Here is a 288,358-nt window from a genome sequence, read left to right as displayed (position 1 = left end):
ATACAGGTGGCCCAGTACACCACTCCTCTACTGTCTCCTGTCTCGTGTGATACATCTGGATACAGGCGGCCCAGTACTCCACTCCTCTACTGTCTCCTGTCTCGTGTGATCCATCTGGATACAGGTGGCCCAGTACACCACTCCTCTACTGTCTTCTGTCTCGTGTGATCCATCTGGATACAGGCGGCCCAGTACACTACTCCTCTACTGTCTCCTGTCTCGTGTGAGCCATCTGGATACAGGCGGCCCAGTACACCACTCCTCTACTGTCTCCTGTCTCGTGTGATCCATCTGGATACAGGCGGCCCAGTACACCACTCCTCTACTGTCTCCTGTCTAGTGTGATCCATCTGGATACAGGCGGCCCAGTACACCACTCCTCTACTGTCTCCTGTCTCGTGTGATCCATCTGGATACAGGCGGCCCAGTACACCACTCCTCTACTGTCTCCTGTCTCGTGTGATCCATCTGGATACAGGCGGCCCAGTACACCACTCCTCTACTGTCTCCTGTCTCGTGTGATCCATCTGGATACAAGCGGCCCAGTACACCACTCCTCTACTGTCTCCTGTCTCGTGTGATCCATCTGGATACAGGCGGCCCAGTACACCACTCCTCTACTGTCTCCTGTCTCATGTGATCCATCTGGATACAGGCGGCCCAGTACACCACTCCTCTACTGTCCCCTGTCTCGTGTGATCCATCTGGATACAAGCGGCCCAGTACACTACTCCTCTACTGTGTCCTGTCTCGAGTGATCTATCTGGATACAGGCGGCCCAGTACACCACTCCTCTACTGTCTCCTGTCTCATGTGATCCATCTGGATACAGGCAGCCCAGTACACCACTCCTCTTCTGTCTCCTGTCTCGTGTGATCCATCTGGATACAGGCAGCCCAGTACACCACTCCTCTACTGTCTCCTGTCTCGTGTGATCCATCTGGATACAGGCGGCCCAGTACACCACTCCTCTACTCTCTCCTGTCTCGTGTGATCCATCTGGATACAGGCGGCCCAGTACACCACTTCTCTACTGTCTCCTGTCTCATGTGATCCATCTGGATACAAGCGGCCCAGTACACCACTCCTCTACTGTCTCCTGTCTCGTGTGATCCATCTGGATACAGACGGCCCAGTACGCCACTCCTCTACTGTCTCCTGTCTCGTGTGATCCATCTGGATACAGGCGGCCCAGTACACCACTCCTCTACTGTCTCCTGTCTCGTGTGATCCATCTGGATACAAGCGGCCCAGTACACCAGTCCTCTACTGTCTCCTGTCTCGTGTGATCTATCTGGATACAGGCGGCCCAGTACACCACTCCTCTACTGTCTCCTGTCTCATGTGATCCATCTGGATACAGGCGGCCCAGTACACCACTCCTCTACTGTCTCCTGTCTCGTGTGATCCATCTGGATACAGGTGGCCCAGTACACCACTCCTCTACTGTCTCCTGTCTCGTGTGATACATCTGGATACAGGCGGCCCAGTACTCCACTCCTCTACTGTCTCCTGTCTCGTGTGATCCATCTGGATACAGGCGGCCCAGTACACTACTCCTCTACTGTCTCCTGTCTCGTGTGAGCCATCTGGATACAGGTGGCCCAGTACACCACTCCTCTAATGTCTCCTGTCTCTTGTGATACATCTGGATACAAGCGGCCCAGTACACCACTCCTCTACTGTCTCCTGTCTCGTGTGATCCATCTGGATACAGGCGGCCCAGTACACCACTCCTCTACTGTCTCCTGTCTCGTGTGATCTATCTGGATACAGGCGGCCCAGTACACCACTCCTCTACTGTCTCCTGTCTCGTGTGATCCATCTGGATACAGGCGGCGCAGTACACCACTCCTCTACTGTCTCCTGTCTCGTGTGATCCATCTGGATACAGGCGGCCCAGTACACCACTCCTCTACTGTCTCCTGTCTCGTGTGATCCATCTGGATACAGGCGGCGCAGTACACCACTCCTCTACTGTCTCCTGTCTCGTGTGATACATCTGGATACAGGTGGCCCAGTACTCCACTCCTCTACTGTCTCCTGTCTCGTGTGATCCATCTGGATACAGGCGGCCCAGTACACTACTCCTCTACTGTCTCCTGTCTCGTGTGAGCCATCTGGATACAGGCGGCCCAGTACACCACTCCTCTACTGTCTCCTGTCTCGTGTGATACATCTGGATACAAGCGGCCCAGTACACCACTCCTCTACTGTCTCCTGTCTCGTGTGATCCATCTGGATACAGGCGGCCCAGTACACCACTCCTCTACTGTCTCCTGTCTCGTGTGATCTATCTGGATACAGGCGGCCCAGTACACCACTCCTCTACTGTCTCCTGTCTCGTGTGATCCATCTGGATACAGGCGGCCCAGTACACCACTCCTCTACTGTCTCCTGTCTCGTGTGATCCATCTGGATACAGGCGGCCCAGTACACCACTCCTCTACTGTCTCCTGTCTCGTGTGATCCATCTGGATACAGGCGGCCCAGTACACCACTCCTCTACTGTCTCCTGTCTCGTGTGATCCATCTGGATACAGGCGGCCCAGTACACCACTCCTCTACTGTCTCCTGTCTCGTGTGATCCATCTGGATACAAGCGGCCCAGTACACCACTCCTCTACTGTCTCCTGTCTCGTGTGATCCATCTGGATACAGGCGGCCCAGTACACCACTCCTCTACTGTCTCCTGTCTCATTTGATCCATCTGGATACAGGCGGCCCAGTACACCACTCCTCTACTGTCCCCTGTCTCGTGTGATCCATCTGGATACAAGCGGCCCAGTACACCACTCCTCTACTGTCTCCTGTCTCGTGTGATCTATCTGGATACAGGCGGCCCAGTACACCACTCCTCTACTGTCTCCTGTCTCATGTGATCCATCTGGATACAGGCAGCCCAGTACACCACTCCTCTACTGTCTCCTGTCTCGTGTGATCCATCTGGATACAGGCGGCCCAGTACACCACTCCACTACTGTCTCCTGTCTCGTGTGATCCATCTGGATACAGGCGGCCCAGTACACCACTCCTCTACTGTCTCCTGTCTCGTGTGATCCATCTGGATACAGGCGGCCCAGTACACCACTCCTCTACTGTCTCCTGTCTCGTGTGATCCATCTGGATACAGACGGTCCAGTACGCCACTCCTCTACTGTCTCCTGTCTCGTGTGATCCATCTGGATACAGGCTGCCCAGTACACCACTCCTCTACTGTCTCCTGTCTCGTGTGATCCATCTGGATACAAGCGGCCCAGTACACCAGTCCTCCACTGTCTCCTGTCTCGTGTGATCTATCTGGATACAGGCGGCCCAGTTCACCACTCCTCTACTGTCTCCTGTCTCATGTGATCCATCTGGATACAGGCGGCCCAGTACACCACTCCTCTACTGTCTCCTGTCTCGTGTGATCCATCTGGATACAGGTGGCCCAGTACACCACTCCTCTACTGTCTCCTGTCTCGTGTGATACATCTGGATACAGGCGGCCCAGTACTCCACTCCTCTACTGTCTCCTGTCTCGTGTGATCCATCTGGATACAGGTGGCCCAGTACACCACTCCTCTACTGTCTTCTGTCTCGTGTGATCCATCTGGATACAGGCGGCCCAGTACACTACTCCTCTACTGTCTCCTGTCTCGTGTGAGCCATCTGGATACAGGCGGCCCAGTACACCACTCCTCTACTGTCTCCTGTCTCGTGTGATCCATCTGCATACAAGCGGCCCAGTACACCACTCCTCTACTGTCTCCTGTCTTGTGTGATCCATCTGGATACAGGCGGCCCAGTACACCACTCCTCTACTGTCTCCTGTCTCGTGTGATCTATCTGGATACAGGCGGCCCAGTACACCACTCCTCTACTGTCTCCTGTCTCGTGTGATCCATCTGGATACAGGCGGCCCAGTACACCACTCCTCTACTGTCTCCTGTCTCGTGTGATCCATCTGGATACAGGCGGCCCAGTACACCACTCCTCTACTGTCTCCTGTCTCGTGTGATCCATCTGGATACAGGCGGCCCAGTACACCACTCCTCTACTGTCTCCTGTCTCGTGTGATCCATCTGGATACAGGCGGCCCAGTACACCACTCCTCTACTGTCTCCTGTCTCGTGTGATCTATCTGGATACAGGCGGCCCAGTACACCACTCCTCTACTGTCTCCTGTCTCGTGTGATCTATCTGGGGTACTCAGTGCTGGGTCGGTCGGTGCTGGGGAGATGTCACAGTGGCGGTGACCTGGTCCGTGACCCAGGGCGGTCAATAAAAAGGGGATTATAGTTTTTTTATATAATGTTTGTGACGCCACCTGTGGTATGCGGCTATATGGAGCCGCCGCTGCGGAGCAGATCCACTGGAGCTGATGGTGACGCAGCAGAGTTGGTTCAGCTCTCCACAGGTAGAGCTAAGCTCCAGGGCGGTGCAGTGATGATTAATGAGGTAGATGTTGCTGTGCAGTGTAGTGCAGGTGATGGCGCAGATAATAATTCTAGAACACAGTGGGGTGCAGTCTTCAGCTTTACTCACAGCTGTTCAAGGTTACCAAGGCCAGTGTGTAACCTCCCACGTCGTCCTGCGTTTACCAAGGAAGGGGTTCAGCAGCTCTCAGGTATTTCAGGAGTACTTAAACGGGACCCCGTTCTATGTGCCTTCCTCGGTCATGTTCCTGCGCTGGCTCTCACCCTCCTGCCGTGCACCTCACAATCAGTGCCCCAAGCCGGATCTTGTCGGGCGACCTGCAGTCCCCTGGACCCTCTGTGGCCACCTTTTCAGCGATGTAATTGTGGTGGTTGGCAGCTGCACCTTGCAAGTACAGCAGCCTCCGGTTTCTAGCTGAGCCTTGCAGTTCTCCACTAGTTTAGGGGCCGGTCCCCTCTGCGGCCTGATCCCTCCACGTTCCTGCAGATTCGGTTGCACGGGTGGCTTCCTGCACTTCCCGTACCCCTGAGATCCCCTCTGTCTCTGGAGCCTTCGTCTGCTCCCGTCCTCTCTCTCTCTCCTGGGCCTCTCTTACTAGGCCCCACTCCTCTCAACTCCTGCTCCAAGCACTGGAGCCAGGAGCCTGGACCTCCTCCACTGCTCTTCTGAGCAAAACTGGCTACTTCTAGATGGTTCCTTGCTTTCTTATACTCCTACTGAAATGCTCCCCTAAACTACTTCCTCCACCCACACCCACTACATGGTTCCACCCTCCAGCCAGGGACCAGGGACTGTGCTCTCTCTTAGGAGCAATCTCACCCTTCCCTCTGAAGTGGAGTGTAATGGATGTAAGTATGTGGGTCCCGGGCAGCACTCTATCCTTACCTGAGCGTGAGATAGCACACCTCTGGGTGAGATGCAGTACCTCTGTGGCGACTGAACCCGCAGGGGCGCCACAATCCCATACCAGCTCACAACAGTTTTCTCAATCCACACAAGCCACATAGTGAAATAAATCTATGCCCTGTTAGCAGCAGACTGCCCCGATGTAAATTCATTACCATTTTTCATCGCCTGATAGTCTTATCTACAGCAAGAGAAAGAAGCTGCTCTTTGGCCTAATTGAATTGTATGATGTCCCCTCCGATGATCAAATCACGGAGCTCTGCCTGGCGAGACATCTGAAATGTTCTTGAAGCCGCCCTCGATCAGCGCTCTACAGAGAATCTGAGATTTAAAGGCCGCTTATCTGTCACTCAATCCCGGCAATGGCTTCATGTGTACCACTGTCAGTGAGCCGCAAGAAGAATGACTCCAGAGCGAAGCCCAGCCACTCATAAAATGTACAGGACACACTTACATCCTCCATTTGCTCCCGTCTGCAGCCGGCAGGGGCGATGAACCCGTTTTAAATTAAAAAACTGTGAGCGGTACAAGGAGAGCTCTGTCGGGCCGCGTTGCATGAAATTAAACTGCTGATTTAATGCTGAAGTCGACGGCATATGTGGCAAGCGCCAGCCTTCCTGCACACCGGCTACGCGTGCAGACACATTCTCATTTTCCCGGCAGCTGTGTGTCAGGAAGGTCCCGTCACTGGTACATTTTCACAACCTCAATCGTTTGGATTGCTCTTGCTATAAATTGTCCCGTTTCATCTGGATTTGGAGAGATTACAATGATACCCGGGCTCTGCGACATCTCATCTCTAAGACATGAGGATTATTCATGGTCACCACATAGGTCACCGCATGACAAGGTGACGACATGAAAGTGGCAGCATTCACTGATGATGTTCACTTGTGGCGCCCCTGAGGGTTCAGTCGCCACAGAGGTACTGCACCTCACCCAGAGGTGTGGTGTCTCCTTCTCTCAGGTAAGGAGGGAGTGCTGCCCGGGACCCCAACACCTGCATCCAACACTACACTGCTCCAGGCCAGCAGGAGGGGCAAGACGCAATGTAGTTTACTGCTGAGCCCTGACCCTGGCTGGGGTGGGGGGAACCCAAAGTTAGGGGGAACCAGTAGTGGGTGTGGGTGGAGGAAGCAGTTTAGGGGAGCACCATAGTAGTAGGTATAAAAAGGGAAGCCATCTTAGGGTGGCAGGTCAGTCAGTGGAGAACAGTCTGGGAGCAGAGTCTCCTTAGGAGCTCTGCTCCACAAGTAGGGCCCAGTCCTAAAGGCCCAAGAGGGGAGCAGAGGAGTAGGCTCCGTTCTAGTAAAGGGATCTCAGGGGCTACGGCGAGTGTGGGACGGTACCTGTACGCCCCATATCTGTCAAAAGACAGAGGGATCGTAGGCCGCAAGAAGGGGACCGGCCCCTGGACCAGTCATGTAACTTCAAGTCTCGGCTGGAAAAACCAGAGGCTTCTGGCTTATATAGTCCAGTTGCCAAAGCCTCATTCTAATCCCCATGAGGGTCAAGCAGGTTCGGGAACTCCAGTTAGACAGGAGGGACTTCAGAGCACCCGAGCGGGACTGAGAGTGGGGAAGCGCAGGGCAGGAGGGAGAAGACCCAGCGTGAAGACGGTCTAGAGAGAGGAACATTAGAAAGCGGGGTTCCATCAAGTGCTCCTAACCTACCCGAGGAAGAGCTGAACCCCCGTACTGGTGAACGCAGCGCGACGTGGGAGGCTGTAAGCTGGACAGTGCAACCTGAGGAACTTAACAACTGTGAGTAAAGACTCGGATGACTGCATCGCATTGCCTGCGTCCCTTATTTCAGCTGCGCCACCTTTCCCCCTGCACTACAACACCCAGCACAACCAACTACACCTACACTGCCCTGGAGCTAATCTTTACCTGTGGAGAACCACACCATCCCTGCTGCAGTAACATCAGCTTCAGGGGACTGCTCCGCAGCGGCGGCTCCCTTTGGCCGCATGCCACAGGTGGCGTCACAAACTTTACAAATCCCCTATAAATAACTTTTCCCTTTTTGTTGACCTCCCTGGGCCACGGACCGGGCCAGCCACCGTGATATCCCCCACCGGCATCCAGAGACCCGGCTGCCGAGTACCCCACGGCTCTGGGGGCGCGCCATCTTTGGTGTCATGATCAGGATACATGACCAACCCGTTATCAGCAGGTATTGTGTGCCTAAGGAACTGTTTTTCTACATTGAATGTGGCCCCAGAAGAACGGGCGCCATTATGTGCGTGATCAAAGACAACAATATGGAACCTCCCATCGTGGGCCGGGTCCCAGAATGGCGCCAAAAGCACACCCTGCCCCTTGCAACTGTGACCGTCCGCATAGATGTTGTAGCATCGGCGTCTCTGCCCCGTACTAGGCAGAGACGCCGTCCCTCTCACCTCCCCGCTCCTGGCGCGGCGTCCTCCAGCGCTTCTCTCCCCGCTGCTTCCGGCACGCGCTCCTTCCCCGGCAGTGTGCTTGGGGCGCGCGCGCTCCCCCTCTCTTAAAGGCACCGCGCGCGCCGTCCTAAGGAGTCCCCGGCCAATTGCCGGAGGACCTCCCATATATAAGGCCCCTCCTCCAAAATGGAGGTGCCCGAGCAATGTTGTTGCAAAGCCTTCACTCTGCTTCAGCCCTCAGGTCCCGTTACCAGTTACCTGCCAGTCACCTGCCAGATTCCTGCTTGTTACCTGCCAGTCACCTGCCAGATTCCTGCCTGTTACCTGCCAGTCACCTGCCAGATTCCTGCTTGATACCTGCCTGATATCCGCTTACCTGCTTGCAAGCCTGCGGTCCGACGGTCTGCCTTCCGACACCTGTCAGTCTGTCTATGGACCAGCCTGCCCGCTCACCTGGGAGCGCTCACCTACTACCTGTCTGCTAGCCTACCTGGAGGCTCCGCCGTCACGTGCTGTGACCACCTGCCTGTCCAGAGACTCTTGCCCGCTCACCTGGGAGCGCTCACCTGCTACCTGCCTGCTAGCCTACCTGGAGGCTCCGCCGTCACGTGCTGTGACCACCTGCCTGTCCAGAGACTCTTGCCCGCTCACCTGGGAGCGTCCACCTGCTACCTGCCTGCTAGCCTACCTGGAGGCTCTGCCGTCACTTGCCGTGACCTCCTGCCCTTCTACCCAGAGACTATCCCCGTCACTAGCCGTGACTACCTGCCCGCCTTCCCTGGGAGCCACCCGCTTCCTTACAAGGACTGCCCCCTTGTATAGTTGCTCAGAGGTTCCACCTCCCAGACCCGTTACAGATGTGTCCATCAAGGCGGGAGGACCTCCCTGGGAGTGACCGACAGCAAGCTGCCATGGGACCGCCCCCGAAAGGGGAGGGGAGGAAGAGAGAAGGAATGGAGACAGGGTGTGGTCTTAACCAGTCTAGACAGACCGCACCCGGCAGCCAGCATGGACGGAAGCCAGGATCACGCCTCCGCCTCTGGCCTGCTTCAACAAGTGACCCCGCTCACCCTGGAGGGGGAATCCAGTAAATTGTCCCCGGAGGATGCGGAATTCCTCCAAAGTGAGATTCTGGAGCTGAGTCAGCAAGTGGAATGGGCTCAGCAGGCAGCGGTTACCAGGTGGAGGAGCGAGCTGCTGGAGAAATTGGCAGCACGGTGGAGAACAGCACCGGATGCCAGCAGCGGCACCCCAGCCACGGCGGAGCCTGCTGAATACAAGGAGACCATGTGCAGCACAGGAGCAGGTAGGAAGAAATCCCCTGTCCTGGGTGCTGCAAGGGCCGACCTGCTCCTGGGCCTCCTACACCAGCATTCCCCATACCCTGCCATGCCTTCCCTGGAGCAGCTGCTCAGCCGGGAACCTCCACCCCCGGGCGCTAATCCTGAGGACCTTCTGCTTGGTGCCCTCCCGGAACCTCCACTCCAGGGTGCTGAAGCCCGGAACCTCCTGCTCGGCTCCCTCCCAGAGCCTCCACCTCCGGCACCCGAGTGGGTGTATAGCGCGCCGGCCTTCGATTGGTCCGCCCGGTTCGAGGACCAGCAGCCGTGCCCACTACTCCCAACACCAGCGCCCCCGGTTGCCTGCCCCAGCGGAGAAGAGTTTAGTTGGGACAACCAGGGGGGGGGGACCTGATGGGGTTCCCGCAGGAGACCCAGGCCGAAGCCCTACAGAGGAAGGAGTTCGGCAGGCGGGAGCTCCAGCAGCTGGAAAAGGAGCGGCGCGCTCGGCGGGCGCGTTGTGAGCGACTAGAGGCCCGGAACAAGGCCGCCAAAGCTCAGGTCCGGCAGACGGAGTCTGCCCACCCCAGCCCCCATGAAGAAGGACTCGTGGTGAAGTTTGACCTAAAGGCTGAGTGGGGCTTCATTCGAGATCCCAACTTTGCAAGGGACATTTTTGTGAACCGGCGGGATGTTGAGCCCGAGCTGGAACAGGGCCATCCCGACCAGAATCTGTACCCCTGTGACCGTGTCACTTACACTCGGCACCACGAGGAACACGGTTGGTACGCCCTCCAAGTGTACCGCGTGATTGAGGACACGCCCCCGCAGGACAAAGCTGATGACCCGGCTGGGTCCAGCAAAAAACTAGAAATACCCAAGGTGGGGACCCCACTACTAGTATAGTAGGCGGGACCAAACTGTAAATAGTCACCCATAAGGGTATAGGAGGTTAAAGTGATGTTTTCTTATATTGTGTGCATAATTACCCGTCAGGGTATACAGACTCCAGGCTTGGGACTGTGAACAGCCAAATAATGATTTTGTATATAGTTCTGCACTTCTTAAGGTGCTTCCTGTTGGTTTTATAAGTGCAATCAAGTGACCTCAGAAGAAAAACCCGTTTGGCGTGGCGGAAGACGTGGTCCAGCACCAGGATCACTTATGCCCTGCAGCCACGCCCAGGGCCTACGTTGAGGGTTTGCGGACGGGTCCCTCATACTGCTACCTTTGCACTCTTTTACCAGTAAAAGGACACCCTGTTACAGAACCTTATGAAAAAGTGTTTATAATGTTTGGTAAATGTACCTAGTAACGTTAAAGTGATGTGGGAAGAAATGTTTATTATCTTATATGCGAATGCATTCTAAAAAGTTTTGTATGTCTAATTTACCCTGTTTTTACTCTGTTCCAGCCCGCGGACATGCTGTGTTTTACCAGGGGGGAGTGTGGCGCCCCTGAGGGTTCAGTCGCCACAGAGGTGTGGTGTCTCCTTCTCTCAGGTAAGGAGGGAGTGCTGCCCGGAACCCCAACACTCATATTCAACACTACACTACTCCAGGCCGGCTGGAAGGGCAAGATGTATGCGCAGTGCTGAGCCCTGTCCCTGGCTGGAGTGGGGGGAACCAAAGGTAGGGGGAACCAGTAGTGGGTGTGGGTGGAGGAAGCAGTTTAGGGGAGCACCATAGTAGTAGGTATAAAAAGGGAAGCCATCTTAGGGTGGCAGGTCAGTCAGTGGAGAACAGTCTGGGAGCAGAGTCTCCTTAGGAGCTCTGCTCCACAAGTAGGGCCCAGTCCTAAAGGCCCAAGAGGGAAGCAGAGGAGTAGGCTCCGTTCTAGTAAAGGGATCCCAGGGGGTACGGCGAGTGCGGGACGGCACCCGTACGCCCCGAATCTGTCAGAAGACAGAGGGATTGTAGGCCGCAAGAAGGGGACCGGCCCCTGGACCAGTCTTGTAACTTCAAATCTCGGCTGGAAAAACCGGAGGCTCCTGGCTTATATAGTCCAGTTTCCAAAGCCTCATTCTAATCTCCGTGAGGGTCAAGCAGGTCCGGGAACTCCAGTTAGACAGGAGGGACTTCAGAGCACCCGAGCGGGACTGAGAATGGGGAAGCGCAGGGCAGGAGGGAGAAGACCCAGCGTGAAGACGGTCTAGAGAGAGGAACACAAGAAAGCGGGGTTCCATCAGGTGCTCCTAACCTACCTGAGGAAGAGCTGAACCCCCGTACTGGTGAACGCAGCGCGACGTGGGAGGCTGTAAGCTGGACAGTGCAACCTGAGGAACTTAACAACTGTGAGTAAAGACTCGGATGACTGCATCGCATTGCCTGCGTCCCTTATTTCAGCTGCGCCACCTTTCCCCCTGCACTACAACGCCCAGCACAACTGACTACACCTACACTGCCCTGGAGCTAGCTCTTCCTGTGGAGAACCACACCATCCCTGCTGCAGTAACATCCGCTCCAGAGGACTGCTCCGCAGCGGCGGCTCCCTTTGGCAGCATTCCACAGGTGGCGTCACGAACTTTACAAATCCCCTATAAATAACTTTTCCCTTTTTGTTGACCGCCCTGGGCCACGGACTGGGCCAGCCACTGTGATATCCCCCACCAGCATCCATAGGCCCGGCTGCAGAGTACCCCACGGCTCTGGGGGCGCGTCATCTTCATGATGGTTATAGATGTGGGCCACACATTAAGGAACAAGTTGGGAGATGTGCACAGAATCCATATCTAATCCTAATCTTCCTTGATGTCCTACAGCAGACCAGTAGGATAGGAGGTATCCAGATCTATATATGTAGTGGCTCCACATTTCTGATAGTTTTTTTCAGACTTTGGAAAAAAAGTTGGAGAAAAATGTCTTTGTACTTTTAGAAGATTGACTACTACAACAGCTTGAAGATGCTCAACTACTAGAGACCGTGTTCAAAATCGGGGTCATACAAAGCACTTACACCCTGGTGAAGCCCTTTGTGACGACACAGCATTTAATATTCATTATACAGATGTCTATTTTCAGAAGGCCAAGAGACAAATGCCATTTTTATATGAGCCTTTAACGTTGACTCTTGAATTGATGTTTGTTTCAGCTTATTGTCTGCTATCTTTGGGAGACAGGGTTGCAGGGTCATGAACAATTGATGTTGATTATCATTGTATAAGTCCAGGCTGTTTGTTGACCTGACCTGAAACAGAGGAGGACAAACTATGCAGATTGATCAAACACTCAAACAATGAGAGTTAATCTCATCCCCCCAACTGACATGTGGGTATAAAAAGTGATTTTTCTACCCTTGTGTCATAAGAAAAGGGCTTTGCAAAAGCACAGCAAGGACGACTCTTCAGAACAGCAACCAGGACACCATTGCTCCATCAAGATGGACACAGATTTGACATTCTACAGGATGACAGTTAAAGGGCCCTTGCTGGAACAATACAGATTTTCTCCATTGACCATCACTGAACACATGGAGACATTGGGGGAAGGCAGGATTGGGACCCATCGGTCACCTGCCCCCATGGAGACGTTCAGAGAAGCCAGGTTTTGATCCTCCACTCAACTGGCCCCATGGATATTTTCGGGGAAGCCAGGATTGGGACCCACCGGTCACCTGGCTCCATGGAGATGTTCGGAGAAGTCAGGTTGCAACCCTCCGGTCCCCTGGCCACGTACCTCAATGGACTGTCTGCTTCCTAAGCTTGTCGTTGCCTCCTCTCTGTGGGTGCCCGCCAAAAGTGGGGTGCCATTGGAGAGGGTAGTCGTCCCTGGAAGCCCCGAAGTCGCAACTGCTCTAATTCTGGCGAGTCAGCGAAACAGTGAGACTCTGTAATTTTGCACTATCTTGGGTATTTTGCTGGGATTGTTTTATATGTTACTGTTTGTTGGTTGTTCAATAAATCATTGACATACTGTTTTACCCCCACTCCATGTTGTCTGAGTAGTATTATGCCCACGGGAACGGAGAGCGGGCGTTCAGTGGGATGAGCCATGGTCCATGCAGTCTCGGGTCAGCGGACAAGAGCACCCACTGACCCCCGTGTCTCCACAACCTTCATGACACTTTACCAGAACTTGGGTTGTCTTGAAATTTAGTTTTATCACTGATGTGGCTGTCACCCCCTCTTTTGTTGCCTTTCTTAGATTTCTTGGCTTGGAGGAACCTCACTTGCTTCTCTTGGCTCTAAAGGAGCTTACTTGCTCATTTTAGCTCAGAGAGACCTCACTTGTTCTATTTGGCTCAGATGGACCTCATTTGCTTTTCCTGGCTCTGATGTACCTTGTTAGTCTTCGCTCAGAGAGACTTCACTTGCTCTCCTTGGCTCTGAGGATCTCACTTAGTTTTCTTGGCTCTGAGGGACATCACTTGCTCCTCTTGTCTCAGAGGGACCTCACTTGCTCTTCTTGGCTCTGAGAATCTCACTTAGTCTTCTTGTGTCTGAGGGACCTCACTTACTCTTTTTGGCTTTGAGAGATCTCACTGCCTCTTCCTGGCTCTGAGGTACCTTACTTGCTAATCTTAGCTCAGAGAGACCTCACTTGTTCTTTTTGGCTCTGATGGACCACACTTGCCCTTCTTAGCTCTGAGGGACCTCACTTGCTCTTCTTGGTGCCAAGACACCTCACTTGCTTTTCTTGCTCTGAGACACCACACTAGCTCATCTTGGTGCCCAGACACCTCACTTGATTTTTTTGGTGCCAAGATACCTCACTTGTTCTTTTTGGTTCAGAGGGATTTTCCTTGCTCTGAGGGACCTCACTTGCTTTTCTTGGTTCAAAGGGACCTCACTTTTTCTTCTTGTCTTTGAGGGACCTTACTTGCTCATTTTGGCTCCAAGACAACTCACTTGTTCTTGGTTCAGAGGGACCTCGCTTGCTCTTTTTGGCTGGGCTGTGTGTAATCGCCCGCTACGGCTTCTTGATCCATCTCATCATACTCTGGCTGCAATGCCTCCTCTTTAATTCTCTGCAGAGAGCATTGCAAAAGACAGACAAGTGGGATGCTGACGCTAATGATGGCGTCATCGCCACTCACCATCTTGGTGGACTCCTCAAAGTTAGTCAGGATGGTACATATGTCAGACATCCAGGTTCACTCCTGAGGTCTTATGTGTGGAGTCTGACCTGAATATCGACGGCAATGTTGCAGCTGGTACTCCACAACTGCTCTCTTCTGCTCACAAATCCTTTGCAACATGTGGAGGGTAGAGTTCCAACATGTGGGGACATCACCACACCAGCAAGGGCGGCGGAAGCTGTAGCCGACTTGCGAAAATGAGCTGACAAGCGGCGTACTTTGACGAGCAGATCTGGCAACTCGGGGTACGATTTAAGAAACCGCTGAAATACGAGGTTAAGCACATGAGCCAGGCATGGTACGTGTGTGATCTCGCCTTGCCTCAGAGCCGCCACCAGGTTACGGCCATTGTCACACACGACCATGCCGGGATGTAGGTTCAGCGGTCTCAGCCACAGATCTACCTGCTCTTTCACAGCTGTCCACAACTCACATGCAGTGTGAGGTTCCTCACCTAAGCTTATGAGTTTCAGCAGAGCCTGTTGCCGCTTGGCGGAGGCAGTACTGCAGTGCTTCCATATTGTAACTGATGTGGTGATATCTGAGATGGAGGCTGAACATGAGGAGGAGGAGGATGATGCATAGGAGCTGTACACTGTGGGGGTAACTCTGACTGACAGGGCCCGCAATCCTCGGTGTGGGGAGGATGTGTTCCGTTCCAAGGTCCGACTGGGTCCTGGCTTCCACTATGTTTACCCAGTGTGCCGTCAGAGAGATGTACCGTCCCTGGCCACAAGCACTTGTCCACATGTCCGTTGTCAGGTGGACTCTTCCAGTAACTGCGTTGTTAAGGGCACGGCAGATGCTTTGGGACACATGCTTGTGTAGTGCGGGGATGGCACACTGGGCAAAATAGTGTCGGCTGGGGACCGAGTACCGAGGGATGGCCACCGCCATAAGATTGCGGAAGGATTCCGTCTCCACCAGCCTAAAAGGCAGCATTTCCAAAGCAAGCAGTCGTGAAATGTGCGAATTTAGGACTGTGGCCTGTGGGGCGTTAGCTGCGAATTTCCGCTTTCGTTCAAAGGTCTGGGATATGGACAATTGAACTCTGCGGTGGGACGTGGACGTTGATGATGTTTCTTGAGAAACTGCCATAACAAGTGAAGACTGAGAGGAGGGGGCATCTTTACATGCAGTATGGACAGGGGATTGCCTTGCACACACAACAGGGGGTTCTATTGCACGCACAACAGTGGAAGAAGCAGTGGTGACACCCGCTGACACTGGTCGTGGACCCTGGGGTTCGCCCCACAAAGTCGGGTGCTTTGCTGCCATGTGCCTGATCATGCTGGTGGTGGTCAGGCTGGTAGTTTTGTCACCCCTGCTGATGCTGGCCTGGCAGGTGGTACAAATGGCCTTTTTGGGGTTATCAGCAGAGTCTTTAAAAAAATTCCAGACTCTGGAAGACCTACCGGTTGTACTGGCAACGTCCCTCGTGTTGGTGTTACGGGGAACGGTTGCCCGCCTTCTGTCTGCGGCCACCACACTGCTTCTTCCTGCCTGTTGGGGTACTCTGCCTCCCTCCCCCTGTGTGCTGCTGGCCTCGCTCTGCGTGTCCTCCTGCCACATTGGGTCAGTTACTAGATCATCCACCACCTCCTCCTCTTCCACACCACGATCCTCCTCCTCACTTCCTGGCAATTGTGTCTCGTCATCGTCCACCTCTTGTGACAAATTGCCAGCGTCGCCTTCCTGTGGCCGTGGCTGTTCAAATATTTGGGCATCGCTACATGGGATCTCCTCCTCCACCACTTCAAGTGGAGCAGGCGAGGGGCACAAATATGGAAATGGACCAGTGAACAGCTCTTCAGAGTGTCCAAGTGTGGGATCACTTGCTGTCTGACGACACTCGGCATGGTGGGAGGAAGGAGCATCAGGGTGAGGAGGAGTATGCGGCGGAGACTCACGGCTACTAAAACTTGACCGTGTGGAAGACAGACCGGAGGTGGTGGTGCCCATGTAACTGGAAGTATTATCTGCTATCCAATTAATAACCTGTTCACACTGATCAGTTCGCAATACTGGTGTTGTTCTGTGCTTCCCTAGTAATTTGATCAAGAAGTGGGAGCAAGAAGATGTGGCTGTTGGTTGTGGCACATTTTCACCTTGGCCACGGCCCCGTCCTCTGCACGCACCATCACCAGAACATCCAGTTCCACGTCCCTTGCCACGCACCTTGCTCATTGTAAAGGAAGTAAAATAGCTTACACTCGCACTATCAATGGAAAAAGGGTAATAAAAAGTAGATTAGAACCGTGGAAGAGGAAAACCACAGTTCTAATTTCCTGGCGTATACCAGACTTTTTTAAATAGATATATTTGTGTCTGAACAGTCAGCGAGACACTCAAAACGTTTTTTTTTTTTATGGAAAAAAGGCAAAAAGGTGGATAATACACAGATTTAAACCGTGGAAGAGGAAAACCACAGTTCTCGTTATCTGGCCTACACCAGACTCATTTAAATAGATATATTGGTGTCTGAACACTCACAGACACACTCAATTTTTTTTTTGGGGGGGGGGGAATACCAAAAGGTTAATAAGATGGGTATTTGTACAATCTGACTGAGGGGAAAAAAAAAGAAGAAAAGAGTATTTAGATGAAAAAAAAGGATTTTTCCTGGCCCCTGAGACCTGGGGCTAAGTCTAGCAATTTGAGCAGCGGTAGCACACAGGACTGTAATGCAGCGTTTGCTGGTATAACCACTGCGTCTCCTATACAGCCTGCCTGCCTGCCTGCCTGATATCTGGGATGGATATTAGTCCTGAAAAGGACTGTTTGTTTGATCTGGCAGCCTTTACAGACCCTACACTAACTATTTCGCAATATATATCTCTCCCTAGCTCAGCAGCACTGACCCTACACTGTCTGATCCGGAGCGACTGTGTCCAAGATGGCGGCGCCCGGTTTTAAATACTCGAGGTGACGCTGTGCTGCCAGCCAATCAATGTAATGCCCACAACCAACATGGCTGCGGCATTACAGTGACTGGCTGGCAATCCCTGCATGTTCATTGGCTCTGTAAAGAGCACCAAACGTGCAGGGCGGAGACCCGAGCTCCCGCCCGAGTAACCCGGAAATGCTCGAGTAGCGTAATGCTCGGGTGAGTACTGAGCAGTGTTGAGCATGCTCGCTCAACACTATTAGTGACCCATCACAGTCATCAACAGGTGGCAAAGAGGTGCATCCATGTCATATCCTGATGATTGCACCCACCCATCAATAACCAATCGTGCTGTCACCATTCTTTGAGGAACAATGAGGATCCTGAGGACAGATGGACATCAGCTCCAGCCCCACAGGTCCTACAGTGATGAGCGGAGAACTCTTGTAGGGCTGACAGGTATCTGATGGATAAGTTCCAGCATAGGTCGGGGGTCTCAGAGAATGAGCTGACATTGGGGGGTCCTTGGCAGCTCCCGTTTTACCACTTATTGCACTTGGCTGCAGGGAGAAGGATCTTCCTGGGTTGATTGACTGATTAATTAAAGGGCCCTCACCTCCTAATGATCCCCTGTCTGGTGTTCCCGGAAAGGAAATACACAAGGCCGCGGCCATCTGGAATGACGAGCCCTGCGTTAGTGCTGCATGCATTGATTTGCTTTCAGCTGGAAATGGGATTTAACCCTTTACTCTGTGGTTGGGGAATGGGAATGACTCGGTTTAGCACGCGGCTCTCGTACATTAAGGAAGCATCGATTGTGCAGGTTACCAGTCTTTTGTTCTACGAGATGTGATGAAGCGTTAGCGATAGAAATAATCTGCTGCGAACGTCCGTGTACCGGGCTGGAAACACGCGATCTCCGCACCTCACGCTGCAGATACTAACAAATCAGATACATACTAACATACAGGATGCATGCAGCGTCGGGCTGGGGTGCCAAGAGCCCACCAGTAACCAACTCCACGGCCCCACTTTTCAGCTACGTGCAAATGTGACATTATCCTCAATCACATATATGTATAACAATGAATTTGGTGGATTGTAAAATGAATAAGATGCCGCCAGTGTCTGTACATAGTGATGCAATTAGTGCGGAAAATAAGTTGTGAAGACCCGGGGTCTTCCGTGGGCGTAACACTACTCAGACAACACAGGTTGAGGGTAAAACAGCGTGGAAATACTTTACTGAACCACAACGTGGACAATAAACACATAGAACAGTCCCAGCATAATACCCAAGATGGTGCAATTTACAGAGTCCTCACCCTTCCGCTCCGCCCGCCTGGGATAGAACAGCTGCGACTTTGGGTCTTCCAGGGCCGACTACCTCAACCAGTGGCCCCTCACTCTTGGCGGGCCCCCACAGAGAGGAGGTAACAACTAGCTTAGGAAGCTGACGGTCCATCGAGGTACAAGGCCAGGAGACCCGATGGTCCCACCCTGGCCTCTCCGAGAGTTTCCATGGGGCCAGATGACCGGTGGGTCCCAATCTGGCTTCTCCGAACGTCTCCATGGGTTCCAGGCGACCGGAGCGTCGCACCTGGCAACCCCAAACAACATATTCCTAAGTATTTGATACACTGCCAATTTTGCAAGTTTTCCCACCTACAAAGAATGGAGAGGTCTGTAATGTTTAGCGTAGGTTACTTCACCTGTGAGAGACAGAATCTAAAAAGAAAAAACAGAAAATCACATTGTAAGATTTTTACATAATTAATTCGCATGAAATAAGTATTTGATCACCTACCAACCAGCAGGAATTCTGTCTATCACAGACCTGTTAGTTTTTCTTTAAGAAGCCTCCTACTCTGCACTCATTACTTGTATTAATTGCACTTGTTTGAACTCATTATCTGTATAAAAGACAACTGTTCACACAATCAATCACACTCCAACCTCTCCACCATGGCCAAGACCAAACAGCTGTGCAAGGACACCAGTGACAAAATTGTAGACCTGCACAAGGCTGGGATGGGCAAAAGGACAATAGGCAAGCAGCTTGGTGAGAAAGCAACAACTGTTGGCGCAATTATAAGAAAATGGAAGAAATACAAGATGACTGTCAATCTTCCTCGGCCTGGGGCATCATGCAAGATCTAGCCTCGTGGGGTAAGGATGATTGTGAGAAAGGTCAGGAATCAGCCCAGAACTACATGGGAGGACCTGGACAATGACCTGAAGAGAGCTCGGACCACAGCCTCAAACATTTCCGTTAGCAACACACTACGCCGTCATGGATTAAAATCCTGCAGGGCACGCAAGGCTCACGCCAGCACATGTCCAGGTCCATTTGAAGTTCGCCAATGACCACCTGGATGATCCAGAGAAGGCATGGGAGAAGTATATTTTTTCAGATGTTACGAAAATAGAACTTTTTAGTATGAAGTCCACTCACCATGTTTGAAGGAAGAAGAAGGATGAGTACAACCCCAAGAACACCGTCCCAACTGTGAAGCATGGTTTGGGGGTGCTTTTCTGCAAAGGGGACATGACGACTGCACCGTATTGAAGAGAGGATGGATGGGGTTGTGGCGCCCTTCTGCGCATTGGTGCCACGGAACCCAGAAGGGTGCATGGATGGACTTCTCCACAAGAGGCCCTCACACATTCACACACCTCCACCCTACCACCTCAGACTAGTAGAGGGAGCCCTGATAGGGATATATAAAGGAAGGGTGGAGCCAGGCAGCTCAGTTTCAGTTTAGCTCAGAGTTTAGCAGCGAAGAGGCAGCACGCTGGCTGCTGTGCTTAGGTGAGCCAAGGCCTACAGCACGTGTGAAGGCCTAGTGAGGGCCTTGAGTGGGCCGAAGGCGAGAGGAGAAGGAAGAAGTAGCAAGGGGGCAGAGGAGCATACCAGACTCACCCCGAGATATATACCGGACACCGGGTCCGCGCCTACAGGGACTCTTTACACCCAGTAGGGACTACCGGAACCCCTGGAGGACTACAGGTCCCAGGTTTTCCAAACGCTGACTACAGTACCAGGGCTAGGAGTCACGGAGGCCCCAGCATCCAGGGAGAGTGATCTCCAAAGAGAAGGCCCTACCACCAGGTCAGCAGGCGCAAGGGAGAGAGAGACAGTAACCAAGCTAGGCCTAGCTCCAGGCAGGCCAGAAGCTTATCGAGTAAAGCCACGGATCAGGAGGCCCTATACCCGCTCACTGGGGAGAGTCCAAAAGTGCACCCTTCGCCCGGAGTACCCTGGACCGTGCCTGCACCACCACCAGTAAAAGTACTGAAGCTTACCCCCGTGTGAGTGTCCGTCTTTCCTCCGGGACCATCCTGCCGTCTCTCCCCAGCATCCTCCATTACACCCCACGCTGCCCTGGAGCTAGCTCTACCTGTGGAGAGCCACACCATCCCTGCTGCCGTAACACCCGCTCCAGAGGACTGCTCCGCAGCGGCGGCACCCCTTTTGCCGCATTCCACAGGTGGCGTCACGAACTTTCCAAATCCCCTATAAATTCCCCTTTTTACTGACACGGACCGGGCCGGCCACCGGACCGGGCCGGCCACCGTGATATCCCCCACCGGCATACGCAGAGGCCCGGCTGCCGAGTACCCCACGGCCCAGGGGGCGCGTCAGGGTCATGTATCGTGAGATTTGGCCAACAACCTCCTTCCATCAGTAAGAGCATTGAAGATGGCTCCTGGCTGGTCTTCCAGCATGACAATGACACAAAACACACAGCCAGGGCAACTAAGGAGCGGCTCCATAAGAAGCATTTCAAGGTCCTGTAGTGGCCTAGCCAGTCTCCAGACCTGAACCCAATAGAAAATCTTTGGAGGGAGCTGAAACTCAATGCTGCCCAGTGACAGCCCCGAAACCTGAAAGATCTGGAGAAGATCTGTATGGAGGAGGGGGCCAAAATCCCTGCTGCACTGTGTGCAAACCTAGTGAAGAACTACAGGAAACGTCTGACCTCTGTAATTGTAACAAAGGTTTCTGCACCAAATATTAAGTTCTGTTTTTCTATTGTATCAAATACTTATTTCATGCAAGAAAATGCTAATTAATTATGTAGAAATCCTACAATGGGATTATCTGTATTTTTTTTTAGATTCTGTCTCTCACAGGTGAAGTGACCGACGATAAAAATTACAGATCTCTCCATTCTGTGTAGGTGGGAGAACCTGCAAAATCAGCCGTGTATCAAATACTTATTTTCCCCACTGTATACTGTGGCAAGTACTGCTAATATAAGAGGGTGGTGGCCCACTCTTGCACAGGGGCCCACCGGAGGATTGTCCTGTTCACCTGTGGCCAGTACAAGCCTGGATGCATGCTACATCCTGGCTTGGACTGACCCACAGGAAAACAGGTGAATCCCCCGGTGGGCCCCTTTGCAGCAATAGCACCATACGGCATCTTGTTTATTATTTTATGGAAGCATAGGCTGAAAATTTATAAAACAGCTGCAGCAAAACACATCGTTTCTTCCATCTCTGGCCAATAATATTTGCATATAGCTGAAGAGAGGGCTTCCAGAATCATTGTTACTGTTGGGCCCTTGGAACCCTAGTCCAACACTGGCTACATACATGTGATAGAGATCATACACGGGACATACAGGACACATCTGACAGAAATGATACATAGACATACACAATATAAAAAAAAACCACAAAATTTGAGCTTGGCTTAAGTTGGTGTACATGCAGCACATAAATGCATGTTTCACAATGGCTGTAAATCAGAAAAACCTACAAGACGCAAAATGAGCATAAACCCTGCTGTAAATAAAAAGCAAGTGTATTCAACTAAAATAGGGTTCTAAGTAACATTGTTTTTGATCAAAAATAGTATATAAGCCTTCCCACCAACGACAAGGTGACCCTGTTCGGGATAGTCATTCACTGTCTAATATTAAAATCCTTACCATGTGTCAAAGTTGACCTTTGTGTGAACAAGGGCAGACAAAGGACTGAGTCCTGAATTATGAACACCAGCCTAAGGAAGCTTTCTAAATGTATTATCCAGGTGTAGGAAGGGAGACCACACCCAGATTTGCACATAATGCAAAATATACAAAGAAAAAAACATAAAACTTTCACGATATGTAAGAGTGGTGGACGGTACTGTCCCGTTTCTGCCCCTGAAGACAACAATTGCGTTGTAATATAGTGTGAATAAGGTTATGCGTCTTTTGCATATATATAATGTGATATGTTAATGTATAATGCAGTGGCCTGCTGGTGTCAGCAAGAATCTACCGTTTGGGGCAGTTGGAGACCTCACTGGAATCCCTTGCAACGTCCAGGGCTCAAGGCTCAATACAGATACTATGAAAAGTGCCTGGTGTACAGAGGAAGATGGACGTGGAACCCCGTGAAGGGAAGGTAGCGGATCTTGGGTGTACTGCAGAACTGGACAGGAAATCCCTGGGGCTGACGGAAGCAGTAGATGTAGGGATAGTCCAGGAGGAACAGATAGTAATGCTGAAAACTTACTGTACTAAGTAAAGAAGGAATAAGAAGTGTGGTGCCCAATACCGCGTGTTACAGTCTGATGAACTTGAACTGTCCAGTAAACTTTTGTTTGTTGAGACAAACTGGATGTCCCCTGATTCATATGCAGCTGCTAGTGAAGATGGAGGCCTGGAGACGGCAAAAGCTGGATGGACACACCCCACACCTGACAGCATTGGGACCGGGACACAATTTTACTGTAAAGTGCCGGGACGTTATGGAGCAGCAGCTCAACCATGACTACCGCCCAGGTCACTTTACAGATAAAAGGAGGAGAAGAGGAAGTTTAGAAGAGGAGGAGGAGAGAGTAGTTTAGCGGAGAAGGAGGATAGAGGAGTATAGATGAGCAGGAGGACAGAACTGTGAAGGAAGACAAGAATGTGAACGAGGAAGACAGTGGACTCTGGAGAGAGAGGACAGAGGAGTGGGTGTAAGTCATGGACCGGGGTGTGTTCTTCAGGATACAGCAAAGTCACCGACGAGAAAACCATCTCCTACACAGTTCACTCTCCGTAATTATTTTACCTAGTTATGTGGATCAATCAACCTGAAAATAGAAAACATTTACATTATACAGACATTTAGCCACCCGTCTGCAGTACAGCGTGGCACCCAAACAATCTGTACCTACTATTCTTTCTAAAAATCGACCTACTGGCATGAATGTCTAACCTGGCTGCCTGTTACCTGTTTACACCCTGGAAACTGGGAGGATTTTATGAGTGTAACGTATGGGCTCGCCTGCAGTACAGCACAGCAGTTTACAATCTTACAATCAATTACCTATATCCCCCAACCAAATATCCCTCTCACATCCCGATGTGACTTCAATGAACTCAGAGGAATTGTCTGTTCTCAACTGTATCAAAAATATCCTAAAAGTTAACCAACTGCGGTGGCTATTTAGCCATGAACGAAGTCTATCAAAGTTGAACAATTGTCTCGTACTATAATGTTCCTCAGAAACGCTCTGCTGAAACAAAAAAAAAGTTCAAATTTGGTCTGAAGTCCGTTGCGTGACGTGTCGGCACTTTGGTGTGGATTAGGGTTCTTAAAGAATATATCCAAGACTTTATATAAAAACAAAAAATGTGCCTTAGCACCAACAGGCAGGTAGTTGCAACTTATCTGCCTGTTATGCTCAGCGCTGTTCTTCCCCGGAACAGAGTGGTCACAGACCGCTCTTGCCAGGATTCTGAAGCCGCTGTTGACGTCACATCTACAGAGCGAAGACTACTCACTACATAGCTATCGGCAAGCGAGCAGAAAGCGTATGACGTTACACCTCCGGATTTCAACGCATGGAATATGTGTCTACGCTCCGTACGGTTACTGCCAGCTTCACATTAGCTCAATTATTATTATTCGCTGCCACCACCGGCCAGTTTGAAATATAATACATGCCTGGTTGGATGCCCGCGTTCTGGTAGCGTATATGGCTTAGAGGGAGGGAACGATTACAGAGCAAAAGAAACAGGACTATTACATTTTATATTTAATCCAAAAGGGAGGCAGTGTTTAAGAAAAATATACAAGATTTTACAAATGGAGACATTACAATGCAGAATATACAATTACACGAAATCAACAGGATTAAAGAAGAAACTTACTTTAATAGTTTGCAGAAACAACTCAATATAGCTGGAGCTGAGCTCTCCTATGACCTTTCAGCGAATGCGACCCCTTGCTTATGATACATATGCTCTCGGCAATGAGTACAGATCCATCCTCAGTGGATTCTTTTATGCTGAAGGGGGAGACCGGCCCACACACCCCCTGTGCTGACATCACGTGGGCTGGCCTCCAGCCTTCACATTTTTATTAAAATCGCTAACTTCTGGGATAACTTATCTCTTGTTAATCGTAGAAGCTTGCAAGCAATGCCATATTTTTCGTTATGAATTTGCCTTTCTTTAGAGACCACACATGGCATAGCTGCGATCCATTATTCCGGTACTTTTGCGCCACAGCTTCCCGGAGGGGCTCACAGCTTCGGGAAAATAGGCATATTGTTCCTTGGCTGAACCTGCCACTAAAAATATAGGCCCCATTATTATCGGACGTATGGAACTTTAGTTACTCTATGTTTCGCGTCGGCTGTGGCCCAGCTACAGACCTCTGTTAAACTCTCTTTGAAGCTCTGGGAATACAACCTTCTCAGCTAGCTGTAAATTTGTCACAAACCTGTGTTAATTGGGTTTGGTAGCACCTTTTGGGCTAGCATTTGCTTACAAGCCACTTCTGCTGTGTGGGTTAATTTGTAGAGAGATCACTTTTTCGATTGTCAACTATTCTCTTGTGACAAATGGTAGATAGGAGGAGTGAGATGGGCTTCAGGGGGAGAAAGAATATTTTCAATATTTCTATGACAGTCTGGAAGAGGAGGACAGAGATGGGTTGAGGAGTAGGGGAACAGAGGAGACTGAAGGAGGAGAAGTAGGAGGGAGGAGTCTAGAGGAGGAGGACAAATGAGCCTGGAGGAGGAGAACAGAGGAGTATGGAGGATGATTGAGGATTCTGGAGGAGGAAACAGGAATCAGGGAGAGGAAAGAGGACTATGGAGGAGGACAGAGAAGTGTGGAGAAGGAGGCAGAGTCTGGAGGAGGACAGAGTAGTCGAGTCTGAAAGAGGAGGAGAACAGAGGAGTCTGGAGAAGGAGGCAAACAGAGGAGTCTTGAAAGGTCTGAGGGAGGAGGACACAGGAGTTTGGAAGAGGAGGAGAACATAGGAGTGTAGAATAGGAGGACAGAGGATTCTGAAAGAGAAGGATGAAGGAGTCTGAAAGAGTAGGGGAAAGAGGAGTCTGGAGGAGGACTAGTGCAGAGGAGTCTTGAGAAGGACTAGTACAATGGGGTCTGGAGGAGAAGAAAGACAGAGCTCCTGACTCTGCTATAAACCATATCCTCAGTGTCCCCTCTTCCTCCATGACTCTCACATCCCTCTCTTATGCCTTTTGCTGCCTGCACAGTAGAACATGGTGGACGTGGTGGTGGGGGGTGGTCGATAGTTCTCTCTGAGTGATTGCAGCTACTTAACCTACAAAGTGCAAAAGCATTTACCACCTAAGCTCTGGGGTCTAGGCCATTACCACCAACCATTACCATGGCAACAGAATTAGCAATTTGTGGCCTGAGATGCCGGCATTTCCAACTTCAGAGAATAAAGTGAAGACGACGAATGCGACACGTAACGAGCGGCGAGATAATCCCCGTGCCCCCCACAGATATGTCACCATCATTATAGGAAAGGTCAGGAAGACCGCCCACGATCGTAACAGAAATAGGGAGACATCCAAAGTAATGGGAATCGTGTGTGTGAGGGGCAACAAAGCGCACTGTGTAGTGCACACCACCATATAGCGGAGCAGGACCGGCTATAAATCCTAAAAGTGGGTGAGTAACGTAGCGGTGTAATGGCATCACATCTCTTGTATATTTATTATATGAGTTCAGATATACACACAGTGCGCTGCTCCTGAGCACATGTGCTACCACAAAGATGGCTGCTACAAAAATTACAGTGGTGTGAAAAAGTGTTTGCCCTCTTCCTGATTTCTTATTCTTTTGCATGTTTGTCACACTGAAATGTTTCAGATCACAAAAACAAATTATTAAGGGAAAAAGAAATCCAAACCTACAGGGCCCTGTGTGCAAAAAGTGTTTGCCCCCTTCCTGATTTCTCATTCTTTTGCATGTTTGTCACTTAAATGTTTCAGATCACAAAAACAAATTATTAAGGGAAAAAGAAATCCAAACCTACAGGGCCCTATGTGAAAAAGTGAATGCCCCCTAAACCTATTAACTGCTTGGGACCTTAGCAGCAACAACTGCAATCAAGCGTTTGCAATAACTGGCAGAGAGTCTTTGACAATTAACCTTTCACATCTTTGCAGAACTGTTGTAATTCAGCCACATTGGAGGGTTTCCGAGCATGAACCGTCTTCTTAAGGTCATGTCACAGCATCTCAATCGGATTAAGATCAGGACTTTGACAAGGCCACTCCAAAGTCTTAATTTTGTTTTTCTTAAGCCATTCAAGCGAATTCAGAGGTGGACTTGCTGGTGTGTTTTGGATCATTGTCTTGCTGCATAAACCAAGTACACTTCAGCTTGAGGTCACAGCAGGCTGGACATTCTCCTTCAGGATTTCTAGGTAGACAGCAGAATTCATGGTTCTATTTACCACAGCAAGTCTTTCAGGTCCTGATGCAGCAAAACAGCCTCAGACCATCACAATATCACGACCATATTTTACTGTTGGTATGATGTTCCTTTTCTGAAATGTTGTGTTACTTCTACGCCAGATGTAATGGGACATACACCTTCCAAAAAGTTCAGCTTTTGTCTCGTCAGTCCAAAAGTCTTGGTGATCACGAGACGAGCCTTTATGTTCTTTTTGCTCAGCAGTGGTTTTTATCTTGGAACTCTGCCATGCATGCCATTTTTGCCCAGTCTCTTTCTTATGGTGGAGTCATGAACAACTGACCTTAACTGAGGCAAATGGTGCCAGCAGTTCTTTGGATGTTGTTGTGGGGTCTTTTGTGACCTCTTGGATGAGTCGTCGCTGCGCTCTTGGGGTAATTTTGGTCGGCCGGCCACTTCTGGGAAGGTTTACCACTGTTCCATGTTTGTGGATAACGGCCCTCACTGTGGTTTGCTGGAGTCCCAAAGCTTTAGAAATGGCTTCATCACCATTTCCAGACTGATAGATCTCAATTACTTTATGTCTCATTTGTTCCTGAGTTTCTTTGGATCACAGCATGATGTATAGCTTTTGAGGATCTTTTGGTCTACTTCACTTTGTCAGACAAGTCCTATTTAAGTGATTTCTTGATTGAGAACAGGTGTGACAGTAATCAGTCTTGTGTGTGGCTAGGAAACTCAGCTTCCATAGATGTGATAAACCACATTTAATTTATGTTTTAAGGAAAGGGGAATAATCACTTTTTCACACAGGACCCTGTAGGTTTGGATTTCTTTTTCCCTTAATAATAAAGATCTTAATTTAGAAACTGAATTTTGTGTTTACTTCTGTTATCATTGTCTAATATTTCAATTTGTTTTTTGATTTTAAACATTTAAGTTTGATAAAAATGCAAAATAATAAGAAATCAGGAAGGGGGCAAAATCTTTTTCACACCACTGCACATACATTCTATTTATAGCAAAACAAAGCAAAAAATAGTGTTTTTTTGTGTCTGGTAATACATGGGACCCCTCAGGATAGCTTCTTGTGTCCAGTGATAATCCATAGGACCCTTGAGGAGGTTATATTTTGTTCCATGATTCATGGAACCCCTGAGGGAGCCATGTTGTTTGATGATACCTGGGATTCCTGAGGATGATATTGTGTTTGGACAAACATGAGACCACCGAAGGGGCAATGTTGTGTTTGGTGATAGGTGAGAACCCTAAGGGAGACATCTTGTGTTTCAGATACATGTGACCCCTCAAGGAGCCATCTTCTGTTTGGAGATGTGTATAACTCCCGAGAGAGCCATCTTGTGTTTACTGAGATGTGGATACTCAGAGGGAGCCATCTTGTGTATGGCATTGTATTTCTTACCCGTTTTTTCTTTTGTTGGTTTCTGGATAGTGTGGCCGTGGTTTCCCCACTGAGGGATGATGAAAGTAAAGTAAACTGTCACCAGCAAAGTGTATTATACTCAATGTGAGGCGATGAGCTTGGCGGTTTCAAAAACTTTGTAATCGGTAACAAATTTGTTCTGAGGCAGATAGTTGATATTCAGCAATGAGTGATCACTCTTGACACTTAACTTATGAGGAAGTGAAGATGGATCCAGCTCAACACACCGGGCAATTAATTAAAATTCAACAATCTTTATTGGCAAATCCTTTTCAAAACATGTAGAAAAGACAAAAAATGGACATCTCAAAGCATATATTATGGGGTGTTGTGTATAAAAAATGCCAATTGGCATCCATCTTCACTTCCTCATTGACCCAGGCGCTGTGCAGGAGCGAGGACGCCGTGCTCCATGCCAGACTGGGATTACATCTCAGGGGTGAGCTGAAATTTTTTCTTTATTCGTAACACTTAACTTATGCTTGGGACTGTCTGCTAGCAAGCGCTTCAGCAGCACTTCCTGTAACACTTACGGTTACTTATGCTTGGGACTGTCTGCTAGCAAGCGCTTCAGCAGCACTTCCTTCATCCATGCTCAATCTCTTTGTTTCCTTCACTGAGGACTGCACTCAGTTTTGTGTATTTATAAAATTGACTCCATATTTGATTGAAATTGAAGAGTGTCAACCAAAGACAAGGATATCCCTGTGAATTGCAGAGAAGAAACCAATGAATGTCCATTACGACAGGGGACTGATCATTCATGTAATAAGATTATACAGCAGAGGACGGAAGGCAGCTTAGTTTAAATGGGATTAGTCTGATATTGGAGGAGGGGATTTACTGTTTCTTGCTGTCTGATATTACCAGATTACCGGATTACGCACTTCTACTTCTCACGGCGCATGCTAAAATCCTGGAGCTGCGGGCTGAAGAACGCGAGGCCAACTCCACCGATATGAGGGGGCTCAATCCATCATGTCAGGTCATTTGTTTAGCATGAAATGAAATGATGCTATCACATAGAAGATATTATATGGTAATCAGTTGGTAGATTTGCACTTTGTGACGATTGATGTATTTTGTTTTTGTTATTTCCTAAATCACAGGTTGTCTTAGAAATTTAGATGAATTAAAAGATTATAAAATGGAGATTAAGAAGAATTAACATTGAGAGCGAGCGGGTTACTGAGTAAGCAGGTTACTGATCCCAATATGAGATTATTCCGACAATTAATAATCTGCTCCCAGCAAATTTCCCAGCGGATTCCAGACACAGACTGGTAGAGACCACTCTTCAAATTTACCCATCAAAACGCAGCAGGCGAGACCCACCAGAGATATTGCTTCACTTTTCAGTTCCCTCCTGTTTTTCTCCAAACATACGGGATAAGCACGTTGCAGGGAATGCAAATCCATCTCACTAATCATCCGAGCACCGGAGGCCGGAATACTTCATTATAAGATCCTTAATTACAGGAGGAAATTCCACAGAGATCTGTCCTGAGCCTTAAAGGGACATAACACTCTAATGACAGAAGAGCACACTATACTTGGAGCTTATTGGATCGACATGTCTCATAAATCCTATCTCAAACTCAGCACATCTCCATTGATCCAGCTGTCTTAGTACACAACGTCCTGATCCGGTTGCCCTTCCCAGCTAACTTCCCATTCAACTGCTGTTGCCTTTTCCTACTCGCCTCTCGTCTCAGTCCGGTTGTCTTTCCCTGCTCGCTCCCTTTCCTGGTCCAGTTGCCTTTCACTGCTCACTCCCCGTTATGCTCTTGCTGCCTTTCCTTCCTCGCTCCCTGTTCTGGTCCGTCTGCTTTTACCAGCTCACTGCCCATCCCAGTCCGGTTGCCTTTCCCTGCTAGCTCCCTGTCCCTGTCCAGCTGCCTTTCCCTGCCTGCTTGCTCCCCATTCTGATCTGGCTGCATTTACCAGCTTGCTCCCTGTCCTGGTCCGGGTGCCTTTCCCTGCTTGCTCCCTGTCCTGGTCTGGGTGCCTTTCCCTGCTTGCTCCCTGTCCTGGTCCTGGTGCCTTTCCCTGCTTGCTCCCTGTCCTGGTCTGTTTGCCTTTACCAGCTCACTACCCATTCCAGTCCGGCTGCCTTTCGCTGCACGCTCCCCTTCCTGGTCCAGCTGCCTTTCCCTGCCTGCTTGCTCCCCATTCTGATCTGGATGCATTTACCAGCTTGCTCCCTGTCCTGGTCCGGGTGCCATTCCCTGCTTGCTCCCTGTCCTGGTCCGGGTGCCTTTCCCTGCTTGCTCCCTGTCCTGGTCCGGGTGCCTTTCCCTGCTTGCTCCCTGTCCTGGTCTGGGTGCCTTTCCCTGCTTGCTCCCTGTCCTGGTCCTGGTGCCTTTCCCTGCTTGCTGCCTGTCCTGGTCTGTTTGCCTTTACCAGCTCACTACCCATTCCAGTCCGGCTGCTTTTTGCTGCACGCTCCCCTTCCTGGTACGGCTGTCTTTCCCTGCTCTCTCCCCATCCCAGTCCAGCTGCCTTTCCCTGTCCACTCCCTGTCCCAGTACGGCTGCCTTTCCCTGCTCACTCCCATCCCAGTCCAGCAGCCTTTCTCTGCTCGCTCCCTGTCCCGGTACGGCAGCCTTTCCATGATCACTCCCAACCTAGTCCAGCTGCCTTTCTCTGCTCGCTCCCTGTCCCGGTACGGCTGCCTTTCCATGATCACTCCCATCCTAGTCCAGCTGCATTTCTCCGCTCGCTCCCTGTCCCAGTACGGCTGACTTTCCATGATCACTCCCATCCTAGTCAAGCTGCCTTTCTCTGCTCGCTCCCTGTCCCGGTACGGCTGCCTTTCCCTGATCACTCCCATCCCAGTCCAGCTGCCTTTCTCTGCTCGCTGCCTGTCCCGGTACGGCTGCCTTTCCCTGATCACTCCCATCCCAGTCCAGCTACCTTTCTCTGCTCGCTCCCTGTCTCAGTACGACTGCCTTTCCCTGATCACTCCCATCCTAGTCCAGCTGCATTCTCTGCTCGCTCCCTGTCCCGGTATGGCTGCCTTTCCATTATAACTCCCATCCCAGGCCAGCTGCCTTTCTCTGCTCGCTCCCTGTCCCGGTACGGCTGCCTTTCCCTGATCACTCCCATCCCAGTCCAGCTGCCTTTCTCTGCTCGCTCCCTGTCCCAGTATGGCTGCCTTTCCCTGCTTGCTTCTCATCCTAGTCCAGCTGCATTTCTCTGCCAGCTCCCCATTTTGCTCTAGCTGCCTGTCCCTGCTTGCTCCCCACCCAACACCATCTGCCTTTCCCTGCTCACTCCCCTTTCTAGTCTGTCTGCCTATACCAGCTCGCTCCCTGTCCTGATCTGGCTGCTACACCATGCTCGCTCCCTTTCCCGATCCAGCTGTCTTTCTCTGCTCGCTCCCTGTCCCGGTGCGGCTGCCTTTCCATGATCACTCCCATCCTAGTCCAGCTGCCTTTCTCTGCCCGCTTCCTGTCCCGGTACGGCAGCCTTTCCATGATCACTCCCATCCTAGTCCAGCTGCCTTTCTCTGCCCGCTTCCTGTCCCGGTACGGCAGCCTTTCCATGATCACTCCCATCCTAGTCCAGCTGCCTTTCTCTGCTCGCTCCCTGTCCCGGTACGGCTGCCTTTCCATGATCACTCCCATCCCAGTCCAGCTGCATTTCTCCGCTCGCTCCCTGTCCCAGTACGGCTGCCTTTCCATGATCACTCCCATCCTAGTCCAGCTGCCTTTCTCTGCTCGCTCCCTGTCCCGGTACGGCTGCCTTTCCATGATCACTCGCATCCTAGTCCAGCTGCCTTTCTCTGCTCGCTCCCTGTCCCGGTACGGCTGCCTTTCCATGATCACTCCCATCCCAGTCCAGCTGCCTTTCTCCGCTCGCTCCCTGTCCCAGTACGGCTGCCTTTCCATGATCACTCCCATCCTAGTCCAGCTGCCTTTCTCTGCTCGCTCCCTGTCCCCGTACGGCTGCCTTTCCATGATCACTCCCATCCTAGTCCAGCTGCCTTTCTCTGCTCGCTCCCTGTTCCAGTACGGCTGCCTTTCCATGATCACTCCCATCCTAGTCAAGCTGCCTTTCTCTGCTCGCTCCCTGTCCCAGTACGGCTGCCTTTCCATGATCACTCCCATCCTAGTCTAGCTGCCTTTCTCTGCTCGCTCCCTGTCCCAGTGCGGCTGCCTTTCCATGATCACTCCCATCCTAGTCCAGCTGCATTTCTCCGCTCGCTCCCTGTCCCAGTACGGCTGACTTTCCATGATCACTCCCATCCTAGTCAAGCTGCCTTTCTCTGCTCGCTCCCTGTCCCGGTACGGCTGCCTTTCCCTGATCACTCCCCTCCCAGTCCAGCTGCCTTTCTCTGCTCGCTGCCTGTCCCGGTACGGCTGCCTTTCCCTGATCACTCCCATCCCAGTCCAGCTACCTTTCTCTGCTCGCTCCCTGTCTCAGTACGACTGCCTTTCCCTGATCACTCCCATCCTAGTCCAGCTGCCATTCTCTGCTCGCTCCCTGTCCCGGTATGGCTGCCTTTCCATTATCACTCCCATCCCAGGCCAGCTGCCTTTCTCTGCTCGCTCCATGTCCCAGTATGGCTGCCTTTCCCTGCTTGCTTCTCATCCTAGTCCAGCTGCATTTCTCTGCCAGCTCCTCATTTTGCTCTAGCTGCCTGTCCCTGCTTGCTCCCCACCCAACACCATCTGCCTTTCACTGCTCACTCCCCTTTCTAGTCTGTCTGCCTATACCAGCTCGCTCCCTGTCCTGATCTGGCTGCTACACCATGCTCGCTCCCTTTCCCGATCCAGCTGTCTTTCTCTGCTCGCTCCCTGTCCCGGTGCGGCTGCCTTTCCATGATCACTCCCATCCTAGTCCAGCTGCCTTTCTCTGCCCGCTTCCTGTCCCGGTACGGCAGCCTTTCCATGATCACTCCCATCCTAGTCCAGCTGCCTTTCTCTGCTCGCTCCCTGTCCCGGTACGGCTGCCTTTCCATGATCACTCCCATCCCAGTCCAGCTGCATTTCTCCGCTCGCTCCCTGTCCCAGTACGGCTGCCTTTCCATGATCACTCCCATCCTAGTCCAGCTGCCTTTCTCTGCTCGCTCCATGTCCCGGTATGGCTGCCTTTCCATGATCACTCGCATCCTAGTCCAGCTGCCTTTCTCTGCTCGCTCCCTGTCCCGGTACGGCTGCCTTTCCATGATCACTCCCATCCCAGTCCAGCTGCCTTTCTCTGCTCGCTCCCTGTCCCAGTACGGCTGCCTTTCCATGATCACTCCCATCCTAGTCCAGCTGCCTTTCTCTGCTCGCTCCCTGTCCCCGTACGGCTGCCTTTCCATGATCACTACCATCCTAGTCCAGCTGCCTTTCTCTGCTCGCTCCCTGTCCCAGTACGGCTGCCTTTCCATGATCACTCCCATCCTAGTCCAGCTGCCTTTCTCTGCTCGCTCCCTGTCCCAGTACGGCTGCCTTTCCATGATCACTCCCATCCTAGTCTAGCTGCCTTTCTCTGCTCGCTCCCTGTCCCAGTGCGGCTGCCTTTCCATGATCACTTCTATCCCAGTCCAGCTGCCTTTCTCCGCTCGCTCCCTGTCCCAGTACGGCTGCCTTTCCATGATCACTCCCATCCTAGTCCAGCTGCCTTTCTCTGCTCGCTCCCTGTCCCGGTACGGCTGCCTTTCCATGATCACTCCCATCCTAGTCCAGCTGCCTTTCTCTGCTCGCTCCCTGTCCCCGTACGGCTGCCTTTCCATGATCACTCCCATCCCAGTGCAGCTGCCTTTCTCTGCTCGCCCCCTGTCCCGGTGCGGCTGCCTTTCCATGATCACTCCCATCCCAGTGCAGCTGCCTTTCTCCGCTCGCTCCCTGTCCCCGTACGGCTGCCTTTCCATGATCACTCCCATCCTAGTCCAGCTGCCTTTGTCTGCTCGCTCCCTGTCCCGGTACGGCTGCCTTTCCATGATCACTCCCATCCTAGTCCAGCTGCCTTTCTCTGCCCGCTCCCTGTCCCGGTGCGGCTGCCTTTCCATGATCACTCCCATCCTAGTCCAGCTGCCTTTCTCTGCTCGCTCCCTGTCCCGGTACGGCTGCCTTTCCATGATCACTCCCATCCCAGTCCAGCTGCCTTTCTCCGCTCGCTCCCTGTCCCACTACGGCTGCCTTTTCATGATCACTCCCATCCTAGTCCAGCTACCTTTCTCTGCTCGCTCCCTGTCCTGGTACGGCTGCCTTTCCCTGATAACTCCCATCCCAGTCCAGCTGCCTTTCTCTGCTCGCTCCCTGTCCCGGTACGGCTGCCTTTCCATGATCACTCCCATCCTAGTCCAGCTGCCTTTCTCTGCTCACTCCCTGTCCCGGTACAGCTGCCTTTCCCTGATAACTCCCATCCCAGTTCAGCTGCCTCTCTCCGCTCGCTCCCTGTCCCAGTACGGCTGCCTTTCCATGATCACTCCCATCCTAGTCCAGCTGCCTTTCTCTGCTCGCTCCATGTCCCGGTACGGCTGCCTTTCCATGATCACTCCCATCCTAGTCCAGCTGCCTTTCTCAGCTCGCTCCCTGTCCCCGTACGGCTGCCTTTCCATGATCACTCCCATCCTAGTCCAGCTGCCTTTCTCTGCTCGCTCCCTGTCCCGGTACGGCTGCCTTTCCATGATCACTCCCATCCCAGTCCAGCTGCCTTTCTCCGCTCGCTCCCTGTCCCATTACGGCTGTCTTTCCATGATCACTCCCATCCTAGTCCAGCTGCCTTTCTCTGCTCGCTCCCTGTCCCGGTACGGCTGCCTTTCCATGATCACTCCCATCCTAGTCCAGCTGCCTTTCTCTGCTCGCTCCCTGTCCCCGTACGGCTGCCTTTCCATGATCACTCCCATCCTAGTCCAGCTGCCTTTCTCTGCTCGCTCCCTGTCCCGGTACGGCTGCCTTTCCATGATCACTCCCTTCCCAGTCCAGCTGCTTTTCTCCGCTCGCTCCCTGTCCCAGTACGGCTGCCTTTCCATGATCACTCCCATCCTAGTCCAGCTGCCTTTCTCTGCCCGCTCCCTGTCCCGGTACGGCTGCGTTTTCATGATCACTCCCATCCTAGTCCAGCTTCCTTTCTCTGCTCGCTCCCTGTCCCGGTACGGCTGCCTTTCCATGATCACTCCCATCCCAGTCCAGCTGCCTTTCTCCGCTAGCTCCCTGTCCCAGTACGGCTGCCTTTCCATGATCACTCCTATCCTAGTCCAGCTGCCTTTCTCTGCCCGCTCCCTGTCCCGGTACGGCTGCCTTTCCATGATCACTCTCATCCTAGTCCAGCTGCCTTTCTCAGCTCGCTCCCTGTCCCCGTACGGCTGCCTTTCCATGATCACTCCCATCCTAGTCCAGCTGCCTTTCTCTGCTCGCTCCCTGTCCCGGTACGGCTGCCTTTCCATGATCACTCCCATCCCAGTCCAGCTGCCTTTCTCCGCTCGCTCCCTGTCCCATTACGGCTGTCTTTCCATGATCACTCCCATCCTAGTCCAGCTGCCTTTCTCTGCTCGCTCCCTGTCCCGGTACGGCTGCCTTTCCATGATCACTCCCATCCTAGTCCAGCTGCCTTTCTCTGCTCGCTCCCTGTCCCCGTACGGCTGCCTTTCCATGATCACTCCCATCCTAGTCCAGCTGCCTTTCTCTGCTCGCTCCCTGTCCCGGTACGGCTGCCTTTCCATGATCACTCCCTTCCCAGTCCAGCTGCCTTTCTCCGCTCGCTCCCTGTCCCAGTACGGCTGCCTTTCCATGATCACTCCCATCCTAGTCCAGCTGCCTTTCTCTGCCCGCTCCCTGTCCCGGTACGGCTGCGTTTTCATGATCACTCCCATCCTAGTCCAGCTTCCTTTCTCTGCTCGCTCCCTGTCCCGGTACGGCTGCCTTTCCATGATCACTCCCATCCCAGTCCAGCTGCCTTTCTCCGCTAGCTCCCTGTCCCAGTACGGCTGCCTTTCCATGATCACTCCCATCCTAGTCCAGCTGCCTTTCTCTGCCCGCTCCCTGTCCCGGTACGGCTGCCTTTCCATGATCACTCCCATCCTAGTCCAGCTGCCTTTCTCTGCCCGCTCCCTGTCCCTGTACGGCTGCCTTTCCATGATCACTCCCATCCTAGTCCAGCTGCCTTTCTCTGCCCGCTCCCTGTCCCCGTACGGCTGCCTTCCCATGATCACTCCCATCCTAGTCCAGCTGCCTTTCTCTGCCCGCTCCCTGTCCCCGTACGTCTGCCTTTCCATGATCACTCCCATCCTAGTCCGGCTGCCTTTCTCTGCTTGCTCCCTGTCCCAGTGCGGCTGCCTTTCCATGATCACTCCCATCGTAGTCCAGCTGCCTTTCTCTGCTCGCTCCCTGTCCCGGTACAGCAGACTTTTCATGTTCACTCCCATCCCAGTCCAGCTGCCTTTCTCTGCTCGCTCCCTGTCCCGGTACAGCTGCCTTTCCATGATCACTCCCATCCCAGTCCAGCTGCCTTTCTCTGCTCGCTCCCTGTCCCGGTACGGCTGCCTTCCCATGATCACTCCCATCCCACTCCAGCTGCGTTTGTCTGCTCGCTCCCTGTGCCGGTACGGCTGCCTTTCCATGATCACTCCCATCCCAGTCCAGCTGCATTTCTCTGCTCGCTCCCTGTGCCGGTACAGCTGCCTTTCCATGATCACTCCCATCCCAGTCAAGCTGCCTTTCTCTGCTCGCTCCCTGTCCCGGTACGGTGGCCTTTCCATGATCACTCCCATCCCAGTCCAGCTACCTTTCTCTGCTCGCTCCCTGTCCCAGTACGGCTGCCTTTCCATGATCACTCCCATCCTAGTCCAGCTGCCTTTCTCTGCTCGCTCCCTGTCCTGGTACGGCTGCCTTTCCATGATCACTCCCATCCCAGTCCAGCTGCCTTTCTCTGCTCGCTCCCTGTCCCGATCCAGCTGTCTTTCTCTGCTCGCTCCCTGTCCCTGTACGGCTGCCTTTCCATGCTCACTACCATCCCAGTCCAGCTGCCTTTCTCTGCTCGCTGCCTGTCCCGGTACGGCTGCCTTTCCCTGATCACTCCCATCCCAGTCCAGCTGCCTTTCTGAGCTCGCTCCCTGTCCCGGTACGGCTGCCTTTCCCTGATCACTCCCATCCCAGTCCAGCTGCCTTTCGGTGCTCCCTCCCTGTCCCGGTACGGCTGCCTTTCCCTGATCACTCCCATCCCAGTCCAGCTGCCTTTCTCTGCTCGCTCCCTGTCCCGGTTTGGCTGCCTTTCCCTGATCACTCCCATCCCAGTCCAGCTGCCTTTCTCTGCTCGCTCCCTATCCCGGTATGGCTGCCTTTCCATGATCATTCCCATCCCAGTCCAGCTGCCTTTCTCTGCTCGCTCCCTGTCCCGGTACTGCTGCCTTTCCCTGATCACTCCCATCCTAGTCCAGCTGCCTTTCTCTGCTCGCTCCCTGTCCCAGTACGGCTGCGTTTCCATGATCACTCCCATGCTAGTCCAGCTGCCTTTCTCTGCTCGCTCCCTGTCCCGGTACGGCTGCCTTTCCATGATCACTTCCATCCCAGTCCAGCTGCCTTTCTCCGCTAGCTCCCTGTCTCAGTACGGCTGCCTTTCCATGATCACTCCCATCCTAGTCCAGCTGCCTTTCTCTGCCCGCTCCCTGTCCCGGTACGGCTGCCTTTCCATGATCACTCCCATCCTAGTCTAGCTGCCTTTCTCTGCCCGCTCCCTGTCCCTGTACGGCTGCCTTTCCATGATCACTCCCATCCTAGTCCAGCTGCCTTTCTCTGCCCGCTCCCTGTCCCTGTACGGCTGCCTTTCCATGATCACTCCCATCCTAGTCCAGCTGCCTTTCTCTGCTCGCTCCCTGTCCTGGTACGGCTGCCTTCCCATGATCACTCCCATGCCAGTCCAGCTACCTTTCTCTGCTCGCTCCCTGTCCTGGTACGGCTGCCTTTCCATGATCACTCCCATCCCAGTCCAGCTGCCTTTCTCTGCTCGCTCCCTGTCCCGGTACGGCTGCCTTTCCATGTTCACTCCCATCCCAGTCCAGATGCCTTTCTCTGCTCGCTCCCTGTCCCGGTACGGCTTCCTTTCCCTGATCACTCCCATCCCAGTCCATCTGCCTTTCCTTGCTCACTCCCCTTTCTAGTCCGTCTACCTATACCAGCTCGCTCTCTGTCCTGATCCGGCTGCTTCACCATGCTCTCTCCCTGTCCCGGTCCAGCTGTCTTTCCCAGCTCACTCATCTCTGTCAGCATCCTTTTCTTGCTTGATTCCTGTTCTGATCCAGTTGCCTTCCCCTGCTCGCTCCTTGCCCTAGCCCTAGAGATGTTACTGGAAGGAGTAGTATAGATTGTGAGTGAAGGAGACACTGGTGTTGGGGCACCAGTGGTGTGCACTCTAGACAAAGTATCGTAAGAGATAGTGCGGAAAGACACGTTTCATACCCCCTCGACTGTGCATCTTTATCTGATTGCACTCATCTACCAGGAGAACAAGCTGCATTTAGCTGGGGTTATGGAACAGCATGGGCTCAGTAATTAACATCTCAATGTCTCCAATATTAGGGCTACAAGTAATAATTAGTAGCCTGTCACTGAGTGCCACAAGAAATGCCCGCAGCCCCATGTGAGGAGTAAGGGTGCGCACAATGGATGAGATGGAGCCTCATGGCTCCACCACTAACATTTGTCTGTCATTAGTCCTCAATGTTTCCTTGACATTTTGCCTTGAAATTGTGTGTCAAGGGTTCGCACTGACCATGCCCGTCCCAGGGTTGGAGCCGCCCGATCTGTCTGCAGGAAGTCATTATAGGACCGCTGATTAATGCGTCTGTCAAGTGCAATGTCAATTACTGGGCATCTCCGTGATGTCTGTGTTCATCAGGTTCACAGAAGGTAATGCGGAATATTCATCTCTTGGTCAGAAAATTCTATTTTGTGAAAGTTCTGCACAATAACGTGTCAATGTTCTCTATTATTTTCCAAATTGGATGTATCACGATGAACGGGCTGGGCTGCAGGAATGAAGGAGTCTTGGCAGTCAAACTAAGGGTTTTTTATTAGTAACCAACGCATTTCGGTGCCGAAGCGGCACCTTTTGCAAGTTCAAAAAATAACAAAATGTCCAATCTGGCAAATTTACTCCTGGGAGAGTTCTTCTCCTCCAGCCACGAGGCAGCAGCAATCAACTTCTATGCTTTTCTAGGTGTTGTGCCACCACACAACACCCCCAGGGGAGCACAACCTACACTTCTACCACACTTATTATTATTACTATTTATTATTATAGCGCCATTTATTCCATGGCGCTTTACATGTGAAAAAGGGGTATACATATAAAAACAATTACAATGATCTTTAACAAAACGCGTCGGCGACTGGTACAGGAGGAGCGAGGACCCTGCCTGTGAGGGTTCACAGTCTACAAGGGATGGGTGAGGATACAGTAGGTGAGGGTGGAGCGGTATGGTGGAGCAAGGACCCTGCCCGTGAGGGCTCACAATCTACAAGGGATGGGTGAGGATACAGTAGGTGAGGGTAGAGCTGGTCGTGCAGCGGTATGGTGGAGCGAGGACCCTGCCCGCGAGGGCTCACAATCTACAAGGGATGGGTGAGGATACAGTAGGTGAGGGTAGAGCTGGTCGTGCAGCGGTATGGTGGAGCGGTGGTTACTGCAGGTTGTAGGCTTGTCGGAAGAGGTGGGTCTTCAGGTTCCTTTTGAAGGTTTCTACGGTAGGCGAGAGTCTGATGTGTTGGGGTAGAGAGTTTCAGAGTAGGCGGGATGCATGGGAGAAATCTTGTATGCCATTGTGGGAAAAGGAGATAAGAGGGGAGTGGAAAAGGAGATCTAGGATAAATTGAAGGGGTGCGAGAGTGTTAGAGAGGAGGCCACAGAGCAGGAGGTTGCAGTAGTCAAGGCGGGAGATGATGAGGTCGTGCACTAGTATTTTTGCAGATTCATGGTTGAGGAATGTGCAGATCTGGGAGATATTTTTGAGTTGGAGTCGACAGGAAGTGGAAAGGGCTTGGATATGTGGTTTGAAGGAGAGATCAGAGTCCAGGGTTACCCGAGGCAGTGAACTTGTGGGCTCGGGAGAGTGGGCAACCATTAACTTTGATGAATAGGTCAGATGGGGGATTGAGTGAGATGGTGGAAAGATGAAGAATTCAGTTTTATCTATGTTAAGTTTTAGAAATGTAGCAGAGAAGAAAGATGAAATAGCGGACAGACATTGTGGGATTCTTGTTAGTAGAGGGGTGATATTGGGTCCAGAGAGGTAGATCTGTGTGTCGTCAGCATAGAGGTGATACTGAAAGCCATGAGACTCTATGAGCTGTCCCAGACCGAAGGTGTAGATGCAGAAGAGCAGAGGTCCTAGGACTGAACCTTGGGGGACACCGACAGATAGGGGGCGAGATGAGGAGGTGGTGTGTGAGTGGGAGACACTGAATGCCCGGTCTGTTAGGTATGAGGAGATCCAGGATAGGGCCAAGTCTGTGATGCCGAGAGATGAGAGAGTCTGTAGTAAGAGGGAATGGTCCACTGTGTCGAAAGCAGATGACAGGTCCAGGAGGAGGAGCACAGAGTAGTGTCGCTTGGATTTGGCGGTTAGTAGGTCGTTGGTGACTTTAGTCAGGGCACTTTCAGTGGAGTGATGCGGTCGAAAGCGAGATTGTAGGCGGTCGAAGAGGGATCAGGAGGAGAGGTGGGAGGACAGTTCAAAATGGACGTGTTGTTCCAGTTGTTTGGAGGCATAGGGGAGGAGTGATATGGGGCGATAGCTGGACTCAGAGGATGGGTCAAGGGAGGGCTTTTTGAGGATGGGTGTGATTGAGGCGTGTTTGAAACAGGAGAGGAAGACACCAGCTGTTAGTGACAGGTTGAAGAGGTGGGCTAGGGTTGGGATAAAGAGCGAGTATTGCCAGGAACACTGCTTGGGCACCCAGCTAGCCGGGGTTGATACCCAATCTGTGCCTGAATACCTGTCTGACTTCGGGGATGTGTTTTCAGAACAGGAGTGTCAAGAACTTCCTCCCCATCGTCCTTATGACTGCGCCTTTAATCTTATTCCCTTTGGCCAAGCTGCCAAAAAGTAGACTATATAATATCACTGGTCCAGAGAGGCAGGCCATGAAGGACTATATTGCTGAAAGTTTGGTAAAGGGCTGTTTCAGACCTTCTTCATCTGTTGCTGCAGGGTTTCTCTTTGTCAAGAAAAAAGACAGGGGGTTAGGCCTTTGCTTAGACTTTCGTAAACTTGATCGGATCAGGGTCCGGGATCCATATCCTCTCCTTCTCATCCCGGACCTCTTTAATCAGATTCTGGGAGCCAAATGGTTTTCTAAACTAGACCTCAGGGGGCGTATAATCTCATTCGCATCAAGGAGGGGGATGAGTGAAAGACAGGCTTCAATATCCCTGAGGGACACTTTGAGAACCTCGTGATGCCATTTGGGTTGACTAATGCTCCAGCCGTCTTTCAATACTTTGTAAATGACATCTTTAGTCACCTGGCAGGCAGGTTTGTTGTGATCTACCTTGATGACATTTTAATTTATTCTCCTGTCCCGTATCATGATTTAGGTATGTCCGAGTATGAACGTCCTGTATGATGACACGCGTATATGGCTGGGTATGAACATTCCATATGATGACTCCTATATGGCTGAGTATGAACGTCTTGTATGATGACACGCGTGTATGGCCGGGTATGAACGTCCCATATGTTAACTCATGTACGGTCGGGTATGAACATCCGGTATGATGACGTGTGTGTGGCCAGCTATGAACATCCCGTATGATAACATGCGTGTGTGGTCAGGTATCAATGTCACCTATGATGATTTGTGAATATCCAGGTATCAATGATGACGTGTGTATGGCCGAGTATGAATGTCCTGTATGATGACACGCGTGTTATGGCTGGGTATGAACGTCCCATATGATGTCTCATGTATGGCCGGGTATGAATGTCCTGTATGATGACTCGTGTATGGCCGGGTATGAACGTCCCATATGATGTCTCATGTATGGCCGGGTATGAATGTCCTGTATGATGACTCGTGTATGGCCAGGTATGAATATCCTGTATGATGACTCGTGTATGGCCAGTATGAATGTCCTTTATGATGACACACGTTGTAGGCGATCGACAGGGAAAATACTGGACGGAGTGTATATCTCTCCCACAAAGTTAAGCTGGGCAAGATATTAACCACTTCGCACCAGAGCCTGTTTTTGCCTTCGTGACCGGGCCAATTTTTTCAATTCTGACCACTGTCACTTTGTGAAGCAATTACTCTGGAGCTTCAACGGATTCCCCTGATTCTGAGATTGTTTTTTCGTGACATATTGTACTTCATGATAGTGGTAACATTTCTTCGATATCACTTGCGTTTATTTGTGAAAAAATCGGAAATTTGGCGAAAATTTTGAAAATTTTGCAATTTTCAAACTTTGAATTTTCATGCCCTTAAATCAGAGAGATTTGTCACACAAAATAGTTAATAAATAACATTTCCCACATGTCTACTTTACATCAGCACAATTTTGGAACCAAAATTTTTTTTTGTTAGGGAGCTATAAGGGTTAAAAGATGACCAGCGATTTCTCATTTTTCCAACAAAATTTACAAAACCATTTTTTTAGGGACCACATCACATTTGAAGTCACTTTGAGGGGCCTTTATGACAGAAAATATCCAAAAGTGACACCATTCTAAAAACTGCACCCCTCAAGGTGCTCAAAACCACATTCAAGAACTTTATTAACCCTTCAGGTGCTTCACAGGAATTTTTGCAATGTGGAAGAAAAAAATTAACATTTAACTTTTTTCACAAAAATGTTACTTTAGACCCAATTTTTTTTATTTTCACAGGGGTAACAGGAAAAAATGGACCTCAAAATTTTTTGTGCAATTTCTCTTGAGCACGCAGATACCCAATATGTGAGGGAAAACTACTGTTTGGGCGCACGGCAGGGCTCGGAAGGGAAGGAGCGCCATTAGACTTTTTGAATGTAAAATTTGTCTGAATAATTAGCGGACGCCATGTTGCGTTTGGAGAACTCCTGATGTTCCTAAACAGTGGAAACCCCCCACAAGTGACACCATTTTGGAAACTAGACCCCTTAGAGAACGTATCTAGATATGTGGTGAGCACCTTGCACCCCCAGCTGCTTCATAGAAGTTTATAATATTGAGCCATAAAAATAAAATTTTCACATTTTTCCCACAAAAAATGTTTTTCATCCCCTAATTTTGTATTATCATAAGGGTAACAGGAGAAATTGCACCATGAAATTTGTTGTGCAATTTCTCCTGAACACGCCGATACCCCATATGTGGGGGAAAACCACTGCTTTGGTGTACGGCAGGGTTCGGAAGAGAAAGGAGCGCTATGTTGGCTGGGATAGGCAGCAGACACCATGTCACATTTGAAGAGTCGCTGACATGCCGAAACAGCAGAAGCCCCCACAAGTGACCCCATTTTGTAAACTACAGCTCTCAAGGAATTCATCTAGGGGAGTAGTGAGTATTTTATAATTTTTAAATTTATACAATTGGGCAGTGAAAAAAGCATAATTATATTTTTACCACAAAAAAATGTTTTACCCTCAGATTTTACATTTTCACACAGGGCAATGGGTAAAAATGGTGCCGAAATGCGTCACACAATTTCTTCTAAAAGTGGCAATACCCCATATGTGGCTGTATCGTACCGCTCAGCCATACGGCGAGATCTGGGGGGGACGGAGCGCTATTTGACAATTGGAGAACAAATTATTGTAGAATAGGCATTTGGATTTGGGAGCACAAAATTTTCTGAATTTCTTTTGGGGGGCAAGGGCCATTTCGCTTTTCCAGAGCCTTTCTGCTACCAGTAACTTGGAAGTCCCTTATATTTTTAACAGATGACGGACCTGAGTGGGGACTAGCTTTTTTTGAGGACTGAGTTGAAGCTTTTATTGGGAACATTTTACGTAACATTTATCCGGCGCTCTAGGCTGAGCACTTACATCGGGGTTTCCATCTAAATTTCCAAGTGATATAATTCAGATGAAACCCCTGCGGGATCCATTCACTGTAATGAGGCAGCAGAGTTACTCTGGACTCCGTCTGGCCTCTGTTTAGCAGTGTCCTTTTTTTCAGAAGTGCACAAAACGGTGGCCAACTGCACTTTTATGCACGCCTAAAACAAATGACACCGTGGGATCACAGGCCAGACGGCATCCACAGTGGCCTATATCTGCCTCATTACAGGGAATCTTCCGTCATGGGTTCCGTCTGAATCACGTATTTCAGAGATTTACACGGAAACTCTGCTGTAAGTGCTCAGCGCAGAGCGCAGGATAAATGTGAGCAGAGCCTTACTGGGATCTTTGGGAGACATAATAAACAAATCAGTAGCAGGTGAAGAATTGGTTTTATTTATTTTTTACGCCGATCCTCGTGCGGTATAAGTGATGAGATGACTTTATTCTTCGGGTCGGTGCGATTACAGAGATACCAGATTTATATCGGGTTTTTATGACTGACAGCTGTCACACTAAGAGACGCTTTTTTTTTGTAAAATCTAGTTTTTGCATCGCCATATTTTGAGACCTATAATTTTTCCATATTTCGGCCGACAAGAGTCATGTGACGGCTTGTTTTTTGCGGGACGAGTTGACATTTTTATTGGTACCATTTTTGGGTACGTGACATTTTTTGATCGCTTTCTATTCCGTTTTTTGGGAGGTAAAATTAACAAAAACCAACAATTCAGGAATTGTTTTTTGAGGTTTTTTTTTATGCCGTTCTGCGTGTGGTAAAAGTGATAAGGCAGCGTTATTCTTCGGGTCTGTACGTTTACAGCGATACTACACTTACTGTATATTTTTTTATGTTTTGGCGCTTTTACACAATAAAACAATTTTATAGAAAAAATATTTTTTTTGCATTGCTTTATTCTGAGAGGTATAACTTTTTTATTTTTAGGCTGATGGAGCTGTATGGCAGCTTGTTTTTTGCGGAACAAGATGACGTTTTCAGTGGTACCATTTTTATTTCCATTTTGCTTTTTGATCGCATTTTTTTCCACGTTTTGTTTGGCGATATGAGGAAAAAGCATAGTTTTTTGCTCCGTTTTTTATTTATTTTTATTACGGTGTGCACAGAAGGAGTTAATTAGTGTGACAGTTTTATAGCTTGGGTTGTTTCAGACGCGGCAATACCAAATATGTGTACTTTTTTTATTTTTGCAAAAATATATGGATTTATCGGTTTAATATTTTATTTATTTATTTTAATTTATTTTGTATTTTTTTTTAACAGTTTCAAAACATTTTTTTTAACTTTTTTTTACATTTTTACTTAGTCCCTGTATGGGACATTAATTTTTATTTTTCTGATCCCTGATCTCATGTAATGTAATAGACATATATTACATTACATGAGATCTTCACACAGTCAGTCTCCTGTCTGGCTTAGCTGCAGGCTGAGCCAGGCAGGACACCATATATGGCAGAGCTGGAGGCGGTCATGTGACCTCCAGCTGCCATAGCAACGTCAGGTCCTGAAAGGAATCAGGGGTCGTCGGAGAGGTAAGTGGACGACCCCCTCTCCTCCTGCTGTCTTCTATATGCTGCGATCACTATAGATTGCGGTATATAGAAGACAGCAAAGGGTTAACATCACTGGGACCTGATCTAATCAGGTCCCGATGATGTTCCCTGCCAGAGCTATCGCTCTGCACTGCTCCCACAGCGCTTGCAGGACCCTGGGGGTCCTGAGCGCTGCGAGACCACCCACCGTTTTTAAACGTCCGCGCTGCACAGAGCCCAGGCAGCGCGGACGTTTATCTACAGTGGGCGGTCAGGAAGCGGTTAAACGCCGGGTAGTACTGGTGGGTACAGAAGCTTAGGTGCTGAGGCGTTTTATTCATGGTACTTCCGGTCCGGTTTTTATTGGAGTGATGAGTAGGATTTGGTAGTGGGACTCATCACTCCCGCTCCAGTACTGGTAGTACTGGAGGCTTAGCCTGCTCAGCTGAGAGAGGTCGCCTCATTACAGACACAGAAAAGGCTGAAGAAAGGTCTCAGAAAGCGAGACACAGCCTCCGGACTGATATGGTGTATTTCTGAGAAGGATATGCATGGCGGTTAAATGTGCTAAACGCTGATTTGCTGGAGAGCCAAGCCCCCCACACATCTCTGGTAGCGTGAGTCAGAGGTATGACGTGCTACTTAGCACCTAGCCCGGCAAGTCTTTGCTGTTTTTTCGGTTGTTTTATTGGTTGTAAACTTTAGCTGAAAATAAAAGCCCCACGTTTCCTTTATATGGACTGTTTCCATCTCTGTCACGGCCATGTCGTCCTATAACACCCCTAGAGTGTTACATTATGGTGGAGAATATGGGCATTGGGTTGCTAAGGGCAACGGCGTGACACATAGAGGCTGAGAATTGGTAGGTTCGCGGAGGCTCCCGAAGGTTTGGGGAGTGTCCAGTTGGTGTCCTGGGTACAGTCGCTAAAAATTATGCAGTCTCAAGCCCAAATATTGGAGGAAGTGGTCAAAACTCTGGTCCAGGCCCAAGAACAAGCCTTGGAGCAGCAGGCCAGGCAGAGGAGCAGACCACCCGCCTAATGCTGGAGCAGATGGGGTTGTTGAAAGAGGTGGTTGTGGCGCACTCTGAGACAAGGCCAGCTAGGGGCCCTGTGTCGTGGGGTGCCAGGAAGGTGGTACAACGATGGAGAGACTTACCTCACTATCTTTGAACTGACGGAAAAAAGGGAGCCACTCCCCACGTAAGTATGGGTGGATGTACTTGCGCCCTACTTGATAGGAGAGTCTCAAAAAGCCTACCATGACCTCAGTGAGCAAGATGTGCGAGACTATGCTAAACTGAAAGCTGAGATTCTTGTTCGCCTAGGGGTTACCGCCACGGTGCAGGCTAGAAGGGTCTGGTCCTGGGAATACCGATCAGACAGGTCTCCCTGGTCCCAAATGTTTTATTTGTATAATTTGGTAAAGAAATGGCTGGAACCCCATGTTTGCAAGCCAGCACACATCGTGGAGCTGGTGGTCGTTGACCTCCCAAGTAAACTGCAGCGTTGGGTCAGCCATGGCGACCCCTGAAGTGCGAATCATCTTGTAAAGTTGGTGGAGAGATTTGTTGCTATGGAGGGAAATCTCCAGGACGCTTCACCCAACCCATCACCCACAGGGAGCCGCCGACCCACTCTCAGTCAGAAACGTCCCACCATCCAAGGGAGTGGCGGAAGGAGCTTCCAGGAAAAATCCCAGCCCTGGTAGACACTCTATGTTTATAAAACCTGGGCTGGTCCAGTGTTGAAGGTGTAGGGAGTTCGGTCATGTCATGGCTCAGTGCTCATTAGGCCCAGATCCTATAGAATGTGACGCCGGCCGGTGCCAGTCCCTGTTTGTAGCTCCCTCCTGTGTGACCATACCTGGACTAGAGACTGAGCCACAAGTGTGTAAAATCAGGCTGAATGGTTGTCGTGTCACCTTTCTACTAGACTCAGGTCATCTTGTGACACTAGTAAATGACAGCCTCATACCCGGGGGTCATATACCCGACAGGTGTGGTGTGTATCCATGGTGACACTAGTATGTATCTTGTGGTCCTCGCGAAAATAGAGATATCATATGGGATAGTGGACTACGAAGTGGGGGTAGTAAAAGTTCTTTTGCATAATGGAATTTTGGGCTGCGATTTTCCCTTGTTCTGGAAGTTGTGGGGGAAAGGTACGGGTGAGGAAGGTAGTCTCAGTACCGGCCCAAGGGAAAAGGGTGAGAATTCTCCACTGTAGGCCTTCGTTGGAGACAGTGACGTAACTATAAACTTCGGGGCCCCGGGGCAAAACTTCATAGTGGGGCCCAACCACCCAAGGGGCCCCAAACTGATGGTGGTTGGGGCCCCGGGGCAGTACCCCGGCTGCCCCGATTGTAGTTACGGCCCCGATTGGAGAAGATTAAATTCTCCCTGATTCCCCAGTGCTACTGGATGTAGAGGAAACACGAGATAAGTTTGGCACGGCTCAACTAAAGGATGACGCCCTTAGATTTGCAAGGGAGAATGTCGTCGTCGTCAATGGAGTGTCCCAATATCCAGGAGTTGACCAACATTTTCCCCACTTTGCTATGAATATATAGAGTGACCAAGAAAGACGTGGAAATCGTTGAGCAATTACCGGTCTTTAAGGCCTATTGGTGCAGGGTGGTTGATACGGCTCATAGTCACTGATGGTTTAGTGTGCCCTATGTAACTAGAAGCTCCTTAAGGGGTAGTTTCACGCGTCTTTTTCCGCAAAGTGTGTCTTCATTGCCAAGTGTGGGCAGTTACTTCAGAGGCAATAGACTAACACCCGTCTTCTTCTCTCATCATATAGGTACAATATCTCTGCTTGCTTTCTGTGTCATCCACTGCCCTATTCCTCCAAAACAACTTTAATGGTACAATTCTCCACTTGATATTTCTGCCCTATATATTTAGAAGCTCCTTAAAGGGGTTGTCCAGTACTTTATATTACCCCCCAAAGTATCCCCCCGGGGCCCCTAAGGATTTTTGTAATTACCTTACGATGCAGATACTGCCTGTGGGTGGCGCTATCACTGGCCGCTCACAGGCATCACGTGACCCCGCGGCTGCAGCCGGCTCTGACATCCGCTGACGTCACGACAAGTGTTGGCAGCAGCTGGGGGTCTCTCTCTTCTGCGTTCCATGGTGGATGCCAGGCTGTGGGCAGGGTTACACCTCCGCATCACACCCAGCATCCACCGCGTGCTCTGCCTCTCCCCATTCATTTTGAAAGCGCGCGGTGGATGCTGGGTGTGATGCGGGGGGTAACCCCGCCCACAACCCAGCAGCCACCGCAGGGACCCCAGCGCTGAGTCACGCCTCACTTGTCGTCACGTGATGCCTGTGTGGCACCCCAGGAGTCCGGTTGCCACATTGGCATTGCCTCCCTCACAGGGGGTGATGCTATGCCTGGAAGCAAGGAGGGGTCCCCATATCAGGTAAAACCAGCATCCAACACTTTTCCTGGCTCCAGACCAGAAGGGGGAGCTCCAATCCGGTTTCAGGGGAGCTTCCCCTTTAAATTGGGGCCCGGAGGCGGGGGTTAGGAGAGTCCGTTGGAGACAGAGGAGAGTCAGTTGGGGACGGAGGAGAGTGAGAGAAAGACGAGGGAGAACCTGGGGAGGGGAGCTGTGACCAAGCTCGCCCCAGAGAAAAGCGCCAGAAACCGGACACTGGAGTCCGTGGTTGCTCGGGTACTGAAGTCCCGGCAGCTAAATCCGGAGGGCAGGAGACTGCAGGTCTCCTGGCCCCACCAAACACCCAGCGGCTCAGCAGCATACTAGAGCCCGGAGCCGCAACGACGGAGCGACGCCTGAAAAAGGCTCGAGTTGCCTGCCATACGGGTGAGGATTTAACGATCACTCAGGAAAGAGGGCCGCAGCATAGCTTTAGGCAGCAGGGCCAAAGAGGACAGCGCAGAAGGAAGGCCTACTGACGCGCCCCCTGGGCCGTGGGGTACTCGGTGGCGGGCCGGTTGGTGCAGGTGTGACGCTCGCAGCCCTCACCCTGGGAGATGGGGAACTCGGAGCCGGGTCAGATGTTGGGGGAAGCAGTCGTGGCCTGGATCCGTTCTGTGCCCAGGGCCGTCACATTAAAAAAAGGTGTAAGGGCTTTCAGGGTAGAGTGGTATCTCGACTACGCCACCTGTGGTGTCTGGTGATGGCCACCAGCGCTGCGTTCAGTCCTCTGAGGCGGGATGTAGTGGCAGCTTTGAATGGTACTACTCCCCACAGGCGGAGCAGGTCCTCAGGGCAGAGACGAGGATGGAAGGAGTTGTAGTGTAGGAGATCTGGTGCTGCGTAGTGCGGTGCAGTGCAGAATAAAGAGTCCGGAGGCCATAGGGGTTGACTTCCAGGGTTTTTACTCACGTTGGAGAGTACAGCTGCAAGGCTTCTCCCTGCTCCTCACGGAGTTCTGCGGTCACCAGGGTCGGGGGGTCTAACAACCTCCGAATAATTCCAGTGCTCAATTAGGGCCCCGCACCAGAGTGTTCCTAGACTTCAGACCGGGTCCTTTCCTGTCTGTGTGTGTGTAGATAGGCCGGGTCTCCCTCTTGACTATGCACAGAACAAGGGTACGGGTGGCAGCTCCGCTCCTTCCGTTACCCGGTGGGATCCTCTGGGCCTACCGGGCTTCCCTGACCAGGACGTAGAGTAGCAAGATCAGGTGTCGGGGTCCGGTACCCCTTTTGCAGCCGGAATCCCTCTGACTAGATCAGGTAGGCGAGGACAGGTGGCGTACACTGCTCTGTCTGCATACCCCCCCTGGGATCCATTTGCGGTGGAGCTACACTCCTAAGCTCCGGGCCTTCTTGGTCATGGTCCTTGACCGGGTTGAGACATATGTTAACTCCAACCTGCCCCTCGACCCAAGGCCAGGGTACGAGGACCGTGTCTCCATCCTCTGCAGGTCCACACAGGATCCACTCTCAGGGAGGGAGATCACAATCAAAGAACCCAGAACCAAAATGGCTGTGTATTAAATATGAAATTATTAAGTGTCATTAAAATGTGAGTCCTCCACCCTCACCCACTAAATTGGTTCCCCTATCTCTTGGTTCCCCAGTCTCCCAGCAACCAGGAGGGCAGCACCTAGTGCTTACTAGCCCCCTCTGGTGGGAGAAGTGTGGTGTTGGATGTGAAGGAAGGGTCCTGACCATCGCACTGTTCTTACTTCAGAGGAGGAACACTACACTCCATTAGAGAAGTGCAGCATCCTGTGGAGGTCGAACCCTCAGGGGTGCCACACAGGGGATGTCACAGTGGTGGTGACCTGGTTCGTGACGCCACCTGTAGTATGCGGCTATATACACTGTGTGCAGAATTATTAGGCAAGTTGTATTTTAGAGGATTATTTTTATTATTGATTAACAACTATGTTCTCAATCAGCCCAAAAGACTCATAAATATCCAAGCTTAATATTTTTGGAAGTTGGAGTGTTTTTTTTTTTTTTTAGATTTGGCTATCTTAGGAGGATATCTGTTTGTGCAGGTAACTATTACTGTGCAGAATTATTAGGCAACTTAATAAAAACCAAATATAATCCCATCTCACTTGTATATTTTCACCAGGTAAACCAATATCAGTGCACAAAATTTAGAAATAAACATTTCTGACATGCAACAACAAAAACCAAAAAAATGAGAGATGAATATAGCCACTTTTCTTTATGATGACACTCAGCAGCCTTCCATCCATAGATTCTGTCAGTTGCTTGATCTGTTTTCAACATTGCGTGCAGCAGCCACCACAGCCCCCAGACACTGTTCCGATAGGTGTACTGTTTTCCCTCCCTGTAGATCTTACCACAGCCTCCCAGACACTGCTCCCAGAGGTGTACTGTTTTCCCTTCCTGTAGATCTCACCACAGCCCCCAGACACTGTTCCGAGAGGGTTACTGTTTTCCCTCCCTGTAGATCTCACATTTTATGATGGACCACAGGTTCTCTATGGGGTTCAGATCAGGTGAACAAGGGGGCCATGTCATTATTTTTTCTTCTTTTAGACCTTTACTGGCCAGCCACGCTGTGGAGTAGTTGGATGCATGTGATGGAGCATTGCCCTGCATGAAAATCATGTTTTTCTTGAACGATACCGACTTCTTCCTGTACCACTGCTTGAAGAAGTTGTCTTCCAGAAACTGGCAGTAGGTCTGGGAGTTAAGCTTCACTCCATCCTCAACCCGAAAAGGTCCCACAAGTTCATCTTTGATGATACCAGCCCATACCAGTACCCCACCTCCACCTTGCTGGTGTCTGAGTCGGGGTGGAGCTCTCTGCCCTTTACTGATCCAGCCTCTGGCCCATCCATCTGGCCCATCAAGAGTCACTCTCATTTCATCAGTCCATAAAACCTTTGAAAAATCAGTCTTAAGATATTTCTTGGCCCATTCTTGACGTTTTATCTTATGTTTCTTGTTCAAAGGTGGTGGTTTTTCAGCCTTCCTTACCTTGGCCATGTCCCTGAGTATCGCACACCTTGTGGTTTTTGATACTCCAGTAACGTTGCAGCTCTGAAATATGGCAAAACTAGTGGCGAATGGCATCTTGGCAGCTTCACGCTTGATTTTCCTCAATTCATGGGCAGTTATTTTGCGCCTTTTTTGGCCAACACGCTTCTTGCGACCCTGTTGGCTATTTGCCATGAAACGCTTGATTGTTCGGTGATCACGCTTCAAAAGTTTGGAAATTTCAAGACTGCTGCCTCCCTCTGCAAGACATCTCACAATTTTGGACTTTTCAGAGCCGTCAAATCTCTCTTCTGACCCATTTTTCCAAAGGAAAGGAAGTTGCCTAATAACTAAGCACACCTTATATAGGGTGATGATGTCATTAGACAACACCCCTCCTCATTACAGAGATGCACATCACCAGATTTACTTAATTGGGAGTTGGCTCTCAAGCCTATGCAGCTTGGAGTAGGACGACATGTAGAAAAAGTATCATGTGAGCAAAATACTCATTTGCCTAATAATTCGGCACACAGTGTAGAGTCGCCACTGCGGTGCAGATCCTCTGGAGCTGATGGTGATGCAGCAGAGTTGGTTCAGCTCTCCACAGGTAGAGCTAAGCTTCAGGGTGGTGCAATGAAGATTAATGAGGTAGATGTTGCTGTGCAGTGTAGTGCAGGGGATGGCGCAGATAATAATTCTAGGACACAGAGGGGTGCAGTCTTCAAGATTTACTTCAAGATTTACTCACAGTTGTTGTACTCCAGGCTACCAGGACCAGGGTAACCTCCCACGCCGTCCTGTGTTTACCAAGGCATGGGTTCAGCAATCTCCCAGGTGTTTCTGGAGTAGATAATGGGACCACATTCTATTTGCCTTCCTCGGTCGTCTTCCTGCGCTGGCTCTCACCCTCCTGCCCTGCGCCTCACAACCAGTGTCCCAAACCGGTAACCTTGGATTTTGGCGGGCAACCTGCAGTCCCCTGAATCCTATGTGGCTACCTTTTTAGCGATGTAGTTGCGGTTGTGAACAGCTGCACCCTGAAAGTACAGTAGCCTCCGGTTTCTAGTTGAGTCTTGTAGTTCTCCACTAGTTAGGGGCCGGTCCCCTTTGCGGCCTGATCCCTCCACGTTCCTGCATATTCGGGCGCACGGGTGGCTTCCTGGGAACCCCTCACTTCTGGAGCCTTCCCTCTGCTCCCTTGCTCGTCCTGCCAGTCCTCCTGGGCCTCTCACTCTAGGCCCGCGCCTCTGAGCAGAGCTCCTACAGAGCTCCTGCTCCCAACTCTCTCTCTCACTCTCTCATCAGACTGACCTTACTCCTTCAAGATGGTTCCCCTTTTTATACTCCTACTGATGTGCTCCCCTAAACTACTTCCTCCACCCACACCCACTACATGGTTCCATCCTCCAGTTAGGGACCAGGGACTGTGCTTTCCCTTAGAAGCAATCTTGCCCTTCCCTCCTGAAGTGTAATGGATGCAAGTACGTGGGCATAGGCGGGTTATAATGAGGGCAATCTGGGCTACTGCCCGGGGCCCTGGGGCTCCAGGGGGCCCAAGGCTCCAGGGGTCCCATAGCCAGACTGCCCTCATATAATCCTTTTTGCACCGACATCTGCAGCTCGGTAACATCTAGAGTGGAGTTGATTTTTTGAGGGGATGATGTCACCGGAAGGGGCGGGGCTTCCTTCAATCCAGTGAAGACCTGATAGCAGGAAGCAGCGTGGAGCTGGAGCTGTGGCTGATGAAGCGGACAGATAGGCTGCATGATACAGTAGAGCTGTGTGCAGGTGGAAATGAGGACACAGGGCTCAGTGTGAGTGGGCTGAGGATGAATATTGGGTGCAAAGAAGTGTGGATGATGGTATTGTATGGGAACTGCATGATGGAGGGTTGTATAGGGAAATGGCCACTTCTACTTGTTGTATAAGGCTACTTATGGGGGGGGCTTTCACAGGAAAAGGGTTTATGTTATATGCGTGAGGCTGCATGGGGAAGGTGATGATGGGCTGTATTGAGAAGAGGGGGATGATGAGGGTCTGTATGGAGAGGGGATGATTATGGGGGCTGTGAGGAGGGGGGATGATGATGATGATGATGATGGGAGCTGTGAGGAGGGGGGATGATAATGATGATGATGATGGGGCTATGAGGAGGGGGGATGATGATGATGATGATGATGGGGGCTGTGAGGAGGGGGGATGATGATGTTGGGGGCTGTGAGGAGGGGGGATGATGATGATGATGATGGTGGCTGTGAGGAGGGGGGATGATGATGATGATGATGGGGGCTGTGAGGAGGGGGGATGATGATGATGATAATGGGGCTGTGAGGAGGGGGGGATGATGATGATGATGATGGGGGCTGTGAAGAGGGGGGATGATGATGATGATGATGATGGGGGCTGTGAGGAGGGGGGATGATGATGATGATGATGATGGTGGCTGTGAGGAGGGGGGATGATGATGATGATGATGGGGGCTGTGAGGAGGGGGGATGATGGGCCAATGTTGTAACCGGAAGCCAAGGACCGGTTCACACTGCATCAGCCAATAGGGAAAGGAGCAATATCAACATGTCAGCGTTGAGTAATACACAAAATTCAATGACTGTCACAATGAAGGAATGTAATCTGGGGGAGGTAAATTACATCAAGGAGGAGGCTCAGGGACTTCGGGACACTGGATCTACCATCACCCTGGTCAGCCCAGATACTGTCCCCCCAGAGCTCCCTTTACCAGGCCGCCAAGTGACCATCCCCCTAACTGGGTGTCAGCACTCTGGGGTTGGTCGCAATGGATACAAGTTTGGTTCTCATTGAGCACGTGGGGAGTTTCCCAGGATAAACCGGGGATCAGGGGGGGATATGGAAAACCCTGCGGAAGGGACAGAGCCCTGATCCAGCGAACTAAATACAGAGTCCTCATCTCAGGGCTTCCCCCATCGGGAAGATGGCAGGATCTGAAAGACCATATGAGAGAAGCTGGAGATGTGTATTACACTGACGTATACCAGGGTGGAATGGGGACTGTGGAGTATATTCGCAAGGACGACACGGAATATGCTTTGAGGAAACTGGATAATACAAATTTTCGTTCTCATAAAGGCGAGACCTCTTACATTCGTGTCCATGGTGAAAAAGTGGGGGAGGTATGTGAGGAGCTGCCCACTTACTAAAGACGATAATACTTTTCCAGCACGGACCACCATTTTTGGCAATATTATCATTGTGTATTATTAGTGATTTACTTGTTATGTTTTAGATAGTTCTGCTTACTTGTCAGTATGTAAGATTCACTTGTAAAATGTCCAGCATTCCAATAATCTGTATCTCAGGATATCTGCATCTCAGGAGTATCTAATCATTGCTCCAACAGCCAATAATCTCATCTTTATCTCAGGAGTCCATTGTTCCAACAGCCAATGGTCTCATTAGGTGAGTGTAGATTGAGACACAGTGGAGTCGTCACCACAGGGGGTCTTACATGCAGTCTCAGATGAAAGCTTCTACAATATTCTTCATTGTTTTTAGCTAACAGTAAATGCTTAAGGGGGAGGGTGATCACTTCTGACCTGGGAGGGGACTGATCCCAGCGAAAGAAAGGACAGACATGTTTTAGTGAGAGTTGTGTGGAAGGATTGAAGGAAGAGGATGGAGACCGTGGACTTGGAAGGATGGATGGATAAACATGTTACCATTATGGATTATGTCGTTTGGATTTAAACTTTCTTAAAAGGACTGCTGCTACTGGATACCTGTGCTTTCATCGTTTTATCTGCCGTCTGGATGATCGTGGACACTGACTACGGACTATACTGGCTGGAGATACGAAATCTGTGGCCAACCAAAAGTTGGGAGACAGTGAGTATGGCCTTATACGAAGCCAGTGAAACTACTGAACCCAGATTGGGAACTTGTGGACTGAGAGAACTGTATTTTGGCCATTTGCCTGGAATTGCTTTATTACCATGGCTGTGATCAATAAAATATTGTTTCATCGTTAACCTGCCGAGGTGATTACTTACAACCCACAACCTCAGATCTTTACAATCCTGTATGATGACTCGTGTATGGCCGGGTATGAATGTCCTGTATGATGACTCGTGTATGGCCGGGTATGGACATCCTGTATGATGACTCGTGAATGGCCGGGTATGGACGTCCTGTATGATGACTCGTGTATGGCCGGGTATGAATGTCCTGTATGATGACTCGTGTATGGCCGGGTATGAACGTCCTGTATGATGACTCGTGTATGGCCGGGTATGAACGTCCTGTATGATGACTCGTGTATGGCCAGGTATGGACGTCCTGTATGATGACTCGCGAATGGCCGGGTATGAAGGTCCTGTATGATGACTCGTTTATGGCCAGGTGTCAAGGTCCTGTATGATGACCCGTTTATGGCCGGGTATGAAGGTCCTGTATGATGACTCGTTTATGGCCAGGTATGAGCATCCTGTATGATGACTCGTGTATGACCAGATATGAACGTCCTGTATGATGACTCGTGTATGGCCGGGTATGGAAGTCCTGTATGATGACTCGTGTATGGCCGGGTATGAACATCCTGTATGATGACTTGTATATGGCCGGGTATGGACGTCCTGTATGATGACTCATCTATGGCCGGGTATGAACATCCTGTATGATGACTTGTATATGGCCGGGTATGAACGTCCTGTATGATGACTCGTATATGACCAGGTATGAACATCCTGTATGATGACTCGTGTATGGCAGGGTATGAGCATCCTGTATGATGACTCGTGTATGGCCGGGTATGGACGTCCTGTATGATGACTCGTGTATGGCCGGGTATAGACGTCTGTATGATGACTCGTGTATGGCCGGGTATGAGCATCCTGTATGATGACTCGTGTATGGCCCGGTATGAACGCCCTCTATGATGACTCGTGAATGGCCGGGTATGGACGTCCTGGATGAAGACTCGTGTATGGCCGGGTATGAAAGTCCTGTATGATGACTCGTATATGACCAGGAATGAATGTCCTGCATAATAACTCGTGTATGGCCGGGTATGAACTTCCTGTATAACCACTTGTGTATGGCCGGGTATGAAGGTTCTGTATGATGACACTTGAGCATGGCCGGGTATGAACGCCCTGTATAATGACTTGTTTATAACCTGGTAGGAAGGTCCTGTATGATGACACTCGTTTATGGCCAGGTATGAACGCCCTGTATGATGACTCGTGTATGGCCGGGTATGAACGTCCTGTATGATGACTCGTGTATGGCCGGGTATGAACGTCCTGTATGATGACTTGTGTATGGCAGGGTATGAACGTCCTGTATGACGACGCTCATGTATGGCCGGGTACGAACGTCCTGTATGATGACTCGTGTATGTCCGTGTATGAAGGTCCTGTATGATGACACTCATTTAAGGCCATGTATGAACGTCCTGTATGATGACACTCGTGTATGGCGGGGTATGAACGTCCTGTATGATGACTTGTGTATAGCCGGGTATGAAGGTCCTGTATGATGACACTCGTTTAAGGCCAGGTATGAACGTCCTGGATGATGACTCGTGTATGGCCAGGTATGAACATCTTGTATGATGACTCGTATATGGCCAGGTATGAACGTCCTATATGATGACTCATGTATGGCCGGGTATGGACGTCCTGTATGATGACTCGTGTATGGCCAGGTATGAACGTCCTGTATGATGACTCGAGTATGGCCGGGTATGAACGTCCTGTATGATGACTCGTGTATGGCCGGGTATGAACGTCCTGTATGATGACTCGTGTATGGCCAGGTATGGACGTCCTGTATGATGACTCGTGTATGGCCGGGTATGAACGTCCTGTATGATGACTCGTGTATGGCCGGGTATGAACGTCCAGTATGATGACTCGTGTATGGCCGAGTATGAACGTCCTGTATGATGACTCGTGTGTGGCCGGGTATGAACGTCCTGTATGATGACTCGTGTATGGCCGGGTATGAACGTCCTGTATGATGACTCGAGTTTGGCCGGGTATGAACGTCCTGTATGGTGACTCGTGTATGGCCGGGTATGAACGTCCTGTATGATGACTCGTGTATGGCCAGGTATGGATGTCCTGTATGATGACTCGTGTATGGCCGGGTATGGACGTCCTGTATGATGACTCGTGTATGGCCGGGTATGAACGTCCTGTATGATGACTCGTGTATGGCCGGGTATGAACGTCCTGTATGATGACTCGTGTATGGCCGTGTATGAACGTCCTGTATGATGACTCGTGTATGGCCGGGTATGGACGTCCTGTATGATGACTCGTGTATGGCCGGGTATGAACGTCCTGTATGATGACTCGTGTATGGCCGGGTATGGACGTCCTGTATGATGACTCGTGTATGGCCGGGTCTGAACGTCCTGTATGATGACTCGTGTATGGCCTGGTCTGAACGTCCTGTATGATGACTCGTGTATGGCCGGGTATGAACGTCCTGTATGATGACTCGTGTATGGCCGGGTATGAACATCCTGTATGATGACTCGTGTATGGCCGGGTATGAACGTCCTGTATGATGGCTCGTGAATGGCCGGGTATGGACGTCCTGTATGATGACTCGTGTATGGCTGGGTATGGACGTCCTGTATGATGACTCGTGAATGACCGGGTATGGACGTCCTGGATGATGACTCGTGAATGGCCGGGTATGAACGTCCTGTATGATGACTCGTGTATGGCCGGGTATGAACGTCCTGTATGATGACTCGTGTATGGCCGGGTCTGAACGTCCTGTATGATGACTCGTGTATGGCCGGGTATGAACGTCCTGTATGATGACTCGTGTATGGCCGGGTATGAACGTCCTGTATGATGACTCATGTATGGCCGGGTATGGACGTCCGGTATGATGACTCGTGTATGGCCGGGTATGGACGTCCTGGATGACTCGTGTATGGCCGGGTATGGACGTCCTGGATGATGACTTGTGTATGGCCGGGTATGGACGTCCTGTATGATGACTCGTGTCTGGCCGGGTATGGACGTCCTGGATGACTCGTGTATGGCCGGGTATGGACGTCCTGGATGATGACTCGTGTATGGCCGGGTATGGACGTCCTGGATGATGACTCGTGTATGGCCGGGTATGAATGTCCTGTATGATGACTCGTGTATGGCCGAGTATGAATGTCCTGTATGATGACTCGTGTATGGCTGGGTCTGAACGTCCTGTATGATGACTCGTGTATGGCCCGGTATGAACGTCCTGTATGATGACTCGTGAATGGCCGGGTATGAACGTCCTGTATGATGACTCGTGTATGGCCGGGTATGAACGTCCTGTATGATGATTAGTGTATGGCCGGGTATGAACGTCCTGTATGATGACTCGTGTATGGCCGGGTATGAACGTCCTGTATGATGACTCGTGTATGGCCGGGTATGAACGTCCTGTATGATGACTCGTGTATGGCCTGGTATGGACGTCCTGTATGATGACTCGTGTATGGCCGGGTATGAACGTCCTGGATGATGACTCGTGTATGGCCGGGTATGAACGTCCTGTATGATGACTCGTGTATGGCTGGGTATGAACGTCCTGTATGATGACTCGTGTATGGCCAGGTATGAACGTCCTGTATGATGACTCGTGTATGGCCGGGTATGGACGTCCTGTATGATGACTCGTGTATGGCCGGGTATGGACTTCCTGGATGACTCGTGTATGGCCGGGTATGGACGTCCTGGATTATGACTCGTGTATGGCCGGGTATGGACGTCCTGGATGATGACTCGTGTATGGCCGGGTATGAATGTCCTGTATGATGACTCGTGTATGGCCGGGTATGAATGTCCTGTATGATGACTCGTGTATGGCTGGGTCTGAACGTCCTGCATGATGACTCGTGTATGGCCCGGTATGAACGTCCTGTATGATGACTCGTGAATGGCCGGGTATGAACGTCCTGTATGATGACTCGTGTATGGCCGGGTATGAACGTCCTGTATGATGATTAGTGTATGGCCGGGTATGGACGTCCTGTATGATGACTCGTGTATGGCCGGGTATGAACGTCCTGTATGATGACTCGTGTATGGCCGGGTATGAACGTCCTGTATGATGACTCGTGTATGGCCGGGTATGAACGTCCTATATGATTACTCGTGAATGGCCGGGTATGGACGTCCTGTATGATGACTCGTGTATGGCCGGGTATGGACGTCCTGTATGATGACTCGTGTATGGCCGGGTATGGACGTCCTGGATGACTCGTTTATGGCCGGGTATGGACGTCCTGGATGATGACTTGTGTATGGCCGGGTATGGACGTCCTGGATGATGACTCGTGCATGGCCGGGTATGAATGTCCTGTACGATGACTCGTGTATGGCCGGGTATGAACATCCTGTATGATGACTCGTGAATGGCCGGGTATGAACGTCCTGTATGATGACTCGTGTATGGCCGGGTATGAACGTCCTGTATGATGACTCGTGTATGGTTGGGTCTGAACGTCCTGTATGATGACTCGTGTGTGGCCGGGTATGAACGTCCTGTATGATGACTCGTGTATGGCCGGGTATGAACGTCCTGTATGATGACTCGTGAATGGCCGGGTATTGACGTCCTGTATGATGACTCGTGTATGGCCGGGTATGGACGTCCTGTATGATGACTCGTGTATGGCCGGGTATGAACGTCCTGTATGATGACTCATGTATGGCCGGGTATGGACGTCCGGTATGATGACTAGTGTATGGCCGGGTATGGACGTCCTGGATGATGACTCGTGTATGGCCGGGTATGAATGTCCTGAATGATGACTCGTGTATGGCCGGGTATGGACGTCCTGTATGATGACTCGTGTATGGCCAGGTATGAACGTCCTGTATGATGACTCGTGTATGGCCGGGTATGAACGTCCTGTATGGTGACTCGTGTATGGCCGGGTATGAACGTCCTGGATGATGACTCATGTATGGCCGGGTATGGCCGTCCTGTATGATGACTCGTGTATGGCCGGGTATGGACGTCCTGTATGATGACTCGTGTATGGCCGGGTATGGACGTCCGGTATGATGACTAGTGTATGGCCGGGTATGGACGTCCTGGATGATGACTCGTGTATGGCCGGGTATGAATGCCCTGTATGATGACTCGTGTATGGCCGGGTATGACCGTCCTGTATGATGACTCGTGTATGGCCGGGTATGGACGTCCTGTATGATGACTCGCGTATGGCCGGGTATGAATGTCCTGGATGATGACTGGTGTATGGCCGGGTATGAACGTCCTGTATGATGACTCGTGTATGGCCCGGTATGAACGTCCTGTATGATGACTCGTGTATGGCCGGGTATGGACGTCCTGGATGATGACTCGTGTATGGCTTGGTATGGACGTCCTGTATGATGACTCGTGTATGGCCGGGTATGAACGTCCTGGATGATGACTCGTGTATGGCCGGGTATGAACGTCCTGTATGATGACTCGTGTATGGCTGGGTATGAACGTCCTGTATGATGACTCGTGTACGGCCAGGTATGAACATCCTGTATGATGACTCGTGTATGGCCGGGTATGGACGTCCTGTATGATGACTCGTGTATGGCCGGGTATGGACGTCCTGGATGACTCGTGTATGGCCGGGTATGGACGTCCTGAATGATGACTCGTGTATGGCCGGGTATGGACGTCCTGGATGATGACTCGTGTATGGCCGGGTATGAATGTCCTGTATGATGACGCGTGTATGGCCGGGTATGAACGTCCTGTATGATGACTCGTGTATGGCCGGGTCTGAACGTCCTGTATGATGACTCGTGTATGGCCCGGTATGAACGTCCTGTATGATGACTCGTGAATGGCCGGGTATGAACGTCCTGTATGATCACTCGTGTATGACCGGGTATGAACGTCCTGTATGATGACTCGTGTATGGCCGGGTATGAACGTCCTGTATGATGACTCGTGTATGGCCGGGTATGAACGTCCTGTATGATGACTCGTGTATGGCCGGGTCTGAACGTCCTGTAGGATGACTCGTGTATGGCCGGGTATGGACGTCCTGTATGATGACTCGTGTATGGCCGGGTATGGACGTCCTGTATGATGACTCGTGTATGGCCGGGTATGAATGTCCTGTATGATGACTGGTGTATGGCCGGGTATGAACATCCTGTATGATGACTCGTGTATGGCCGGGTATGAACGTCCTGTATGATGACTCGTGTATGGCCGGGTATGGACGTCCTGGATGATGACTCGTGTATGGCCTGGTATGGACGTCCTGTATGATGACTCGTGTATGGCCGGGTATGGACGTCCTGGATGATGACTCGTGTATGGCCGGGTATGAACGTCCTGCATGATGACTCGTGTATGGCCGGATATGAACATCCTGTATGATGACTCGTGTATGGCCGGGTATGGACGTCCTGTATGATGACTCGTGTATGGCCGGGTATGGACGTCCTGTATGATGACTCGTGTATGGCCGGGTATGGACGTCCTGTATGATGACTCGTGTATGGCCGGGTATGAACGTCCTGAATGATGACTCGTGTATGGCCGGGTCTGAACGTTCTGTATGATGACTCATATATGGCCGGGTCTGAACATCCTGTATGATGACTCGTGTATGGCCGGGTATGAACGTCCTGTATGATGACTCGTGTATGGCCAGGTATGAACGTCCTGTATGATGACTCGTGTATGGCCGGGTATGAACGTCCTGTATGATGATTCGTGAATGGCCGGGTATGGACGTCCTGTATGATGACACTCGATTAAGGCCATGTATGAACGTCCTGTATGATGACACTCGTGTATGGCCGGGTATGAACGTCCTGTATGATGACTTGTGTATAGCCGGGTATGAAGGTCCTGTATGATGACACTCGTTTAAGGCCAGGTATGAACATCCTGTATGATGACACTCGTTTATGGCCCGGTATGAACGTCCTGTATGATGACTTGTGTATGGCCAGGTATGAACGTCCTGTATGATGACTCGTGTATGGCCCGGTATGAACGTCCTATATGATGACTCGTGTATGGCCGGGTATGGACGTCCTGGATGATGACTCGTGTATGGCCAGGTATGAACGTCCTGTATGTTGTTCCTATCTTCAAAAAGGGGAAGAAGGTGGACCCAGGGAACTATAGGCCGGTGAGTCTGACTTCTATACCAGGAAAGATCTTTGAACAAATTATTAAACAACATGTATGTAAGTACATGGATAAGAATGAAGTGATTAACCAGAGTCAGCATGGGTTTGTAACTAAGAAGTCATGTCAGACTAACTTAATTTCCTTCTATGACAGAATCACTGACTGGGTGGATCAGGGAAATGCTGTAGATATAGTATATCTTGACTTCAGCAAAGCATTTGACAAAGTATCTCACACCATCCTTATTGAAAAAATGACCAAGTATGCAATGGACCAGGCAACTGTTAGGTGGATTCATAACTGGCTTAGTGATCGGACTCAAAGGGTGGTTGTAAATGGCTTCACATCCAGCTGGATGAATGTCTCAAGTGGGGTACCACAGGGCTCCGTCCTGGGACCTGTATTGTTCAACATCTTTATCAATGATTTAGATGAAGGAATTGAGGGTAAACTGATTAAATTTGCTGATGACACAAAGCTAGGAGGGATAGCTAATACTAGAGAAGAGAGAGAGAGGATTCAAAAAGACCTAAATAAACTGGAGCAGTGGGCAGCAACCAACAGAATGGTTTTTAACAGGGAAAAATGCAAAGTACTACATCTGGGCAATAAAAATGAAAAAAGCATATACAGAATGGGAGGAATAGAGCTAAGCAACAGTACATGTGAAAAAGACTTAGGTATACTAATAGATCATAGACTGAACATGAGTCAACAGTGTGATGCAGCAGCAAAAAAGGCAAATACAATTCTGGGATGTATTAACAGAAGCATACAGTCTAGATCACGTGAAGTCATTATCGGTCTTTACTCCTCTTTGGTCAGACCTCATCTGGAATACTGTGTACAGTTTTGGGCACCACATTTTAAAAAAGACATAGACAAACTGGAGCAAGTTCAGAGAAGAGCGACCAGAATGGTGACTGGTCTGCAAACCATGTCCTATGAGGAACGGTTGCAGGATTTGGGAATGTTTAGCTTGCAAAAAAGAAGACTGAGAGGAGACTTAATAGCTGTCTACAAATATGTCAAGGGCTGTCACATTGTAGAAGGATCATCTTTATTCTCATTTGCACAAGGAAAGACTAGAAGCAATGGGATGAAACTAAATGGGAGGAGACACAGATTAGATATTAGAAAAAACTTTTTGACAGTTAGGGTGATTAATGAGTGGAACAGGCTGCCACGAGAGGTGGTGAGTTCCCCTTCAATGGACGTCTTCAAACAGAGGCTGGACAGACATCTGTCTGAGATGATCTAGTGAATCCTGCTTTGAGCAGGGGGTTGGACCAGATGACCCAGGAGGTCCCTTCCAACTCTACCATTCTATGATTCTATGATTCTATGATTCTATGATGATTCGTGTATGACCCGGTATGAACGTCCTGTATGATGACTCGTGTATGGCCCGGTATGAACGTCCTGTATGATGACTCGTGTATGGCCAGGTATGAACGTCCTGTATGATGACTCGTGTATGACCAGATATGAGCATCCTGTATGATGACTCATGTATGGCCAGGTAAGAACGTCCTGTATGATGACTCGTGTATGGCCAGGTATGAACGTCCTGGATGATGACTCGTGTATGGCCAGGTATGAACATCTTGTATGATGACTCGTATATGGCCAGGTATGAACGTCCTGTATGATGACTCGTGTATGGCCAGGTATGGACGTCCTGTATGATGACTCGTGTATGGCCGGGTATGAACGTCCTGTATGATGACTCGTGTGTGGCTGGGTATGAACGTCCAGTATGATGACTCGTGTATGGCCGGGTATGAACGTCCTGTATGATGACTCGAGTATGGCCGGGTATGAACGTCCTGTATGGTGACTCGTGTATGGCCGGGTATGAACATCCTGTATGATGACTCGTGTATGGCCGGGTATGGACGTCCTGTATGATGACTCGTGTATGGCCGGGTATGGACGTCCTGGATGACTCGTGTATGGCCAGGTATGGACGTCCTGGATGATGACTCGTGTATGGCCGGGTATGGACGTCCTGGATGATGACTCGTGTATGGCCGGGTATGAATGTCCTGTATGATGACTCGTGTATGGCCGGGTATGAACGTCCTGTATGATGACTCGTGTATGGCCGGGTCTGAACGTCCTGTATGATGACTCGTGTATGGCCCGGTATGAACGTACTGTATGATGACTCGTGAATGGCCGGTATGAACGTCCTGTATGATGACTCGTGTATGACCGGGTTTGAACGTCCTGTATGATGACTAGTGTATGGCCGGGTATGAACGTCCTGTATGATGACTCGTGTATGGCCGGGTATGAAAGTCCTGTATGATGACTCGTGTATGGCTGGGTATGAACGTCCTGTATGATGACTCGTGTATGGCCAGGTATGAACGTCCTGTATGATGACTCGTGTATGGCCGGGTATGGACGTCCTGTATGATGACTCGTGTATGGCCGGGTATGGACTTCCTGGATGACTCGTGTATGGCCGGGTATGGACGTCCTGGATGATGACTCGTGTATGGCCGGGTATGGACGTTCTGGATGATGACTCGTGTATGGCCGGGTATGAATGTCCTGTATGATGACTCGTGTATGGCCGGGTATGAATGTCCTGTATGATGACTCGTGTATGGCCGGGTATGAACGTCCTGTATGATGACTCGTGTATGGCCGGGTATGAATGTCCTGTATGATGACTCGTGAATGGCCGGGTCTGAACGTCCTGTATGATGACTCGTGTATGGCCCGGTATGGACGTCCTGTATGATGACTCGTGAATGGCCGGGTATGAACGTCCTGTATGATGACTCATGTATGGCCGGGTATGAACGTCCTGTATGATGACTCGTGTATGGCCGGGTATGAACGTCCTGTATGATGACTCGTGTATGGCTGGGTATGAACGTCCTGTATGATGACTCGTGAATGGCCGGGTATGGACGTCCTGTATGATGACTCGTGAATGGCCGGGTATGGACGTCCTGTATGATGACTCGTGTATGGCCGGGTATGGACGTCCTGTATGATGACTCGTGTATGGCCGGGTATGAACGTCCTGTATGATGACTCATGTATGGCCGGGTATGGACGTCCGGTATGATGACTAGTGTATGGCCGGGTATGGACGTCCTGGATGATGACTCGTGTATGGCCGGGTATGGACGTCCTGGATGATGACTCGTGTATGGCCGGGTATGAATGTCCTGTATGATGACTCGTGTATGGCCGGGTATGGACGTCCGGTATGATGACTCGTGTATGGCCGGGTATGAACGTCCTGTATGATGACTCGTGTATGGCCGGGTATGAACGACCTGTATGATGACTCGTGTATGGTCGGGTCTGAACGTCCTGTATGATGACTCGTGAATGGCCGGGTATGAACGTCCTGTATGATGACTCGTGTATGGCCGGGTATGAACGTCCTGTATGATGATTAGTGTATGGCCGGGTATGAATGTCCTGTATGATGACTCGTGTATGGCCGGGTATGAACGTCCTGTATGATGACTCGTGTATGGCCGGGTATGAACGTCCTGTATGATGACTCGTGTATGGCCGGGTATGAACGTCCTGTATGATGACTCGTGAATGGCCGGGTATGGACGTCCTGTATGATGACTCGTGTATGGCCGGGTATGTATGTCTGGTATGATGACTCGTGTATGGCCGGGTATGAACGTCCTGTATGATGACTCATGTATGGCCGGGTATGGACGTCCGGTATGATGACTCGTGTATGGCCGGGTATGGACGTCCTGGATGACTCGTGTATGGCCGGGTATGGACGTCCTGGATGATGACTTGTGTATGGCCGGGTATGGACGTCATGGATGATGACTCGTGTATGGCCGGGTATGAATGTCCTGTACGACGACTCGTGTATGGCCGGGTATGAACATCCTGTATGATGACTCGTGAATGGCCGGGTATGAACGTCCTGTATGATGACTCGTGTATGGTCGGGTCTGAACGTCCTGTATGATGACTCGTGTGTGGCCGGGTATGAACGTCCTGTATGATGACTCGTGTATGGCCGGGTATGAACGTCCTGTATGATGACTCGTGAATGGCCGGGTATGGACGTCCTGTATGATGACTCGTGTATGGCCGGGTATGGACGTCCTGTATGATGACTCGTGTATGGCCGGGTATGAACGTCCTGTATGATGACTCATGTATGGCCGGGTATGGACGTCCGGTATGATGACTAGTGTATGGCCGGGTATGGACGTCCTGGATGATGACTCGTGTATGGCCGGGTATGGACGTCCTGGATGATGACTCGTGTATGGCCGGGTATGAATGTCCTGGATGATGACTGGTGTATGGCCGGTTATGAACGTCCTGTATGATGACTCGTGTATGGCCCGGTATGAACGTCCTGTATGATGACTCGTGTATGGCCGGGTATGGACGTCCTGGATGATGACTCGTGTATGGCTTGGTATGGACGTCCTGTATGATGACTCGTGTATGGCCGGGTATGAACGTCCTGGATGATGACTCGTGTATGGCCGGGTATGAACGTCCTGTATGATGACTCGTGTATGGCTGGGTATGAACGTCCTGTATGATGACTCGTGTACGGCCAGGTATGAACATCCTGTATGATGACTCGTGTATGGCCGGGTATGGACGTCCTGTATGATGACTCGTGTATGGCCGGGTATGGACGTCCTGGATGACTCGTGTATGGCCGGGTATGGACGTCCTGAATGATGACTCGTGTATGGCCGGGTCTGAACGTTCTGTATGATGACTCATATATGGCCGGGTCTGAACATCCTGTATGATGACTCGTGTATGGCCGGGTATGAACGTCCTGTATGATGACTCGTGTATGGCCAGGTATGAACGTCCTGTATGATGACTCGTGTATGGCCGGGTATGAACGTCCTGTATGATGATTCGTGAATGGCCGGGTATGGACGTCCTGTATGATGACACTCGATTAAGGCCATGTATGAACGTCCTGTATGATGACACTCGTGTATGGCCGGGTATGAACGTCCTGTATGATGACTTGTGTATAGCCGGGTATGAAGGTCCTGTATGATGACACTCGTTTAAGGCCAGGTATGAACATCCTGTATGATGACACTCGTTTATGGCCCGGTATGAACGTCCTGTATGATGACTTGTGTATGGCCAGGTATGAACGTCCTGTATGATGACTCGTGTATGGCCCGGTATGAACGTCCTATATGATGACTCGTGTATGGCCGGGTATGGACGTCCTGTATGATGACTCGTGTATGGCCAGGTATGAACGTCCTGTATGATGATTCGTGTATGACCCGGTATGAACGTCCTGTATGATGACTCGTGTATGGCCCGGTATGAACGTCCTGTATGATGACTCGTGTATGGCCAGGTATGAACGTCCTGTATGATGACTCGTGTATGACCAGATATGAGCATCCTGTATGATGACTCATGTATGGCCAGGTAAGAACGTCCTGTATGATGACTCGTGTATGGCCAGGTATGAACGTCCTGGATGATGACTCGTGTATGGCCAGGTATGAACATCTTGTATGATGACTCGTATATGGCCAGGTATGAACGTCCTGTATGATGACTCGTGTATGGCCAGGTATGGACGTCCTGTATGATGACTCGTGTATGGCCGGGTATGAACGTCCTGTATGATGACTCGTGTGTGGCTGGGTATGAACGTCCAGTATGATGACTCGTGTATGGCCGGGTATGAACGTCCTGTATGATGACTCGAGTATGGCCGGGTATGAACGTCCTGTATGGTGACTCGTGTATGGCCGGGTATGAACATCCTGTATGATGACTCGTGTATGGCCGGGTATGGACGTCCTGTATGATGACTCGTGTATGGCCGGGTATGGACGTCCTGGATGACTCGTGTATGGCCAGGTATGGACGTCCTGGATGATGACTCGTGTATGGCCGGGTATGGACGTCCTGGATGATGACTCGTGTATGGCCGGGTATGAATGTCCTGTATGATGACTCGTGTATGGCCGGGTATGAACGTCCTGTATGATGACTCGTGTATGGCCGGGTCTGAACGTCCTGTATGATGACTCGTGTATGGCCCGGTATGAACGTACTGTATGATGACTCGTGAATGGCCGGTATGAACGTCCTGTATGATGACTCGTGTATGACCGGGTTTGAACGTCCTGTATGATGACTAGTGTATGGCCGGGTATGAACGTCCTGTATGATGACTCGTGTATGGCCGGGTATGAAAGTCCTGTATGATGACTCGTGTATGGCTGGGTATGAACGTCCTGTATGATGACTCGTGTATGGCCAGGTATGAACGTCCTGTATGATGACTCGTGTATGGCCGGGTATGGACGTCCTGTATGATGACTCGTGTATGGCCGGGTATGGACTTCCTGGATGACTCGTGTATGGCCGGGTATGGACGTCCTGGATGATGACTCGTGTATGGCCGGGTATGGACGTTCTGGATGATGACTCGTGTATGGCCGGGTATGAATGTCCTGTATGATGACTCGTGTATGGCCGGGTATGAATGTCCTGTATGATGACTCGTGTATGGCCGGGTATGAACGTCCTGTATGATGACTCGTGTATGGCCGGGTATGAATGTCCTGTATGATGACTCGTGAATGGCCGGGTCTGAACGTCCTGTATGATGACTCGTGTATGGCCCGGTATGGACGTCCTGTATGATGACTCGTGAATGGCCGGGTATGAACGTCCTGTATGATGACTCATGTATGGCCGGGTATGAACGTCCTGTATGATGACTCGTGTATGGCTGGGTATGAACGTCCTGTATGATGACTCGTGTATGGCCGGGTATGAACGTCCTGTATGATGACTCGTGAATGGCCGGGTATGGACGTCCTGTATGATGACTCGTGAATGGCCGGGTATGGACGTCCTGTATGATGACTCGTGTATGGCCGGGTATGGACGTCCTGTATGATGACTCGTGTATGGCCGGGTATGAACGTCCTGTATGATGACTCATGTATGGCCGGGTATGGACGTCCGGTATGATGACTAGTGTATGGCCGGGTATGGACGTCCTGGATGATGACTCGTGTATGGCCGGGTATGGACGTCCTGGATGATGACTCGTGTATGGCCGGGTATGAATGTCCTGTATGATGACTCGTGTATGGCCGGGTATGGACGTCCGGTATGATGACTCGTGTATGGCCGGGTATGAACGTCCTGTATGATGACTCGTGTATGGCCGGGTATGAACGTCCTGTATGATGACTCGTGTATGGTCGGGTCTGAACGTCCTGTATGATGACTCGTGAATGGCCGGGTATGAACGTCCTGTATGATGACTCGTGTATGGCCGGGTATGAACGTCCTGTATGATGATTAGTGTATGGCCGGGTATGAATGTCCTGTATGATGACTCGTGTATGGCCGGGTATGAACGTCCTGTATGATGACTCGTGTATGGCCGGGTATGAACGTCCTGTATGATGACTCGTGTATGGCCGGGTATGAACGTCCTGTATGATGACTCGTGAATGGCCGGGTATGGACGTCCTGTATGATGACTCGTGTATGGCCGGGTATGGATGTCTGGTATGATGACTCGTGTATGGCCGGGTATGAACGTCCTGTATGATGACTCATGTATGGCCGGGTATGGACGTCCGGTATGATGACTCGTGTATGGCCGGGTATGGACGTCCTGGATGACTCGTGTATGGCCGGGTATGGACGTCCTGGATGATGACTTGTGTATGGCCGGGTATGGACGTCATGGATGATGACTCGTGTATGGCCGGGTATGAATGTCCTGTACGACGACTCGTGTATGGCCGGGTATGAACATCCTGTATGATGACTCGTGAATGGCCGGGTATGAACGTCCTGTATGATGACTCGTGTATGGTCGGGTCTGAACGTCCTGTATGATGACTCGTGTGTGGCCGGGTATGAACGTCCTGTATGATGACTCGTGTATGGCCGGGTATGAACGTCCTGTATGATGACTCGTGAATGGCCGGGTATGGACGTCCTGTATGATGACTCGTGTATGGCCGGGTATGGACGTCCTGTATGATGACTCGTGTATGGCCGGGTATGAACGTCCTGTATGATGACTCATGTATGGCCGGGTATGGACGTCCGGTATGATGACTAGTGTATGGCCGGGTATGGACGTCCTGGATGATGACTCGTGTATGGCCGGGTATGGACGTCCTGGATGATGACTCGTGTATGGCCGGGTATGAATGTCCTGGATGATGACTGGTGTATGGCCGGTTATGAACGTCCTGTATGATGACTCGTGTATGGCCCGGTATGAACGTCCTGTATGATGACTCGTGTATGGCCGGGTATGGACGTCCTGGATGATGACTCGTGTATGGCTTGGTATGGACGTCCTGTATGATGACTCGTGTATGGCCGGGTATGAACGTCCTGGATGATGACTCGTGTATGGCCGGGTATGAACGTCCTGTATGATGACTCGTGTATGGCTGGGTATGAACGTCCTGTATGATGACTCGTGTACGGCCAGGTATGAACATCCTGTATGATGACTCGTGTATGGCCGGGTATGGACGTCCTGTATGATGACTCGTGTATGGCCGGGTATGGACGTCCTGGATGACTCGTGTATGGCCGGGTATGGACGTCCTGGATGATGACTCGTGTATGGCCGGGTATGGACGTCCTGGATGATGACTCGTGTATGGCCGGGTATGAATGTCCTGTATGATGACGCGTGTATGGCCGGGTATGAAAGTCCTGTATGATGACTCGTGTATGGCCGGGTCTGAGCGTCCTGTATGATGACTCGTGTATGGCCCGGTATGAACGTCCTGTATGATGACTCGTGAATGGCCGGGTATGAACGTCCTGTATGATGACTCGTGTATGACCGGGTATGAACGTCCTGTATGATGACTAGTGTATGGCCGGGTATGAACGTCCTGTATGATGACTCGTGTATGGCCGGGTATGAACGTCCTGTATGATGACTCGAGTATGGCCGGGTATGAACGTCCTGTATGGTGACTCGTGTATGGCCGGGTATGAACATCCTGTATGATGACTCGTGTATGGCCGGGTATGGACGTCCTGTATGATGACTCGTGTATGGCCGGGTATGGACGTCCTGGATGACTCGTGTATGGCCAGGTATGGACGTCCTGGATGATGACTCGTGTATGGCCGGGTATGGACGTCCTGGATGATGACTCGTGTATGGCCGGGTATGAATGTCCTGTATGATGACTCGTGTATGGCCGGGTATGAACGTCCTGTATGATGACTCGTGTATGGCCGGGTCTGAACGTCCTGTATGATGACTCGTGTATGGCCCGGTATGAACCTCCTGTATGATGACTCGTGAATGGCCGGGTATGAACGTCCTGTATGATGACTCGTTTATGACCGGGTTTGAAAGTCCTGTATGATGACTAGTGTATGGCCGGGTATGAACGTCCTGTATGATGACTCGTGTATGGCCGGGTATGAACGTCCTGTATGATGACTCGTGTATGGCCGGGTATGAACGTCCTGTATGATGACTCGTGTATGGCCGGGTCTGAACGTCCTGTATGATGACTCGTGTATGGCCGGGTATGGACGTCCTGTATGATGACTCGTGAATGGCCGGGTATGGACGTCCTGTATGATGACTCGTGAATGGCCGGGTATGGACGTCCTGGATGATGACTCGTGAATGGCCGGGTATGAACGTCCTGGATGATGACTCGTGTATGGCCGGGTATGAACGTCCTGTATGATGACTCGTGTATGGCCGGGTATGGACGTCCTGTATGATGACTCGTGTATGGCTGGGTATGGACGTCCTGTACGATGACTCGTGTATGGAAGGGTATGAACGTCCTGTATGATGACTCGTGAATGGCCGGATATGAACGTCCTGTATGATGACTCGTGTATGGCCGGGTATGAACGTCCTGTATGATGACTCGTGTATGGCCGGGTCTGAACGTCCTGTATGATGACTCGTGTATGGCCGGGTATGAACGTCCTGTATGATGACTCGTGTATGGCCGGGTATGAACGTCCTGTATGATGACTCATGTATGGCCGGGTATGGACGTCCGGTATGATGACTCGTGTATGGCCGGGTATGGACGTCCTGGATGACTCATGTATGGCCGGGTATGGACGTCCTGGATGATGACTTTTGTATGGCCGGGTATGGACGTCCTGGATGATGACTCGTGTATGGCCGGGTATGAATGTCCTGAATGATGACTCGTGTATGGCCGGGTATGGACGTCCTGTATGATGACTCGTGTATGGCCGGGTATGGACGTCCTGTATGATGACTCGTGTATGGCCGGGTATGAATGTCCTGGATGATGACTGGTGTATGGCCGGGTATGAACATCCTGTATGATGACTCGTGTATGGCCCGGTATGAACGTCCTGTATGATGACTCGTGTATGGCCGGGTATGGAAGTCCTGGATGATGACTCGTGTATATCCTGGTATGGACGTCCTGTATGATGACTCGTGTATGGTCGGGTATGAACGTCCTGGATGATGACTCGTGTATGGCCGGGTATAAACGTCCTGTATGATGACTCGTGTATGGCTGGGTATGAACGTCCTGTATGATGACTCGTGTATGGCCAGGTATGAACGTCCTGTATGATGACTCGTGTATGGCCGGGTATGGACGTCCTGTATGATGACTCGTGTATGGCCGGGTATGGACGTCCTGGATGACTCGTGTATGGCCGGGTATGGACGTCCTGGATGATGACTCGTGTATGGCCGGGTATGAATGTCCTGTATGATGACTCGTGTATGGCTGGGTCTGAACGTCCTGTATGATGACTCGTGTATGGCCCGGTATGAACGTCCTGTATGATGACTCGTGAATGGCCGGGTATGAACGTCTTGTATGATGACTCGTGTATGGCCGGGTATGAACGTCCTGTATGATGATTAGTGTATGGCCGGGTATGAACGTCCTGTATGATGACTCGTGTATGGCCGGGTATGAACGTCCTGTATGATGACTCGTGTATGGCCGGGTATGAACGTGCTGTATGATGACTCGTGTATGGCCGGGTATGAACGTCCTGTATGATGACTCGTGAATGGCCGGGTATGGACGTCCTGTATGATGACTCGTGTATAGCCGGGTATGGACGTCCTGTATGATGACTCGTGTATGGCCGGGTATGAACGTCCTGTATGATGACTCATGTATGGCCGGGTATGGACGTCCGGTATGATGACTCGTGTACGGCCGGGTATGGACGTCCTGGATGACTCGTGTATGGCCGGGTATGGACGTCCTGGATGATGACTTGTGTATGGCCGGGTATGGACGTCCTGGATCATGACTCGTGTATGGCCGGTTATGAATGTCCTGTACGATGACTCGTGTATGGCCGGGTATGAACATCCTGTATGATGACTCGTGAATGGCCGGGTATGAACGTCCTGTATGATGACTCGTGTATGGCCGGGTATGAACGTCCTGTATGATGACTCGTGTATGGTCGGGTCTGAACGTCCTGTATGATGAGTCGTGTGTGGCCGGGTATGAACGTCCTGTATGATGACTCGTGTATGGCCGGGTATGAACGTCCTGTATGATGACTCGTGAATGGCCGGGTATGGACGTCCTGTATGATGACTCGTGTATGGCCGGGTATGGACGTCCTGTATGATGACTCGTGTATGGCCGGGTATGAACGTCCTGTATGATGACTCATGTATGGCCGGGTATGGACGTCCGGTATGATGACTAGTGTATGGCCGGGTATGGACGTCCTGGATGATGACTTATGTATGGCCGGGTATGGACGTCCTGGATGATGACTCGTGTATGGCCGGGTATGAATGTCCTGTATGATGACTCGTGTATGGCCGGGTATGGACGTCCTGTATGATGACTCGTGTATGGCCGGGTATGGACGTCCTGTATGATGACTCGTGTATGGCCGGGTATGAATGTCCTGGATGATGACTGGTGTATGGCCGGGTATGAACGTCCTGTATGATGACTCGTGTATGGCCCGGTATGAACGTCCTGTATGATGACTCGTGTATGGCTTGGTATGGACGTCCTGTATGATGACTCGTGTTTGGCCGGGTATGAACGTCCTGGATGATGACTCGTGTATGGCCGAGTATGAACGTCCTGTATGATGACTCGTGTATGGCTGGGTATGAACGTCCTGTATGATGACTCGTGTACGGCCAGGTATGAACATCCTGTATGATGACTCGTGTATGGCCGGGTATGGACGTCCTGTATGATGACTCGTGTATGGCCGGGTATGGATGTCCTGGATGACTCGTGTATGGCCGGGTATGGACGTCCTGGATGATGACTCGTGTATGGCCGGGTATGGACGTCCTGGATGATGACTCGTGTATGGCCGGGTATGAATGTCCTGTATGATGACTCGTGTATGGCCGGGTATGAACGTCCTGTATGATGACTCGTGTATGGCCGGGTCTGAACGTCCTATATGATGACTCGTGTATGGCCCGGTATGAACGTCCTGTATGATGACTCGTGAATGGCCGGGTATGAACGTCCTGTATGATGACTCGTGTATGACCGGGTATGAACGTCCTGTATGATGACTAGTGTATGGCCGGGTATGAACGTCCTGTATGATGACTCGTGTATGGCCGGGTATGAACGTCCTGTATGATGACTCGTGTATGGCCGGGTATGAACGTCCTGTATGATGACTCGTGTTTGGCCGGGTCTGAACGTCCTGTATGATGACTCGTGTATGGCCGGGTATGGACGTCCTGTATGATGACTCGTGTATGGCCGGGTATGGACGTCCTGTATGATGACTCGTGTATGGCCGGGTATGAATGTCCTGTATGATGACTGGTGTATGGCCGGGTATGAACGTCCTGTATGATGACTCGTGTATGGCCGGGTATGAACGTCCTGTATGATGACTAGTGTATGGCCGGGTATGGACGTCCTGGATGATGACTCGTGTATGGCCTGGTATGGACGTCCTGTATGATGACTCGTGTATGGCCGGGTATGGACGTCCTGGATGATGACTCGTGTATGGCCGGGTATGAACGTCCTGCATGATGACTCGTGTATGGCCGGATATGAACATCCTGTATGATGACTCGTGTATGGCCGGGTATGGACGTCCTGTATGATGACTCGTGTATGGACGGGTATGGACGTCCTGTATGATGACTCGTGTATGGTCGGGTATGGACGTCCTGTATGATGACTCGTGTATGGCCGGGTATGAACGTCCTGAATGATGACACGTGTATGGCCGGGTATGAACGTTCTGCATGATGACTCGTGTATGGCCGGGTCTGAACATCCTGTATGATGACTCGTGTATGGCCGGGTATGAACGTCCTGTATGATGACTCGTGTATGGCCGGGTATGAACGTCCTGTATGATGACTCGTGTATGGCCGGGTATGAACGTCCTGTATGATGATTCGTGAATGGCCGGGTATGGACGTCCTGTATGATGACACTCGATTAAGGCCATGTATGAACGTCCTGTATGATGACACTCGTGTATGGCCGGGTATGAACGTCCTGTATGATGACTTGTGTATAGCCGGGTATGAAGGTCCTGTATGATGACACTCGTTTAAGGCCAGGTATGAACATCCTGTATGATGACTTGTGTATGGCCAGGTATGAACGTCCTGTATGATGACTCGTGTATGGCCCGGTATGAACGTCCTATATGATGACTCGTGTATGGCCGGGTATGGACGTCCTGGATGATGACTCGTGTATGGCCAGGTATGAACGTCCTGTATGATGATTCGTGTATGACCCGGTATGAACGTCCTGTATGATGACTCGTGTATGGCCCGGTATGAACGTCCTGTATGATGACTCGTGTATGGCCAGGTATGAACGTCCTGTATGATGACTCGTGTATGACCAGATATGAACATCCTGTATGATGACTCATGTATGGCCAGGTAAGAACGTCCTGTATGATGACTCGTGTATGGCCAGGTATGAACGTCCTGGATGATGACTCGTGTATGGCCAGGTATGAACATCTTGAATGATGACTCGTATATGGCCAGGTATGAACGTCCTGTATGATGACTCATGTATGGCCAGGTATGAACGTCCTGTATGATGACTTGTGTATGACCAGGTATGAACGTCCTGTATGATGACTCATGTATGGCCAGGTATGAACGTCCTGTATGATGACTCGTGTATGGCCGGGTATGAACGTCCTGTATGATGACTCGAGTATGGCCGGGTATGAACGTCCTGTATGATGACTCGTGTATGGCCGGGTATGAACGTCCTGTATGATGACTCGTGTATGGCCAGGTATGGACGTCCTGTATGATGACTCGTGTATGGCCGGGTATGAACGTCCTGTATGATGACTCGTGTGTGGCCGGGTATGAACGTCCAGTATGATGACTCGTGTATGGCTGGGTATGAACGTCCTGTATGATGACTCGAGTATGGCCGGGTATGAACGTCCTGTATGGTGACTCGTGTATGGCCGGGTATGAACATCCTGTATGATGACTCGTGTATGGCCGGGTATGGACGTCCTGTATGATGACTCGTGTATGGCCGGGTATGGACGTCCTGGATGACTCGTGTATGGCCGGGTATGGACGTCCTGGATGATGACTCGTGTATGGCCGGGTATGAATGTCCTGTATGATGACTCGTGTATGGCCGGGTCTGAACGTCCTGTATGATGACTCGTGTATGGCCCGGTATGAACGTCCTGTATGATGACTCGTGAATGGCCGGGTATGAACGTCCTGTATGATGACTCGTGTATGACCGGGTTTGAACGTCCTGTATGATGACTAGTGTATGGCCGGGTATGAACGTCCTGTATGATGACTCGTGTATGGCCGGGTATGAACGTCCTGTATGATGACTCGTGTATGGCCGGGTATGAACGTCCTGTATGATGACTCGTGTATGGCCGGGTCTGAACGTCCTGTATGATGACTCGTGTATGGCCGGGTATGGACGTCCTGTATGATGACTCGTGTATGGCCGGGTATGGACGTCCTGTATGATGACTCATGTATGGCCGGGTATGAATGTCCTGTATGATGACTGGTGTATGGCCGGGTATGAACGTCCTGTATGATGACTCGTGTATGGCCCGGTATGAACGTCCTGTATGATGACTCGTGTATGGCCGGGTATGGACGTCCTGGATGATGACTCGTGTATGGCCTGGTATGGACGTCCTGTATGATGACTCGTGTATGGCCCGGTATGAACGTCCTGTATGATGACTCGTGAATGGCCGGGTATGAACGTCCTGTATGATGACTCGTGTATGGCTTGGTATGAACGTCCTGTATGATGACTCGTGTATGGCCGGGTATGAACGTCCTGTATGATGACTCGTGTATGGCCGGGTCTGAATGTCCTGTATGATGACTCGTGTATGGCCGGGTATGAACGTCCTGTATGATGACTCGTGTATGGCCGGGTATGAACGTCCTGGATGATGACTCGTGTATGGCCGGGTATGGACGTCCAGTATGATGACTCGTGTATGGCCGGGTATGAACGTCCTGTATGATGACTCGTGTGTGTCCGGGTATGAATGTCCTGTATGATGACTCGTGTGTGTCCGGGTATGAACGTCCTGTATGATGACTCGTGTATGGCCGGGTATGGACGTCCTGAATGATGACACGTGTATGGCCGGGTATGAACGTTCTGTATGATGACTCGTGTATGGCCGGGTCTGAACATCCTGTATGATGACTCGTGTATGGCCGGGTATGAACGTCCTGTATGATGACTCGTGTATGGCCGGGTATGAACGTCCTGTATGATGACTCGTGTATGGCCGGGTATGAACGTCCTGTATGATGATTCGTGAATGGCCGGGTATGGACGTCCTGTATGATGACACTCGATTAAGGCCATGTATGAACGTCCTGTATGATGACACTCGTGTATGGCTGGGTATGAACGTCCTGTATGATGACTTGTGTATAGCCGGGTATGAAGGTCCTGTATGATGACACTCGTTTAAGGCCAGGTATGAACATCCTGTATGATGACACTCGTTTATGGCCCGGTATGAGCGTCCTGTATGATGACTCGTGTATGGCCAGGTATGAACGTCCTGTTTGATGACTCGTGTATGGCCCGGTATGAACGTCCTATATGATGACTCGTGTATGGCCGGGTATGGACGTCCTGGATGATGACTCGTGTATGGCCAGGTATGAACGTCCTGTATGATGATTCGTGTATGACCCGGTATGAACGTCCTGTATGATGACTCGTGTATGGCCCGGTATGAACGTCCTGTATGATGACTCGTGTATGGCCAGGTATGAACGTCCTGTATGATGACTCGTGTATGACCAGATATGAACATCCTGTATGATGACTCATGTATGGCCAGGTAAGAACGTCCTGTATGATGACTCGTGTATGGCCAGGTATGAACGTCCTGGATGATGACTCGTGTATGGCCAGGTATGAACATCTTGTATGATGACTCGTATATGGCCAGGTATGAACGTCCTGTATGATGACTCATGTATGGCCAGGTATGAACGTCCTGTATGATAACTTGTGTATGACCAGGTATGAACGTCCTGTATGATGACTCATGTATGGCCAGGTATGAACGTCCTGTATGATGACTCGTGTATGGCCGGGTATGAACGTCCTGTATGATGACTCGAGTATGGCCGGGTATGTACGTCCTGTATGATGACTCGTGTATGGCCGGGTATGAACGTCCTGTATGATGACTCGTGTATGGCCAGGTATGGACGTCCTGTATGATGACTCGTGTATGGCCGGGTATGAACGTCCTGTATGATGACTCGTGTGTGGCCGGGTATGAACGTCCAGTATGATGACTCGTGTATGGCCGGGTATGAACGTCCTGTATGATGACTCGAGTATGGCCGGGCATGAACGTCCTGTATGGTGACTCGTGTATGGCCGGGTATGAACATCCTGTATGATGACTCGTGTATGGCCGGGTATGGACGTCCTGTATGATGACTCGTGTATGGCCGGGTATGAATGTCCTGGATGACTCGTGTATGGCCGGGTAGGGACGTCCTGGGTGATGACTCGTGTATGGCCGGGTATGGACGTCCTGGATGATGACTCGTGTATGGCCGGGTATGAATGTCCTGTATGATGACTCGTGTATGGCCGGGTATGAACGTCCTGTATGATGACTCGTGTATGGCCGGGTCTGAACGTCCTGTATGATGACTCGTGTATGGCCCGGTATGAACGTCCTGTATGATGACTCGTGAATGGCCGGGTATGAACGTCCTGTATGATGACTCGTGTATGACCGGGTTTGAACGTCCTGTATGATGACTAGTGTATGGCCGGATATGAACGTCCTGTATGATGACTCGTGTATGGCCGGGTATGAACGTCCTGTATGATGACTCGTGTATGGCCGGGTATGAACGTCCTGTATGATGACTCGTGTATGGCCGGGTCTGAACGTCCTGTATGATGACTCGTGTATGGCCGGGTATGGACGTCCTGTATGATGACTCGTGTATGGCCAGGTATGGACGTCCTGCATGATGACTCGTGTATGGCCGGGTATGAATGTCCTGTATGATGACTGGTGTATGGCCGGGTATGAACGTCCTGTATGATGACTCGTGTATGGCCGGTATGAACGTCCTGTATGATGACTCGTGTATGGCCGGGTATGGACGTCCTGGATGATGACTCGTGTATGGCCTGGTATGGACGTCCTGTATGATGACTCGTGTATGGCCCGGTATGAACGTCCTGTATGATGACTCGTGAATGGCCGGGTATGAACGTCCTGTATGATGACTCGTGTATGGCTGGGTATGAACGTCCTGTATGATGACTCGTGTATGGCCGGGTATGAACGTCCTGTATGATGACTCGTGTATGGCCGGGTCTGAATGTCCTGTATGATGACTCGTGTATGGCCGGGTATGAACGTCCTGTATGATGACTCGTGTATGGCCGGGTATGAACGTCCTGTATGATGACTCGTGTATGGCCGGGTATGAACGTCCTGTATGATGACTCGTGTGTGTCCGGGTATGAACGTCCTGTATGATGACTCGTGTATGGCCGGGTATTAACGTCCTGTATGATGACTCGTGTATGGCCGGGTATGAACGTCCTGTATGATGACTCGTGTATTGCCGGGTATGGACGTCCTGTATGATGACTCGTGTATGGCCGGGTATGGACGTTCTGGATGACTCGTGTATGGCCGGGTATGGACGTCCTGGGTGATGACTCGTGTATGGCCGGGTATGAATGTCCTGTATGATGACTCGTGTATGGCCGGGTATGAACGTCCTGTATGATGACTCGTGTATGGCCGGGTCTGAACGTCCTGTATGATGACTCGTGTATGGCCCGGTATGAACGTCCTGTATGATGACTCGTGAATGGCCGGGTATGAACGTCCTGTATGATGACTAGTGTATGGCCGGGTATGAACGTCCTGTATGATGACTCGTGTATGGCCGGGTATGAACGTCCTGTATGATGACTCGTGTATAGCCGGGTATGAACGTCCTGTATGATGACTCGTGTATGGCCTAGTCTGAACGTCCTGTATGATGACTCGTGTATGGCCGGGTATGGACGTCCTGTATGATGACTCGTGTATGGCCGGGTATGGACGTCCTGTATGATGACTCGTGTATGGCCGGGTATGAATGTCCTGTATGATGACTGGTGTATGGCCGGGTATGAACGTCCTGTATGATGACTCGTGTATGGCCCGGTATGAACGTCCTGTATGATGACTCGTGTATGGCCGGGTATGGACGTCCTGGATGATGAGTCGTGTATGGCCTGGTATGGACGTCCTGTATGATGACTCGTGTATGGCCCGGTATGAACGTCCTGTATGATGACTCGTGAATGGCCGGGTATGAACGTCCTGTATGATGACTCGTGTATGACTGGGTATGAACGTCCTGTATGATGACTCGTGTATGGCCGGGTATGAACGTCCTGTATGATGACTCGTGTATGGCCGGGTCTGAATGTCCTGTATGATGACTCGTGTATGGCCGGGTATGAACGTCGTGTATGATGACTCGTGTATGGCCAGGTATGAACGCCCTGGATGATGACTCGTGTATGGCCGGGTATGGACGTCCAGTATGATGACTCGTGTATGGCCGGGTATGAACGTCCTGTATGATGACTCGTGTGTGTCCGGGTATAAACGTCCTGTATGATGACTCGTGTATGGCCGGGTATTAACGTCCTGTATGATGACTCGTGTATGGCCGGGTATGAACGTCCTGTATGATGACTCGTGTATGGCCGGGTATGAACGTCCTGTATGATGACTCGTGTATGGCCGGGTATGGTCGTCCTGTATGATGACTCGTGTATGGCCGGGTATGAACGTCCTGTATGATGACTCGTGTATGGCGGGGTAGGGACGTCCTGGATGATGACTTGTGTATGGCCGGGTATGGACGTCCTGGATGATGACTCGTGTATGGCCGGGTATGAATGTCCTGTATGATGACTCGTGAATGGCCGGGTATGAACGTCCTGTATGATGACTCGTGTATGGCTGGGTCTGAACGTCCTGTATGATGACTCGTGTATAGCCCGGTATGAACGTCCTGTATGATGACTCGTGAATGGCCGGGTATGAACGTCCTGTATGATGACTCTTGTATGGCAGGGTATGAACGTCCTGTATGATGACTCGTGTATGGCCGGGTATGAACGTCCTGTATGATGACTCGTGTATGGCCGGGTCTGAACGTCCTGTATGATGACTCGTGTATGGCCGGGTATGAACGTCCTGTATGATGACTCGTGTATGGCCGGGTATGAACGTCCTGGATGATGACTCGTGTATGGCCGGGTATGGACGTCCTGTATGATGACTCGTGTATGGCCGGGTATGAATGTCCTGGATGATGACTGGTGTATGGGCGGGTATGAACGTCCTGTATGATGACTCGTGTATGGCCCGGTATGAACGTCCTGTATGATGACTCGTTTATGGCCGGGTATGGACGTCCTGGATGATGACTCGTGTATGGCCTGGTATGGACGTCCTGTATGATGACTCGTGTATGGCCGGGTATGAACGTCCTAGATGATGACTCGTGTATGGCCGGGTATGAACGTCCTGTATGATGACTCGTGTATGGCCGGGTATGGACGTCCTGGATGACTCGCGTATGGCCGGGTATGGACGTCCTGGATGATGACTCGTGTATGGCCGGGTATGAACGTCCTGTATGATGACTCGTGTATGGCCGGGTCTGAAAGTCCTGTATGATGACTCGTGTATGGCCCGGTATGAATGTTCTGTATGATGACTCGTGAATGGCCGGGTATGAACGTCCTGTATGATGACTCGTGTATGGCCGGATATGAACGTCCTGTAGGATGACTAGTGTATGGCCGGGTATGAACGTCCTGTATGATGACTCGTGTATGGCCGGTTATGAACGTCCTGTATGATGACTCGTGTATGGCCGGGTCTGAACATCCTGTATGATGACTCGTGTATGGCCGGGTATGAACGTCCTGTATGATGACTCTTGTATGGCCGGGTATGAACGTCCTGGATGATGACTCGTGTATGGCCGGGTATGGAGGTCCTGTATGATGACTCGTGTATGGCCGGGTATGGACGTCCTGTATGATGACAGGTGTATGGCCGGGTATGAACGTCCTGTATGATGACTCGTGTATGGCCCGGTATGAACGTCCTGTATGATGACTCGTGTATGGCCGGGTATGGACGTCCTGGATGATGACTCGTGTTTGGTCTGGTATCGACGTCCTGTATGATGACTCGTGTATGGCCGGGTATGAACGTCCTGGATGATGACTCGTGTATGGCCGGGTATGGACGTCCTGGATGATGACTCGTGTATGGCCGGGTATGGACGTCCAGTATGATGACTCGTGTATGGCCGGGTATGAACGTCCTGTATGATGACTCGTGTGTGTCCGGGTATAAACGTCCTGTATGATGACTCGTGTATGGCCGGGTATTAACGTCCTGTATGATGACTCGTGTATGGCCAGGTATGAACGTCCTGGATGATGACTCGTGTATGGCCGGGTATGGACGTCCAGTATGATGACTCGTGTATGGCCGGGTATGAACGTCCTGTATGATGACTCGTGTGTGTCCGGGTATAAACGTCCTGTATGATGACTCGTGTATGGCCGGGTATTAACGTCCTGTATGATGACTCGTGTATGGCCGGGTATGAACGTCCTGTATGATGACTCGTGTATGGCCGGGTATGAACGTCCTGTATGATGACTCGTGTATGGCCGGGTATGGTCGTCCTGTATGATGACTCGTGTATGGCCGGGTATGAACGTCCTGTATGATGACTCGTGTATGGCGGGGTAGGGACGTCCTGGATGATGACTTGTGTATGGCCGGGTATGGACGTCCTGGATGATGACTCGTGTATGGCCGGGTATGAATGTCCTGTATGATGACTCGTGTATGGCCGGGTATGAACGTCCTGTATGATGACTCGTGTATGGCTGGGTCTGAACGTCCTGTATGATGACTCGTGTATAGCCCGGTATGAACGTCCTGTATGATGACTCGTGAATGGCCGGGTATGAACGTCCTGTATGATGACTCGTGTATGGCTGGGTATGAACGTCCTGTATGATGACTCGTGTATGGCCGGGTATGAACGTCCTGTATGATGACTCGTGTATGGCCGGGTCTGAACGTCCTGTATGATGACTCGTGTATGGCCGGGTATGAACGTCCTGTATGATGACTCGTGTATGGCCGGGTATGAACGTCCTGGATGATGACTCGTGTATGGCCGGGTATGGACGTCCTGTATGATGACTCGTGTATGGCCGGTTATGGACGTCCTGTATGATGACTCGTGTATGGCCGGGTATGAATGTCCTGGATGATGACTGGTGTATGGGCGGGTATGAACGTCCTGTATGATGACTCGTGTATGGCCCGGTATGAACGTCCTGTATGATGACTCGTGTATGGCCGGGTATGGACGTCCTGGATGATGACTCGTGTATGGCCTGGTATGGACGTCCTGTATGATGACTCGTGTATGGCCGGGTATGAACGTCCTAGATGATGACTCGTGTATGGCCGGGTATGAACGTCCTGTATGATGACTCGTGTATGGCCGGGTATGGACGTCCTGGATGACTCGTGTATGGCCGGGTATGGACGTCCTGGATGATGACTCGTGTATGGCCGGGTATGAACGTCCTGTATGATGACTCGTGTATGGCCGGGTCTGAAAGTCCTGTATGATGACTCGTGTATGGCCCGGTATGAATGTTCTGTATGATGACTCGTGAATGGCCGGGTATGAACGTCCTGTATCATGACTCGTGTATGGCCGGATATGAACGTCCTGTATGATGACTAGTGTATGGCCGGGTATGAACGTCCTGTATGATGACTCGTGTATGGCCGGTTATGAACGTCCTGTATGATGACTCGTGTATGGCCGGGTCTGAACATCCTGTATGATGACTCGTGTATGGCCGGGTATGAACGTCCTGTATGATGACTCGTGTATGGCCGGGTATGAACGTCCTGGATGATGACTCGTGTATGGCCGGGTATGGAGGTCCTGTATGATGACTCGTGTATGGCCGGGTATGGACGTCCTGTATGATGACAGGTGTATGGCCGGGTATGAACGTCCTGTATGATGACTCGTGTATGGCCCGGTATGAACGTCCTGTATGATGACTCGTGTATGGCCGGGTATGGACGTCCTGGATGATGACTCGTGTTTGGTCTGGTATCGACGTCCTGTATGATGACTCGTGTATGGCCGGGTATGAACGTCCTGGATGATGACTCGTGTATGGCCGGGTATGGACGTCCTGGATGATGACTCGTGTATGGCTGGGTATGAACGTCCTGTATGATGACTCGTGTATGGCCGGGTATGAACATCCTGTATGATGACTCGTGTATGGCCGGGTATGAACGTCCTGTATGATGACTCGTGTATGGCCGGGTATGAACGTCCAGTATGATGACTCGTGTATGGCCGGGTATGGCCGTCCTGTATGATGACTCGTGTATGGCCGGGTATGGACGTCCTGTATGATGACTCGTGTATGGCCGGGTATGAACGTCCTGTATGATGACTCGTGTATGGCCGGGTATGAACGTCCTGCATGATGAATCGTGTATGGCCGGGTATGAACATCCTGTATGATGACTCGTGTATGGCCGGGTATGGACGTCCTGTATGATGACTCGTGTATGGCCGGGTATGGACGTCCTGTATGATGACTCGTGTATGGCCGGGTATGAACGTCCTATATGATGACTCGTGTATGGCCGGGTATGGACGTCCTGTATGATGACTCGTGTATGGCCGGGTATGAACGTCCTGTATGATGACTCGTGTATAACCGGGTCTGAACGTTCTGTATGATGACTCGTGTATGGCCGGGTATGGACGTCCTGTATGATGACTCGTGTATGGCCGGGTATGAACGTCCTGTATGATGACTCGTGTATGGCTGGGTATGAACGTCCTGTATGATGACTCGTGTATGGCCGGGTATGGACGTCCTGTATGATGACTCGTGTATGGCAGGGTCTGAACGTCCTGTATGATGACTCGTGTATGGCTGGGTATGAACGTCCTATATGATGACTCGTGTATGGCCGGGTATGAACGTCCTGTATGATGACTCGTGTATGGCTGGGTATGGTCGTCCTGTATGATGACTTGTGTATGGCCGGGTATGAACGTCCTGTATGATGACTCGTGTATGTCGGGGTAGGGACGTCCTGGATGATGACTTGTGTATGGCCGGGTATGGACGTCCTGGATGATGACTCGTGTATGGCCGGGTATGAATGTCCTGTATGATGACTCGTGTATGGCCGAGTATGAACGTCCTGTATGATGACTCGTGTATGGCTGGGTCTGAACGTCCTGTATGATGACTCGTGTATAGCCCGGTATGAACGTCCTGTATGATGACTCGTGAATGGCCGGGTATGAACGTCCTGTATGATGACTCGTGTATGGCTGGGTATGAACGTCCTATATGATGACTCGTGTATGGCCGGGTATGAACGTCCTGTATGATGACTCGTGTATGGCCGGGTCTGAACGTCCTGTATGATGACTCGTGTATAGCCCGGTATGAACGTCCTGTATGATGACTCGTGTATGGCCGGGTATGAACGTCCTGTATGATGACTCGTGTATGGCTGGGTCTGAACGTCCTGTATGATGACTCGTGTATAGCCCGGTATGAACGTCCTGTATGATGACTCGTGAATGGCCGGGTATGAACGTCCTGTATGATGACTCGTGTATGGCTGGGTATGAACGTCCTATATGATGACTCGTGTATGGCCGGGTATGAACGTCCTGTATGATGACTCGTGTATGGCCGGGTATGAACGTCCTGTATGATGACTCGTGTATGGCCGGGTATGAACGTCCTGTATGATGACTCGTGTATGGCCGGGTATGAACGTCCTGGATGATGACTCGTGTATGGCCGGGTATGGACGTCCTGTATGATGACTCGTGTATGGCCGGGTATGGACGTCCTGTATGATGACTCGTGTATGGCCGGGTATGAATGTCCTGGATGATGACTGGTGTATGGGCGGGTATGAACGTCCTGTATGATGACTCGTGTATGGCCCGGTATGAACGTCCTGTATGATGACTCGTGTATGGCCGGGTATGGACGTCCTGGATGATGACTCGTGTATGGCCTGATATGGACGTCCTGTATGATGACTCGTGTATGGCCGGATATGAACGTCCTAGATGATGACTCGTGTATGGCCGGGTATGAACGTCCTGTATGATGACTCGTGTATGGCCGGGTATGGTCGTCCTGTATGATGACTCGTGTATGGCCGGGTATGAACGTCCTGTATGATGACTCGTGTATGGCGGGGTAGGGACGTCCTGGATGATGACTTGTGTATGGCCGGGTATGGACGTCCTGGATCATGACTCGTGTATGTCCGGGTATGAATGTCCTGTATGATGACTCGTGTATGGCCGCGTATGAACGTCCTGTATGATGACTCGTGTATGGCTGGGTCTGAACGTCCTGTATGATGACTCGTGTATAGCCCGGTATGAACGTCCTGTATGATGACTCGTGAATGGCCGGGTATGAACGTCCTGTATGATGACTCGTGTATGGCTGGGTATGAACGTCCTGTATGATGACTCGTGTATGGCCGGGTATGAACGTCCTGTATGATGACTCGTGTATGGCCGGGTCTGAACGTCCTGTATGATGACTCGTGTATGGCCGGGTATGAACGTCCTGTATGATGACTCGTGTATGGCCGGGTATGAACGTCCTGGATGATGACTCGTGTATGGCCGGGTATGGACGTCCTGTATGATGACTCGTGTATGGCCGGGTATGGACGTCCTGTATGATGACTCGTGTATGGCCGGGTATGAATGTCCTGGATGATGACTGGTGTATGGGCGGGTATGAACGTCCTGTATGATGACTCGTGTATGGCCCGGTATGAACGTCCTGTATGATGACTCGTGTATGGACGGGTATGGACGTCCTGGATGATGACTCGTGTATGGCCTGGTATGGACGTCCTGTATGATGACTCGTGTATGGCCGGGTATGAACGTCCTAGATGATGACTCGTGTATGGCCGGGTATGAACGTCCTGTATGATGACTCGTGTATGGCCGGGTATGGACGTCCTGGATGACTCGTGTATGGCCGGGTATGGACGTCCTGGATGATGACTCGTGTATGGCCGGGTATGAACGTCCTGTATGATGACTCGTGTATGGCCGGGTATGAACGTCCTGTATGATGACTCGTGTATGGCCCGGTATGAATGTTCTGTATGATGACTCGTGAATGGCCGGGTATGAACGTCCTGTATGATGACTCTTGTGTGGCCGGATATGAACGTCCTGTATGATGACTAGTGTATGGCCGGGTATGAACGTCCTTTATGATGACTCGTGTATGGCCGGGTCTGAACGTCCTGTATGATGACTCGTGTATGGCCCGGTATGAACGTCCTGTATGATGACTCGTGAATGGCCGGGTATGAACGTCCTGTATGATGACTAGTGTATGGCCGGGTATGAACGTCCTGTATGATGACTCGTGTATGGCCGGGTATGAACGTCCTGTATGATGACTCGTGTATAGCCGGGTATGAACGTCCTGTATGATGACTCGTGTATGGCCTAGTCTGAACGTCCTGTATGATGACTCGTGTATGGCCGGGTATGGACGTCCTGTATGATGACTCGTGTATGGCCGGGTATGGACGTCCTGTATGATGACTCGTGTATGGCCGGGTATGAATGTCCTGTATGATGACTGGTGTATGGCCGGGTATGAACGTCCTGTATGATGACTCGTGTATGGCCCGGTATGAACGTCCTGTATGATGACTCGTGTATGGCCGGGTATGGACGTCCTGGATGATGAGTCGTGTATGGCCTGGTATGGACGTCCTGTATGATGACTCGTGTATGGCCCGGTATGAACGTCCTGTATGATGACTCGTGAATGGCCGGGTATGAACGTCCTGTATGATGACTCGTGTATGACTGGGTATGAACGTCCTGTATGATGACTCGTGTATGGCCGGGTATGAACGTCCTGTATGATGACTCGTGTATGGCCGGGTCTGAATGTCCTGTATGATGACTCGTGTATGGCCGGGTATGAACGTCCTGTATGATGACTCGTGTATGGCCAGGTATGAACGCCCTGGATGATGACTCGTGTATGGCCGGGTATGGACGTCCAGTATGATGACTCGTGTATGGCCGGGTATGAACGTCCTGTATGATGACTCGTGTGTGTCCGGGTATAAACGTCCTGTATGATGACTCGTGTATGGCCGGGTATTAACGTCCTGTATGATGACTCGTGTATGGCCGGGTATGAACGTCCTGTATGATGACTCGTGTATGGCCGGGTATGAACGTCCTGTATGATGACTCGTGTATGGCCGGGTATGGTCGTCCTGTATGATGACTCGTGTATGGCCGGGTATGAACGTCCTGTATGATGACTCGTGTATGGCGGGGTAGGGACGTCCTGGATGATGACTTGTGTATGGCCGGGTATGGACGTCCTGGATGATGACTCGTGTATGGCCGGGTATGAATGTCCTGTATGATGACTCGTGAATGGCCGGGTATGAACGTCCTGTATGATGACTCGTGTATGGCTGGGTCTGAACGTCCTGTATGATGACTCGTGTATAGCCCGGTATGAACGTCCTGTATGATGACTCGTGAATGGCCGGGTATGAACGTCCTGTATGATGACTCTTGTATGGCAGGGTATGAACGTCCTGTATGATGACTCGTGTATGGCCGGGTATGAACGTCCTGTATGATGACTCGTGTATGGCCGGGTCTGAACGTCCTGTATGATGACTCGTGTATGGCCGGGTATGAACGTCCTGTATGATGACTCGTGTATGGCCGGGTATGAACGTCCTGGATGATGACTCGTGTATGGCCGGGTATGGACGTCCTGTATGATGACTCGTGTATGGCCGGGTATGAATGTCCTGGATGATGACTGGTGTATGGGCGGGTATGAACGTCCTGTATGATGACTCGTGTATGGCTCGGTATGAACGTCCTGTATGATGACTCGTGTATGGCCGGGTATGGACGTCCTGGATGATGACTCGTGTATGGCCTGGTATGGACGTCCTGTATGATGACTCGTGTATGGCCGGGTATGAACGTCCTAGATGATGACTCGTGTATGGCCGGGTATGAACGTCCTGTATGATGACTCGTGTATGGCCGGGTATGGACGTCCTGGATGACTCGCGTATGGCCGGGTATGGACGTCCTGGATGATGACTCGTGTATGGCCGGGTATGAACGTCCTGTATGATGACTCGTGTATGGCCGGGTCTGAAAGTCCTGTATGATGACTCGTGTATGGCCCGGTATGAATGTTCTGTATGATGACTCGTGAATGGCCGGGTATGAACGTCCTGTATGATGACTCGTGTATGGCCGGATATAAACGTCCTGTAGGATGACTAGTGTATGGCCGGGTATGAACGTCCTGTATGATGACTCGTGTATGGCCGATTATGAACGTCCTGTATGATGACTCGTGTATGGCCGGGTCTGAACATCCTGTATGATGACTCGTGTATGGCCGGGTATGAACGTCCTGTATGATGACTCGTGTATGGCCGGGTATGAACGTCCTGGATGATGACTCGTGTATGGCCGGGTATGGAGGTCCTGTATGATGACTCGTGTATGGCCGGGTATGGACGTCCTGTATGATGACAGGTGTATGGCCGGGTATGAACGTCCTAGATGATGACTCGTGTATGGCCCGGTATGAACGTCCTGTATGATGACTCGTGTATGGCCGGGTATGGACGTCCTGGATGATGACTCGTGTTTGGTCTGGTATCGACGTCCTGTATGATGACTCGTGTATGGCCGGGTATGAACGTCCTGGATGATGACTCGTGTATGGCCGGGTATGGACGTCCTGGATGATGACTCGTGTATGGCCGGGTATGGACGTCCAGTATGATGACTCGTGTATGGCCGGGTATGAACGTCCTGTATGATGACTCGTGTGTGTCCGGGTATAAACGTCCTGTATGATGACTCGTGTATGGCCGGGTATTAACGTCCTGTATGATGACTCGTGTATGGCCAGGTATGAACGTCCTGGATGATGACTCGTGTATGGCCGGGTATGGACGTCCAGTATGATGACTCGTGTATGGCCGGGTATGAACGTCCTGTATGATGACTCGTGTGTGTCCGGGTATAAACGTCCTGTATGATGACTCGTGTATGGCCGGGTATTAACGTCCTGTATGATGACTCGTGTATGGCCGGGTATGAACGTCCTGTATGATGACTCGTGTATGGCCGGGTATGAACGTCCTGTATGATGACTCGTGTATGGCCGGGTATGGTCGTCCTGTATGATGACTCGTGTATGGCCGGGTATGAACGTCCTGTATGATGACTCGTGTATGGCGGGGTAGGGACGTCCTGGATGATGACTTGTGTATGGCCGGGTATGGACGTCCTGGATGATGACTCGTGTATGGCCGGGTATGAATGTCCTGTATGATGACTCGTGTATGGCCGTGTATGAACGTCCTGTATGATGACTCGTGTATGGCTGGGTCTGAACGTCCTGTATGATGACTCGTGTATAGCCCGGTATGAACGTCCTGTATGATGACTCGTGAATGGCCGGGTATGAACGTCCTGTATGATGACTCGTGTATGGCTGGGTATGAACGTCCTGTATGATGACTCGTGTATGGCCGGGTATGAACGTCCTGTATGATGACTCGTGTATGGCCGGGTCTGAACGTCCTGTATGATGACTCGTGTATGGCCGGGTATGAACGTCCTGGATGATGACTCGTGTATGGCCCGGTATGGACGTCCTGTATGATGACTCGTGTATGGCCGGGTATGGACGTCCTGTATGATGACTCGTGTATGGCCGGGTATGAATGTCCTGGATGATGACTGGTGTATGGGCGGGTATGAACGTCCTGTATGATGACTCGTGTATGGCCCGGTATGAACGTCCTGTATGATGACTCGTGTATGGCCGGGTATGGACGTCCTGGATGATGACTCGTGTATGGCCTGGTATGGACGTCCTGTATGATGACTCGTGTATGGCCGGGTATGAACGTCCTAGATGATGACTCGTGTATGGCCGGGTCTGAAAGTCCTGTATGATGACTCGTGTATGGCCCGGTATGAATGTTCTGTATGATGACTCGTGAATGGCCGGGTATGAACGTCCTGTATGATGACTCGTGTATGGCCGGATATGAACGTCCTGTATGATGACTAATGTATGGCCGGGTATGAACGTCCTGTATGATGACTCGTGTATGGCCGGTTATGAACGTCCTGTATGATGACTCGTGTATGGCCGGGTCTGAACATCCTGTATGATGACTCGTGTATGGCCGGCTATGAACGTCCTGTATGATGACTCGTGTATGGCCGGGTATGAACGTCCTGGATGATGACTCGTGTATGGCCGGGTATGGAGGTCCTGTATGATGACTCGTGTATGGCCGGGTATGGACGTCCTGTATGATGACAGGTGTATGGCCGGGTATGAACGTCCTGTATGATGACTCGTGTATGGCCCGGTATGAACGTCCTGTATGATGACTCGTGTATGGCCGGGTATGGACGTCCTGGATGATGACTCGTGTTTGGTCTGGTATCGACGTCCTGTATGATGACTCGTGTATGGCCGGGTATGAACGTCCTGGATGATGACTCGTGTATGGCCGGGTATGGACGTCCTGGATGATGACTCGTGTATGGCTGGGTATGAACGTCCTGTATGATGACTCGTGTATGGCCGGGTATGAACATCCTGTATGATGACTCGTGTATGGCCGGGTATGAACGTCCTGTATGATGACTCGTGTATGGCCGGGTATGAACGTCCAGTATGATGACTCGTGTATGGCCGGGTATGGCCGTCCTGTATGATGACTCGTGTATGGTCGGGTATGGACGTCCTGTATGATGACTCGTGTATGGCCGGGTATGAACGTCCTGTATGATGACTCGTGTATGGCCGGGTATGAACGTCCTGCATGATGAATCGTGTATGGCCGGGTATGAACATCCTGTATGATGACTCGTGTATGGCCGGGTATGGACGTCCTGTATGATGACTCGTGTATGGCCGGGTATGGACGTCCTGTATGATGACTCGTGTATGGCCGGGTATGAACGTCCTATATGATGACTCGTGTATGGCCGGGTATGGACGTCCTGTATGATGACTCGTGTATGGCCGGGTATGAACGTCCTGTATGATGACTCGTGTATAACCGGGTCTGAACGTTCTGTATGATGACTCGTGTATGGCCGGGTATGGACGTCCTGTATGATGACTCGTGTATGGCCGGGTATGAACGTCCTGTATGATGACTCGTGTATGGCTGGGTATGAACGTCCTGTATGATGACTCGTGTATGGCCGGGTATGGACGTCCTGTATGATGACTCGTGTATGGCAGGGTCTGAACGTCCTGTATGATGACTCGTGTATGGCTGGGTATGAACGTCCTATATGATGACTCGTGTATGGCCGGGTATGAACGTCCTGTATGATGACTCGTGTATGGCTGGGTATGGTCGTCCTGTATGATGACTCGTGTATGGCCGGGTATGAACGTCCTGTATGATGACTCGTGTATGTCGGGGTAGGGACGTCCTGGATGATGACTTGTGTATGGCCGGGTATGGACGTCCTGGATGATGACTCGTGTATGGCCGGGTATGAATGTCCTGTATGATGACTCGTGTATGGCCGGGTATGAACGTCCTGTATGATGACTCGTGTATGGCTGGGTCTGAACGTCCTGTATGATGACTCGTGTATAGCCCGGTATGAACGTCCTGTATGATGACTCGTGAATGGCCGGGTATGAACGTCCTGTATGATGACTCGTGTATGGCTGGGTATGAACGTCCTATATGATGACTCGTGTATGGCCGGGTATGAACGTCCTGTATGATGACTCGTGTATGGCCGGGTCTGAACGTCCTGTATGATGACTCGTGTATGGCCGGGTATGAACGTCCTGTATGATGACTCGTGTATGGCCGGGTATGAACGTCCTGGATGATGACTCGTGTATGGCCGGGTATGGACGTCCTGTATGATGACTCGTGTATGGCCGGGTATGGACGTCCTGTATGATGACTCGTGTATGGCCGGGTATGAATGTCCTGGATGATGACTGGTGTATGGGCGGGTATGAACGTCCTGTATGATGACTCGTGTATGGCCCGGTATGAACGTCCTGTATGATGACTCGTGTATGGCCGGGTATGGACGTCCTGGATGATGACTCGTGTATGGCCTGATATGGACGTCCTGTATGATGACTCGTGTATGGCCGGATATGAACGTCCTAGATGATGACTCGTGTATGGCCGGGTATGAACGTCCTGTATGATGACTCGTGTATGGCCGGGTATGGTCGTCCTGTATGATGACTCGTGTATGGCCGGGTATGAACGTCCTGTATGATGACTCGTGTATGGCGGGGTAGGGACGTCCTGGATGATGACTTGTGTATGGCCGGGTATGGACGTCCTGGATGATGACTCGTGTATGTCCGGGTATGAATGTCCTGTATGATGACTCGTGTATGGCCGGGTATGAACGTCCTGTATGATGACTCGTGTATGGCTGGGTCTGAACGTCCTGTATGATGACTCGTGTATAGCCCGGTATGAACGTCCTGTATGATGACTCGTGAATGGCCGGGTATGAACGTCCTGTATGATGACTCGTGTATGGCTGGGTATGAACGTCCTGTATGATGACTCGTGTATGGCCGGGTATGAACGTCCTGTATGATGACTCGTGTATGGCCGGGTCTGAACGTCCTGTATGATGACTCGTGTATGGCCGGGTATGAACGTCCTGTATGATGACTCGTGTATGGCCGGGTATGAACGTCCTGGATGATGACTCGTGTATGGCCGGGTATGGACGTCCTGTATGATGACTCGTGTATGGCCGGGTATGGACGTCCTGTATGATGACTCGTGTATGGCCGGGTATGAATGTCCTGGATGATGACTGGTGTATGGGCGGGTATGAACGTCCTGTATGATGACTCGTGTATGGCCCGGTATGAACGTCCTGTATGATGACTCGTGTATGGACGGGTATGGACGTCCTGGATGATGACTCGTGTATGGCCTGGTATGGACGTCCTGTATGATGACTCGTGTATGGCCGGGTATGAACGTCCTAGATGATGACTCGTGTATGGCCGGGTATGAACGTCCTGTATGATGACTCGTGTATGGCCGGGTATGGACGTCCTGGATGACTCGTGTATGGCCGGGTATGGACGTCCTGGATGATGACTCGTGTATGGCCGGGTATGAACATCCTGTATGATGACTCGTGTATGGCCGGGTATGAACGTCCTGTATGATGACTCGTGTATGGCCCGGTATGAATGTTCTGTATGATGACTCGTGAATGGCCGGGTATGAACGTCCTGTATGATGACTCTTGTGTGGCCGGATATGAACGTCCTGTATGATGACTAGTGTATGGCCGGGTATGAACGTCCAGTATGATGACTCGTGTATGGCCGGTTATGAACGTCCTGTATGATGACTTGTGTATGGCCGGGTCTGAACGTCCTGTATGATGACTCGTGTATGGCCGGGTATGAACGTCCTGTATGATGACTCTTGTATGGCCGGGTATGAACGTCCTGGATGATGACTCGTGTATGGCCGGGTATGGAGGTCCTGTATGATGACTCGTGTATGGCCGGGTATGGACGTCCTGTATGATGACAGGTGTATGGCCGGGTATGAACGTCCTGTATGATGACTCGTGTATGGCCCGGTATGAACGTCCTGTATGATGACTCGTGTATGGCCGGGTATGGACGTCCTGGATGATGACTCGTGTATGGTCTGGTATGGACGTCCTGTATGATGACTCGTGTAGGGCCGGGTATGAACGTCCTGGAAGATGACTCGTGTATGGCCGGGTATGGACGTCCTGGATGATGACTCGTGTATGGCTGGATATGAACGTCCTGTATGATGACTCGTGTATGGCCGGGTATGAACGTCCAGTATGATGACTCGTGTATGGCCGGGTATGGCCGTCCTGTATGATGACTCGTGTATGGCCGGGTATGGACGTCATGTATGATGACTCGTGTATGGCCGGGTATGAACGTCCTGCATGATGACTCGTGTATGGCCGGGTATGAACATCCTGTATGATGACTCGTGTATGGCCGGGTATGGACGTCCTGTATGATGACTCGTGTATGGCCGGGTATGGACGTCCTGTATGATGACTCGTGTATGGCCGGGTATGAACGTCCTGTATGATGACTCGTGTATGGCCGGGTATGGACGTCCTGTATGATGACTCGTGTATGGCCGGGTATGAACGTCCTGTATGATGACTCGTGTATGGCCGGGTCTGAACGTTCTGTATGATGACTCGTGTATGGCCGGGTATGGACGTCCTGTATGATGACTCGTGTATGGCCGGGTATGAACGTCCTGTATGATGACTCGTGTATGGCCGGGTATGGACGTCCAGTATGATGACTCGTGTATGGCTGGGTATGAACGTCCTGTATGATGACTCGTGTATGGCCGGGTATGGACGTCCTGTATGATGACTCGTGTATGGCAGGGTCTGAACGTCCTTTATGATGACTCGTGTATGGCCCGGTATGAACGTTCTGTATGATGACTCGTGAATGGCCGGGTAGGAACGTCCTGTATGAAGACTCGTGTATGGCCGGGTATGAACGTCCTGTATGATGACGCGTGTATGGCCGTTTATGAACGTCCTGTATGATGACTCGTGTATGGCCGGGTCTGAACGTCCTGTATGATGACGCGTGTATGGCCGGTTATGAACGTCCTGTATGATGACTCGTGTATGGCCGGGTATGAACGTCCTGTATGATGACGCGTGTATGGCCGGTTATGAACGTCCTGTATGATGACTCGTGTATGGCCGGGTCTGAACGTCCTGTATGATGACTCGTGTATGGCCGGGTATGAACGTCCTGTATGATGACTCATGTATGGCCGGGTATGAACGTCCTGGATGATGACTCGTGTATGGCCGGGTATGGAGGTCCTGTATGATGACTCGTGTATGGCCGGGTATGGACGTCCTGTATGATGACTCGTGTATGGCCGGGTATGAACGTCCTGTATGATGACTGGTGTATGGCCGGGTATGAACGTCCTGTATGATGACTCGTGTATGGCCCGGTATGAACGTCCTGTATGATGACTCGTGTATGGCCGGGTATGGACGTCCTGGCTGATGACTCGTGTATGGTCTGGTATGGACGTCCTGTATGATGACTCGTGTATGGCCGGGTATGATCGTCCTGGATGATGACTCATGTATGGCCGGGTATGGACGTCCTGGATGATAACTCGTGTATGGCCGGGTATGAACGTCCTGTATGATGACTCGTGTATGGCCAGGTATGAACGTCCTGTATGATGACTCGTGTATGGCCAGGTATGAACGTCCTGTATGATGACTCATGTATGGCCGGGTATGAACGTCCTGTATGATGACTCGTGTATGGCCGGGTATGGACGTCCTGTATGATGACTCGTGTATGGCCGGGTATGAACGTCCTGTATGATGACTCGTGTATGGCCGGGTATGGACGTCCTGTATGATGACTCGTGTATGGCTGGGTATGAACGTCCTGTATGATGACTCGTGTATGGCCGGGTATGGACGTCCTGTATGATGACTCGTGTATGGCAGGGTCTGAACGTCCTTTATGATGACTCGTGTATGGCCCGGTATGAACGTTCTGTATGATGACTCGTGAATGGCCGGGTAGGAACGTCCTGTATGAAGACTCGTGTATGGCCGGGTATGAACGTCCTGTATGATGACTAGTGTATGGCCGGGTATGAACGTCCTGTATGATGACGCGTGTATGGCCGGTTATGAACGTCCTGTATGATGACTCGTGTATGGCCGGGTCTGAACGTCCTGTATGATGACTCGTGTATGGCCGGGTATGAACGTCCTGTATGATGACTCATGTATGGCCGGGTATGAACGTCCTGGATGATGACTCGTGTATGGCCGGGTATGGAGGTCCTGTATGATGACTCGTGTATGGCCGGGTATGGACGTCCTGTATGATGACTCGTGTATGGCCGGGTATGAACGTCCTGTATGATGACTGGTGTATGGCCGGGTGTGAACGTCCTGTATGATGACTCGTGTATGGCCCGGTATGAACGTCCTGTATGATGACTCGTGTATGGCCGGGTATGGACGTCCTGGATGATGACTCGTGTATGGTCTGGTATGGACGTCCTGTATGATGACTCGTGTATGGCCGGGTATGAACGTCCTGGATGATGACTCATGTATGGCCGGGTATGGACGTCCTGGATGATGACTCGTGTATGGCCGGGTATGAACGTCCTGTATGATGACTCGTGTATGGCCAGGTATGAACGTCCTGTATGATGACTCGTGTATGGCCAGGTATGAACGTCCTGTATGATGACTCGTGTATGGCCGGGTATGAACGTCCTGTATGATGACTCGTGTATGGCCAGGTATGGACGTCCTGTATGATGACTCGTGTATGGCCGGGTATGAACGTCCTGTATGATGACTCGTGTATGGCCGGGTATGAACGTCCAGTATGATGACTCGTGTATGGCCGGGTATGAACGTCCTGTATGATGACTCGTGTGTGTCCGGGTATGAACGTCCTGTATGATGACTCGTGTATGGCCGGGTATGAACGTCCTGTATGATGACTCGTGTATGGCCGGGTATGAACGTCCTGTATGATGACTCGTGTATGGCCGGATATGGACGTCCTGTTTGATGACTCGTGTATGGCCGGGTATGAACGTCCTGTATGATGACTCGTGTATGGCCGGGTATGGCCGTCCTGTATGATGACTCGTGTATGGCCGGGTATGGACGTCCTGTATGATGACTCGTGTATGGCCGGGTATGAACGTCCTGTATGATGACTCGTGTATGGCCGGGTATGAACGTCCTGCATGATGACTCGTGTATGGCCAGGTATGAACATCCTGTATGATGACTCGTGTATGGCCGGGTATGGACGTCCTGTATGATGACTCGTGTATGGCCGGGTATGGACGTCCTGTATGATGACTCGTGTATGGCCGGGTATGAACGTCCTGTATGATGACTCGTGTATGGCCGGGTATGGACGTCCTGTATGATGACTCGTGTATGGCCGGGTATGAACGTCCTGTATGATGACTCGTGTATGGCCGGGTCTGAACGTTCTGTATGATGACTCGTGTATGGCCGGGTATGGACGTCCTGTATGATGATTCGTGTATGGCCGGGTATGAACGTCCTGTATGATGACTCGTGTATGGCCGGGTATGGACGTCCTGTATGATGACTCGTGTATGGCTGGGTATGAACGTCCTGTATGATGACTCGTGTATGGCCGGGTATGAACGTCCTGTATGATGACTGGTGTATGGCCGGGTATGGACGTCCTGTATGATGACTCGTGTATGGCCGGGTATGGACGTCCTGGATGACTCGTGTATGGCCGGGTATGGACGTCCTGTATGATGACTCGTGTATGGCCGGGTATGAACGTCCTGTATGATGACTCGTGTATGGCCGGGTATGAACGTCCTGTATGATGACTCGTGTATGGCCGGGTATGGATGTCCTGTATGATGACTCGTGTATGGCCGGGTATGGACGTCCTGTATGATGACTCGTGTATGGCCGGGTATGGACGTCCTGTATGATGATTCGTGTATGGCCGGGTATGAACGTCCTGTATGATGACTCGTGTATGGCCGGGTATGGACGTCCTGTATGATGACTCGTGTATGGCTGGGTATGAACGTCCTGTAAGATGACTCGTGTATGGCCGGGTATGGACGTCTTGTATGATGACTCGTGTATGGCCGGGTATGAACGTCCTGTATGATGACTCGTGTATGGCCGGGTATGAACGTCCTGTATGATGACTCGTGTCTGGCCGGGTATGGACGTCCTGTATGATGACTCGTGTATGGCCGGGTATGAACGTCCTGTATGATGACTCGTGTATGGCCGGGTATGGACGTCCTGTATGATGACTCGTGTATGGCCGGGTATGGACGTCCTGGATGACTCGTGTATGGCCGGGTATGGACGTCCTGTATGATGACTCGTGTATGGCCGGGTATGAACGTCCTGTATGATGACTCGTGTATGGCCGGGTATGGACGTCCTGTATGATGACTCGTGTATGGCCGGGTATGGACGTCCTGTATGATGACTCGTGTATGTCCGGGTATGGACGTCCTGGATGACTCGTGTATGGCCGGGTATGAACGTCCTGTATGATGACTCGTGTATGGCCGGGTATGAACGTCCTGTATGATGACTCGTGTATGGCCGGGTATGGACGTCCTGTATGATGACTCGTGTATGGCCGGGTATGGACGTCCTGTATGATGACTCGTGTATGGCCGGGTATGGACGTCCTGGATGACTCGTGTATGGCCGGGTATGAACGTCCTGTATGATGACTCGTGTATGGCCGGGTATGAACGTCCTGGATGATGACTCGTGAAAGTCCGGGTATGGACGTCCTGGATGACTCGTGTATGGCTGGGTATGGACGTCCTGGATGATGACTCGTGTATGGCCGGGTATGGACGTCCTGTATGATGACTCGTGTATGGCCGGGTATGGACGTCCTTCTCTGATGTCTAATGTATGGCCGGGTATGAACGTCCTGTATGATGACTCGTGTATGGCCGGGTATGAACGTCCTGTATGATGACTCGTGTATGGCCGGGTATGAACCTCCTGTATGATGACTCGTGTATGGCCGGGTATGGACGTCCTGTATGATGACTCGCTTATGGCCGGGTATGAACGTCCTGTATGATGACTCGTGTATGGCCGTGTATGAATTTCCTGTATGCTGACTCGTGTATGGCCGGGTATGAACGTCCTGTATGATGACTCGTGTATGGCCGGGTATGAACGTCCGAGATGATGACTCGTGAATGGCCGGGTATGGACGTCCTGGATTACTCGTGTATGGCTGGATATGGACGTCCTGGATGATGACTCGTGTATGGCCGGGTATGGACGTCCTGTATGATGACTCGTGTATGGCCGGGTATGGACGTCCTGTATGATGTCTCATGTATGGCCGGGTATGAACGTCCTGTATGATGACTCGTGTATGGCCGGGTATGAACGTCCTGTATGATGACTCGTGTATGGCCGGGTATGAACCTCCTGTATGATGATTCGTGTATGGCCGGGTATGGACGTCCTGTATGATGACTCGTGTATGGCCGGGTATGAACGTCCTTTATGATGACTCATGTATGGTCGGGTATGGACGTCCTGTATGATGACTCGTGTATGGCCGGGTATGAACGTCCTGGATGATGACACGTGTATGGCCGGGTATGGACGTCCTGTATGATGACTCGTGTATGGCCGGGTATGGACGTCCTGTATGATGACTCGTGTATGGCCGGGTATGAACGTCCTCTATGATGACTCGTGTATGGCCGGGTATGGAAGTCCTGTATGATGACTCGTGTATGGCCGGGTATGAACGTCCTGTATGATGACTCGTGTATGGCCGGGTATGGACGTCCTGTATGATGACTCGTGTATGGCCGGGTATGAACGTCCTGGATGATGACTCGTGACTGGCCTGGTATGGACGTCCTGGATTACTCGTGTATGGCTGGGTATGGACGTCCTGGATGATGACTCGTGTATGGCCGGGTATGGACGTCGTTTATGATGTCTCATGTATGGCCGGGTATGAACGTCCTGTATGATGACTCGTGTATGGCCGGGTATGAACGTCCTGTATGATGACTCGTGTATGGCCGGGTATGAACCTCCTGTATGATGACTCGTGTATGGCCGGGTATGGACGTCCTGTATGATGACTCGTGTATGGCCGGGTATGAACGTCCTTTATGATGACTCATGCATGGTCGGGTATGGACGTCCTGTATGATGACTCGTGTATGGCCGGGTATGAACGTCCTGGATGATGACACGTGTATGGCCGGTTATGGACGTCCTGTATGGTGACTCGTGTATGGCCGGGTATGGACGTCCTGTATGATGACTCGTGTATGGCCGGGTATGAACGTCCTCTATGATGACTCGTGTATGGCCGGGTATGGACGTCTTGTATGATGACTCGTGTATGGCTGGGTATGAACGTCCTGTATGATGACTCGTGTATGGCCGGGTATGGACGTCCTGTATGATGACTCGTGTATGGCCGGGTATGGACGTCTTGTATGATGACTCGTGCATGGCCGGGTATGGACGTCCTGGATGACTCGTGTATGGCCGGGTATGGACGTCCTGTATGATGACTCGTGTATGGCCGGGTATGGACGTCCTGTATGATGACTCGTGTATGGCCGGGTCTGAACGTTCTGTATGATGACTCGTGTATGGCCGGGTATGGACGTCATGTATGATGACTCGTGTATGGCCGGGTATGGACGTCCTCGATGACTCGTGTATGGCCGGGTATGGACGTCCTGGATGATGACTCGTGTATGGCCGGGTATGGACGTCCTGTATGATGACTCGTGTATGGCCGGGTATGAACGTCCTGTATGATGACTCGTGTATGGCCTGGTATGGACGTCCTGGATGATGACTCGTGTATGGCCGGGAATGGACGTCCTGGATGACTCGTGTATGGCCGGGTATGGACGTCCTGTATGATGACTCGTGTATGGTCGGGTATGAACTTCCTGTATGATGACTCGTGTATGGCCGGGTATGGACGTCCTTCTATGATGTCTCATGTATGGCCGGGTATGAACGTACTGTATGATGACTCGTGTATGGCCGGGTATGAACGTCCTGTATGATGACTCGTGTATGGCCGGGTATGAACCTCCTGTATGATGACTCGTGTATGGCCGGGTATGGACGTCCTGTATGATGACTCGTTTATGGCCGGGTATGAACGTCCTGTATGATGACTCGTGTATGGCCGGGTATGAATGTCCTGTATGCTGACTCGTGTATGGCCGGGTATGAACGTCCTGTATGATGACTCGTGTATGGCCGGGTATGAACGTCCGGGATGATGACTCGTGAATGGCCGGGTATGGACGTCCTGGATTACTCGTGTATGGCTGGATATGGACGTCCTGGATGATGACTCGTGTATGGCCGGGTATGGACGTCCTGTATGATGACTCGTGTATGGCCGGGTACGGACTTCCTATATGATGTCTCATGTATGGCCGGGTATGAACGTCCTGTATGATGACTCGTGTATGGCCGGGTATGAACGTCCTGTATGATGACTCGTGTATGGCCGGGTATGAACCTCCTGTATGATGATTCGTGTATGGCCGGGTATGGACGTCCTGTATGATGACTCGTGTATGGCCGGGTATGAACGTCCTTTATGATGACTCATGTATGGTCGGGTATGGACGTCCTGTATGATGACTCGTGTATGGCCGGGTATGAACGTCCTGGATGATGACACGTGTATGGCCGGGTATGGACGTCCTGTATGATGACTCGTGTATGGCCGGGTATGGACGTCCTGTATGATGACTCGTGTATGGCCGGGTATGAACTTCCTCTATGATGACTCGTGTATGGCCGGGTATGGACGTCCTGTATGATGACTCGTGTATGGCTGGGTATGAACGTCCTGTATGATGACTCGTGTATGGCCGGGTATGGACGTCCTGTATGATGACACGTGTATGGCCGGGTATGGACGTCCTGTATGATGACTCGTGTATGGCCGGGTATGGACGTCCTGGATGACTCGTGTATGGCCGGGTATGGACGTCCTGTATGATGACTCGTGAATGGCCGGGTATGAACGTCCTGTATGATGACTCGTGTATGGCTGGGTATGAACGTCCTGTATGATGACTCGTGTATGGCCGGGTATGGACGTCCTGTATGATGACTCGTGTATGGCAGGGTCTGAACGTCCTTTATGATGACTCGTGTATGGCCCGGTATGAACGTTCTGTATGATGACTCGTGAATGGCCGGGTAGGAACGTCCTGTATGAAGACTCGTGTATGGCCGGGTATGAACGTCCTGTATGATGACTAGTGTATGGCCGGGTATGAACGTCCTGTATGATGACGCGTGTATGGCCGGTTATGAACGTCCTGTATGATGACTCGTGTATGGCCGGGTCTGAACGTCCTGTATGATGACTCGTGTATGGCCGGGTATGAACGTCCTGTATGATGACTCATGTATGGCCGGGTATGAACGTCCTGGATGATGACTCGTGTATGGCCGGGTATGGAGGTCCTGTATGATGACTCGTGTATAGCCGGGTATGGACGTCCTGTATGATGACTCGTGTATGGCCGGGTATGAACGTCCTGTATGATGACTGGTGTATGGCCGGATATGAACGTCCTGTATGATGACTCGTGTATGGCCCGGTATGAACGTCCTGTATGATGACTCGTGTATGGCCGGGTATGGACGTCCTGGATGATGACTCGTGTATGGTCTGGTATGGACGTCCTGTATGATGACTCGTGTATGGCCGGGTATGAACGTCCTGGATGATGACTCATGTATGGCCGGGTATGGACGTCCTGGATGATGACTCGTGTATGGCCGGGTATGAACGTCCTGTATGATGACTCGTGAATGGCCAGGTATGAACGTCCTGTATGATGACTCGTGTATGGCCAGGTATGAACGTCCTGTATGATGACTCGTGTATGGCCGGGTATGAACGTCCTGTATGATGACTCGTGTATGGGCAGGTATGGACGTCCTGTATGATGACTCGTGTATGGCCGGGTATGAACGTCCTGTATGATGACTCGTGTATGGCCGGGTATGAACGTCCAGTATGATGACTCGTGTATGGCAGGGTATGAACGTCCTGTATGATGACTCGTGTGTGTCCGGGTATGAACGTCCTGTATGATGACTCGTGTATGGCCGGGTATGAACGTCCTGTATGATGACTCGTGTATGGCCGGGTATGAACGTCCTGTATGATGACTCGTGTATGGCCGGATATGGACGTCCTGTTTGATGACTCGTGTATGGCCGGGTATGAACGTCCTGTATGATGACTCGTGTATGGCCGGGTATGGCCGTCCTGTATGATGACTCGTGTATGGCCGGGTATGGACGTCCTGTATGATGACTCGTGTATGGCCGGGTATGAACGTCCTGTATGATGACTCGTGTATGGCCGGGTATGAACGTCCTGCATGATGACTCGTGTATGGCCAGGTATGAACATCCTGTATGATGACTCGTGTATGGCCGGGTATGGACGTCCTGTATGATGACTCGTGTATGGCCGGGTATGGACGTCCTGTATGATGACTCGTGTATGGCCGGGTATGAACGTCCTGTATGATGACTCGTGTATGGCCGGGTATGGACGTCCTGTATGATGACTCGTGTATGGCCGGGTATGAACGTCCTGTATGATGACTCGTGTATGGCCGGGTCTGAACGTTCTGTATGATGACTCGTGTATGGCCGGGTATGGACGTCCTGTATGATGATTCGTGTATGGCCGGGTATGAACGTTCTGTATGATGACTCGTGTATGGCCGGGTATGGACGTCCTGTATGATGACTCGTGTATGGCTGGGTATGAACGTCCTGTATGATGACTCGTGTATGGCCGGGTATGAACGTCCTGTATGATGACTCGTGTATGGCCGGGTATGGACGTCCTGTATGATGACTCGTGTATGGCCGGGTATGGACGTCCTGGATGACTCGTGTATGGCCGGGTATGGACGTCCTGTATGATGACTCGTGTATGGCCGGGTATGAACGTCCTGTATGATGACTCGTGTATGGCCGGGTATGAACGTCCTGTATGATGACTCGTGTATGGCCGGGTATGGACGTCCTGTATGATGACTCGTGTATGGCCGGGTATGGACGTCCTGTATGATGACTCGTGTATGGCCGGGTATGGACGTCCTGTATGATGATTCGTGTATGGCCGGGTATGAACGTCCTGTATGATGACTCGTGTATGGCCGGGTATGGACGTCCTGTATGATGACTCGTGTATGGCTGGGTATGAACGTCCTGTAAGATGACTCGTGTATGGCCGGGTATGGACGTCCTGTATGATGACTCGTGTATGGCCGGGTATGAACGTCCTGTATGATGACTCGTGTATGGCCCGGTATGAACGTTCTGTATGATGACTCGTGAATGGCCGGGTAGGAACGTCCTGTATGAAGACTCGTGTATGGCCGGGTATGAACGTCCTGTATGATGACTAGTGTATGGCCGGGTATGAACGTCCTGTATGATGACGCGTGTATGGCCGGTTATGAACGTCCTGTATGATGACTCGTGTATGGCCGGGTCTGAACGTCCTGTATGATGACTCGTGTATGGCCGGGTATGAACGTCCTGTATGATGACTCATGTATGGCCGGGTATGAACGTCCTGGATGATGACTCGTGTATGGCCGGGTATGGAGGTCCTGTATGATGACTCGTGTATGGCCGGGTATGGACGTCCTGTATGATGACTCGTGTATGGCCGGGTATGAACGTCCTGTATGATGACTGGTGTATGGCCGGATATGAACGTCCTGTATGATGACTCGTGTATGGCCCGGTATGAACGTCCTGTATGATGACTCGTGTATGGCCGGGTATGGACGTCCTGGATGATGACTCGTGTATGGTCTGGTATGGACGTCCTGTATGATGACTCGTGTATGGCCGGGTATGAACGTCCTGGATGATGACTCATGTATGGCCGGGTATGGACGTCCTGGATGATGACTCGTGTATGGCCGGGTATGAACGTCCTGTATGATGACTCGTGAATGGCCAGGTATGAACGTCCTGTATGATGACTCGTGTATGGCCAGGTATGAACGTCCTGTATGATGACTCGTGTATGGCCGGGTATGAACGTCCTGTATGATGACTCGTGTATGGGCAGGTATGGACGTCCTGTATGATGACTCGTGTATGGCCGGGTATGAACGTCCTGTATGATGACTCGTGTATGGCCGGGTATGAACGTCCAGTATGATGACTCGTGTATGGCAGGGTATGAACGTCCTGTATGATGACTCGTGTGTGTCCGGGTATGAACGTCCTGTATGATGACTCGTGTATGGCCGGGTATGAACGTCCTGTATGATGACTCGTGTATGGCCGGGTATGAACGTCCTGTATGATGACTCGTGTATGGCCGGATATGGACGTCCTGTTTGATGACTCGTGTATGGCCGGGTATGAACGTCCTGTATGATGACTCGTGTATGGCCGGGTATGGCCGTCCTGTATGATGACTCGTGTATGGCCGGGTATGGACGTCCTGTATGATGACTCGTGTATGGCCGGGTATGAACGTCCTGTATGATGACTCGTGTATGGCCGGGTATGAACGTCCTGCATGATGACTCGTGTATGGCCAGGTATGAACATCCTGTATGATGACTCGTGTATGGCCGGGTATGGACGTCCTGTATGATGACTCGTGTATGGCCGGGTATGGACGTCCTGTATGATGACTCGTGTATGGCCGGGTATGAACGTCCTGTATGATGACTCGTGTATGGCCGGGTATGGACGTCCTGTATGATGACTCGTGTATGGCCGGGTATGAACGTCCTGTATGATGACTCGTGTATGGCCGGGTCTGAACGTTCTGTATGATGACTCGTGTATGGCCGGGTATGGACGTCCTGTATGATGATTCGTGTATGGCCGGGTATGAACGTTCTGTATGATGACTCGTGTATGGCCGGGTATGGACGTCCTGTATGATGACTCGTGTATGGCTGGGTATGAACGTCCTGTATGATGACTCGTGTATGGCCGGGTATGAACGTCCTGTGTGATGACTCGTGTATGGCCGGGTATGGACGTCCTGTATGATGACTCGTGTATGGCCGGGTATGGACGTCCTGGATGACTCGTGTATGGCCGGGTATGGACGTCCTGTATGATGACTCGTGTATGGCCGGGTATGAACGTCCTGTATGATGACTCGTGTATGGCCGGGTATGAACGTCCTGTATGATGACTCGTGTATGGCCGGGTATGGACGTCCTGTATGATGACTCGTGTATGGCCGGGTATGGACGTCCTGTATGATGACTCGTGTATGGCCGGGTATGGACGTCCTGTATGATGATTCGTGTATGGCCGGGTATGAACGTCCTGTATGATGACTCGTGTATGGCCGGGTATGGACGTCCTGTATGATGACTCGTGTATGGCTGGGTATGAACGTCCTGTAAGATGACTCGTGTATGGCCGGGTATGGACGTCCTGTATGATGACTCGTGTATGGCCGGGTATGAACGTCCTGTATGATGACTCGTGTATGGCCGGGAATGAACGTCCTGTATGATGACTCGTGTCTGGCCGGGTATGGACGTCCTGTATGATGACTCGTGTATGGCCGGGTATGAACGTCCTGTATGATGACTCGTGTATGGCCGGGTATGGACGTCCTGTATGATGACTCGTGTATGGCCGGGTATGGACGTCCTGGATGACTCGTGTATGGCCGGGTATGGACGTCCTGTATGATGACTCGTGTATGGCCGGGTATGAACGTCCTGTATGATGACTCGTGTATGGCCGGGTATGGACGTCCTGTATGATGACTCGTGTATGGCCGGGTATGGACGTCCTGTATGATGACTCGTGTATGTCCGGGTATGGACGTCCTGGATGACTCGTGTATGGCCGGGTATGAACGTCCTGTATGATGACTCGTGTATGGCCGGGTATGAACGTCCTGTATGATGACTCGTGTATGGCCGGGTATGAACGTCCTGTATGATGACTCGTGTATGGCCGGGTATGGACGTCCTGTATGATGACTCGTGTATGGCCGGGTATGGACGTCCTGTATGATGACTCGTGTATGGCCGGGTATGGACGTCCTGGATGACTCGTGTATGGCCGGGTATGAACGTCCTGTATGATGACTCGTGTATGGCCGTTTATGAACGTCCTGGATGATGACTCGTGAAAGTCCGGGTATGGACGTCCTGGATGACTCGTGTATGGCTGGGTATGGACGTCCTGGATGATGACTCGTGTATGGCCGGGTATGGACGTCCTGTATGATGACTCGTGTATGGCCGGGTATGGACGTCCTTCTCTGATGTCTAATGTATGGCCGGCTATGAACGTCCTGTATGATGACTCGTGTATGGCCGGGTATGAACGTCCTGTATGATGACTCGTGTATGGCCGGGTATGAACCTCCTGTATGATGACTCGTGTATGGCCGTGTATGGACGTCCTGTATGATGACTCGTTTATGGCCGGGTATGAACGTCCTGTATGATGACTCGTGTATGGCCGTGTATGAATGTCCTGTATGCTGACTCGTGTATGGCCGGATATGAACGTCCTGTATGATGACTCGTGTATGGCCGGGTATGAACGTCCTGCATGATGACTCGTGTATGGCCGTTTATGAACGTCCTGGATGATGACTCGTGAAAGTCCGGGTATGGACGTCCTGGATTACTCGTGTATGGCTGGATATGGACGTCCTGGATGATGACTCGTGTATGGCCGGGTATGGACGTCCTGTATGATGACTCGTGTATGGCCGGGTATGGACGTCCTGTATGATGTCTCATGTATGGCCGGGTATGAACGTCCTGTATGATGACTCGTGTATGGCCGGGTATGAACGTCCTGTATGATGACTCGTGTATGGCCGGGTATGAACCTCCTGTATGATGATTCGTGTATGGCCGGGTATGGACGTCCTGTATGATGACTCGTGTATGGCCGGGTATGAACGTCCTTTATGATGACTCATGTATGGTCGGGTATGGACGTCCTGTATGATGACTCGTGTATGGCCGGGTATGAACGTCCTGGATGATGACACGTGTATGGCCGGGTATGGACGTCCTGTATGATGACTCGTGTATGGCCGGGTATGGACGTCCTGTATGATGACTCGTGTATGGCCGGGTATGAACGTCCTCTATGATGACTCGTGTATGGCCGGGTATGGAAGTCCTGTATGATGACTCGTGTATGGCCGGGTATGAACGTCCTGTATGATGACTCGTGTATGGCCGGGTATGGACGTCCTGCATGATGACTCGTGTATGGCCGGGTATGAACGTCCTGGATGATGACTCGTGAATGGCCGGGTATGGACGTCCTGGATTACTCGTGTATGGCTGGGTATGGACGTCCTGGATGATGACTCGTGTATGGCCGGGTATGGACGTCGTGTATGATGTCTCATGTATGGCCGGGTATGAACGTCCTGTATGATGACTCGTGTATGGCCGGGTATGAACGTCCTGTATGATGACTCGTGTATGGCCGGGTATGAACCTCCTGTATGATGACTCGTGTATGGCCGGGTATGAACGTCCTTTATGATGACTCATGCATGGTCGGGTATGGACGTCCTGTATGATGACTCGTGTATGGCCGGGTATGAACGTCCTGGATGATGACACGTGTATGGCCGGTTATGGACGTCCTGTATGATGACTCGTGTATGGCCGGGTATGGACGTCCTGTATGATGACTCGTGTATGGCCGGGTATGAACGTCCTCTATGATGACTCGTGTATGGCCGGGTATGGACGTCTTGTATGATGACTCGTGTATGGCTGGGTATGAACGTCCTGTATGATGACTCGTGTATGGCCGGGTATGGACGTCCTGTATGATGACTCGTGTATGGCCGGGTATGGACGTCTTGTATGATGACTCGTGCATGGCCGGGTATGGACGTCCTGGATGACTCGTGTATGGCCGGGTATGGACGTCCTGTATGATGACTCGTGTATGGCCGGGTATGGACGTCCTGTATGATGACTCGTGTATGGCCGGGTATGGACGTCCTGTATGATGACTCGTGTATGGCCGGGTATGGACGTCCTGTATGATGACTCGTGTATGGCCGGGTCTGAACGTTCTGTATGATGACTCGTGTATGGCCGGGTATGGACGTCATGTATGATGACTCGTGTATGGCCGGGTATGGACGTCCTCGATGACTCGTGCATGGCCGGGTATGGACGTCCTGGATGACTCGTGTATGGCCTTGTATGGACGTCCTGGATGATGACTCGTGTATGGCCGGGTATGGACGTCCTGTATGATGACTCGTGTATGGCCGGGTATGAACGTCCTGTATGATGACTCGTGTATGGCCTGGTATGGACGTCCTGGATGATGACTCGTGTATGGCCGGGAATGGACGTCCTGGATGACTCGTGTATGGCCGGGTATGGACGTCCTGTATGATGACTCGTGTATGGTCGGGTATGAACGTCCTGTATGATGACTCGTGTATGGCCGGGTATGGACGTCCTTCTATGATGTCTCATGTATGGCCGGGTATGAACGTCCTGTATGATGACTCGTGTATGGCCGGGTATGAACGTCCTGTATGATGACTCGTGTATGGCCGGGTATGAACCTCCTGTATGATGACTCGTGTATGGCCGGGTATGGACGTCCTGTATGATGACTCGTTTATGGCCGGGTATGAACGTCCTGTATGATGACTCGTGTATGGCCGGGTATGAATGTCCTGTATGCTGACTTGTGTATGGCCGGGTATGAACGTCCTGTATGATGACTCGTGTATGGCCGGGTATGAACGTCCTGTATGATGACTCGTGTATGGCTGGATATGGACGTCCTGGATGATGACTCGTGTATGGCCGGGTATGGACGTCCTGTATGATGACTCGTGTATGGCCGGGTACGGACTTCCTATATGATGTCTCATGTATGGCCGGGTATGAACGTCCTGTATGATGACTCGTGTATGGCCGGATATGAACGTCCTGTATGATGACTCGTGTATGGCCGGGTATGAACCTCCTGTATGATGATTCGTGTATGGCCGGGTATGGACGTCCTGTATGATGACTCGTGTATGGCCGGGTATGAACGTCCTTTATGATGACTCATGTATGGTCGGGTATGGACGTCCTGTATGATGACTCGTGTATGGCCGGGTATGAACGTCCTGGATGATGACACGTGTATGGCCGGGTATGGACGTCCTGTATGATGACTCGTGTATGGCCGGGTATGGACGTCCTGTATGATGACTCGTGTATGGCCGGGTATGAACGTCCTCTATGATGACTCGTGTATGGCCGGGTATGGACGTCCTGTATGATGACTCGTGTATGGCTGGGTATGAACGTCCTGTATGATGACTCGTGTATGGCCGGGTATGGACGTCCTGTATGATGACACGTGTATGGCCGGGTATGGACGTCCTGTATGATGACTCGTGTATGGCCGGGTATGGACGTCCTGGATGACTCGTGTATGGCCGGGTATGGACGTCCTGTATGATGACTCGTGTATGGCCGGGTATGGACGTCCTGTATGATGACTCGTGTATGGCCGGGTATGGACGTCCTGTATGATGACTCGTGTATGGCCGGGTATGGACGTCCTGTATGATGACTCGTGTATGGCCGGGTATGGACGTCCTGTATGATGACTCGTGTATGGCCGGGTATGAACGTCCTTTATGATGACTCGTGTATGGCCGGGAATGAACGTCCTGGATGATGACTCGTGTATGGCCGGGTATGGACGTCCTGGATGACTCGTGTATGGCCGGGTATGGACATCCTGTATGATGATTCGTGTATGGCCGGGTATGAACGTCCTGTATGATGACTCCTGTATGGCCGGGTATGGACGTTCTGTATGATGACTCGTGTATGGCCGGGTATGGACGTCCTGGATGACTCGTGTATGGCCGAGTATGAACGTCCTGTATGATGACTCGTGTATGGCCGGGTATGAACGTCCTGTATGATGACTCGTGTATGGCCGGGTATAAACGTCCGGTATGATGACTCGTGTATGGCCGGGTATGGACGTCCTGTATGATGACTCGTGTATGGACGGGTATGAACGTCCTGTATGATGACTCGTGTATGGCCTGGTATGGACGTCCTGTATGATGACTCGTGTATGGCCGGGTACGGACGTCCTGTATGTTGACTCGTGTATGGCCTGGTATGAACGTCCTGTATGATGACTCGTGTATGGCCGGGTATGAACCTCCTGTATGATGACTCGGGTATGGCCGGGTATGGACATCCTGTATGATGACTCGTGTATGGCCGGGTATGAACGTCCTGTATGATGACTCATGTATGGCCGGGTATGGACGTCCTGCATGATGACTCGTGTATGGCCGGGTATGAACGTCCTGGATGATGACTCGTGTATGGCCGGGTATGAACGTCCTGTATGCTGACTCGTGTATGGCCGGGTATGAACGTCCTGTATGATGACTCGTGTATGGCCGGGTATGGACGTCCTGGATGATGACTCGTGAATGGCCGGGTATGGACGTCCTGGATTACTCGTGTATGGCTGGGTATGGACGTCCTGGATGATGACTCGTGTATGGCCGGGTATGGACGTCCTGTATGATGTCTCATGTATGGCCGGGTATGAACGTCCTGTATGATGACTCGTGTATGGCCGGGTATGAACGTCCTGTATGATGACTCGTGTATGGCCGGGTATGAACGTCCTGTATGATGACTCGTGTATGGCCGGGTATGAACCTCCTGTATGATGACTCGTGTATGGCCGGGTATGGACGTCCTGTTTGATGACTCGTGTATGGCCGGGTATGGACGTCCTGTATGATGACTCGTGTATGGCCGGGTATGAACGTCCTGGATGATGACACGTGTATGGCCGGGTATGGACGTCCTGTATGATGACTCGTGTATGGCCGGGTATGGACGTCCTGTATGATGACTCGTGTATGGCCGGGTATGAACGTCCTCTATGATGACTCGTGTATGGCCGGGTATGGACGTCCTGTATGATGACTCGTGTATGGCTGGGTATGAATGTCCTGTATGATGACTCGTGTATGGCCGGGTATGGACGTCCTGTATGATGACTCGTGTATGGCCGGGTATGGACGTCCTGTATGATGACTCGTGCATGGCCGGGTATGGACGTCCTGGATGACTCGTGTATGGCCGGGTATGGACGTCCTGTATGATGACTCGTGTATGGCCGGGTATGGACGTCCTGTATGATGACTCGTGTATGGCCGGGTATGGACGTCCTGTATGATGACTCGTGTATGGCCGGGTATGGACGTCCTGTATGATGACTCGTGTATGGCCGGGTCTGAACGTTCTGTATGATGACTCGTGTATGGCCGGGTATGGACGTCATGTATGATGACTCGTGTATGGCCGGGTATGGACGTCCTGGATGACTCGTGTATGGCCGGGTATGGACGTCCTGGATGACTCGTGTATGGCCTCGTATGGACGTCCTGGATGATGACTCGTGTATGGCCGGGTATGGACGTCCTGTATGATGACTCGTGTATGGCCGGGTATGAACGTCCTGTATGATGACTCGTGTATGGCCTGGTATGGACGTCCTGGATGATGACTCGTGTATGGCCGGGTATGGACGTCCTGGATGACTCGTGTATGGCCGGGTATGGACGTCCTGTATGATGACTCGTGTATGGCCGGGTATGGACGTCCTGGATGACTCGTGTATGGCCGGGTATGGACGTCCTGTATGATGTCTCTTGTATGGCCGGGTATGAACGTCCTGTATGATGACTCGTGTATGGCCGGGTATGAACGTCCTGTATGATGACTCGTGTATGGCCGGGTATGAACCTCCTGTATGATGACTCGTGTATGGCCGGGTATGGACGTCCTGTATGATGACTCGTTTATGGCCGGGTATGAATGTCCTGTATGATGACTCGTGTATGGCCGTGTATGAACGTCCTGTATGCTGACTCGTGTATGGCCGGGTATGAACGTAATGTATGATGACTCGTGTATGGCCGGGTATGAACGTCCTGGATGATGACTCGTGAATGGCCGGGTATGGACGTCCTGGATGACTTGTGTATGGCTGGGTATGGACGTCCTGGATGATGACTCGTGTATGGCCGGGTATGGACGTCCTGTATGATGACTCGTGTATGGCCGGGTATGAACGTCCTGTATGATGTCTCATGTATGGCCGGGTATGAACGTCCTCTATGATGACTCGTGTATGGCCGGGTATGGACGTCCTGTATGATGACTCGTGTATGGCCGGGTATGAACGTTCTGTATGCTGACTCATGCATGGCCGGGTATGGATGTCCTGTATGATGACTCGTGTATGGCCGGGTATGAACGTCCTGGATGATGACTCGTGTATGGCCGGGTATGGACGTTCTGTATGATGACTCGTGTATGGCCGGGTATGGACGTCCTGTATGATGACTCGTGTATGGCCGGGTATGGACGTCCTGTATGATGACTCGTGTATGGCTGGGTATGAACGTCCTGTATGATGACTCGTGTATGGCCGGGTATGGACGTCCTGTATGATGACTCGTGTATGGCCTGGTATGGACGTCCTGTATGATGACTCGTGTATGGCCGGGTATGGACTTCCTGTATGATGACTCGTGTATGGCCAGGTATGGACGTCCTGTATGATGACTCGTGTATGGCCGGGTATGGACGTCCTGTATGATGACTCGTGAATGGCTAGGTATGGACGTCCTGGATTACTCGTGTATGGCTGGGTATGGACGTCCTGGATGATGACTCGTGTATGGACGGGTATGGACGTCCTGTATGATTACTCGTGTATGGCCGGGTATGGACGTCCTGTATGATGTCTCATGTATGGCCGGGTATGAACGTCCTGTATGATGACTCGTGTATGGCCGGGTATGAACGTCCTGTATGATGACTCGTGTATGGCCGGGTATGAACCTCCTGTATGATGACTCCTGTATGGCCGGGTATGGACGTCCTGTATGATGACTCGTGTATGGCCGGGTATGAACGTCCTTTTTGATGACTCATGTATGGTCGGGTATGGACGTCCTGTATGATGACTCGTGTATGGCCGGGTATGAACGTCCTGGATGATGACACGTGTATGGCCGGGTATGGACGTCCTGTATGATGACTCGTGTATGGCCGGGTATGGACGTCCTGTATGATGACTCGTGTATGGCCGGGTATGAACGTCCTCTATGATGACTCGTGTATGGCCGGGTATGGACGTCCTGTATGATGACTCGTGTATGGCTGGGTATGAACGTCCTGTATGATGACTCGTGTATGGCCGGGTATGGACGTCCTGTATGATGACTCGTGTATGGCCGGGTATGGACGTCCTGTATGATGACTCGTGCATGGCCGGGTATGGACGTCCTGGATGACTCGTGTATGGCCGGGTATGGACGTCCTGTATGATGACTCGTGTATGGCCGGGTATGGACGTCCTGTAGGATGACTCGTGTATGGCCGGGTATGGACGTCCTGTATGATGACTCGTGTATGGCCGGGTATGGACGTCCTGTATGATGACTCGTGTATGGCCGGGTCTGAACGTTCTGTATGATGACTCGTGTATGGCCGGGTATGGACGTCCTGTATGATGACTCGTGTATGGTCGGGTATGGACGTCCTGGATGACTCGTGTATGGCCGGGTATGGACGTCCTGGATGACTCGTGTATGGCCTGGTATGGACGTCCTGGATGATGACTCGTGTATGGCCGGGTATCGACGTCCTGTATGATGACTCGTGTATGGCCGGGTATGAACGTCCTGTATGATGACTCGTGTATGGCCTGGTATGGACGTCCTGGATGATGACTCGTGTATGGCCGGGTATGGACGTCCTGGATGACTCGTGTATGCCCGGGTATGGACGTCCTGTATGATGACTCGTGTATGGTCGGGTATGAACGTCCTGTATGATGACTCGTGTATAGCCGGGTATGAACGTCCTGGATGATGACTCGTGTATGGCCGGGTATGAACGTCCTGTATGATGACTCGTGTATGGCCGGGTATGAACGTCCTGTATGATGACTCGTGTATGGCCGGGTATGGACGTCCTGTATGATGACTCGTGTATAGGCCGGGTATGAACGTCCTGTATGATGACTCGTGTATGGCCGGGTATGAACGTCCTCTATGATGACTCGTGTATGGCCGGGTATGGACGTCCTGTATGATGACTCGTGTATGGCTGGGTATGAATGTCCTGTATGATGACTCGTGTATGGCCGGGTATGGACGTCCTGTATGATGACTCGTGTATGGCCGGGTATGGACGTCCTGTATGATGACTCGTGCATGGCCGGGTATGGACGTCCTGGATGACTCGTGTATGGCCGGGTATGGACGTCCTGTATGATGACTCGTGTATGGCCGGGTATGGACGTCCTGTATGATGACTCGTGTATGGCCGGGTATGGACGTCCTGTATGATGACTCGTGTATGGCCGGGTATGGACGTCCTGTATGATGACTCGTGTATGGCCGGGTCTGAACGTTCTGTATGATGACTCGTGTATGGCCGGGTATGGACGTCATGTATGATGACTCGTGTATGGCCGGGTATGGACGTCCTGGATGACTCGTGTATGGCCGGGTATGGACGTCCTGGATGACTCGTGTATGGCCTCGTATGGACGTCCTGGATGATGACTCGTGTATGGCCGGGTATGGACGTCCTGTATGATGACTCGTGTATGGCCGGGTATGAACGTCCTGTATGATGACTCGTGTATGGCCTGGTATGGACGTCCTGGATGATGACTCGTGTATGGCCGGGTATGGACGTCCTGGATGACTCGTGTATGGCCGGGTATGGACGTCCTGTATGATGACTCGTGTATGGCCGGGTATGGACGTCCTGGATGACTCGTGTATGGCCGGGTATGGACGTCCTGTATGATGACTCATGTATGGCCGGGTATAAACGTCCTGTATGATGACTCGTGTATGGCCGGGTATGAACGTCCTGTATGATGTCTCATGTATGGCCGGGTATGAACGTCCTGTATGATGACTCGTGTATGGCCGGGTATGAACGTCCTGTATGATGACTCGTGTATGGCCGGGTATGAACCTCCTGTATGATGACTCGTGTATGGCCGGGTATGGACGTCCTGTATGATGACTCGTGTATGGCCGGGTATGAACGTCCTGTATGATGACTCGTGTATGGCCGGGTATGAACGTCCTGTATGCTGACTCGTGTATGGCCGGGTATGAACGTAATGTATGATGACTCGTGTATGGCCGGGTATGAACGTCCTGGATGATGACTCGTGAATGGCCGGGTATGGACGTCCTGGATGACTTGTGTATGGCTGGGTATGGACGTCCTGGATGATGACTCGTGTATGGCCGGGTATGGACGTCCTGTATGATGACTCGTGTATGGCCGGGTATGGACGTCCTGTATGATGTCTCATGTATGGCCGGGTATGAACGTCCTCTATGATGACTCGTGTATGGCCGGGTATGGACGTCCTGTATGATGACTCGTGTATGGCCGGGTATGAACGTCCTGTATGCTGACTCATGCATGGCCGGGTATGGATGTCCTGTATGATGACTCGTGTATGGCCGGGTATGAACGTCCTGGATGATGACTCGTGTATGGCCGGGTATGGACGTCCTGTATGATGACTCGTGTATGGCCGGGTATGGACGTCCTGTATGATGACTCGTGTATGGCCGGGTATGGACGTCCTGTATGATGACTCGTGTATGGCTGGGTATGAACGTCCTGTATGATGACTCGTGTATGGCCGGGTATGGACGTCCTGTATGATGACTCGTGTATGGCCTGGTATGGACGTCCTGTATGATGACTCGTGTATGGCCGGGTATGGACGTCCTGTATGATGACTCGTGTATGGCCAGGTATGGACGTCCTGTATGATGACTCGTGTATGGCCGGGTATGGACGTCCTGTATGATGACTCGTGAATGGCTGGGTATGGACGTCCTGGATTACTCGTGTATGGCTGGGTATGGACGTCCTGGATGATGACTCGTGTATGGACGGGTATGGACGTCCTGTATGATGACTCGTGTATGGCCGGGTATGGACGTCCTGTATGATGTCTCATGTATGGCCGGGTATGAACGTCCTGTATGATGACTCGTGTATGGCCGGGTATGAACGTCCTGTATGATGACTCGTGTATGGCCGGGTATGAACCTCCTGTATGATGACTCCTGTATGGCCGGGTATGGACGTCCTGTATGATGACTCGTGTATGGCCGGGTATGAACGTCCTTTTTGATGACTCATGTATGGTCGGGTATGGACGTCCTGTATGATGACTCGTGTATGGCCGGGTATGAACGTCCTGGATGATGACACGTGTATGGCCGGGTATGGACGTCCTGTATGATGACTCGTGTATGGCCGGGTATGGACGTCCTGTATGATGACTCGTGTATGGCCGGGTATGAACGTCCTCTATGATGACTCGTGTATGGCCGGGTATGGACGTCCTGTATGATGACTCGTGTATGGCTGGGTATGAACGTCCTGTATGATGACTCGTGTATGGCCGGGTATGGACGTCCTATATGATGACTCGTGTATGGCCGGGTATGGACGTCCTGTATGATGACTCGTGCATGGCCGGGTATGGACGTCCTGGATGACTCGTGTATGGCCGGGTATGGACGTCCTGTATGATGACTCGTGTATGGCCGGGTATGGACGTCCTGTAGGATGACTCGTGTATGGCCGGGTATGGACGTCCTGTAGGATGACTCGTGTATGGCCGGGTATGGACGTCCTGTAGGATGACTCGTGTATGGCCGGGTATGGACGTCCTGTATGATGACTCGTGTATGGCCGGGTCTGAACGTTCTGTATGATGACTCGTGTATGGCCGGGTATGGACGTCCTGTATGATGACTCGTGTATGGTCGGGTATGGACGTCCTGGATGACTCGTGTATGGCCGGGTATGGACGTCCTGGATGACTCGTGTATGGCCTGGTATGGACGTCCTGGATGATGACTCGTGTATGGCCGGGTATCGACGTCCTGTATGATGACTCGTATATGGCCGGGTATGAACGTCCTGTATGATGACTCGTGTATGGCCTGGTATGGACGTCCTGGATGATGACTCGTGTATGGCCGGGTATGGACGTCCTGGATGACTCGTGTATGGCCGGGTATGGACGTCCTGTATGATGACTCGTGTATGGTCGGGTATGAACGTCCTGTATGATGACTCGTGTATGGCCGGGTATGAACGTCCTGGATGATGACTCGTGTATGGCCGGGTATGAACGTCCTGTATGATGACTCGTGTATGGCCGGGTATGAACGTCCTGTATGATGACTCGTGTATGGCCGGGTATGGACGTCCTGTATGATGACTCGTGTATAGGCCGGGTATGAACGTCCTGTATGATGACTCGTGTATGGCCGGGTATGGACGTCCTGGATGACTCGTGTATGGCCGGGTATGGACGTCCTGTATGATGACTCATGTATGGCCGGGTATAAACGTCCTGTATGATGACTCGTGTATGGCCGGGTATGAACGTCCTGTATGATGTCTCATGTATGGCCGGGTATGAACGTCCTGTATGATGACTCGTGTATGGCCGGGTATGAACGTCCTGTATGATGACTCGTGTATGGCCGGGTATGAACCTCCTGTATGATGACTCGTGTATGGCCGGGTATGGACGTCCTATATGATGACTCGTGTATGGCCGGGTATGGACGTCCTGTATGATGACTCGTGCATGGCCGGGTATGGACGTCCTGGATGACTCGTGTATGGCCGGGTATGGACGTCCTGTATGATGACTCGTGTATGGCCGGGTATGGACGTCCTGTAGGATGACTCGTGTATGGCCGGGTATGGACGTCCTGTATGATGACTCGTGTATGGCCGGGTATGGACGTCCTGTATGATGACTCGTGTATGGCCGGGTCTGAACGTTCTGTATGATGACTCGTGTATGGCCGGGTATGGACGTCCTGTATGATGACTCGTGTATGGTCGGGTATGGACGTCCTGGATGACTCGTGTATGGCCGGGTATGGACGTCCTGGATGACTCGTGTATGGCCTGGTATGGACGTCCTGGATGATGACTCGTGTATGGCCGGGTATCGACGTCCTGTATGATGACTCGTGTATGGCCGGGTATGAACGTCCTGTATGATGACTCGTGTATGGCCTGGTATGGACGTCCTGGATGATGACTCGTGTATGGCCGGGTATGGACGTCCTGGATGACTCGTGTATGGCCGGGTATGGACGTCCTGTATGATGACTCGTGTATGGTCGGGTATGAACGTCCTGTATGATGACTCGTGTATGGCCGGGTATGAACGTCCTGGATGATGACTCGTGTATGGCCGGGTATGAACGTCCTGTATGATGACTCGTGTATGGCCGGGTATGAACGTCCTGTATGATGACTCGTGTATGGCCGGGTATGGACGTCCTGTATGATGACTCGTGTATAGGCCGGGTATGAACGTCCTGTATGATGACTCGTGTATGGCCGGGTATGGACGTCCTGGATGACTCGTGTATGGCCGGGTATGGACGTCCTGTATGATGACTCATGTATGGCCGGGTATAAACGTCCTGTATGATGACTCGTGTATGGCCGGGTATGAACGTCCTGTATGATGTCTCATGTATGGCCGGGTATGAACGTCCTGTATGATGACTCGTGTATGGCCGGGTATGAACGTCCTGTATGATGACTCGTGTATGGCCGGGTATGAACCTCCTGTATGATGACTCGTGTATGGCCGGGTATGGACGTCCTGTATGATGACTCGTGTATGGCCGGGTATGAACGTCCTGTATGATGACTCGTGTATGGCCGGGTATGAACGTCCTGTATGCTGACTCGTGTATGGCCGGGTATGAACGTAATGTATGATGACTCGTGTATGGCCGGGTATGAACGTCCTGGATGATGACTCGTGAATGGACGGGTATGGACGTCCTGGATGACTTGTGTATGGCTGGGTATGGACGTCCTGGATGATGACTCGTGTATGGCTGGGTATGGACGTCCTGTATGATGACTCGTGTATGGCCGGGTATGGACGTCCTGTATGATGTCTCATGTATGGCCGGGTATGAACGTCCTCTATGATGACTCGTGTATGGCCGGGTATGGACGTCCTGTATGATGACTCGTGTATGGCCGGGTATGAACGTCCTGTATGCTGACTCATGCATGGCCGGGTATGGATGTCCTGTATGATGACTCGTGTATGGCCGGGTATGAACGTCCTGGATGATGACTCGTGTATGGCCGGGTATGGACGTCCTGTATGATGACTCGTGTATGGCCGGGTATGGACGTCCTGTATGATGACTCGTGTATGGCCGGGTATGGACGTCCTGTATGATGACTCGTGTATGGCTGGGTATGAACGTCCTGTATGATGACTCGTGTATGGCCGGGTATGGACGTCCTGTATGATGACTCGTGTATGGCCGGGTATGGACGTCCTGTATGATGACTCGTGCATGGCCGGGTATGGACGTCCTGGATGACTCGTGTATGGCCGGGTATGGACGTCCTGTATGATGACTCGTGTATGGCCGGGTATTGACGTCCTGTATGATGACTCGTGTATGGCCGGGTCTGAACGTTCTGTATGATGACTCGTGTATGGCCGGGTATGGACGTCATGTATGATGACTCGTGTATGGCCGGGTATGGACGTCCTGGATGACTCGTGTATGGCCGGGTATGGACGTCCTGGATGACTCGTGTATGGCCTGGTATGGACGTCCTGGATGATGACTCGTGTATGGCCGGGTATGGACGTCCTGTATGATGACTCGTGTATGGCCGGGTATGAACGTCCTGTATGATGACTCGTGTATGGCCTGGTATGGACGTCCTGGATGATGACTCGTGTATGGCCGGGTATGGACGTCCTGGATGACTCGTGTATGGCCGGGTATGGACGTCCTGTATGATGACTCGTGTATGGCCGGGTATGGACGTCCTGGATGACTCGTGTATGGCCGGGTATGGACGTCCTGTATGATGACTCATGTATGGCCGGGTATAAACGTCCTGTATGATGACTCGTGTATGGCCGGGTATGAACGTCCTGTATGATGTCTCATGTATGGCCGGGTATGAACGTCCTGTATGATGACTCATGTATGGCCGGGTATGAACGTCCTGTATGATGACTCGTGTATGGCCGGGTATGAACCTCCTGTATGATGACTCGTGTATGGCCGGGTATGGACGTCCTGTATGATGACTCGTGTATGGCCGGGTATGAACGTCCTGTATGATGACTCGTGTATGGCCGGGTATGAACGTCCTGTATGTTGACTCGTGTATGGCCGGGTATGAACGTAATGTATGATGACTCGTGTATGGCCGGGTATGAACGTCCTGGATGATGACTCGTGAATGGCCGGGTATGGACGTCCTGGATGACTTGTGTATGGCTGGGTATGGACGTCCTGGATGATGACTCGTGTATGGCCGGGTATGGACGTCCTGTATGATGACTCGTGTATGGCCGGGTATGGACGTACTGTATGATGTCTCATGTATGGCCGGGTATGAACGTCCTGTATGCTGACTCATGCATGGCCGGGTATGGATGTCCTGTATGATGACTCGTGTATGGCCGGGTATGAACGTCCTGGATGATGACTCGTGTATGGCCGGGTATGGACGTCCTGTATGATGACTCGTGTATGGCCGGGTATGGACGTCCTGTATGATGACTCGTGTATGGCCGGGTATGGACGTCCTGTATGATGACTCGTGTATGGCTGGGTATGAACGTCCTGTATGATGACTCGTGTATGGCCGGGTATGGACGTCCTGCATGATGACTCGTGTATGGCCTGGTATGGACGTCCTGTATGATGACTCGTGTATGGCCGGGTATGGACGTCCTGTATGATGACTCGTGTATGGCCAGGTATGGACGTCCTGTATGATGACTCGTGTATGGCCGGTATGGACGTCCTGTATGATGACTCGTGAATGGCCGGGTATGGACGTCCTGGATTACTCGTGTATGGCTGGGTATGGACGTCCTGGATGATGACTCGTGTATGGACGGGTATGGACGTCCTGTATGATGACTCGTGTATGGCCGGGTATGGACGTCCTGTATGATGTCTCATGTATGGCCGGGTATGAACGTCCTGTATGATGACTCGTGTATGGCCGGGTATGAACGTCCTGTATGATGACTCGTGTATGGCCGGGTATGAACCTCCTGTATGATGACTCCTGTATGGCCGGGTATGGACGTCCTGTATGATGACTCGTGTATGGCCGGGTATGAACGTCCTTTTTGATGACTCATGTATGGTCGGGTATGGACGTCCTGTATGATGACTCGTGTATGGCCGGGTATGAACGTCCTGGATGATGACACGTGTATGGCCGGGTATGGACGTCCTGTATGATGACTCGTGTATGGCCGGGTATGGACGTCCTGTATGATGACTCGTGTATGGCCGGGTATGAACGTCCTCTATGATGACTCGTGTATGGCCGGGTATGGACGTCCTGTATGATGACTCGTGTATGGCTGGGTATGAACGTCCTGTATGATGACTCGTGTATGGCCGGGTATGGACGTACTGTATGATGACTCGTGTATGGCCGGGTATGGACGTCCTGTATGATGACTCGTGCATGGCCGGGTATGGACGTCCTGGATGACTCGTGTATGGCCGGGTATGGACGTCCTGTATGATGTCTCGTGTATGGCCGGGTATGGACGTCCTGTAGGATGACTCGTGTATGGCCGGGTATGGACGTCCTGTATGATGACTCGTGTATGGCCGGGTCTGAACGTTCTGTATGATGACTCGTGTATGGCCGGGTATGGACGTCCTGTATGATGACTCGTGTATGGTCGGGTATGGACGTCCTGGATGACTCGTGTATGGCCGGGTATGGACGTCCTGGATGACTCGTGTATGGCCTGGTATGGACGTCCTGGATGATGACTCGTGTATGGCCGGGTATCGACGTCCTGTATGATGACTCGTGTATGGCCGGGTATGAACGTCCTGTATGATGACTCGTGTATGGCCTGGTATGGACGTCCTGGATGATGACTCGTGTATGGCCGGGTATGGACGTCCTGGATGACTCGTGTATGGCCGGGTATGGACGTCCTGTATGATGACTCGTGTATGGTCGGGTATGAACGTCCTGTATGATGACTCGTGTATGGCCGGGTATGAACGTCCTGGATGATGACTCGTGTATGGCCGGGTATGAACGTCCTGTATGATGACTCGTGTATGGCCGGGTATGAACGTCCTGTATGATGACTCGTGTATGGCCGGGTATGGACGTCCTGTATGATGACTCGTGTATAGGCCGGGTATGAACGTCCTGTATGATGACTCGTGTATGGCCGGGTATGGACGTCCTGGATGACTCGTGTATGGCCGGGTATGGACGTCCTGTATGATGACTCATGTATGGCCGGGTATAAACGTCCTGTATGATGACTCGTGTATGGCCGGGTATGAACGTCCTGTATGATGTCTCATGTATGGCCGGGTATGAACGTCCTGTATGATGACTCGTGTATGGCCGGGTATGAACGTCCTGTATGATGACTCGTGTATGGCCGGGTATGAACCTCCTGTATGATGACTCGTGTATGGCCGGGTATGGACGTCCTGTATGATGACTCGTGTATGGCCGGGTATGAACGTCCTGTATGATGACTCGTGTATGGCCGGGTATGAACGTCCTGTATGCTGACTCATGTATGGCCGGGTATGAACGTAATGTATGATGACTCGTGTATGGCCGGGTATGAACGTCCTGGATGATGACTCGTGAATGGACGGGTATGGACGTCCTGGATGACTTGTGTATGGCTGGGTATGGACGTCCTGGATGATGACTCGTGTATGGCTGGGTATGGACGTCCTGTATGATGACTCGTGTATGGCCGGGTATGGACGTCCTGTATGATGTCTCATGTATGGCCGGGTATGAACGTCCTCTATGATGACTCTTGTATGGCCGGGTATGGACGTCCTGTATGATGACTCGTGTATGGCCGGGTATGAACGTCCTGTATGCTGACTCATGCATGGCCGGGTATGGATGTCCTGTATGATGACTCGTGTATGGCCGGGTATGAACGTCCTGGATGATGACTCGTGTATGGCCGGGTATGGACGTCCTGTATGATGACTCGTGTATGGCCGGGTATGGACGTCCTGTATGATGACTCGTGTATGGCCGGGTATGGACGTCCTGTATGATGACTCGTGTATGGCTGGGTATGAACGTCCTGTATGATGACTCGTGTATGGCCGGGTATGGACGTCCTGTATGATGACTCGTGTATGGCCGGGTATGGACGTCCTGTATGATGACTCGTGCATGGCCGGGTATGGACGTCCTGGATGACTCGTGTATGGCCGGGTATGGACGTCCTGTATGATGACTCGTGTATGGCCGGGTATGGACGTCCTGTATGATGACTCGTGTATGGCCGGGTATGGACGACCTGTATGATGACTCGTGTATGGCCGGGTATGGACGTCCTGTATGATGACTCGTGTATGGCCGGGTCTGAACGTTCTGTATGATGACTCGTGTATGGCCGGGTATGGACGTCCTGTATGATGACTCGTGTATGGCCGGGTATGGACGTCCTGGATGACTCGTGTATGGCCGGGTATGGACGTCCTGGATGACTCGTGTATGGCCTGGTATGGACGTCCTGGATGATGACTCGTGTATGGCCGGGTATGGACGTCCTGTATGATGACTCGTGTATGGCCGGGTATGAACGTCCTGTATGATGACTCGTGTATGGCCGGGTATGGACGTCCTGTATGATGACTCGTGTATGGCCTGGTATGGACGTCCTGTATGATGACTCGTGTATGGCCGGGTATGGACGTCCTGGATGACTCGTGTATGGCCGGGTATGGACGTCCTGTATGATGACTCGTGTATGGCCGGGTATGGACGTCCTGTATGATGACTCGTGTATGGCCGGGTATGGACGTCCTGTATGATGACTAGTGTATGGCCGGGTATGAACGTCCTGTATGATGACTCGTGTATGGCCGGGTATGAACGTCCTGTATGATGACTCGTGTATGGCCGGGTATGAACGTCCTGTATGATGACTCGTGTATGGCCGGGTATGAACGTCCTGGATGATGACTCGTGTATGGCCGGGTATGGACATCCTGGATGACTCGTGTATGGCCGGGTATGGACATCCTGTATGATGACTCCTGTATGGCCGGGTATGAACGTCCTGTATGATGACTCCTGTATGGCCGGGTATGAACGTCCTGTATGATGACTCGTGTATGGCCGGGTATGGACGTCCTGTATGATGACTCGTGTATGGCCGGGTATGAACGTTCTGTATGATGACTCGTGTATGGCCGGGTATGAACGTCCTGTATGATGACTCGTGTATGGCCGGGTATGAACGTCCTGGATGATGACTCGTGTATGGCCGGGTATGGACGTCCTGTATGATGACTCGTGTATGGCCTGGTATGGACGTCCTGTATGATGACTCGTGTATGGCCGGGTATGGACGTCCTGTATGATGACTCGTGTATGGCCGGGTATGGACGTCCTGGATGACTCGTGTATGGCCGGGTATGGACGTCCTGTATGATGACTCGTGTATGGCCGGGTATGGACGTCCTGTATGATGACTCGTGTATGGCCGGGTATGGACGTCCTGTATGATGACTCGTGTATGGCCGGGTATGGACTTCCTGTATGATGACTCGTGTATGGCCGGGTATGGACGTCCTGGATGACTCGTGTATGGCCGGGTATGAACGTCCTGTATGATGACTCGTGTATGGCCGGGTATGAACGTCCTGTATGTTGACTCGTGTATGGCCGGGTATGAACGTCCGGTATGATGACTCGTGTATGGCCGGGTATGGACGTCCTGTATGATGACTCGTGTATGGCCGGGTATGGACGTCCTGGATGACTCGTGTATGGCCGGGTATGGACGTCCTGTATGATGTCTCGTGTATGGCCGGGTATGGACGTCCTGTATGATGACTCGTGTATGGCCGGGTATGGACGTCCTGTATGATGACTCGTGTATGGCCGGGTATGGACTTCCTGTATGATGACTCGTGTATGGCCGGGTATGGACGTCCTGGATGACTCGTGTATGGCCGGGTATGAACGTCCTGTATGATGACTCGTGTATGGCCGGGTATGAACGTCCTGTATGATGACTCGTGTATGGCCGGGTATGAACGTCCGGTATGATGACTCGTGTATGGCCGGGTATGGACGTCCTGTATGATGACTCGTGTATGGCCGGGTTTGGACGTCCTGTATGATGACTCGTGTATGGCCGGGTATGGACGTCCTGTGTGATGACTCGTGTATGGCCTGGTATGGACGTCCTGTATGATGACTCGTGTATGGCCGGGTATGGACGTCCTGGATGACTCGTGTATGGCCGGGTATGGACGTCCTGTATGATGACTCGTGTATGGTCGGGTATGGACTTCCTGTATGATGACTCGTGTATGGCCGGGTATGGACGTCCTGGATGACTCGTGTATGGCCGGGTATGAACGTCCTGTATGATGACTCGTGTATGGCCGGGTATGAACGTCCTGTATGATGACTCGTGTATGGCCGGGTATGAACGTCCGGTATGATGACTCGTGTATGGCCGGGTATGGACGTCCTGTATGATGACTCGTGTATGGCCGGGTATGAACGACCTGTATGATGACTCGTGTATGGCCTGGTATGGACGTCCTGTATGATGACTCATGTATGGCCGGGTATGGACGTCCTGTATGTTGACTCGTGTATGGCCGGGTATGAACGTCCTGTATGATGACTCGTGTATGGTCGGATATGAACCTCCTGTATGATGACTCGTGTATGGCCGGGTATGGACGTCCTGTATGATGACTCGTGTATGGCCGGGTATGAACGTCCTGTATGATGACTCGTGTATGGCCGGGTATGGACGTACTATATGATGACTCGTGTATGGCCGGGTATGAACGTCCTGGATGATGACTCGTGTATGGCCGGGTATGGACGTCCTGTATGATGACTCGTGTATGGCCGGGTGTGGACGACCTGTATGATGACTCGTGTATGGCCGGGTATGAACGTCCTGTATGATGACTCGTGTATGGACGGGAATGGACGTCCTGTATGATGACTCGTGTATGGCCGGGTATGAACGTCCTGTATGATGACTCGTGTATGGCCGGGTATGGTCGTCCTGTATGATGACTAGTGTATGGCGGGTATGGACGTCCTGTATGATGACTCGTGTATGGCCGGGTATGGACGTCCTGGATGACTCGTGTATGGCCGGGTATGAACGTCCTGTATGATGACTCCTGTATGGCCGGGTATGGACGTCCTGTATGATGACTCGTGTATGGCCGGGTATGGACGTCCTGTATGATGACCCGTGTATGGCCGGGTATGGACGTCCTGTATGATGACTCGTGTATGGCCGGGTATGAACGTCCTGTATGATGACTCGTGTATGGCCGGGTATGAACGTCCTGTATGATGACTCGTTTATGGCCGGGTATGAACGTCCGGTATGATGACTCGTGTATGGCCGGGTATTGACGTCCTGTATGATGACTCGTGTATGGCCGGGTATGAACGTCCTGTATGATGACACGCGTATGGCATGGTATGGACGTCCTGTATGATGACTCGCGTATGGCCGGGTATGGACGTCCTGTATGTTGACTCGTGTATGGCCGGGTATGAACGTCCTGTATGATGACTCGTGTATGGCCGGGTATGGACGTCCTGTATGATGACTCGTGAATGGCCGGGTATGGACTTCCTGGATGATGACTCGTGTATGGCCAGGTATGAACGTCCTGTATGATGACTCGTGTATGGCCGGGAATGAACGTCCTGGATGATGACTCGTGTATGGCCGGGTATGGACGTCCTGTATGATGACTCGTGTATGGCCGGGTATGAACGTCCTGGATGATGACTCGTGTATGGCCGGGTAAGGACGTCCTGTATGATGACTCGTGTATGGCCGGGTCTGGACGTCCTGTATGATGACTCGTGTATGGCCGGGTATGGACGTCCTGTATGATGACTCGTGTATGGCCAGGTATGGACGTCCTGGATGACTCGTATATGGCCGGGTATGGACGTCCTGGATGATGACTCGTGTATGGCCGGGTATGGACGTCCTGTATGATGACTCGTGTATGGCCGGGTATGAACGTCCTGTATGATGACTCGTGTATGGCCGGGTATTAACGTCCTGTATGATGACTCGTGCATGGCCTGGTATGGACGTCCTGGATGATGACTCGTGTATGGCCGGGTATGGATGTCCTGGATGACTCGTGTATGGCCGGGTATGGACGTCCTGTATGATGACTCGTGTATGGCCGGGTATGAACGTCCTGTATGATGACTCGTTTATGGCCGGGTATGAACGTCCTGGATGATGACTCGTGTATGGCCGGGTATGAACGTCCTGTATGATGACTCGTGTATGGCCGGGTATGAACGTCCTGTATGATGACTCGTGTATGGCAGGGTATGGACGTCCTGTATGATGACTCGTGTATAGGCCGGGTATGAACGTCCTGTATGATGACTCGTGTATGGCCGGGTATGGACGTCCTGGATGACTCGTGTATGGCCGGGTATGGACGTCCTGGATGACTCGTGTATGGCCGGGTATGAACGTCCTGTATGATGACTCGTGTATGGCCGGGTATGAACGTCCTGTATGATGACTCGTGTATGGCCGGGTATGGACGTCCTGTATGATGACTCGTGTATGGCCGGGTATGAACGTCCTGTATGATGACTCGTGTATGGCCGGGTATGAACGTCCTGTATGATGACTCATGTATGGCCGGGTATGGACGTCCGGTATGATGACTCGTGTATGGCCGGGTATGAACGTCCTGTATGATGACTCGTGTATGGCCGGGTATGAACGTCCTGTATGATGACTCATGTATGGCCGGGTATGAACGTCCTGTATGATGACTCCTGTATGTAAGGGTATGGACGTCCTGTATGATGACTCGTGTATGGCCGGGTATGGACGTCCTGTATGATGACTCGTGTATGGCCGGGTATGGACATCCTGGATGACTCGTGTATGGCCGGGTATGAACGTCCTGTATGATGACTCGTGTATGGCCGGGTATGAACGTCCTGTATGATGACTCGTGTATGGCCGGGTATGAACGTCCTGTATGATGACTCGTGTATGGCCGGGTATGAACGTCCTGTATGATGACTCGTGTATGGCCGGGTATGAACGTCCTGTATGATGACTCATGTATGGCCGGGTATGAACGTTCTGTATGATGACTCCTGTATGTCCGGGTATGGACGTCCTGGATGATGACTCGTGTATGGCCGGGTATGGACGTCCTGTATGATGACTCGTGTATGGCCGGGTATGGACATCCTGGATGACTCGTGTATGGCCGGGTATGAACGTCCTGTATGATGACTCGTGTATGGCCGGGTATGAACGTCCTGTATGATGACTCGTGTATGGCCGGGTATGGACGTCCTGTATGATGACTCGTGTATGGCCGGGTATGGACGTCCTGTATGATGACTCATGTATGGCCGGGTATGGACGTCCTGGATGACTCGTGTATGGCCAGGTATGAACGTCCTGTATGATGACTCGTGTATGGCCGGGTATGAACGTCCTGGATGATGACTCGTGAATGGCCGGGTACGAACGTCCTGGATGACTCGTGTATGGCCGGGAATGGACGTCCTTCTATGATGTCTCATGTATGGCCGGGTATGAACGTCCTGTATGATGACTCGTGTATAGGCCGGGTATGAACGTCCTGTATGATGACTCGTGTATGGCCGGGTATGGACGTCCTGGATGACTCGTGTATGGCCGGGTATGAACGTCCTGTATGATGACTCGTGTATGGCCGGGTATGAACGTCCTGTATGATGACTCGTGTATGGCCGGGTATGGACGTCCTGTATGATGACTCGTGTATGGCCGGGTATGAACGTCCTGTATGATGACTCGTGTATGGCCGGGTATGAACGTCCTGTATGATGACTCATGTATGGCCGGGTATGGACGTCCGGTATGATGACTCGTGTATGGCCGGGTATGAACGTCCTGTATGATGACTCGTGTATGGCCGGGTATGAACGTCCTGTATGATGACTCATGTATGGCCGGGTATGAACGTCCTGTATGATGACTCCTGTATGTAAGGGTATGGACGTCCTGTATGATGACTCGTGTATGGCCGGGTATGGACGTCCTGTATGATGACTCGTGTATGGCCGGGTATGGACATCCTGGATGACTCGTGTATGGCCGGGTATGAACGTCCTGTATGATGACTCGTGTATGGCCGGGTATGAACGTCCTGTATGATGACTCGTGTATGGCCGGGTATGAACGTCCTGTATGATGACTCGTGTATGGCCGGGTATGAACGTCCTGTATGATGACTCGTGTATGGCCGGGTATGAACGTCCTGTATGATGACTCATGTATGGCCGGGTATGAACGTTCTGTATGATGACTCCTGTATGTCCGGGTATGGACGTCCTGGATGATGACTCGTGTATGGCCGGGTATGGACGTCCTGTATGATGACTCGTGTATGGCCGGGTATGGACATCCTGGATGACTCGTGTATGGCCGGGTATGAACGTCCTGTATGATGACTCGTGTATGGCCGGGTATGAACGTCCTGTATGATGACTCGTGTATGGCCGGGTATGGACGTCCTGTATGATGACTCGTGTATGGCCGGGTATGGACGTCCTGTATGATGACTCATGTATGGCCGGGTATGGACGTCCTGGATGACTCGTGTATGGCCAGGTATGAACGTCCTGTATGATGACTCGTGTATGGCCGGGTATGAACGTCCTGGATGATGACTCGTGAATGGCCGGGTACGAACGTCCTGGATGACTCGTGTATGGCCGGGAATGGACGTCCTTCTATGATGTCTCATGTATGGCCGGGTATGAACGTCCTGTATGATGACTCGTGTATGGCCGGGTATGAACGTCCTGTATGATGACTCGTGTATGGCCGGGTATGAACCTCCTGTATGATGACTCGTGTATGGCCGGGTATGAACGTCCTGTATGATGACTCGTGTATGGCCGGGTATGAACCTCCTGTATGATGACTCGTGTATGGCCGGGTATGGACGTACTATATGATGACTCGTGTATGGCCGGGTATGAACGTCCTGGATGATGACTCGTGTATGGCCGGGTATGGACGTCCTGTATGATGACTCGTGTATGGCCGGGTGTGGACGACCTGTATGATGACTCGTGTATGGCCGGGTATGAACGTCCTGTATGATGACTCATGTATGGCCGGGTATGAACGTCCTGTATGATGACTCCTGTATGTAAGGGTATGGACGTCCTGTATGATGACTCGTGTATGGCCGGGTATGGACGTACTATATGATGACTCGTGTATGGCCGGGTATGAACGTCCTGGATGATGACTCGTGTATGGCCGGGTATGGACGTCCTGTATGATGACTCGTGTATGGCCGGGTATGAACGTCCTGTATGATGACTCGTGTATGGCCGGGTATGGACGTACTATATGATGACTCGTGTATGGCCGGGTATGAACGTCCTGGATGATGACTCGTGTATGGCCGGGTATGGACGTCCTGTATGATGACTCGTGTATGGCCGGGTGTGGACGACCTGTATGATGACTCGTGTATGGCCGGGTATGAACCTCCTGTATGATGACTCGTGTATGGACGGGAATGGACGTCCTGTATGATGACTCGTGTATGGCCGGGTATGAACGTCCTGTATGATGACTCGTGTATGGCCGGGTATGGTCGTCCTGTATGATGACTAGTGTATGGCCGGGTATGGACGTCCTGGATGACTCGTGTATGGCCGGGTATGGACGTCCTGTATGATGACTCGTGTATGGCCGGGTATGGACGTCCTGTATGATGACTCGTGTATGGCCGGGTATGGACGTCCTGTATGATGACTCGTGTATGGCCGGGTATGGACTTCCTGTATGATGACTCGTGTATGGCCGGGTATGGACGTCCTGGATGACTCGTGTATTGCCGGGTATGAACGTCCTGTATGATGACTCGTGTATGGCCGGGTATGAACGTCCTGTATGATGACTCGTGTATGGCCGGGTATGAACGTCCGGTATGATGACTCGTGTATGGCCGGGTATGGACGTCCTGTATGATGACTCGTGTATGGCCGGGTTTGGACGTCCTGTATGATGACTCGTGTATGGCCGGGTATGGACGTCCTGTGTGATGACTCGTGTATGGCCTGGTATGGACGTCCTGTATGATGACTCGTGTATGGCCGGGTATGGACGTCCTGGATGACTCGTGTATGGCCGGGTATGGACGTCCTGTATGATGACTCGTGTATGGTCGGGTATGGACTTCCTGTATGATGACTCGTGTATGGCCGGGTATGGACGTCCTGGATGACTCGTGTATGGCCGGGTATGAACGTCCTGTATGATGACTCGTGTATGGCCGGGTATGAACGTCCTGTATGATGACTCGTGTATGGCCGGGTATGAACGTCCGGTATGATGACTCGTGTATGGCCGGGTATGGACGTCCTGTATGATGACTCGTGTATGGCCGGGTATGAACGACCTGTATGATGACTCGTGTATGGCCTGGTATGGACGTCCTGTATGATGACTCATGTATGGCCGGGTATGGACGTCCTGTATGTTGACTCGTGTATGGCCGGGTATGAACGTCCTGTATGATGACTCGTGTATGGTCGGATATGAACCTCCTGTATGATGACTCGTGTATGGCCGGGTATGGACGTCCTGTATGATGACTCGTGTATGGCCGGGTATGAACGTCCTGTATGATGACTCGTGTATGGCCGGGTATGGACGTACTATATGATGACTCGTGTATGGCCGGGTATGAACGTCCTGGATGATGACTCGTGTATGGCCGGGTATGGACGTCCTGTATGATGACTCGTGTATGGCCGGGTGTGGACGACCTGTATGATGACTCGTGTATGGCCGGGTATGAACGTCCTGTATGATGAATCGTGTATGGACGGGAATGGACGTCCTGTATGATGACTCGTGTATGGCCGGGTATGAACGTCCTGTATGATGACTCGTGTATGGCCGGGTATGGTCGTCCTGTATGATGACTAGTGTATGGCGGGTATGGACGTCCTGTATGATGACTCGTGTATGGCCGGGTATGGACGTCCTGGATGACTCGTGTATGGCCGGGTATGGAAGTCCTGTATGATGACTCGTGTATGGCCGGGTATGGACGTCCTGTATGATGACTCGTGTATGGCCGGTTATGGACGTCCTGTATGATGACTCGTGTATGGCCGGGTATGAACGTCCTGTATGATGACTCGTGTATGGCCGGGTATGAACGTCCTGTATGATGACTCGTGTATGGCCGGGTATGAACGTCCTGGATGATGACTCGTGTATGGCCGGGTATGGACGTCCTGGATGACTCGTGTATGGCCGGGTATGAACGTCCTGTATGATGACTCGTGTATGGCCGGGTATGGACATCCTGTATGATGACTCGTGTATGGCCGGGTATGAACGTCCTGTATGATGACTCCTGTATGGCCGGGTATGGACGTCCTGTATGATGACTCGTGTATGGCCGGGTATGGACGTCCTGTATGATGACCCGTGTATGGCCGGGTATGGACGTCCTGTATGATGACTCGTGTATGGCCGGGTATGAACGTCCTGTATGATGACTCGTGTATGGCCGGGTATGAACGTCCTGTATGATGACTCGTTTATGGCCGGGTATGAACGTCCGGTATGATGACTCGTGTATGGCCGGGTATTGACGTCCTGTATGATGACTCGTGTATGGCCGGGTATGAACGTCCTGTATGATGACACGCGTATGGCATGGTATGGACGTCCTGTATGATGACTCGCGTATGGCCGGGTATGGACGTCCTGTATGTTGACTCGTGTATGGCCGGGTATGAACGTCCTGTATGATGACTCGTGTATGGCCGGGTATGGACGTCCTGTATGATGACTCGTGAATGGCCGGGTATGGACTTCCTGGATGATGACTCGTGTATGGCCAGGTATGAACGTCCTGTATGATGACTCGTGTATGGCCGGGAATGAACGTCCTGGATGATGACTCGTGTATGGCCGGGTATGGACGTCCTGTATGATGACTCGTGTATGGCCGGGTATGAACGTCCTGGATGATGACTCGTGTATGGCCGGGTAAGGACGTCCTGTATGATGACTCGTGTATGGCCGGGTCTGGACGTCCTGTATGATGACTCGTGTATGGCCGGGTATGGACGTCCTGTATGATGACTCGTGTATGGCCAGGTATGGACGTCCTGGATGACTCGTATATGGCCGGGTATGGACGTCCTGGATGATGACTCGTGTATGGCCGGGTATGGACGTCCTGTATGATGACTCGTGTATGGCCGGGTATGAACGTCCTGTATGATGACTCGTGTATGGCCGGGTATTAACGTCCTGTATGATGACTCGTGCATGGCCTGGTATGGACGTCCTGGATGATGACTCGTGTATGGCCGGGTATGGATGTCCTGGATGACTCGTGTATGGCCGGGTATGGACGTCCTGTATGATGACTCGTGTATGGCCGGGTATGAACGTCCTGTATGATGACTCGTTTATGGCCGGGTATGAACGTCCTGGATGATGACTCGTGTATGGCCGGGTATGAACGTCCTGTATGATGACTCGTGTATGGCCGGGTATGAACGTCCTGTATGATGACTCGTGAATGGCAGGGTATGGACGTCCTGTATGATGACTCGTGTATAGGCCGGGTATGAACGTCCTGTATGATGACTCGTGTATGGCCGGGTATGGACGTCCTGGATGACTCGTGTATGGCCGGGTATGGACGTCCTGGATGACTCGTGTATGGCCGGGTATGAACGTCCTGTATGATGACTCGTGTATGGCCGGGTATGAACGTCCTGTATGATGACTCGTGTATGGCCGGGTATGGACGTCCTGTATGATGACTCGTGTATGGCCGGGTATGAACGTCCTGTATGATGACTCGTGTATGGCCGGGTATGAACGTCCTGTATGATGACTCATGTATGGCCGGGTATGGACGTCCGGTATGATGACTCGTGTATGGCCGGGTATGAACGTCCTGTATGATGACTCGTGTATGGCCGGGTATGAACGTCCTGTATGATGACTCATGTATGGCCGGGTATGAACGTCCTGTATGATGACTCCTGTATGTAAGGGTATGGACGTCCTGTATGATGACTCGTGTATGGCCGGGTATGGACGTCCTGTATGATGACTCGTGTATGGCCGGGTATGGACATCCTGGATGACTCGTGTATGGCCGGGTATGAACGTCCTGTATGATGACTCGTGTATGGCCGGGTATGAACGTCCTGTATGATGACTCGTGTATGGCCGGGTATGAACGTCCTGTATGATGACTCGTGTATGGCCGGGTATGAACGTCCTGTATGATGACTCATGTATGGCCGGGTATGAACGTTCTGTATGATGACTCCTGTATGTCCGGGTATGGACGTCCTGTATGATGACTCGTGTATGGCCGGGTATGGACGTCCTGTATGATGACTCGTGTATGGCCGGGTATGGACATCCTGGATGACTCGTGTATGGCCGGGTATGAACGTCCTGTATGATGACTCGTGTATGGCCGGGTATGAACGTCCTGTATGATGACTCGTGTATGGCCGGGTATGGACGTCCTGTATGATGACTCGTGTATGGCCGGGTATGGACGTCCTGTATGATGACTCATGTATGGCCGGGTATGGACGTCCTGGATGACTCGTGTATGGCCAGGTATGAACGTCCTGTATGATGACTCGTGTATGGCCGGGTATGAACGTCCTGGATGATGACTCGTGAATGGCCGGGTACGAACGTCCTGGATGACTCGTGTATGGCCGGGAATGGACGTCCTTCTATGATGTCTCATGTATGGCCGGGTATGAACGTCCTGTATGATGACTCGTGTATGGCCGGGTATGAACGTCCTGTATGATGACTCGTGTATGGCCGGGTATGAACCTCCTGTATGATGACTCGTGTATGGCCGGGTATGAACGTCCTGTATGATGACTCGTGTATGGCCGGGTATGAACCTCCTGTATGATGACTCGTGTATGGCCGGGTATGGACGTACTATATGATGACTCGTGTATGGCCGGGTATGAACGTCCTGGATGATGACTCGTGTATGGCCGGGTATGGACGTCCTGTATGATGACTCGTGTATGGCCGGGTGTGGACGACCTGTATGATGACTCGTGTATGGCCGGGTATGAACGTCCTGTATGATGACTCATGTATGGCCGGGTATGAACGTCCTGTATGATGACTCCTGTATGTAAGGGTATGGACGTCCTGTATGATGACTCGTGTATGGCCGGGTATGGACGTACTATATGATGACTCGTGTATGGCCGGGTATGAACGTCCTGGATGATGACTCGTGTATGGCCGGGTATGGACGTCCTGTATGATGACTCGTGTATGGCCGGGTATGAACGTCCTGTATGATGACTCGTGTATGGCCGGGTATGGACGTACTATATGATGACTCGTGTATGGCCGGGTATGAACGTCCTGGATGATGACTCGTGTATGGCCGGGTATGGACGTCCTGTATGATGACTCGTGTATGGCCGGGTGTGGACGACCTGTATGATGACTCGTGTATGGCCGGGTATGAACGTCCTGTATGATGACTCGTGTATGGACGGGAATGGACGTCCTGTATGATGACTCGTGTATGGCCGGGTATGAACGTCCTGTATGATGACTCGTGTATGGCCGGGTATGGTCGTCCTGTATGATGACTAGTGTATGGCGGGTATGGACGTCCTGTATGATGACTCGTGTATGGCCGGGTATGGACGTCCTGGATGACTCGTGTATGGCCGGGTATGGAAGTCCTGTATGATGACTCGTGTATGGCCGGGTATGGACGTCCTGTATGATGACTCGTGTATGGCCGGTTATGGACGTCCTGTATGATGACTCGTGTATGGCCGGGTATGAACGTCCTGTATGATGACTCGTGTATGGCCGGGTATGAACGTCCTGTATGATGACTCGTGTATGGCCGGGTATGAACGTCCTGGATGATGACTCGTGTATGGCCGGGTATGGACGTCCTGGATGACTCGTGTATGGCCGGGTATGAACGTCCTGTATGATGACTCGTGTATGGCCGGGTATGGACATCCTGTATGATGACTCGTGTATGGCCGGGTATGAACGTCCTGTATGATGACTCCTGTATGGCCGGGTATGGACGTCCTGTATGATGACTCGTGTATGGCCGGGTATGGACGTCCTGTATGATGACCCGTGTATGGCCGGGTATGGACGTCCTGTATGATGACTCGTGTATGGCCGGGTATGAACGTCCTGTATGATGACTCGTGTATGGCCGGGTATGAACGTCCTGTATGATGACTCGTTTATGGCCGGGTATGAACGTCCGGTATGATGACTCGTGTATGGCCGGGTATTGACGTCCTGTATGATGACTCGTGTATGGCCGGGTATGAACGTCCTGTATGATGACACGCGTATGGCATGGTATGGACGTCCTGTATGATGACTCGCGTATGGCCGGGTATGGACGTCCTGTATGTTGACTCGTGTATGGCCGGGTATGAACGTCCTGTATGATGACTCGTGTATGGCCGGGTATGGACGTCCTGTATGATGACTCGTGAATGGCCGGGTATGGACTTCCTGGATGATGACTCGTGTATGGCCAGGTATGAACGTCCTGTATGATGACTCGTGTATGGCCGGGAATGAACGTCCTGGATGATGACTCGTGTATGGCCGGGTATGGACGTCCTGTATGATGACTCGTGTATGGCCGGGTATGAACGTCCTGGATGATGACTCGTGTATGGCCGGGTAAGGACGTCCTGTATGATGACTCGTGTATGGCCGGGTCTGGACGTCCTGTATGATGACTCGTGTATGGCCGGGTATGGACGTCCTGTATGATGACTCGTGTATGGCCAGGTATGGACGTCCTGGATGACTCGTATATGGCCGGGTATGGACGTCCTGTATGATGACTCGTGTATGGCCGGGTATGGACGTACTATATGATGACTCGTGTATGGCCGGGTATGAACGTCCTGGATGATGACTCGTGTATGGCCGGGTATGGACGTCCTGTATGATGACTCGTGTATGGCCGGGTGTGGACGACCTGTATGATGACTCGTGTATGGCCGGGTATGAACGTCCTGTATGATGACTCGTGTATGGACGGGAATGGACGTCCTGTATGATGACTCGTGTATGGCCGGGTATGAACGTCCTGTATGATGACTCGTGTATGGCCGGGTATGGTCGTCCTGTATGATGACTAGTGTATGGCGGGTATGGACGTCCTGTATGATGACTCGTGTATGGCCGGGTATGGACGTCCTGGATGACTCGTGTATGGCCGGGTATGGAAGTCCTGTATGATGACTCGTGTATGGCCGGGTATGGACGTCCTGTATGATGACTCGTGTATGGCCGGTTATGGACGTCCTGTATGATGACTCGTGTATGGCCGGGTATGAACGTCCTGTATGATGACTCGTGTATGGCCGGGTATGAACGTCCTGTATGATGACTCGTGTATGGCCGGGTATGAACGTCCTGGATGATGACTCGTGTATGGCCGGGTATGGACGTCCTGGATGACTCGTGTATGGCCGGGTATGAACGTCCTGTATGATGACTCGTGTATGGCCGGGTATGGACATCCTGTATGATGACTCGTGTATGGCCGGGTATGAACGTCCTGTATGATGACTCCTGTATGGCCGGGTATGGACGTCCTGTATGATGACTCGTGTATGGCCGGGTATGGACGTCCTGTATGATGACCCGTGTATGGCCGGGTATGGACGTCCTGTATGATGACTCGTGTATGGCCGGGTATGAACGTCCTGTATGATGACTCGTGTATGGCCGGGTATGAACGTCCTGTATGATGACTCGTTTATGGCCGGGTATGAACGTCCGGTATGATGACTCGTGTATGGCCGGGTATTGACGTCCTGTACGATGACTCGTGTATGGCCGGGTATGAACGTCCTGTATGATGACACGCGTATGGCATGGTATGGACGTCCTGTATGATGACTCGCGTATGGCCGGGTATGGACGTCCTGTATGTTGACTCGTGTATGGCCGGGTATGAACGTCCTGTATGATGACTCGTGTATGGCCGGGTATGGACGTCCTGTATGATGACTCGTGAATGGCCGGGTATGGACTTCCTGGATGATGACTCGTGTATGGCCAGGTATGAACGTCCTGTATGATGACTCGTGTATGGCCGGGAATGAACGTCCTGGATGATGACTCGTGTATGGCCGGGTATGGACGTCCTGTATGATGACTCGTGTATGGCCGGGTATGAACGTCCTGGATGATGACTCGTGTATGGCCGGGTAAGGACGTCCTGTATGATGACTCGTGTATGGCCGGGTCTGGACGTCCTGTATGATGACTCGTGTATGGCCGGGTATGGACGTCCTGTATGATGACTCGTGTATGGCCAGGTATGGACGTCCTGGATGACTCGTATATGGCCGGGTATGGACGTCCTGGATGATGACTCGTGTATGGCCGGGTATGGACGTCCTGTATGATGACTCGTGTATGGCCGGGTATGAACGTCCTGTATGATGACTCGTGTATGGCCGGGTATTAACGTCCTGTATGATGACTCGTGCATGGCCTGGTATGGACGTCCTGGATGATGACTCGTGTATGGCCGGGTATGGATGTCCTGGATGACTCGTGTATGGCCGGGTATGGACGTCCTGTATGATGACTCGTGTATGGCCGGGTATGAACGTCCTGTATGATGACTCGTTTATGGCCGGGTATGAACGTCCTGGATGATGACTCGTGTATGGCCGGGTATGAACGTCCTGTATGATGACTCGTGTATGGCCGGGTATGAACGTCCTGTATGATGACTCGTGTATGGCAGGGTATGGACGTCCTGTATGATGACTCGTGTATAGGCCGGGTATGAACGTCCTGTATGATGACTCGTGTATGGCCGGGTATGGACGTCCTGGATGACTCGTGTATGGCCGGGTATGGACGTCCTGGATGACTCGTGTATGGCCGGGTATGAACGTCCTGTATGATGACTCGTGTATGGCCGGGTATGAACGTCCTGTATGATGACTCGTGTATGGCCGGGTATGGACGTCCTGTATGATGACTCGTGTATGGCCGGGTATGAACGTCCTGTATGATGACTCGTGTATGGCCGGGTATGAACGTCCTGTATGATGACTCATGTATGGCCGGGTATGGACGTCCGGTATGATGACTCGTGTATGGCCGGGTATGAACGTCCTGTATGATGACTCGTGTATGGCCGGGTATGAACGTCCTGTATGATGACTCATGTATGGCCGGGTATGAACGTCCTGTATGATGACTCCTGTATGTAAGGGTATGGACGTCCTGTATGATGACTCGTGTATGGCCGGGTATGGACGTCCTGTATGATGACTCGTGTATGGCCGGGTATGGACATCCTGGATGACTCGTGTATGGCCGGGTATGAACGTCCTGTATGATGACTCGTGTATGGCCGGGTATGAACGTCCTGTATGATGACTCGTGTATGGCCGGGTATGAACGTCCTGTATGATGACTCGTGTATGGCCGGGTATGAACGTCCTGTATGATGACTCGTGTATGGCCGGGTATGAACGTCCTGTATGATGACTCATGTATGACCGGGTATGAACGTTCTGTATGATGACTCCTGTATGTCCGGGTATGGACGTCCTGTATGATGACTCGTGTATGGCCGGGTATGGACGTGCTGTATGATGACTCGTGTATGGCCGGGTATGGACATCCTGGATGACTCGTGTATGGCCGGGTATGAACGTCCTGTATGATGACTCGTGTATGGCCGGGTATGAACGTCCTGTATGATGACTCGTGTATGGCCGGGTATGGACGTCCTGTATGATGACTCGTGTATGGCCGGGTATGGACGTCCTGTATGATGACTCATGTATGGCCGGGTATGGACGTCCTGGATGACTCGTGTATGGCCAGGTATGAACGTCCTGTATGATGACTCGTGTATGGCCGGGTATGAACGTCCTGGATGATGACTCGTGAATGGCCGGGTACGAACGTCCTGGATGACTCGTGTATGGCCGGGAATGGACGTCCTTTTATGATGTCTCATGTATGGCCGGGTATGAACGTCCTGTATGATGACTCGTGTATGGCCGGGTATGAACGTCCTGTATGATGACTCGTGTATGGCCGGGTATGAACCTCCTGTATGATGACTCGTGTATGGCTGGTTATGGACGTCCTCTATGATGACTCGTGTATGGCCGGGTATGAACGTCCTGTATCATGACTCGTGTATGGCCGGGTATGAACGTCCTGTATGCTGACTCGTGTATGGCCGGGTATGAACGTCCTGTATGATGACTCGTGTATGGCTGGGTATGAACGTCCTGGATGATGACTCGTGAATGGCCGGGTATGGACGTCCTGGATGACTCGTGTATGGCCGGGTATGGACGTCCTGGATGATGACTCGTGTATGGCCGGGTATGGACGTCATGTATGATGACTCGTGTATGGCCGGGTATCGACGTCCTGTATGATGTCTCATGTATGGCCGGGTATGAACGTCCTGTATGATGACTCGTGTATGGCCGGGTATGAACGTCCTGTATGATGACTCGTGTATGGCCGGGTATGAACCTCCTGTATGATGACTCGTGTATGGCCGGGTATGGACGTCCTGTATGATGACTCGTGTATGTCCGGGTATGAACGTCCTGTATGATGACTCATGTATGGCCGGGTCTGGACGTCCTGTATGATGACTCTTGTATGGCCGGGTATGAACGTCCTGGATGATGACTCGTGTATGGCCGGGTATGGACGTCCTGTATGATGACTCGTGTATGGCCGGGTATGGACGTCCTGTATGATGACTCGTGTATGGCCGGGTATGGACGTCCTGTATGATGACTCGTGTATGGCCGGGTATGAACGTCCTGTATGATGACTCGTGTATGGCCGGGTATGAACGTCCTGTATGATGACTCGTGTATGGCCGGGTATGGACGTCCTGTATGATGACTCGTGTATGGCCTGGTATGGACGTCCTGGATGACTCGTGTATGGCCGGGTATGGACGTCCTGTATGATGACTCGTGTATGGCCGGATATGGACGTCCTGTATGATGACTCGAGTATGGCCGGGAATGAACGTCCTGTATGATGACTCGTGTATGGCCGGGTATGAACGTCCTGTATGATGACTCGTGTATGGCCCGGTATGAACGTCCTGTATGATGACTCGTGTATGGCCGGGTATGAACGTCCTGGATGATGACTCGTGTATGGCCGGGTATGGACGTCCTGGATGACTCGTGTATGGCCTGTTATGGACATCCTGTATTACGACTCGTGTATGGCCGGGTATGAACGTCGTGTATGATGACTCCTGTATGGCCGGGTATGGACGTCCTGTATGATGACTCGTGTATGGCCGGGTATGGACGTCCTGTATGATGACTCGTGTATGGCCGGGTATGGACGTCCTGGATGACTCGTGTATGGCCGGGTATGAACGTCCTGGATGATGACTCGTGTATGGCCGGGTATGAACGTCCTGTATGATGACTCGTGTATGGCCTGGTATGGACGTCCTGTATGATAACTCGTGCATGGCCGGGTATGGACGTCCTGTATGTTGACTCGTGTATGGCCGGGTATGAACGTCCTGTATGATGACTCGTGTATGGCCGGGTATGAACCTCCTGTATGATGACTCGTGTATGGCCGGGTATGGACGTCCTGTATGATGACTCGTGTATGGCCGGCTATGAACGTCCTGGATGATGACTCGTGTATGGCCGGGCATGGACGTCCTGTATGATGACTCGTGTATGGCCGGGTATGGACGTCCTGTATGATGACTCGTGTATGGCCGGGTATGAACGTCCTGTATGATGACTCGTGTATGGTCGGGTATGGACGTCCTGTATGATGACTCGTGTATGGCTGGGTATGAACGTCCTGTATGATGACTCATGTATAGCCGGGTATGGACGTCCTGTATGATGACTCGTGTATGGCCGGGTATGGACGTCCTGTATGATGACTCGTGTATGGCCGGGTATGAACGTCCTGGATGACTCGTGTATGGCCGGGTATGGACGTCCTGTATGATGACTCGTGTATGGCCGGGTATGGACGTCCTGTATGATGACTCGAGTATGGCCGGGTATGGACGTCCTGTATGATGACTCGTGTATGGCCGGGTATGGACGTCCTGTATGATGACTCGTGTATGGCCGGGTATGAACGTCCTGTATGATGACTCGTGTATGGCCGGGTATGAACGTCCTGTATGATGACTCGTGTATGGCCGGGTATGAACGTCCTGGATGATGACTCGTGTATGGCCGGGTATGGACGTCCTGGATGACTCGTGTATGGTCGGGTATGGACATCCTGTATGATGACTCGTGTATGGCCGGGTATGAACGTCCTGTATGATGACTCCTGTATGGCCGGGTATGGACGTCCTGTATGATGACTCATGTATGGCCGGGTATGGACGTCCTGTATGATGACTCGTGTATGGCCGGGTATGAACGTCCTGTATGATGACTCGTGTATGGCCGGGTATGGACGTCCTGGATGATGACTTGTGTATGGCCGGGTATGGAAGTCCTGGATGATGACTCGTGTATGGCCGGGTATGAACGTCCTGTATGATGACTCGTGTATGGCCGGGTATGGACGTCCTGTATGATGACTCGTGTATGGCCGGGTCTGAACGTCCTGTATGATGACTCGTGTATGGCTTGGTATGAACGTCCTGTATGATGACTCGTGTATGGCCGGGTATGAACGTCCTGTATGATGACTCGTGTATGGCCGGATCTGAACGTCCTGTATGATGACTCGTGTATGGCCTGGTATGAACGTCCTGTATAATGACTCGTGTATGGCCGGGTATGAACGTCCTGGATGATGACGCGTGTATGGCCGGGTATGGACGTCCTGTATGATGACTCGTGTATGGCCGGGTATGGACGTCCTGTATGATGACTCGTGTATGGCCGGGTATGAATGTCCTGGATGATGACTGGTGTATGGCCGGGTATGAACGTCCTGTATGATGACTCGTGTATGGCCCGGTATGAACGTCCTGTATGATGACTCGTGTATGGCCGGGTATGGACGTCCTGGATGATGACTCGTGTATGGCCTGGTATGGACGTCCTGTATGATGACTCGTGTATGGCCGGGTATGAACGTCCTAGATGATGACTCGTGTATGGCCGGGTATGAACGTCCTGTATGATGACTCGTGTATGGCTGGGTATGAACGTCCTGTATGATGACTCGTGTATGGCCGGGTATGAACGTCCTGTATGATGACTTGTGTATGGCCGGGTATGGACGCCCTGTATGATGACTCGTGTATGGCCGGGTATGGACGTCCTGGATGACTCTTGTATGGCCGGGTATGGACGTCCTGGATGATGACTCGTGTATGGCCGGGTATGAACGTCCTGTATGATGACTCGTGTATGGCCGGGTCTGAACGTCCTGTATGATGACTCGTGTATGGCCCGGTATGAACGTTCTGTATGATGACTCGTGAATGGCCGGGTATGAACGTCCTGTATGATGACTCGTGTATGGCCGGGTATGAACGTCCTGTATGATGACTAGTGTATGGCCGGGTATGAACGTCCTGTATGATGACTCGTGTATGGCCGGGTATGAACGTCCTGTATGATGACTCGTGTATGGCCGGGTCTGAACGTCCTGTATGATGACTCGTGTATGGCCGGGTATGAACGTCCTGTATGACGACTCGTGTATGGCCGGGTATGAACGTCCTGGATGATGACTCGTATATGGCCGGGTATGGAGGTCCTGTATGATGACTCGTGTATGGACGGGTATGGACGTCCTGTATGATGACTCGTGTATGGCCGGGTATGAACATCCTGTATGATGACTGGTGTATGGCCGGGTATGAACGTCCTGTATGATGACTCGTGTATGGCCCGGTATGAACGTCCTGTATGATGACTCGTGTATGGCCGGGTATGAACGTCCTGTATGATGACTCGTGTATGGCCCGGTATGAACGTCCTGTATGATGACTCGTGTATGGCCGGGTATGGACGTCCTATATGATGACTCGTGTATGGCCCGGTATGAACGTCCTGTATGATGACTCGTGTATGGTCGGGTATGGACGTCCTGGATGATGACTCGTGTATGGTCTGGTATGGACGTCCTATATGATGACTCGTGTATGGCCGGGTATGAACGTCCTGGATGATGACTCGTGTATGGCCGGGTATGGACGTCCTGGATGATGACTCGTGTATGGCTGGGCATGAACGTCCTCTATGATGACTCGTGTATGGCCAGGTATGAACGTCCTGTATGATGACTCGTGTATGGCCGGGTATGAAGGTCCTGTATGATGACTCGTGTATGGCCGGGTATGAACGTCCTGTATGATGACTCGTGTATGGCCAGGTATGGACGTCCTGTATGATGACTCGTGTATGGCCGGGTATGAACGTCCTGTATGATGACTCGTGTATGGCCGGGTATGAACGTCCAGTATGATGACTCGTGTATGGCCGGGTATGAACGTCCTGTATGATGACTCGTGTGTGTCCGGGTATGAACGTCCTGTATGATGACTCGTGTATGGCCGGGTATGAACGTCCTGTATGATGACTCGTGTATGGCCGGGTATGAACGTCCTATATGATGACTCGTGTATGGCCGGGTATGGACGTCCTGTATGATGACTCATGTATAGCCGGGTACGAACGTCCTGTATGATGACTCGTGTATGGCCGGGTATGGACGTCCTGTATGATGACTCGTGTATGGCCGGGTATGGACGTCCTGTATGATGACTCGTGTATGGCCAGGTATGAACGTCCTGGATGATGACTCGTGTATGGCCGGGTATGAACGTCCTGCATGATGACTCGTGTATGGCCGGGTATGAACATCCTGTATGATGACTCGTGTATGGCCGGGTATGGACGTCCTGTATGATGACTCGTGTATGGACGGGTATGGACGTCCTGTATGATGACTCGTGTATGGCCGGGTATGAACTTCCTGTATGATGACTCGTGTATGGCCGGGTATGGACGTCCTGTATGATGACTCGTGTATGGCCGCGTATGAACGTCCTGTATGATGACTCGTGTATGGCCGGGTCTGAACGTTCTGTATGATGACTCGTGTATGGCCGGGTCTGAACGTCCTGTATGATGACTCGTGCATGGCCGGGTATGAACGTCCTGTATGATGACTCGTGTATGGCCCGGTATGAACGTCCTTTATGATGACTCGTGTATGGCCGGGTATGGACGTCCTGTATGATGACTCGTGAATGGCCGGGTATGGACGTCCTGGATGATGACTCGTGAATGGCCGGGTATGAACGTCCTGGATGATGACTCGTGTATGGCCGGGTCTGAACGTCCTGTATGATGACTCGTGTATGGCCGGGTCTGAACGTCCTGTACGATGACTCGTTTAAGGCCGGGTATGAACGTCCTGTACGATGACTCGTGTATGGCCGGGTATGAACGTCCTGTATGATGACTCGTGAATGGCCGGGTCTGAACGTCCTGTATGATGACTCGTGTATGGCCGGGTATGAACGTCCTGTATGATGACTCGTGTATGGCCAGGTCTGAACGTCCTGTATGATGACTCGTGTATGGCCGGGTATGAACGTCCTGTATGATGACTCGTGTATGGCCGGGTATGAACGTCCTGTATGATGACTCGTGAATGGCCGGGTATGGACGTCCTGTATGATGACTCGTGTATGTCCGGGTATGGACGTCCTGCATGATGACTCGTGTATGGCCGGGTATGAACGTCCTGTATGATGACTGGTGTATGGCCGGGTATGGACGTCCTGTATGATGACTCGTGTATGGCCGGGTATGGACGTCCTGGATGACTCGTGTATGGCCGGGTATGGACATCCTGGATGATGACTCGTGTATGGCCGGGTATGGACGTCCTGGATGATGACTCGTGTATGGCCGGGTATGAACGTCCTGTATGATGACTCGTGTATGGCCGGGTATGAACGTCCTGTATGATGACTCGTGTATGGCCGGGTATGAACGTCCTGTATGATGACTCGTGTATGGCCGGGTCTGAACGTCCTGTATGATGACTCGTGTATGGCCGGGTATGAACGTCCTGTATGATGACTCGTGTATGGCCGGGTATGAACGTCCTGTATGATGACTCGTGTATGGCCCGGTATGAACGTCCTGTATGATGACTCGTGTATGGCCGGGTATGAACGTCCTGTATGATGACTCGTGTATGGCCCGGTATGAACTTCCTGTATGATGACTCGTGTATGGCCGGGTATGGACGTCCTGTATGATGACTCGTGTATGGCCCGGTATGAACGTCCTGTATGATGACTCGTGTATGGTCGGGTATGGACGTCCTGGATGATGACTCGTGTATGGTCTGGTATGGACGTCCTATATGATGACTCGTGTATGGCCGGGTATGAACGTCCTGATTGATGACTCGTGTATGGCCGGGTATGGACGTCCTGGATGATGACTCGTGTATGGCTGGGTATGAACGTCCTCTATGATGACTCGTGTATGGCCAGGTATGAACGTCCTGTATGATGACTCGTGTATGGCCGGGTATGAACGTCCTGTATGATGACTCGTGTATGGCCGGGTATGAACGTCCTGTATGATGACTCGTGTATGGCCAGGTATGGACGTCCTGTATGATGACTCGTGTATGGCCGGGTATGAACGTCCTGTATGATGACTCGTGTATGGCCGGGTATGAACGTCCAGTATGATGACTCGTGTATGGCCAGGTATGAACGTCCTGTATGATGACTCGTGTGTGTCCGGGTATGAACGTCCTGTATGATGACTCGTGTATGGCCGGGTATGAACGTCCTGTATGATGACTCGTGTATGGCCGGGTATGAACGTCCTATATGATGACTCGTGTATGGCCGGGTATGGACGTCCTGTATGATGACTCATGTATGGCCGGGTATGAACGTCCTGTATGATGACTCGTGTATGGCCGGGTATGGACGTCCTGTATGATGACTCGTGTATGGCCGGGTATGGACGTCCTGTATGATGACTCGTGTATGGCCAGGTATGAACGTCCTGGATGATGACTCGTGTATGGCCGGGTATGAACGTCCTGCATGATGACTCGTGTATGGCCGGGTATGAACATCCTGTATGATGACTCGTGTATGGCCGGGTATGGACGTCCTGTATGATGACTCGTGTATGGACGGGTATGGACGTCCTGTATGATGACTCGTGTATGGCCGGGTATGAACTTCCTGTATGATGACTCGTGTATGGCCGGGTATGGACGTCCTGTATGATGACTCGTGTATGGCCGGGTATGAACGTCCTGTATGATGACTCGTGTATGGCCGGGTCTGAACGTTCTGTATGATGACTCGTGTATGGCCGGGTCTGAACGTCCTGTATGATGACTCGTGCATGGCCGGGTATGAACGTCCTGTATGATGACTCGTGTATGGCCCGGTATGAACGTCCTTTATGATGACTCGTGTATGGCCGGGTATGGACGTCCTGTATGATGACTCGTGAATGGCCGGGTATGGACGTACTGGATGATGACTCGTGAATGGCCGGGTATGAACGTCCTGGATGATGACTCGTGTATGGCCGGGTCTGAACGTCCTGTACGATGACTCGTGTATGGCCGGGTCTGAACGTCCTGTACGATGACTCGTTTATGGCCGGGTATGAACGTCCTGTACGATGACTCGTGTATGGCCGGGTATGAACGTCCTGTATGATGACTCGTGAATGGCCGGGTCTGAACGTCCTGTATGATGACTCGTGTATGGCCGGGTATGAACGTCCTGTATGATGACTCGTGTATGGCCAGGTCTGAACGTCCTGTATGATGACTCGTGTATGGCCGGGTATGAACGTCCTGTATGATGACTCGTGTATGGCCGGGTATGAACGTCCTGTATGATGACTCGTGAATGGCCGGGTATGGACGTCCTGTATGATGACTCGTGTATGTTCGGGTATGGACGTCCTGCATGATGACTCGTGTATGGCCGGGTATGAACGTCCTGTATGATGACTGGTGTATGGCCGGGTATGGACGTCCTGTATGATGACTCGTGTATGGCCGGGTATGGACGTCCTGGATGACTCGTGTATGGCCGGGTATGGACGTCCTGGATGATGACTCGTGTATGGCCGGGTATGGACGTCCTGGATGATGACTCGTGTATGGCCGGGTATGAACGTCCTGTATGATGACTCGTGTATGGCCGGGTATGAACGTCCTGTATGATGACTCGTGTATGGCCGGGTATGAACGTCCTGTATGATGACTCGTGTATGGCCGGGTCTGAACGTCCTGTATGATGACTCGTGTATGACCGGGTATGATGGTCCTGTATGATGACTCGTGTATGGCCGGGTATGAACGTCCTGGATGATGACTCGTGTATAGCCGGGTATGGACGTCCTGTATGATGACTCGTGTATGGCCGGGTATGGACGTCCTGTATGATGACTCGTGTATAGCCGGGTATGAACGTCCTGGATGATGACTCGTGTATGGCCGGGTATGAACGTCCTGGATGATGACTCGTGTATGGCCGGGTATGGACGTCCTGTATGATGACTCATGTATGGCCGGGTATGGACGTCCTGTATGATGACTCGTGTATGGCCGGGTATGAACGTCCTGGATGATGACTCGTGTATGGCCGGGTATGAACGTCCTGTATGATGACTCGTGTATGGCCGGGTATGAACGTCCTGGATGATGACTCGTGTATGGCCGGGTATGGACGTCCTGTATGATGACTCGTGTATGGCCGGGTATGGACGTCCTGTATGATGACTCGTGAATGGCCGGGTATGGACGCCCTGTATGATGACTCGTGAATGGCCGGGTATGGACGTCCTGTATGATGACTCGTGTATGGCCGGGTATGGACGTCCTATATGATGACTCGAGTATGGCCGGGTATGAACGTCCTGTATGATGACTGGTGTATGGCCGGGTATGGACGACCTGTATGATGACTCGTGTATGGCCGGGTATGGACGTCCTGGATGATGACTCGTGCATGGCCGGGTATGAACGTCCTGTATGATGACTCGTGTATGGCTGGGTATGAACGTCCTGTATGATGACTCGTGTATGGCCGGGTATGAACGTCCTGTATGATGACTTGTGTATGGCCGGGTATGGACGCCCTGTATGATGACTCGTGTATGGCCGGGTATGGACGTCCTGGATGACTCGTGTATGGCCGGGTATGGACGTCCTGGATGATGACTCGTGTATGGCCGGGTATGAACGTCCTGTATGATGACTCGTGCATGGCCGGGTCTGAACGTCCTGTATGATGACTCGTGTATGGCCCGGTATGAACGTTCTGTATGATGACTCGTGAATGGCCGGGTATGAACGTCCTGTATGATGACTCGTGTATGGCCGGGTATGAACGTCCTGTATGATGACTAGTGTATGGCCGGGTATGAACGTCCTGTATGATGACTCGTGTATGGCCGGGTATGAACGTCCTGTATGATGACTCGTGTATGGCCGGGTCTGAACGTCCTGTATGATGACTCGTGTATGGCCGGGTATGAACGTCCTGTATGACGACTCGTGTATGGCCGGGTATGAACGTCCTGGATGATGACTCGTATATGGCCGGGTATGGAGGTCCTGTATGATGACTCGTGTATGGCCGGGTATGGACGTCCTGTATGATGACTGGTGTATGGCCGGGTATGAACATCCTGTATGATGACTGGTGTATGGCCGGGTATGAACGTCCTGTATGATGACTCGTGTATGGCCCGGTATGAACGTCCTGTATGATGACTCGTGTATGGCCGGGTATGAACGTCCTGTATGATGACTCGTGTATGGCCCGGTATGAACGTCCTGTATGATGACTCGTGTATGGCCGGGTATGGACGTCCTGTATGATGACTCGTGTATGGCCCGGTATGAACGTCCTGTATGATGACTAGTGTATGGTCGGGTATGGACGTCCTGGATGATGACTCGTGTATGGTCTGGTATGGACGTCCTATATGATGACTCGTGTATGGCCGGGTATGAACGTCCTGGATGATGACTCGTGTATGGCCGGGTATGGACGTCCTGGATGATGACTCGTGTATGGCTGGGTATGAACGTCCTCTATGATGACTCGTGTATGGCCAGGTATGAACGTCCTGTATGATGACTCGTGTATGGCCGGGTATGAACGTCCTGTATGATGACTCGTGTATGGCCGGGTATGAACGTCCTGTATGATGACTCGTGTATGGCCAGGTATGGACGTCCTGTATGATGACTCGTGTATGGCCGGGTATGAACGTCCTGTATGATGACTCGTGTATGGCCGGGTATGAACGTCCAGTATGATGACTCGTGTATGGCCGGGTATGAACGTCCTGTATGATGACTCGTGTGTGTCCGGGTATGAACGTCCTGTATGATGACTCGTGTATGGCCGGGTATGAACGTCCTGTATGATGACTCGTGTATGGCCGGGTATGAACGTCCTATATGATGACTCGTGTATGGCCGGGTATGGACGTCCTGTATGATGACTCATGTATGGCCGGGTATGAACGTCCTGTATGATGACTCGTGTATGGCCGGGTATGGACGTCCTGTATGATGACTCGTGTATGGACGGGTATGGACGTCCTGTATGATGACTCGTGTATGGCCGGGTATGAACTTCCTGTATGATGACTCATGTATGGCCGGGTATGGACGTCCTGTATGATGACTCGTGTATGGCCGGGTATGAACGTCCTGTATGATGACTCGTGTATGGCCGGGTCTGAACGTTCTGTATGATGACTCGTGTATGGCCGGGTCTGAACGTCCTGTATGATAACTCGTGCATGGCCGGGTATGAACGTCCTGTATGATGACTCGTGTATGGCCGGGTATGAACGTCCTTTATGATGACTCGTGTATGGCCGGGTATGGACGTCCTGTATGATGACTCGTGAATGGCCGGGTATGGACGTCCTGGATGATGACTCGTGAATGGCCGGGTATGAACGTCCTGGATGATGACTCGTGTATGGCCGGGTCTGAACGTCCTGTATGATGACTCGTGTATGGCCGTTTCTGAACGTCCTGTACGATGACTCGTTTATGGCCGGGTATGAACGTCCTGTACGATGACTCGTGTATGGCCGGGTATGAACGTCCTGTATGATGACTCGTGAATGGCCGGGTCTGAACGTCCTGTATGATGACTCGTGTATGGCCGGGTATGAACGTCCTGTATGATGACTCGTGTATGGCCAGGTCTGAACGTCCTGTATGATGACTCGTGTATGGCCGGGTATGAACGTCCTGTATGATGACTCGTGTATGGCCGGGTATGAACGTCCTGTATGATGACTCGTGAATGGCCGGGTATGGACGTCCTGTATGATGACTCGTGTATGGCCGGGTATGAACTTCCTGTATGATGACTCATGTATGGCCGGGTATGGACGTCCTGTATGATGACTCGTGTATGGCCGGGTATGAACTTCCTGTATGATGACTCATGTATGGCCGGGTATGGACGTCCTGTATGATGACTCGTGTATGGCCGGGTATGAACGTCCTGTATGATGACTCGTGTATGGCCGGGTCTGAACGTTCTGTATGATGACTCGTGTATGGCCGGGTCTGAATGTCCTGTATGATAACTCGTGCATGGCCGGGTATGAACGTCCTGTATGATGACTCGTGTATGGCCGGGTATGAACGTCCTTTATGATGACTCGTGTATGGCCGGGTATGGACGTCCTGTATGATGACTCGTGAATGGCCGGGTATGGACGTCCTGGATGATGACTCGTGAATGGCCGGGTATGAACGTCCTGGATGATGACTCGTGTATGGCCGGGTCTGAACGTCCTGTATGATGACTCGTGTATGGCCGGGTCTGAACGTCCTGTACGATGACTCGTTTATGGCCGGGTATGAACGTCCTGTACGATGACTCGTGTATGGCCGGGTATGAACGTCCTGTATGATGACTCGTGAATGGCCGGGTCTGAACGTCCTGTATGATGACTCGTGTATGGCCGGGTATGAACGTCCTGTATGATGACTCGTGTATGGCCAGGTCTGAACGTCCTGTATGATGACTCGTGTATGGCCGGGTATGAACGTCCTGTATGATGACTCGTGTATGGCCGGGTATGAACGTCCTGTATGATGACTCGTGAATGGCCGGGTATGGACGTCCTGTATGATGACTCGTGTATGTCCGGGTATGGACGTCCTGCATGATGACTCGTGTATGGCCGGGTATGAACGTCCTGTATGATGACTGGTGTATGGCCGGGTATGGACGTCCTGTATGATGACTCGTGTATGGCCGGGTATGAACGTCCTGTATGATGACTCGTGTATGGCCAGGTATGGACGTCCTGTATGATGACTCGTGTATGGCCGGGTATGAACGTCCTGTATGATGACTCGTGTATGGCTGGGTATGAACGTCCAGTATGATGACTCGTGTATGGCCGGGTATGAACGTCCTGTATGATGACTCGTGTGTGTCCGGGTATGAACGTCCTGTATGATGACTCGTGTATGGCCGGGTATGAACGTCCTGCATGATGACTCGTGTATGGCCGGGTATGAATATCCTGTATGATGACTCGTGTATGGCCGGGTATGGACGTCCTGTATGATGACTCGTGTATGGACGGGTATGGACGTCCTGTATGATGACTCGTGTATGGCCGGGTATGAACTTCCTGTATGATGACTCGTGTATGGCCGGGTATGGACGTCCTGTATGATGACTCGTGTATGGCCGGGTATGAACGTCCTGTATGATGACTCGTGTATGGCCGGGTCTGAACGTTCTGTATGATGACTCGTGTATGGCCGGGTCTGAACGTCCTGCATGATGACTCGTGCATGGCCGGGTATGAACGTCCTGTATGATGACTCGTGTATGGCCGGGTATGAACGTCCTTTATGATGACTCGTGTATGGCCGGGTATGGACGTCCTGTATGATGACTCGTGAATGGCCGGGTATGGACGTCCTGGATGATGACTCGTGAATGGCCGGGTATGAACGTCCTGGATGATGACTCGTGTATGGCCGGGTCTGAACGTCCTGTATGATGACTCGTGTATGGCCGGGTCTGAATGTCCTGTACGATGACTCGTTTATGGCCGGGTATGAACGTCCTGTACGATGACTCGTGTATGGCCGGGTATGAACGTCCTGTATGATGACTCGTGAATGGCCGGGTCTGAACGTCCTGTATGATGACTCGTGTATGGCCGGGTATGAACGTCCTGTATGATGACTCGTGTATGGCCAGGTCTGAACGTCCTGTATGATGACTCGTGTATGGCCGGGTATGAACGTCCTGTATGATGACTCGTGTATGGCCGGGTATGAACGTCCTGTATGATGACTCGTGAATGGCCGGGTATGGACGTCCTGTATGATGACTCGTGTATGTCCGGGTATGGACGTCCTGCATGATGACTCGTGTATGGCCGGGTATGAACGTCCTGTATGATGACTGGTGTATGGCCGGGTATGGACGTCCTGTATGATGACTCGTGTATGGCCGGGTATGGACGTCCTGGATGACTCGTGTATGGCCGGGTATGGACGTCATGGATGATGACTCGTGTATGGCCGGGTATGGACGTCCTGGATGATGACTCGTGTATGGCCGGGTATGAACGTCCTGTATGATGACTCGTGTATGGCCGGGTATGAACGTCCTGTATGATGACTCGTGTATGGCCGGGTATGAACGTCCTGTATGATGACTCGTGTATGGCCGGGTCTGAACGTCCTGTATCATGACTCGTGTATGACCGGGTATGATGGTCCTGTATGATGACTCGTGTATGGCCGGGTATAAACGTCCTGGATGATGACTCGTGTATGGCCGGGTATGGACGTCCTGTATGATGACTCGTGTATGGCCGGGTATGGACGTCCTGTATGATGACTCGTGTATAGCCGGGTATGAACGTCCTGGATGATGACTCGTGTATGACCGGGTATGAACGTCCTGGATGATGGCTCGTGTATGGCCGGGTATGGACGTCCTGTATGATGACTCATGTATGGCCGGGTATGGACGTCCTGTATGATGACTCGTGTATGGCCGGGTATGAACGTCCTGCATGATGACTCGTGTATGGCCGGGTATGAACATCCTGTATGATGACTCGTGTATGGCCGGGTATGGACGTCCTGTATGATGACTCGTGTATGGACGGGTATGGACGTCCTGTATGATGACTCGTGTATGGCCGGGTATGAACTTCCTGTATGATGACTCATGTATGGCCGGGTATGGACGTCCTGTATGATGACTCGTGTATGGCCGGGTATGAACGTCCTGTATGATGACTCGTGTATGGCCGGGTCTGAACGTTCTGTATGATGACTCGTGTATGGCCGGGTCTGAACGTCCTGTATGATAACTCGTGCATGGCCGGGTATGAACGTCCTGTATGATGACTCGTGTATGGCCGGGTATGAACGTCCTTTATGATGACTCGTGTATGGCCGGGTATGGACGTCCTGTATGATGACTCGTGAATGGCCGGGTATGGACGTCCTGGATGATGACTCGTGAATGGCCGGGTATGAACGTCCTGGATGATGACTCGTGTATGGCCGGGTCTGAACGTCCTGTATGATGACTCGTGTATGGCCGGGTCTGAACGTCCTGTACGATGACTCGTTTATGGCCGGGTATGAACGTCCTGTACGATGACTCGTGTATGGCCGGGTATGAACGTCCTGTATGATGACTCGTGAATGGCCGGGTCTGAACGTCCTGTATGATGACTCGTGTATGGCCGGGTATGAACGTCCTGTATGATGACTCGTGTATGGCCAGGTCTGAACGTCCTGTATGATGACTCGTGTATGGCCGGGTATGAACGTCCTGTATGATGACTCGTGTATGGCCGGGTATGAACGTCCTGTATGATGACTCGTGAATGGCCGGGTATGGACGTCCTGTATGATGACTCGTGTATGTCCGGGTATGGACGTCCTGCATGATGACTCGTGTATGGCCGGGTATGAACGTCCTGTATGATGACTGGTGTATGGCCGGGTATGGACGTCCTGTATGATGACTCGTGTATGGCCGGGTATGAACGTCCTGTATGATGACTCGTGTATGGCCAGGTATGGACGTCCTGTATGATGACTCGTGTATGGCCGGGTATGAACGTCCTGTATGATGACTCGTGTATGGCTGGGTATGAACGTCCATTATGATGACTCGTGTATGGCCGGGTATGAACGTCCTGTATGATGACTCGTGTGTGTCCGGGTATGAACGTCCTGTATGATGACTCGTGTATGGCCGGGTATGAACGTCCTGCATGATGACTCGTGTATGGCCGGGTATGAATATCCTGTATGATGACTCGTGTATGGCCGGGTATGGACGTCCTGTATGATGACTCGTGTATGGACGGGTATGGACGTCCTGTATGATGACTCGTGTATGGCCGGGTATGAACTTCCTGTATGATGACTCGTGTATGGCCGGGTATGGACGTCCTGTATGATGACTCGTGTATGGCCGGGTATGAACGTCCTGTATGATGACTCGTGTATGGCCGGGTCTGAACGTTCTGTATGATGACTCGTGTATGGCCGGGTCTGAACGTCCTGTATGATGACTCGTGCATGGCCGGGTATGAACGTCCTGTATGATGACTCGTGTATGGCCGGGTATGAACGTCCTTTATGATGACTCGTGTATGGCCGGGTATGGACGTCCTGTATGATGACTCGTGAATGGCCGGGTATGGACGTCCTGGATGATGACTCGTGAATGGCCGGGTATGAACGTCCTGGATGATGACTCGTGTATGGCCGGGTCTGAACGTCCTGTATGATGACTCGTGTATGGCCGGGTCTGAATGTCCTGTACGATGACTCGTTTATGGCCGGGTATGAACGTCCTGTATGATGGCTCGTGAATGGCCGGGTCTGAACGTCCTGTATGATGACTCGTGTATGGCCGTGTATGAACGTCCTGTATGATGACTCGTGTATGGCCAGGTCTGAACGTCCTGTATGATGACTCGTGTATGGCCGGGTATGAACGTCCTGTATGATGACTCGTGTATGGCCGGGTATGAACGTCCTGTATGATGACTCGTGAATGGCCGGGTATGGACGTCCTGTATGATGACTCGTGTATGTCCGGGTATGGACGTCCTGCATGATGACTCGTGTATGGCCGGGTATGAACGTCCTGTATGATGACTGGTGTATGGCCGGGTATGGACGTCCTGTATGATGACTCGTGTATGGCCGGGTATGGACGTCCTGGATGACTCGTGTATGGCCGGGTATGGACGTCATGGATGATGACTCGTGTATGGCCGGGTATGGACGTCCTGGATGATGACTCGTGTATGGCCGGGTATGAACGTCCTGTATGATGACTCGTGTATGGCCGGGTATGAACGTCCTGTATGATGACTCGTGTATGGCCGGGTATGAACGTCCTGTATGATGACTCGTGTATGGCCGGGTCTGAACGTCCTGTATCATGACTCGTGTATGACCGGGTATGATGGTCCTGTATGATGACTCGTGTATGGCCGGGTATGAACGTCCTGGATGATGACTCGTGTATGGCCGGGTATGGACGTCCTGTATGATGACTCGTGTATGGCCGGGTATGGACGTCCTGTATGATGACTCGTGTATAGCCGGGTATGAACGTCCTGGATGATGACTCGTGTATGGCCGGGTATGAACGTCCTGGATGATGGCTCGTGTATGGCCGGGTATGGACGTCCTGTATGATGACTCATGTATGGCCGGGTATGGACGTCCTGTATGATGACTCGTGTATGGCCGGGTATGAACGTCCTGGATGATGACTCGTGTATGGCCGGGTATGAACGTCCTGTATAATGACTCGTGTATGGCCGGGTATGAACGTCCTGGATGATGACTCGTGTATGGCCGGGTATGGACGTCCTGTATGATGACTCGTGTATGGCCGGGTATGGACGTCCTGTATGATGACTCGTGAATGGCCGGGTATGGACGTCCTGTATGATGACTCGTGAATGGCCGGGTATGGACGTCCTGTATGATGACTCGTGTATGGCCGGGTATGGACGTCCCACATGATGACTCGAGTATGGCCGGGTATGAACGTCCTGTATGATGACTGGTGTATGGCCGGGTATGGACGTCCTGTATGATGACTCGTGTATGGCCGGGTATGGACGTCCTGGATGATGACTCGTGTATGGCCGGGTATGGACGTCCTGGATGATGACTCGTGTATGGCCGGGTATGAACGTCCTGTATGATGACTCGTGTATGGCCGGGTCTGAACGTTCTGTATGATGACTCGTGTATGGCCGGGTCTGAACGTCCTGTATGATGACTCGTGCATGGCCGGGTATGAACGTCCTGTATGATGACTCGTATATGGCCGGGTATGAACGTCCTTTATGATGACTCGTGTATGGCCGGGTATGGACGTCCTGTATGATGACTCGTGAATGGCCGGGTATGGACGTCCTGGATGATGACTCGTGAATAGCCGGGTATGAACGTCCTGGATGATGACTCGTGTATGGCCGGGTCTGAACGTCCTGTATGATGACTCGTGTATGGCCGGGTCTGAACGTCCTGTACGATGACTCGTTTATGGCCGGGTATGAACGTCCTGTACGATGACTCGTGTATGGCCGGGTATGAACGTCCTGTATGATGACTCGTGAATGGCCGGGTCTGAACGTCCTGTATGATGACTCGTGTATGGCCAGGTCTGAACGCCCTGTATGATGACTCGTGTATGGCCGGGTATGAACGTCCTGTATGATGACTCGTGTATGGCCGGGTATGAACGTCCTGTATGATGACTCGTGAATGGCCGGGTATGGACGTCCTGTATGATGACTCGTGTATGTCCGGGTATGGACGTCCTGCATGATGACTCGTGTATGGCCGGGTATGAACGTCCTGTATGATGACTGGTGTATGGCCGGGTATGGACGTCCTGTATGATGACTCGTGTATGGCCGGGTATGGACGTCCTGGATGACTCGTGTATGGCCGGGTATGGACGTCCTGGATGATGACTCGTGTATGGCCGGGTATGGACGTCCTGGATGATGACTCGTGTATGGCCGGGTATGAACGTCCTGTATGATGACTCGTGTATGGCCGGGTATGAACGTCCTGTATGATGACTCGTGTATGGCCGGGTATGAACGTCCTGTATGATGACTCGTGTATGGCCGGGTCTGAACGTCCTGTATGATGACTCGTGTATGACCGGGTATGATGGTCCTGTATGATGACTCGTGTATGGCCGGGTATGAACGTCCTGGATGATGACTCGTGTATGGCCGGGTATGGACGTCCTGTATGATGACTCGTGTATGGCCGGTTATGGACGTCCTGTATGATGACTCGTGTATAGCCGGGTATGAACGTCCTGGATGATGACTCGTGTATGGCCGGGTATGAACGTCCTGGATGATGACTCGTGTATGGCCGGGTATTGACGTCCTGGATGATGACTCATGTATGGCCGGGTATGGACGTCCTGTATGATGACTCGTGTATGGCCGGGTATGAACGTCCTGGATGATGACTCGTGTATGGCCGGGTATGAACGTCCTGTATGATGACTCGTGTATGGCCGGGTATGAACGTCCTGGATGATGACTCGTGTATGGCCGGGTATGGACGTCCTGTATGATGACTCGTGTATGGCCGGGTATGGACGTCCTGTATGATGACTCGTGAATGGCCGGGTATGGACGTCCTGTATGATGACTCGTGAATGGCCGGGTATGGACGTCCTGTATGATGACTCGTGTATGGCCGGGTATGGACGTCCTATATGATGACTCGAGTATGGCCGGGTATGAACGTCCTGTATGATGACTGGTGTATGGCCGGGTATGGACGTCCTGTATGATGACTCGTGTATGGCCGGGTATGGACGTCCTGGATGATGACTCGTGTATGGCCGGGTATGGACGTCCTGGATGATGACTCGTGTATTGCCGGGTATGAACGTCCTGTATGATGACTCGTGTATGGCCGGGTATGAACGTCCTGTATGATGACTCGTGTATGGCCGGGTATGAACGTCCTGTATGATGACTCGTGTATGGCCGGGTCTGAACGTCCTGTATGGTGACTCGTGTATGACCGGGTATGAACGTCTTGTATGATGACTCGTGTATGGCCGGGTATGAACGTCCTGGATGATGACTCGTGTATGGCCGGGTATGAACGTCCTGTATGATGACTCGTGTATGGCCGGGTATGAACGTCCTGGATGATGACTCGTGTATGGCCAGGTATGGACGTCCTGTATGTTGACTCGTGTATGGCCGGGTATGGAGGTCCTGTATGATGACTCGTGAATGGCCGAGTATGGACGTCCTGGATGACTCGTGTATGGCCGGGTATGGACGTCCTGGATGATGACTCGTGTATGGCCGGGTATGAACGTCCTGTATGATGACTCGTGTATGGCCGGGTATGGACGTCCTGGATGATGACTCGTGTATGGCCGGGTATGGACGTCCTGTATGATGACTCGTGTATGGCCGGGTATGGACGTCCTGTATGATGACTGGTGTATGGCCTTGTATGAATGTCCTGTATGATGACTCGTGTATGGCCGGGTATGGACGTCCTGTATGATGACTCGTGTATGGCCGGGTTTGGACGTCCTGTATGATGACTCGTGTATGGCCGGGTATGGACGTCCTGTATGATGACTCGTGTATGGCCGGGTATGAACGTCCTGTATGATGACTCATGTATGGCCGGGTATGGACGTCCTGTATGATGACTCGTGTATGGCCGGGTATGGACGTCCTGGATGACTCGTGTATAGCCGGGTATGGAAGTCCTGTATGATGACTCGTGTATGGCCGGGTATGAACGTCCTGTATGATGACTCATGTATGGCCGGGTATGGACGTCCTGTATGATGACTCGTGTATGGCCGGGTATGAACGTCCTGGATGATGACTCGTGTATGGCCGGGTATGGACGTCCAGTATGATGACTCGTGTATGGCCGGGTATGAACGTCCTGTATGATGACTCGTGTGTGTCCGGGTATGAACGTCCTGTATGATGACTCGTGTATGGCCGGGTATGAACGTCCTGTATGATGACTCGTGTATGGCCGGGTATGAACGTCCTATATGATGACTCGTGTATGGCCGGGTATGGACGTCCTGTATGATGACTCATGTATGGCCGGGTATGAACGTCCTGTATGATGACTCGTGTATGGCCGGGTATGGACGTCCTGTATGATGACTCTTGTATGGCCGGGTATGGACGTCCTGTATGATGACTCGTGTATGGCCAGGTATGAACGTCCTGGATGATGACTCGTGTATGGCCGGGTATGAACGTCCTGCATGATGACTCGTGTATGGCCGGGTATGAACATCCTGTATGATGACTCGTGTATGGTCGGGTATGGACGTCCTGTATGATGACTCGTGTATGGACGGGTATGGACGTCCTGTATGATGACTCGTGTATGGCCGGGTATGAACTTCCTGTATGATGACTCATGTATGGCCGGGTATGGACGTCCTGTATGATGACTCGTGTATGGCCGGGTATGAATGTCCTGTATGATGACTCGTGTATGGCCGGGTCTGAACGTTCTGTATGATGACTCGTGTATGGCCGGGTCTGAACGTTCTGTATGATAACTCGTGCATGGCCGGGTATGAACGTCCTGTATGATGACTCGTGTATGGCCGGGTATGAACGTCCTTTATGATGACTCGTGTATGGCCGGGTATGGACGTCCTGTATGATGACTCGTGAATGGCCGGGTATGGACGTCCTGGATGATGACTCGTGAATGGCCGGGTATGAACGTCCTGGATGATGACTCGTGTATGGCCGGGTCTGAACGTCCTGTATGATGACTCGTGTATGGCCGGGTCTGAACGTCCTGTACGATGACTCGTTTATGGCCGGGTATGAACGTCCTGTACGATGACTCGTGTATGGCCGGGTATGAACGTCCTGTATGATGACTCGTGAATGGCCGGGTCTGAACGTCCTGTATGATGACTCGTGTATGGCCGGGTATGAACGTCCTGTATGATGACTCGTGTATGGCCAGGTCTGAACGTCCTGTATGATGACTCGTGTATGGCCGGGTATGAACGTCCTGTATGATGACTCGTGTATGGCCGGGTATGAACGTCCTGTATGATGACTCGTGAATGGCCGGGTATGGACGTCCTGTATGATGACTCGTGTATGTCCGGGTATGGACGTCCTGCATGATGACTCGTGTATGGCCGGGTATGAACGTCCTGTATGATGACTGGTGTATGGCCGGGTATGGACGTCCTGTATGATGACTCGTATATGGCCGGGTATGAACGTCCTGTATGATGACTCGTGTATGGCCAGGTATGGACGTCCTGTATGATGACTCGTGTATGGCCGGGTATGAACGTCCTGTATGATGACTCGTGTATGGCCGGGTATGAACGTCCAGTATGATGACTCGTGTATGGCCGGGTATGAACGTCCTGTATGATGACTCGTGTGTGTCCGGGTATGAACGTCCTGTATGATGACTCGTGTATGGCCGGGTATGAACGTCCTGCATGATGACTCGTGTATGGCCGGGTATGAACATCCTGTATGATGACTCGTGTATGGCCGGGTATGGACGTCCTGTATGATGACTCGTGTATGGACGGGTATGGACGTCCTGTATGATGACTCGTGTATGGCCGGGTATGAACTTCCTGTATGATGACTCGTGTATGGCCGGGTATGGACGTCCTGTATGATGACTCGTGTATGGCCGGGTATGAACGTCCTGTATGATGACTCGTGTATGGCCGGGTCTGAACGTTCTGTATGATGACTCGTGTATGGCCGGGTCTGAACGTCCTGTATGATGACTCGTGCATGGCCGGGTATGAACGTCCTGTATGATGACTCGTGTATGGCCGGGTATGAACGTCCTTTATGATGACTCGTGTATGGCCGGGTATGGACGTCCTGTATGATGACTCGTGAATGGCCGGGTATGGACGTCCTGGATGATGACTCGTGAATGGCCGGGTATGAACGTCCTGGATGATGACTCGTGTATGGCCGGGTCTGAACGTCCTGTATGATGACTCGTGTATGGCCGGGTCTGAACGTCCTGTACGATGACTCGTTTATGGCCGGGTATGAACGTCCTGTACGATGACTCGTGTATGGCCGGGTATGAACGTCCTGTATGATGACTCGTGAATGGCCGGGTCTGAACGTCCTGTATGATGACTCGTGTATGGCCGGGTATGAACGTCCTGTATGATGACTCGTGTATGGCCGGGTATGAACGTCCTGTATGATGACTCGTGTATGGCCAGGTCTGAACGTCCTGTATGATGACTCGTGTATGGCCGGGTATGAACGTCCTGTATGATGACTCGTGTATGGCCGGGTATGAACGTCCTGTATGATGACTCGTGAATGGCCGGGTATGGACGTCCTGTATGATGACTCGTGTATGTCCGGGTATGAACGTCCTGGATGATGACTCGTGTATGGCCGGGTATGAACGTCCTGTATGATGACTCGTGTATGGCCGGGTATGAACGTCCTGGATGATGACTCGTGTATGGCCGGGTATGGACGTCCTGTATGATGACTCGTGTATGGCCGGGTATGGACGTCCTGTATGATGACTCGTGAATGGCCGGGTATGGACGTCCTGTATGATGACTCGTGAATGGCCGGGTATGGACGTCCTGTATGATGACTCGTGTATGGCCGGGTATGGACGTCCTACATGATGACTCGAGTATGGCCGGGTATGAACGTCCTGTATGATGACTGGTGTATGGCCGGGTATGGACGTCCTGTATGATGACTCGTGTATGGCCGGGTATGGACGTCCTGGATGATGACTCGTGTATGGCCGGGTATGGACGTCCTGGATGATGACTCGTGTATGGCCGGGTATGAACGTCCTGTATGATGACTCGTGTATGGCCGGGTCTGAACGTTCTGTATGATGACTCGTGTATGGCCGGGTCTGAACGTCCTGTATGATTACTCGTGCATGGCCGGGTATGAACGTCCTGTATGATGACTCGTATATGGCCGGGTATGAACGTCCTTTATGATGACTCGTGTATGGCCGGGTATGGACGTCCTGTATGATGACTCGTGAATGGCCGGGTATGGACGTCCTGGATGATGACTCGTGAATAGCCGGGTATGAACGTCCTGGATGATGACTCGTGTATGGCCGGGTCTGAACGTCCTGTATGATGACTCGTGTATGGCCGGGTCTGAACGTCCTGTACGATGACTCGTTTATGGCCGGGTATGAACGTCCTGTACGATGACTCGTGTATGGCCGGGTATGAACGTCCTGTATGATGACTCGTGAATGGCCGGGTCTGAACGTCCTGTATGATGACTCGTGTATGGCCAGGTCTGAACGCCCTGTATGATGACTCGTGTATGGCCGGGTATGAACGTCCTGTATGATGACTCGTGTATGGCCGGGTATGAACGTCCTGTATGATGACTCGTGAATGGCCGGGTATGGACGTCCTGTATGATGACTCGTGTATGTCCGGGTATGGACGTCCTGCATGATGACTCGTGTATGGCCGGGTATGAACGTCCTGTATGATGACTGGTGTATGGCCGGGTATGGACGTCCTGTATGATGACTCGTGTATGGCCGGGTATGGACGTCCTGGATGACTCGTGTATGGCCGGGTATGGACGTCCTGGATGATGACTCGTGTATGGCCGGGTATGGACGTCCTGGATGATGACTCGTGTATGGCCGGGTATGAACGTCCTGTATGATGACTCGTGTATGGCCGGGTATGAACGTCCTATATGATGACTCGTGTATGGCCGGGTATGAACGTCCTGTATGATGACTCGTGTATGGCCGGGTCTGAACGTCCTGTATGATGACTCGTGTATGACCGGGTATGATGGTCCTGTATGATGACTCGTGTATGGCCGGGTATGAACGTCCTGGATGATGACTCGTGTATGGCCGGGTATGGACGTCCTGTATGATGACTCGTGTATGGCCGGGTATGGACGTCCTGTATGATGACTCGTGTATAGCCGGGTATGAACGTCCTGGATGATGACTCGTGTATGGCCGGGTATGAACGTCCTGGATGATGACTCGTGTATGGCCGGGTATTGACGTCCTGGATGATGACTCATGTATGGCCGGGTATGGACGTCCTGTATGATGACTCGTGTATGGCCGGGTATGAACGTCCTGGATGATGACTCGTGTATGGCCGGGTATGAACGTCCTGTATGATGACTCGTGTATGGCCGGGTATGAACGTCCTGGATGATGACTCGTGTATGGCCGGGTATGGACGTCCTGTATGATGACTCGTGTATGGCCGGGTATGGACGTCCTGTATGATGACTCGTGAATGGCCGGGTATGGACGTCCTGTATGATGACTCGTGAATGGCCGGGTATGGACGTCCTGTATGATGACTCGTGTATGGCCGGGTATGGACGTCCTATATGATGACTCGAGTATGGCCGGGTATGAACGTCCTGTATGATGACTGGTGTATGGCCGGGTATGGACGTCCTGTATGATGACTCGTGTATGGCCGGGTATGGACGTCCTGGATGATGACTCGTGTATGGCCGGGTATGGACGTCCTGGATGATGACTCGTGTATTGCCGGGTATGAACGTCCTGTATGATGACTCGTGTATGGCCGGGTATGAACGTCCTGTATGATGACTCGTGTATGGCCGGGTATGAACGTCCTGTATGATGACTCGTGTATGGCCGGGTCTGAACGTCCTGTATGGTGACTCGTGTATGACCGGGTATGAACGTCTTGTATGATGACTCGTGTATGGCCGGGTATGAACGTCCTGGATGATGACTCGTGTATGGCCGGGTATGAACGTCCTGTATGATGACTCGTGTATGGCCGGGTATGAACGTCCTGGATGATGACTCGTGTATGGCCAGGTATGGACGTCCTGTATGATGACTCGTGTATGGCCGGGTATGGAGGTCCTGTATGATGACTCGTGAATGGCCGAGTATGGACGTCCTGGATGACTCGTGTATGGCCGGGTATGGACGTCCTGGATGATGACTCGTGTATGGCCGGGTATGAACGTCCTGTATGATGACTCGTGTATGGCCGGGTATGGACGTCCTGGATGATGACTCGTGTATGGCCGGGTATGGACGTCCTGTATGATGACTCGTGTATGGCCGGGTATGGACGTCCTGTATGATGACTGGTGTATGGCCTTGTATGAATGTCCTGTATGATGACTCGTGTATGGCCGGGTATGGACGTCCTGTATGATGACTCGTGTATGGCCGGGTTTGGACGTCCTGTATGATGACTCGTGTATGGCCGGGTATGGACGTCCTGTATGATGACTCGTGTATGGCCGGGTATGAACGTCCTGTATGATGACTCATGTATGGCCGGGTATGGACGTCCTGTATGATGACTCGTGTATGGCCGGGTATGGACGTCCTGGATGACTCGTGTATAGCCGGGTATGGAAGTCCTGTATGATGACTCGTGTATGGCCGGGTATGAACGTCCTGTATGATGACTCATGTATGGCCGGGTATGGACGTCCTGTATGATGACTCGTGTATGGCCGGGTATGAACGTCCTGGATGATGACTCGTGTATGGCCGGGTATGGACGTCCAGTATGATGACTCGTGTCTGGCCGGGTATGAACGTCCTGTATGATGACTCGTGTGTGTCCGGGTATGAACGTCCTGTATGATGACTCGTGTATGGCCGGGTATGAACGTCCTGTATGATGACTCGTGTATGGCCGGGTATGATCGTCCTATATGATGACTCGTGTATGGCCGGGTATGGACGTCCTGTATGATGACTCATGTATGGCCGGGTATGAACGTCCTGTATGATGACTCGTGTATGGCCGGGTATGGACGTCCTGTATGATGACTCTTGTATGGCCGGGTATGGACGTCCTGTATGATGACTCGTGTATGGCCAGGTATGAACGTCCTGGATGATGACTCATGTATGGCCGGGTATGAACGTCCTGCATGATGACTCGTGTATGGCCGGGTATGAACATCCTGTATGATGACTCGTGTATGGCCGGGTATGGACGTCCTGTATGATGACTCGTGTATGGACGGGTATGGACGTCCTGTATGATGACTCGTGTATGGCCGGGTATGAACGTCCTGTATGATGACTCGTGTATGGCCAGGTCTGAACGTCCTGTATGATGACTCGTGTATGGCCGGGTATGAACGTCCTGTATGATGACTCGTGTATGGCCGGGTATGAACGTCCTGTATGATGACTCGTGAATGGCCGGGTATGGACGTCCTGTATGATGACTCGTGTATGTCCGGGTATGAACGTCCTGGATGATGACTCGTGTATGGCCGGGTATGAACGTCCTGTATGATGACTCGTGTATGGCCGGGTATGAACGTCCTGGATGATGACTCGTGTATGGCCGGGTATGGACGTCCTGTATGATGACTCGTGTATGGCCGGGTATGGACGTCCTGTATGATGACTCGTGAATGGCCGGGTATGGACGTCCTGTATGATGACTCGTGAATGGCCGGGTATGGACGTCCTGTATGATGACTCGTGTATGGCCGGGTATGGACGTCCTACATGATGACTCGAGTATGGCCGGGTATGAACGTCCTGTATGATGACTGGTGTATGGCCGGGTATGGACGTCCTGTATGATGACTCGTGTATGGCCGGGTATGGACGTCCTGGATGATGACTCGTGTATGGCCGGGTATGGACGTCCTGGATGATGACTCGTGTATGGCCGGGTATGAACGTCCTGTATGATGACTCGTGTATGGCCGGGTCTGAACGTTCTGTATGATGACTCGTGTATGGCCGGGTCTGAACGTCCTGTATGATTACTCGTGCATGGCCGGGTATGAACGTCCTGTATGATGACTCGTATATGGCCGGGTATGAACGTCCTTTATGATGACTCGTGTATGGCCGGGTATGGACGTCCTGTATGATGACTCGTGAATGGCCGGGTATGGACGTCCTGGATGATGACTCGTGAATAGCCGGGTATGAACGTCCTGGATGATGACTCGTGTATGGCCGGGTCTGAACGTCCTGTATGATGACTCGTGTATGGCCGGGTCTGAACGTCCTGTACGATGACTCGTTTATGGCCGGGTATGAACGTCCTGTACGATGACTCGTGTATGGCCGGGTATGAACGTCCTGTATGATGACTCGTGAATGGCCGGGTCTGAACGTCCTGTATGATGACTCGTGTATGGCCAGGTCTGAACGCCCTGTATGATGACTCGTGTATGGCCGGGTATGAACGTCCTGTATGATGACTCGTGTATGTCCGGGTATGGACGTCCTGCATGATGACTCGTGTATGGCCGGGTATGAACGTCCTGTATGATGACTGGTGTATGGCCGGGTATGGACGTCCTGTATGATGACTCGTGTATGGCCGGGTATGGACGTCCTGGATGACTCGTGTATGGCCGGGTATGGACGTCCTGGATGATGACTCGTGTATGGCCGGGTATGGACGTCCTGGATGATGACTCGTGTATGGCCGGGTATGAACGTCCTGTATGATGACTCGTGTATGGCCGGGTATGAACGTCCTATATGATGACTCGTGTATGGCCGGGTATGAACGTCCTGTATGATGACTCGTGTATGGCCGGGTCTGAACGTCCTGTATGATGACTCGTGTATGACCGGGTATGATGGTCCTGTATGATGACTCGTGTATGGCCGGGTATGAACGTCCTGGATGATGACTCGTGTATGGCCGGGTATGGACGTCCTGTATGATGACTCGTGTATGGCCGGGTATGGACGTCCTGTATGATGACTCGTGTATAGCCGGGTATGAACGTCCTGGATGATGACTCGTGTATGGCCGGGTATGAACGTCCTGGATGATGACTCGTGTATGGCCGGGTATTGACGTCCTGGATGATGACTCATGTATGGCCGGGTATGGACGTCCTGTATGATGACTCGTGTATGGCCGGGTATGAACGTCCTGGATGATGACTCGTGTATGGCCGGGTATGAACGTCCTGTATGATGACTCGTGTATGGCCGGGTATGAACGTCCTGGATGATGACTCGTGTATGGCCGGGTATGGACGTCCTGTATGATGACTCGTGTATGGCCGGGTATGGACGTCCTGTATGATGACTCGTGAATGGCCGGGTATGGACTTCCTGTATGATGACTCGTGAATGGCCGGGTATGGACGTCCTGTATGATGACTCGTGTATGGCCGGGTATGGACGTCCTATATGATGACTCGAGTATGGCCGGGTATGAACGTCCTGTATGATGACTGGTGTATGGCCGGGTATGGACGTCCTGTATGATGACTCGTGTATGGCCGGGTATGGACGTCCTGGATGATGACTCGTGTATGGCCGGGTATGGACGTCCTGGATGATGACTCGTGTATTGCCGGGTATGAACGTCCTGTATGATGACTCGTGTATGGCCGGGTATGAACGTCCTGTATGATGACTCGTGTATGGCCGGGTATGAACGTCCTGTATGATGACTCGTGTATGGCCGGGTCTGAACGTCCTGTATGGTGACTCGTGTATGACCGGGTATGAACGTCTTGTATGATGACTCGTGTATGGCCGGGTATGAACGTCCTGGATGATGACTCGTGTATGGCCGGGTATGAACGTCCTGTATGATGACTCGTGTATGGCCGGGTATGAACGTCCTGGATGATGACTCGTGTATGGCCAGGTATGGACGTCCTGTATGATGACTCGTGTATGGCCGGGTATGGAGGTCCTGTATGATGACTCGTGAATGGCCGAGTATGGACGTCCTGGATGACTCGTGTATGGCCGGGTATGGACGTCCTGGATGATGACTCGTGTATGGCCGGGTATGAACGTCCTGTATGATGACTCGTGTATGGCCGGGTATGGACGTCCTGGATGATGACTCGTGTATGGCCGGGTATGGACGTCCTGTATGATGACTCGTGTATGGCCGGGTATGGACGTCCTGTATGATGACTGGTGTATGGCCTTGTATGAATGTCCTGTATGATGACTCGTGTATGGCCGGGTATGGACGTCCTGTATGATGACTCGTGTATGGCCGGGTTTGGACGTCCTGTATGATGACTCGTGTATGGCCGGGTATGGACGTCCTGTATGATGACTCGTGTATGGCCGGGTATGAACGTCCTGTATGATGACTCATGTATGGCCGGGTATGGACGTCCTGTATGATGACTCGTGTATGGCCGGGTATGGACGTCCTGGATGACTCGTGTATAGCCGGGTATGGAAGTCCTGTATGATGACTCGTGTATGGCCGGGTATGAACGTCCTGTATGATGACTCATGTATGGCCGGGTATGGACGTCCTGTATGATGACTCGTGTATGGCCGGGTATGAACGTCCTGGATGATGACTCGTGTATGGCCGGGTATGGACGTCCAGTATGATGACTCGTGTCTGGCCGGGTATGAACGTCCTGTATGATGACTCGTGTGTGTCCGGGTATGAACGTCCTGTATGATGACTCGTGTATGGCCGGGTATGAACGTCCTGTATGATGACTCGTGTATGGCCGGGTATGATCGTCCTATATGATGACTCGTGTATGGCCGGGTATGGACGTCCTGTATGATGACTCATGTATGGCCGGGTATGAACGTCCTGTATGATGACTCGTGTATGGCCGGGTATGGACGTCCTGTATGATGACTCTTGTATGGCCGGGTATGGACGTCCTGTATGATGACTCGTGTATGGCCAGGTATGAACGTCCTGGATGATGACTCATGTATGGCCGGGTATGAACGTCCTGCATGATGACTCGTGTATGGCCGGGTATGAACATCCTGTATGATGACTCGTGTATGGCCGGGTATGGACGTCCTGTATGATGACTCGTGTATGGACGGGTATGGACGTCCTGTATGATGACTCGTGTATGGCCGGGTATGAACTTCCTGTATGATGACTCATGTATGGCCGGGTATGGACGTCCTGTATGATGACTCGTGTATGGCCGGGTATGAATGTCCTGTATGATGACTCGTGTATGGCCGGGTCTGAACGTTCTGTATGATGACTCGTGTATGGCCGGGTCTGAACGTTCTGTATGATAACTCGTGCATGACCGGGTATGAACGTCCTGTATGATGACTCGTGTATGGCCGGGTATGAACGTCCTTTATGATGACTCGTGTATGGCCGGGTATGGACGTCCTGTATGATGACTCGTGAATGGCCGGGTATGGACGTCCTGGATGATGACTCGTGAATGGCCGGGTATGAACGTCCTGGATGATGACTCGTGTATGGCCGGGTCTGAACGTCCTGTATGATGACTCGTGTATGGCCGGGTCTGAACGTCCTGTACGATGACTCGTTTATGGCCGGGTATGAACGTCCTGTACGATGACTCGTGTATGGCCGGGTATGAACGTCCTGTATGATGACTCGTGAATGGCCGGGTCTGAACGTCCTGTATGATGACTCGTGTATGGCCGGGTATGAACGTCCTGTATGATGACTCGTGTATGGCCAGGTCTGAACGTCCTGTATGATGACTCGTGTATGGCCGGGTATGAACGTCCTGTATGATGACTCGTGTATGGCCGGGTATGAACGTCCTGTATGATGACTCGTGAATGGCCGGGTATGGACGTCCTGTATGATGACTCGTGTATGTCCGGGTATGGACGTCCTGCATGATGACTCGTGTATGGCCGGGTATGAACGTCCTGTATGATGACTGGTGTATGGCCGGGTATGGACGTCCTGTATGATGACTCGTATATGGCCGGGTATGAACGTCCTGTATGATGACTCGTGTATGGCCAGGTATGGACGTCCTGTATGATGACTCGTGTATGGCCGGGTATGAACGTCCTGTATGATGACTCGTGTATGGCCGGGTATGAACGTCCAGTATGATGACTCGTGTATGGCCGGGTATGAACGTCCTGTATGATGACTCGTGTGTGTCCGGGTATGAACGTCCTGTATGATGACTCGTGTATGGCCGGGTATGAACGTCCTGCATGATGACTCGTGTATGGCCGGGTATGAACATCCTGTATGATGACTCGTGTATGGCCGGGTATGGACGTCCTGTATGATGACTCGTGTATGGACGGGTATGGACGTCCTGTATGATGACTCGTGTATGGCCGGGTATGAACTTCCTGTATGATGACTCGTGTATGGCCGGGTATGGACGTCCTGTATGATGACTCGTGTATGGCCGGGTATGAACGTCCTGTATGATGACTCGTGTATGGCCGGGTCTGAACGTTCTGTATGATGACTCGTGTATGACCGGGTCTGAACGTCCTGTATGATGACTCGTGCATGGCCGGGTATGAACGTCCTGTATGATGACTCGTGTATGGCCGGGTATGAACGTCCTTTATGATGACTCGTGTATGGCCGGGTATGGACGTCCTGTATGATGACTCGTGAATGGCCGGGTATGGACGTCCTGGATGATGACTCGTGAATGGCCGGGTATGAACGTCCTGGATGATGACTCGTGTATGGCCGGGTCTGAACGTCCTGTATGATGACTCGTGTATGGCCGGGTCTGAACGTCCTGTACGATGACTCGTTTATGGCCGGGTATGAACGTCCTGTACGATGACTCGTGTATGGCCGGGTATGAACGTCCTGTGTGATGACTCGTGAATGGCCGGGTCTGAACGTCCTGTATGATGACTCGTGTATGGCCGGGTATGAACGTCCTGTATGATGACTCGTGTATGGCCGGGTATGAACGTCCTGTATGATGACTCGTGTATGGCCAGGTCTGAACGTCCTGTACGATGACTCGTGTATGGCCGGGTATGAACGTCCTGTATGATGACTCGTGTATGGCCGGGTATGAACGTCCTGTATGATGACTCGTGAATGGCCGGGTATGGACGTCCTGTATGATGACTCGTGTATGTCCGGGTATGGACGTCCTGCATGATGACTCGTGTATGGCCGGGTATGAACGTCCTGTATGATGACTGGTGTATGGCCGGGTATGGACGTCCTGTATGATGACTCGTGTGTGGCCGGATATGGACGTCCTGGATGACTCGTGTATGGCCGGGTATGGACGTCCTGGATGATGACTCGTGTATGGCCGGGTATGAACGTCCTGTATGATGACTCGTGTATGGCCGGGTATGAACGTCCTGTATGATGACTCGTGTATGGCCGGGTATGAACGTCCTGTATGATGACTCGTGTATGGCCGGGTCTGAACGTCCTGTATGATGACTCGTGTATGACCGGGTATGATGGTCCTGTATGATGACTCGTGTATGGCCGGGTATGAACGTCCTGGATGATGACTCGTGTATGGCCGGGTATGGACGTCCTGTATGATGACTCGTGTATGGCCGGGTATGGACGTCCTGTATGATGACTCGTGTATAGCCGGGTATGAACGTCCTGGATGATGACTCGTGTATGGCCGGGTATGAACGTCCTGGATGATGACTCGTGTATGGCCGGGTATGGACGTCCTGTATGATGACTCATGTATGGCCGGGTATGGACGTCCTGTATGATGACTCGTGTATGGCCGGGTATGAACGTCCTGGATGATGACTCGTGTATGGCCGGGTATGAACGTCCTGTATGATGACTCGTGTATGGCCGGGTATGAACGTCCTGGATGATGACTCGTGTATGGCCGGGTATGGACGTCCTGTATGATGACTCGTGTATGGCCGGGTATGGACGTCCTGTATGATGACTCGTGAATGGCCGGGTATGGACGTCCTGTATGATGACTCGTGAATGGCCGGGTATGGACGTCCTGTATGATGACTCGTGTATGGCCGGGTATGGACGTCCTACATGATGACTCGAGTATGGCCGGGTATGAACGTCCTGTATGATGACTGGTGTATGGCCGGGTATGGACGTCCTGTATGATGACTCGTGTATGGCCGGGTATGGACGTCCTGGATGATGACTCGTGTATGGCCGGGTATGGACGTCCTGGATGATGACTCGTGTATGGCCGGGTATGAAAGTCCTGTATGATGACTCGTGTATGGCCGGGTCTGAACGTTCTGTATGATGACTCGTGTATGGCCGGGTCTGAACGTCCTGTATGATGACTCGTGCATGGCCGGGTATGAACGTCCTGTATGATGACTCGTGTATGGCCGGGTATGAACGTCCTTTATGATGACTCGTGTATGGCCGGGTATGGACGTCCTGTATGATGACTCGTGAATGGCCGGGTATGGACGTCCTGGATGATGACTCGTGAATGGCCGGGTATGAACGTCCTGGATAATGACTCGTGTATGGCCGGGTCTGAACGTCCTGTATGATGACTCGTGTATGGCCGGGTCTGAACGTCCTGTACGATGACTCGTTTATGGCCGGGTATGAACGTCCTGTACGATGACTCGTGTATGGCCGGGTATGAACGTCCTGTATGATGACTCGTGAATGGCCGGGTCTGAACGTCCTGTATGATGACTCGTGTATGGCCGGGTATGAACGTCCTGTATGATGACTCGTGTATGGCCAGGTCTGAACGTCCTGTATGATGACTCGTGTATGGTCGGGTATGAACGTCCTGTATGATGACTCGTGTATGGCCGGGTATGAACGTCCTGTATGATGACTCGTGAATGGCCGGGTATGGACGTCCTGTATGATGACTCGTGTATGTCCGGGTATGGACGTCCTGCATGATGACTCGTGTATGGCCGGGTATGAACGTCCTGTATGATGACTGGTGTATGGCCGGGTATGGACGTCCTGTATGATGACCCGTGTATGGCCGGGTATGGACGTCCTGGATGACTCGTGTATGGCCGGGTATGGACGTCCTGGATGATGACTCGTGTATGGCCGGGTATGGACGTCCTGGATGATGACTCGGGTATGGCCGGGTATGAACGTCCTGTATGATGACTCGTGTATGGCCGGGTATGAACGTCCTGTATGATGACTCGTGTATGGCCGGGTATGAACGTCCTGTATGATGACTCGTGTATGGCCGGGTCTGAACGTCCTGTATGATGACTCGTGTATGACCGGGTATGAAGGTCCTGTATGATGACTCGTGTATGGCCGGGTATGAACGTCCTGGATGATGACTCGTGTATGGCCGGGTATGGACGTCCTGTATGATGACTCGTGTATGGCCGGGTATGGACGTCCTGTATGATGACTCGTGTATAGCCGGGTATGAACGTCCTGGATGATGACTCGTGTATGGCCGGGTATGAACGTCCTGGATGATGACTCGTGTATGGCCGGGTATGGACGTCCTGGATGATGACTCATGTATGGCCGGGTATGGACGTCCTGTATGATGACTCGTGTATGGCCGGGTATGAACGTCCTGGATGATGACTCGTGTATGGCCGGGTATGAACGTCCTGTATGATGACTCGTGTATGGCCGGGTATGAACGTCCTGGATGATGACTCGTGTATGGCCGGGTATGGACGTCCTGTATGATGACTCGTGTATGGCCGGGTATGGACGTCCTGTATGATGACTCGTGAATGGCCGGGTATGGACGTCCTGTATGATGACTCGTGAATGGCCGGGTATGGACGTCCTGTATGATGACTCGTGTATGGCCGGGTATGGACGTCCTATATGATGACTCGAGTATGGCCGGGTATGAACGTCCTGTATGATGACTGGTGTATGGCCGGGTATGGACGTCCTGTATGATGACTCGTGTATGGCCGGGTATGGACGTCCTGGATGATGACTCGTGTATGGCCGGGTATGGACGTCCTGGATGATGACTCGTGTATGGCCGGGTATGAACGTCCTGTATGATGACTCGTGTATGGCCGGGTATGAACGTCCTGTATGATGACTCGTGTATGGCCGGGTATGAACGTCCTGTATGATGACTCGTGTATGGCCGGGTCTGAACGTCCTGTATGGTGACTCGTGTATGACCGGGTATGAACGTCCTGTATGATGACTCGTGTATGGCCGGGTATGAACGTCCTGGATGATGACTCGTGTATGGCCGGGTATGAACGTCCTGTATGATGACTCGTGTATGGCCGGGTATGAACGTCCTGGATGATGACTCGTGTATGGCCAGGTATGGACGTCCTGTATGATGACTCGTGTATGGCCGGGTATGGAGGTCCTGTATGATGACTCGTGAATGGCCGAGTATGGACGTCCTGGATGACTCGTGTATGGCCGGGTATGGACGTCCTGGATGATGACTCGTGTATGGCCGGGTATGAACGTCCTGTATGATGACTCGTGTATGGCCGGGTATGGACGTCATGGATGATGACTCGTGTATGGCCGGGTATGGACGTCCTGTATGATGACTCGTGTATGGCCGGGTATGGACGTCCTGTATGATGACTGGTGTATGGCCTTGTATGAATGTCCTGTATGATGACTCGTGTATGGCCGGGTATGGACGTCCTGTATGATGACTCGTGTATGGCCGGGTTTGAACGTCCTGTATGATGACTCGTGTATGGCCGGGTATGGACGTCCTGTATGATGACTCGTGTATGGCCGGGTATGAACGTCCTGTATGATGACTCATGTATGGCCGGGTATGGACGTCCTGTATGATGACTCGTGTATGGCCGGGTATGGACGTCCTGGATGACTCGTGTATAGCCGGGTATGGAAGTCCTGTATGATGACTCGTGTATGGCCGGGTATGAACGTCCTGTATGATGACTCATGTATGGCCGGGTATGGACGTCCTGTATGATGACTCGTGTATGGCCGGGTATGAACGTCCTGGATGATGACTCGTGTATGGCCGGGTATGGACGTCCTGTATGATGACTCGTGTGTGGCCGGGTATGAACGTCCTGTATGATGACTCGTGTATGGCCGGGTATGAACGTCCGGTATGATGACTCGTGTATGGCCGGGTATGGACGTCCTGTATGATGACTCGTGTATGGCCGAGTATGAACGTCCTGTATGATGACTCGTGTAAGGCCTGATATGGACGTCCTGTATGATGACTCGTGTATGGCCGGGTATGGACGTCCTGTATGTTGACTCGTGTATGGCCGGGCATGAACGTCCTGTATGATGACTCGTGTATGGCCGGGTATGGACGTCCTGTATGATGACTCGTGTATGGCCGGGTATGGACGTCCTGGATGACTCGTGTATGGCGGGGTATGAACGTCCTGTATGATGACTCGTGTATGCCGGGGTATGGACGTCCTGTATTTTGACTCGTGTATGGCCGGGTATGAACGTCCTGTATGATGACTCGTGTATGGCCGGGTATGGACGTCCTGTTCGATGACTCGTCAATGGCCGGGTATGGACGTCCTGGATGATGACTCGTGTATGGCTGGGTATGAACGTCCTGTATGATGACTCGTTTATGGCCGGGTATGAACGTCCTGGATGATGACTCGTGTATGGCCGGGTATGGACGTCCTGTATGATGACTCGTGTATGGCCAGGTATGAACGTCCTGGATGATGACTCGTGTATGGCCGGGTATGAAAGTCCTGGATGATGACTCGTGTATGGCCGGGTATGAACGTCCTGGATGATGACTCGTGTATGGCCGGGTATGGACGTCCTGTATGATGACTCGTGTATGGCCAGGTCTGAACGTTCTGTATGATGACTGGTGTATGGCCGGGTATGGACGTCCTGTTTGATGACTCGTGTATGGCCGGGTATGGACGTCCTGGATGACTCGTGTATGGCCGGGTATGGACGTCCTGGATGACTCGTGTATGGCCTGGTATGGACGTCCAGGATGATGACTCGTGTATGGCCGGGTATGGACGTCCTGTATGAGGACTCGTGTATGGCCGGGTATGAGCGTCCTGTATGATGACTCATGTATGGCCGGGTATGAACGTCCTGTATGATGACTCGTGTATGGCCTGGTATGGACGTCCTGGATGATGACTCGTGTATGGCCGGGTATGGACGTCCTGGATGACTCGTGTATGGCCGGGTATGGACGTCCTGTATGATGACTCGTGTATGGCCGGGTATGAACGTCCTGTATGATGACTCGTACATGGCCGGGTATGAATGTCCTGGATGATGACTCGTGTATGGCCGGGTATGAACGTCCTGTATGATGACTCGTGTATGGCCGGGTATGAATGTCCTGTATGATGACTTGTGTATGGCCGGGTATGGACGTCAAGTATGATGACTCGTGTATAGGCCGGGTATGAACGTCCTGTATGATTACTCGTGTATGGCCGGGTATGGACGTCCTGGATGACTCATGCATGGCCGGGTATGGACGTCCTGTATGATGACTCGTGTATGGCCGGGTATGAACGTCCTGTATGATGACTCGTGTATGGCCGGGTATGAACGTCCTGTATGATGACTCGTGTATGGTCGGGTATGAACGTCCTGTATGATGTCTCATGTATGGCCGGGTATGAACGTCCTGTATGATGACTCGTGTATGGCCGGGTATGAACGTCCTGTATGATGACTCGTGTATGGCCGGGTATGAACCTCCTGTATGATGACTCGTGTATGGCCGGGTATGGACGTCCTGTATGATGACTCGTGTATGGCCGGGTATGAACGTCCTGTATGATGACTCGTGTATGGCCGGGTATGAACGTCCTGTATGCTGACTCGTGTATGGCCGGGTATGAACGTCCTGTATGATGACTCGTGTATGGCCGGGTATGAACGTCCTGGATGATGACTCGTGAATGGCCGGGTATGGACGTCCTGGATGACTTGTGTATGGCTGGGTATGGACGTCCTGGATGATGACTCGTGTATGGCCGGGTATGGACATCCTGTATGATGACTCGTGTATGGCCGGGTATGGACGTCCTGTATGATGTCTCATGTATGGCCGGGTATGAACGTCCTGTATGATGACTCGTGTATGGCCGGGTATGAACGTCCTGTATGATGACTCGTGTATGGCCGGGTATGAACCTCCTGTATGATGACTCGTGTATGGCCGGGTATGAACCTCCGGTATGATGACTCGTGTATGGCCGGTTATGAACATCCTGTATGATGACTCGTGTATGGCCGGGTATGAACGTCCTGCATGATGACTCGTGTATGGCCTGGTATGGACGTCCTGTATGATGACTCGTGTATGCCGGGTATGAACGTCCTGTATGATGACTCGTGTATGGCCGGGTATGAACCTCCTGTATGATGACTCGTGTATGGCCGGGTATGGACGTCCTGTATGATGACTCGTGTATGGCTGGGTATGAACGTCCTGTATGATGACTCGTGTATGGCCGGGTATGGACGTCCTGTATGATGACTCGTGTATGGCCGGGTATGGACGTCCTGGATGACTCGTGTATGGCGGGGTATGAACGTCCTGTATGATGACTCGTGTATGGCCGGGTATGAACGTCCTGTATGATGACTCGTGTATGGCCGGGTATGAACGTCCGGTATGATGACTCGTGTATGACCGGTTATGGACATCCTGTATGATGACTCGTGTATGGCCGGGTATGAACGTCCTGCATGATGACTCGTGTATGGCCTGGTATGGACGTCCTGTATGATGACTCGTGTATGCCGGGGTATGGACGTCCTGTATTTTGACTCGTGTATGGCCGGGTATGAACGTCCTGTATGATGACTCGTGTATGGCCGGGTATGGACGTCCTGTATGATGACTCGTCAATGGCCGGGTATGGACGTCCTGGATGATGACTCGTGTATGGCCGGGTATGAACGTCCTGTATGATGACTCGTGTATGGCCGGGTATGAACGTCCTGGATGATGACTCGTGTATGGCCGGGTATGGACGTCCTGTATGATGACTCGTGTATGGCCGGGTATGAACGTCCTGGATGATGACTCGTGTATGGCCGGGTATGAAAGTCCTGGATGATGACTCGTGTATGGCCGGGTATGAACGTCCTGGATGATGACTCGTGTATGGCCGGGTATGGACGTCCTGTATGATGACTCGTGTATGGCCGGGTCTGAACGTTCTGTATGATGACTAGTGTATGGCCGGGTATGGACGTCCTGTTTGATGACTCGTGTATGGCCGGGTATGGACGTCCTGGATGACTCGTGTATGGCCGGGTATGGACGTCCTGGATGACTCGTGTATGGCCTGGTATGGACGTCCAGGATGATGACTCGTGTATGGCCGGGTATGGACGTCCTGTATGAGGACTCGGGTATGGCCGGGTATGAACGTCCTGTGTGATGACTCGTGTATGGCCGGGTATGAACGTCCTGTATGATGACTCGTGTATTGCCTGGTATGGACGTCCTGGATGATGACTCGTGTATGGCCGGGTATGGACGTCCTGGATGACTCGTGTATGGCCGGGTATGGACGTCCTGTATGATGACTCGTGTATGGCCGGGTATGAACGTCCTGTATGATGACTCGTGCATGGCCGGGTATGAACGTCCTGGATGATGACTCGTGTATGGCCGGGTATGAACGTCCTGTATGATGACTCGTGTATGGCCGGGTATGAATGTCCTGTATGATGACTCGTGTATGGCCGGGTATGGACGTCAAGTATGATGACTCGTGTATAGGCCGGGTATGAACGTCCTGTATGATTACTCGTGTATGGCCGGGTATGGACGTCCTGGATGACTCATGCATGGCCGGGTATGGACGTCCTGTATGATGACTCGTGTATAGCCGGGTATGAACGTCCTGTATGATGACTCGTGTATGGCCGGGTATGAACGTCCTGTATGATGATTCGTGTATGGTCGGGTATGAACGTCCTGTATGATGTCTCATGTATGGCCGGGTATGAACGTCCTGTATGATGACTCGTGTATGGCCTGGTATGAACGTCCTGTCTGATGACTCGTGTATGGCCGGGTATGAACCTCCTGTATGATGACTCGTGTATGGCCGGGTATGGACGTCCTGTATGATGACTCGTGTATGGCCGGGTATGAACGTCCTGTATGATGACTCGTGTATGGCCGGGTATGAACGTTCTGTATGCTGACTCGTGTATGGCCGGGTATGAACGTCCTGTATGATGACTCGTGTATGGCCGGGTATGAACGTCCTGGATGATGACTCGTGAATGGCCGGGTATGGACGTCCTGGATGACTTGTGTATGGCTGGGTATGGACGTCCTGGATGATGACTCGTGTATGGCCGGGTATGGACATCCTGTATGATGACTCGTGTATGGCCGGGTATGGACGTCCTGTATGATGTCTCATGTATGGCCGGGTATGAACGTTCTGTATGATGACTCGTGTATGGCCGGGTATGAACGTCCTGTATGATGACTCGTGTATGGCCGGGTATCAACCTCCTGTATGATGACTCGTGTATGGCCGGGTATGGACGTCCTGTATGATGACTCGTGTATGGCCGCGTATGAACGTCCTGTATGATGACTCGTGTATGGCCGGGTATGGACGTCCTGTATGATGACTCGTGTATGGCTGGGTATGAACGTCGTGTATGATGACTCGTGTATGGCCGGGTATGGACGTCCTGTATGATGACTCGTGTATGGCCTGGTATGGACGTCCTGTATGATGACTCGTGTATGGCCGGGTATGGACGTCCTGGATGACTCGTGTATGGCCGGGTATGGACGTCCTGTATGATGACTCGTGTATGGCCGGGTATGGACGTCCTGTATGATGACTCGTGTATGGCCAGGTATGGACGTCCTTTATGATGACTCGTGTATGGCCGGGTATGAACGTCCTGTATGATGACTCGTGTATGGCCGGGTATGAACGTCCTGTATGGTGACTCGTGTATGGCCGGGTATGAACGTCCTGTATGATGACTCGAGTATGACCGGGTATGAACGTCCTGGATGATGACTCGTGTATGGCCGGGTATGGACGTCCTGGATGACTCGTGTATGGCCGGGTATGGACATCCTGTATGATGACTCCTGTATGGCCGGGTATGGACGTAATGTATGATGACTCGTGTATGGCCGGGTATGGACGTCCTGTATGATGACTCGTGTATGGCCGGGTATGGACGTCCTGGATGACTCGTGTATGGCCGGGTATGAACGTCCTGTATGATGACTCGTATATGGCCGGGTATGAACGTCCTGTATGATGACTCGTGTATGGCCGGGTATGAACGTCCTGTATGGTGACTCGTGTATGGCCGGGTATGAACGTCCTGTATGATGACTCGAGTATGACCGGGTATGAACGTCCTGGATGATGACTCGTGTATGGCCGCGTATGGATGTCCTGGATGACTCGTGTATGGCCGGGTATGAACGTCCTGTATGATGACTCCTGTATGGCCGGGTATGGACGTAATGTATGATGACTCGTGTATGGCCGGGTATGGACGTCCTGTATGATGACTCGTGTATGGCCGGGTATGGACGTCCTGGATGACTCGTGTATGGCCGGGTATGAACGTCCTGTATGATGACTCGTGTATGGCCGGGTATGAACGTCCTGTATGATGTCTCGTGTATGGCCGGGTATGAACGTTCGGTATGATGACTCATGTATGGCCGGGTATGGACGTCCTGTATGATGACTCGTGTATGGCCGGGTATGAACGTCCTGTATGATGACTCGTGTATGGCCTGGTATGGACGTCCTGTATGATGACTCGTGTATGGCCGGGTATGGACGTCCTGTATGTTGACTCGTGTATGGCCGGGTATGAACGTCCTGTATGATGACTCGTGTATGGCCGGGTATGAAGCTCCTGTATGATGACTCGTGTATGGCCGGGTATGGACGTCCTGTATGATGACTCGTGTATGGCCGGGTATGAACGTCCTGTATGATGACTCGTGTATGGCCGGGTATGAACGTCCTGGATGATGACTCGTGTATGGCCGGGTATGGACGTCCTGTATGATGACTCGTGTATGGCCGGGTATGGACGTCCTGTATGATGACTCGTGTATGGCCGGGTATGAACGTCCTGTATGATGACTCGTTTATGGCCGGGTATGGACGTCCTGTATGATGACTCGTGTATGGCTGGATATGAACGTCCTGTACGATGACTCGTGTATGGCCGGGTATGGACGTCCTGTATGATGACTCCTGTATGGCCGGGTATGGACGTCCTGTATGATGACTCGTGTATGGCCGGGTATGGACGTTCTGGATGACTCGTGTATGGCCGGGTATGGACGTCCTGTATGATGACTCGTGTATGGCCGGGTATGGACGTCCTGTATGATGACTCGTGTATGGCCGGTTATGGACGTCCTGTATGATGACTCGTGTATGGCCGGGTATGAACGTCCTGTATGATGACTCGTGTATGGCCGGGTATGAACCTCCTGTATGATAACTCGTGTATGGCCGGGTATGAACGTCCTGTATGCTGACTCGTGTATGGCCGGGTATGAACGTCCTGGATGATGACTCGTGTATGGCCGGGTATGGACGTCCTGGATGACTCGTGTATGGCCGGGTATGGACATCCTGTATGATGACTCGTGTATGGCCGGGTATGAACGTCCTGTATGATGACTCCTGTATGGCCGGGTATGGACGTCCTGTATGATGACTCGTGCATAGCCGGGTATGGACGTCCTGTATGATGACTCGTGTATGGCCGGGTATGGACGTCCTGTATGATGACTCGTGTATGGCCGGGTATGAACGTCCTGTATGATGACTCGTGTATGGCCGGGTATGAACGTCCTGTATGATGACTCGTTTATGGCCGGGTATGAACGTCCGGTATGATGACTCGTGTATGGCCGGGTATGGACGTCCTGTATGATGACTCGTGTATGGCCGGGTATGAACGTCCTGTATGATGACTCGTGTATGGCCTGGTATGGACGTCCTGTATGATGACTCGCGTATGGCCGGGTATGGACGTCCTGTATGTTGACTCGTGTATGGCAGGGTATGAACGTCCTGTATGATGACTCGTGTATAGCCGGGTATGGACGTCCTGTATGATGACTCGTGAATGGCCGGGTATGGACGTCCTGGATGATGACTCGTTTATGGCCGGGTATGAACGTCCTGTATGATGACTCGTGTATGGCCGGGTATGAACGTCCTGGATGATGACTCGTGTATGGCCGGGTATGGACGTCCTGTATGATGACTCGTGTATGGCCGGGTATGAACGTCCTGGATGATGAATCGTGTATGGCCGGGTATGAACGTCCTGTATGATGACTCGTGTATGGCCGGGTATGAACGTCCTGGATGATGACTCGTGTATGGCCGGGTATGGACGTCCTGTATGATGACTCGTGTATGGCCGGGTCTGAACGTTCTGTATGATGACTCGTGTATGGCCGGGTATGGACGTCCTGTAGGATGACTCGTGTATGGCCGGGTATGGACGTCCTGGATGACTCGTGTATGGCCGGGTATGGACGTCCTGGATGACTCGTGTATGGCCGGGTATGGACGTCCTGGATGATGATTCGTGTATGGCCGGGTATGGACGTCCTGTATGATGACTCGTGTATGGCCGGGTATGAACGTCCTGTATGATGACTCGTGTATGGCCGGGTATGAACGTCCTGTATGATGACTCGTGTATGGCCTGGTATGGACGTCCTGGATGATGACTCGTGTATGGCCGGGTATGGACGTCCTGTATGATGACTCGTGAATGGCCGTGTATGGACGTCCTGGATGATGACTCGTTTATGGCCGGGTATGAACGTCCTGTATGATGACTCGTGTATGGCCGGGTATGAACGTCCTGGATGATGACTCGTGTATGGCCGGGTATGAACGTCATATATGATGACTCGTGTATGGCCGGGTATGAACGTCCTGCATGATGTCTCGTGTATGGCCGGGTATGGACGTCCTGTATGATGACTCGTGTATAGGTCGGGTATGAACGTCCTGTATGATGACTCGTGTATGGCCGGGTATGGACGTCCTGGATGACTCGTGTATGGCCGGGTATGGACGTCCTGTATGATGACTCGTGTATGGCCGGGTATGAACGTCCTGTATGATGACTCGTTTATGGCCGGGTATGGACGTCCTGGATGACTCGTGTATGGCCGGGTATGGACATCCTGTATGATGACTCGTGTATGGCCGGGTATGAACGTCCTGGATGATGACTCGTGTATGGCCGGGTATGGACGTCCTGGATGACTCGTGTATGGCCGGGTATGGACATCCTGTATGATGACTCGTGTATGGCCGGGTATGAACGTCCTGTATGATGACTCCTGTATGGCCGGGTATGGACGTCCTGTATGATGACTCGTGCATAGCCGGGTATGGACGTCCTGTATGATGACTCGTGTATGGCCGGGTATGAACGTCCTGTATGATGACTCGTGTATGGCCGGGTATGAACGTCCTGTATGATGACTCGTGTATGGCCGGGTATGAACGTCCTGTATGATGACTCGCTTATGGCCGGGTATGAACGTCCGGTATGATGACTCGTGTATGGCCGGGTATGGACGTCCTGTATGATGACTCGTGTATGGCCGGGTATGAACGTCCTGTATGATGACTCGTGTATGGCCTGGTATGGACGTCCTGTATGATGACTCGCGTATGGCCGGGTATGGACGTCCTGTATGTTGACTCGTGTATGGCAGGGTATGAACGTCCTGTATGATGACTCGTGAATGGCCGGGTATGGACGTCCTGGATGATGACTCGTTTATGGCCGGGTATGAACGTCCTGTATGATGACTCGTGTATGGCCGGGTATGAACGTCCTGGATGATGACTCGTGTATGGCCGGGTATGGACGTCCTGTATGATGACTCGTGTATGGCCGGGTATGAACGTCCTGGATGATGAATCGTGTATGACCGGGTATGAACGTCCTGTATGATGACTCGTGTATGGCCGGGTATGAACGTCCTGGATGATGACTCGTGTATGGCCGGGTATGGACGTCCTGTATGATGACTCGTGTATGGCCGGGTCTGAACGTTCTGTATGATGAGTCGTGTATGGCCGGGTATGGACGTCCTGTAGGATGACTCGTGTATGGCCGGGTATGGACGTCCTGGATGACTCGTGTATGGCCGGGTATGGACGTCCTGGATGACTCGTGTATGGCTGGGTATGGACGTCCTGGATGATGACTCGTGTATGGCCGGGTATGGACGTCCTGTATGATGACTCGTGTATGGCCGAGTATGGACGTCCTTCTATGATGTCTCATGTATGGCCGGGTATGAACGTCCTGTATGATGACTCGTGTATGGCCGGGTATGAACGTCCTGTATGATGACTCGTGTATGGCCGGATATGAACCTCCTGTATGATGACTCGTGTATGGCCGGGTATGGACGTCCTGTATGATGACTCGTGTATGGCCGGGTATGAACGTCCTGTATGATGACTCGTGTATGGCCGGGTATGAACGTCCTGTATGATGACTCATGTATGGCCGGGTATGGACGTCCGGTATGATGACTCGTGTATGGCCGGGTATGAACGTCCTGGATGATGACTCGTGTATGGCCGGGTATGAACGTCCTGTATGATGACTGATGTATGGCCGGGTATGGACGTCCGATATGATGACTCGTGTATGGCCGGGTATGAACGTCCTGGATGATGACTCGTGTATGGCCGGGTATGGACGTCCTGGATGACTCGTGTATGGCCGGGTATGGACGTCCTGTATGATGACTCGTGTATGGCCGGGTATGAACGTCCTGTATGATGACTCGTGTATGGCCGGGTATGTACGTCCGGTATGATGACTCGTGTATGGCCGGGTATGAACGTCCTGTATGATGACTCGTGTATGGCCGGGTATGAACGTCCTGTATGATGACTCATGTATGGCCGGGTATGAACGTCCTGTATGATGACTCCTGTATGGCCGGGTATGGACGTCCTGTATGATGACTCGTGTATGGCCGGGTATGGACGTCCTGTATGATAACTCGTGTATGGCCGGGTATGGACGTCCTGGATGACTCGTGTATGGCCGGGTATGAACGTCCTGTATGATGACTCGTGTATGGCCGGGTATGAACGTCCTGTATGATGACTCGTTTATGGCCGGGTATGAACGTCCTGTATGATGACTCGTGTATGGCCGGGTATGGACGTCCTGTATGATGACTCGTGTATGGCCGGGTATGGACGTCCTGTATGATGACTCGTGTATGGCCGGGTATGGACGTCCTGGATGACTCGTGTATGGCCGGGTATGAATGTCCTGTATGATGACTCGTGTATGGCCGGGTATGAACGTCCTGGATGATGACTCGTGAATGGCCGGGTATGGACGTCCTGGATGACTCGTGTATGGCTGGGTATGGACGTCCTGGATGATGACTCGTGTATGGCCGGGTATGGACGTCCTGTATGATGACTCGTGTATGGCCGAGTATGGACGTCCTTCTATGATGTCTCATGTATGGCCGGGTATGAACGTCCTGTACGATGACTCGTGTATGGCCGGGTATGAACGTCCTGTATGATGACTCGTGTATGGCCGGGTATGAACCTCCTGTATGATGACTCGTGTATGGCCGGGTATGGACGTCCTGTATGATGACTCGTGTATGGCCGGGTATGAACGTCCTGTATGATGACTCGTGTATGGCCGGGTATGGACGTCCTGTATGATGACTCGTGTATGGCCGGGTATGGACGTCCTGTATGATGACTCGTGTATGGCCGGGTATGGACGTCCTGGATGACTCGTGTATGGCCGGGTATGGACGTCCTGTATGATGACACGTGTATGGCCGGGTATGGACGTCCTGTATGATGACTCGTGTATGGCCGGGTATGGACGTCCTGTATGATGACTCGTGTATGGCCGGGTATGAACGTCCTGTATGATGACTCGTGTATGGCCGGGTATGAACGTCCTGTATGATGACTCGTGTATGGCCGGGTATGAACGTCCTGTATGATGACTCGTGTATGGCCGGGTATGTACGTCCGGTATGATGACTCGTGTATGGCCGGGTATGAACGTCCTGTATGATGACTCATGTATGGCCGGGTATGAACGTCCTGTATGATGACTCATGTATGGCCGGGTATGAACGTCCTGTATGATGACTCCTGTATGGCCGGGTATGGACGTCCTGTATGATGACTCGTGTATGGCCGGGTATGGACGTCCTGTATGATAACTCGTGTATGGCCGGGTATGGACGTCCTGGATGACTCGTGTATGGCCGGGTATGAACGTCCTGTATGATGACTCGTGTATGGCCGGGTATGATCGTCCTGTATAATGACTCGTGTATGGCCGGGTATGAACGTCCTGTATGATGACTCGTGTATGGCCGGGTATGGACGTCCTGTATGATGACTCGTGTATGGCCGGGTATGGACGTCCTGTATGATGACTCGTGTATGGCCGGGTATGGACGTCCTGGATGACTCGTGTATGGCCGGGTATGAATGTCCTGTATGATGACTCGTGTATGGCCGGGTATGAACGTCCTGGATGATGACTCGTGAATGGCCGGGTATGGACGTCCTGGATGACTCGTGTATTGCTGGGTATGGACGTCCTGGATGATGACTCGTGTATGGCCAGGTATGGGCGTCCTGTATGATGACTCGTGTATGGCCGAGTATGGACGTCCTTCTATGATGTCTCATGTATGGCCGGGTATGAACGTCCTGTACGATGACTCGTGTATGGCCGGGTATGAACGTCCTGTATGATGACTCGTGTATGGCCGGGTATGAACCTCCTGTATGATGACTCGTGTATGGCCGGGTATGGACGTCCTGTATGATGACTCGTGTATGGCCGGGTATGAACGTCCTGTATGATGACTCGTGTATGGCCGGGTATGGACGTCCCGTATGATGACTCGTGTATGGCCGGGTATGGACGTCCTGTATGATGACTCGTGTATGGCCGGGTATGGACGTCCTGGATGACTCGTGTATGGCCGGGTATGGACGTCCTGTATGATGACTCGTGTATGGCCGGGTATGGACGTCCTGTATGATGACTCGTGTATGGCCGGGTATGGACGTCCTGTATGATGACTCGTGTATGGCCGGGTATGAACATCCTGTATGATGACTCGTGTATGGCCGGGTATGAACGTCCTGTATGATGACTCGTGTATGGCCGGGTATGAACGTCCTGTATGATGACTCGTGTATGGCCGGGTATGAACGTCCTGGATGATGACTCGTGTATGGCCGGGTATGGACGTCCTGAATGACTCGTGTATGGCCGGGTATGGACATCCTGTATGATGACTCGTGTATGGCCGGGTATGGACGTCCTGTATGATGACTCGTGTATGGCCGGGTATGAACATCCTGTATGATGACTCGTGTATGGCCGGGTATGAATGTCCTGTATGATGACTCCTGTATGGCCGGGTATGGACGTCCTGTATGATGACTCGTGTATGGCCGGGTATGGACGTCCTGTATGATGACTCGTGTATGGCCGGGTATGGACGTCCAGGATGACTCGTGTATGGCCGGGTATGAACGTCCTGTATGATGACTCGTGTATGGCCGGGTATGAACGTCCTGTATGATGACTCATGTATGGCCTGGTATGAACGTCCGGTATGATGACTCGTGTATGGCCGGGTATGGACGTCCTGTATGATGACTCGTGTATGGCCGGGTATGAACGTCCTGTATGATGACTCGTGTATGGCCGGGTATGGACGTCCTGTATGTTGACTCGTGTATGGCCGGGTATGAACGTCCTGTATGATGACTCGTGCATGGCCGGGTATGAACCTCCTGTATGATGACTCGTGTATGGCCGGGTATGGACGTCCTGTATGATGACTCGTGTATGGCCGGGTATGAACGTCCTGTATGATGACTCATGTATGGCTGGGTATGGACGTCCTGTATGATGACTCGTGTATGGCCGGGTATGAACGTCCTGGATGATGACTCGTGTATGGCCGGGTATGGACGTCCTGTATGACGACTCGTGTATGGCCGGGTATAGACGTCCTGTATGATGACTCGTGTATGGCCGGGTATGAACGTCCTGTATGATGACTCGTGTATGGCCGGGTATGGACGTCCTGTATGATGACTCGTGTATGGCTGGGTATGAACGTCCTGTATGATGACTCGTGTATGGCCGGGTATGGACGTCCTGTATGATGACTCGTGTATGGCCGGGTATGGACGTCCTGTATGATGACTCGTGTATGGCCGGGTATGGACGTCCTGTATGATGACTCGTGTATGGCCGGGTATGGACGTCCTGGATGACTCGTGTATGGCCGGGTCTGAACGTCCTGTATGATGACTCGTGTATGGCCGGGTCTGAACGTCCTGTACGATGACTCGTTTATGGCCGGGTATGAACGTCCTGTACGATGACTCGTGTATGGCCGGGTATGAACGTCCTGTATGATGACTCGTGAATGGCCGGGTCTGAACGTCCTGTATGATGACTCGTGTATGGCCGGGTATGAACGTCCTGTATGATGACTCGTGTATGGCCAGGTCTGAACGTCCTGTATGATGACTCGTGTATGGTCGGGTATGAACTTCCTGTATGATGACTCGTGTATGGCCGGGTATGAACGTCCTGTATGATGACTCGTGAATGGCCGGGTATGGACGTCCTGTATGATGACTCGTGTATGTCCGGGTATGGACGTCCTGCATGATGACTCGTGTATGGCCGGGTATGAACGTCCTGTATGATGACTGGTGTATGGCCGGGTATGGACGTCCTGTATGATGACCCGTGTATGGCCGGGTATGGACGTCCTGGATGACTCGTGTATGGCCGGGTATGGACGTCCTGGATGATGACTCGTGTATGGCCGGGTATGGACGTCCTTGATGATGACTCGGGTATGGCCGGGTATGAACGTCCTGTATGATGACTCGTGTATGGCCGGGTATGAACGTCCTGTATGATGACTCGTGTATGGCCGGGTATGAACGTCCTGTATGATGACTCGTGTATGGCCGGGTCTGAACGTCCTGTATGATGACTCGTGTATGACCGGGTATGAAGGTCCTGTATGATGACTCGTGTATGGCCGGGTATGAACGTCCTGGATGATGACTCGTGTATGGCCGGGTATGGACGTCCTGTATGATGACTCGTGTATGGCCGGGTATGGACGTCCTGTATGATGACTCGTGTATAGCCGGGTATGAACGTCCTGGATGATGACTCGTGTATGGCCGGGTATGAACGTCCTGGATGATGACTCGTGTATGGCCGGGTATGGACGTCCTGGATGATGACTCATGTATGGCCGGGTATGGACGTCCTGTATGATGACTCGTGTATGGCCGGGTATGAACGTCCTGGATGATGACTCGTGTATGGCCGGGTATGAACGTCCTGTATGATGACTCGTGTATGGCCGGGTATGAACGTCCTGGATGATGACTCGTGTATGGCCGGGTATGGACGTCCTGTATGATGACTCGTGTATGGCCGGGTATGGACGTCCTGTATGATGACTCGTGAATGGCCGGGTATGGACGTCCTGTATGATGACTCGTGAATGGCCGGGTATGGACGTCCTGTATGATGACTCGTGTATGGCCGGGTATGGACGTCCTATATGATGACTCGAGTATGGCCGGGTATGAACGTCCTGTATGATGACTGGTGTATGGCCGGGTATGGACGTCCTGTATGATGACTCGTGTATGGCCGGGTATGGACGTCCTGGATGATGACTCGTGTATGGCCGGGTATGGACGTCCTGGATGATGACTCGTGTATGGCCGGGTATGAACGTCCTGTATGATGACTCGTGTATGGCCGGGTATGAACGTCCTGTATGATGACTCGTGTATGGCCGGGTATGAACGTCCTGTATGATGACTCGTGTATGGCCGGGTCTGAACGTCCTGTATGGTGACTCGTGTATGACCGGGTATGAACGTCCTGTATGATGACTCGTGTATGGCCGGGTATGAACGTCCTGGATGATGACTCGTGTATGGCCGGGTATGAACGTCCTGTATGATGACTCGTGTATGGCCGGGTATGAACGTCCTGGATGATGACTCGTGTATGGCCAGGTATGGACGTCCTGTATGATGACTCGTGTATGGCCGGGTATGGAGGTCCTGTATGATGACTCGTGAATGGCCGAGTATGGACGTCCTGGATGACTCGTGTATGGCCGGGTATGGACGTCCTGGATGATGACTCGTGTATGGCCGGGTATGAACGTCCTGTATGATGACTCGTGTATGGCCGGGTATGGACGTCATGGATGATGACTCGTGTATGGCCGGGTATGGACGTCCTGTATGATGACTCGTGTATGGCCGGGTATGGACGTCCTGTATGATGACTGGTGTATGGCCTTGTATGAATGTCCTGTATGATGACTCGTGTATGGCCGGGTATGGACGTCCTGTATGATGACTCGTGTATGGCCGGGTTTGAACGTCCTGTATGATGACTCGTGTATGGCCGGGTATGGACGTCCTGTATGATGACTCGTGTATGGCCGGGTATGAACGTCCTGTATGATGACTCATGTATGGCCGGGTATGGACGTCCTGTATGATGACTCGTGTATGGCCGGGTATGGACGTCCTGGATGACTCGTGTATAGCCGGGTATGGAAGTCCTGTATGATGACTCGTGTATGGCCGGGTATGAACGTCCTGTATGATGACTCATGTATGGCCGGGTATGGACGTCCTGTATGATGACTCGTGTATGGCCGGGTATGAACGTCCTGGATGATGACTCGTGTATGGCCGGGTATGGACGTCCTGTATGATGACTCGTGTGTGGCCGGGTATGAACGTCCTGTATGATGACTCGTGTATGGCCGGGTATGAACGTCCTGTATGATGACTCGTGTATGGCCGGGTATGAACGTCCGGTATGATGACTCGTGTATGGCCGGGTATGGACGTCCTGTATGATGACTCGTGTATGGCCGAGTATGAACGTCCTGTATGATGACTCGTGTAAGGCCTGATATGGACGTCCTGTATGATGACTCGTGTATGGCCGGGTATGGACGTCCTGTATGTTGACTCGTGTATGGCCGGGCATGAACGTCCTGTATGATGACTCGTGTATGGCCGGGTATGGACGTCCTGTATGATGACTCGTGTATGGCCGGGTATGGACGTCCTGGATGACTCGTGTATGGCGGGGTATGAACGTCCTGTATGATGACTCGTGTATGCCGGGGTATGGACGTCCTGTATTTTGACTCGTGTATGGCCGGGTATGAACGTCCTGTATGATGACTCGTGTATGGCCGGGTATGGACGTCCTGTTCGATGACTCGTCAATGGCCGGGTATGGACGTCCTGGATGATGACTCGTGTATGGCTGGGTATGAACGTCCTGTATGATGACTCGTTTATGGCCGGGTATGAACGTCCTGGATGATGACTCGTGTATGGCCGGGTATGGACGTCCTGTATGATGACTCGTGTATGGCCAGGTATGAACGTCCTGGATGATGACTCGTGTATGGCCGGGTATGAAAGTCCTGGATGATGACTCGTGTATGGCCGGGTATGAACGTCCTGGATGATGACTCGTGTATGGCCGGGTATGGACGTTCTGTATGATGACTCGTGTATGGCCAGGTCTGAACGTTCTGTATGATGACTGGTGTATGGCCGGGTATGGACGTCCTGTTTGATGACTCGTGTATGGCCGGGTATGGACGTCCTGGATGACTCGTGTATGGCCGGGTATGGACGTCCTGGATGACTCGTGTATGGCCTGGTATGGACGTCCAGGATGATGACTCGTGTATGGCCGGGTATGGACGTCCTGTATGAGGACTCGTGTATGGCCGGGTATGAGCGTCCTGTATGATGACTCATGTATGGCCGGGTATGAACGTCCTGTATGATGACTCGTGTATGGCCTGGTATGGACGTCCTGGATGATGACTCGTGTATGGCCGGGTATGGACGTCCTGGATGACTCGTGTATGGCCGGGTATGGACGTCCTGTATGATGACTCGTGTATGGACGGGTATGAACGTCCTGTATGATGACTCGTACATGGCCGGGTATGAATGTCCTGGATGATGACTCGTGTATGGCCGGGTATGAACGTCCTGTATGATGACTCGTGTATGGCCGGGTATGAATGTCCTGTATGATGACTTGTGTATGGCCGGGTATGGACGTCAAGTATGATGACTCGTGTATAGGCCGGGTATGAACGTCCTGTATGATTACTCGTGTATGGCCGGGTATGGACGTCCTGGATGACTCATGCATGGCCGGGTATGGACGTCCTGTATGATGACTCGTGTATGGCCGGGTATGAACGTCCTGTATGATGACTCGTGTATGGCCGGGTATGAACGTCCTGTATGATGACTCGTGTATGGTCGGGTATGAACGTCCTGTATGATGTCTCATGTATGGCCGGGTATGAACGTCCTGTATGATGACTCGTGTATGGCCGGGTATGAACGTCCTGTATGATGACTCGTGTATGGCCGGGTATGAACCTCCTGTATGATGACTCGTGTATGGCCGGGTATGGACGTCCTGTATGATGACTCGTGTATGGCCGGGTATGAACGTCCTGTATGATGACTCGTGTATGGCCGGGTATGAACGTCCTGTATGCTGACTCGTGTATGGCCGGGTATGAACGTCCTGTATGATGACTCGTGTATGGCCGGGTATGAACGTCCTGGATGATGACTCGTGAATGGCCGGGTATGGACGTCCTGGATGACTTGTGTATGGCTGGGTATGGACGTCCTGGATGATGACTCGTGTATGGCCGGGTATGGACATCCTGTATGATGACTCGTGTATGGCCGGGTATGGACGTCCTGTATGATGTCTCATGTATGGCCGGGTATGAACGTCCTGTATGATGACTCGTGTATGGCCGGGTATGAACGTCCTGTATGATGACTCGTGTATGGCCGGGTATGAACCTCCTGTATGATGACTCGTGTATGGCCGGGTATGAACCTCCGGTATGATGACTCGTGTATGGCCGGTTATGAACATCCTGTATGATGACTCGTGTATGGCCGGGTATGAACGTCCTGCATGATGACTCGTGTATGGCCTGGTATGGACGTCCTGTATGATGACTCGTGTATGCCGGGTATGAACGTCCTGTATGATGACTCGTGTATGGCCGGGTATGAACCTCCTGTATGATGACTCGTGTATGGCCGGGTATGGACGTCCTGTATGATGACTCGTGTATGGCTGGGTATGAACGTCCTGTATGATGACTCGTGTATGGCCGGGTATGGACGTCCTGTATGATGACTCGTGTATGGCCGGGTATGGACGTCCTGGATGACTCGTGTATGGCGGGGTATGAACGTCCTGTATGATGACTCGTGTATGGCCGGGTATGAACGTCCTGTATGATGACTCGTGTATGGCCGGGTATGAACGTCCGGTATGATGACTCGTGTATGACCGGTTATGGACATCCTGTATGATGACTCGTGTATGGCCGGGTATGAACGTCCTGCATGATGACTCGTGTATGGCCTGGTATGGACGTCCTGTATGATGACTCGTGTATGCCGGGGTATGGACGTCCTGTATTTTGACTCGTGTATGGCCGGGTATGAACGTCCTGTATGATGACTCGTGTATGGCCGGGTATGGACGTCCTGTATGATGACTCGTCAATGGCCGGGTATGGACGTCCTGGATGATGACTCGTGTATGGCCGGGTATGAACGTCCTGTATGATGACTCGTGTATGGCCGGGTATGAACGTCCTGGATGATGACTCGTGTATGGCCGGGTATGGACGTCCTGTATGATGACTCGTGTATGGCCGGGTATGAACGTCCTGGATGATGACTCGTGTATGGCCGGGTATGAAAGTCCTGGATGATGACTCGTGTATGGCCGGGTATGAACGTCCTGGATGATGACTCGTGTATGGCCGGGTATGGACGTCCTGTATGATGACTCGTGTATGGCCGGGTCTGAACGTTCTGTATGATGACTAGTGTATGGCCGGGTATGGACGTCCTGTTTGATGACTCGTGTATGGCCGGGTATGGACGTCCTGGATGACTCGTGTATGGCCGGGTATGGACGTCCTGGATGACTCGTGTATGGCCTGGTATGGACGTCCAGGATGATGACTCGTGTATGGCCGGGTATGGACGTCCTGTATGAGGACTCGGGTATGGCCGGGTATGAACGTCCTGTGTGATGACTCGTGTATGGCCGGGTATGAACGTCCTGTATGATGACTCGTGTATTGCCTGGTATGGACGTCCTGGATGATGACTCGTGTATGGCCGGGTATGGACGTCCTGGATGACTCGTGTATGGCCGGGTATGGACGTCCTGTATGATGACTCGTGTATGGCCGGGTATGAACGTCCTGTATGATGACTCGTGCATGGCCGGGTATGAACGTCCTGGATGATGACTCGTGTATGGCCGGGTATGAACGTCCTGTATGATGACTCGTGTATGGCCGGGTATGAATGTCCTGTATGATGACTCGTGTATGGCCGGGTATGGACGTCAAGTATGATGACTCGTGTATAGGCCGGGTATGAACGTCCTGTATGATTACTCGTGTATGGCCGGGTATGGACGTCCTGGATGACTCATGCATGGCCGGGTATGGACGTCCTGTATGATGACTCGTGTATAGCCGGGTATGAACGTCCTGTATGATGACTCGTGTATGGCCGGGTATGAACGTCCTGTATGATGACTCGTGTATGGTCGGGTATGAACGTCCTGTATGATGTCTCATGTATGGCCGGGTATGAACGTCCTGTATGATGACTCGTGTATGGCCTGGTATGAACGTCCTGTCTGATGACTCGTGTATGGCCGGGTATGAACCTCCTGTATGATGACTCGTGTATGGCCGGGTATGGACGTCCTGTATGATGACTCGTGTATGGCCGGGTATGAACGTCCTGTATGATGACTCGTGTATGGCCGGGTATGAACGTTCTGTATGCTGACTCGTGTATGGCCGGGTATGAACGTCCTGTATGATGACTCGTGTATGGCCGGGTATGAACGTCCTGGATGATGACTCGTGAATGGCCGGGTATGGACGTCCTGGATGACTTGTGTATGGCTGGGTATGGACGTCCTGGATGATGACTCGTGTATGGCCGGGTATGGACATCCTGTATGATGACTCGTGTATGGCCGGGTATGGACGTCCTGTATGATGTCTCATGTATGGCCGGGTATGAACGTTCTGTATGATGACTCGTGTATGGCCGGGTATGAACGTCCTGTATGATGACTCGTGTATGGCCGGGTATGAACCTCCTGTATGATGACTCGTGTATGGCCGGGTATGGACGTCCTGTATGATGACTCGTGTATGGCCGCGTATGAACGTCCTGTATGATGACTCGTGTATGGCCGGGTATGGACGTCCTGTATGATGACTCGTGTATGGCTGGGTATGAACGTCGTGTATGATGACTCGTGTATGGCCGGGTATGGACGTCCTGTATGATGACTCGTGTATGGCCTGGTATGGACGTCCTGTATGATGACTCGTGTATGGCCGGGTATGGACGTCCTGGATGACTCGTGTATGGCCGGGTATGGACGTCCTGTATGATGACTCGTGTATGGCCGGGTATGGACGTCCTGTATGATGACTCGTGTATGGCCAGGTATGGACGTCCTTTATGATGACTCGTGTATGGCCGGGTATGAACGTCCTGTATGATGACTCGTGTATGGCCGGGTATGAACGTCCTGTATGGTGACTCGTGTATGGCCGGGTATGAACGTCCTGTATGATGACTCGAGTATGACCGGGTATGAACGTCCTGGATGATGACTCGTGTATGGCCGGGTATGGACGTCCTGGATGACTCGTGTATGGCCGGGTATGGACATCCTGTATGATGACTCCTGTATGGCCGGGTATGGACGTAATGTATGATGACTCGTGTATGGCCGGGTATGGACGTCCTGTATGATGACTCGTGTATGGCCGGGTATGGACGTCCTGGATGACTCGTGTATGGCCGGGTATGAACGTCCTGTATGATGACTCGTGTATGGCCGGGTATGAACGTCCTGTATGATGACTCGTGTATGGCCGGGTATGAACGTCCTGTATGGTGACTCGTGTATGGCCGGGTATGAACGTCCTGTATGATGACTCGAGTATGACCGGGTATGAACGTCCTGGATGATGACTCGTGTATGGCCGCGTATGGATGTCCTGGATGACTCGTGTATGGCCGGGTATGAACGTCCTGTATGATGACTCCTGTATGGCCGGGTATGGACGTAATGTATGATGACTCGTGTATGGCCGGGTATGGACGTCCTGTATGATGACTCGTGTATGGCCGGGTATGGACGTCCTGGATGACTCGTGTATGGCCGGGTATGAACGTCCTGTATGATGACTCGTGTATGGCCGGGTATGAACGTCCTGTATGATGTCTCGTGTATGGCCGGGTATGAACGTTCGGTATGATGACTCATGTATGGCCGGGTATGGACGTCCTGTATGATGACTCGTGTATGGCCGGGTATGAACGTCCTGTATGATGACTCGTGTATGGCCTGGTATGGACGTCCTGTATGATGACTCGTGTATGGCCGGGTATGGACGTCCTGTATGTTGACTCGTGTATGGCCGGGTATGAACGTCCTGTATGATGACTCGTGTATGGCCGGGTATGAAGCTCCTGTATGATGACTCGTGTATGGCCGGGTATGGACGTCCTGTATGATGACTCGTGTATGGCCGGGTATGAACGTCCTGTATGATGACTCGTGTATGGCCGGGTATGAACGTCCTGGATGATGACTCGTGTATGGCCGGGTATGGACGTCCTGTATGATGACTCGTGTATGGCCGGGTATGGACGTCCTGTATGATGACTCGTGTATGGCCGGGTATGAACGTCCTGTATGATGACTCGTTTATGGCCGGGTATGGACGTCCTGTATGATGACTCGTGTATGGCTGGATATGAACGTCCTGTACGATGACTCGTGTATGGCCGGGTATGGACGTCCTGTATGATGACTCCTGTATGGCCGGGTATGGACGTCCTGTATGATGACTCGTGTATGGCCGGGTATGGACGTTCTGGATGACTCGTGTATGGCCGGGTATGGACGTCCTGTATGATGACTCGTGTATGGCCGGGTATGGACGTCCTGTATGATGACTCGTGTATGGCCGGTTATGGACGTCCTGTATGATGACTCGTGTATGGCCGGGTATGAACGTCCTGTATGATGACTCGTGTATGGCCGGGTATGAACCTCCTGTATGATAACTCGTGTATGGCCGGGTATGAACGTCCTGTATGCTGACTCGTGTATGGCCGGGTATGAACGTCCTGGATGATGACTCGTGTATGGCCGGGTATGGACGTCCTGGATGACTCGTGTATGGCCGGGTATGGACATCCTGTATGATGACTCGTGTATGGCCGGGTATGAACGTCCTGTATGATGACTCCTGTATGGCCGGGTATGGACGTCCTGTATGATGACTCGTGCATAGCCGGGTATGGACGTCCTGTATGATGACTCGTGTATGGCCGGGTATGGACGTCCTGTATGATGACTCGTGTATGGCCGGGTATGAACGTCCTGTATGATGACTCGTGTATGGCCGGGTATGAACGTCCTGTATGATGACTCGTTTATGGCCGGGTATGAACGTCCGGTATGATGACTCGTGTATGGCCGGGTATGGACGTCCTGTATGATGACTCGTGTATGGCCGGGTATGAACGTCCTGTATGATGACTCGTGTATGGCCTGGTATGGACGTCCTGTATGATGACTCGCGTATGGCCGGGTATGGACGTCCTGTATGTTGACTCGTGTATGGCAGGGTATGAACGTCCTGTATGATGACTCGTGTATAGCCGGGTATGGACGTCCTGTATGATGACTCGTGAATGGCCGGGTATGGACGTCCTGGATGATGACTCGTTTATGGCCGGGTATGAACGTCCTGTATGATGACTCGTGTATGGCCGGGTATGAACGTCCTGGATGATGACTCGTGTATGGCCGGGTATGGACGTCCTGTATGATGACTCGTGTATGGCCGGGTATGAACGTCCTGGATGATGAATCGTGTATGGCCGGGTATGAACGTCCTGTATGATGACTCGTGTATGGCCGGGTATGAACGTCCTGGATGATGACTCGTGTATGGCCGGGTATGGACGTCCTGTATGATGACTCGTGTATGGCCGGGTCTGAACGTTCTGTATGATGACTCGTGTATGGCCGGGTATGGACGTCCTGTAGGATGACTCGTGTATGGCCGGGTATGGACGTCCTGGATGACTCGTGTATGGCCGGGTATGGACGTCCTGGATGACTCGTGTATGGCCGGGTATGGACGTCCTGGATGATGATTCGTGTATGGCCGGGTATGGACGTCCTGTATGATGACTCGTGTATGGCCGGGTATGAACGTCCTGTATGATGACTCGTGTATGGCCGGGTATGAACGTCCTGTATGATGACTCGTGTATGGCCTGGTATGGACGTCCTGGATGATGACTCGTGTATGGCCGGGTATGGACGTCCTGTATGATGACTCGTGAATGGCCGTGTATGGACGTCCTGGATGATGACTCGTTTATGGCCGGGTATGAACGTCCTGTATGATGACTCGTGTATGGCCGGGTATGAACGTCCTGGATGATGACTCGTGTATGGCCGGGTATGAACGTCATATATGATGACTCGTGTATGGCCGGGTATGAACGTCCTGCATGATGTCTCGTGTATGGCCGGGTATGGACGTCCTGTATGATGACTCGTGTATAGGTCGGGTATGAACGTCCTGTATGATGACTCGTGTATGGCCGGGTATGGACGTCCTGTATGATGACTCGTGTATGGCCGGGTATGAAGCTCCTGTATGATGACTCGTGTATGGCCGGGTATGGACGTCCTGTATGATGACTCGTGTATGGCCGGGTATGAACGTCCTGTATGATGACTCGTGTATGGCCGGGTATGAACGTCCTGGATGATGACTCGTGTATGGCCGGGTATGGACGTCCTGTATGATGACTCGTGTATGGCCGGGTATGGACGTCCTGTATGATGACTCGTGTATGGCCGGGTATGAACGTCCTGTATGATGACTCGTTTATGGCCGGGTATGGACGTCCTGTATGATGACTCGTGTATGGCTGGATATGAACGTCCTGTACGATGACTCGTGTATGGCCGGGTATGGACGTCCTGTATGATGACTCCTGTATGGCCGGGTATGGACGTCCTGTATGATGACTCGTGTATGGCCGGGTATGGACGTTCTGGATGACTCGTGTATGGCCGGGTATGGACGTCCTGTATGATGACTCGTGTATGGCCGGGTATGGACGTCCTGTATGATGACTCGTGTATGGCCGGTTATGGAAGTCCTGTATGATGACTCGTGTATGGCCGGGTATGAACGTCCTGTATGATGACTCGTGTATGGCCGGGTATGAACCTCCTGTATGATAACTCGTGTATGGCCGGGTATGAACGTCCTGTATGCTGACTCGTGTATGGCCGGGTATGAACGTCCTGGATGATGACTCGTGTATGGCCGGGTATGGACGTCCTGGATGACTCGTGTATGGCCGGGTATGGACATCCTGTATGATGACTCGTGTATGGCCGGGTATGAACGTCCTGTATGATGACTCCTGTATGGCCGGGTATGGACGTCCTGTATGATGACTCGTGCATAGCCGGGTATGGACGTCCTGTATGATGACTCGTGTATGGCCGGGTATGGACGTCCTGTATGATGACTCGTGTATGGCCGGGTATGAACGTCCTGTATGATGACTCGTGTATGGCCGGGTATGAACGTCCTGTATGATGACTCGTTTATGGCCGGGTATGAACGTCCGGTATGATGACTCGTGTATGGCCGGGTATGGACGTCCTGTATGATGACTCGTGTATGGCCGGGTATGAACGTCCTGTATGATGACTCGTGTATGGCCTGGTATGGACGTCCTGTATGATGACTCGCGTATGGCCGGGTATGGACGTCCTGTATGTTGACTCGTGTATGGCAGGGTATGAACTTCCTGTATGATGACTCGTGTATAGCCGGGTATGGACGTCCTGTATGATGACTCGTGAATGGCCGGGTATGGACGTCCTGGATGATGACTCGTTTATGGCCGGGTATGAACGTCCTGTATGATGACTCGTGTATGGCCGGGTATGAACGTCCTGGATGATGACTCGTGTATGGCCGGGTATGGACGTCCTGTATGATGACTCGTGTATGGCCGGGTATGAACGTCCTGGATGATGAATCGTGTATGGCCGGGTATGAACGTCCTGTATGATGACTCGTGTATGGCCGGGTATGAACGTCCTGGATGATGACTCGTGTATGGCCGGGTATGGACGTCCTGTATGATGACTCGTGTATGGCCGGGTCTGAATGTTCTGTATGATGACTCGTGTATGGCCGGGTATGGACGTCCTGTAGGATGACTCGTGTATGGCCGGGTATGGACGTCCTGGATGACTCGTGTATGGCCGGGTATGGACGTCCTGGATGACTCGTGTATGGCCGGGTATGGACGTCCTGGATGATGATTCGTGTATGGCCGGGTATGGACGTCCTGTATGATGACTCGTGTATGGCCGGGTATGAACGTCCTGTATGATGACTCGTGTATGGCCGGGTATGAACGTCCTGTATGATGACTCGTGTATGGCCTGGTATGGACGTCCTGGATGATGACTCGTGTATGGCCGGGTATGGACGTCCTGTATGATGACTCGTGAATGGCCGTGTATGGACGTCCTGGATGATGACTCGTTTATGGCCGGGTATGAACGTCCTGTATGATGACTCGTGTATGGCCGGGTATGAACGTCCTGGATGATGACTCGTGTATGGCCGGGTATGAACGTCATATATGATGACTCGTGTATGGCCGGGTATGAACGTCCTGCATGATGTCTCGTGTATGGCCGGGTATGGACGTCCTGTATGATGACTCGTGTATAGGTCGGGTATGAACGTCCTGTATGATGACTCGTGTATGGCCGGGTATGGACGTCCTGGATGACTCGTGTATGGCCGGGTATGGACGTCCTGTATGATGACTCGTGTATGGCCGGGTATGAACGTCCTGTATGATGACTCGTTTATGGCCGGGTATGGACGTCCTGGATGACTCGTGTATGGCCGGGTATGGACATCCTGTATGATGACTCGTGTATGGCCGGGTATGAACGTCCTGGATGATGACTCGTGTATGGCCGGGTATGGACGTCCTGGATGACTCGTGTATGGCCGGGTATGGACATCCTGTATGATGACTCGTGTATGGCCGGGTATGAACGTCCTGTATGATGACTCCTGTATGGCCGGGTATGGACGTCCTGTATGATGACTCGTGCATAGCCGGGTATGGACGTCCTGTATGATGACTCGTGTATGGCCGGGTATGAACGTCCTGTATGATGACTCGTGTATGGCCGGGTATGAACGTCCTGTATGATGACTCGCTTATGGCCGGGTATGAACGTCCGGTATGATGACTCGTGTATGGCCGGGTATGGACGTCCTGTATGATGACTCGTGTATGGCCGGGTATGAACGTCCTGTATGATGACTCGTGTATGGCCTGGTATGGACGTCCTGTATGATGACTCGCGTATGGCCGGGTATGGACGTCCTGTATGTTGACTCGTGTATGGCAGGGTATGAACGTCCTGTATGATGACTCGTGAATGGCCGGGTATGGACGTCCTGGATGATGACTCGTTTATGGCCGGGTATGAACGTCCTGTATGATGACTCGTGTATGGCCGGGTATGAACGTCCTGGATGATGACTCGTGTATGGCCGGGTATGGACGTCCTGTATGATGACTCGTGTATGGCCGGGTATGAACGTCCTGGATGATGAATCGTGTATGACCGGGTATGAACGTCCTGTATGATGACTCGTGTATGGCCGGGTATGAACGTCCTGGATGATGACTCGTGTATGGCCGGGTATGGACGTCCTGTATGATGACTCGTGTATGGCCGGGTCTGAACGTTCTGTATGATGAGTCGTGTATGGCCGGGTATGGACGTCCTGTAGGATGACTCGTGTATGGCCGGGTATGGACGTCCTGGATGACTCGTGTATGGCCGGGTATGGACGTCCTGGATGACTCGTGTATGGCTGGGTATGGACGTCCTGGATGATGACTCGTGTATGGCCGGGTATGGACGTCCTGTATGATGACTCGTATATGGCCGAGTATGGACGTCCTTCTATGATGTCTCATGTATGGCCGGGTATGAACGTCCTGTATGATGACTCGTGTATGGCCGGGTATGAACGTCCTGTATGATGACTCGTGTATGGCCGGATATGAACCTCCTGTATGATGACTCGTGTATGGCCGGGTATGGACGTCCTGTATGATGACTCGTGTATGGCCGGGTATGAACGTCCTGTATGATGACTCGTGTATGGCCGGGTATGAACGTCCTGTATGATGACTCATGTATGGCCGGGTATGGACGTCCGGTATGATGACTCGTGTATGGCCGGGTATGAACGTCCTGGATGATGACTCGTGTATGGCCGGGTATGAACGTCCTGTATGATGACTGATGTATGGCCGGGTATGGACGTCCGATATGATGACTCGTGTATGGCCGGGTATGAACGTCCTGGATGATGACTCGTGTATGGCCGGGTATGGACGTCCTGGATGACTCGTGTATGGCCGGGTATGGACGTCCTGTATGATGACTCGTGTATGGCCGGGTATGAACGTCCTGTATGATGACTCGTGTATGGCCGGGTATGTACGTCCGGTATGATGACTCGTGTATGGCCGGGTATGAACGTCCTGTATGATGACTCGTGTATGGCCGGGTATGAACGTCCTGTATGATGACTCATGTATGGCCGGGTATGAACGTCCTGTATGATGACTCCTGTATGGCCGGGTATGGACGTCCTGTATGATGACTCGTGTATGGCCGGGTATGGACGTCCTGTATGATAACTCGTGTATGGCCGGGTATGGACGTCCTGGATGACTCGTGTATGGCCGGGTATGAACGTCCTGTATGATGACTCGTGTATGGCCGGGTATGAACGTCCTGTATGATGACTCGTTTATGGCCGGGTATGAACGTCCTGTATGATGACTCGTGTATGGCCGGGTATGGACGTCCTGTATGATGACTCGTGTATGGCCGGGTATGGACGTCCTGTATGATGACTCGTGTATGGCCGGGTATGGACGTCCTGGATGACTCGTGTATGGCCGGGTATGAATGTCCTGTATGATGACTCGTGTATGGCCGGGTATGGACGTCCTGTATGATGACTCGTGTATGGCCGGGTATGAACATCCTGTATGATGACTCGTGTATGGCCGGGTATGAATGTCCTGTATGATGACTCCTGTATGGCCGGGTATGGACGTCCTGTATGATGACTCGTGTATGGCCGGGTAAGGACGTCCTGTATGATGACTCGTGTATGGCCGGGTATGGACGTCCTGGATGACTCGTGTATGGCCGGGTATGAACGTCCTGTATGATGACTCGTGTATGGCCGGGTATGAACGTCCTGTATGATGACTCATGTATGGCCTGGTATGAACGTCCGGTATGATGACTCGTGTATGGCCGGGTATGGACGTCCTGTATGATGACTCGTGTATGGCCGGGTATGAACGTCCTGTATGATGACTCGTGTATGGCCGGGTATGGACGTCCTGTATGTTGACTCGTGTATGGCCGGGTATGAACGTCCTGTATGATGACTCGTGCATGGCCGGGTATGAACCTCCTGTATGATGACTCGTGTATGGCCGGGTATGGACGTCCTGTATGATGACTCGTGTATGGCCGGGTATGAACGTCCTGTATGATGACTCATGTATGGCTGGGTATGGACGTCCTGTATGATGACTCGTGTATGGCCGGGTATGAACGTCCTGGATGATGACTCGTGTATGGCCGGGTATGGACGTCCTGTATGACGACTCGTGTATGGCCGGGTATAGACGTCCTGTATGATGACTCGTGTATGGCCGGGTATGAACGTCCTGTATGATGACTCGTGTATGGCCGGGTATGGACGTCCTGTATGATGACTCGTGTATGGCTGGGTATGAACGTCCTGTATGATGACTCGTGTATGGCCGGGTATGGACGTCCTGTATGATGACTCGTGTATGGCCGGGTATGGACGTCCTGTATGATGACTCGTGTATGGCCGGGTATGGACGTCCTGTATGATGACTCGTGTATGGCCGGGTATGGACGTCCTGGATGACTCGTGTATGGCCGGGTATGAACGTCCTGTATGATGACTCGTGTATGGCCGGGTATGAACGTCCTGTATGATGACTCGTGTATGGCCGGGTATGAACGTCCGGTATGATGACTCGTGTTTGGCCGGGTATAGACGTCCTGTATGATGACTCGTGTATGGCCGGGTATGAACGTCCTGTATGATGACTCGTGTATGGCCTGGTATTCACGTCCTGTATGATGACTCGTGTATGGCCGGGTATGGACGTCCTGTATGTTGACTCGTGTATGGCCGGGTATTTACATCCGGGATGATGACTCGCGTATGGCCGGGTATGAACGTCCTGTATGATGACTCGTGTATGTCCGGGTATGAACGTCCTGGATGATGACTCGTGTATGGCCGGGTATGGACGTCCTGTATGATGACTCATGTATGGCCGGGTATGAACGTCCTGGATGATGACTCGTGTATGGCCGGGTATGAACGTCCTGTATGATGACTCATGTATGGCCGGGTATGAACGTCCTGGATGATGACAAGTGTATGGCCGGGTATGGACGTCCTGGATGACTCGTGTATGGCCGGGTATGGACATCCTGTATGGTGACTCGTGTATGGCCGGGTATGAATGTCCTGTATGATGACTCCTGTATGGCTGGGTATGGACGTCCTGTATGATGACTCGTGTATGGCCGGGTATGGACGTCCTGTATGATGACTCGTGTATGGCCGGGTATGGACGTCCTGGATGACTCGTGTATGGCCGGGTATGAACGTCCTGTATGATGACTCGTGTATGGCTGGGTATGAACGTCCTGTATGATGACTCATGTATGGCCTGGTCTGAACGTCCGGTATGATGACTCGTGTATGGCCGGGTATGGACGTCCTGTATGATGACTCGTGTATGGCCGGGTATGAACGTCCTGTATGATGACTCGTGTATGGCCGGGTATGGACGTCCTGTATGTTGACTCGTGTATGGCCGGGTATGAACGTCCTGTATGATGACTCGTGCATGGCCGGGTATGAACCTCCTGTATGATGACTCGTGTATGGCCGGGTATGGACGTCCTGTATGATGACTCGTGTATGGCCTGGTATTCACGTCCTGTATGATGACTCGTGTATGGCCGGGTATGGACGTCCTGTATGTTGACTCGTGTATGGCCGGGTATTTACATCCGGGATGATGACTCGCGTATGGCCGGGTATGAACGTCCTGTATGATGACTCGTGTATGTCCGGGTATGAACGTCCTGGATGATGACTCGTGTATGGCCGGGTATGGACGTCCTGTATGATGACTCATGTATGGCCGGGTATGAACGTCCTGGATGATGACTCGTGTATGGCCGGGTATGAACGTCCTGTATGATGACTCATGTATGGCCGGGTATGAACGTCCTGGATGATGACAAGTGTATGGCCGGGTATGGACGTCCTGGATGACTCGTGTATGGCCGGGTATGGACATCCTGTATGGTGACTCGTGTATGGCCGGGTATGAATGTCCTGTATGATGACTCCTGTATGGCTGGGTATGGACGTCCTGTATGATGACTCGTGTATGGCCGGGTATGGACGTCCTGTATGATGACTCGTGTATGGCCGGGTATGGACGTCCTGGATGACTCGTGTATGGCCGGGTATGAACGTCCTGTATGATGACTCGTGTATGGCCGGGTATGAACGTCCTGTATGATGACTCATGTATGGCCTGGTATGAACGTCCGGTATGATGACTCGTGTATGGCCGGGTATGGACGTCCTGTATGATGACTCGTGTATGGCCGGGTATGAACGTCCTGTATGATGACTCGTGTATGGCCGGGTATGGACGTCCTGTATGTTGACTCGTGTATGGCCGGGTATGAACGTCCTGTATGATGACTCGTGCATGGCCGGGTATGAACCTCCTGTATGATGACTCGTGTATGGCCGGGTATGGACGTCCTGTATGATGACTCGTGTATGGCCGGGTATGAACGTCCTGTATGATGACTCATGTATGGCTGGGTATGGACGTCCTGTATGATGACTCGTGTATGGCCGGGTATGAACGTCCTGGATGATGACTCGTGTATGGCCGGGTATGGACGTCCTGTATGATGACTCGTGTATGGCCGGGTATGGACGTCCTGTATGATGACTCGTGTATGGCCGGGTATGGACGTCCTGTATGATGACTCGTGTATGGCCGGGTATGGACGTCCTGTATGATGACTCGTGTATGGCCGGGTATGGACGTCCTGTATGATGACTCGTGTATGGCCGGGTATGGACGTCCTGGATGACTCGTGTATGGCCGGGTATGAACGTCCTGTATGATGACTCGTGTATGGCCGGGTATGAACGTCCTGTATGATGACTCGTGTATGGCCGGGTATGAACGTCCGGTATGATGACTCGTGTATGGCCGGGTATGGACGTCCTGTATGATGACTCGTGTATGGCCGGGTATGAACGTCCTGTATGATGACTCGTGTATGGCCTGGTATTCACGTCCTGTATGATGACTCGTGTATGGCCGGGTATGGACGTCCTGTATGTTGACTCGTGTATGGCCGGGTATGGACATCCGGGATGATGACTCGTGTATGGCCGGGTATGAACGTCCTGTATGATGACTCGTGTATGTCCGGGTATGAACGTCCTGGATGATGACTCGTGTATGGCCGGGTATGGACGTCCTGTATGATGACTCATGTATGGCCGGGTATGAACGTCCTGGATGATGACTCGTGTATGGCCGGGTATGAACGTCCTGTATGATGACTCATGTATGGCCGGGTATGAACGTCCTGGATGATGACTCGTGTATGGCCGGGTATGGACATCCTGTATGATGACTCGTGTATGGCCGGGTATGGACGACCTGGATGACTCGTGTATGGCCGGGTATGGACGTCCTGGATGCCTCGTGTATGGCCTGGTATGGACGTCCTGGATGATGACTCGTGTATAACCGGGTATGGACGTCCTGTATGATGACTCGTGTATGGCCGGGTATGAACGTCCTGGATGATGACTCGTGTATGGCCGGGTATGAACGTCCTGTATGATGACTCATGTATGGCCGGGTCTGAACGTTCTGTATGATGATTCGTGTATGGCCGGGTATGGACGTCCTGTATGATGACTCGTGTATGGCCGGGTATGGACGACCTGGATGACTCGTGTATGGCCGGGTATGGACGTCCTGGATGCCTCGTGTATGGCCTGGTATGGACGTCCTGGATGATGACTCGTGTATAACCGGGTATGGACGTCCTGTATGATGACTCGTGTATGGCCGGGTATGAACGTCCTGTATGATGACTCGTGTATGGCCGGGTATGAACGTCCTGTATGATGACTCGTGTATGGCCTGGTATGGACCTCCTGGATGATGACTCGTGTATGGCCGGGTATGGACATCCTGGATGACTCGTGTATGGCCCGGTATGGACGTCCTGTATGATGACTCGTGTATGGCCGGGTATGAACGTCCTGTATGATGACTCGTGTATGGCCGGGTATGAACGTCCTGGATGATGACTCGTGTATGGCCGGGTATGAACGTCCTGTATGATGACTCGTGTATGGCCGGGTATGAACGTCCTGTATGATGACTCGTCTATGGCCGGGTATGGACGTCCTGTATGATGACTCGTGAATAGACTGGGTATGAACGTCCTGTATGATGACTCGTGTATGGCCGGGTATGGACGTCCTGGATGACTCGTGTATGGCCGGGTATGGACGTCCTGTATGATGACTCGTGTATGGCCGGGTATGAACGTCCTGTATGATGACTCGTGTATGGCCGGGTATGAACCTCCTGTATGATGACTCCTGTATGGCCGGGTATGGACGTCCTGTATGATGACTCGTGTATGGCCGGGTATGAACGTCCTGTATGATGACTCGTGTATGGCCGGGTATGAACGTCGTGTATGCTGACTCGTGTATGGCCGGGTATGAACGTCCTGTATGAAGACTCATGTATGGCTGGGTATGAACATCCTGGATGATGACTCGTGAATGGCCGGGTATGGACGTCCTGGATGACTCGTGTATGGCTGGGTATGGACGTCCTGGATGATGACTCGTGTATGGCCGGGTTTGGACGTCCTGTATGATGACTCGTGTATGGCCGGGTATGGACGTCCTGTATGATGTCTCATGTATGGCCGGGTATGAACGTCCTGTATGATGACTCGTGTATGGCCGGTTATGAACGTCCTGTATGATGACTCGTGTATGGCCGGGTATGAACCTCCTGTATGATGACTCGTGTATGGCCGGGTATAGACGTCCTGTATGATGACTCGGGTATGGCCGGGTATGAACGTCCTGTATGATGACTCATGTATGGCCGGGTATGGACGTCCTGTATGATGACTCGTGTATGGCCGGGTATGAACGTCCTGGATGATGACTCGTGTATGGCCGGGTATGGACGTCCTGTATGATGACTCGTGTATGGCCGGGTATGGACGTCCTGTATGATGACTCGTGTATGGCCGGGTATGAACGTCCTGTATGATGACTCGTGTATGGCCGGGTATGGACATCCTGTATGATGACTCGTGTATGGCTGGGTATGAACGTCCTGTATGATGACTCGTGTATGGCCGGGTATGGACGTCCTGTATGATGACTCGTGTATGGCCGGGTATGGACGTCCTGTATGATGACTCGTGTATGGCCGGGAATGGACGTCCTGGATGACTCGTGTATGGCCGGGTATGGAAGTCCTGTATGATGACTCGTGTATGACCGGGTATGGACGTCCTGTATGATGACTCGTGTATGGCCGGATATGGACGTCCTGTATGATGACTCGTGTATGGCCGGGTGTGAACGTCCTGTATGATGACTCGTGTATGGCCGGGTATGAACGTCCTGTATGATGACTCGTGTATGGCCGGGTATGAACGTCCTGTATGATGACTCGTGTATGGCCGGGTATGAACGTCCTGGATGATGACTCGTGTATGGCCGGGTATGGACGTCCTGGATGACTCGTGTATGGCCGGGTATGGACATCCTGTATGGTGACTCGTGTATGGCCGGGTATGAACGTCCTGTATGATGACTCCAGTATGGCCGGGTATGGACGTCCTGTATGATGACTCGTGTATGGCCGGGTATGGACGTCCTGTATGATGACTCGTGTATGGCCGGGTATGGACGTCCTGGATGACTCGTGTATGGCCGGGTATGAACGTCCTGTATGATGACTCGTGTATGGCCGGGTATGAACGTCCTGTATGATGACTCGTGTATGGCCGGGTATGAACGTCCGGTATGATGACTCGTGTATGACCGGGTATGGACGTCCTGTATGATGACTCGTGTATGGCCGGGTATGAACGTCCTGTATGATGACTCGTGTATGGCCGGGTATGGACGTCCTGTATGTTGACTCGTGTATGGCCGGGTATGAACGTCCTGTATGATGACTCGTCTATGGCCGGGTATGGACGTCCTGTATGATGACTCGTGAATAGACTGGGTATGAACGTCCTGTATGATGACTCGTGTATGGCCGGGTATGGACGTCCTGGATGACTCGTGTATGGCCGGGTATGGACGTCCTGTATGATGACTCGTGTATGGCCGGGTATGAACGTCCTGTATGATGACTCGTGTATGGCCGGGTATGAACCTCCTGTATGATGACTCGTGTATGGCCGGGTATGGACGTCCTGTATGATGACTCGTGTATGGCCGGGTATGAACGTCCTGTATGATGACTCGTGTATGGCCGGGTATGAACGTCGTGTATGCTGACTCGTGTATGGCCGGGTATGAACGTCCTGTATGAAGACTCATGTATGGCCGGGTATGAACATCCTGGATGATGACTCGTGAATGGCCGGGTATGGACGTCCTGGATGACTCGTGTATGGCTGGGTATGGACGTCCTGGATGATGACTCGTGTATGGCCGGGTTTGGACGTCCTGTATGATGACTCGTGTATGGCCGGGTATGGACGTCCTGTATGATGTCTCATGTATGGCCGGGTATGAACGTCCTGTATGATGACTCGTGTATGGCCGGTTATGAACGTCCTGTATGATGACTCGTGTATGGCCGGGTATGAACCTCCTGTATGATGACTCGTGTATGGCCGGGTATGGACGTCCTGTATGATGACTCGTGTATGGCCGGGTATGAACGTCCTGTATGATGACTCATGTATGGCCGGGTATGGACGTCCTGTATGATGACTCGTGTATGGCCGGGTATGAACGTCCTGGATGATGACTCGTGTATGGCCGGGTATGGACGTCCTGTATGATGACTCGTGTATGGCCGGGTATGGACGTCCTGTATGATGACTCGTGTATGGCCGGGTATGAACGTCCTGTATGATGACTCGTGTATGGCCGGGTATGGACATCCTGTATGATGACTCGTGTATGGCTGGGTATGAACGTCCTGTATGATGACTCGTGTATGGCCGGGTATGGACGTCCTGTATGATGACTCGTGTATGGCCGGGTATGGACGTCCTGTATGATGACTCGTGTATGGCCGGGAATGGACGTCCTGGATGACTCGTGTATGGCCGGGTATGGAAGTCCTGTATGATGACTCGTGTATGACGGGGTATGGACGTCCTGTATGATGACTCGTGTATGGCCGGATATGGACGTCCTGTATGATGACTCGTGTATGGCCGGGTGTGAACGTCCTGTATGATGACTCGTGTATGGCCGGGTATGAACGTCCTGTATGATGACTCGTGTATGGCCGGGTATGAACGTCCTGTATGATGACTCGTGTATGGCCGGGTATGAACGTCCTGGATGATGACTCGTGTATGGCCGGGTATGGACGTCCTGGATGACTCGTGTATGGCCGGGTATGGACATCCTGTATGGTGACTCGTGTATGGCCGGGTATGAACGTCCTGTATGATGACTCCAGTATGGCCGGGTATGGACGTCCTGTATGATGACTCGTGTATGGCCGGGTATGGACGTCCTGTATGATGACTCGTGTATGGCCGGGTATGGACGTCCTGGATGACTCGTGTATGGCCGGGTATGAACGTCCTGTATGATGACTCGTGTATGGCCGGGTATGAACGTCCTGTATGATGACTCGTGTATGGCCGGGTATGAACGTCCGGTATGATGACTCGTGTATGACCGGGTATGGACGTCCTGTATGATGACTCGTGTATGGCCGGGTATGAACGTCCTGTATGATGACTCGTGTATGGCCGGGTATGGACGTCCTGTATGTTGACTCGTGTATGGCCGGGTATGAACGTCCTGTATGATGACTCGTGCATGGCCGGGTATGAACTTCCTGTATGATGACTCGTGTATGGCCGGGTATGGACGTCCTGTATGATGACTCGTGTATGGCCGGGTATGAACGTCCTGTATGATGACTCATGTATGGCTGGGTATGGACGTCCTGTATGATGACTCGTGTATGGCCGGGTATAAACGTCCTGGATGATGACTCGTGTATGGCCGGGTATGGACGTCCTGTATAATGACTCGTGTATGGCCGGGTATGGACGTCCTGTATGATGACTCGTGTATGGCCGGGTATGAACGTCCTGTATGATGACTCGTGTATGGCCGGGTATGGACGTCCTGTATGATGACTCGTGTATGGCTGGGTATGAACGTCCTGTATGATGACTCGTGTATGCCCGGGTATGGACGTCCTGTATGATGACTCGTGTATGGCCGGGTATGGACGTCCTGTATGATGACTCGTGTATGGCCGGGTATGGACGTCCTGTATGATGACTCGTGTATGGCCGGGTATGGACGTCCTGGATGACTCGTGTATGGCCGGGTATGAACGTCCTGTATGATGACTCGTGTATGGCCGGGTATGAACGTCCTGTATGATGACTCGTGTATGGCCGGGTATGAACGTCCGGTATGATGACTCGTGTATGGCCGGGTATGGACGTCCTGTATGATGACTCGTGTATGGCCGGGTATGAACGTCCTGTATGATGACTCGTGTATGGCCTGGTATGGACGTCCTGTATGATGACTCGTGTATGGCCGGGTATGGACGTCCTGTATGTTGACTCGTGTATGGCCGGGTATGGACATCTGGGATGATGACTCGTGTATGGCCGGGTATGAACGTCCTGTATGATGACTCGTGTATGTCCGGGTATGAACGTCCTGGATGATGACTCGTGTATGGCCGGGTATGGACGTCCTGTATGATGACTCGTGTATGGCCGGGTATGAACGTCCTGGATGATGACTCGTGTATGGCCGGGTATGAACGTCCTGTATGATGACTCATGTATGGCCGGGTATGAACGTCCTGGATGATGATTCGTGTATGGCCGGGTATGGACGTCCTGTATGATGACTCGTGTATGGCCGGGTCTGAACGTTCTGTATGATGATTCGTGTATGGCCGGGTATGGACGTCCTGTATGATGACTCGTGTATGGCCGGGTATGGACGTCCTGGATGACTCGTGTATGGCCGGGTATGGACGTCCTGGATGACTCGTGTATGGCCTGGTATGGACGTCCTGGATGATGACTCGTGTATGGCCGGGTATGGACGTCCTGTATGATGACTCGTGTATGGCCGGGTATGAACGTCCTGTATGATGACTCGTGTATGGCCGGGTATGAACGTCCTATATGATGACTCGTGTATGGCCTGGTATGGACGTCCTGGATGATGACTCGTGTATGGCCGGGTATGGACGTCCTGGATGACTCGTGTATGGCCCGGTATGGACGTCCTGTATGATGACTCGTGTATGGCCGGGTATGAACGTCCTGTATGATGACTCGTGTATGGCCGGGTATGGACGTCCTGTATGATGACACGTGAATAGGCTGGGTATGAATGTCCTGTATGATGACTCGTGTATGGCCGGGTATGGACGTCCTGGATGACACGTGTATGGCCGGGTATGGACGTCCTGTATGATGACTCGTGTATGGCCGGGTATGAACGTCCTGTATGAGGACTCGTGTATGGCCGGGTATGAACGTCCTGTATGATGACTCGTGTATGGCGAGGTATGAACGTCCTGTATGATGTCTCATGTATGGCCGGGTATGAACGTCCTGTATGATGACTCGTGTATGGTCGGGTATGAACGTCCTGTATGATGACTCGTGTATGGCCGGGTATGAACCTCCTGTATGATGACTCGTGTATGGCCGGGTATGAACGTCCTGTATGATGACTCGTGTATGGCCGGGTATGAACGTCCTGTTTGCTGACTCGTGTATGGCCGGGTATGAACGTCCTGTATGATGACTCGTGTATGGCCGGGTATGAACGTCCTAGATGATGACTCGTGAATGGCCGGGTATGGACGTCCTGGATGACTCGTGTATGGCCGGGTATGGACGTCCTGTATGATGACTCGTGTATGGCCGGGTATGAACGTCCTGTATGATGTCTCATGTATGGCCGGGTATGAACGTCCTGTATGATGACTCGTGTATGGCCGGGTATGAACGTCCTGTATGATGACTCGTGTATGGCCGGGTATGAACCTCCTGTATGATGACTCGTGTATGGCCGGGTATGGACGTCCTGTATGATGACTCGTGTATGGCCGGGTATGAACGTCCTGTATGATGACTCATGTATGGCCGGGTATGGACGTCCTGTATGATGACTCGTGTATGGCCGGGTATGAACGTCCTGGATGATGACTCGTGTATGGCCGGTTATGGAAGTCCTGTATGATGACTCGTGTATGGCCGGGTATGGACGTCCTGTATGATGACTCGTGTATGGCCGGGTATGAACGTCCTGTATGATGACTCGTGTATGGCCGGGTATGAACGTCCTGTATGATGACTCGTGTATGGCTGGGTATGAACGTCCTGTATGATGACTCGTGTATGGCCGGGTATGGACGTCCTGTATGATGACTCGTGTATGGCCTGGTATGGACGTCCTGTATGATGACTCGTGTATGACCGGGTATGGACGTCCTGGATGACTCGTGTATGGCCGGGTATGGACGTCCTGTATGATGACTCGTGTATGGCCGGGTATGGACGTCCTGTATGATGACTCGTGTATGGCCGGGTATGGACGTCCTGTATGATGACTCGTGTATGGCCGGGTATGAACGTCCTGTATGATGACCCGTGTATGGCCGGGTATGAACGTCCTGTATGATGACTCGTGTATGGCCGGGTATGAACGTCCTGTATGATGACTCGTGTATGGCCGGGTATGAACGTCCTGGATGATGACTCGTGTATGGCCGGGTATGGACGTCCTGTATGATGACTCGTGTATGGCCGGGTCTGAACGTTCTGTATGATGACTCGTGTATGGCCGGGTATGGACGTCCTGTATGATGACTCGTGTATGGCCGGGTATGGACGTCCTGGATGACTCGTGTATGGCCAGGTATGGACGTCCTGGATGACTCGTGTATGGCCGGGTATGGACGTCCTGGATGATGACTCGTGTATGGCCAGGTATGAACGTCCTGTATGATGACTCGTGTATGGCCGCGTATGAACGTCCTGTATGATGACTCGTGTATGGCCTGGTATGGACGTCCTGGATGATGACTCGTGTATGGCCGGGTATGGACGTCCTGGATGACTCGTGTATGGCCGGTTATGGACGTCCTGTATGATGACTCGTGTATGGCCGGGTATGAACGTCCTGTATGATGACTCGTGTATGGCCGGGTATGAACGTCCTGGATGATGACTCGTGTATGGCCGGGTATGGACGTCCTGGATGACTCGTGTATGGCCGGGTATGGACGTCCTGTATGATGACTCGTGTATGGCCGGGTATGAACGTCCTGTATGATGACTCGTGTATGGCCGGGTATGAACATCCTGTATGATGACTCGTGTATGGCCGGGTATGAACGTCCTGTATGATGACTCGTGTATGGCCGGGTATGAACGTCCTGGATGATGACTCGTGTATGGCCGGGTATGGACGTCCTGGATGACTCGTGTATGGCCGGGTATGGACATCCTGTATGGTGACTCGTGTATGGCCGGGTATGAACGTCCTGTATGATGACTCCTTTATGGCCGGGTTTGGACGTCTTGTATGATGACTCGTGTATGGCCGGGTATGGACGTCCTGTATGATGACTCGTGTATGGCCGGGTATGGACGTCCTGGATGACTCGTGTATGGCCGGGTATGAACGTCCTGTATGATGACTCGTGTATGGCCGGGTATGAACGTCCTGTATGATGACTCGTGTATGGCCGGGTATGAACGTCCTGTATGATGACTCGTGTATGGCCGGGTATGGACGTCCTGTATGTTGACTCGTGTATGGCCGGGTATGAACGTCCTGTATGATGACTCGTGTATGGCCAGGTATGAACCTCCTGTATGATGACTCGTGTATGGCCGGGTATGGACGTCCAGTATGATGACTCGTGTATGGCCGGGTATGAACGTCCTGTATGATGACTCATGTATGGCTTGGTATGGACGTCCTGTATGATGACTCGTGTATGGCCGGGTATGAACGTCCTTACTGATGACTCGTGTATGGCCGGGTATGGACGTCCTGTATGATGACTCGTGTATGGCCGGGTATGGACGTCCTGTATGATGACTCGTGTATGGCCGGGTATGAACGTCCTGTATGATGACTCGTGTATGGCCGGGTATGGACGTCCTGTATGATGACTCGTGTATGGCTGGGTATGAACGTCCTGTATGATGACTCGTGTATGGCCGGGTATGGACGTCCTGTATGATGACTCGTGTATGGCCGGGTATGGACGTCCTATATGATGACTCTTGTATGGCCGAGTATGGACGTCCTGTATGATGACTCGTGTATGGCCGGGTATGGACGTCCTGGATGACTCGTGTATGGCCGGGTATGAACGTCCTGTATGATGACTCGTGTATGGCCTGGTATGAACGTCCTGTATGATGACTCGTGTATGGCCGGGTATGAACGTCCGGTATGATGACTCGTGTATGGCCGGGTATGGACGTCCTGTATGATGACTCGTGTATGGCCGGGTATGAACGTCCTGTATGATGACTCGTGTATGGCCTGGTATGGACGTCCTGTATGATGACTCGTGTATGGCCGGGTATGGACGTCCTGTATGTTGACTCGTGTATGGCCGGGTATGAACGTCCTGTATGATGACTCGTGTATGGCCGGGTATGGACGTCCTGTATGATGACTCGTGTATGGCCGGGTATGAACGTCCTGGATGATGACTCGTGTATGGCCGGGTATGGACGTCCTGTATGATGACTCGTGTATGTCCGGGTATGAACGTCCTGGATGATGACTCGTGTATGGCCGGGTATGGACGTCCTGTATGATGACTCGTGTATGGCCGGGTATGAACGTCCTGGATAATGATTCGTGTATGGCCGGGTATGGACGTCCTGTATGATGACTCGTGTATGGCCGGGTCTGAACGTTCTGTATGATGATTCGTGTATGGCCGGGTATGGACGTCCTGTATGATGACTCGTGTATGGCCGGGTATGGACGTCCTGGATGACTCGTGTATGGCCGGGTATGGACGTCCTGGATGACTCGTGTATGGCCTGGTATGGACGTCCTGGATGATGACTCGTGTATGGCCGGGTATGGACGTCCTGTATGATGACTCGTGTATGGCCGGGTATGAACGTCCTGTATGATGACTCGTGTATGGCCGGGTATGAACGTCCTGTATGATGACTCGTGTATGGCCTGGTATGGACGTCCTGGATGATGACTCGTGTATGGCCGGGTATGGACGTCCTGGATGACTCGTGTATGGCCCGGTATGGACGTCCTGTATGATGACTCGTGTATGGCCGGGTATGAACGTCCTGTATGATGACTCGTGTATGGCCGGGTATGAACGTCCTGGATGATGACTCGTGTATGGCCGGGTATGAACGTCCTGTATGATGACTCGTGTATGGCCGGGTTTGGACGTCCTGTATGATGACACGTGAATAGGCTGGGTATGAACGTCCTGTATGATGACTCGTGTATGGCCGGGTATGGACGTCCTGGATGACACGTGTATGGCCGGGTATGGACGTCCTGTATGATGACTCGTGTTTGGCCGGGTATGAACGTCCTGTATGATGACTCGTGTATGGCCGGGTATGAACGTCCTGGATGATGACTCGTGTATGGCCGGGTATGAACGTCCTGTATGATGACTCGTGTATGGCCGGGTATGGACGTCCTGTATGATGACACGTGAATAGGCTGGGTATGAACGTCCTGTATGATGACTCGTGTATGGCCGGGTATGGACGTCCTGGATGACACGTGTATGGCCGGGTATGGACGTCCTGTATGATGACTCGTGTTTGGCCGGGTATGAACGTCCTGTATGATGACTCGTGTATGGCCGGGTATGAACGTCCTGTATGATGACTCGTGTATGGCCGGGTATGAACCTCCTGTATGATGTCTCATGTATGGCCGGGTATGAACGTCCTGTATGATGACTCGTGTATGGCCGGGTATGAACGTCCTGTATGATGACTCGTGTATGGCCGGGTATGAACGTCCTGTATGATGACTCGTGTATGGCCGGGTATGAACGTCCTGTATGATGACTCCTGTATGGCCAGGTATGAACGTCCTGTATGCTGACTCGTGTATGGCCGGGTATGAACGTCCTGTATGATGACTCGTGTATGGCCGGGTATGAACGTCCTAGATGATGACTCGTGAATGGCCGGGTATGGACGTCCTGGATGACTCGTGTATGGCCGGGTATGGACGTCCTGTATGATGACTCGTGTATAGCCGGGTATGGACGTCCTGTATGATGTCTCATGTATGGCCGGGTATGAACGTCCTGTATGATGACTCGTGTATGGCCGGGTATGAACGTCCTGTATGATGACTCGTGTATGGCCGGGTATGAACCTCCTCTATGATGACTCGTGTATGGCCGGGTATGGACGTCCTGTATGATGACTCGTGTATGGCCGGGTATGAACGTCCTGTATGATGACTCATGTATGGCCGGGTATGGACGTCCTGTATGATGACTCGTGTATGGCCGGGTATGAACGTCCTGGATGATGACTCGTGTATGGCCGGGTATGGACGTCCTGTATGATGACTCGTGTATGGCCGGGTATGGACGTCCTGTATGATGACTGGTGTATGGCCGGGTATGAACGTCCTGTATGATGACTCGTGTATGGCCGGGTATGGACGTCCTGTATGATGACTCGTGTATGGCTGGGTATGAACGTCCTGTATGATGACTCGTGTATGGCCGGGTATGGACGTCCTGTATGATGACTCGTGTATGGCCTGGTATGGACGTCCTGTATGATGACTCGTGTATGACCGGGTATGGACGTCCTGGATGACTCGTGTATGGCCGGGTATGGACGTCCTGTATGATGACTCGTGTATGGCCGGGTATGGACGTCCTGTATGATGACTCGTGTATGGCCGCGTATGAACGTCCTGTATGATGACTCGTGTATGGCCTGGTATGGACGTCCTGGATGATGACTCGTGTATGGCCGGGTATGGACGTCCTGGATGACTCGTGTATGGCCGGGTATGGACGTCCTGTATGATGACTCGTGTATGGCCGGGTATGAACGTCCTGTATGATGACTCGTGTATGGCCGGGTATGAACGTCCTGGATGATGACTCGTGTATGGCCGGGTATGAACGTCGTGTATGATGACTCGTGTATGGCCGGGTATGAACGTCCTGTATGATGACTCGTGTATGGCCGGGTATGGACGTCCTGTATGATGACTCGTGTATAGGCCGGGTATGAACGTCCTGTATGATGACTCGTGTATGGCCGGGTATGGACGTCCTGGATGACTCGTGTATGGCCGGGTATGGACGTCCTGTATGATGACTCGTGTATGGCCGGGTATGAACGTCCTGTATGATGACTCGTGTATGGCCGGGTATGAACGTCCTGTATGATGACTCGTGTATGGCCGGGTATGAACGTCCTGTATGATGACTCGTGTATGGCCGGGTATGAACGTCCTGGATGATGACTCGTGTATGGCCGGGTATGGACGTCCTGGATGACTCGTGTATGGCCGGGTATGGACATCCTGTATGGTGACTCGTGTATGGCCGGGTATGAACGTCCTGTATGATGACTCCGGTATGGCCGGGTTTGGACGTCTTGTATGATGACTCGTGTATGGCCGGGTATGGACGTCCTGTATGATGACTCGTGTATGGCCGGGTATGGACGTCCTGGATGACTCGTGTATGGCCGGGTATGAACGTCCTGTATGATGACTCGTGTATGGCCGGGTATGAACGTCCTGTATGATGACTCGTGTATGGCCGGGTATGAACGTCCTGTATGATGACTCGTGTATGGCCGGGTATGGACGTCCTGTATGTTGACTCGTGTATGGCCGGGTATGAACGTCCTGTATGATGACTCGTGTATGGCCGGGTATGAACCTCCTGTATGATGACTCGTGTATGGCCGGGTATGGACGTCCTGTATGATGACTCGTGTATGGCCGGGTATGAACGTCCTGTATGATGACTCATGTATGGCTTGGTATGGACGTCCTGTATGATGACTCGTGTATGGCCGGGTATGAACGTCCTTACTGATGACTCGTGTATGGCCGGGTATGGACGTCCTGTATGATGACTCGTGTATGGCCGGGTATGGACGTCCTGTATGATGACTCGTGTATGGCCGGGTATGAACGTCCTGTATGATGACTCGTGTATGGCCGGGTATGGACGTCCTGTATGATGACTCGTGTATGGCTGGGTATGAACGTCCTGTATGATGACTCGTGTATGGCCGGGTATGGACGTCCTGTATGATGACTCGTGTATGGCCGGGTATGGACGTCCTATATGATGACTCGTGTATGGCCGGGTATGGACGTCCTGTATGATGACTCGTGTATGGCCGGGTATGGACGTCCTGGATGACTCGTGTATGGCCGGGTATGAACGTCCTGTATGATGACTCGTGTATGGCCGGGTATGAACGTCCTGTATGATGACTCGTGTATGGCCGGGTATGAACGTCCGGTATGATGACTCGTGTATGGCCGGGTATGGACGTCCTGTATGATGACTCGTGTATGGCCGGGTATGAACGTCCTGTATGATGACTCGTGTATGGCCTGGTATGGACGTCCTGTATGATGACTCGTGTATGGCCGGGTATGGACGTCCTGTATGTTGACTCGTGTATGGCCGGGTATGAACGTCCTGTATGATGACTCGTGTATGGCCGGGTATGGACGTCCTGTATGATGACTCGTGAATGGCCGGGTATGGACATCCGGGATGATGACTCGTGTATGGCCGGGTATGAACGTCTTGTATGATGACTCGTGTATGTCCGGGTATGAACGTCCTGGATGATGACTCGTGTATGGCCGGGTATGGACGTCCTGTATGATGACTCGTGTATGGCCGGGTATGAACGTCCTGGATGATGACTCGTGTATGGCCGGGTATGAACGTCCTGTATGATGACTCATGTATGGCCGGGTATGAACGTCCTGGATGATGACTCGTGTATGGCCGGGTATGGACGTCCTGTATGATGACTCGTGTATGACCGGGTATGGACGTCCTGGATGACTCGTGTATGGCCGGGTATGGACGTCCTGTATGATGACTCGTGTATGGCCGGGTATGGACGTCCTGTATGATGACTCGTGTATGGCCGCGTATGAACGTCCTGTATGATGACTCGTGTATGGCCTGGTATGGACGTCCTGGATGATGACTCGTGTATGGCCGGGTATGGACGTCCTGGATGACTCGTGTATGGCCGGGTATGGACGTCCTGTATGATGACTCGTGTATGGCCGGGTATGCACGTCCTGTATGATGACTCGTGTATGGCTGGGTATGAACGTCCTGGATGATGACTCGTGTATGGCCGGGTATGAACGTCGTGTATGATGACTTGTGTATGGCCGGGTATGAACGTCCTGTATGATGACTCGTGTATGGCCGGGTATGGACGTCCTGTATGATGACTCGTGTATAGGCCGGTTATGAACGTCCTGTATGATGACTCGTGTATGGCCGGGTATGGACGTCCTGGATGACTCGTGTATGGCCGGGTATGGACGTCCTGTATGATGACTCGTGTATGGCCGGGTATGAACGTCCTGTATGATGACTCGTGTATGGCCGGGTATGAACGTCCTGTATGATGACTCGTGTATGGCCGGGTATGAACGTCCTGTATGATGACTCGTGTATGGCCGGGTATGAACGTCCTGGATGATGACTCGTGTATGGCCGGGTATGGACGTCCTGGATGACTCGTGTATGGCCGGGTATGGACATCCTGTATGGTGACTCGTGTATGGCCGGGTATGAACGTCCTGTATGATGACTCCTGTATGGCCGGGTTTGGACGTCTTGTATGATGACTCGTGTATGGCCGGGTATGGACGTCCTGTATGATGACTCGTGTATGGCCGGGTATGGACGTCCTGGATGACTCGTGTATGGCCGGGTATGAACGTCCTGTATGATGACTCGTGTATGGCCGGGTATGAACGTCCTGTATGATGACTCGTGTATGGCCGGGTATGAACGTCCTGTATGATGACTCGTGTATGGCCGGGTATGGACGTCCTGTATGTTGACTTGTGTATGGCCGGGTATGAACGTCCTGTATGATGACTCGTGTATGGCCGGGTATGAACCTCCTGTATGATGACTCGTGTATGGCCGGGTATGGACGTCCTGTATGATGACTCGTGTATGGCCGGGTATGAACGTCCTGTATGATGACTCATGTATGGCTTGGTATGAACGTCCTGTATGATGACTCGTGTATGGCCGGGTATGAACGTCCTTACTGATGACTCGTGTATGGCCGGGTATGGACGTCCTGTATGATGACTCGTGTATGGCCGGGTATGGACGTCCTGTATGATGACTCGTGTATGGCCGGGTATGAACGTCCTGTATGATGACTCGTGTATGGCCGGGTATGGACGTCCTGTATGATGACTCGTGTATGGCTGGGTATGAACGTCCTGTATGATGACTCGTGTATGGCCGGGTATGGACGTCCTGTATGATGACTCGTGTATGGCCGGGTATGGACGTCCTATATGATGACTCGTGTATGGCCGGGTATGGACGTCCTGTATGATGACTCGTGTATGGCCGGGTATGGACGTCCTGGATGACTCGTGTATGGCCGGGTATGAACGTCCTGTATGATGACTCGTGTATGGCCGGGTATGAACGTCCTGTATGATGACTCGTGTATGGCCGGGTATGAACGTCCGGTATGATGACTCGTGTATGGCCGGGTATGGACGTCCTGTATGATGACTCGTGTATGGCCGGGTATGAACGTCCTGTATGATGACTCGTGTATGGCCTGGTATGGACGTCCTGTATGATGACTCGTGTATGGCCGGGTATGGACGTCCTGTATGTTGACTCGTGTATGGCCGGGTATGAACGTCCTGTATGATGACTCGTGTATGGCCGGGTATGGACGTCCTGTATGATGACTCGTGAATGGCCGGGTATGGACATCCGGGATGATGACTCGTGTATGGCCGGGTATGAACGTCCTGTATGATGACTCGTGTATGTCCGGGTATGAACGTCCTGGATGATGACTCGTGTATGGCCGGGTATGGACGTCCTGTATGATGACTCGTGTATGGCCGGGTATGAACGTCCTGGATGATGACTCGTGTATGGCCGGGTATGAACGTCCTGTATGATGACTCATGTATGGCCGGGTATGAACGTCCTGGATGATGACTCGTGTATGGCCAGGTATGGACGTCCTGTATGATGACTCGTGTATGGCCGGGTCTGAAGTTCAGACCCGGCCATACACGAGTCATCATACAGGACGTCCATACCCGGCCATACACGAGTCATCATACAGGACGTTCATACCCGGCCATACACGAGTCAACATACAGGACGTCCATACCCGGCCATACACGAGTCATCATACAGGACGTCCATACCAGGCCATACACGAGTCATCATACAGGACGTTCATACCCGGCCATACACGAGTCATCATACAGGACGTCCATACCCGGCCATACACGAGTCATCATACCGGACGTTCATACCCGGCCATACACGAGTCATCATACAGGACGTCCATACCCGGCCATACACGAATCATCATACAGAACGTTCAGACTCTGAACGTTCTGTATGATGATTCGTGCATGGCCGGGTATGGACGTCCTGTATGATGATTCGTGTATGGCCGGGTATGGACGTCCTGGATGACTCGTGTATGGCCGGGTATGGACGTTCTGGATGACTCGTGTATGGCCTGGTATGGACGTCCTGGATGATGACTCGTGTATGGCCGGATATGGACGTCCTGTATGATGACTCGTGTATGGCCGGGTATGAATGTCCTGTATGATGACTCGTGTATGGCCGGGTATGAAAGTCCTGTATGATGACTCGTGTATGGCCTGCTATGGACGTCCTGTATGATGACTCGTGTATGGCCGGGTATGAAAGTCCTGTATGATGACTCGTGTATGGCCGGGTATGGACGTCCTGTATGTTGACTCGTGTATGGCCGGGTATGAACGTCCTGTATGATGACTCGTGTATGGCCGGGTATGGACGTCCTGTATGATGACTCGTGAATGGCCGGGTATGGACATCCGGGATGATGACTCGTGTATGGCCGGGTATGAACGTCCTGTATGATGACTCGTGTATGTCCGGGTATGAACGTCCTGGATGATGACTCGTGTATGGCCGGGTATGGACGTCCTGTATGATGACTCGTGTATGGCCGGGTATGAACGTCCTGGATGATGACTCGTGTATGGCCGGGTATGAACGTCCTGTATGATGACTCATGTATGGCCGGGTATGAACGTCCTGGATGATGACTCGTGTATGGCCGGGTATGGACGTCCTGTATGATGACTCGTGTATGGCCGGGTCTGAACGTCCTAGATGATGACTCGTGAATGGCCGGGTATGGACGTCCTGGATGACTTGTGTATGGCTGGGTATGGACGTCCTGGATGATGACTCGTGTATGGCCGGGTATGGACGTCCTGTATGATGACTCGTGTATGGCCGGGTATGGACATCCTGTATGATGTCTCATGTATGGCCGGGTATGAACGTCCTGTATGATGACTCGTGTATGGCCGGGTATGAACGTCCTGTATGATGACTCGTGTATGGCCGGGTATGAACCTCCTGTATGATGACTCGTGTATGGCCGGGTATGGACGTCCTGTATGATGACTCGTGTATGGCCGGGTATGAACGTCCTGTATGATGACTCATGTATGGCCGGGTATGGACGTCCTGTATGATGACTCGTGTATGGCCGGGTATGAACGTCCTGGATGATGACTCGTGTATGGCCGGGTATGGACGTCCTGTATGATGACTCGTGTATGGCCGGGTATGGACGTCCTGTATGATGACTCGTGTATGGCCGGGTATGAGCGTCCTGTATGATGACTCGTGTATGGCCGGGTATGGACGTCCTGTATCATGACTCGTGTATGGCTGGGTATGAACGTCCTGTATGATGACTCGTGTATGGTCGGGTATGGACGTCCTGTATGATGACTCGTGTATGGCCTGGTATGGACGTCCTGTATGATGACTCGTGTATGGCCGGGTATGGACGTCCTGGATGACTCGTGTATGGCCGGGTATGGACGTCCTGTATGATGACTCGTGTATGGCCGGGTATGGACGTCCTGTATGATGACTCGTGTATGGCCGGGTATGGACGTCCTGTATGATGACTCGTGTATGGCCGGGTATGAACGTCCTGTATGATGACTCGTGTATGGCCGGGTATGAACGTCCTGTATGATGACTCGTGTATGGCCGGGTATGAACGTCCTGTATGATGACTCGTGTATGGCCGGGTATGAACGTCCTGGATGATGACTCGTGTATGGCCGGGTATGGACGTCCTGTATGATGACTCGTGTATGGCCGGGTCTGAACGTTCTGTATGATGACTCGTGTATGGCCGGGTATGGACGTCCTGTATGATGACTCGTGTATGGCCGGGTATGGACGTCCTGGATGACTCGTGTATGGCCGGGTATGGACGTCCTGGATGACTCGTGTATGGCCGGGTATGGACGTCCTGGATGATGACTCCTGTATGGCCGGGTATGGACGTCCTGTATGATGACTCGTGTATGGCCGGGTATGAACGTCCTGTATGATGACTCGTGTATGACCGCGTATGAACGTCCTGTATGATGACTCGTGTATGGCCTGGTATGGACGTCCTGGATGATGACTCGTGTATGGCCGGGTATGGACGTCCTGGATGACTCGTGTATGGCCGGGTATGGACGTCCTGTATGATGACTCGTGTATGGCCGGGTATGAACGTCCTGTATGATGACTCGTGTATGGCCGGGTATGAACGTCCTGGATGATGACTCGTGTATGGCCGGGTATGAACGTCCTGTATGATGACTCGTGTATGGCCGGGTATGAACGTCCTGTATGATGACTCGTGTATGGCCGGGTATGGACGTCCTGTATGATGACTCGTGTATAGGCCGGGTATGAACGTCTTGTATGATGACTCGTGTATGGCCGGGTATGAACGTCCTGGATGACTCGTGTATGGCCGGGTATGGACGTCCTGTATGATGACTCGTGTATGGCCGGGTATGAACGTCCTGTATGATGACTCGTGTATGGCCGGGTATGAACGTCCTGTATGATGACTCATGTATGGCCGGGTATGGACGTCCGGTATGATGACTCGTGTATGGCCGGGTATGAACGTCCTGTATGATGACTCGTGTATGGCCGGGTATGAACGTCCTGTATGATGACTAGTGTTGAGCCACCCCCGTAGTGTTCGAGTTCGGTTCGGTTCGTCGAACACCTTCGAACACCGTTAAAACCAATGGCAGGCAAACAAAAACACATAGAAACACATAGAAAACACCTTCAAATGTGTCCAAAAGCTGACAAACTGCTCAGAAGACACAACTAACACATGGAAAAGTGACAAGTACATATAGTCATGCGAAAAGAAAAGAGGTGGAGGAGTAAAAGGAGGGGGAGACACAGATATAGGCATGTCATGCCCTTCTAAAATCCAAAAAGTGAGAAGCCGACACGGCCAGTCCGTTCCTGCCTGTGCCACCTCTGTGTCGCCGGGTTTGTGCCAGAGCCGCGGTGGACCCTGACGGCCAGCCCCCCTATCCCAATACTGGTGCCTGTCCGCCGGTGGGTCGAGGCCCCCCACGGTGGGGGGGGAGTAACATCTGCAGAAGAAAGACCATCTTCCAGCCAAACTAAGATGTCGACTTCTTTTCGTGGACAATGTGATACGATCCCATTCTTACGGACACGCCCATCGCTACAAATTCTAGATGAGGCACAAAAACTGCAGGTGCTTCAACGGATATCAAGTGCTCCTTCAAGTGGGCTCTCCTCCACCTCAACTTCAACATCACAAATACTCCAGTCCTCAGAGGTGTCACCCCAATCGCACTTGCTTCCTCACAGCTCCCAAGTCTCCAGCTGCCCGTCTGAGTATGAGGTAGAACAGATGGTTGAGTCTGCAGAGCTGTTTACTCATACTATAGCCTGGGAAACGGAGGTCTGCTCCAGAGCTTATGTGAATCTAGACGAGAAAATGATCTGATCCGATGCCTAGAATCTTTATAAGTTGGATCCAGGACCAGATGAAGAAGGTTCTGAGCATAATGTAGACCCTTGTTCCCAAACTGTAACTCCTGTTGGTGGAGACAATGATGAAGACGATGATGAGACTCAAATACCTGATTGGAGCGACAACTTGACTTTTCGGTCAGGGCAGGAAGAGGTTGGCTCTGAGGGCGACGGGTGTGATAACACACAGGGTGATGATGACGAGGTTGGAGATCCCACTTACTGTCAACCCACAGTCAGACAGTCGATGAGGTCAGCAGAGGAGGTGGAGGAGGATGTGACTAGCCCTGGGGATGGGGATGACTCGGTACCCGGGCATTTGCCTGGCCTTGGGGATGTCGCGGTGGTCGGCTCCCTGGCCCGTACCCTGGGGTCTCTCTTTAAAAGGGTGGATAATTGTTAATTTTATAAGAGTTCATGACGCCACCTGTGGTATCTGGTGACAAGCACCAGCGCTGCAGAAGTCCACTGAGGCCGGTGATAAGGCAGCTTGATGGTATAGCTCCCCACAGGTGGAGCTAGGTCTCAGGGCAGCGTATGCAGGGGGAATGCAGGACAGGCGAGACCCAGCTGGGTCAGAGCAAGAACGGGAACGGACACGGTAGTCACTTCAGTACCTTTTACTGGTGGAAATTCAGGCACATCCCGGAGCACTGTAGGGTGAAGGGTGCATATCAGGATCCTCCCCAATGAGCGGGTGTAGGGCCTCCTGTTTCTTGCCTCTGCGTAGTAAGTTTCTGACCTGCCTGGAGCTAGGCCTAACTTTGTCTCTGTCCTGCGCTGGCTGACCTTGTGGTAGGGCCTTCTCTTGGAGTTCACGCTCCCAGTATGCGGGGCCTAAGCGTCTCCTGGGTCTGTTACATATCAGCACCTTAGCGATCCTGGGACTTGTAGTTCTCCAGGGATTCCGGTTATGCCTTACTGGGTCATAGAGATACCGGTAAGCTCGGATCCTGTGTCCGGTAAATGCTTCGGGGTGAGCTGGTTAAGCTCCTCTGCCCCTTATGTACTAACTCGCCACTCGCCTTCGGCCTACTCAGGCCCTCACTAGGCTATACACACTAACGGCAGCTTGCCGCGCTTCACTGATCTTACGGCACCGGCACACCTTAAGCTCTATCTGGGCTCCCTGAATCTAGCAAGCAGGAGCCTCGTGCTTCACTGCTGAACTATTAACTGCGTTCTCTAGACTAGACTGAGCTCCACTGCAGACTGACCTCTCTTAGGCTTCTCTACTGCAGGAACTCTTCAGAGGAACTGAACTGCCTAGCTCCACCTTCCCTATTTATATCCCTAACGGGCTCCCTCTGCTGGTCTGAGGTGGAAGGTGGAGATGTGTGAATGTTTATGGGGGCCTCTTGTGGAGGATTCCATCAATGCACTCTTGTAGGATCTGTGATACCAAGCGCAGCGGGGCATCACAGATGCTATTGACGACGAGGTTAGGTTGCGCCTTCCTGAACAGAGACGGAGTACTGGAAGCACGTCAACAACTGCATCCTCAACCACAACTCTGCCTCTGACCACAAGTCGTAGTGGCTCTTCAGGTCACATGGGCTCTAAGCCTTGCATAGCCTGGGCATTTTTTCAGATCGATAAGGATGACCCAACTCGTGTTATCTGTAATATTTGTCAGCAAAAGCTAAGTAGAGGCCAAAAAATACATAGTTTGAGTACTTCATGCATGAACCGGCACATGGATATGAAGCATAAGTTGCAGTGGGAAGCTCACTGTGCTACAATGCGGCCTAGCCGGCTGGGCCAACCACCGTCTGCCCCATCTTGTGCATCTGCGGCCTCTTCATCCTCTGTGACTGGGGGGACAGCAGTCACACATGTTTTTGGACGCATACCTGCCACCTCTTTACCCGCAACAGCCAGTGTGATTGGCAGGTCATCAGTTCATTGGGAAGTGGAAACACCTGCTAGTGTTGAGCGCTCTCCGACATCGAGAGCACCACCTTTGGATCAAGGCAACCTAACATGTCCGCCTGCATCTTCCTCACAGACCGGCAGTTGCCGGGGACACCCTACTCAACACCGTCTAAGCACAACAGCCAGCCCTCGGTCCCTCAGATGTGGAAAAGTAAAAGACCATTCCTCCTAGCCATGAGAAAGCTAAGAGGTTGAATTTCACCATCTGCAAGCTGTTGGCTACAGAAATGCTGCCTTTCCACCTGGAGGACACAGAGGATTTTCAAGACCTTATGTCCGTCACAGTGCCCCAGTACCAGATGCCCAGTCGGCACTACTTCTCAAAGAAAGGTGTGCCTGCGCTCCACTAGCATGTCGCACACAACATCACCGCTTCTTTGAGAAACTCTGTGTGTGACAGGGTGCATTTCACCACAGACACTTGGACGAGAAGGCATGGACAGGGGCGTTACATGTCGCTGACTGGGCACTGGGTAACTATGGTGACAGCAGGACAAGGGGCTGCTGTCCAAGTCTTACCGTCCCCACGAGTTGTGTGTTAATCCTCTTTATCTCGAACTTCCTCCACTGCTTCTGCCTCCTCAACCTCCTCTCGGTCTTCCACCTGCACCCAAAGCCTGTCTGGTCATGCCACAAGCTTTCTAACTGCGCAGAAGGGATCCTGCACACCTCCTTACTATGCTGGCAGTAGGGCTCAACGCATCAGTGTTTACTTTGAAATGTCTGGGAAATGTGAGTCACACAGCTGAGGAGTTTTGGTCAGCTCTGGAGACCCAGTTTCATGAAAGGTTGTCTCCACTGGACCTGCAACCAGGGAAGGCCGTGTGCGACAATGCTGCAAACCTGGGTGCGGCCCTTCGCCGGGGCAATGTCACACACGTGCCTTGTATGGCTCACGTGTTGAACCTGGTTGTCCAGCAATTTTTAGCCCACTATCCCGGACTAGATGGCCTTCTGCAGAGTGCACGGTCGCTGTGTGCTCACTTCTGCCGTTCGCATCCCGCAGTTCAACGACTTACATCTCTACAGAAGTCGTTGGGCCTGCCAGTTCACCGGCTGAAATGCGATGTGCCGACACGGTGGAATTCAACTCTGCACATGTTGCAGCGACTGTGGCAGCACCGACAAGCCCTGGTGCAATACGTTCTGACGTATAGCCTGGGCCAACGAGATCCAGAGGTGGGGCAAATCACGCTGCAGGAGTGGTCTCAGATCAGGGACCTATGCACCCTTCTGCACAGTTTTGAAATGGCGACGAAGATGTTTAGTGCTGACGATGCCATTATCAGCATGACTATTCCGGTGATTTACATGCTGGAGCACATGTTAAACAGAATTCGGAGTCAGGTGGTGGCACAAGAGGAGGTGGAGGAAGTAGAGGAGGAGGAGTTGTATGCGGAAGGGCTAACATCTGCAAGGTCCAGACGGTCGGCAGCACCAAGGCGGCAGGCATGTGAGGGTGGGGGAGATGGTTTTACCAGGGCGCATGGTAGCAGCCAAACTAGTGAGGAAGGTGCAGGAGCCCAGGAAGAAGTGGAGGACGAACTGATGGAAGACTCATCAGATGAGGGAGACCTTGATCACATTTTTGTTGTGCGAGGTTGGGGGGAGAGGACAGAGGAAGGAAGCATGATTTTTACCTCGCCACCAACACAACAGGGACTTGGTGCTCCTGGATGCGCAACACACATGAGTGCCTTCTGTAGCACCCTGAGGATTCGGCTGCTACAGGGGTATTGCACCTCAACCCAGAGGTGTGATATTCCACTCCCGGGTAAGGATGGAGTGTGGAACTGAGCTCAGATAGACTGCATGCACTACATACATCCCATTCCAGAGGAGCAGGCCGACGGCACTCCCACTTAGAAATGTGCAGGTGCGACCGAGCCTGTTCCTGGCTGGAGTGGGAGGGGGGAGGAACATCCCATGTAGTGTAGGGGCAGATAGGGGGAGCAGTCTGGGTAGTGGTAGGAGCTCATTGGGTGCTGGTCACCTGAGCTCACACATAGAGGGATATATAAGGAGGGCACCAACTAGGATCAGGGTCAGACGCAGAGAGTAAGTCAGATGCAGAGGACAAGCCTGCAGAAAGAAACAACAGCCCTGGAGAGAGAGTGGAGTAAAGAAGGAGACCCAGAGGGGGACAAAGAAGGGACCCAAGAACCCAAATAAGAACACTGGGTGAGGAGTCAGCAGAAGGGTACCGGAACCCAAGCTGGTGGGGGTAAAGACATTCCCCAGCCAGAGACCGGAGACCGTGGGCAGAGTCTGTCACGGTCACCCACTACATTCACCCTGAAGGCACACCACATGGAGGGTCAGGGAACCTGAGGCCAAAGGTTGCCCAACAGAAGGCCCGAGGGAGCTGGATTTAGGTGAATCACTGGTGGGGACGGCTGAAGGAAGGACAGAGGGAGAGCTCAGGGCCACGCTCCGGACTTGTTTGGGGGTTGGCCGGATCCAGGACCTGGTGGACGCAGCACGGCTCGGGAGGTCACTTGGAGCTAGAGTGACCAGGAACATCTGCAGTAAGTAAAGACCCTTAACTGCACTACCCGAGTCTGTCATCATTACCGGCTGCACCGCACCACCACAACCCCCATCCTCTGCGCCTGTCCCCTCTGAGGCTATACCCCTCCCGTTGGGGGTTATCCCACCAAGCTGCGCATCCACCATCAGCCTCAGCGGACCCTGCTGCAGCGGCGGCCACAGTGACCGCATCACAACGGGTGGCGTAGTCGACACAACGAACTTTAATAACATCAGTAAAGACTGCCACATAACCCTGAGCTTGACGCCCTGGGCACGGGACCGGGTCACAACCGCTCGGAGACTACAACCCCCCCCCATCTGATCCGGTGCCGGGTATTCCCCTCAAAACGGAATATGTCCCAGGGGGCGCGTCAACTTTGGCGTAGTCGGCAGGATTACGTGCCCGCAACACCCGGGTACTGCGTGCCTGAAGAAAAGTGCAAGTTTACCTCAGAAAGAAGACTCCTGCCGGTTCCGGAGGGTCCACGCCATCGGACTCCATCACCAGTCGTTTCCCGCCGATTGTCCGCCATTTCCAGCTTGTTCCCGCCATCTGCAGAGTTTCCCGCCACTGGGCGACGCTTCCCGCCAAAACCGCAGATTTCCCGCCTTGGAAGAGCAGCGGACGCCATTATGGGCGTGCCAAAGGAGGGCAAGAGGCCACCTCCCATCGTGGGCCGGGACAGAAAATGGCGCCAAAAGTGGAAACCGCCCCCACCAACAGAGACTGTGATGCTGGAGGTGTCTGTCAGCGTGAAAGAACTACCCCTGGAGCTGACAGTCACCGAGTTGCCCCGGGACCGCCCTCGAAGTAGGAGGAGACGAAAGAAAAGAGCAAAGATGGGTGTCGCTTGGAGCAGTCTAGAACGAGCGCACCCGGAGGCGAGGTGTCCAGAGCAAGAGCACCCGGAGTCGAGGAGAGAAAGAGTAGACCCGGGAATGGAGCGGCAGCAGAGCAGCACCGGCCCGCTGGCCAGGAGCCTGCAGAAGGAAGAAGGAGGAGAGCAGAGCAGCACCGGCCCGCTGGCCAGGAGCCTGCCGGAAGAAGAGCAGAGCAGCACCGACCCGATGGTCAGGAGCCTGCTAGAGTCAACAACCCCGCTAGGCTTAGCGGAGATCCTGGCGCAGCTTCCCCGAGATCGGGAGTGCGCGCGGAGTGCCCTGGAGGGCCTCGCGGGAAGGATGGCCCGAGTGCAGAGGGAGATCCTGGCGGAGTGGGGCCGGGAGATGGCCCAGCAAGCTGGAATCCGCCCACGGAACCCGCTCCCTTGGAAGAAGACACCGACTACCTCTGCGGATGACGCGGGAGGACCCAAGGCCGGAGACGGCGCAGAAGAGGGAGCGAGACGTATGGCAGCAGGTAAGGGGGATGCCTATACCCCATACCGGAAGACCACCCACCTGCCCCAGCTCCCCGTCGCAGAGCCCGAAAGTCCCCCTGCCGTACCCGAGACCGCCATGACACCGCCACCGACTAGGCCCCGACCGGAAGCCGCCGTCGCGACCCCAGTGACGTCACGCGTCGTGACCCGGAGCGTGGCGCAGGAAGAAGAGCCTCCGGCCTGGTCACAGGGCCTAGCGTTTCCGGGCGCCGCATCCAAAGCAGAGCCGTCTACCTCCGCGGAGCCTCCGGCCTGGTCGCAAGGCCAGGTAACCCAGGGCGCCGCCGTCCTAACGGTGCCCTTCACCTTCCAGGTGCCCCAGGCCTGGCCGCAAGGCCTGGGCAACCTGGGCGCCCCCACCATCGCGCCCGCACCCGCAACACCAAGGGTGCCATATCTGGGAGAGGACCCCTTCAGCCAGCTAGTGTGGCCGGACGGGCGGCCTTTCATCTGGCCCAAAGAATTCTTGGAACTGGAGCGACAAAAGAAGTTAGGTCCCCTGTGTGAGCCCCTGATCCCGGCTCCAAAGCCCGTGACTCGGGTCTCGCCTCCACTCGAGGAAGCCCAGTTCGTGTGGGACCCCACGGGAGAAGATTTGATGGGGTTCACCGGAGAGACTCGGGCAGCTGCAGCAGAGCGTACCGAGTGTTGCCGTCAACAGCTGGCAGAGTTCAAGAGAGAGCGGGAGGAGAGGCGGGCCAGAGAGCAATGGGCCCGGACCCGCAGCGCGGAGCAAAAGAGCCGGACCAGAAGGGACCCCCGTGCAGCAGATCGTCCCCGTACCATCGGGACGGTAATAAAGTTTAATGCGCAGCATGGGTGGGGCTTCATAAAGGACCAGAACACCATGGGTGACGTCTTCGTTACCCGACGGGATGTCGAGTCTCACCTGCCAGAGGGTCACAAAGGCCGTGACCTCTACGTCGGTGACGAGGTAACGTTCACCCGGCACAAGTGTGCCAAGGGACCTTACGCCCTCCACGTGCATCGCCTGACAGAGGAGGAGTTGCGGTGTAGGGAGGAAGAGCCAGAAGACCCGGACGGGTTCAAGGCTAGGAGGTACTACGATTAAGAACAGTAGTAAAGAAAAACTGTATATAGTTACCCGTCGGGGTACACAAGAAACCGTGGCTGCTTTAAAGTTTAGTCCCCGTTGGGACCAGTGAACTGTTTACCTGTGTGACCCCTTCCAAACCAGGCTGAGGACTGTGAGCAGCCATCCCTTTCCCTTTACCTGGCCGGGGACTGAGAACGGCCAAAACTTCCCTGTACATAGTTGCGCTTCCTAAGGCGCCCCCTACTGGTTTTATAAGAAACTGCTTTTCAAAAGACTGTCGCACTTTACCTGGTCACGAGTTGCACGGTGACCAGAGGAGGAAGAAAGAAAGAGACGACGAGAATGTTATGATGATGTTTATATGAAAAAGTTTATATGTATATAATATTTTATATGTTTTATATGTTTATAAAAATTTGTATGTTTGGTGTTTTTGTCTTTGCAGCCCGAGGACGTGCTGTGATTTACCAGGGGGGAATGTAGCACCCTGAGGATTCGGCTGCTACAGGGGTATTGCACCTCAACCCAGAGGTGTGATATTCCACTCCCGGGTAAGGATGGAGTGTGGAACTGAGCTCAGATAGACTGCATGCACTACATACATCCCATTCCAGAGGAGCAGGCCGACGGCACTCCCACTTAGAAATGTGCAGGTGCGACCGAGCCTGTTCCTGGCTGGAGTGGGAGGGGGGAGGAACATCCCATGTAGTGTAGGGGCAGATAGGGGGAGCAGTCTGGGTAGTGGTAGGAGCTCATTGGGTGCTGGTCACCTGAGCTCACACATAGAGGGATATATAAGGAGGGCACCAACTAGGATCAGGGTCAGACGCAGAGAGTAAGTCAGATGCAGAGGACAAGCCTGCAGAAAGAAACAACAGCCCTGGAGAGAGAGTGGAGTAAAGAAGGAGACCCAGAGGGGGACAAAGAAGGGACCCAAGAACCCAAATAAGAACACTGGGTGAGGAGTCAGCAGAAGGGTACCGGAACCCAAGCTGGTGGGGGTAAAGACATTCCCCAGCCAGAGACCGGAGACCGTGGGCAGAGTCTGTCACGGTCACCCACTACATTCACCCTGAAGGCACACCACATGGAGGGTCAGGGAACCTGAGGCCAAAGGTTGCCCAACAGAAGGCCCGAGGGAGCTGGATTTAGGTGAATCACTGGTGGGGACGGCTGAAGGAAGGACAGAGGGAGAGCTCAGGGCCACGCTCCGGACTTGTTTGGGGGTTGGCCGGATCCAGGACCTGGTGGACGCAGCACGGCTCGGGAGGTCACTTGGAGCTAGAGTGACCAGGAACATCTGCAGTAAGTAAAGACCCTTAACTGCACTACCCGAGTCTGTCATCATTACCGGCTGCACCGCACCACCACAACCCCCATCCTCTGCGCCTGTCCCCTCTGAGGCTATACCCCTCCCGTTGGGGGTTATCCCACCAAGCTGCGCATCCACCATCAGCCTCAGCGGACCCTGCTGCAGCGGCGGCCACAGTGACCGCATCACAACGGGTGGCGTAGTCGACACAACGAACTTTAATAACATCAGTAAAGACTGCCACATAACCCTGAGCTTGACGCCCTGGGCACGGGACCGGGTCACAACCGCTCGGAGACTACAACCCCCCCCATCTGATCCGGTGCCGGGTATTCCCCTCAAAACGGAATATGTCCCAGGGGGCGCGTCACTTCTTGCTGCACTACCTGCAACATGACCCTCGAATTGTGAGAATTAGAAATAATCCTGACTACTGGGTTGCCACACTGTTAGATCCCCGGTACAAAAGTAAATTTGCAGAAATTATTCCTGCCATAGAAAGGGATGCACGCATGCAGGAGTATCAGCAGAGACTGTTGCAGAATCTTACATGTGCTTTTCCACAAAATACCAGTGGTGCACGTAGTGAATCTCACAGTTCCAACTTGCCAACCGTGGGACCGTCAAGTGTTCAGCACTCAAACCGTAACAGAACCACAGTATCTGCTGGTAACATCAATTTTGCGGAATCATTTCACCACTTTTTTAGCCCATCCTTTGCAAGGCCACAGGAGACAAGAAGTCTGACACATAGTCAACGCCTAGAGACGATGGTACAGGAGTATCTCCAAGTAAACATTGAAGCCACGACTGTGTCACTGGACCCTTGCTCTTTTTGGGCTTCCAATCTTGAAAAATGGCCGGAGCTCGCCACTCACGCCTTGGAGATCTTGTCATGCCCCGCAGCCAGCGTTCTGTCTGAACGTGTGTTCAGCGCTGCTGGTGGTGTGCTGACAGATAAGCGCACGCGGCTCTCCACTGAGAATGTAGACAGACTCACGTTCATAAAGATGAACAAATCATGGATTCGCAAGGACATTTCTACCCCTGTGTCATCCTGGGGAGAGTAAAAGCTTGGGGTTTTGGTAAAATCACCTCACCAACCATTTTAAGCAACAGTGGGGCAATTGATGCCACTTAACCCTAGAACGCATGACCATAAAAATCTACACTTTCACATACCTGGGGCCCTTTAGGCCCGTGTGCAAATAACATGGAATAACTCAAACTCAAATGACAAACAACTATATACATGAAGAATACCTAGAGTTTCAAAATTCTAACTAAAGCAATCTTGCAGAAAATAGAAAACAATTAACTGGGCGGGCCTGCGAGGCCCCAGGTATGCGTTCTAGGGTTAAGTGGTGTCTGTGCCACAATTTTGGGAGTCCTCTTGCTGTGTCTTACGTGACGTTGGCATCGCCAATTCCAGGTGGGTTGGGTCGCACCCCCCCCCCCCTTTTAACTGTAAGAAACTACATACACTATGGCTTGGGGTAACACAGATGGTTGAGTCTGAAGAGCTGTTTACTCAGAGGTCTGCTCCAAATTTTCAGTGTCTGCTAGTCAGCGTAGAATTTTTAACTGCATCTAGCCTAGGCAATACTTTGGGCGTAGTAGCCCAGCTGCGAAGCAAGCTGCACCGCCTGTGTATCTAATAAGAATTTTTAAATTAATCTAGCCTAGGCAGACTGTGGGGACCCCCAACCAAACCCAGATGCTCAGCCCCCCTACCGCCCCCCTTTCATGGACAACCCAATAATGTAACTCTTACAACTGGATGGGTGAGGATCGGTCACAGCTTTATTAACTCTGTATACTCATTCCATTAGAAAGGCATTTTATTTCTAAAATAATTCAGCTTGTTGCAGCATGCCCTGGGTCCCCACTCCGGCAAGTTGGCCAACAAGTGTAACTCTACAACATGTCCTTTCTATTTCCAGGCCACGGAGGATCCAGCGTACTCGTATGCAGGACTCTGACCCCCACCCATCACTCTTAACGCTTGTTCCACTCCGTCCTGGAGTCCTGACAGGAATATGTCCAGTCCAATATCTATTAAGTGAACACCGTCGGGCCGTATGAGGCCTGCTTTATCTCCTTCCAGTTGTCGGTGTCGTATCACTACACCGCCTCTGTCTCTTCTAAATTTTGCCATCCGAATATTTATTACCCGCCTTGTCCATTCGATGGCCGTGATGTCTCGCGCACTTTGCCATACCGCTATCGGCACAATCTCTGACCATACTATAGCTAATTTTGTGAAAAATTCTCTGAAGCGCTCAGTGTCTAGTTTCATTATTGCCATTAGTTATGCGCTCTTGTGATGACCTAGGTTGTTTCCCCCGGCCTGTATAACTAAGATGACCGGACCTCTTGCCTCTCTCCCTACCTTGATTACCTCCATTAGTACCTGTGGCCATAGCAGGCCTCTAATACCTCTCCAGTTGAAATATGTGTTATGAAACTCTAATTTCCTCCCGCCTGGGCGGACTTTCGCCCTTTTTTGTGCCCAATATATATACGAGTGGCCTATCACTCACACTGTTGGCTTAGCGTCACCTGTAAAAGAAACAAACCACGTTAGGATAACAAGTCCGGTCTTATGTATCTCGCCAAACACGTGGATCGCCATCTCCCTATCCTCTGAACTTCCGTTTCTGACAGTCCTGCTCTTGCTGCTTCCGTGGCCGCACCTATGCGGAATGAGTGTGTCCCGTAATCTTTGGGGTGGTTCCCTGCCGATGTTATGCATTTATTAAATATAGCTTGGAACAGGTATCTTGATAATGGCGTTCCATCAATGTGTGATACGAAGAAATTACTTTGTGATCTGATGGTTAGATATGTTTTTACTATTGTTACCCGACTCAGTGTACCGTTTGTGGGTTGTAGAAGTACCCAAGTACCCCTGCCCGCTGGAACCGTTTTCGATTGGTGTATGCGTACACGTATTGCATTATTGGCTATGACTACGTCCTGGTGTAATAAGCCTCCACTGGTGGTAATTTTGGATTGAGGGACTAATTCGCTTATGCATAGCGCCCCGAAGAAGGCGATCACAAATGCAGTAGACAGTAGTGTTGCTTCAAATTGTGAGTGTCATGTTAATGGTGTTAGGGATATGATGTGAGAAATCAGTTTTAGTGACACGGGACGGGACGTCTACACTCCTGACTTGGCTGACCCCTTTTCCACCCTTTTATGGATTGTCTGATGATGAATCTTTGTCACATCTCCCCAATTCAGTAGTTGGAAGTGAAATGCTACTCTGGTCAGACACCGCTGCGCTGACGCCCCTGATATGCCCCTCATCATTAGCTGGTGGAGAAATTCTATGGTGACTTGTGATCTGGCTTGTTCACATTGGTCAACCCGTCTGCCTGCTACTAGTCGTGTCCACTCTTCCCATGCCTTACCGTATGCTTGCCACGTCGACGGGGCAACTGACACTCTGATTAATGGCATCAACTATTCGCCACTAGATCCCATAGGGAGGGTGGGCAACGGCAACTGTTGCCCGATGGGTGGGAGTTGTGGAAGAGCTCTGTGAAAATCTGCCAATTGAATTGTGATAAAGCGTTAGCAGCAGCTTTATACCCCTCAGCATCGTGGCTAGCGCGGACCCATACATTGTGTTTTAGGCACAGGAATACTAGCCTGGGTAGTAGGCCTAGCACTGGGAGAGACGATGATGCCATCTTATTAATGCATGCGCTAGGCTGGTGTTTTGTGTTATGAAGCGTATATTTTTGTTAGCCAGGTGCGCGCCCCATATTTCTATTGCTACCACTATTGGGAAAAATTATTTTCAGGGCTAGATGCAGCTAAAAATTATTATTAATTTCAAAGCTGGTGGAGCTTGGTATAGATGGCCTAATAGTCCCACACACTGCTAGACGCCCAAATATTTTTTCAGAGCTAGATGCAGAAAAAAATTATTTTTAATTTGCAACCTGATGGAGGTTAGTATAGATGGACTAATAGACCAAGTCCCACACACTGCTAGAAGCCCAAATATTTTTTCAGAGCTAGATGCAGAAAAAAATTATATTCAGTTTGCAACCTGATGGAGGTCAGTATAGAAGGACTAATAGAACAAGTCCCACACACCGCTAGAAGCCCAAATATTTTTTCAGAGGTAGATGCAGAAAAAAATTATATTCAGTTTGCAACCTGATGGAGGTCAGTATAGAAGGACTAATAGAACAAGTCCCACACACTGCTAGAAGCCCAAATATTTTTTCAGAGCTAAATGAAGAAAAAAATTATTTTTAATTTGCAACCTGCTGGAGGTCAGTATAGAAGGACTAATAGAACAAGTCCCACACACCGCTAGAAGCCCAAATATTTTTTCAGAGGTAGATGCAGAAAAAAATTATATTCAGTTTGCAACCTGATGGAGGTCAGTATAGATGGACTAATAGAATGATGCTATGCCCAAAAGATTTTACTTCACTAGGTGCAGTAAAAAAATTGGTATTCTATACACAGGTGGTATATCTTGCAACACAGATAGGCTACTCCACTGACTAACACACTCTGCAATAGGCCAAAAAGGATTAGCTTTGCTAGATTCAGCCAAATGCTGTGAAAAAAACTTGCACAGCACTGGCACAGACCTGCCTGGCAAAAACTGATAGGAACTGATGTAACCTAGTCCTGAAAAGGACTGCAATTACAATTAGTCTTTACTCCCACAACCTATCTATTTAAGAGCACAGACCTGCTTGATAAAAGTCGTAGGAAATGCTGTAACCTAGTCCTTAAAAGGACTGCAATCACAACTATTCCCTACTCCCAAGCTATCTGTAGATTTGTGCGAAAATTGGCTTGAAATTAACAAGGTATAGCGCACACAGCAACAGCGGTGCCGTCTAACACGCAGCTGCAGCAGTGAGAAAATGGTGGCGACGGGGAAAATGGCTTGGTCTTATAGGGCAAGGACATGTGACATACACAGCCAATGACACATGCCCTTGCTTGTGTGAACAAAGCACTTTGCTCCGTGTGTGCGCTGCTGATAGGCTGACAGATTGCACCTCCCCACTGCAAATGCGGGAAAGAGAAAAAAAAATGGAGATCTTCATTGTTCCTGCAGAGATCCATCCCCTGCCCCTCCCCCCACCCCGCTGTACACTCAAACTGCGGATTAACATTAATTTTCATCATTACTGAGAAAAAATCCAGTTATGATTTTGGTGCACGAACAGTTATCGAACATAACCTCGAACAGCTGAATTTTTCTCAAATTGTTCGTGTTCGCCGACCGGCTCGAACACCGCCCAAAACAGCTCGAATCTGAGATTGGCGAACAGTTCGAGTAGAACAACGCTCATCTCTAATTATGACTCGTGTATGGCCGGGTATGGACGTCCTGTATGATGACTCGTGTATGGCCGGGTATGAACGTCCTGTATGATGACTCGTGTATGGCCGGGTATGAACGTCCTGTATGATGACTCGTGTATGGCCGGGTATGGACGTCCTGGATGACTCGTGTATGGCCCGGTATGGACGTCCTGTATGATGACTCGTGTATGGCCGGGTATGAACGTCCTGTATGATGACTCCTGTATGGCCGGGTATGAACGTCCTGTATGATGACTCGTGTATGGCCGGGTATGAACGTCCTGTATGATGACTCGTGTATGGCCGGGTATGAACGTCCTGTATGATGACTCGTGTATGGCCGGGTATGGACGTCCTGTATGATGACTCGTGTATGGCCGGGTATGGACGTCCTGTATGATGACTCGTGTATGGCCGGGTATGAACGTCCTGTATGATGACTCGTGTATGGCCGGGTATGAACGTCCTGTATGATGACTCGTGTATGGCCGGGTATGAACGTCCTGTATGATGACTCGTGTATGGCCGGGTATGAACGTCCTGTATGATGACTCGTGTATGGCCGGGTATGAACGTCCTGTATGATGACTCGTGTATGGCCGGGTATGAACGTCCTGTATGATGACTCGTGTATGGCCGGGTATGAACGTCCTGTATGATGACTCGTGTATGGCCGGGTATGAACGTCCTGTATGATGACTCGTGTATGGCCGGGTATGAACGTCCTGTATGATGACTCGTGTATGGCCGGGTATGGACGTCCTGTATGATGACTCGTGTATGGCCGGGTATGAATGTCCTGTATGATGACTCGTGTATGGCCGGGTATGGACGTCCTGTATGATGACTCGTGTATGGCCGGGTATGGACGTCCTGTATGATGACTCGTGTATGGCCGGGTATGAACGTCCTGTATGATGACTCGTGTATGGCCGGGTATGGACGTCCTGGATGACTCGTGTATGGAAGGGTATGAACGTCCTGTATGATGACTCGTGTATGGCCGGGTATGAACGTCCTGTATGATGACTCGTGTATGGCCGGGTATGAACGTCCTGTATGATGACTCGTGTATGGCCAGGTATGAACGTCCTGTATGATGACTCGTGTATGGCCGGGTATGGACGTCCTGGATGACTCGTGTATGGAAGGGTATGAACGTCCTGTATGATGACTCGTGTATGGCCGGGTATGAACGTCCTGTATGATGACGTGTCCATAGCTGATTGTTTTTCTCGTTGTGCAGTTTCTCTTCTGTCGGTGATGATTGAAGCTCTGGAGCCTGAGGCTTCCTTAAAGCTGCTCTTCTTGCAGCGTTGGTGTCTCGCCTCCCTCCTTCCTCCGTATGTGACCTCCTGCTCCTCATTCTAGGACTCTTGGTCGAGGTCACTTTGTCTCCATCTTATTATCCTGGTTCTTTCCTGCACGTTGTGCACATTCTGCTGGGAATCGGTACGCAGCCCCGCTGATTTACAATGCTAATTCCTGTGCATTCATCAGGATGACAAAGAAACGGTAACAGATGTAAAGGGCCATACATAAAGATGAGGCACACTCACTCCCATCATCTGCACACAGTGGGGGTGTTGTCCTGCTCTGTTGTCATATGTCAGCGTGTCCTCCATCGCACCACTTCTCCAATATCCGAGCCATTTCCTAAATGTAGAGGTGGTCGCTGAGCCCCTCACTGGACGTCACAGGTGGAGGCATTCGTGGGTGTCCAGGACACTTGTCTGGTGGTCCATGACCCCCGTGGATTGGGGGGCACTAGTGATTATGACACCTGATAGCTCAAGTCCTGAGCCCGTCTGCCATGAGTGGTCCGGTCACGTGTAATCCCACCTCCTCTGATCTGCCTCTTGTCTTCTCCTTTCATGGGCGCCATAAATCTGCGGCAGAATCCCGGCTCCCAGTGCAGAAAACAGGACGACGAGACACAATTCATTACCCAAATAATAGTCGCCGTAGGAGGAAAAAATGCAAAACCCCCAACAATAAAAGTGCGGGGGGCGCACGGCTGGTTTATGGTGCAGCACAGAAAATCTAAATGTTGATTTGAAGGTTTATGTCGGAGGCGGCGAGGGACGGCGGTATATCAGCCGGCGGTAATTATCGGCTCAATATGGAATCTATAGCGGGCGCCGGGTGCATCAATCAGCCATTCTCATCCTGATTCCCCCATCTCACCGCACCGGCCGCCTCGTATATTCTCCACAATAATCAGCGTTCGTTATGGCTCCGCCGGATGAGATTCCTAATTCTGCCGCCTCTCCCCACAGTAATATTTATAACGCACCCCGTGTGCAGAATTATAATAATCAGCCGCGAGATCTGCCGCTCCTGCAATCGTTATTCAGCTTCAGGGAGCGTGCACGTGTATGGAGGGGTAGGGAGCGTGCACGTGTATGGAGGGGTAGGGAGCGTGCACGTGTATGGAGGGGTGAGGAGCGTGCACGTGTATGGAGGGGTGAGGAGCGTGCACATGTATGGAGGGGTAGGGAGCGTGCACGTGTATGGAGGGGTGAGGAGCGTGCACGTGTATGGAGGGGTAGGGAGCGTGCATGTGTATGGAAGGGTAGGGAGCGTGCACGTGTATGGAGGGGTAGGGAGCGTGCACGTGTATGGAGGGATGAGGAGCGTGCACGTGTATGGAGGGGTAGGGAGCGTGCACGTGTATGGAGAGGTGAGGAGCGTGCACGTGTATGGAGGGGTAAGGAGCGTGCATGTGTATGGAGGGGTAGGGAGCATGCACGTGTATGGAGGGGTAGGGAGCGTGCACGTGTATGGAGGGGTAGGGAGCGTGCACGTGTATGGAGGGGTAGGGAGCGTGCACGTGTATGGAGAGGTGAGGAGCATGCACGTGTATGGAGGGGTAGGGAGCGTGCACGTGTATGGAGGGGTAGGGAGCGTGCATGTGTATGGAGGGGTAGGGAGCGTGCACGTGTATGGAGGGGCAGGGAGCGTGCACGTGTATGGAGAGGTGAGGAGCGTGCAAGTGTATGGAGGGGTAGGGAGCGTGCACGTGTATGGAGGGGTGAGGAGCGTGCACGTGTATGGAGGGGTAGGGAGCGTGCACGTGTATGGAGGGGTGAGGAGCGTGCACGTGTATGGAGGGGTAGGGAGCGTGCACGTGTATGGAGGGGTAGGGAGCATGCACGTGTATGGAGGGGTAGGGAGCGTGCATGTGTATGGAGGGGTAGGGAGCGTGCATGTGTGTCACCCTGCCTGGATGCCACTAGTGTAATAAAGCTGTGTCTGAGAGCAAGGGGGAGGTTCTCTGGTCAGGGGAACATTAGCATGCAATGCCTCCTGTCTCAGGCCAGTAGGGGGAGCTGGCTGCCCCTATAAAAGCTGGTACTGGGGGCAGGGTTAGAGAGAACTTGAAGGCCTGTCTCAGCTTTGAGACGTGTCCCAGAGTGGAGCAGGGACAGAAAGTTGCACTGCACCTAAGAGGAAGTGTGGCAGGAGGAGAGCCACAAGCCAGAGACAAGAGGCGAAGAGAGCCTGTCTTGGCAGAGAAAAGACTTAACTTTACCAGACTTTGGTGTCTGAGGCTGGAAGGATTCCACATCCCCCAGCAGAGAACCAGTCCGCAAGGGACTGTACATTCCTTGGCCTAAGAAACCTGGAGGCCCTGCCACAACCAAAGGGACCAGTAAAGCCATACAAGGCTGGGAGCAGAAAGGAACCCACGTCGCAGGCCATACAGGCGAGAATACACGGAAAGCTTGGTAACGTGGGCTGTTACCCTATCAGGAGGAGATAGCCAGAAGGAGCGCAGAAAGCACGGTAGGCCTACACCCTCACCCTGACCAGGGCCAATTTCCCCGTTGCTCTCAGACATCCAGGTCCCCTCCTAGCTGGGACTGTTTGTGGGTCAATTTACCTGTTTTAGTAAAGGCCCTGGACTGCAACCTGTTGTGTGTGTGCTCCTTGCTCCTCCAGCACTATCAGCACTGGGACTCTCACTACCATCACTCCCACCATCCATTATACTGCCCTGGGGCCGCACTCTTCCCGTGGGGAGTCACACTACCCTAGCTGCACACCTCATCAGCCCCAGCGGCATGCATGCAGCGGCGGTTCCTAATAACCGCAAACCACGGGTGGAGTAGTCGGACATTATCAGCAGAACGTAGCAGACTACCATTGGCCTGACCACCCTGAGCCACGGAACCGGGTTGCCACTACTACCCCCATCGTCTCCCTATTGCCCGGATCCGAGTGCCCCATGGCCCAGGGGGCGAGTCAGCTTTGGCGTAGTCGGCAGGATTTCGTGCCCGCAACCACCAGGTACTGCGTGCCTGAAAAAGACTTTTGTAACTTATCTGTGGCGAAGTTTCCCGCCGTCTGGAGTCGTTTCCCGCCATCCGGAGCGGATTCCCGCCATCAGACGCCATCTTGGACCTTTTCCCGCCGTCTTCTGCCGTCTTCCCGCCATCTGCAGCTGTTTCCCGCCATCGGACGCCATCTTCAGGACACCGCGCGGGAAGAAGAGGGGCGTGGACGTAAAAACCGCGCGAGATCCGAAGCTCCGCCCCACGCACCGACGCTGCGCAAGGTCCTGGAAGGGAGAGAGAGCGACGCTGACGTCATCGGAGTGCGACGCCAGGTCCTCGTCCATAGCAGCAGCAGCGGAGCCGCGGCCTACAGAAGAGGATCGTCGGAAGGTAGGCCACGCTTAACTAGGGGGGAGGAAGATGTCGGACACAGAGGCCCCCACTACCACCAACGCAGCTGCAGCAGCGGTGATGCCCTTTTCCTTGCCCTACATCCCTGGAGCGGCCTGGCTGCCCAAGTACTCAGGGGAGTCCCATGCCCTAACTGACTTTAAGGAAAGGCTGTACAGTTTGTTCCAGGTTTACCCCCTGACAGAGGAACAGAAGGTCAGCATACTAACAGGGCAGTTAACTGGCGCAGCCCAAAGGGAGGTAAAATCATGGCCCATTGAGGAGAAAGGGACTGTGAAGGGTATTCTGGCCCGGCTGCGGGGTACCTTTGACACACGTACCTCCGCTGAAATTAAAATGAGGTTCTATGGATGTAAGCAGCGGGCACAGGACAGCATCAGAGACTATGCCCTAAATCTGCAGGAAGCCTTGAGGGCTATTCAACAAACTGACCCTGGCAGTGTGCAGGAAACGGATAAGCTGCTAACAGAGCAATTCATAGAGGGTCTGCTGTCCAGCGCCCACAGGGCCCAGCTGCGCCTCATGTTCTTCCAGAACCCCGACCTGACCTTTGCCCAATTTAAGGACAGGGCCATAAGTGTGCTCCGTGAATCTGCAACCAGTGGCGCTATAAACCCCCGGCGCCCTGCTATCACCTACCACCAGGAGGCGGCGCCCTCCTCTATGGACTCCGTGGAGGCTGATGCACAGGCCCTGAACCAAGCCCCGTCGAAAGGCCTGCACCACCAAGTCCAGGAGCTGACCAGGAGCGTCGCGGCGTTGCAAGTGGACCCGTCAAGACCCATCAAGCTGGCTTCAAGTCCGGAGGATGTCCCGTGGCGTCGACAGAGGAGGATCCCGTCGTTCCGAGGGAGGCCCACAGACCGCTACGCAGAGGATGGACAGCCCATTTGCCGTCGATGCAACCAGCCCGGACACATTTCCAGGTACTGTAATTTAAACGGGTCCAACCTGGGGCAGAGGGCCGACCCCCAGGCATAAGATCACCAGGCCCTTATAATTGGCGTGATAAGTACGTTGGGGGGCGCCCGGTTTTACCCGTGGTGCTGGACAGTATCCCCATGAGCGCCTTGCTGGATACTGGGTCGCAAGTAACCACTATCCCTTATGTACTTTTTAAGCAGTATTGGACTGATGCTGATATCACACGGTATCCAGACAGTAACTTGAGCATCATCGCTAGTAATGGCTTACCCGTGCCGCAGATGGGGTTCAAGAAGATGACCATTAAAATTGGTAAAGTTGAACTGCTGGCACAGGGAGTGATCATTGTGGACATTGACTGTCATGAAAGTCACCCTAAAATAACTGTGGGTACTAATGTAATTGAAAATTGTCTTTCAGAGGTAATTGTAATTCTACAACAGGTGGCGGTGAATGCTAGTTCCAGCCAACAGAGAGTCCTCAACAAGAAGATAAAAGCCCTGATGAGACGGCAGCAGGTAGAACTGTCTGGTGGTGAGATCGGTAGCGTAAGACTGAGTGACCCGTTCCCCATTTCCATGCCTCCCAAAAGTGAAATGATGATCTGGTGTCGGACTGCAATCGGGTTGAGAGGTAGAGACTACCAAGCCATGGTAGAACCCGTGTACTCAGACAGCAGGCCCACCATTTTGACAGCCCGGGGGGTGGTTGATGTCCGTCATGGGAGGGTGCCCGTTCGCATCCTCAACACTGGGGAGAGGGAAGTACACTTACCCAGGTACGCTACACTCGCCAAACTGTTTGTTGTCGAACACAAAGCTATCAGGGCCGTGGAACCCTTGCCTCCATCTCCACAGGCGGAGGGTAATGGCTCCCAGAAACAAAAGGAGGACTGGTGCCAGAAACTCCACGTGGGTGCTGACTCCACTCCCCTGCACCAAAAACAAGGAGTCTACCGGGTGGTACAAGAGTACGAGAGAGTCTTTAGTAAGCACCCGCTAGACTTCGGCAGAGTAAAAGGGATAGAACACCACATCCCCATAGGGAGCCACCCACCAATAAAAGAGAGGCACAGACCTGTACCCCCTGCACATTATCAGAACGCCAAGGGTATGCTGCGGGAAATGAAAGAAGCTGGGGTCATTAGAGATAGCTGTAGCCCCTGGGCAGCCCCCTTGGTTCTGGTGAAAAAGAAAGACGGCACCATGAGAATGTGCGTGGACTATAGACAAATCAACCGTATCACCCACAAAGACGCATATCCGCTGCCTAGAATAGAGGAGTCTTTAGCCGCACTAAAATCTGCTAACTTCTTTTCTACTTTGGACCTTACTAGCGGGTACTGGCAGGTTCCTGTGGCAGAGGCTGACAAGGAGAAGACCGCCTTCACCACCCCGATGGGACTGAGCGAATTCAACTGTATGCCTTTCGGGCTCTGCAACGCACCAGGGACCTTCCAGCGGCTGATGGAATGCTGTCTAGGGCACCGAAACTTCGAGACGGTCCTCCTTTACCTGGATGACGTGATCGTCTATTCGAAGACCTACGAGGACCATCTCAAGCACCTGGCTGAGGTGTTCGAAGCCCTGGCAGGCTATGGCCTGAAGGTGAAACCATCGAAGTGCCACCTGCTGAAACCAAAGGTCCAGTACCTAGGGCACGTGGTAAGCGCGGAAGGAGTGGCCCCCGACCCTGACAAGGTCACGGCAATCAAGAGCTGGCCAAGCCCCTCGAACATCAAAGAGGTGAGACAGTTTCTCGGGTTGGTAGGCTACTACCGAAGGTTCATCCCCGGGTTCACTAAGATGGCAGCTCCTATGCAGGACCTCCTGATCGGACAGTCTAAGTCCCGAAGTCAAAAGCCACCCTTCAAGTGGGATAAACCGGAAGAGGAATCCTTCCGCCAGCTAAAGATGGCCCTCACGGGGGATGAGATCCTGGCCTACCCTGATTACGGCTAGCCTTTCATTCTCCACACGAACGCCAGTAATGTGGGACTGGGAGCCGTACTGTCCCAAAACCAACAGGGCAGAGAACGGGTGATCGCATACGCCAGCCGGAAGCTGAGGCCCACCGAGAGGAACCCGGAGAATTATAGCTCCTTCAAGCTAGAATTCTTGGCGGTGGTGTGGGCCGTGACGGAACGCTTCAAGCATTACCTGGCCTCCGCAAAGTTCACCGTGTACACGGACAACAACCCGTTGACACACCTGGACAATGCAAGACTGGGTGCCCTGGAGCAGCGGTGGATGGCCCGTCTCTCCAACTATGACTTCGTGATCAAGTACCGGGCAGGCAAAACCAACGCCAACGCGGACGCCCTATCAAGAATGCCTCACTTACCTGAAGGTGACGAAGACCCAGAAGAGCTGGAAGAGGTAGAACTCCCCGCTTTTCACCGGTATGGAGCCGCTCAACACTCTCACCGCGTGAAGGAGGAGGATCTAACAACTGTGATGATGAATCCCCTACCTCACCACAGCTGGGCCGAAACCCAAGATAGTGACCCTGCAGTCCGCCTGGTGAAAGATCTGCTGACCCGGGAAGACGCCCGCATAGATCCAGATGCCCCAGAGGAAGCCAAACAGCTATGGAAGGAGAAGAGCAAGCTGTTCCTCTACGAAGGCAAGTTGTGCAGAAGGATTGTCAACCACCGGACGCATGAGCTGACCTGGCAAGTCGTGGTCCCAAGGCGGGATGCAGCTATGGTCCTGGGGGCTTACCATGACAGAGCGGGACACTTTGGTTGGAAGAAACTGGAGTTCCTGCTAAGAGGAAGGTTCTTTTGGGTCGGCATGAGAGGAGCTGTAGAAAAATGGTGCAGAGACTGTGGCCCTTGTCACCTGAGGAGGAAGGACCGCACCAGCCAGAAGACACCCTTGAGGCCCATCGTCACCACGCAGCCTCTTGAGCTGGTAGCTCTGGACCACGTCAAATTGGCTCCAAGCCGGTCAGGATACATCTATGCCCTGACAATCGTGGACCACTATTCCCGTTTTCTAGTGGTGGTCCCGGTAAAGGACTTGACAGCCCAAACAGCGGCCAGAGCCTTCCAACAATACTTCTGCCGTCCTCACGGGTATCCGGAACAGGTCCTGACAGACCAGGGTCCAGCGTTCGAAGCTGAAATCTTCCAGGAGTTCTGCAACCTCTATGGCTGTAAGAAGATTCGGACAACGCCTTACCACCCCCAAACCAACGGGATGTGTGAGAAGATGAATAATATAGTCATTGATCTCCTGAAGACGTTGCCCCTGGAGGAACGCAGCCTGTGGCCAGAAAAACTGCCGGACCTGGTAGACATGTACAACAATATCCCGGTGAACGCTACAAACTGCACCCCGGCTTACCTGATGCGAGCCAGACCGGGTAAGCTGCCCGTAGACCTGGAGATGGGAGTCCTAATACCTGAGGACACCTCCCCGGATGCGGACTGGGATACGGAAAGGCAACTGCAGTACAAGAAGGTACAGGAGAGTGTGGAGAAGAGCCTGGCCCAGGTGAGAGAGAAGCAAGAAAGACTCTTCAATCAACACGCCCCTGCTAGTCCCCTAGAACCTGGTGAGCAAGTCCTAAAGCGGAAGAGAAGGCTACATAAGTTGGACGACCAGTGGGAAAGGGAACCCTACACCGTACTGCAGTCTGACCACGACAACCCAAAGGTGTGCGTAATCACCAAGGACGGAGGAGAAACCACTAGTGTCGTCTCCAGAGACCACCTCAAAAGGTGCCCCGAGCAACTCCGTAGTGCAGAAGAGGATCAGAGTGACCTTGAACCCGCAGAGGAGAAGGAAGAAATGATCAGCACCGTTCTCGGAGAGTTCCCTCAGTCCTGGACTCGCATAAATGATGCCATAGTGGTACCCGTCCTGCATTTCCTGCAACCGGCCCAGCCACAACCAACACCAGAGCCGGAAGGTGAAGAGGAGCAAGCAGTTCCAGAGGCAGAAGAGCCTGTTCCAGCAGCCCAGGAGAGTCAACCCTCTGCTGACAGTGAGCCTGCCATGCCTGCGGTAAGCCAAAGGACCCGCAGGCAGCTGCCTGCCCTACCTGTACACCCAGCTGCTAGCTGTACCCCTAACACTAGTGGGGAAAACCAGGTTGGTCCACCACCAAACAGTGGGTTAAGGAGGTCAACCAGGAGCACAAAGGGACAGATACCTGCTCGCTGGAGAATATAGTGTGCAATAAGATTGTAAATAACCCTGTTGCCATATGTTAAAATGTTTGCCAAGTTACCTGCGTGTTTATTGATAGTGCGTTTCAGTTTCTTGCAGCAACCGTAAGGACTCACAGGTTATGGACTTTTTATAACCGGGACCTTGTGTGGACTGCATTCTGAGCCTAACCCAGAAATGAACTAAGACTGTAAAGGACTTGGGGTAGGACAGACCCCCACCTGGTTAAGGCTCCCCGTTGTATTGGTGATATGGACACCCGGTCACAGACCACACTGTGACCTTAAGAACTCAATTTGTGCGTCGTCTGTCTATTAATGTTTTATTGTTATGAATATTGTCTTTGTTTACTGTTTAGTCCCGGAGTACTAAATTTCACTAGGGGGGAATGTGTCACCCTGACCTGGATGCCACTAGTGTAATAAAGCTGTGTCTGAGAGAAGGGGGAGGTTCTCTGGTCAGGGGAACATTAGCATGCAATGCCTCCTGTCTCAGGCCAGTAGGGGGAGCTGGCTGCCCCTATAAAAGCTGGTGCTGGGGGCAGGGTTAGAGAGAACAGGATGGCCTGTCTCAGCACTGAGACGTGTCCCAGAGTGGAGCAGGGACAGAAAGTTGATTGCACCTAAGAGGAAGTGTGGCAGTAGGAGAGAGCCACCAGCCAGAGACAAGAGGCAAAGAGAGCCTGTCTTGGCAGATAAAAGACTTAATTTTACCAGACTTTGGTGTCTGAAGCTGGAAGGATTCCACATCCCCCAGCAGAGAACCAGTTCGCAAGGGACTGTACATTCCTTGGCCTAAGAAGCCTGGAGGCCCTGCCACAACCAAAGGGACCAGTAAAGCCGTACAAGGCTGGGAGCAGAAAGGAACCCACGTCGCAGGCCATACAGGCGAGAAAGCATGGAAAGCTCGGAAACGTGGGCTGTTATCCTATCAGGAGGAGATAGTCAGAAGGAGCGCAGAAAGCACGGTAGGCCTACACCCTCACCCTGACCAGGGCCAATTTCCCCGTTGCTCTCAGACATCCAGGTCCCCTCCTAGCTGGGACTGTTTGTGGGTCAGTTTACCTGTTTTAGTAAAGACCCTGGACTGCAACCTGTTGTCTGTGTGCTCCTTGCTCCTCCAGCACTATCATCACTGGGACTCTCACTACCATCACTCCCACCATCCACTATACTGCCCTGGGGCCGCACTCTTCCCGTGGGGAGTCATACTACCCTAGCTGCACACTTCATCAGCCCCAGCGGTCTGCATGCAGCGGCGGTTCCTAATAACCGCAATCCACGGGTGGCGTAGTCGGACATAATTAATAACACATAACGGACTACCACTGGCCTGACCACCCTGAGCCACGGAACCGGGTTGCCACTACTACTCCCATCGTTCCCCCTATGGCCCCACGGCCCAGGGGGCGAGTCACATGTGTATGGAGGGGTAGGGAGCGTGCACGTGTATGGAGGGGCAGGGAGCGTGCACGTGTATGGAGGGGTGAGGAGCGTGCACGTGTATGGAGGGGTAGGGAGCGTGCACGTGTATGGAGAGGTGAGGAGCGTGCACGTGTATGGAGGGGTAGGGAGCGTGCATGTGTATGGAGGGGTAGGGAGCGTGCACGTGTATGGAGGGGTAGGGAGCGTGCACGTGTATGGAGGGGTAGGGAGCGTGCACGTGTATGGAGGGGTAGGGAGCGTGCACGTGTATGGAGGGGTAGGGAGCGTGCACGTGTATGGAGAGGTGAGGAGCGTGCACGTGTATGGAGGGGTAGGGAGCGTGCACGTGTATGGAGGGGTAGGGAGCGTGCACGTGTATGGAGGGGTAGGGAGCGTGCACGTGTATGGAGGGGTAGGGAGCGTGCACGTGTATGGAGGGGTAGGGAGCGTGCATGTGTATGGAGGGGTAGGGAGCGTGCACGTGTATGGAGAGGTGAGGAGCGTGCACGTGTATGGAGAGGCAGGGAGCGTGCACGTGTATGGAGGGCTAGGGAGCGTGCACGTGTATGGAGGGGTAAGGAGCGTGCACTTGTATGGAGAGGTAGGGAGCGTGCACGTGTATGGAGGGCTAGGGAGCGTGCACGTGTATGGAGGGGTAGGGAGCGTGCACGTGTATGGAGGGGTAGGGAGCGTGCACGTGTATGGAGGGGTAGGGAGCGTGCACGTGTATGGAGGGGTAAGGAGCGTGCACTTGTATGGAGAGGTAGGGAGCGTGCACGTGTATGGAGAGGTAGGGAGCGTGCACGTGTATGGAGGGCTAGGGAGCGTGCACGTGTATGGAGGGGTAGGGAGCGTGCACGTGTATGGAGGGGTAGGGAGCGTGCACGTGTATGAAGGGGCAGGGAGCGTGCACGTGTCTGGAGGGGCAGGGAGCGTGCACGTGTCTGGAGGGGTAGGGAGCGTGCATGTGTATGGAGGGGTAGGGAGCGTGCATGTGTATGGAGGGGTAGGGAGCGTGCACGTGTATGGAGGGGCAGGGAGCGTGCACGTGTATGGAGAGGTGAGGAGCGTGCAAGTGTATGAAGGGGTAGGGAGCGTGCACGTGTATGGAGAGGTGAGGAGCATGCACGTGTATGGAGGGGTGAGGAGCGTGCACGTGTATGGAGGGGTGAGGAGCGTGCACGTGTATGGAGAGGTGAGGAGCGTGCACGTGTATGGAGAGGTGAGGAGCGTGCACATGTATGGAGGGGCAGGGAGCGTGCACGTGTATGGAGGGGCAGGGAGCGTGCACGTGTATGGAGAGGTGAGGAGCGTGCACGTGTATGGAGAGGTAGGGAGCGTGCACGTGTATGGAGGGCTAGGGAGCGTGCACGTGTATGGAAGGGTAGGGAGCGTGCACGTGTATGAAGGGGCAGGGAGCGTGCACGTGTCTGGAGGGGCAGGGAGTGTGCACATGCATGGAGGGGTAGGGAGCATGCACGTGTATGGAGGGGTGAGGAGCATGCACGTGTATGGAGAGGTGAGGAGCGTGCACGTGTATGGAGGGGTAGGGAGCGTGCATGTGTATGGAGGGGTAGGGAGCGTGCACGTGTATGGAGGGGTAGGGAGCGTGCACGTGTATGGAGGGGTAGGGAGCGTGCACGTGTATGGAGGGGTAGGGAGCGTGCACGTGTATGGAGGGGTAGGGAGCGTGCACGTGTATGGAGAGGTGAGGAGCGTGCACGTGTATGGAGGGGTAGGGAGCGTGCACGTGTATGGAGGGGTAGGGAGCGTGCACGTGTATGGAGGGGTAGGGAGCGTGCACGTGTATGGAGGGGTAGGGAGCGTGCACGTGTATGGAGGGGTAGGGAGCGTGCATGTGTATGGAGGGGTAGGGAGCGTGCACGTGTATGGAGAGGTGAGGAGCGTGCACGTGTATGGAGAGGCAGGGAGCGTGCACGTGTATGGAGGGCTAGGGAGCGTGCACGTGTATGGAGGGGTAAGGAGCGTGCACTTGTATGGAGAGGTAGGGAGCGTGCACGTGTATGGAGGGCTAGGGAGCGTGCACGTGTATGGAGGGGTAGGGAGCGTGCACGTGTATGGAGGGGTAGGGAGCGTGCACGTGTATGGAGGGGTAGGGAGCGTGCACGTGTATGGAGGGGTAAGGAGCGTGCACTTGTATGGAGAGGTAGGGAGCGTGCACGTGTATGGAGAGGTAGGGAGCGTGCACGTGTATGGAGGGCTAGGGAGCGTGCACGTGTATGGAGGGGTAGGGAGCGTGCACGTGTATGGAGGGGTAGGGAGCGTGCACGTGTATGAAGGGGCAGGGAGCGTGCACGTGTCTGGAGGGGCAGGGAGCGTGCACGTGTCTGGAGGGGTAGGGAGCGTGCATGTGTATGGAGGGGTAGGGAGCGTGCATGTGTATGGAGGGGTAGGGAGCGTGCACGTGTATGGAGGGGCAGGGAGCGTGCACGTGTATGGAGAGGTGAGGAGCGTGCAAGTGTATGAAGGGGTAGGGAGCGTGCACGTGTATGGAGAGGTGAGGAGCATGCACGTGTATGGAGGGGTGAGGAGCGTGCACGTGTATGGAGGGGTGAGGAGCGTGCACGTGTATGGAGAGGTGAGGAGCGTGCACGTGTATGGAGAGGTGAGGAGCGTGCACATGTATGGAGGGGCAGGGAGCGTGCACGTGTATGGAGGGGCAGGGAGCGTGCACGTGTATGGAGAGGTGAGGAGCGTGCACGTGTATGGAGAGGTAGGGAGCGTGCACGTGTATGGAGGGCTAGGGAGCGTGCACGTGTATGGAAGGGTAGGGAGCGTGCACGTGTATGGAAGGGTAGGGAGCGTGCACGTGTATGAAGGGGCAGGGAGCGTGCACGTGTCTGGAGGGGCAGGGAGTGTGCACATGCATGGAGGGGTAGGGAGCATGCACGTGTATGGAGGGGTGAGGAGCATGCACGTGTATGGAGGGGTAAGGAGTGTGCACATGCATGGAGGGGTAGGGAGCATGCACGTGTATGGAGGGGTGAGGAGCATGCACGTGTATGGAGGGGTAAGGAGTGTGCACATGTATGGAGGGGCAGGGAGCGTGCACGTGTATGAAGGGGCAGGGAGCGTGCACGTGTATTTAGAGGTGAGGAGCGTGCACGTGTATTTAGAGGTGAGGAGCGTGCACGTGTATGGAGAGGTAGGGAGCGTGCACGTGTATGGAGGGGTAGGGAGCGTGCACGTGTATGGAGGGGTAGGGAGCGTGCACGTGTATGAAGGGGCAGGGAGCGTGCACGTGTCTGGAGGGGCAGGGAGCGTGCACGTGTCTGGAGGGGTAGGGAGCGTGCATGTGTATGGAGGGGTAGGGAGCGTGCACGTGTATGGAGGGGCAGGGAGCGTGCACGTGTATGGAGAGGTGAGGAGCGTGCAAGTGTATGGAGGGGTAGGGAGTGTGCACATGCATGGAGGGGTAGGGAGCGTGCACGTGTATGGAGGGGTGAGGAGCGTGCACGTGTATGGAGAGGTGAGGAGCGTGCACGTGTATGGAGAGGTGAGGAGCGTGCACATGTATGGAGGGGCAGGGAGCGTGCACGTGTATGGAGGGGCAGGGAGCGTGCACGTGTATGGAGAGGTGAGGAGCGTGCACGTGTATGGAGGGGTAGGGAGCGTGCACTTGTCTGGAGGGGCAGGGAGCGTGCACGTGTATGGAGAGGTGAGGAGCGTGCACGTGTATGGAGGGGTAGGGAGCGTGCCCGTGTATGGAGGGGTAGGGAGCGTGCACGTGTATGAAGGGGCAGGGAGCGTGCACTTGTCTGGAGGGGCAGGGAGCGTGCACGTGTATGGAGGGGTAGGGAGCGTGCACGTGTATGAAGGGGCAGGGAGCGTGCACGTGTCTGGAGGGGCAGGGAGCGTGCACGTGTATGGAGGGGTAAGGAGCATGCACGTGTATGGAGGGGTAGGGAGCGTGCACGTGTATGGAGGGGTAGGGAGCGTGCACGTGTATGGAGAGGTGAGGAGCGTGCACGTGTATGGAGGGGTAGAGAGTGTGCACATGCATGGAGGGGTAGGGAGCATGCACGTGTATGGAGAGGTGAGGAGCGTGCACGTGTATGGAGGGGTAGGGAGCGTGCACCTGTATGGAGGGGTAAGGAGCGTGCACGTGTATGGAGGGATGAGGAGCATGCAAGTGTATGGAGGGGCAGGGAGCGTGCACGTGTATGGAGGGGTAGGGAGCGTGCACGTGTATGGAGGGGTAAGGAGCGTTCACGTGTATGGAGGGGTGAGGAGCGTACAAGTGTATGGAGGGGTAGGGAGCGTGCACGTGTATGGAGGGGTGAGGAGCGTGCAAGTGTATGGAGGGGCAGGGAGAGTGCACGTGTATGGAGCAGTAGGGAGCGTGCATGTGTATGGAGGGGTAGGGAGCGTGCACGTGTATGGAGGGGCAGGGAGCGTGCATGTGTATGGAGGGCTAGGGAGCGTGCACGTGTATGGAGGGGTAGGGAGCGTGCACGTGTATGGAGGGGTAGGCAGAGTGCACGTGTATGGAAGGGTAGGGAGCGTGCACGTGTATGGAGGAGTAGGGAGTGTGCACGTGTATGGAGGGGTAGGTAGCATGCACTTGTATGGAGGAGTAGGGAGCGTGCACGTTAATGGAGGCGTAGGGATCGTACACGTGTATGGAGGGGTAGGGAGCGTGCACGTGTATGGAGGAGTAGGGAGTGTGCACGTGTATGGAGTGGTAGGTAGCATGCACTTGTATGGAGGAGTAGGGAGCGTGCACGTTAATGGAGGCGTAGGGATCGTACACGTGTATGGAGGGGTAGGGAGCGTGCACGTGTATGGAGGAGTAGGGAGCGTGCACGTTAATGGAGGCGTAGGGATCGTACACGTGTATGCAGGGGTACGCAGCGTGCACGTGTATGAAGGAGTAGGGAGCGTGCACGTGCATGAAAGAGTAGGAAGCGTGAACATGCATGAAGGGGCAGGGAGCGTGTCCTCGTCTGTCCTCCTCCTCCCTTCAAACTCATTTGTCCTCCTTCTCATCCTCCTCATTCTGGACTCATCTGTCCTCCCCCCCCCTCAAGACTAGTCTGTCCTTCTCTTCCCTCCAAACTCATCTGTACTCCTCCCCCTCCCTCAGGACTCATCTGTTCTAATCTGTGCCCTCTGAGCTTGTATGTCCTCATTCTTTTCCTCTTTCTGGACTCGTCTGTCCTCCTCCTCCCTCAGTGCTCATCTGTCCTCCCTCTCCTCCTCCTCTTTCTGGACTTGTTTATCCGCCTCCCTCCAGACTCATCTGTCCTCCTTCTCCTTCTCTTTCTGGACTTGTCTGTCCTCCTCCTCTCTCAGGACTTGTTTGTCCTTCTCTTCCCTCCATACTCATCTGTCCTCCATCAGGATTCGTCTGTCCTCATTCTTCTTCTCCTCTTTCTGTATTTGTCTATCCTCTTCCTCCCCCCAGACTCATCTTTCCTCCTTCTCCTCCTCTTTCTGGACTCGTCTGTCCTCCTCCTTCCTCAGGACTCATCTGTCCTTCTCTTCCCTTCGTACTCATCTGTCCTCCTCCATCAGGATTCGTCTGTCCTCATTCTTCTTCTCCTTTTTCTGGACTTGTCTGTCCTCCTCCCTCTGGACTTACCTGTCCTCCTTCTCCTCCTCCTCGTTCTGCCTCCCTCTCCTCCTCCTCGTTCTGGACTTGTCTGTCCTCCCCCTTCCTCAGGACTTGTCTGTCCTTCTCTTCTCTCCATACTCATCTGTCCTCTTCCCCCTCCCTCAAGACTCGTCTGTCCTTCTATTCCCTCCATACTCATCTGTCTTCTTCCCCCTCCCTCAAGACTTGTCTGTCCTTCTCTTCCCTCCGTACTCATCTGTCCTCCTTCCTCAGGACTCGTCTGTCCTCATTTATCTTCTCCTCTTTCTGGACTCGTCTGTCCTCCTCCTCCCTCAGGACCTCAAATTGTATGTTTAAAAATTTGCCTCCTCTTCCCTCAGGACCCATCTGTCCTAATCTTTGCCCTCTGAACTTGTCTGTCCTCATTCTCCTGCTCTTTCTGGACTTGTCTGTCCTCCTCCTGACTCAGAACTCATCTGTCCTCCTTCTCATCCTCCTCATTCTGGACTCATCTGTCCCCCCCCTTCAGGACTCATTTGTTCTTCTCTTCCCTCAATACTCACCTGTCCTCCTCCCCCTCCCTCAGGACTCGTCTGTCATTTTCTTCCCTCCATACTCATTTGTCCTCCTCCTACTTCAGGACTCGTCTGTCCTAAGCTTTGCCCTCTGAACTCGCCTGTCCTCATTCTCCTCTTACTCTTTCTGGACTTGTCTGTCCTCTTCCTCCTTTCCGACTTATATGTCCTCCTTCTCATCCTTCTCGTTCTGGACTCATCTGTCCTCCCCCTCCTTCAGGACTCGTCTGTCCTTCTCTACCCTCCATACTCATCTGTCCTCCTCCTCCCTCTAAACTCATCTGTCCTCATTCTTCCCCTCTTTCTGAACTCGTCTGTCCTCATTCTCCTCCCTCCTTACTTGTGAAGATCCGGGGTCTTCCGTGGGCGTAACACTACTCACACAACACAGGGTGATGGTAAAGCAGCGTGGCAATACTTTATTGAACCACGAAGTGGACAATAAACACACAAAACAGTCCCAGCAAATACCCAAGATGGTGCAACATTACACAGTCTCACCCTTCCTTCTCTGCCGCCCAGGATAGAACAGCTGCGAGTTTGGAGACTTCCAGGGCCGACTACCTCAACCAGTGGCCCCTCGTTTCTGGCGGGCCCCCACAAAGAGAAGGTAGTGGCAAGCTTAGGAAGATAGCAGTCCATCGAGGTACAAGGCCAGGAGACCCAAGGGTCCCAACCTGGCCTCTCTGAGAGTTTCCATGGGGCCAGATGACCGGCGGGTCACAATCTGGCTTCTCCAAATGTCTCTGTGGGTTGCAGGTGACCGGTGGGCCTGTCCTGGCAACCCCAAACAACAAATCCATGGGGTCATGTGACTTCATCGTTCCAACCTGGTCTCCCCAAAATGTATCCATGTCTCTCTGATGGTCAATGGAGCAGATCCGTATCTTTCCAGTCAGCGCTGTACCCTTAGGCTAGAATCATGTAGAATACAATTCTGTGTTTCTTTGGGTAATGCCATGCAATCCATCTGCTGTCCTGAAGGATGTCTCTCGTTCTCCTTGTAAAGTCCTTCAGATGCTCCTTGATCCAGCTTGCAGCACTACAGAAATCCCTGTTTTTAGTCTGTCTGCTACAGAAGCACATGTCCTTTTTAAGTACACATCCACAGGTCAAGGGTCATTAGTCACAGGTAGGAGGTGAAGGTGCAGGGCTCACCTATCATTGTTTTAGCTAATCTATTTACATAGTTGGTATCACAGGGGCTATTGTAAATAAACATCTAGCTGGCTTTTAGTACAATTGGTCTTTAGCATAGTAAACATGATTGTTTCCAAAAGGAATAGAATTCAACATTCAGGGTTATACAAATACTGGTCTGTTCTTATTGACCAGACACAAATACACAAAGATAACAGAGTATTTCTCTTCGATTAACAAATCTAATCTAATCGTCTGGCTAATTAAGATTTTAAGTTGCATCATCACAGTGCTCATCTGTCCTCCCCTTCCCCCCGGACTCTTCTGTTTTTCCGCCTTCTGCATATTCCCATGGGACCACAAGGATCAGAGATGTCCAGGATGTCCGAGCATGAGGACAGGTTTCTCTTAGAGACGTGTGCGCTCTGGGGGTGTGACATGACTACCAGGATACAGGGCAGTGGTGGGGCATAGGTCCTGGACCCCCACAGCCGTCTCTCTGAGGATGTTGAGAGTGATCCGTTTCCCGCTGTCCTCTCTGCTTCTCATTACTCTGGAGCTATGATTTCTCCTCCGTATTCGCCATCCGCCGCGCCTCGTCCACCTCCATAGTTCATATGTATTCATGAGGACGAGTGGTGAGAAGGAATGAGACTTTTCCGGGAGGAGAATCTGCGGAGGATGTAACATGGCGCCTTTTCCTGCAGGGGGTGCGTGGCGGCTTTTGCCGGACCCCTCTGGTGTTTCCCATGTGTAAGTGACACAGGAATCGTCCCGGCACAATGACCTGGGATCAGCACAATGTCCGACGCTCCGCGGCTCCTCCCATATTGATTTCTCCATCTCGGCGATGATCACCGCGACTCGATGAATTACTGAGACACAACATGCTGGAGGAAAGACGAGGCCACCGCCAATACTGTGCACCGAGAGGCATGATAAATGAGACTGTGAGCTCCGGGGTCAGGGATGATGGGAGTAGTGATACACTGTGTGATAGGAGATTAGATTGTGAGCTCTGGGGTCAGGGATGATGGGAGTAGTGATACATTGTGTGATAGGAGATTAGATTGTGAGCTCTGGGGTCAGGGATGATGGGAGTAGTGATACACTGTGTGATAGGAGATTAGATTGTGAGCTCTGGGGTCAGGGATGATGGGAGTAGTGATACATTGTGTGATAGGAGATTAGATTGTGAGCTCTGGGGTCAGGGATGATGGGAGTAGTGATACATTGTGTGATAGGAGATTAGATTGTGAGCTCTGGGGTCAGGGATGATGGGAGTAGTGATACACTGTAGCGCCGGCGTCCCTGCCCTCTGCTAGGCAGGGACGCTGTTCCCCTCACCTCTCTGCTCCGTGCCCGGCGTCCTCCTCCCGCTCTGCTGGCAGCGCGCGCTCCTTCCCGGCCACTGTGCTTAGGGCGCGCGCGCGCGCTCTCCCTCCCTCTTAAAGGGGCCGCGCGCGCCGTCCTAAGGAGTCCCCGGCCAATGGCCGGAGGACTTCACCATATATAAGGCACCTCCTCCAAAATGGAGGTGCCCGAGCAATGTTGTTGCACTGTTCACTACTCTGCTTCAGCCCTCAGGTCCCGTTGCCAGTTACCTGCCAGTTACCTGCCTGATTCCTGCCAGAGTCCTGCCAGTTTGCTGTCTGTTTCCTGCCTGATATTCTGCTACCTGCTTGCTAGCCTGAGGTCCGACGGTCTGCCTTACTACTCCTGTCAGTCTGTCTAAGGACCAGCTTGCCCGCTCACCTGGGAGCGCTCCTCCGCTACCTGCCTGCTAGCCTGAGGTCCGACGGTCTGCCTTACTACTCCTGTCAGTCTGTCTAAGGACCAGCTTGCCCGCTCACCTGGGAGCGCACATCTGCTGCCTGTCTGCTAGCCTACCTGGAGGCTCCGCCGTCACGTGCTGTGACCACCTGCCTGTCCAGTGACTCCTGCCCGCTCACCTGGGAGCGCACATCTGCTACCTGTCTGCTAGCCTACCTGGAGGCTCTGCCGTCACGTGCTGTGACCACCCGCCTGTCCAGAGACTTCTGCCCGCTCACCTGGGAGCGCTCATCTGCCGCCTGTCTGTTGGTCTTCCTGGAGGCTCCGCCGTCACATGCTGTGACCACCCGTTTATCCAGAGACTCTCGCCTGCTCACCTGGGAGCTCACGTCTACCATCAGCCGCCACAGGTCATACCAACCCTTTACCCAGAGACTGCCCCGGTCACTTGCCGTGACCATCTGCCCGTTCACCCAGAGACTCCCCGGTCACTTGCCGTGACCATCTGCCCGTTCACCCAGAGACTGCCCCGGTCACTTGCCGTGACCATCTGCCCGTTCACCCAGAGACTGCCCCGGTCACTTGCCGTGACCTCCTGCCCGTTCTTCTAGAGACTGTCCCGGTCACCTGCTGTGACTGCCTGCCTGGTCGCCACCCGCTCCCTTACAAGGACCGCCCCCTTGTATAGTAGCTCAGAGGTTCCGCCTCCCAGACCCGTTACAGTTTGCTCGGGCCATGGAACCCGGTGGCACCCAAGCTCCCTCGCTCTCGGACCTGTGTCATGAACTGTCCCGTCAGAGGTCCCAACAGGAGTCCATCCTGGGTCACCTGCGGAATGTCAATTCTCGCCTGGACACTCTGACTGCTCCGCCAGCAACCTCCGCCAGTGCCATGACTCGCAACCCGGCAGCTCCACTGCCCACTAATACCATGGTATCCTACCCCGGACCCCGGCTTTCTGCACCTCCTCGCTTCGGAGGCGACTCCGCCCAGGCTCGGGGCTTCATAAATCAGTGCACCCTGCACTTTGAACTCCTGTCCCACCAGTTTAACTCCGACCGGGCCAAAATTGCCTTCATCATGTCCCATCTCACCGGGGAGGCCCTGGCCTGGCTAAATCCTCTATGGGAGAGAGGAGACCCCCTGGTGTCCGACTTGCCTGCCTTTCCCATGGCTTTCCGGAAAGTCTTCGACGAACCCGGACGGAAGACCTCATCCGCATCATCACTACTACGCCTCCGTCAGGGAAGTCTCACCGTGGGCCAATATGCCATACGGTTCCGTACCCTTGCCTCGGAGCTGGCCTGGGATAACGACGCTCTGGTATCCGTCTTCTGGGAGGGTCTGTCCGGCCGTATTAAAGATGAACTTGCCGGTCGGGACATTCCTACCACTCTCGATGACCTAATAACTCTTGCCACCCGGATTGACCTACGGTTCCAGGAGCGTGCCAAAGAGGTCACCCGTGAGAGGAGGTTTCCACGTCTAGCTCCTACTTTTCAGAAATCCGTCTCTCCCCAGGTACACTCTCCTGAGCCTATGCAGGTCGACCAGACCAAGATGGTCAAAACCCGTCAGGACTTACGCCGTGCCGAGGGGAGCTGCTTCTACTGTGGCAGTAAGGAGCACCGGATCCGTGCCTGCCCGGAGAGGTCGGGAAACGCCTGTGTCTAGGTTCGCTCAGAGAGGTCGACCTAGACAAGAATAAATCCTCTCCATCTCTGCTGCTGTCAGTCTCAATCGTCTGCGGGGAGAACCGTTATTTCGAACTAGCCCAACTTGACTCTGGAGCAGCCGGGAATCTTATTTCACAGTCCCTGGTAGAGAAATACCGCATCCCCACCAAACCTCTGGCTGTACCCTTGTCTGTTGCTGCCGTGGATGGGGGTCTCTTACCACGCCCCATCCAACTCATCACCGAATCCATTACTCTGCAGGTGGGAATGCTGCATTCTGAGAGTATCTCTTTTCATGTTCTGCCTGGACTCTCTCACGCCCTCTTGCTAGGTCTACCTTGGCTCCAGAGACATGTGACGCGCCCCCTGGGCCATGTTGTTAGGGATACCCGGAGCCGGATCAGATGGGGGTTGTAGTCTCCGAGTGGCTGTGACCCGGTCCGTGCCCAGGGTGTCAAACTCAGTGTGCGGCAGTCCTTGCAGATGTTCTTAGTGTCGACTACGCCACCCGTTGATTTGCGGTCAAAAGGCCGCCGCTGCAGGATGGTCCGCTGAGGCTGGTGGTGTGTGTGCAGCTGTGGTAGTATAACCCCCAACGGGAGGGGTATAGCCTCAGGGGGTCAGACGTGGAGGATGGTGGTTGTGAAGGTGCAGCAAGGAGACTCAGAGGCATGAAATGCAGTTTCAGGGTTTTTACTCACTGGTGTTGCTCGGGTCACTCTGTACAGCAGTGACCACCCAAGCCGTGCTGCGTCCACCAGGTGCGGGACTCGGTCAACCCCCAGGCAATTCTGGAGCGTGGTCCTGAGCTCCTTTCTGACTCTCCCTTCCTCTGGCCGTTCCCACCAGGGATCCACTTTTGGCCGGCTCCCTCGGGTCTCTTGGTGGTCAAGCCTCCTCTGGGCTCCCTGACCCTATGCTCGGTGTGCCTTTCTAGTGGATTTGGTGAGGGTCGTGGCAGATCTTGCCCACGACCTCCGGTTCCTGGCTAAGGTTTGCTTTGGCCTCCGCCAGCTTGGGATCCGGTACCCTTTTGCCGACCCTTCACCCTTTTGTCCTTATTCTGGGATCTTGGGGTCCCCTCTCGTCCTGCGCCTCTGGGTCTCTCTTCCTTCTCCTCTCCTGGAGTTACTGCTGACTCACTGACTGACTGACTGACCCTGTCCTAAGATGGTGCCCACCTTATATACTCCCTCTATGTGTGAGCTCAGGTGACCAGCACCCAATGAGCTCCTACATTTACCCAGACTACTCCCCCTATCTGCCCCTACACTACTGGGATGTTCCACCCCCCTCCCACTCCAGCCAGGGACAGACGCTGTCGTACCTGCACATATACTGGTGGGAGTACCGTAGTTCTGTCCCCCGGAAATGGGATGTATGTAGTGCATGCAGCCTTCTGAGCTCAGTTCCACACTCCATCCTTACCCGGGAGTGGAATACCACACCTCTGGCTTGAGGTGTAATACCCCTGTAGCAGCCGAATCCTCAGGGTGCTACATTCCCCCCTGGTAAATCACAGCATGTCCTCGGGCTGTAAAAGAATAAAAACATCCACAAACATACAATTTTTTTCATAAAACATAAACATATAAAACACTATATATATATCATCAGCATAAAACTTTTCATATAAAACTTTTCATAGTAAACATTCTTGTTCCTCCGGCCACGGTGCAACTTGTGACCGGGTAAAGTGCAACAGTCTCTTGTAGTAAAAACAGTTTCCTATAAAACCGGTAGGGGGCGCCTTAAGAAGCGCAACTATATACAAGGGGAATATGGCCGCTCTCAGTCCTCGGCCTGTGGGGAAAAGGAATGGCTGTTCACAGTCCTCAGCCTGTTAAGGGATAGGGACACATGGGTATTCACTTGCTGGTCCCGACGGGGACTACACTTTGGTAGCAACAGTTTTTGTACCCACACGGGTAACTATTTACATATTCTATTTACAGTTCATCAGTGGCGGTGTGCTCTTGGCTGAGGGTAATCTTTAGACCCGTCCGGGTCCTCTTGATCCTCCTCACCCCGTAGCTCCTTCTCAGTAAGTCTATGCACGTGCAGGGCATACGGGCCCTTGGCGCAATGATGCCGGGTGAAGGTGACCTCATCACCCAGGTATAGGTCACGACCTCTGTGTCCCTCCGGCAGATGACTTTCAACGTCTCTGCGGGTGACAAAGACGTCGCCGGGGGTCTTGTGGCCCCGGATGAAACCCCACCCGTGCTCCAACTGGAATTTTATTACAGTCCCGCTGGCACGGGGACCGTGGGCAGCACGGGGGTTTCTGCGGGCTCGGCTCTTCTGCTCGGCGCTCTTCACTTGGAGCCGCTCCTCGCGGACCCGCCTCTCTCGTCGCTCTCTAGCAAAAACCTCCAATTGTTGCTGGCAGCACTCCGCACGCTGGGCTGCGGCTGCCCGGGTCTCCTCGGTGAACCCGATGAGGTCTTCTCCGGTGGGGTCCCACGCAAACTGCGCTTCCTCCAACGAGAGTGGGGTGATCTTGGCGGGCGCCGGAGCCGGGATCAGGGGCTCATCCAGGGGTCTTTCCTTCCGGAGTCGGGGATGGTAATACTCCGGTGGCCACACAAAGGGCTGCCCATCCGGGCATGTGTGCTGGGCAAATAGGTCTTCACCCAGGTGTGGCGCTGTGGACGTTGAGGGCGCTGTTGTGGTGGCGGCGCCGGGGTTCACCAGGCCTTGCGACCAGGCGTGGGGCACCCTGAATGTAAAGGGCACCGTGAAGACGGCGGCGCCCGGGGTTACTTGGCCCAGTGACCAGGCCGGTGGCTCAGTGGAGGTAGAGGGCGCTGTTGGCACTGCGGCGCCCGGGGGCACTCGGCCTTGCGACCAGGCCGGTGGCGTCTCCTGCTTGGCCGTGCTCTGGATCGAGGCGCGTGACGTCACAGGGGGCATGGCCGCGGCTCCGGCCGCCTGAGGCCTAGCTTGGAGCGATGACGCAGCGGCTACGGGAACGGTGAGTGGGGCTTCGGGCTCTGAGACGGGGAGCTGGGGCAGGTTTACGGCTTCTGGGCACGGGATATTGTCGTCCCCATTACCTGCCTTCATCTCTTCGGCTCCCTCCGCGGCGTCGTCTCCGGCCGTCGTCCCTCCTTCGCCGTCCTCAGAGGTGGACTTGCTCCTCGCTGCGGGTGGCATGCTTCGCTGGCAGGCTCCAGCCTGCAGGGCCATCTCTCGGGTCCACTCCGCCAGTGTTTCCTGCTGCACCCGGGCCATCCTTCGTGCGAGGCACTCCAGCGCGGTCTGTGCACGCTCCCGATCTCTGGGGAGCTGCGCCAGGATCTCCAGCAGGCCTTCTGGAGTGGCGGCCTGCAACAGGCTCCTGACCACAGGGTCGGTGCTGCCTGACTCTCCCTCCATCTCCGGGTGTGTTCTCTCTGGACTCCTCTCCAGACTCCTCTCCAGACTCCTCCAAGCTGCTCCCATCTTCTTCCTTTTGTTCTGTCTCCGCCCACATTGGGGGTCGTCCTGGGGCAACTTTGTGATTGCCAGTTCCAGGGGCAGTTCCCTCACGCTGATGGACATATCAATCATCACAGTCTCTGCTGGTGGGGGCGGTTTCCACTTTTGGCGCCATTTCCGATCCTGGCCCACGATGGGAGGTCGTCTCTTACCACCCTCTGGCACGCCCATAATGGCGTCCGCTCTGCAAAGGCGGGAAATCTTCTCAGATGGCGGGAACCGCTTCCCAGTGGCGGGAAACACTGCAGATGGCGGGAAAAGACTGCAGATGACAGGCAAATGGCGGGAACTGATCCGAGATGGCGTCCGATGGCGGGGACCCTCTGGAATTGGCGGGAGACTTCGTTTTGAGGTAAATGCGAATTTTTCTTCAGGCACGCAGTACCCGGTTGTTGCGGGCACGTGATCCTGCCGACTACGCCAAAGTTGACGCGCCCCCTGGGCCATGTTGTTAGGGATACCCGGAGCCGGATCAGATGGGGGTTGTAGTCTCCGAGTGGCTGTGACCCGGTCCGTGCCCAGGGTGTCAAACTCAGTGTGCGGCAGTCCTTGCAGATGTTCTTAGTGTCGACTACGCCACCCGTTGATTTGCGGTCAAAAGGCCGCCGCTGCAGCAGGGTCCGCTGAGGCTGGTGGTGTGTGTGCAGCTGTGGTAGTATAACCCCCAACGGGAGGGGTATAGCCTCAGGGGGTCAGACGTGGAGGATGGTGGTTGTGAAGGTGCAGCAAGGAGACTCAGAGGCATGAAATGCAGTTTCAGGGTTTTTACTCACTGGTGTTGCTCGGGTCACTCTGTACAGCAGTGACCACCCAAGCCGTGCTGCGTCCACCAGGTGCGGGACTCGGTCAACCCCCAGGCAATTCTGGAGCGTGGTCCTGAGCTCCTTTCTGACTCTCCCTTCCTCTGGCCATTCCCACCAGGGATCCACTTTTGGCCGGCTCCCTCGGGTCTCTTGGTGGTCAAGCCTCCTCTGGGCTCCCTGACCCTATGCTCGGTGTGCCTTTCTAGTGGATTTGGTGAGGGTCGTGGCAGATCTTGCCCACGACCTCCGGTTCCTGGCTAAGGTTTGCTTTGGCCTCCGCCAGCTTGGGATCCGGTACCCTTTTGCCGACCCTTCACCCTTTTGTCCTTATTCTGGGATCTTGGGGTCCCCTCTCGTCCTGCGCCTCTGGGTCTCTCTTCCTTCTCCTCTCCTGGAGTTACTGCTGACTCACTGACTGACTGACTGACCCTGTCCTAAGATGGTGCCCACCTTATATACTCCCTCTATGTGTGAGCTCAGGTGACCAGCACCCAATGAGCTCCTACATTTACCCAGACTACTCCCCCTATCTGCCCCTACACTACTGGGATGTTCCACCCCCCTCCCACTCCAGCCAGGGACAGACGCTGTCGTACCTGCACATATACTGGTGGGAGTACCGTAGTTCTGTCCCCCGGAAATGGGATGTATGTAGTGCATGCAGCCTTCTGAGCTCAGTTCCACACTCCATCCTTACCCGGGAGTGGAATACCACACCTCTGGCTTGAGGTGTAATACCCCTGTAGCAGCCGAATCCTCAGGGTGCTACACATGCACCCGTGCTTGACTGGCAGACCGGAGAAGTCCTTCGCTGGGGACAGGACTGCCATAAGACCTGTCTGGTTCCCGTCCATCCCGTCCGTCCTTCTCCTACCCCAGCTAATCTACCTGGACTTCCGATTCCTTATTGGTCTTATGCTGATGTCTTTAATAAAAAGGAGGCAGAGACACTACCCCCTCATAGACCATACGACTGCCCTATCGACCTGTTACCTGGTACTACTCCTCCCGTGGGCGTATTTATCCATTATCCGCTGCTGAGACCCGGTCGATGTCCGAATATATTGAGGAGAATCTGGCCAGGGGATTCATCCGGAAATCTACCTCCCCGGCGGGAGCAGGCTTCTTTTTCGTCAAAAAGAAGGACGGCTCTCTCCGTCCCTGTATAGACTATAGAGGCCTTAACCAGATCACGGTGAAGAATAAGTACCCCCTTCCGCTCATTCCGGAGTTATTTGATCGTCTGAGGGGGGCTAGAATCTTCACCAAACTGGACCTCCGTGGGGCGTACAACCTGGTTCGTATCCGTCAGTGGGATGAATGGAAGACGGCATTCAACACCCGGGACGGCCACTATGAATATCTGGTAATGCCCTTTGGTCTCTGTAACGCTCCTGCCGTCTTTCAAGAGTTGGTCAATGACATCTTCCGGGACCTTCTCTACTCCTGCGTAGTGGTGTACCTGGACGACATCTTGGTCTTCTCTCCGGATCTCCAGACTCACCGGAGGGACGTTCGTCAGGTCCTGCTCAGGCTCAGGCAGAATCACCTCTTCGCTAAATACGAGAAGTGCCTCTTTGAGCAGACCTCGCTTCCGTTTTTGGGCTACATTATTTCTCAGACCGGCCTACGAATGGATCCAGAGAAACTGTCTGCCATCGAGAAATGGCCTCGACCGGAGGGGTTGAAGGCCATTCAGCGGTTCCTGGGCTTCGCCAACTACTACCGCCTCTTCATACCGCACTTCTCTTCCCGGACTGCCCCAATTTCCGCGCTCACCCGTAAGGGTACTAATCCCAAAGAGTGGCTGCCCGAAGCAGAGGAGGCCTTTCTTTCCTTAAAACAGGCCTTCTCTTCCGCCCCGGTGCTGCATCGCCCGGACGGCAACAAGCAGTTCTTCCTGGAAGTTGACGCCTCCTCCTCTGGAGCCGGAGCGGTACTTTCTCAAAAATCATCTTCCGGGAGGATGGTAACTTGCGGCTTCTTCTCTAAACTCTTCTCCTCCTCAGAGCGCAATTATTCCATAGGAGACCGAGAGTTATTGGCCATCAAACTGGCATTGGAGGAGTGGCGTTACCTGCTCGAGGGGGCTCTTCACCCGGTAATAATTTACACTGACCACAAGAACTTGGCTTACCTCCAGCATGCCCAGAGACTTAACCCGCGCCAAGCCCGGTGGTCCTTGTTTTTTGCTCGCTTTGATTTTGTTCTTCATTTTCGCCCGGCTGACAAAAACGTCAAGGCGGACGCCTTGTCTCGATCCTTTCTGGTGTCTGATCTCGAGGAAGATCCGAAACACATCATCGATCCCGCCAGAGTAATGCAGGTGGCTCCCGTGAGTCTAAATCGTCTCCCTCCCGGAAAGACGTTCGTATCAGTACCTGATCGGGAGAAGATCCTTCACTGGGGTCACTCGTCTAAACTGGCTGGCCACGCCGGTCAGAAAAAGACCCTCCAGCTTATTACCCGGCACTACTGGTGGCCTACCCTGCACAAGGACGTAATAGACTTTGTTTCTGCCTGTGTGTCCTGCGCCCGCAACAAGGTTCCGAGACCTCTGCCAGCCAGTCGCCTCCTTCCGCTCCCAGTACCTGCTGCCCCCTGGCAGCATATAGCAATGGACTTTATAACTGACCTCCCAGTCTCTTCCGGTTGTACGGTCATTTGGGTGGTCGCTGACCGCTTCTCCAAGATGGCTCATTTCGTTCCCCTGCCAGGCCTCCCGTCTGCACCCGAGCTAGCTAAAGACTTTATTCGTCACATCTTTCGTATTCATGGCCTGCCCCTCCACATCGTGTCGGATCGTGGGGTACAGTTCACCTCACGCTTCTGGAGAGCCACTTGTAAACTGCTAGACGTCACCCTGGACTTCTCTTCCGCTTACCACCCACAGTCCAATGGTCAAGTGGAGCGGATCAATCAGAACCTGACCAGTTACCTCCGGCACTTCGTTAATGCCCATCATTCAGACTGGGTGGATCTCCTACCATGGGCCGAGTTCTCTTATAACAATCACGAGAGCGAATCCTCCTCCAAATCCCCGTTTTTTGTAGTCTTCGGTCAGCATCCTCGGATTCCTTTTCCTGTCTCCACCTCTGTGGACAACCCGGCTGCGGAATCTCTCGTTAGCAAATTTTCCTCCATTTGGGAGAGTACCCGATCCGCACTCCTTCAGTCGTCCGAACGGATGAAAAGACACGCTGACAAAAAACGCCTGGATCCTCCACAATTTCGTCCTGGAGATAAAGTCTGGCTCTCATCTAAATATGTCCGACTCAAGATACCTTCTTACAAGTTAGGGCCTCGGTTCATCGGTCCTCTGGAGGTCATCAGTCAGATCAACCCGGTGGCCTATAAATTGAAACTCCCGGCCAGCTTACGGATCCCTAACTCCTTCCATGTATCTCTCCTCAAACCTGTGGTACTTAACTCTTTTTCCAAGTCTACAGGTACGCCTCCTGCTCCGGTTTCTGCTGAGGACGAGTTTGAGGTAGAGAACATTCTTGCCACCAAAAGGGTAAGAGGAAAGACCTTTTTTCTAGTAGATTGGAAGGGGTTTGGTCCTGAGGAGAGAACGTGGGAGCCCCGGGAGAACATCCATGCCCCTCTTATCCTAGCTAAATTTCTGTCTGGCCTAAAAAAGGGGGGCCTAAAGGGGGGGGTACTGTAGCGCCGGCGTCCCTGCCCTCTGCTAGGCAGGGACGCTGTTCCCCTCACCTCTCTGCTCCGTGCCCGGCGTCCTCCTCCCGCTCTGCTGGCAGCGCGCGCTCCTTCCCGGCCACTGTGCTTAGGGCGCGCGCGCGCTCTCCCTCCCTCTTAAAGGGGCCGCGCGCGCTGTCCTAAGGAGTCCCCGGCCAATGGCCGGAGGACTTCACCATATATAAGGCACCTCCTCCAAAATGGAGGTGCCCGAGCAATGTTGTTGCACTGTTCACTACTCTGCTTCAGCCCTCAGGTCCCGTTGCCAGTTACCTGCCAGATACCTGCCAGATTCCTGCCAGCTTGCTGTCTTATTCCTGCCTGATTATCTGCTACCTGCCTGCTAGTCTGAGGTCCGACGGTCTGCCTTACTAATCCTGTCAGTCTGTCTAAGGACCAGCCTGCCCGCTCACCTGGGAGCGCACATCAGCTACCTGCCTGCTTGCCTGAGGTCCGACGGTCTGCCTTCCAACTCCTGTCAGTCTGTCTATGGACCAGCTTGCCCGCTCACCTGGGAGCGCTCATCTGCTGCCTGTCTGCTAGCCTACCTGGAGGCTCCGCCGTCACGTGCTGTGACCACCTGCCTGTCCAGTGACTTCTGCCCGCTCACCTGGGAGCGCTCATCTGCCGCCTGTCTGTTGGTCTTCCTGGAGGCTCTGCCGTCACATGCTGTGACCACCCGTTTATCCAGAGACTCTCGCCTGCTCACCTGGGAGCTCACGTCTACCATCAGCCGCCACAGGTCATACCAACCCTTTACCCAGAGACTGCCCCGGTCACTTGCCGTGACCATCTGCCCGTTCACCCAGAGACTGCCCCGGTCACTTGCCGTGACCATCTGCCCGTTCACCCAGAGACTGCCCCGGTCACTTGCCGTGACCATCTGCCCGTTCACCCAGAGACTGCCCCGGTCACTTGCCGTGACCTCCTGCCCGTTCTTCTAGAGACTGTCCCAGTCACCTGCTGTGACTGCCTGCCTGGTCGCCACCCGCTCCCTTACAAGGACCGCCCCCTTGTATAGTAGCTCAGAGGTTCCGCCTCCCAGACCCGTTACATACACTGTGTGATAGGAGATTAAATTGTGAGCTCCAGGGTCAGGGATGATGGGAGTAGTGATACATTGTGTGATAGGAGATTAGATTGTGAGCTCTGGGGTCAGGGATGATGGGAGTAGTGATACACTGTGTGATAGGAGATTAAATTGTGAGCTCCAGGGTCAGGGATGATGGGAGTAGTGATACATTGTGTGATAGGAGATTAGATTGTGAGCTCTGGGGTCAGGGATGATGGGAGTAGTGATACACTGTGTGATAGGAGATTAGATTGTGAGCTCCGGGGTCAGGGATGATGGGAGTAGTGATACACTGTGTGATAGGAGATTAGATTGTGAGCTCTGGGGTCAGGGATGATGGGAGTAGTGATACACTGTGTGATAGGAGATTAGATTGTGAGCTCCGGGGTCAGGGATGATGGGAGTAGTGATACACTGTGTGATAGGAGATTAGATTGTGAGCTCCGGGGTCAGGGATGATGAGAGTAGTGATACACTGTGTGATAGGAGATTAGATTGTGAGCTCTGGGGTCAGGGATGATGGGAGTAGTAATACATTGTGTGATAGGAGATTAGATTGTGAGCTCTGGGGTCAGGGATGATGGGAGTAGTGATACACTGTGTGATAGGAGATTAGATTGTGAGCTCCGGGGTCAGGGATGATGGGAGTAGTGATACACTGTGTGATAGGAGATTAGATTGTGAGCTCCGGGGTCAGGGATGATGGGAGTAGTGATACACTGTGTGATAGGAGATTGGATTGTGAGCTCTGGGGTCAGGGATGATGGGAGTAGTGATACACTGTGTGATAGGGGATTAGATTGTGAGCCCTGGGGTCAGGGATGATGGGAGTAGTGATACATTGTGTGATAGGAGATTAGATTGTGAGCTCTGGGGTCGGGGATGATGGGAGTAGTGATACATTGTGTGATAGGAGATTAGATTGTGAGCTCCGGGGTCAGGGATGATGGGAGTAGTGATACATTGTGTGATAGGAGATTAGATTGTGAGCTCTGGGGTCAGGGATGATGGGAGTAGTGATACATTGTGTGATAGGAGATTAGATTGTGAGCTCTGGGGTCAGGGATGATGGGAGTAGTGATACATTGTGTGATAGGAGATTAGATTGTGAGCTCCGGGGTCAGGGATGATGGGAGTAGTGATACACTGTGTGATTGGGGATTAGATTGTGAGCCCTGGGGTCAGGGATGATGGGAGTAGTGATACATTGTGTGATAGGAGATTAGATTGTGAGCTCTGGGGTCGGGGATGATGGGAGTAGTGATACATTGTGTGATAGGAGATTAGATTGTGAGCTCCGGGGTCAGGGATGATGGGAGTAGTGATACATTGTGTGATAGGAGATTAGATTGTGAGCTCTGGGGTCAGGGATGATGGGAGTAGTGATACATTGTGTGATAGGAGATTAGATTGTGAGCTCTGGGGTCAGGGATGATGGGAGTAGTGATACACTGTGTGATAGGAGATTAGATTGTGAGCTCCGGGGTCAGGGATGATGGGAGTAGTGATACACTGTGTGATAGGAGATTGGATTGTGAGCTCTGGGGTCAGGGATGATGGGAGTAGTGATACACTGTGTGATAGGAGATTAGATTGTGAGCTCCGGGGTCAGGGATGATGGGAGTAGTGATACACTGTGTGATAGGAGATTGGATTGTGAGCTCTGGGGTCAGGGATGATGGGAGTAGTGATACACTGTGTGATAGGAGATTAGATTGTGAGCTCTGCGGTCAGGGATGATGGGAGTAGTGATACACTGTGTGATAGGAGATTAGATTGTGAGCTCTGGGGTTAGGGATGATGGGAGTAGTGATACACTGTGTGATAGGAGATTAGATTGTGAGCTCCGGGGTCAGGGATGATGGGAGTAGTGATGCATTGTGTGATAGGAGATTAGATTGTGAGCTCTGCGGTCAGGGATGATGGGAGTAGTGATACATTGTGTGATAGGAGATTAGATTGTGAGCTCCGGGGTCAGGGATGATGGGAGTAGTGATACACTGTGTGATTGGGGATTAGATTGTGAGCTCTGGGGTCAGGGATGATGGGAGTAGTGATACATTGTGTGATAGGAGATTAGATTGTGAGCTCTGGGGTCAGGGATGATGGGAGTAGTGATACATTGTGTGATAGGAGATTAGATTGTGAGCTCTGGGGTCAGGGATGATGGGAGTAGTGATACACTGTGTGATAGGAGATTAGATTGTGAGCTCTGGGGTCAGGGATGATGGGAGTAGTGATACATTGTGTGATAGGAGATTAGATTGTGAGCTCCGGGGTCAGGGATGATGGGAGTAGTGATACACTGTGTGATAGGAGATTAGATTGTGAGCTCTGGGGTCAGGGATGATGGGAGTAGTGATACACTGTGTGATAGGAGATTAGATTGTGAGCTCCGGGGTCAGTGATGATGGGAGTAGTGATACATTGTGTGATAGGAGATTAGATTGTGAGCTCTGGGGTCAGGGATGATGGGAGTAGTGATACATTGTGTGATAGGAGATTAGATTGTGAGCTCCGGGGTCAGGGATGATGGGAGTAGTGAGACACTGTGTGATAGGAGATTAGATTGTGAGCTCCGGGGTCAGGGATGATGGGAGTAGTGATACATTGTGTGATAGGAGATTAGATTGTGAGCTCTGGGGTCAGGGATGATGGGAGTAGTGATACACTGTGTGATAGGAGATTAGATTGTGAGCTCTGGGGTCAGGGATGATGGGAGTAGTGATACATTGTGTGATAGGAGATTAGATTGTGAGCTCCGGGGTCAGGGATGATGGGAGTAGTGATACACTGTGTGATAGGAGATTAGATTGTGAGCTCTGGGGTCAGGGATGATGGGAGTAGTGATACACTGTGTGATAGGAGATTAGATTGTGAGCTCCGGGGTCAGTGATGATGGGAGTAGTGATACATTGTGTGATAGGAGATTAGATTGTGAGCTCTGGGGTCAGGGATGATGGGAGTAGTGATACATTGTGTGATAGGAGATTAGATTGTGAGCTCCGGGGTCAGGGATGATGGGAGTAGTGAGACACTGTGTGATAGGAGATTAGATTGTGAGCTCCGGGGTCAGGGATGATGGGAGTAGTGATACATTGTGTGATAGATTAGATTGTGAGCTCTGGGGTCAGGGATGATGGGAGTAGTGATACATTGTGTGATAGGAGATTAGATTGTGAGCTCTGGGGTCGGGGATGATGGGAGTAGTGATACATTGTGTGATAGGAGATTAGATTGTGAGCTCCGGGGTCAGGGATGATGGGAGTAGTGATACATTGTGTGATAGGAGATTAGATTGTGAGCTCTGGGGTCAGGGATGATGGGAGTAGTGATACATTGTGTGATAGGAGATTAGATTGTGAGCTCCGGGGTCAGGGATGATGGGAGCAGTCATACATTGTGTGATAGGAGATTAGATTGTGAGCTCTGGGGTCAGGGATGATGGGAGTAGTGATACATTGTGTGATAGGAGATTAGATTGTGAGCTCTGGGGTCAAGGATGATGGGAGTAGTGATACACTGTGTGATAGGAGATTAAATTGTGAGCTCTGGGGTCAGGGATGATGGGAGTAGTCATACATTGTGTGATAGGAGATTAGATTGTGAGCTCTGGGGTCAGGGATGATGGGAGTAGTGATACATTGTGTGATAGGAGATTAGATTGTGAGCTCCGGGGTCAGGGATGATGGGAGTAGTCATACATTGTGTGATAGGAGATTAGATTGTGAGCTCTGGGGTCAGGGATGATGGGAGTAGTGATACATTGTGTGATAGGAGATTAGATTGTGAGCTCTGGGGTCAGAGATGATGGGAGTAGTGATACATTGTGTGATAGGAGAATAAATTGTGAGCTCCAGGGTCAGGGATGATGGGAGTAGTGATACATTGTGTGATAGGAGATTAGATTGTGAGCTCTGGGGTCAGGGATGATGGGAGTAGTGATACACTGTGTGATAGGAGATTAAATTGTGAGCTCCAGGGTCAGGGATGATGGGAGTAGTGATACACTGTGTGATAGGAGATTAGATTGTGAACTCCAGGGTCAGGGATGATGGGAGTAGTGATACATTGTGTGATAGGAGATTAGATTGTGAGCTCTGGGGTCAGGGATGATGGGAGTAGTGATACACTGTGTGATAGGAGATTAGATTGTGAGCTCCGGGGTCAGGGATGATGGGAGTAGTGATACACTGTGTGATAGGAGATTAGATTGTGAGCTCTGGGGTCAGGGATGATGGGAGTAGTGATACACTGTGTGATAGGAAATTAAATTGTGAGCTCCAGGGTCAGGGATGATGGGAGTAGTGATACATTGTGTGATAGGAGATAAGATTGTGAGCTCTGGGGTCAGGGATGATTGGAGTAGTGATACACTGTGTGATAGGAGATTAGATTGTGAGCTCCGGGGTCAGGGATGATGGGAGTAGTGATACACTGTGTGATAGGAGATTAGATTGTGAGCTCTGGGGTCAGGGATGATGGGAGTAGTGATACACTGTGTGATAGGAGATTAGATTGTGAGCTCTGAGGTCAGGGATGATGGGAGTAGTGATACACTGTGTGATAGGAGATTAGATTGTGAGCTCTGGGGTCAGGGATGATGGGAGTAGTGATACACTGTGTGATAGGAAATTAAATTGTGAGCTCCAGGGTCAGGGATGATGGGAGTAGTGATACATTGTGTGATAGGAGATTAGATTGTGAGCTCTGGGGTCAGGGATGATGGGAGTAGTGATACACTGTGTGATAGGAGATTAAATTGTGAGCTCCAGGGTCAGGGATGATGGGAGTAGTGATACATTGTGTGATAGGAGATTAGATTGTGAGCTCTGGGGTCAGGGATGATGGGAGTAGTGATACACTGTGTGATAGGAGATTAGATTGTGAGCTCCGGGGTCAGGGATGATGGGAGTAGTGATACACTGTGTGATAGGAGATTAGATTGTGAGCTCTGGGGTCAGGGATGATGGGAGTAGTGATACACTGTGTGATAGGAGATTAGATTGTGAGCTCCGGGGTCAGGGATGATGGGAGTAGTGATACACTGTGTGATAGGAGATTAGATTGTGAGCTCCGGGGTCAGGGATGATGAGAGTAGTGATACACTGTGTGATAGGAGATTAGATTGTGAGCTCTGGGGTCAGGGATGATGGGAGTTATGATACATTGTGTGATAGGAGATTAGATTGTGAGCTCTGGGGTCAGGGATGATGGGAGTAGTGATACACTGTGTGATAGGAGATTAGATTGTGAGCTCCGGGGTCAGGGATGATGGGAGTAGTGATACACTGTGTGATAGGAGATTAGATTGTGAGCTCCGGGGTCAGGGATGATGGGAGTAGTGATACACTGTGTGATAGGAGATTGGATTGTCTGCGCTGGGGTCAGGGATGATGGGAGTAGTGATACACTGTGTGATAGGAGATTAGATTGTGAGCTCTGGGGTTAGGGATGATGGGAGTAGTGATACACTGTGTGATAGGAGATTAGATTGTGAGCTCCGGGGTCAGGGATGATGGGAGTAGTGATGCATTGTGTGATAGGAGATTAGATTGTGAGCTCTGCGGTCAGGGATGATGGGAGTAGTGATACATTGTGTGATAGGAGATTAGATTGTGAGCTCCGGGGTCAGGGATGATGGGAGTAGTGATACACTGTGTGATAGGGGATTAGATTGTGAGCTCTGGGGTCAGGGATGATGGGAGTAGTGATACATTGTGTGATAGGAGATTAGATTGTGAGCTCTGGGGTCAGGGATGATGGGAGTAGTGATACACTGTGTGATAGGAGATTAGATTGTGAGCTCCGGGGTCAGTGATGATGGGAGTAGTGATACATTGTGTGATAGGAGATTAGATTGTGAGCTCTGGGGTCAGGGATGATGGGAGTAGTGATACATTGTGTGATAGGAGATTAGATTGTGAGCTCCGGGGTCAGGGATGATGGGAGTAGTGAGACACTGTGTGATAGGAGATTAGATTGTGAGCTCCGGGGTCAGGGATGATGGGAGTAGTGATACATTGTGTGATAGATTAGATTGTGAGCTCTGGGGTCAGGGATGATGGGAGTAGTGATACATTGTGTGATAGGAGATTAGATTGTGAGCTCTGGGGTCGGGGATGATGGGAGTAGTGATACATTGTGTGATAGGAGATTAGATTGTGAGCTCTGGGGTCAGGGATGATGGGAGTAGTGATACACTGTGTGATAGGGGATTAGATTGTGAGCTCTGGGGTCAGGGATGATGGGAGTAGTGATACATTGTGTGATAGGAGATTAGATTGTGAGCTCTGGGGTCAGGGATGATGGGAGTAGTGATACATTGTGTGATAGGAGATTAGATTGTGAGCTCTGGGGTCAGGGATGATGGGAGTAGTGATACACTGTGTGATAGGAGATTAGATTGTGAGCTCCGGGGTCAGTGATGATGGGAGTAGTGATACATTGTGTGATAGGAGATTAGATTGTGAGCTCTGGGGTCAGGGATGATGGGAGTAGTGATACATTGTGTGATAGGAGATTAGATTGTGAGCTCCGGGGTCAGGGATGATGGGAGTAGTGAGACACTGTGTGATAGGAGATTAGATTGTGAGCTCCGGGGTCAGGGATGATGGGAGTAGTGATACATTGTGTGATAGATTAGATTGTGAGCTCTGGGGTCAGGGATGATGGGAGTAGTGATACATTGTGTGATAGGAGATTAGATTGTGAGCTCTGGGGTCGGGGATGATGGGAGTAGTGATACATTGTGTGATAGGAGATTAGATTGTGAGCTCCGGGGTCAGGGATGATGGGAGTAGTGATACATTGTGTGATAAGAGATTAGATTGTGAGCTCTGGGGTCAGGGATGATGGGAGTAGTGATACATTGTGTGATAGGAGATTAGATTGTGAGCTCCGGGGTCAGGGATGATGGGAGCAGTCATACATTGTGTGATAGGAGATTAGATTGTGAGCTCTGGGGTCAGGGATGATGGGAGTAGTGATACATTGTGTGATAGGAGATTAGATTGTGAGCTCTGGGGTCAGGGATGATGGGAGTAGTGATACACTGTGTGATAGGAGATTAAATTGTGAGCTCTGGGGTCAGGGATGATGGGAGTAGTCATACATTGTGTGATAGGAGATTAGATTGTGAGCTCTGGGGTCAGGGATGATGGGAGTAGTGATACATTGTGTGATAGGAGATTAGATTGTGAGCTCCGGGGTCAGGGATGGTGGGAGTAGTCATACATTGTGTGATAGGAGATTAGATTGTGAGCTCTGGGGTCAGGGATGATGGGAGTAGTGATACATTGTGTGATAGGAGATTAGATTGTGAGCTCTGGGGTCAGAGATGATGGGAGTAGTGATACATTGTGTGATAGGAGATTAAATTGTGAGCTCCAGGGTCAGGGATGATGGGAGTAGTGATACATTGTGTGATAGGAGATTAGATTGTGAGCTCTGGGGTCAGGGATGATGGGAGTAGTGATACACTGTGTGATAGGAGATTAGATTGTGAGCTCTGGGGTCAGGGATGATGGGAGTAGTGATACACTGTGTGATAGGAGATTAGATTGTGAGCTCTGGAGTCAGGGATGATGGGAGTAGTGATACACTGTGTGATAGGAGATTAGATTGTGAGCTCCGGGGTCAGGGATGATGGGAGTAGTGATACACTGTGTGATAGGAGATTAGATTGTGAGCTCCGGGGTCAGGGATGATGAGAGTAGTGATACACTGTGTGATAGGAGATTAGATTGTGAGCTCTGGGGTCAGGGATGATGGGAGTAGTGATACACTGTGTGATAGGAGATTAGATTGTGAGCTCCGAGGTCAGGGATGATGGGAGTAGTGATACACTGTGTGATAGGAGATTAGATTGTGAGCTCTGGGGTCAGGGATGATGGGAGTAGTGATACACTGTGTGATAGGAGATTAGATTGTGAGCTCTGGGGTCAGGGATGATGGGAGTAGTGATACACTGTGTGATAGGAGATTAGATTGTGAGCTCCGGGGTCGGGGATGATGGGAGTAGTGATACACTGTGTGATAGGAGATTAGATTGTGAGCTCTGGGGTCAGGGATGATGGGAGTAGTGATACACTGTGTGATAGGAGATTAGATTGTGAGCTCTGGGGTCAGGGATGATGGGAGTAGTGATACACTGTGTGATAGGAGATTAGATTGTGAGCTCTGGGGTCAGGGATGATGGGAGTAGTGATACATTGTGTGATAGGAGATTAGATTGTGAGCTCTGGGGTCAGGGATGATGGGAGTAGTGATACATTGTGTGATAGGAGATTAGATTGTGAGCTCTGGGGTCAGGGATGATGGGAGTAGTGATACATTGTGTGATAGGAGATTAGATTGTGAGCTCCGGGGTCAGGGATGATGGGAGTAGTGATACACTGTGTGATAGGAGATTAGATTGTGAGCTCTGGGGTCAGGGATGATGGGAGTAGTGATACTCTGTGTGATAGGAGATTAGATTGTGAGCTCCGGGGTCAGGGATGATGGGAGTAGTGATACACTGTGTGATAGGAGATTAGATTGCGAGCTCCGGGGTCAAGGATGATGGGAGTAGTGATACATTGTGTGATAGGAGATTAGATTGTGAGCTCTGGGGTCAGGGATGATGGGAGTAGTGATTCATTGTGTGATAGGAGATTAGATTGTGAGCTCTGGGGTCAGAGATGATGGGAGTAGTGATACACTGTGTGATAGGAGATTAGACTGTGAGCTCTGGGGTCAGGGATGATGGGAGTAGTGATACATTGTGTGATAGGAGATTAGATTGTGAGCTCCGGGGTCAGGGATGATGGGAGTAGTGATACACTGTGTGATAGGAGATTAGATTGTGAGCTCCTGGGTCAGGGATGATGGGAGTAGTGATACACTGTGTGATAAGAGATTAGATTGTGAGCTCTGGGGTCAGGGATGATGGGAGTAGTGATACATTGTGTGATAGGAGATTAGATTGTGAGCTCCGGGGTCAGGGATGATGGGAGTAGTGATACACTGTGTGATAGGAGATTAGATTGTGAGCTCTGGGGTCAGGGATGATGGGAGTAGTGATACACTGTGTGATAGGAGATTAGATTGTGAGCTCCGGGGTCAGGGATGATGGGAGTAGTGATACACTGTGTGATAGGAGATTAGATTGTGAGCTCCGGGGTCAGGGATGATGGGAGTAGTGATACACTGTGTGATAGGAGATTAGATTGTGAGCTCTGGGGTCAGAGATGATGGGAGTAGTGATACACTGTGTGATAGGAGATTAGATTGTGAGCTCTGGGGTCAGAGATGATGGGAGTAGTGATACACTGTGTGATAGGAGATTAGATTGTGAGCTCTGGGGTCAGGGATGATGGGAGTAGTGATACACTGTGTGATAGGAGATTAGAGTGTGAGCTCCGGGGTCAGGGATGATGGGAGTAGTGATACATTGTGTGATAGGAAATTAGATTGTGAGCTCCGGGGTCAGGGATGATGGGAGTCGTGATACATTGTGTGATAGGGGATTAGATTGTGAGCTCTGGGGTCAGGGATGATGGGAGTAGTGATACATTGTGTGATAGGAGATTAGATTGTGAGCTCTGGGGTCAGGGATGATGGGAGTAGTGATACATTGTGTGATAGGAGATTAGATTGTGAGCTCTGGGGTCAGGGATGATGGGAGTAGTGATACACTGTGTGATAGGAGATTAGATTGTGAGCTCTGGGTCAGGGATGATGGGAGTAGTGATACACTGTGTGATAGGAGATTAGATTGTGAGCTCTGGGGTCAGGGATGATGGGAGTAGTGATACATTGTGTGATAGGAGATTAGATTGTGAGCTCCGGGGTCAGGGATGATGGGAGTAGTGATACACTCTGTGATAGGAGATTAGATTGTGAGCTCTGGGGTCAGGGATGATGGGAGTAGTGATACATTGTGTGATAGGAGATTAGATTGTGAGCTCTGGGGTTAGGGATGATGGGAGCAGTGATACATTGTGTGATAGGAGATTAGATTGTGAGCTCTGGGGTCAGGGATGATGGGAGTAGTGATACATTGTGTGATAGGAGATTAGATTGTGAGCTCCGGGGTCAGGGATGATGGGAGTAGTGATACACTGTATGATAGGAGATTAGATTGTGAGCTCTGGGGTCAGAAATGATGGGAGTAGTGATACATTGTGTGATAGGATATTAGATTGTGAGCTCCGGGGTCAGGGATGATGGGAGTAGTGATACATTGTGTGATAGGAGATTAGATTGTGAGCTCCAGGGTCAGGGATGATGGGAGTAGTGATACACTGTGTGATAGGAGATTAGATTGTGAGCTCTGGGGTCAGGGATGATGGGAGTAGTGATACACTGTGTGATAGGAGATTAGATTGTGAGCTCTGGGGTCAGGGATGATGGGAGTAGTGATACATTGTGTGATAGGGGATTAGATTGTGAGCTCTGGGTTCAGGGATGATGGGAGTAGTGATACACTGTGTGATAGGAGATTAGATTGTGAGCTCTGGGGTCAGGGATGATGGGAGTAGTGATACACTGTGTGATAGGAGATTAGATTGTGAGCTCTGGGTTCAGGGATGATGGGAGTAGTGATACATTGTGTGATAGGAGATTAGATTGTGAGCTCCAGGGTCAGGGATGATGGGAGTAGTGATACATTGTGTGATAGGAGATTAGATTGTGAGCTCCGGGGTCAGGGATGATGGGAGTAGTGATACACTGTGTGATAGGAGATTAGATTGTGAGCTCTGGGGTCAGGGATGATGGGAGTAGTGATACACTGTGTGATAGGAGATTAGATTGTGAGCTCCGGGGTCAGGGATGATGGGAGTAGTGATACACTGTGTGATAGGAGATTAGATTGTGAGCTCCGGGGTCAGGGATGATGGGAGTAGTGATACACTGTGTGATAGGAGATTAGATTGTGAGCTCTGGGGTCAGAGATGATGGGAGTAGTGATACACTGTGTGATAGGAGATTAGATTGTGAGCTCTGGGGTCAGAGATGATGGGAGTAGTGATACACTGTGTGATAGGAGATTAGATTGTGAGCTCTGGGGTCAGGGATGATGGGAGTAGTGATACACTGTGTGATAGGAGATTAGAGTGTGAGCTCCGGGGTCAGGGATGATGGGAGTAGTGATACATTGTGTGATAGGAAATTAGATTGTGAGCTCCGGGGTCACAGGGATGATGGAGTCGTATACATTGTGTGATAGGGATTAGATTGTGAGCTCAGAGAGTCAGGGATGATGGGAGTCGTGATACATTGTGTGATAGGAGATTAGATTGTGAGCTCTGGGGTCAGGGATGATGGGAGTAGTGATACATTGTGTGATAGGAGATTAGATGTGAGTCTGGGTCAGGGATGATGGGAGTAGTGATACATGTGTGATAGGAGATTAGATTGTGAGCTCTGGGGTCAGGGATGATGGGAGTAGTGATACACTGTGTGATAGGAGATTAGATTGTGAGCTCTGGGGTCAGGGATGATGGGAGTAGTGATACATTGTGTGATAGGAGATTAGATTGTGAGTCCAGGGTCAGGGATGATGGGAGTAGTGATACACTCTGTGATAGGAGATTAGATTGTGAGCTCTGGGGTCAGGGATGATGGGAGTAGTGATACATTGTGTGATAGGAGATTAGATTGTGAGCTCTGGGGTTCAGGGATGATGGGAGTAGTGATACATTGTGTGATAGGAGATTAGATTGTGAGCTCTGGGGTCAGGGATGATGGGAGTAGTGATACATTGTGTGATAGGAGATTAGATTGTGAGCTCCGGGGTCAGGGATGATGGGAGTAGTGATACACTGTATGATAGGAGATTAGATTGTGAGCTCTGGGGTCAGAATGATGGGAGTAGTGATACATTGTGTGATAGGATATTAGATTGTGAGCTCCGGGGTCAGGGATGATGGGAGTAGTGATACATTGTGTGATAGGAGATTAGATTGTGAGCTCCAGGGT

Source organism: Phyllobates terribilis, unplaced genomic scaffold (genome assembly GCF_046119375.1).
Source record: "Phyllobates terribilis strain yellow unplaced genomic scaffold, ASM4611937v1 Scaffold_6__1_contigs__length_29720123, whole genome shotgun sequence".
Lineage (NCBI taxonomy): Eukaryota > Metazoa > Chordata > Amphibia > Anura > Dendrobatidae > Phyllobates > Phyllobates terribilis.
The sequence above is the reverse complement of the archived record's forward strand: the minus strand, read 5'-3'. Positions refer to the sequence as shown.